A 288,358-nucleotide genomic window follows, 5' to 3' on the forward strand; every position below is an offset into this window, starting at 1 on the left:
AACATGAGTTCGCCCATCACTTTGAGTTCAAAATGTATCTCCTGAATTCCTTTCACAGGAGTAGTTTGTTTGGACCATTCATCTTTTTTCTGCTCACGTAATTCTTAGATTTCCTCTGTGGGCAAAAGAATGACGGCTGTGGATGTGTAAGATTTCACGACTCTTGTAAAATTCTCAGCATTATGAATTGCAGCTGTATTTGGTGTGGAAAGATTATGTTTTGTAGCATGGTGCTTCAACAGGCCTTCTACAACATCACAAGGCCCCTTTCTGTGACCAGTAGCACTGTATAATCAGTCAGTTGGCACAAGCAGCTTACTCAATTCAGACAGATGGTAATGATTTCTAAAATGACTAGGATCACCATCAGAAATAATGATGATCATCTCTGAGCCTTTTTGCAGTGCTAGCAAAGCATGTGATGAGCCATGTCCTGTGGTCTCGTTTTCAAATTATGTGACTCCTGTAAAAATTGAAACCTGGTCACTACTCCAATGATACCGTTGCATTTCTTGTGGGAGAATTACATGCCAGTTCTCAGTAAGATCACAGTGAAACACTATACATAGTTCTTCAACCTGTATACACCCTTTCACATCTGCAATGTGTTGTTGCAATTTCTTCAGATGCTGGTGTGTTACTCCTTTCACTGACCATTTACCAAGTTCATCAATGAAACTGTCAAAGGCAACAGTTTTCTTAATTAGTTTATTTTCCTCCCATGTCGCGTATGTAATTTCTGCAGGGTTATCTGCTACATCTTCCAGGTCAAGTGTCTGTAAAGAGAGTCCTCCCTTTGCAGTGCAGCCACCACGTTCTTGAAACAAACAAGTCTCTCGCTTTACGTCACAGACTACTAATGACTTCACACGCCCAACCACGGTGTCATATGTCACGTGCTCCAGTAAGTTCTTCAAAGTTGCCACACAAAGTTCAAAATTCGCGCAGTACACACATAAACAGACATTTCTAGGTAGGTGTTGAACTACCCACTTAGGTCATAGTGCATAAAATTTTGATCTTCCAATATGTGAAGTTGTACAGTCGCTCTTATAAATTGCAAAAGTTTCTTTAATACTGCGAGTTATGTACCTCTTCACTTTCACAACTTTTTTGACCTTCAACTGTTACAGTTACAGTGTCTTGTTTGTTGGCACTCTGGCGAGAATATTCCCATTTATCTTCCATATAAAATGACTGCACTATTTCAACTTGAGCTGCTTCTACAGGATAACCATAATAGGGATCTGGTCTTCCAAAGACTACTTTTACAGACCTCACATTTCTTTATTTGTCTACCATGTGCTTTGATACTGATGGAACATGGATCAAAATTGTTTTCTTTTAACATGCTTGTGGAATAATAGTTGAAACTTGCACCTTTTCACTGTAGAATGCTCAATCTTCAACAGCTGAATTGATATTTATGAAAACTTCCTAGCAAGAGGTGCTAGAGTGCTTTGGTTCATTTGCTCTGAAGATGGAATTGCTACTTTGAAGAGTGTGGTTAGTTTTGCTGTAGTGTATTCATCCATAACTTTAGTAATTTCTCTGCGCTTTCTTGATTTATAGAGCTTATGGCTCGACTTCACAGATCACGGCTTTTTAAAAGGACTAACACCTACCTCTGTAGCTGACTGGTTCAGGGTATTCAATTCTCCCTCTATTGATGCAAAATCTGCATCATCTGCTCCATGGGAGGCTTCACCTGGTTCAGGTAATATCATCGTTGTTATTCCGTCAAGACATTTAAAACACAAAAAGTCGTCACTGGAAACATCTTCACTTTGAAACAACCTGAAGAACACTTTACTCTCCTGCGGCCCTAGTCAGAAGACATTTCAAACAGTCGTTTTCACAAAACACACCTAAACTGTGTCAACTGGAAAATTCCTCACGAAGACACAGAATTCACTGGATAGTCTCAGATTTCTTAGAAGCCTCTTCAGTAAACAAATTAGCACTAAACAACTACAATACAGAAACCTGCAATGAACAAGCACGAGAAAGGAACAGACAGGAAACTACAACGAAGTGTAAGAAATATCTGCAACAATGAAAGTGACAAGAAATAACTGCTACAAAGAAAGTGATAAGAAATAACTGCAACAAAAACAGTAGAAATAAACATTGTAACAAAGAAATTAGTAAGAAACAACTTCAGTGAAGACATACATTACCTTTGAAAGCTAAAAAAAATCATTTTCTAAAATAAAACCTGCCCAGCTTAAAAGTGGAAGCTCTTCTTTACAGAGAATATGGTAGTACATGGTACAAATCAACAGAAAAAATCTAACTTTTCTGGATTGGCATTTCCGAAAAAAAACTTCTGTAAATTATAAAAAATTCAAAAGGCGACTGTGGAGGAACTCTGACAGATATGTCCAAAGGGAGGATAGCATTGTTTTCATAAAGCAATTATCTTTCAAATAAAAAAACTGTAACAAAATACCTAGAACTGGTACAGAAAGAGAGCATTTTTAAAAAAATTTCGAAAGTCGTATCTTGAAAATGGTGTTTGCAGTGTCAGCTTTGGAGGCCTATATCTCGGGGCAGGAATTTTTTTGGAGAAAACAAAAAATACGTGTTTCTTACTCACTGCTGAATTTTAACATATGCTAAATTCAATAACATCCGAGACTATGAAGGTAAACGCCCCCACCTGAAGTGATACGGATTATGCCTATAGATTAGGAAGATTTTTCCTTTTTAGAGTTTCGAAACTCTGTCGGTGTAAACGGAATCTTTATAGGATCACTCTGTGGCCTACTTGGTGTTTGTCTGTCCGACAGTTAAAAATCCCCTTTTCCAAAGAACGGGCTAACATAACAGGTTTCAAATTATGTCACAAACTAAGATCTACTGTCCCTTGGTGCTGTAAAAAATTGAAGCTTGTAAGTCACTGCTGTCAAAAGGTACGACCATTTATATCATATATTTGATACTCGAAAAATCACTCATCAAAACCTACAGGGTACTTTCCGTTGACCTAGAACCATCAAGTGTTGCAGTAAGCAGAATTTCACAGTACAGCTAAAGCAAAAAGTCTCAGAACTGTGAACTTTTAGTTATATTACACTAAAATAAATTTTTGTCATTTCTTATCCGACAGTCTGTGTGCCCTTCCATCTCTTAAGGTCCTTTTACCTCAGGAACTGGTACACATGTCAAAATGAAATTTATGTCACATACTGAAGTACATAGTCTCTAGGCGTTGTAATACATGTAAGCTTCTAAGTCAACAAATCAAAAGATATGCCCATTTATGTCACTTATTTCGATACTCGAAAACTCATTCATCAAAACGTATAGGATACTTCCTGTTGGCATAGAATCATGACATTTGGAAAGAAGAATGGGTTCTTACTACAAGTAAAGGGAAAACCTGAATTGGTAATTTGTAATTGTATCAGACGAAAATATTTTTTTTAAAATTGTTACCCGACTGTCACTTCGTCTGTCCATCTGTTAGAATGCCTTTTTCCTAGGAACATAGACGTATTAAGTAGAAATAGGGTCAACGATCCCTTGGTGGTATAAAATTTTAAGCTTTTAAATAAATGCACTCAAAAGATATTGTCATTTACTCACTTATTTTGATGCTCGCAAAGTCATTAGCAAAAACCTATAGGGTAGTGTACGTATTGTATTGATGTTAACTGGGGCCTAGAAACGACAGAGAGGCTCCGTCCACGCCGCAACCGCAGTGGTCCACATCCCCACGACGACTACCGCAGTCCACTTCACCCCTCCCCCGTCCCACACCGAACCACTCTTTCAAGGTTATTGTGCGGTTGCCCCCCTCCCCCAGGGAACGTCTCACACCAGATGAGTGTAGCCCCTATGTTTGCGTGGTAGAGTAATGGTGGTGTATGCGTACGTGGAGAACTTGTTTGCGCAGCAGTCGCCCACATAGTGTAGCTGAGGCGGAATAAGGGGAATGAGCCCCCATTCGCCGAGGCAGATGGAAAACCGCCTAAAAACCATCCACACAGGACCTCGACACAAGTCCGCCGAGCGGATTCGTGCCGGGGACCAGACGCTCCTTCCGAATCCGTAAAGTCGTGCGTTAGACCGCACGGCTAACAGGGCGGGCGTACCTCTAGGGTACTCCCCGTTGACCTAGAATCATGAAATTTTGCAAGAAATTAGGTTCAGAGTGGGAGCCAAGGAAAAAAATATAGACTTTTTAAATTTTCAGTTATATCACACAAAACGTTTTCTTTTTCTAATCATTATCCGATTTCAAACTTAAAATTAAAATATTTCCAGGACCGATATCTTGCCAGTTTCAATGTCGACAACAGACAAAAAGCGTTGTGATTCTGAACTCACCGGACTGATGAACTGCCTATGTAGATCATTAAGTTTGTACGGAATCCTCACAGCGTGCATCCTACTCGCGGCTGGCCAGTTTTTTCATTTCATATATGTTTTGCAGATTTCAGTACATCCGTCATGGACGCATCTCATTTTGTACAGAGCAACATGAATACTCGGACGGGGGCTTAATGATGACCTAATTTCTTTAAAACAATCATGAAATGTTGTCCAACAGTCAATAAATAAGATTTAGGTGATTGTTTCGTTAGTTTCTCAAAAAAAATCGTAATAGTCGATTATTTTATAGGTTTATTGAGAAGAAGGCACCCTTAACAAAAGCAAAACAAGAGTAATGGATTGTAAAGGAATTAAATCAGGCGGTGCTGAGGAAATTAGATTAGAAAATGATACACCAAAAGTAGCAAAGGAATTTTGATATTAGGGCAGTAAAATATCTGGCAATAGCCGATGTAGAGAGGACATGAAATGTAGGCTGGCAATGGCAAGATAAGCTCTACAGAAGAATGCTGAAAGTCAGGTGGTGTTCAGGACGGCGCCAGTCAAGGAATATTTTAGGGAATTAGTTTATAAAATTTATTTCGAAGGCCCAGTGGAATCTTTACAAGTTTTCTCCCAGAGTAATTTACGCCGTGTCTACGTGACACAAGTCGCTTGCCTTTCAAAACCGAGGCTCTTCTGTCCAGTTAAAGCTGCTGAGAAGAAGCGCCCTGAGACATCTGCTGAATCTGCTATCGAATTCACTGCATGGGTTTTAGCCAATAGCGTGCACGGGATATCGATCACGTGTGTGGGCGCTGGAGTCTTCTGCGGTGCCGAGTCCAGTTGCCTCTCTCTCTTGTAATCCGGACTTGGAGCAGAACAGATGTCTTTTTGGAAGGCAGAGGTTCTGGCTCTGCTCTTCGCGGCCGGCCACCAACATGAGTTAACATGAACCGCTTCCCCTTACGTTTCCCATTTCAATTAATTGTTCGACCCCCTAGTCTGGCCTAAACCTGCTGCCCTCTGACCCTAGGCGCGCCTTTTCTTCTCTGTATATCGAAATACATCCTCTGTATTGTACCTAATTCCCTGTTTTGTCATTTAACGGCAGCTCTGGATGACCACTATCAAATCCTGACCGCTCGACCTACCGCAACGAGGCATATTTAACTGCCTTCTTCCCCCTTCCCTGTCTTTTTATACATTAACATTGGTGTCAAAAGTTTCTATCCCCATCCCCAAGCCACGAACTCTTTTACAATTGGTGTCAGAAGTGGGATGTAACAATTATATCCCCCCTTGCCAACCCGAACTCTTTCCCAATAGGTAGATCACGTAACTAATGAGGAGATACTGAATATTATTGGGGAGACAAGAAATTTGTGGCAGCACCTGACTAAAAGAATCGATTGGTTGATAGGATACATTCTAAACATAAAGAATGACCAATACTCTCCTGGATGAAAGTGTGAGGGGTAAAAATCGTAGAGAGAGTCCAATAGAGGAATACAGAAAAGAGGTTCAGGTGGATGTAAGTTGCAGTAGTTATTTGGAGATAAAGATGTCTGCACAGGATAGTATAGCATGCAAAGCTGCATCAAACCATACTGAAGACCAGAACAGCAAAATATTGGTTGAGGAGGAAGTATTACACTGAAGCGTCAAAGAATCTGGTATACGCGTGCGTATTCAAATACAGAGATATGTAAACAGGCAGAATACGGCGCTGCGGTCAGCAACGCCTATACAAAATAACAAGTGGCTGAATCATATCCTTGGTGACTGCACGACACAACGCTTTACGCCTCGCTTGGGTCCGTCAACACCGACAGTGGACTGTTGATGACTGGAAACATGTTGTCTGGTCGGACGAGTCTCGTTTCAAATTGCATCGAGTGGGTGGGCGTGTACGGGTATGGAGACAACCTTATGGATCCATGGAACCTTTATGTCAGCAGGGAACTGTTCAAGCTGGTGTAACTCTGTAATTGTGTGGGGTGTGCGCTGTTGGAGTGATTTGGGATCCCTAATACGTCTAGGTACGACTCTCACAGGTGACACGTACGTTAGCATCTTGTCTGATCAACTGCATCCATTCATGTCCATTGTGCGTTCCGGGCAGTTCCAGCAAGACAGTCCGACACACGTCCAGAATTGCTACAGAGTGGCTTCAGGAACACTCTTCTCAGTTTCCCGGGTTCGATTCCCGGCGGGGTTAGGGATTTTCCCTGCCTCGTGACGGCTGGGTGTTGTGTGATGTCCTTAGGTTAGTTAGGTTTAAGTAGTTCTAAGTTCTAGGGGACTGATGACCATAGATGTTAAGTCCCGTAGTGCACAGAGCCATTTGAACCATCTTCTCAGTATACACACTTGCGCTGGCTGCCAAACTCTCCAGACAAGAACATTTCTGAGCGTATCTGGGATGCCTTGCAACGTGCTGCTCAGAAGAGATCTCAACCGCCTCCTACTCTTACGGATTTATGGACAGACGTGCACGAGTCATGGTGTCCATTCCCTCCAGTACTACTCCAGACATTAGTCGAGTCCATGCCACGTCGTACTTCGGCACTTCTGTGTGCTCGTGGGGAACCTACACGATATTAGTAAGATGTACCAGCTTCTTTGGCTCTTTAGTGTATATTGGTTGATTCTTCTACGAACGTACGTTTAGCACTAGACCACACCGTGGTACAGAATGCCTCTCTTGCAGCGTCTGCTACTGGTGTTCACTGAGCAGCTCTGTGACGCTTTCGAGCTTTCGGACTGAATCTGTAATAAAACGCGCTGCTATTGGATCTCCTGTATATCCACTATCAATCGTGTCTGGCACGTAACCTAGACTGAGGAGAAATATTTAAGGACTGTTTGAACGAGCGTTTTGAAAACTACTTTGTTTGTTCATGGTCTGCATTTCCTGAGGATTCTTTCAAAGGATCTCAGTCTGGCATCTGCCTTACCCGCGATTAGTTTTACGTGGTCGTTCCACTTGAAATCGCTCCGTGGGCATACACTCGGTTATTTTATGGGAGTAAATGCTTCCAGTGATTGTTCTGCAATCGTGTAGTCATTCAGTAAAGGTCTTTCTGTCTATGTATTCGCAATTAAGTTAACCCTTAACCCACGAGCTGTGGTCTCTCAGACCGCGCGAAAATTTTGGAACTCGCTCCCCAAGATCAGTTTTGGTGGAATGTTTCTATACTCCCCGTACCCGCCTTAAACAGCCAAGCCTACGATGTTTTGTTGTCGGTTGCTAAAATGGCTCTAAGCACTATGGGACTTAACATCTGAGATCACCAGTCCCCGCCGGCGGCAGTGGCCGAGAGGTTCTAGGCGCTTCAGTCTGGAACCGCGCGACCGCTAAGGTCGCAGGTTCGAATCCAGCCTCGGGCATGGATGTGTGTGATGTCCTTAGCTGATTTAGGTTAAAGTAGTTCTAAGTCTAGGGGACTGATGACCTGAGATGTTAAGTCCCAGAGCCATTTGAACCATTTTTTTCATCCGTCCCCTAGACTTAAGACTACGTAAACCTAACTAACCTAAGGACATCACACACATCCATGCCCGAGGCAGGATTCGAACCTACGACCGTAGCAGCCGCGTGGTTCCAGACTGAAGCGCCTAGAACCGCACAGCCACTGTCGGTTGCCTTATGGCCTTCTGTGTTTATTGTTGACACGTGTTGTTGATAGGTGTTGGAGTGTCCTAGACCGATCCTCGTGAACTACGTACCTGTTTTCTTCAATACGGTACCCTACAGCTCAAAATAAAAATGAAGTGATCGTATGGCATTGTTGGCCGGGAGGTCCCAGTCGAGTTCGCCGGCAAGTGCGAGTTTGATGAAATTGTTAGCCGGTCTGTGGAGGAAGGTGTGAGTGATAAGCATGAACAAATAAACGAAAAAGACGACGATATTACATCTGCCAGTAACCGCGGTTCTGCTATCGAACAAGAGTATCATTCAGAGGAAAAACTCCAGGAAAACTGTGATGGGGATGTGTCCCTTTCTTCAATGAAATACATAAAGTGTCTGTTAAAATCGAATGTATTCTGAGTGGTGACAAGAAAAATGTAGTTCCCAGAAATGAATGTCAATTTCACAGACTTTCTTTTTGTACCTTTCGGGCGCAATTTTTATGCGTAGATTTAAACCTTGGAATTTAAATTTATATGGAAATTTATTTGCTACAGAGATTATACAGGGTGAGCACAAAGTCTTGCCCTGATTATAAAAATTCATAACAAAATAACCGTTTGACATAATAAGTTACTTTTGATGCCGTTACATATGTTAGTGTTACTAGCTTTTTTAAGACCACTTACGTTAGTAAACCTCAACGTGTGCTCCCTTGATAGCTCGGAGAATGTCGAGGCGGTATTCCAGTTCCCACCAGGTGTTTCGTAACATTTGTTCTGTCACAGTACCCACAGCAGTTTGTATCCTAGCCTTCAAATCGTCGACGTCAGCAACTGGTGTGACGAAGACTCTGTCCTTGATATAGCCCCAGAAAAAAAAAGTCAATGGGCGTAATGTCTGGAGAGCGGGATGTCCAGGGTGTTGGACCGTTCCTTCCAATCCACCAATACGGACATTACTCCCCTCTCCAGATAATTGCATCCCTTGCCTTTTTTTATGGGGCTATATCAACGACAGAGTCTTCGTCACACCAGTTGCTGAAGTCGACGAACTGAAGGCTATTATATAAGTTGCTGTGGGTACTGTGACAGAACACATGTTACGAAACACCGAGCGGGAACTGGAATACCGCCTCGACATTCTCCGAGCTATCACGGGAGCACACGTTGAGGTTTACTAACGTAAGTGGTCTTAAAAAAATAGTAACATTAATCTATGTAACAGCATCAGATGTAAATTATTATGTCAAACGATTATTCTGTAATAAATTGTCTTAATCAGGACAAGACTTTGCGCTCACCCTGTATAATTTTTCAGAAAGTGATATTCAGTATTGTAACAGTATTTATGCGTAGTATTTAAAAGAACCACCCAAAATTATGTGCTTTTGTGTGATAAATAGCAAAATGCTGCAGGCTTCGTTTATTGCAATAAAATAAACTAGGAGCACTTAAACAACAAATAATAGTAAAAATAAATGTTATACAGCATAAATTAAAAGTTTCATATGACTTATGCCTTAAATCTCGGTTTAAACATAGGAATAGCAGAGACCCCACCTCGTGGTATACGTTACAGAAAAGTCACATAGCGAGTTAAGGGAAAATACTGATGCAGTGCTGTCCAGTACACTGTCTTCAGTCATCAATAAAAATATCTGCACTTACACCCTTAATCCCTGTATAACGACTCGGGGGATCTAAGAATATTTTTAAAATCTCTGGTTTCCTCAAAGAAAATTGAGTGAGCCGTCAGAATTCATAAAATAATACAAAAAGTTTTATCATTTGCTGCAGTGATGTTATAAAAGAAAAAGATAAAAAAAATTGAAAAAGGTAAAAATAAAAATATAAGAACATGTCTATGTACCATGTGCATTTTTAGTCCTAAGCCTGCATAAAGTAAGAAGAGATTTTCTTCTTACCAAAATAATCGGAAAGACCACAGCTAAAATATTCGTGGTCAGAAACACGGTGTCGACGTCATGGGTTGATAACTGCACGGTCGGTGAGTCCACGACAGCCCATCCTGCACTCAACGGCAGTTGACCTGCGGCTGACAGCTTTTGCGCGTTCCCCACAGACGGACTTCATTAGCCCCCTGTGCGGTCCCGACTCCGAGGCTAATTGGCTGTTCGCGGCGAGCGAATGGGCGCGGAGACCCGGCTAATTGCACTGGTCTCTCACCTCTCAACCCGAGCTGCCGTTTACCTCAGCTTGAATCAGAGCCAGAGCTGCCGGCGTCTCAAACTGTCTCTGCAAAAAGTTTCTCAAATTCGTGACGGCTTCTAGGATGTTCCCATTAAGAGAAACCAGGGAATTGTCCTGGATGGCAAGTGACCACTGGAGACAATGGTAGAGTGATATTGTAACACTGTAACGCAGATGTGACATTATTTTCTTCCAATATTGTCTCAAGTATTATCTAATCTTGTACTAGTAATGAAATGCCTGGGCTAGCAGGACAGAGCGGATTAGGTTGTGGAAAGGGGCAAAAATAGTTGCTGTCAGTTGCGCTTAACATACAAACTTTATTTATCAACACATTATATTACAACAAGGATGCAAAATACTCAAAACTTTAATCGACCTCCTTTGATTAACTACACTCCTGGAAATGGAAAAAAGAACACATTGACACCGGTGTGTCAGACCCACCATATTTGCTCCGGACACTGCGAGAGGGCTGTACAAGCAATGATCACACGCACGGCACAGCGGACACACCAGGAACCGCGGTGTTGGCCGTCGAATGGCGCTAGCTGCGCAGCATTTGTGCACCGCCGCCGTCAGTGTCAGCCAGTTTGCCGTGGCATACGGAGCTCCATCGCAGTCTTTAACACTGGTAGCATGCCGCGACAGCGTGGACGTGAACCGTATGTGCAGTTGACGGACTTTGAGCGAGGGCGTATAGTGGGCATGCGGGAGGCCGGGTGGACGTACCGCCGAATTGCTCAACACGTGGGGCGTGACGTCTCCACAGTACATCGATGTTGTCGCTAGTGGTCGGCGGAAGGTGCACGTGCCCGTCGACCTGGGACCGGACCGCAGCGACGCACGAATGCACGCCAAGACCGTAGGATCCTACGCAATGCCGTAGGGGACCGCACCGCCACTTCCCAGCAAATTAGGGACACTGTTGCTCCTGGGGTATCGGCGAGGACCATTCGCAACCGTCTCCATGAAGCTGGGCTACGGTCCCGCACACCGTTAGGCCGTCTTCCGCTCACGCCCCAACATCGTGCAGCCCGCCTCGAGTGATGTCGCGACAGGCGTGAATGGAGGGACGAATGGAGACGTGTCGTCTTCAGCGATGAGAGTCGCTTCTGCCTTGGTGCCAATGATGGTCGTATGCGTGTTTGGCGCCGTGCAGGTGAGCGCCACAATCAGGACTGCATACGACCGAGGCACACAGGGCCAACACCCGGCATCATGGTGTGGGGTGCGATATCCTACACTGGCCGTACACCTCTGGTGATCGTCGAGGGGACGCTGAATAGTGCACGGTACATCCAAACCGTCATCGAACCCATCGTTCTACCATTCCTAGACCGGCAAGGGAACTTGCTGTTCCAACAGGACAATGCACGTCCGCATGTATCCCGTGCCACCCAACGTGCTCTAGAAGGTGTAAGTCAACTACCCTGGCCAGCAAGATCTCCGGATCTGTCCCCCATTGAGCATGTTTGGGACTGGATGAAGCATCGTCTCACGCGGTCTGCACGTCCAGCACGAACGCTGGTCCAACTGAGGCGCCAGGTGGAAATGGCATAGCAAGCCAATCCACAGGACGACATCCAGCATCTCTACGATCGTCTCCATGGGGGAATAGCAGCCTGCGTTGCTGCGTAAGGTGGATATACACTGTACTAGTGCCGACATTGTGCATGCTCTGTTGCCTGTGTGTGTGTGCCTGCGGTTCTGTCAGTGTGATCATGTGATGATGTATCTGACCCCAGGAATCTGTCAATAAAGTTTCCCCTTCCTGGGACAATGAATTCACGGTGTTCTTATTTCAATTTCCAGGAGTGTATAAATCGGCTCAAGGCCACTCTCAAAATCCAAAAAACAAGGCTCAGCAAGAAATTGAAATACAAGGTTCTTCTGGAGGTTTCACCCAAAAATATTTTCTAAATCAAAAATTGCTGAAGGCCTTCGCTATTTGATTTTAATGGAACTTGGCAGGAGTTACAATCAAAAGGCTGAAGGCCTTGTCTTGAAATATTTCATGCAAAATTCGGCTGAAGGCCCTATACAAAAGAACAACAATCTCATGCCTTAAGTGTAAGACAAGAACATTAATTTAAGAAGTACTGACACTCAGTTGAAGGCCACACATCGACCAAATAACTAAAACCCAAACAAGGACATTACTATGTAAAACACAAGGAACGGCGCTCAGAAGTTTCCAAGGGTTGGACTGAGATTGTGACACTAACGGCTGTTTAGGTGAGTCACACAGCCTGTCAATGGCTTCCGAATCTGTAGATAACGCAACGACAGACAGCTGACTGCACTCCGTCTTCAGGCCGCATGTGGCCCATCGGGACCATCCGACCGCCGTGTCATCCTCAGTTGAGGATGCGGATAAGAGGGACGTGTGGTCAGCACACCGCTCTCCCGGTCGTTACGACGGTTTTCTTTGACCGGAGCCGCTACTATTCGGTCGAGTAGCTCCTCAATTGGCATCACGAGGCTGAGTGCACCCCGAAAAATGGCAACAGCGCATGACGGCCCAGATGGTCACCCATCCAAGTGCCTGCCACATCCGACAGCGCTTAACTTCGGTGATCTGACGGGAACCGGTGTATCCACTGCGGCAAGGCCGTTGCCCACAGCCAACTTACCAATCAACATAATCAGTTTCGCTCCACGCAACCAGCAAAACGACCACAGGATTTCAATACAACGACATACTGAATATTGGCGCCCTCAACGACCAACACCACCTCAGCTATCGAACTACACACCGTGCTGGACAGCAACAACACGATGGGGAAAATACACTGCCTAAAATTACGACAACGGCCACAAGACATAAGGTACCGCTAGTCAACTTCCGTAACAGCGAATAAATTAAGTTAAACTCCACAGGTAGATGGCTGGAACCTTAGCCGACTTTAATACACACACGTTGCTAACAGGAATGTCCCAAAAGCGACAGCTAGGATCAAATGAAGAAATGAAACAGTTGAGGCCAGATAGTAGGTTAAGTGAGGACTGAACCTTCATGTCCAGGATCGGTGGGCGACGAATTCGTAGCAATCGCAAGCAGCACCTCACTATACAATCGCGCGTGCACGCTGCCAGCGGCCCTGGACAGAGCACGAGCGACATAGACTTCCTTGCTGCTCCACGCCAACCGACCGACTGCCCAGGGCCGGAAGTAGTGAAAGGACCAAATGAACGTCAGCCAATGAGACGACCAACCAAACGAACAACCAACAGTCGTTCCGCTCCAATCTACCTCCGTCGGACAGCTCGTGTGTGTCGGCAGCAGTCGGCGAGCACTGGCTGGCCGCACCTCACCGGCGCTCCGAACCCCGACTTCACTATTGCTGCGTGGCGACTGCACTGCAGGTCCGTCTCCAACTGACTGCCAGACACACGACGACCCGAAAATACTATCGTACGCCCCAGAGATGGTACGACAGTGCACTTATCGATACGCGCTGCTGCTGCGCTCACGGGCAAGTAAGGCAAGAAGTTAGTGATGCCAGTAAATGGAATAAGAAAACAAGGCGGCAGTACCGTAATAGAAGATGACAAGCAAGAATGGCATCAACACAAGCCGCGCACGGCTCAAATAAGAATTCTGATCTGTAACTGGAACCTAAAAATTATGTTCTTATTGATATATATTGATTCTTTTGTAAAACAGATCGTAACCAATAATAATTGCATGCGAATAGTTATTTTATGGAGTAACTGTTGTTAGAGAAACAATAGGGAAAGTTAGGTGCGTACCATATTGGGCAAAGAATTCCATAGTAGCGCATTGTGTATGACGATAGAATGCGTGAACTGGGCACTTCGGAATAGCCACGAATTAGGGTGGAAGTGTGCAACTTATGGAAAAGAAAACAGTTATCCACGTGAGGCCAAAACAAAAATTTACGAGACACAGGGGAAGCGATGTATGTGGGCAGATGAACCAAGCTCCAAATAACATCAGGATAGAGCCCCATAATTGTTTGCCGGCAGGGGTGGCTGAGCGGTTCTAGGTGCTTCAGTCTGGAACCGCGAGGCCGCTACGGTCGCAGGTTCGAATTCTGCCTCCGGTATGAATATGTGAGATGTCCTTAGGTTAGTTAGGTTTAACTAGTTCTAAGTTCTAGGGGACTGATGACCTCCGATGTTGAGTCCCATAGTACTCAGAGCCATTTGAACCATTTTGAACCCATAATCATTTGCAACTAATCACAGTGCTCCCGTAATTACTTGAACTAATGACGCAGACGCCAACACTGTTCACGTCGATACCTACAACACTAGAGGAAAAATGATGGTTAAAGATATCGGTGGCTCAGAAAGGAGTTCAACATCCTGCAACAAAAATTTTCGGTCATTTGCCCAATAACATAAAATGTGATATTGTTAGAAGAATATAATAATTCCAATCCCAAAGAAAGCAGGTGTTGACAGATGTGAAAATTACCGGACTATCAGTTTAATAAGTCACAGCTGCAAAATACTAACGCGAATTCTTTACAGACGAATGGAAAAACTGGTAGAAGCCGCCCTCGGGGGAGATCAGTTTGGATTCCGTGGAAATATCGGAACACGTGAGACAATTCTGACCCTACGACTTATCTTAGAAAATAGATTAAGGAAAGGCAAACCTACGTTTGTAGCATTTGTAGACTTAGAGAAAGCTTTTGACAATGTTGACTGGAATACTCTTTCAAATTCTGAAGGGGGCAGGGGTAAAATACAGGGAGAGAAAAGCTATTTACAATTTGTGCAGAAACCAGATGGCAGTTATAAGAATCGAGGATCATGAAAGGGAAGCAGTGGTCGGGAAGGGAGTGAGAGAGGATTGTAGCTTCTCCCCGATGTTATTCGATCTGTATATTGAGCAAGCAGTGAAGGAAACAAAAGAAAAATTCGGAGTAGGTATTAAAATCCATGGAGAAGAAAAAAACTTTGAGGTTCGCCGATGACATTTTAATTCTGTCAGAGACAGCAAAGGACTTGGAAGAGCAATTGAACGGAATGGACAGTGTCTTGAAAGGAGGATATAAGATGAACATCAACAAAAGCAAAACGAGGATAATGGATGTAGTCGAATTAAGTCGGGTGATGCCGAGGGAATTAGATTAGGAAATCAAACACTTAAAGTGGTAAAGGAGTTTTGTGTTTTAGGGAGCAAAATAACTGAAGATGGTCGAAGTAGAGAGGATATAAAATGTAGACTGGCAATGGCAAGGAAAGCATTTCTGAAGAAGAGAAATTTGTTAACATCGAGTATAGATTTAAGTGTTAGGATATCGTTTCTGAAAGTATTTGTATGGAGTTAAGCTATGTATGGAAGTGAAACATGGACGATAAATAGTTTGGACAGGAAGAGAATAGAAGCTTTCGAAATGTGGTGCTACAGAAGAATGCTGAAGATTAGATGGGTAGATCACATAACTAATGAGGAGGTATTGAATAGAATTAGAGAGAAGAGAAATTTGTGGCACAACTTGACAAGAAGAAAGGATCGGTTGATAGGGCATATTTTGAGGCATCAAGGGATCACCAATTTGGTACTGGAGCGTAAAATTCGTAGAGGAAGACCAAGAGATGATTGCACGAAAAACATATTGAGAAGGATGTATGTTGCAGTAGGTACTTGGACATGAAGAAGCTTGCACAGGATAGAGTAGCATGGAGAGTTGCATCAAACCAGTCTCAGGTCTGAAGACCACAACAACAACAACATATTGTTAAGAACAATGTAATGTTCCTTGGGATATGCTTACATGTCAGAAGAAACAGGCACTGCAGCGTCTACAGCCGTTATGAAATACATGAAATGTACTTGTAGTTGCGAATACGGACAATATAAGGGAATGACGACAGTGAAAATTTGTGCCGGTTTGGGGTTCCAACCCGGATTTCCCGCCTTACACAAGCAGTTACTTGCTTTGATTACCCGTGCATGACTGACGGCCAGGCCCAAACTTCACTATGTCGTATTTGCTGCGCACAGCCTGTATTCGTACACAATTATGTAATACCCATACAGGTCCGAACATTTTAATAGAAAGTCGCTGCGTAGTATGTTCAGCTGATGGTTGTTGGGTTGGGTTGGGTTGTTTGGGGAAGGAGACCAGACAGCGAGGTCATCGGTATCATTGGATTAGGAAAGGATGGGAGAGGAAGTCGGCTGTGCTCTTTCCAAGGAACCATCCCAGCATTTGCCTGGAGTAGTTTAGAAAATTCACGGAAAACCTAAATCAGAATGGCCGGATGCGGGATTGAACCGTCGTCCTCCCATATGGGCAGCTCGTTTTGTATTATCACGTTATAGGGGAGAGAGTGTGGCAGATATGATACACGAGTTGGGATGGAAGTCATTACAGCATAGACGTTTTTCGTGGCGGCGAGACCTTTTTACGAAATTTCAGTCGCCAACTTTCTATTCCGAATGCGAAAATATTTTGTTGAGCCCAACCTACATAGGTAGGAATGATCATCAAAATAAAATAAGAGAAATCAGAGCTCGAACAGAAAGTTTTAGGTGTTCGTTTTTCACGCTCGCTGTTCGGGAGTGGAATGGTAGAGAGATAGTATGATTGTGGTTCGATGAACCCTCTGCCAAGCACTTAAATGTGAATTGCAGAGTAGTCATGTAGATGTAGATGTATGTGAGTCCAGTGTGCTAGCCAATACATGATAGTTCTTGGTATTTGCAACTTTGAATAGATGTTCATGTGTTTCATAACAGCTGCAGTCTTTTTTTATTGTTATTTCACTCCTCATAATGGGGCAGGCTGGCAGTGGCACAATACGCCACTCTTCATCCAAGAGGGTTACAAAAAATAGAAGTATGATAAAAGAATACATAAAGGAGAATGGTAAAAATGGGTGAATAAACGATAACAAAAATAAAAGAGTATAAAAGGTAGATTAAAAAAACAACAACAACATAGAAGAGAGCCACACACACATGTGAAAAATGATCACTGTAGACCGAAGCGAAAACAAGAAGCATCACAGCGGGAACACAAATGAGTGAATGGCTGTAGTCGCCACAGTGCCTATCCCTTTGGACAACCATGCATTTCCGAAAGAGCGTTGCATCGTTCTTCTTAGCAACATAGGCACTGAAGTATTGTATTTAATCACCGGTACCAGGCAGCAACTTTCAATTAAAATGTCGTCCCCTGCACGGGAATTATGTAATGTGTGTAAAAGTTGTGATGCAGCATACGGACACCTGGCCTTACAAGTTCCTGACGCCCTCCATCGGTAATGCTGGAATTCAGTATGGTGTTGGCTCCACCTTAACTTTGTTGACATCTTCCACTCTGGATGGTATACGTTCAGTCACGTGCTGGAAGGTTTCATGGGGAATGGCAGGCATTTATTCACGGAGTGCTGCACTGAGGAGAGGTATCATTGTAGGTCTATGAGGCCTAGCACGAAATCGGCGTTCCAAAACATCTCAAACATGTTCTATAGGATGCAAGTCAGGGCTCTTTGCAGGCCAGTCCATTACAGGGATGTTATTGTCGTGTAAACACTCCGCCACAGGCTGTGCATCATAAACAGGTGCTCGATCGTGTTGGAAGATGTAATCGCCTTCCCTGAATTGCCCTTCAGCAGTGGGAAGCAACAAGATCCTTAAAGCACCAGTGTATGCCTGTGCTGTGATAGTACCACACAAAACAACAATGGGTGCAAGCCCTCTCCATGAAAAACACGACTACACCATAACACCACCGCCTCCACCTTTTACTGTTGGCACTACAAACGATGACAGATGACGTTCACCGGGAATTCGCTATACCCACACCCTGCCATCGGAAGGCCACACTGTGTACCGTGATTCGCCATTCCACACAACGTTTTTCCACTGTTCAATCGTCCAATGTTTACGCTCCTTACACCGAGCAAGGCGTCGTTTGGCATTTACCGGCGTGATGTGTAGCTTATGAGCAGCCGCTCGACCATGAAATCCAAGTTCTCTCACCTCCCGCCTAACTGTTATAATAATTGCAGTGGATACTGATGCAGTTCGGAATACCTGTGTGATGGTCTGGATAGATGTCTGTCTATTACACATTACGGCCCTCTTCAACTGTCGGCGGCCTCTATCAGTCAACAGACGAGATCGGCCTGTACGCTTTTGTGCTGTACGTGCCCCATCACGTTTCCACTTCACTATCACATCGGAAACAGTGTACCTAGGGATGTTTAGGAGTGTGGAAATCTCGCGTACAGACATATGACACAACTGACACCGATCACCTGCCCACGTTCGAAGTCCGTGAGTTCGGCGAGCGCCCCATTTTGCTCCCTCACGATGTCTCAATTACTGAGGTCACTGATATGGAGGACGTGGCAGTAGGTGGCAGCACTATGCAACTAATACGAACAACATGTTTTTGTGGATGTCCTGATACTTTTGATCACATAGTGTATGGAAGTTTGAGTCTCGTTGTCAATGGTGCATAATCCATGTACGTGTCCTGGTCCGGAATAAATTTTTATTGTCTACGTTCCCTTATACAGCTTATGGTTGTTCGTATTCGCAAATGCGAATATATGTCACGTAAAAATAAAATTTCTGACAGATAGCGAAGCGAGTTTTAAATCTAATTTAAAATCATTTCTCTTGGACAAATTCTATTCCATTGACAAATTCCTACATAAAAAGCGGTAGACAGCAAAAAAAAACGTGTGGTTGCATTTGTAATACTAAAAATAATAATGTGTTCATTAATTAATTCTACCATAATTTTTTTTAATATGCGGGTCACCTACACAGATACTCCAGTATCAGTCTCAGGGAGGAAGACGATCTGGGCATCCACTACTACGACTTATGGATCCTGTTAAACTGGAACCCAAACGGCTTTTCATGACTGGAATATTGTGATGATAATGACGATGACGATAGTGACTTCTACCATCGATATACATGTAAGGAAATTGCATTTCAAAGACAATAAAAAGTCATTATTATTTATAGGAAACTAGTACAAAGTAGTTTTAAAAAAGAACACTAACACATTTAAAACAATTTAACATTTCTCACAAATCTTTCATGTATAGAATAAACATGAAGCAGTCATTTATGCTTGCTTACTTCCATATTTTCACTGGTCTGAATAATTTCACAAATCTTTCTGAGACTCAGTAACCTGTCATACATTTCCGTGTGCAGGAAACTGAAATTACATTGTAGCATTAAAAAATTCGCAATCGAAAATTCAAAAATATTGATCCTTTCACATGACTAGTACTTATTCTTTTTTGATAAAAATGTGTTCCATGGATGTATTGGGGCATGGAAGGCAAACCACGAGTGCTGCATTGGAACTCAGTACAGCACTCGTGCCTGCGGCATCGCGGTCGCGAAGTGGGGCCGAGGCAGTTCCAGATAAGTTTTATAGTCTGAAGATAATTTATGGACTTGTAGTTTTATGGTTCTAGGCGCTACAGTCTGGAACCGCGCGACCACTACGGTCGCAGGTTCGAATCCTGCCTCGGGCATGGATGTGTGTGCTGTCCTTAGGTTAGTTAGGTTTAAGTAGTTCTAAGTTTTAGGGGACTGATGACCTCAGAAGTTAAGTCCCATAGTGCTCAGAGCCATTTGAACCACTTGTAGTTTTAGCTTGACGATGTCCCCTATGGACAAACGATAGATACTGTTGTTCTGAAGAAGATTGAGTTATCCCGACTGAAACCTAGGTATATTCCAGGTAAACGGTGCATCTGAGGCTGCTCATGATTTAAATTAATATGTAAAACCTTTGTTAAGCTAAGGCGAATGGAAGATATAGGTGTCTAGGGAAGGTTCTGATAAAAATCAGCCTATGGTACACCATGTTTGCACAATCAATTCTGGAGTGCTACTCCAGTGTTTGCGGTCCTCCTAAAATGGTTTTCACAGCAGATATCAAACCACGATGTTGCAGTGCATCCATTTCCGAACGAACAGGCACTGTGGCGACTACAGCTGTTATGAAATATGGAATGACGGCATAGAAAGTGTGTGTCGGACAGGGTCTCGAACCCGGATTTCGCGCTTGTCGCGAGCGGTCGGCCTAACAACTTCAGCTATCTTTCGCTTCACGCCAGAACCAAACTTCCATATGTCATCGTCATCCGACAAGAGACCCACCGTTAACTATAAAGGGAATATTACTGAAAATTAAATAGGAGTCATCATAACGTCATTTAAAGGTGCCCCAATGTAAAGATTTTAATTACGTGATGGGATATTCTGCATTAAATATTTCTTTTATGTTCTGATGATGGTCTGTGGCCGAAACACGTAAACAAATACCGCCTCAACAGCAAGTAGGTTGTTATTAGCTTCCGAAAAAGCGATGAAAAATATAAGCTCAACATAGATATCATGGTTGCAGTCCTCGAGAGTGACTTTTATGGAAGACAGGCAACGTTCTTACAAAGCCCTGTTGGCTAAATCTGGAGAAACAGATTTCAAGAAAGTCTTAAACATTTCTGCTGAGTCCATCACACAATGTGCGTAATGGCTATGAGAATAAGAGAAAACAGGATATGGCGTATGCTGAGGAAGACACGACCAGACAGACGTCTTTCCATAGATCAGTGCGTGAATAAAATAGCATGGAATGTCACTAACAGTGCTAAGTAGTACATTCCACCACAAAACGTAACATGGAAATTTTGCATGTACCAGGTGGTTATAATTAGAGTGCAGGGACTCACGTTCCGTAGGCTGTAATCATCGCAGGGCAGCAAAACTTGGTAAATATCGTAATGCGTTAATGCAGAACCGATTTCCATTGAAAAAATATTAACTCCGATTTGGACCACCAGGTGAAAATCTGGCGCTCTACAGCGTCTCGACAACTTGTCCGGTGCTCATATTGAACAAACTGTGTAAGTGGTAGTTAATATTAAAATCAACATTATGCCTTTTCTCAGTTGTCTGGCCCTTCTACCCACCTCCCCTTTCCAAAGCCATGACATACACAAACATTTTTGTACGTGTTTCTTGCACTCACAGTGCCAGATTTCCACCTCGGGGACAAAGTTGGAACTACTTTTGTTTCAGCGCAGATCGGTTCCACATAAACGGATAAGGTTATTTGCCAAGTTTCTATGCCACTTGTTAATTACACCCCACGCTGTACTTCTGTGAATAGCTGCAATTCGACTATAACCACCTAGTAGCCTACAACGGCTACCCAATGAAGCACTTAGAGGAGTTTGAAATATATAAAAATTTCTGTCTTGATTCCAAAGACTTGCTGAATGATCAGCACCCATTGAAGAATATTCGAGGGTTGTCCAGAAAGTAAGTTCTGATCAGTTGCGAAATGGACACCACAGTGAGAACCTGATTGAACTTTGCACAGATGTGTTGGGTAGTGTCTCTTGTATGACCATCAATAGCATCAAGACGCTCTTTTCAGTTGTGAGGACACTGTGAGCGTGTAAAGATGTCTAGAACAATGATGTCTCCCGCTAATTAGGAGGGTCCGCTGAGAGGCTTCGCCTTAATGAATGCAGCCCACCTAACACAACTGCCACGCACTTCCCATGGCAATTCTCAGTCGCACTCTGAAAGGGCAGTGAAGACGCTCCTGCAGCCTATTCGATGGGAAGTGTTCGACCACCCACAACACAGCCCTAATTTATTCGTCCTGAGTATCATCTCTGTTCACTTAAAAGGCTGAATAAGAAGACAACACTTGGTCGCAGGCTACACGCTATAGACCAGCGTAGAGAATTATCAGAAAGCACAGGTGGCTGCCTTCTATGACAGTGCTGGGAAATTTGGTATAACGCACCGACAAATGTCTAAGTCAGAGAGGCGACTATGTAGAGAAGTATCTGGAAAGTGTAGCTAACTCTTGCAAATAAAATGTTTCTGATTTTCACTGTGGTTTCCATATAGCGACCGATCGGAACTTACTTTCTGGAGAACCCTCGTATTCTTTTTCTCATAGTATGGGATTCTTTTAAAATGATGTACATCAACTATTTTATGTCTAACAGACAGAACATGAGGAACTGGATTGTGCACATGCTTTTCAGTGGCTCCTTCCGATAATTTTTTATCGATGCAATTCAGTACGGAGCAGTCTCTTTTATTGCACCATCTCCTAATTGTGATTTCTATTTATAGACTAACGTGCTAAAATGTCTATATTAAGTGATTGTTATTAAGCTTGACTAGCACCCAAGTACACGCTAACACAAAAAACAACTATCTGAATAGGATTGAAATAGGTAGATCTAATGTACATGTACAGACAAAGATATGATTACAATTTCAGAAAAATTGCGTGATTTATTCAAGAGAATAACTTTCATGATTTATTCAAGAAAAAAAGCTTCACAAATTGAGCAAGTCAATAGTTCGTCGGTCCACCTCCGATCGTTAGTGAAGCATTTATTCGGTTTGGCAATGATTGGTAGAGTTATTGGACATCCTCCTGAGGGATGTTGTATAAGAGTCTATCCAATTAGCGCCTAGGCCGTCAGAGATGCTTTGAGGGCGCTGCTAATAATATTCCAAACGTTCTCAATTGCGCAGAGATCTGACGACCATGCCGGCCAAGGTAGGGTTTGGCAAGCACGAAGGCAAGGAGTAGAAACACTCGCCGTGTCGGGTGGACATTGTTTGCTGAAATATAATCCCTGGATAGATTGCCACGAAGGGCAACAAAATGAGGCGTAGAATATCGTAGGCGTACGGTCGTGCTGTAAGGGTGCCGCGGATGAGAGCCAAAGGGCTCCTGCTTTGAGAAGAAATGCACCCCAGACCATCACTCATGGCTGTCGGCTCGGGGCACTTGGCGAACCACAGGTTGGTAGCCCTCCGCTGCCTGGGGATATCTCCAGACACATCTTGCTGGTCGTCGGGGCTCATCACTGAAGACAATACTACTCCATCCAATGAGTTTCCAGGCTGGAGACACCCCAGACGGCGGTAGGATACCAACGTAACTGTGGCCCGCCATATGGCCGAAAACCAAGCGTGATGGTCTGGAGTGCCACTTCATTTCATGGCAGAATCCTTTTGGTTCTCAATCGTGGCACCTTTACAGCACCGCGGCACATCGACGATATTGTATGCTCCGTTTTGTTGCCCTTCGTGGTGAGCCAGTCTTGGCTTACATTTCAGCAAGATAACGCCCGCCCACACACTGCGAGAGTTTCTGCCTTTTGTCTTCGTGCTTGTCAAACCCTACCTTGGCGAGCAAGGTCACCGGATCTCTCACCAATTGAAAACGTTTGGAGAATTATGGGCAGGTTCGAATCCTGCCTCGGCCATGGATGTGTGTGATGTCCTTAGGTGAGTTACGTTTAAGTAGTTCTAAGTCTAGTGCTTAGAGCCATTTGAACCATTTGAATTATGGGCAGAGCCCTCCAACCATCTCTAACGCGTCAATTCGACAGGTTTTGGTACGATATTCCTTAGATGGACATCCAACAACCCTGTCAGTTAATGCGAAGGCGAATAACTTCTTGCATAAGAGACAGCGATGGACCAGTGTGTTCTTAACTTACTAAATTTGTGAAGTTCTTTCTCCTGAATAAATGTCCGCGTGCTTAGCTGGGTGGTAACGTGCTCGCCTCCCATGCAAGTGGGCCCGGGTTCGATTCCCGGCCGGGGACTGGGTGTTGTGTTGTTCTCATCGTCATTTCATCCTTATCACCAGCCCATAAGTCGCCCAGTGTGGCGTCGAATGAAATAAGACTTGCACTTGGCGATCGAACTTCGAATAGGAGCCTCCCGGCCAACGATGCCATACGAGTATTTCATTTTTTCCAGAATAAATGATCCATTTTTTAAAAAAAATTGTAATCATTCGTTTGGCTGAACGTGCACATCACATCTACCGACTTCCGTCCCATTCGGATAATTCCTTCGTGCTGCGTCATTTTTTCGTCTTAGAGGATATTTGTATGGTAGACTTCAATCAGTATTTATATGAGCTACGGGCACGCGTCCTGCACAGGACTGGCCGGGTTGGGATCGTAAACTGAGAAGAGCGCAGCCAACTCACTTAGCTTTTCCACGTAATTGCGTCCGCCCTCCAGCCTCGTCTCCAGGGTACTGGAGAGTACAGTGATCTACCGCCACTCCATCGGCTTCTGGCGCCATAATCAACTGTTGAATAAAACAGAGTTCTTTACCTGACATTTAGTTAGCTGCCTTTTACATTCACATCGATTCGCCGTCAAAGATTTGATCTATACTTATGTCAAACACTTTACATTGCTTCATATGGTATTATGGATTAAGGCACTCCTACTTTCCATATAAGTGTGATCAATTCACGTATATGTTATCAGTCTGTAGGTTGCTGTTCATCACATCTACTGTGCACTTTTTGCAGTGTTTCTCAGTTTATAGTTCTTTAATGAAGCTATTTGATTTTTCTTATGCTCAACCATTATACAGACGGTTTTATCAAAATTTTTATACATTTATGATGCTTAACATTTATTTTCACAAATTTTCTATGTATTTTACTCAGTATTTTTACGATGTCTTTATCGTCCAATCCTTATGTCACGCCGATTTACCTATGGTTTGAGTCTCTGTCGGACTTCTGAAGATGATAGGTTAATCTGTTGAAATGGCAAAGTGAAAGTAAAAAATTTGTGCAACTGACGACTGATTTTTATTTTGGTAGAGAGGTACACCCCGCAGATGCTGAACAACAGCTGTGAACCAGCTGTGCAGTCGCTTGCAGGATAAACGTGTAAACACATTTTTAAAATGTCCCCGACCATCCTCTATTATGCATTCTGTGGCTTCCCTGAACAAATTAAGGACGCAGGGTACTTCTGCAAGATGCAAAAATCGTTTTTTATAACTTTATTAAATTCTATAGTCTACATCTACATCGACACTCCCCCGGCCACCGTCGCTCCATGGTCGCGGCCACCCTGTACCACCACTTGTCATTTCCTTTCCTGTTCCACTTGCATATGGAGATAGAGAAAATAGAGATAGAGAAAAACGGCTGTCTGTTCGCCTCCGTATGAGCCCTATTCCTCGTACCTTCGTGGTCCTTGGCGGCAGTAGAATCGTTCGGCATTCAAATGCCGGTACTCTAAATTTTCTCGATAGTGTTTCTCGAAAAGAATGTCACCTTCTCTCCAGGGATTCCCATTTGATTTCCTGAAGCACCTCCGTGACATATACGTACTTGTTCGAACCCACCGTTAACAAGTATGAATGCATGGTTTCGCGGCGATATGAATTAATAAAATTTTCTCAGGCTTCCAGCCGCGTCAGGTAGTTAATATCCCACGAGCTTCCGACCGAGCTCTCCCCTGTCATTGTCAAGTGGTAAGACTGACTGCTGTGTCGCCGTGGCCGCGTAGTTATACAGCCGCACTGCTGGCTGTGACGTCACTAGTGCTCTCTTCCCCGCCATATATCGTAATGTTTTCAACCCACGTCCGTCGCGCCCGTTTCAACCTCGCGATGGTCGGGTCCCAGGCTATGTTCAGCTGCAAACCGCCGTCCTTGTTGATGGCGTTTTCAGAGGTTTTTTCTTCAATAGCTTCTTTTATGACGCTATCCCAAAATCCTTTGTCCTCATAACGACCGATGTTTCGTCGAATAGAATTCAGTGTCCATTTTCTAGGGCGTGCTCTGCCACGGCTGTTTTTTCTGGGTAGCGTAGGCATAAGCACCTCTCGTGTTCCGTCCGGCGTTGCTCCACAGTGCGTACTCTTTGGCCGACGTAGTAACAACCACACTGACATGGTATCTTGCACACTCCAGGCGTTCTAAGCCCTAGATCACAGGCCTCATGAGCTGTCGAATTTTTGCTGGGGCTGAACATCGATGAAATGTTATGTCTCTTCACGAGCCCGCTAATCTTTCCCGAACTGTAACACAGAAAGGCAGAAACACAAGTTCCTCGCTTTCTTCTTCGGTGGTGTTCTCTGCCCTGTTCGTGTGTTTCTTGCGTGTTACACCAAATATAGCCTGTGACACCTATTCGTGGCTGTACCCGTTTTCTCAGAAGACTTTTCGGAGGTGGCTCAGTTCTAGTGGCAGACTTTCAGCATCTTAGACGACTCTGGCACGATGTACGAGGGAATTCAGAACGCCGCATTTTTTTGCCTGATGGTGGTGGCTGCGAGAGTGCAGACACCTATCTGTGTGTGTCGGTTTCCTGTAGGCACTGTGGCTGAAGTGGCCATTGGTTCACCGTCGAACGAGGACGTCAAGGAAGGGCAATGCACCATCTGTCTCGACTTCCATCGTAGACTTGATGTGGCCGCGAATGCTGTTCAGGTGTTCTAAGAATTCTCCCAGTTTTTCACGACTATGGGGCCAGATGATAAAAGTGTCATCGACGTAACGATAAAAGCAACTAGCTTAGCTGGAGCCAAGGCGATGTCTTCAAATTTTCCATAAAAAGGTTGGCTATGCATGGAGCTAATGGGCTTCCCATAGCCACGCCGTCCAACTGTTCGAAATACTGGCCGTCATGTAGGAAATACGTCGTATGCGCGAGATTGAAACGGGCGCGTCGGACACGGGATGAAAACATTACGATACATGGCGAGGAAGAGAGCACCAGTGACGTCACAGCCAGCAGTGCGTCTATATAACGACGCGGCCACGGCGACATAGCACACAGTCTTACCACTTGATAATAACAGGAGAGCTCGGTCGAAATCTCGTGGGATTTTAACCACCTAACGCGGCTGAAAGCTCGAGATAATTTTATTGCTACCGTTAACAAATCTAGCATCCCGCCTCTTAAGTGCTTCGATGTATTCCTGGTACGGATCCCAAACACTCGAGCAGTACTCAAGAATAGATCGCACTAGCGTCCTACATGCGGTCTCAGGTGAACCATTCTTTCCTAAAATTCTCCCAATAAACTGTAGTCGACTATTCGCCTTTCCCTGCCACTGTTCTCGCGTGCTCGTTCCATTTCTTATCGCTTTCCAACGTTACGCCGAGTGTGCCAAACAGGACACTGGTAATATTGTATTACATTACAGGTTTATTTCTTCCTACTCACCCGCATTAACTTATATTTTTTCACGTTTAGAGGCAGTTGCCATTCACCATACCTACTACAAATTTTGTCTAAGTCGTCTTGTACCTTTCTACAGTCACTCAACATCGACACCTTACTGTAACCAACGGCATCATCAGCAAACAACCGCAGATTACTGCCCACCCCGTCCGCCAAATTACTTATGTATAGAGAGAACAACAGCGGTCCTGTCACACTTCCCTGGGGCACTCCTGATACCCTTGTCTCTGATGAACGCACATCATCGAAGACAACATACTGGGTTCTATTGTTTAAGAAGTCTTCGAGCCCTTCATATATCTGTGATCTTATTCCATATGCTCGTATCTTCGTTTACAGCCTGAAATGGGGCACCGCGTCAAATGCTTTGCGGTAATCTACAGTACTGGCCATTAAAATTGTTACACCACGAAGATGACGTGCTACAGACGCGAAATTTAACCGACAGGAAGAGGATGCTGGGATATGCAAATGATTAGCTTTTCAGAGCATTCACTCAAGGTTGGCGCCCGTGGCGACAGCTACAACGTGCTGACATGAGGAAAGTTTCCAACTGATTTCTCATACACAAACAGTAGTTTATCGGCGTTGCCTGGTGAAACGTTGTTGTCATGCCTCGTGTAAGGAGGAGAAATGCGTACCATCACGTTTCCGACTTTGATAAAGGTCGGATTGTAGTCTATCGCGATTGCGGTTTATCGTATCACGACATTGCTGCCCGCCTTGATCGAGATCCAATGACTGTTAGCAGAGTATGGAATCAGTGGATTCAGGAGTGTAATACGGAACGCCGTGCTGGATCCCAACGCCCTCGTATCACTAGCAGTCGACATGACAGGTATTTTATCCGAACGGCTGTAACGGATCGTGCAGCCACGTCTCGATCCCTGAGTCAACAGATAGGGACGTTTGCGAGACAACAACCATCTGCACGAACAGTTCGACGACGTTTGCAGCAGCATGAACTATCAGCTCGGAGACCATGGTTGCGGTTACCCTTGACGCTGCATCACAGGCAGGAGCGCTTGCGATGGTGTATTCAACGACGAATCTGGGTGCACGAATGGCAAAACGTCATTTTTTCGGATGAATCTAGGTTCTGTTTACAGTATCATGATGGTCGCATCCGTGTTTGGCGACATCGCGGTGAACGCACTTTGGAAGCGTGTATTCGTCATCGCCATACTGGCGTATCACGCGGTGTGGTGGTATGGGGTGCCATTGGTTACACATCTCGATCACCTCTTGTTCGCATTGACGGCTCTTTGAACAGCGGACGTTACATTTCAGATGTGTTACGACCCGTGGCTCTACCATTCATTCGATCCCTACGAAACCCTACATGTCAGCATGATAATGCACGACCGCATGTTGCAGGTCCTGTACGGGCCTTTCTTTATACAGAAAATGTTCGACTGCTGCCCTGGCCACCACATTCTCCAGATCTCTCACCAACTGAAAACGTCTGGTCAATGGTGCCCGAGCAACTGGCTCATCACAATACGCCAGTCACTACTCTTGATGAACTGTGGTATCGTGTTGAAGCTGCATGGCCAGCTGTACCTGTACACGCCATCCAGTCTCTGTTTGACTCAATGCCCAGGCGTATCAAGACCAGAGGTGGTTGTTCTGGGTACTGATTTATCAGGATCTATGGACCCAAATTGCGTGAAAATGTAATCACATGTCAGTACTAGTATAATATATTTGTTCAATGAATACCCATTTATCATCTGCATTTCTTCTTGGTGCAGCAACTTTAATAGTGAGTAGAGGAGTGATACGGAATCTGCTTGTTTTCGTTGTTACATTTACATTTACGTTATTTGGTTTTGAATGAAATTGACAGCTATATACTAAATTTTGGTGTTTGGGTCATACATGCCACAGCCCCATTGTTTCAGTTATGAAAAAGCCATTAGTATTTCGAAAAACAACCGGAAAATTAATGCATCCAATTGTACTGTTTCGGATATATTGTACATGTTGGTAACACTGCTGGTTTATTAACTGTAAATGATCACCTTTGCTTTCGTTTAGTTCTGCTTCATATTTGAGGTTGTACATATTCTCTAGTCTGAGGTGATATGTTTGTATGATACAACTGTTGAGGAAGTTGGACTTAAAAAAACTAATTGTTTGCTTGTGAGAGACTACAGGTGCATAGAACTGAAGGATTTACTGTTCAGGTCACCAAGCAAAAAAGTAGTAAAAGGAATGTCAATAGTAAGATTGTAGAGAAAGAAATGCAGCAAATAAATACTTGAGGAATATTCTGAAGCAGAATTTAATATGAGTCATATTTGCATTTGTAATTTCCCAGAAGTTGTATGTTTCAGAATTTAGTTACTAAACCCTAAGTTTACAAAGCACTCCACCAGCTTTTCTATGTAACTTGAAATTACTTATACCTACCTAGTAAATCTAAACTTTATTACGGTTTCAACTAAATTACAAACAGATAAAAAAATTTATTCAGAAAAATATTTTAAGAGTTAAAATATAAGATGTACTAATATTATTTCTGTTAACATGCATAATGTGCGGAATTGAATGGATCTAGTACCTCAGATGTCATGCCATCCATATCTGGAAAAAGTTGGTCTCCTTCACATCTGAATCATGTGATTAAACGCTACCTGAATTTCAGGAAGCATTTTAGAAAATTTTCTGTATCAATCTTTTATTATCGTTTTTTATAAATATGAATTGTTTAAAATACTTGAAAATTGTTTAGAAAGTTTTATTTCATTAAGTGAGATATACTACAAACTGTAAAACATGTTGTTACTGTTGTTGTTGTTGTTGGTGGTGGTGGTGGTGGTGGTGGTGGTATTGTTGTTGTGGTCTTCAGTCCGAAGACTGGTTTGATGCAGCTCTCCATGCTATTCAATCCTGTGCAAGCATCTCCATCTCCAAATAACTACTGCAAGCTACACCCTACTGAATATGCATATGTATTCACCTCTTGGTTTCCCTCTACAATTTTCACCCCCATCCACCAAACACACGTGCCTCCAATACTAAACCTGATGTCTCAGAATGTGTCCTATCAACCTCTTATTTTAGTCGAATTGTGCCACAAATTTCTTCTCTCCGCAATCCTATACACTATCCCCTCATTAATTATACAACCTACCCATGTAATATCCAGCATTCTTTTGTAGCGACACATTTCGAAACCTTCCCTTCCCTTCTCTTCTTGTCTGAATTGTTAATCGTCAACGTTCCACTTCTATACAAAGCTACTCTCCACACAAATACAGTACCTTCAGAAGAGGCATCGTAACATTTAAATCGATATTCGATGTTATCAAATTTCTCTTCCCCAGTAACACATTTCTTGCCATTACCAGTCAACGTTTTATATCCTCTTTACTTCGACCATCATCGGTTACTTTGTTGCCCAAACAGAAAAACTCATCTATAAGTGTCTCGTTTCCTAAACTAATTCCCTCAGCATCACCTGATTTAATTCAACTACATTCCATTATCCTTGTTCTGTTTCTGTTGATGTTTATCTGAGGTCTTCCTTTTCCGTTCAACTGCTCTTCCAAGTGCTTTGCTATCTTTGACAGAATTATAACGCCTTCACTAAATTCAAAGTTTCTGTTTTTTCTCCACGAACCTTAATTATATCTCCAAATTCTCCTTTTGTTTCCTTCGCTGCTTGCTCAGTGTACAAATTGAACACAATCGGTGCTAGGCTACAATCATGACTCACTCCCTTCTCGACCACTGCTTCCCTTTCAAGCCCCTCTACTCTTATAACTGCTGTTCAAGTTGTAAACAGCCTTTCACACATTGTATTCCCCCCTACCTTCAGAATTTCAAAGAGTGTATTCCAGTCAACATTGTCAAAACCTTTCTGCCGGCCGGAGTGGCCGAGCGGTTCTAGGCGCTACAGTCTGGAACCGCGTGACTGCTACAGTCGCAGGTTCGAATCCTGCCTCGGGCATGGATGTGTGTTATGCCCTTAGGTTAGTTAGGTTTAAGTAGTTCTGAGTTCTGGGGGGCTAATGACCTCAGAAGTTAATTCCCATACTGCTCAGAGCCATTTGAAAACCTTTTTCTAAGTCTACAAATCCTGTAAATATAGGTTTACCTTTCCTTAACCTATCTTCTAAAATGTGTACAAAATAAGTAGTGAATGAAAGAAACGAGTGTTGATTTTCACATAATATGGTGCCAAAAAAGTATCCTGCGTCCATAAGGCAGATGTCGGTATGGTTCCTTGGAGAAATTCCAGATAATTGTAATTAAAGTACAGCTTCTCACACAGGTGCAGTGGGCTGCAATCATCGTACAGCAGCGTTTATGCAGAATCGCTGTGCGCTGGGAACAAGTTAGTTCTAGTTTTGGCCACCAGGAACAAATCTGGCGATGTGAATGCAAGGAACAAGGGTAAAACTGTTTCCATATGTAATGGATTAGAACGGGACGTGTGCAGAAAAAGCTAAACAAGTGAGAAAGGGATAATGTTGATTTTATTTTTAACCACCGCTTGCTTAATTTGTTAACTATGAGCACTGGTGATGTCAAATGTTCAAATGGCTCTGAGCACTATGGGACTTAACATCTATGGTCATCAGTCCCATAGAACTTAGAACTACTTAAACCTAAGTAACCTAAGGACATCACACAACACCCAGTCATCACGAGGCAGAGAAAATCCCTGACCCCGCCGGGAATCGAACCCGGGAACCCGGGTCGGAGTTGTCGAAGCGATGCTACATCTGTGAAATGACGTGATCAACAGTTGCTCGTCGCAGTTCCATTGGAACTTGAGAAACGTGTTCCTGTATTCACATCAGTTGGAGTCAGAGCGTGTCACTGGTCAAGCCAACAGTCACATGGATTTGCATCAGGTGTTTTTTCGGGCCATGCATCTGGAAGAGCTCTGGAGGTAACACTTTCGCAGAAGCTTGCATAAGCAGATCTTTCACTGACACGAGGTGTTGCCCCATCTTGCATGAATGCACTTGGGCTCTTCCTAAACAAAAATCACCTGCTGTGGAAGGAGGACTCGATAACGTGCAGACGTCACGATACACCAGACATGTCGCCGACCTGTATTCTCTTCAGAGAAAAACGTGCCGAAAATAAAGGTGGTCGTAGATCAACACCAAATAGTCGTGCACGGCGATTGCAGTGGCTCTTCGTGCACAACACGCGTTTTAACAGTGTCCCAAACTCAGTAGTTCTGTGTATTCACTGCACCCTGTAGTATAAACTGTGTCTCGTCACTCCATAGAATATTGTTCAGTCATATGTCACCAACTTCGGCCCTTGCCAGAAAGATAAACTTGCTTCAGATCACGGGGTTTCAGTCACTACACCATCTGATCTTGTACGGATACCAGTGTAAAATAGACTGCAAAACTTTCCATTGACCATAGGATGAATAATTCTCGTTACACTGCACGAACGCTACCACCACACCAGCACACGCTGCGTGGTCAGTTACAGCAACAGCAACCTCATCTACAGCTTCCACGAGGATAGGATGCCTTTGTAACGCCGGAAATGCATATACTCCTATTTCCATCTATTGTACTATAACTTTTTTCCTTATTTTGTTACCTGAAGATATGACATTTCTGTGTCTTTATATATTGTAATTGTTTTACTATTCATACATTTATGTCGATGTATAATTGGTTTGTTTGTAAATATTATTTGTATTTTTACGCTGGGTCTGGCCTAGGGAAAACTATGCTATCGAACGACTACATCGATAGGTCGGGTGGAGAACCAAAGTGTTTAGAATCTTTGGTAGTGTTAACTTTGACGCATGGAGCGCAGGCAGGGAAAGTCTGGCGGGAGTAGGGCGGTGGAGCAGGTGTGTTGTGTGACGCTCCTGCGAGTTGCCGCGCTTTCGGGGTTTAGCAGCATGTAATTGCGCTCGACTTGCTATGATAGTATCTGACACGGTGTTGCGGATGGGAAGCATTAGCTGGCGCACATCAAGAGTCCGTTTCGCCAGGTGAGCGTGTTGAGAAGAAGGCGCGCCAACATCCAGCTTCTGCAACAGCGATGACCGACTATGAGTGACTGCCGCCATCTCTCCGATCGACGACTGCAAACCTTCAATCAACCAACAAGAAAGACTAAAAGCACGTGAAGTTTTAGAACTGTATGGCAGACCTCAGCTTTCAAACTGTTACATCACCAAAAATACAGCAACTTAGCATGAACCATTGTTGCTCATTGTCCCAATTGCATTACCAAGCAGGGCCCCTTCCTTTTTTTAAATGAACCCGAGTGCAGTTGAAATTAAAACGGCAGCATTAAAGTAATATCATTCGATTTCACTACTTTAATTTCAAAGTTCAGTTAAAGTATTCATAGCTGGCTACAATATTTAAATTACACAAGCACAAATTAAGAGTGGGAGTTTTGTTACCATATTTTAGCTTACTTGTGACTGCAGCTCAGCTTCGTACGTACTAAATTTTACTATTGTTAATTTTCAGAATCATTTAATTCAGGTTCAAAGTTAAATCTCTTATTTCTAAATTTTGTAGCTTCAAGTAGCTTTTGAAATGATTGTTCAGGTAGCCCAAGACTAACCTTATTTTACTGAATTTCGTAGTGCTTTAGAAACAAAGCTCATTATTAATTTCAGTCACTAAATTAACTTTCAATTTTCCGGTTTTATTAATTCTCTTGCTAAATTAAGTCAGAGCGTAGCGAAATTTATTACTTCTGACACAACACGTGTCAACCTTCAGTTGCCACACTTTTAGTGCTGATTATATGTGCATTAATCTTTCATTTTCAGTTATTATAGTAGTTGTCCATAGGACTTGCGACCTTAATTGTCCCCAAATCTCAAATATCTAATTAACGCCAATTAACTGTTAACGTAACGACCGCACATTTACTTTCTTTATTAATTTTATCCATTTCTCAAAATTAATTTCCACCAGTTTCATTTGCATTTTTCTTTTCATTTAAATGTAACCCCTTCCTCCCTCTTTACCGATAGATTAAGTGACGATTGCTTTTCCTTAATTTCCATTAGGTACACGCGGTTTAATTTTTCACTATCATTAAGGTCGATAAGTGAGGGGGAGGTTACACCTTCCTCTTCCAGGTGACACACCAAACTAACCCGTGTTTTCTAACTTCATTATCACTCCAGAAGGAGATTTTCACACTGCAGCAGAGTGTGCGCTGATATGAAACTTCCTGGCAGATCTCATTTTGGAAGCATCCCCCAGGCTGTTGCTAAGCCATGTCTCCGCAATATCCTTTCTTTCAGGGGTGCTAGTTCTGCAAGGTTTGCAGGAGAGCTTCTGTTAAACTTTGGATAGTAGGAGACGAGGTACTGGCAGAAGTAAAGCTGTGAGGACGCGACGTCAGTTGTGTTGGATAGCTGTGTTGGTAGAGCACTTGCCCATGAAAGGCAAAGGTCCCGAGTTGGAATCTCGGTCCGGCACAGTTTTAATCTGCCAGGAAGTTCCATTATCAATTTCTTTAAACCATTTAATGACATCGGGCCTGTCCACAGACTTTTCAGTTGACGATTGTCTCTCAATACGGCACTGGAATTGCTGCCGTTCACAAATAACGGTTTCACTAACAGCGCACAGTCTCTCTTACCGATAGCCAAATGTTTACTCGCGTTAGCGCTTGTCAAATGACAGCGCGGAAGTCATCGACATACAAACAGTACAGTATACAGCGGCAGATTTGCACCTGGTGGCCACAATAGGAACTAATTATTTTTCCAGCGTAAATCAGTTCCGTATTAACGCATTAGCAAATCCACCAAGTTTCGCTGCCATGCGATAGTTGCAGCCGGCACTGGAACTTGTTCAGTTATAAAGCGAAATTTGGGGGATATGCTACAGCTTTAATCCGGAACCGATTTACGCTGGAAAAATAATTACTTCCAATTGTGGCCACCAGGTGAAATTTGGCGCTGTATACTGTTGTATGTCGGTATCTTCCGCGCTGTCATTTGACAAACACTCGGTACAGGATCGATTTCATTCTCCACCCTTCCCCAATACGGGCTTGCGGACTATCTCTAAAGACCTCGACGTCGACGCCACGTTAGCCCTATCTTTCTTGCTTTCTCCCTTACTCTACGAATACCAGACGGTATTAGCGTGATACTGCACATACGTCAGCAGTGTTTTTTCCTACTGGGAGCGAGACACCCCCTGCTCACACGCTCTCTGCAGATAAGGAAGCCCGCCCCGACCAGAAGGGACCTGCGCGATGAGATGAGACCAGGACTGCTCAGCAGCTCAGCAGGCCGGAAGGCGGAGATAAGCCAGTCTCGTGGTGGGCTGCGCCACGACAACACATCCCTTCACGATTCTGCGTGTCTTCCTAGACTTGTCCGCCAGCCAGCATACACCGTCTGGAGAGAAAGTTGTGGGGAATGGGGGGGGGGGGGGGGGGGGAGGGGGAACAAACATATTAAAGATACTGACCAACGCAAACCCAAATACGTTTGAACACCTTTGTAACGTCCTCAGAGGTTACTTCTGTTCAGCTCTGTAAAATGTTGGTGCACAAATCGTAGCGTTTTTGCTTTGCATGTTGGTTTTGAGGTTCTATGGGTTTATTGATCGATTGTCAGTTTTTACTTGTAGTTCACTGTTGCTTTTTGAGTTTACATATTGTCATTTAGCTATTGTCTGTCCCAATAGCTGAATGGTCAGAGTGACGGACTGCCGTTCTAAGGGGGCCGGGTTCAATTCCCGACATGGTCGGGACTTTTCTCCACTCAGGGACTGGGTGTTGTGTTGTCTTCATCATCATTTCATCCCTACCGGCGCGCAGGCCACCCAATGTGGCATCAAATGTAATAATACCTGCACGAAGGCAATGACGCCAAACGCTCATTTCCATCTCGCTATCCGGAGGTGGTGTGTGAAGCTGTGGAGCTAGAAAACGAAGTGCCAAATGGAGAAATCGGGACATTTCCGACATATTCTTCTGTTTGAGTTCAATGGAGGGGTATCAGCAGCGGAAGCAGTCTGAGACATTTGCTCCGTGTGTGGGGACAGTAACCTTGGACAAAGCACTCCAAAAAATCGTTTTTCTCGTTTTCATATTAGTGACCCTCCACGTTCGGAAAGACCTTCGGGCTTTGATGAAGATCGTTTGAACGCATTAATCCATAATGGCAAATGTGAGTATTCTCGAAATCGCAAATATGATGAGATGTGATCATTCAGCCATCATGCGACATTTGCATGCGATGAGGAATATCCAAAAATCGATTGTATGGGTACCGCATACTCCAAGCCAAATCACAAAACTCAGTGGGTGATGATATGTGCACCTGTGCTTTCTCGTCATCAATTGACGAGTGAATAACAACGACCATTCCTATCATGTATCGTCACTGCTGGCGAGAAATGATGTCTTTATGCTAACATAAGGAATAGAAAGGAATGGTTGATCCCAAACTAAGCAACAATTCGCCATAAAAAGACGTGCGCGCATCCCAAAAGATGATGTTGTGCTTCTCGCGGAACAGCGTCGGTGTGGTGTACTACCAATTGCTTCCCCGAGGTGTAAAAATCACAGGTGGCATTTATTGTCAACAACTAAGACGTCTTGCTTACGCAATCCAAGGACAACGGCAAGTAAGTGATGTTACTCTACGATAACGCCCATCCGCATTCTGCTAGACTGGCCGGCCGGAGTGGCCGAGCGGTTCTAGGCGCTTCAGTCTGGAACCGAGCGACCGCTACGGTCGCAGTTTCGAATCCTAACTAGGGCATGGATGTGTGTGATGTCCTTAGGTTAGTTAGGTTTAAGTAGTTCTAAGTACTAAGACGTCTTGCTTACGCAATCCAAGGACAACGGCAAGTAAGTGATGTTACTCTACGATAACGCCCATCCGCATTCTGCTAGACTGGCCGGCCGGAGTGGCCGAGCGGTTCTAGGCGCATCAGTCTGGAACCGAGCGACCGCTACGGTCGCAGTTTCGAATCCTAACTAGGGCATGGATGTGTGTGATGTCCTTAGGTTAGTTAGGTTTAAGTAGTTCTAAGTTCTAGGGGACTGATGACCACAGATCTTAAGTCCCATAGTGCTCAGAGCCATTTGAACCATTTTTGAAGAGTTCACGTGTACGAGAATGTAAATGCCAAATTGACCAAAATTCCTATTTCGCTTGGAAAACAATCTATGTTCCAGTGTCAGTGGCCAGAACACAGATCTAAGTCAAGCGTGACTGACTGTAGTTTTCACTGAGTCGTTAGATGGTATCTGGTACAACTCCAGCGTTGTTGGCATGCAGAAGGACCCATGTGTCGTTTTGTACTCCGTGTGAGTGGATGAAACGTTTAGTGAAGGCTGCGTGTTGAACTATATTCACTGTTTATTTAAGTGTATTGTTAAATTTACTGTGGATTTGTATAGAGTGAGTTAAGATTGCGAGTAAGATCCCGAAAGTGAAGGAGATATACACTGAAGAACAAAGTTCTAGTGTCAGTGGCCTGAACACAGATCTAAGTCAAGCGTGACTGACTGTAGTTTTCACTGAGTCGTTAGATGGTATCTGGTACAACTCCAGCGATGTTGGCATGCAGAAGGACCCACGTGTCTTTTTGTACTCCGTGTGAGTGGATGAAACGCTTAGTAAGGGCTGCGTGTTGAACTATATTCACTGTTTATTTAAGTGTATTGTTAAATTTACTGTGGATTTGTATAGAGTGAGTTAAGATTGCGAGTAAGATCCCGAAAGTGAAGGAGATATACACTGAAGAACAAAAAAAAAAAGTTACACCTGCGTAATATTGTGTAGGGTCACCGCGAGCACGAAGAAATGCCGCTGTACGACGTGGCATGAACTTGACTAACGTCTGACGTAACGCTGGAGCGAACTGACAACATAAATCCTGCAGGGCTGTCCATAAATCCGTAAGAGAACGTGAGGTTGGAGATCTCTTCTGAGCAGCACTTTGCGAGACATCCCATATATGCTCAATAAAGTTGATGTCTGGGGAGTCTGGTGGGCAGCGGAAGTAGTTAAACTCAGAAGAGTGTTCCAGGAACCATTCTGTAACAATCCTGAACGTTTGGGGCGTCGCATTGTCCTGCTGGAATTGCCCAAGTCCTCCAGCATTCACAATGAAGATGCAGGTGACCAGTCAGGATGCTTATGTATTTGTCACCTGTCAGAGCCGCATCTAGACGTATCAGGGGTCCGACATCACTCCAACTCCACCATTACCGGGCCTCCACCACTCGAACAGTCCCCTGCTATCATGCATTGTTGGTGGATTCATGAGGTGATCTCCATACCCGTACACGTCCATCGACTCGATACAATCTGAAACGAGACTCGTCCAACTAGGAAACATGTTTCCGAACATCATCAGTCCAGTGCCGATGTTGAAGGGCCCAGGCGAGGCGTAAAGCTTTATGTCGTGTAGTCATCAAGGGTACAAGAGTGGGCCTTCGGCTCCGAAAGCCCATATCGATAAGGTTTGTTGAATGGTTCACACGCTGTCACTTGTTGATGGCTCAGCACTGAAATCTACAGAAATTTGCGGAAAAGTGGCCTTCTATCACGTTGAACGATTGTCTTGAGGTGTCGTTGGTCCCGTTCTTGCAGGATCTTTTCCCGACCTCAGCCATGTCGGAGATTTGATGTTTTACTGGATTCCTGATATAATTTTAATTGATGTGTTTATACTGGTTGCTGGTGAGGAGGAAAGTTAGTTATTAGTATTTTATTAATGATCTCATTCATAAGCAGCCATATCACAGTCATCACAGTTGCTCAAGAAACTTATAATTAAGCTTTAGTTGTTTAATCAGAATCGGACGATGATTCTCCTTGTCCGCAGTCTCGATGATTCGAAGCGATCTGCAATCTTTTGTAAATAAAATGTCTTGGTTTTCTTGCGTTGCACAGTAAATCGGGAAACATCAGATCAAGCGGATAGCTTGCTTTGCTAGAGTTTAATTATCCGTTGAAATAATTGAGCTCTTGGATCTAATAATTCAAGGTTCGTTTCCAATTCATCGTAAGTTGCCTTCTGATTACCAACGAAACTACACATCCGTGCAAATTTCCAATTACAGAATATTTATGTATATATAATGAAATTCCTTACACACCTTTGATGTAAATGTTCAGTATATATTTTCTGGAGTAGCAAACAATATATTTTCAATCACTTTCTTCCAGTAATCTCGATAGCAAAATTACAATTATTCAATGCGGCTATTCGGCACGGAGAAGGTCCTCGAAGTCCCCTCAACACACCAGAGAGAATATTACAAAGAGTAATTATGCGCTCATGGAATTGTAATAGTACTGTACTACTTTGCGCATCGATTCTGCGAGTATATACACTCCTGGAAATTGAAATAAGAACACCGTGAATTCATTGTCCCAGGAAGGGGAAACTTTATTGACACATTCCTGGGGTCAGATACATCACATGATCACACTGACAGAACCACAGACACATAGACACAGGCAACAGAGTATGCACAATGTCGGCACTAGCACAGTGTATATCCACCTTTCGCAGCAATGCAAGGCTGCTATTCTCCCATGGAGACGATCGTAGAGATGCTCGATGTAGTCCTGTGGAACGGCTTGCCATGCCATTTCCACCTGGAGCCTCAGTTGGACCAGCGTTCGTGCTGGACGTGCAGACCGCGTGAGACGACGCTTCATCCAGTCCCAAACATGCTCAATGGGGGACAGATCTGGAGATCTTGCTGGCCAGGGTAGTTGACTTACACCTTCTAGAGCACGTTGGGTGGCACGGGATACATGCGGACGTGCATTGTCCTGTTGGAACAGCAAGTTCCCTTGCCGGTCTAGGAATGGTAGAACGATGGGTTCGATGACGGTTTGGATGTACCGTGCACTATTCAGTGTCCCCTCGACGATCACCAGAGGTGTACGGCCAGTGTAGGAGATCGCTCCCCACACCATGATGCCGGGTGTTGGCCCTGTGTGCCTCGGTCGTATGCAGTCCTGATTGTGGCGCTCACCTGCACGGCGCCAAACACGCATACGACCATCATTGGCACCAAGGCAGAAGCGACTCTCATCGCTGAAGAAGACACGTCTCCATTCGTCCCTCCATTCACGCCTTTCGCGACACCACTGGAGGCGGGCAGCACGATGTTGGGGCGTGAGCGGAAGACGGCCTAACGGTGTGCGGGACCGAAGCCCAGCTTCATGGAGACGGCTGCGAATGGTCCTCGCCGATACCCCAGGAGCAACAGTGTCCCTAATTTGCTGGGAAGTGGCGGTGCGGTCCCCTACGGCACTGCGTAGGATCCTACGGTCTTGGCGTGCATCCGTGCGTCGCTGCGATCCGGTCCCAGGTCGACGGGCACGTGCACCTTCCGCCGACTACTAGCGACAACATCGATGTACTGTGGAGACCTCACGCCCCACGTGTTGAGCAATTCGGCGGTACGTCCATCCGGCCTCCCGCATGCCCACTATACGCCCTCGCTCAAAGTCCGTCAACTGCACATACGGTTCACGTCCACGCTGTCGCGGCATGCTACCAGTGTTAAAGACTGCGATGGAGCTCCGTATGCCACGGCAAACTGGCTGACACTGACGGCGGCGGTGCACAAATGCTGCACAGCTAGCGCCATTCGACGGCCAACACCGCGGTTCCTGGTGTGTCCGCTGTGCCGTGCGTGTGATCATTGCTTGTACAGCCCTCTTGCAGTGTCCGGAGCAAGTATGGTGGGTCTGACACACCGGTGTCAATGTGTTCTTTTTTCCATTTCCAGGAGTGTAGATGGTCAAGTAGGAAACGTAATTCCCTCATAGAATTGTGCAGGGATAATTAGTAGACTATAAATAGATATTACACTGATCTACACGGTACACTCGCGAAATAGTCGCACGGGAAAATACGCACTTCATCGCTACCTCGGAGATGCTGTGTCCCATCGCTCGTGCACCGACTATAAAACCGCGTTCGAACTCACTTAAATATTGATAACCCACCACTGTAGCAGCAGTAACCGATCTAACAACTGCGCCAGACACTTGTTCTTACATAGGCTTTGCGGTCTGCAGCGCCGTATTATTTTTTTGAATACTCATGCCTATGTCAGTTTCTTTGCGCTTCAGTGTCGCTGTCAATGAGTAGATTATGACAGAATTTTAAATCTTTAAATTCCGTCAGAAATTATATGAAATATTTCAATATTTTTGCCCTTGGCAGCCATTAGACGGGCAAGCTGCCACGAGGACTCGCTGACCGGTTGATCGTTTTCGGTGTTTAGTACTGTAGATGTGTGTTCTACTCTACAAGGTCTACACAACCCAGCAGCGAGTGAAGATAATCTGGAAGCGCCTACATTTACATCTACATTTATACTGCGCAAGCCACCCAACAGTGAGTGGCGGAGGGCACTTTACGTGCCACTATCATTACCTGCCTTTCCTGTTCCAGTCGCGTATGGTTCGCGGGAAGAACGACTGCCGGAAAGCCTTCGTGCGCGCTCGAATCTATCTAATCTTACATTCGTGATCTCCTCGGGAGGTATAAGTAGGGGGAAGCAATATATTCGATACCTCATCCAGAAACGCACCCTCTCGAAACCTGGCCAGCAAGCTACACCGCGATGCAGAGCGCCTGTCTTGCAGAGTCTGCCACCTGAGTTTGCTACACATCTCCGTAACGCTATCATGCTTACCAAATAACCCTGTGACGAAACGCGCCGCTCTTCTTTGGATCTTCTCTATCTCCTCTGTTAACCCGACCTGGTACGGATCCCACACTGATGAGCAATACTCAAGTATAGGTCGAACGGGTGTTTTCTAAGCCACCTCCTTTGTTAATGGACTCTCCCAATGAATCTCAACCTGGCATCCGGCTTACCAACAATTAATTTTATATGATCATTCCTCTTCAAATCGTTCCGTACACATACTCCCAGATATTTTACAGAAGTAACTGCTACCAGCGTTTGTTCCGCTATCATATAATCATACAATGAAGGAACCTTCTTTCTACCTATTCGCAATACATTACATTTGTCTGTGTTAAGGGTCAGTTGCCACACCCTGCACCAAGTGCCTATCTGTTGCAGATCTTCCTGCATTTCGCTGCAGTTTTCTAATGCTGCAACTTCTCTGTATACTACAGCATCATCCGCGAAATGCCGCATGGAACTTCCGACATTTATACATATTGCGAAAAGCAATGGTCCCATAACACTCCCCTGTGGCACGCCAGAAGTTACTTTAACGTCTATAGACGTCTCTCCATTCAGAACAAGACGCTGTGTTCTGTATGCTAAAAACTCTACAATCCAGCCACACAGCTGGTCTGATATTCCGTTGGCTCTTACTTTATCAGGCGACAGTGCGGAACTGTATCTACATCTACATCTACATCCATACTCCGCAAGCCACCTGACGGTGTGTGGCGGAGGGTACCTTGAGTACCTCTATCGGTTCTCCCTTCTATTCCAGTCTCGTCTTGTTCGTGGAAAGAAAGATTGTCCGTATGCCTCTGTGTGGGCTCTAATCTCTATGATTTTATTCTCATCGTCTCTTCGCGAGATATAAGTAGGAGACAGCAATATACTGCTTGACTCCTCGGTGAAGGTATGTTCTCGAAACTTTAACAAAAGCCCGTACCGAGCTACTGAGCGTCTCTCCTGCAGAGTCTTCCACTGGAGTTTATCTATCATCTCCTTTAACGAAACGCGCTGCTCTCCGTTGGATCTTCTCTATCTCTTCTATCAACCCTATCTGTTTCAAATGGTTCAAATGGATCTGAGCACTATGGGACTCAACTGCTGTGGTCATCAGTCCCCTAGAACTTAGAACTACTTAAACCTAACTAACCTAAGGACATCACACACATCCATGCCCGAGGCAGGATTCGAACCTGCGACCGTAGCAGTCGCACGGTTCCGGACTTCGCGCCTAGAACCGCGAGACCACCGCGGCCGGCAAACCTATCTGGTACGGATCCCACACTGCTGAGCAGTATTCAAGCAGTGGGCGAACAAGCGTACTGTAACCTGCTTCCTTTGTTTTCGGATTGCATTCCCTTGGGATTCTTCCAATGAATCTCAGTCTGGCATCTGCTTTACCGACGATCAACTTTATATGATCATTCCATTTTAAATCACTCCTAATGCGTACTCCCAGATAATTTATGGCATTAGCTGCTTCCAGTTGCTGACCTGCTATATTGTAGCTAAATGATAAGGGATCTTTGTTTCTATGTATTCGCAGCACATTACACTTGTCTACATTGAGATTCAGTTGCCATTCCCTGCACCATGAGTCAATTCGCTGCAGATCCTCCTTCATTTCAGTACAATTTTCCATTGTTACAACCTCTCGATATACCACAGCATCATCCGCAAAAAGCCTCAGTGAACTTCCGATGTCATCCACAAGGTCATTTATGTATATTGTGAATAGCAACGGTCCTACGTCACTCCCCTGCGGCACACCTGAAATCAATCTTACTTCGGAAGACTTCCGTCCATTGAGAATGACATGCTGCCTTCTGTTATCTAGGAACTCTTCAATCCAATCACACAACTGGTCTGATAGTCCATATGTTCTTACTTTGTTCATTAAACGACTGTGGGGAACTGTATGGGACGCCTTGCGGAAGTCAAGAAACACGACATCTACCTGGGAACCCGTGTCTATGGCCCTCTGAGTCTCGTGGACGAATAGCGCAAGCTGGGTTTCATACGACCGTCTTTTTCGAAACCCATGCTGATTCCTACAGAGTAGATTTCTAGTCTCCAGAAAAGTCATTATACTCGAACATAAGGGAACGCCTTCCGGAAGTCAAGGAAAATGGCATGTACCTGGGAGCCTGTATCTAATTTTTTCTGGATCTCATGAAGAAATAAAGCGAGTTGGGTCTCACACGATCGCTGTTTCCGGAAACCATGTTGATTCCGCAAGAGTGGATTCTGGGTTTCCAGAAAAGACCTGATACGCGAGCCTCGGTTGGCCCAGTGCGTCCCCGCAGACCTGCCCCGGACGCCGGCTGGACAGAGACGAGCAGAGACGCTGTTCGTCTTGTCCAGCTGGAGCCCCGGAGAGAGGCCGGTATTGACGGCGCGGTGCGGCCGGCAGCACTGGAAACTGGAGTGTGGCAGAGCCGGCCAGCTGCCAGTCTTGATCAATACTAGCGGCGCGCCGTCGCCCGGAGCTGGAGGCGTCTGCAAATACCGGACCGGACACTGCGTGTCGCGCCCCCTCCATCCACACTCACACCCATACACACACACACACACACACACACACACACACTGTACTGCACAGGCCGCTGCGCAGGGCACTGCACACGGCGCTTACTAGGGGAGACCGTGAAAGTAACATCCCTCCCCTACCTTCGCATGTAGCTCAGAAAATCACGTGATTCGAACAGTTTATTCCCTTCATGTTTCCCAACTGCCTGCCAATTGTTGGCCAGTATTGGAGAGTCTCTGTTGAGTGTGTCACAGTAAAACGCCTTTTCAGTGTCTCACGTACGTTTTCTCAATTTTCTTAGCTTTGTGATAACAGTCGCTTTACGCTGTAAACGTAAGTCTACTGTAATAATTCAACTATGTGAAACTTTCAGTTTTATGCCACCATTATCAACTTTTTCATCCCTTGGTCTCCCTCTACGATTTTTACCCTCCACGCTGCCCTCCAACACTAACTCCCTTGATGCCTCAGAACATGTCCTACCAACCGATCCCTTCTTCTAGTCAAGTTGTGCTACAAATTTCTCCAATTCTATTCAATACCTCCTCGTTAGTTATGTGATCTACCCATCTAATTTTCAGCTTTATTCTGTAGCACCTCATTTCGAAAGCTTCTATTCTCTTTTTGTTCAAACTATTTATCGTCCACGTTTCACTTCCATACATGGCCACACTCCATACAAATACTTTTAGAAACGACTTCCTGACACTTAAATCTATACTCGATGTTAACAAATTTCTCTTCTTTAGAAACGCTTTCCTTGCCATTGCCAGTCTACATTTTATATCCTCTCTACTTCGACCATCATCAGTTATTTTGCTCCCCAAATAGCAAAACTGATTTACTACTTTAAGCGTCTCATTTCCTAATCTAATTCCCTCAGCATCGAACGACTTAATTCGACTACATTCCATTATCCTCGTTTTGCTTTTATTGATGTTCATCTTATATCCTCCTTTCAAGACACTCTCCATTCCGTTCAGCTGCTCTCCCAGGTCCTTTGCTGTCTCTGACAGAATTACAATGTCATCGGCGAACCTCAAAGTTTTTATTTCTTCTCCATGGATTTTAATTCCTACTCTGAATTTTTCTTTTGTTTCCTTTACTGCTTGCTCAATATACAGACTGAATAACATCGAGGATGGACTACAACCCTGTCTTACTCCTCAATCACTGTTTCCTTTTCATGCCCCTTGAATCTTATAACTGCCATCTGGTTTCTGTACAAATTGTAAATAGCCTTTCTCTCCCTGTATTTTACCCCTGCCACCTCCAGAATTTGAAAGAGAGTATCCCAGTCAACATTTTCAAATGCTTTCTCTAAGTCTACAAATGCTAGATACGTAGGTTTGCCTTTCCTTATTCTTTCTTCTAACATAAGTCGTAAGGTCAGTATTGCCTCACGTGTTCCAACATTTCTACGGAATCCAAATTGATCATCCCGGAGGTCAAATTCTACCAGTTTTTCCATTCGTCTGTAAAGAATTCGTGTTAGTATTACGCAGCCGTGGGTTATTAAACTGATACTTCGGTAATTTTCACATCTGTCAACACCTGCTTTCTTTGGGTTTGGGATTATTATATTCTTCTTGAAGTCTGAGAGTATTTCACCTGTCTCATATATCTTGCTGACTAGATGGTAGAGTTTTGTTAGGCCTGGCTCTCCCAGGGCAGTCAGTAGTTGTAATGGAATGTTGTCTACTCCCGGGGCCTTGTTCGACTTAGGTATTTCAGTGCTTCACGCAGTATCATATCTCCTATTTCATCTTCGTCTACATTCTCTTTCATTGGTTGCAGTAGGTTCTGGGAGATGAAGAAGTTTGCACAGGATAGTGTAGCATGGAGAGCTGCATCAAACCAGTCTCTGGACTGAAGTCAACAACAACAACAACATCAACTTTTTCATTACTTGTATAGATTGTGTCTAAAATATCAATTAAACAGAAAAGCGTGGTTGGGGACAAAAGAAACATTACTTCTGGGGATGAAAGTAGCAGTGTTTCTTTCGTACCCGCTACTGAAAAAGTATTATTAGGTGCAGATCTCCAGTGGTTTTTTTATGATTATTGTTGTTTGTTTGTCAGCGAACAGTAAATTCTTTAGAAACGCTTTTCTTGCCATTGCCAGTCTACATTTTATAGGAAATGAGACGCTTAAAGTAGTAAATCAGTTTTGCTATTTGGGGAGCAAAATAACTGATGATGGTCGAAGTAGAGAGGATATAAAATGTAGACTGGCAATGGCAAGGAAAGCGTTTCTAAAGAATTTACTGTTCGTGCAGGTGCAGATCTCCAGTTGTTTTGTTTTTCTGATTATTATTGTTTGTTTGTCAGCGAACAGTAAATTAGGTGTGATACTGTTAGGAGTAGCAGTGTCTTGCTGAACAAACTCGTTACTACTAAACAGAATCGTTATTTACTTAGTTATTTCGTTACGCGGAATTACGCCACGATCACGGGTTACGACCACTACAGGAGGACTAACTCCTAATACTGTATATCAAACTGCAGCACATGATATTGCACATTGTAATATAAATATTTGAGCAGCAGCAAAGAAAGACAGTGTATGCCACGTGACACTGCACTCGTACATTAAAAAAAGAAAGAAAAGCGTATGAGTGATAGCAGCACACCAGTGCCTTTTGTTGGATTTAGAAGTGTAAAACGAGTGTTCTCTGATGAACAAGAAAAATTATAACTGAATATGTGATTAAAGCGTTAAAGATATTTTACGGGCTTTCCCCTGAGGATGTCCGTAAATTAGCTCACGAACTGGCAACGGCAAACAATATACCAGTTCTATCAACTTGAGTGGACAATCAACCTGCTGGTCCACACTGGTTTTCAGCATTCACTGTTGCTATTGCCATCAACGCTCAGGGAAACAGCACACCAACACTCTTTGTATTCCCTCTCTTGAGGTATCATGACAATTTTATTCGAGACGGTCCTATTGGTTACAATGGAGCAGGAAATGCGAGTGGCTCGATGCAAAAGGAAGAATTTTTGTTATTCTTGCACCATTTCGTAAAATTTGCTAAACCTACTCCTGAGCACAAATGTTTACTGCTTCTCGACAATCACGAACCTCATACGTCCATCAGAAGCCTGAATTTTTGCAAAAGCAAGGGGATTGTAATGCTGTCATTCCCGCCGCACTGTACACAGAGGTGGAGACTCTAGATCGTTCAGTTCATAGCCATTTAAAAAGATGGTAAATACTTTTGCTGACAACTGGATCAAGAATCATCCTGGAAAGGCCATGTCGATTTATGACATCGCTTCATTTGTAAGGGAAGCACCTCCACTTGCTGTAACTCCCACAAACATTGCAGCAGGGTTTCACTGCACAGGCATAGTACCATTTAATAGGAATGCGTTCAGTGAAATCGATTTTGCACCATCTTCTGTCACTGATCGTCCAGCACAAGCTTCCAATTATGGAAAGCAAACTATATCCTTAGCAGAATCATTAACGATTTCTAGTAACCAATCTGAAGCTGAGAGAACATCTAATCCTGATTCAGTAGCAATACGCGAGAAAACATTTTCAAATGTCACAGGCTGTGATGCAGGACATAGGGGTTTACAATCACCTTATTCAGTTCGCGCAATCCTTTCACCCGAAGGTGTTCATCCTTTACCAAAAGCAAGCCCAAGGCAAGAAACAAGAAAAGGTAGAAAAAGTAGAACGTCTGCAATTTGACCGACACTCCAGAGAAACTGGCTATAGAAGAAGAGCTAAAGGCCCCTCCCCAGGCGAAAGAAGCGGAAATAAAGCTAAATTTAAAAAGCAGTGGGCCAAGAGTGTGAAAGCAGAAAAAACCCTTGTATGTGTCGAGCCTTTCAGCCACAGTCGTCCCAAAGAGGATTCCGTGTTGGGAATGTATGGGTTGGTCTCATGTTGCATGTACCAAAGGGGGGGGGGGGGGGATATTTATGTGTGCCACAATTGTCAATCTGAATAGGACTAAGATATGCATTACCTTTCTCTTTTATTGGCTCACTGTACATTTACTCATAAAACCTGAATTCGTTCAGTGCTGTTAATTGCTATTCCAATTAATATAAAAATTTTAAACGAATGAAAATTGAAGTTGATTGATGTTTAATTAATGTTTTGTAATGGTAATGTACTTTAAGTTACTGTATAAGTCCTTTAGGTAATAAAATGTGGCTTAACTTATTATGTTACTTTCACAACCTATCTGTGTTACTATCGTCCCCGGTAACGGGGACAAAAGTAACAGGTACACTGATGCATTAAAATTAGTTTCACAAATACTAAATGTATGTAATTTTGTAGAAACTAAACTCATTTGTGCTAGGAAAGCTTCAAAGATCACACACATTAGTTACTTTTGTTTCAGAAGTTTATAGGGAGGTAATAAGATATGCATTTTGCAAAATGTTGCTTTTGTCCCCGTTCTCCCCTACCATTCACAATAAACTCAAAAGATTTTTTGGAACATTGTTACGCGAAACAGCGATCTAATAACACAGGATGTATCAAAAACAATCATCCGATTTGGCACGTCTATATTTCTGAATCTAATAAACACAAACAATGAACTTTGTTTTTTGATGAATGGAAAATTCAAAAAGTTTTTTTATGCGTTTTTCTTACGTGTTCAATAACCCCCCCGCCCCACTCTCTTACTCCCTTGAGATGCACGTCATATGTCAATGCGATATTCAAATTGTTCCCACACTGCAGCGAGGATGCCTTGAGTTGCAGCTCCCGCACCTGCTGTTCTCAATGGAGAGAAGTCTTCCGAAGTAAGAGTGATTTCAGGTGTGCCGCAGGGGAGTGTCGTAGGACCGTCGCTATTCACAATATAAATAAATGACTGTGGATAACATCCGAAGTTCACTGAGGCTTTTTGTGGATGATGCTGTGGTATATCGAGAGGTTGTAACGATGGAATATTGTACTGAAATGTAGGAGGGTCTGCAACGAATTGACGAATGGTGTAGGGAATGGCAATTGAATCTCAGTGTAGACAAGTGGGAATGTGCTGCGAATACATAGAAAGAAAGATCCCTTATCATTTAGCTACAATGTAGCACGTCAGCAACTGGAAGCAGTTAATTACATAAATTATCTGGGAGCAGGAGTGATTTAAAATGGAATGATCATATAAAGTTGATCGTCGGTAAAGCGGATGCCCCACTGAGATTCACTGGAAGAATCCTAAGGAAATGCAATCCGAAAACAAAGGAAGTAGGGTACAGTACACTTGTTCGCCCACTGTTTGAATATTGCTCACCAGTGTGAGATCCGTACCAGATAGGGTTGGTAGAAAAGATAGAGAAGATCCAACGGAGAGCAACGTGCTTCCTTACAGGATTATTTAGTAATCGCGAAAGCGTTACGGAGATGACAGATAAACTCCAGTGGAAGACTCTGCAGGAGAGATGGTCAGTAGCTCGGTATGGGCTTCTGTTGAAGTTTCGAGAACATACCTTCACCGAGGAGTCAAGCAGTATATTGCTCCGTCCTACGTATATCTGGCGAAGAGACCATAAGGATAAAGTCAGAGAGATTAGAGCCCACACAGAGACATACCGACAATCTTTCTTTCCACGAACAATACGAGACTGGAATAGAAGGAAGAACCGATAGAGGTACTCAGGGTACCCTCCGCCACGCACCGGCGATTTGCCTTTACACAAACAACCTGTTTCTCGGAATTGTTCATGCCATCATCTAATGCTCTGTGCTGTAGGAGGGTCCACCGCTCACCTAGTACGAGAGTCACGTTTAACAGTTATTGCTGACCCGCATTGCGCAAAACGTAGAACACAAAACGCTTTCTGTTGTCCCGACAGCGTTTTTACTAGTACTGAAGTGGGCGAACACTGCTGTAACCTAGCGGGGAACATGTAAATCTCGATAGTCTGTTCTTTCCAGCAGTTCGTTGTTTACGCACATATCTCAAATATCATAATAGTTAGGACATTTTAAATTATAATTTATTCAGTAAGCACAATCATGGCAGCATATAAGTTTTACTTTTTATTTGTAGATGACCGGTTTCGATCTGCTACAGGTATTATGATCGGATCTACATTCCTTGGTGATAGTAAGAATCGCTGGCGTGCAGTAGACCAGTGTGTATGCTGGCTCTGAGAACACTGCTTACTGTTCTGGGAGCTATGAGCATTTGTTCATCTTCGGTACTGTGAAACACATCTCCTCTTTAGAAACAAGTGCTCATAGATTTTACGACATGCATTAAATTTTTTTCTTGCTTTCATCCTTACAATATCATCCCAAAATGTGGAATGGAACAAGCTTGCTGTAGAAGAGATAGACAGACTCTGGCGCCTATAACTTCGACACTCTGTAAGGTCGTTAGACGACTTTTCCAGGCACGGATTCCCATCCTCTTTTTGTTCCTCAAAACATTTTCTACAGCACCTCGAAGTTTATCGGTACTTGAACTTACTTCATTTAGCACAGTAATCCACGGCATTACTCATTACGCTACGCCGTGATCGTAGGAATTCGGTCTTTTGTATTGGGTATCCCAGTGTCTCTTAAAGATCTACATCGTCGATGCGTCATAAACTGACATGGAAAAATGAAAATGAGCGTTTGGCGTCATTGGACGGGAGGCTCTTTAACGAGGCAGGTCCGGCCGCCTTGGTACAGGTCTTATTACATTCGATGCCACATTGGGCGACCTGCGCGCCGGATGGGGATGAAATGATGATGAAGACAACACAACTCCCAGTCCCTGAGCGGAGAAAATCCCCGACCCAGCCGGTAATCGAATCCGGGCCCGTAAGACAGCAATCCTTCACGCTGACCACTCAGCTATCGGAGAGGACATTAACTGACATTTAAGGGGGTATATTCATGAAATTGACTGAAAATTACAATTTTCAGTTCGTTTTTTATTTATTAGTACAACTCATGAACACTAAGTTCCTAAAGTTTCAATGGTGAGATCGTAACCGAAGTGCCTGCCACACCCACTTTTTATAGCAACATTTCAGTACTACCTTGATAAACAACGATTACGAGGATTACTTTCACGCAAACGTGTGTGGGATATATCAGAAGGATTCGATATATACTTTTTTGGTTTTATAGATCACCTGCGACTCCATTCCGTCTCTTAGAAACAGTAACAAACTGCCTGTTTTGTTTATGAAGAAGCAATTCTTGTTTTGACTTGTGTTACTGTTCAAGAGTATTATGACAACCTATCCAGTGTAAGCGACAAGAAAAGTGCAGTATGGGCTGCATATTTCCACATGCCGTCAAAAGATGACCAACCCATTCATTATCTGTACCACATTAGCTGGAGTAAATACACTCCTGGAAACTGAAATAAGAACACCGTGAATTCATTGTCCCAGGAAGGGGAAACTTTATTGACACATTCCTGGGGTCAGATACATCACATGATCACACTGACAGAACCACAGACACATAGACACAGGCAACAGAGTATGCACAATGTCGGCACTAGCACAGTGTATATCCACCTTTCGCAGCAATGCAAGGCTGCTATTCTCCCATGGAGACGATCGTAGAGATGCTCGATGTAGTCCTGTGGAACGGCTTGCCATGCCATTTCCACCTGGCGCCTCAGTTGGACCAGCGTTCGTGCTGGACGTGCAGACCGCGTGAGACGACGCTTCATCCAGTCCCAAACATGCTCAATGGGGGACAGATCTGGAGATCTTGCTGGCCAGGGTAGTTGACTTACACCTTCTAGAGCACGTTGGGTGGCACGGGATACATGCGGACGTGCATTGTCCTGTTGGAACAGCAAGTTCCCTTGCCGGTCTAGGAATGGTAGAACGATGGGTTCGATGACGGTTTGGATGTACCATGCACTATTCAGTGTCCCCTCGACGATCACCAGAGGTGTACGGCCAGTGTAGGAGATCGCTCCCCACACCATGATGCCGGGTGTTGGCCCTGTGTGCCTCGGTCGTATGCAGTCCTGATTCTGGCGCTCACCTGCACGACGCCAAACACGCATACGACCATCATTGGCACCAAGGCAGAAGCGACTCTCATCGCTGAAGACGACACGTCTCCATTCGTCCCTCCATTCACGCCTTTCGCGACACCACTGGAGGCGGGCAGCACGATGTTGGGGCGTGAGCGGAAGACGGCCTAACGGTGTGCGGGACCGAAGCCCAGCTTCATGGAGACGGCTGCGAATGGTCCTCGCCGATACCCCAGGAGCAACAGTGTCCCTAATTTGCTGGGAAGTGGCGGTGCGGTCCCCTACGGCACTGCGTAGGATCCTACGGTCTTGGCGTGCATCCGTGCGTCGCTGCGGTCCGGTCCCAGGTCGACGGGCACGTGCACCTTCCGCCGACCACTGGCAACAACATCGATGTACTGTGGAGACCTCACGCACCACGTGTTGAGCAATTCGGCGGTACGTCCACCCGGCCTCCCGCATGCCCACTATACGCCCTCGCTCAAAGTTCGTCCACTGCACATACGGTTCACGTCCACGCTGTCGCGGCATACTACCAGTGTTAAAGACTGCGATGGAGCTCCGTATGCCACGGCAAACTGGCTGACACTGACGGCGGCGGTGCGCAAATGCTGCGCAGCTAGCGCCATTCGACAGCCAACACCGCGGTTCCTGGTGTGTCCGCTGTGCCTTGCGTATGATCATTGCTTGTACAGCCCTCTCGCAGTGTCCGGAGCAAGTATGGTGGGTCTGACACACCGGTGTCAATGTGTTCTTTTTTTCCATTTCCAGGAGTGTTTGTAGAGGCTCAGAGAGGTAACAATCCCTATATTCACAATTTTATCGTGGATGTTGTCAGTCTCACTTACAGGTTTCTAGCCAGTCCTGAACTATTAGAAAAGTGTGTTCATGGCCAAACACAGAACCCAAATGACTCTCTAAATTCATTCATATGGAGGAAACGATGCGCTAAAGCCGGCCGTTGTGGTCGAGCGTTTCTGGGCGCAGGGTCGAATCCTGCCTCGGGCATGGATGTGTGTGAGGTCCGTAGGTTAGTTAGGTTTAAGTAGTTCTAGGGGACTGATGACCTCAAATGTTAAGTCCCATAGTGCTCAGAGCCATTTGAACCATTTTTGGTGCGCTAAAACTACATTTTCATCTGCTACAGTTGTCAGACTTGCAACTTATGATATAATGATGGGAACTTTGGGAGGATGAATGTATTATAGAGAATAAGGGAAATTTGGGTTTGCAACGGCTCTCTCAGCTGAAAAGTCAGCTGAAGAACTGGTAAAGGAAAGAAGGCAGCAAACAAGAAAAGCACCCTTGAAGGGAAGAGGACCCTGAGTAGCATTCTGAACAGGTGACGCAAGAAACAACGTTAGGATGAAGTTTAAACTGTATTTCCTGAAACTTATGTTTTTTAAAGTTTATGTTCCTTTTTTCAGAATTTATGAATGCTAGAATCATGAAATTTTGTACGTTTATTACTATAAACTCAATAAATTTTGTCTCAAGAATAAATTCTAAAATACTAAGTGATAGCTGAGACATGGGGCAAAGTGCTTGGAATTTTGCATGAATTTTATATAATACTTACAGAATTATAAACAAAAAGTTATTAAAGTTCTCTAATTCGACCTATTCAAAGAACTTCATAAAAGAAGCTTACTAAATGCAAACAGATTAAACATAGAAAATTTTGTAGAAATCTCTTGAATAGTTTCTGATAAAAAGGTACATACACTATTTTTTGAAAATAAAATTTTTAATTTCAGCAAAAACTTAAATATATATAATACAAGGAACTTAACACTAAATCTGTTAATGTCATATAAAGCATGATACAAAATTTCATTGCCATACCTTCAAAATTGTGAATTATGTGCAAGTTTCAGACAGTGTGTGTTTTTCATGGACTGATGTTGAGGGTGACACAATCGTAATGAATCCTCAATGCGCCGTTACCTTGAAACGGCATACTGCAAGTTAAAATACAAAACAAGTTAATATGCTAAAATAAATATGACGTCTGCAGCATCGAGTTACTTCCATCTGGAGCAGATGCGTGTTGTAGGTTTAACGTCTTCAGCCTGAAACAGGCTTGAGAAGCAACGCCGCCACCGTATCGAGGACAACGTGTGCAGGAGGGACCTATCATAGGGTGGAGCAACACGGTACCTACTGAATGTTACGCGGTAGCAGCTTCTGATCTACAGACGTGGACACTCGAACAAGACTCCCTTTATTTTCGTTTCTATTTTCTTTCATCACTGCCTCTGTAGCCTAACAGTTAGTGTCGCTGCACTCGGTGCGAATGAACCCGGGTTCGAATTCTGGCACATCCTCCGAATTTTCTGAAGATGGGAGGTCTGGAACGGAGTCCACTCAACCTCAGGAGCTTCTTGAATAAAGAAGCGGCAGCGCCATCGCGATTCATCAACTGGAAGTATCGGCTGGAGGGGTTGATGATACGCTTACCGCAATTCCCAACATCAAACATCGCTCCTCACACTGCCTTGTAGACAGCTGTCGGCCAGTTGGAACAGGCCTAAGACCTTATCTGTGACTGGTGTGCGAATCATGAGGGAAAAATCAGCTAAGTATGAATGTTAACTGTTATCCTCATAACATAGGTAGAGACGTACACTGCAAGCCGTTTTTGACAATAGATTAATAGGTTACACGCTTTGGTTCAAATGGTTCAAATGGCTCTAAGCACCATGGGACTTAACATCTGAGGTCATTAGTCCCCTAGACTTAGAACTACCTAAACCTAACTAACCTAAGGGCATCACGCACATCCATGCCTGAGGTAGGATTCGAATCTGCGTCCGTAGCTGCAGCGCGGTTCCGGACTAAAGTACCTAGAGCCGCTCGGCCACAGCGGCCGGCTTACAGGGTTTGGGAAAGGATGATTTCACACTCGCTGATTGCGAATTAGAGGTAAAAAGCGATCTAGTCACATATCATCTATAACCAAACAGCCCCAAACGCTGTATATAGAAGCTCACAAATTCCAAGCAAGGCAGAGTTCGAGATTTCGATAGTTCCACCGATCGACAGCAGGGTCAGATGAACGAGCCTACAGCAGATATTATGTAAGTGTGCTTCAGACTCTATTAATCTAGTACACTAAGGACGTGCAAAAAGCTTCCCTGTGCGTAGCTCTGGACTAGGATCATTGGTTTGCATCGTACATTTCTCTACATGTGCCTGTATCTTTCACTTTCATTGTCTTTAGTACTTGAGAGCAATAGAATCTGGCACTTTCATGGTTCGTGGTCTGTAGTATCATATATTATTGTGTTATAGGCTGGGGTGGCCATTTGTTCTGGTAACTGACTGGAGTCTCTAGAAAGCCTCATGTATGTTCTTATAAATCAGTGTCTGCGCTCTTCTACATGTTTGATGCTGACTCGTGAAGAAGCTATTAAACGCAGACCGTGAAGCTAACCAAGAGTCTCATTTTCCTTTCATCACACCATCTGCCTCCTTAGCCCAACATCCAAGTCTTTCTGTACTGTCTCCAGCCACAGAGACCTGAAAAATCTCAGCTTGACGTTGTTGCTGTTTCACTCCTGTACACAGCCGCTCGTGTACAAAGAAATGGATAACCAAAAATCCTGCGTCACCGCTAATCTGTGAGTAACCTGTGGTGTCACCGCCAGACACCACACTTGCTAGGTGGTAGCCTTTAAATCGGCCGCGGTCCGGTAGTATACGTCGGACCCGCGTGTCGCCACCATCAGTGATTGCAGACCGAGCGCCGCCACACGGCACGTCCTAGCACTCGCCCCAGTTGTACAGCCGACTTTGCTAGCGATGGTTCACTCACTTCTACGCTCTCATTTGCCGAGACGATAGTTAGAATAGCCTTCAGCTACGTTATTTGCTACGACCTAGCAAGGCGCCATTATCAGTTAGGATTGATACTGTGAATCATGTAATGTCAAGAGCGACGTTCGTCATTAATGGATAAAAGTTAAGTATTCCACCAGCTTCATCCGTTTTTCTCAAGTCTAATTCCCTTGTCATGTTCCAGACCTCACGCCAGCCTGCGTGAGCTGAGACGCATTTCGGCCTCGTTTAGGAACACGGTTGGCTCTCCTGCCAACCACAACATAACCTACGAAAGTTAAATATGTAGTGACCTACGTCGGGTTACGACAGGTATTTACTTTACATTTTGTTTCATGTTTGACTGTACGGCTTTTTTATTTCATTTTTTATTTTTCAGTACGACTTCTTTATTTCTTTTTTTTATTCTTAAGACTTATTCTTGCATCTCCCGATAGCCTCAAATCAATGCCTGTACGTTCCCAGATATGCAGATTATAAAATCTGTTCTGAGCAGAATAAAACGCACTGGTGTTGCTTCTTGTGTTCGTTCTTATTATGATGTCTCTAGAAGTGTGTTTCGCCGGAACTAGGTCAATGTTCCTTTTGGTACCTTCCAGACTTGGATGGAGAGCAAATTGTCAATTCCCGTTTAGTTGCTTCATCCGCACCAGAAGTTCCAAAGCTGCTTGGGGTATGTAGAGGAACTCTATCGAATGTCGTTACAGTAGGCGTAGTTCATCTGAAAAATCTGTCTGCTAAACACAATACTAGCAGAAAAACTAAGTATACGTGTATGGGTTGTCCTTAGCGTAAGTTAGTCTAAGTTAGATTAAGTAGTGTGTAAGCCTATAGACCGATGACCTCATTAGTTTAGTCCCATAGTAATTTAACCACCACCAAGCGACACGTTGGGCTTTTCCTAATTACTCTACAGGTTACAATTCTTAAAACTCTATGAGAAATTCTGCATACTTGGAACTGACTGTAACTGCAGTCGGCAGTTTGTAATAACGTGAGTAATAAGCCTCAGGATACATGACAATAACGTATAAATGTAACACTCGTTTCATGTTGACGAATACTGTCTGCAGTATTTAGATGTCCGCCCCCGGTAGCTGAGTAGTCAGCGCGACAGAATGTCAATCCTAAAGGCCACCGGCACGGTAACTCAGCGTGTTCGGTCAGAGTGTTAGCTGCCCTCTGTAATATTAAAAAAAACTGAGTTAATGGATCAACGACGAACTGAAACGGGTGTCTTGCGACGTCCGCCCCGAACAGATACAACGAACGAAAACGAGCAAAAAACAAAAAAGGCCCGGATTCGATTCCCGGCTGGGTCGGAGATTTTCTCCGCTCAGGGACTGGGTGTTGTGTTGTCCTAACCATCATATTTCATCGACGCGCAAGTCACCGAAGTGGCGTCAAATCGAAAAGCTTGCACCCGACCAACGGTTTACCAGGCGGCAGGCCCTAGTCACACGACATTAAAAGTATTTAGATCAAAAAAATCTGTTCTTTATCTTCATCTACATCTATATTCTGCAATCGAGTGTGAGGTGCGTGGTAGAGGGTAGGTCTCGTTCTACCAGTTAATAAGGTTTTTCCCCATTCCATTCACATACAGAATGTTGGAAGAATGTTTAATTGCTTGTAAATGCTGTAATTAATCTAATCTTGTCCTCATGGTCCCTATGGGTGTGATGTGTAGGGGATTGTAGTATTCCTTATCATTTAAAGCAGGTTCTTGAGACTAGGCTTTCTCGGGATCGTTTACGTCTGTCATGAACAGACTGCCAGTTCAGTTTCTTCAGACCTCTGTGACATTCTCCCACGATCAAACTACCCTGTGACCATTCATGCTGCCTTTCTCTGTATATGTTCAGTATCCCCTCTTACTCCTACTTGGTACAGATCCCACACACCTCGAGCGATATTCTGGGATGGGTTGCTTGAGTAATTTGTAAGCAACCTCCTTTGTATATTGATTGCCTTTCTGCAGTATTCCACAGATAAAGTGAAGTCTAACCCTGTTTTACCAATGACTGGGCCTATGTGCTCATTCCATTTCACATCATTACAAAGTGTTACACCCAGGTATTTATATGAGTTAAATGATTCCACTGTGACTCATTGATAATATAGTCATAGAATATTATGTTGTTTAGCTTTGTGAAGTATAGTATTTTGCATTTCTGAACATTTAAAGCACGTTGCCTTGTTTATCTGTACACGGTGCCCTACTGAAGACTGTTAATGAACGCCTGACCACACGGAATATGCTCTCAGGTATGTGAGTGGCGCGGACACTTTGTAAGAATTGGAAGGAGTACGAGGGGCGTTTGAAAAGTCCGTGCAAAGCCGAGAGATGGCATCACCACCGCGTATCAAGGTCATGTTTACTTAGTAGCATCTTTAGAAAGAATGCACATCAAGTTTCAACCATATTGGTCTATTTCTTTGTGTTTGGCATTCGTGTGAATCAAGGAAGTCGAGTGATTGTCAGAAAATGGACGAAAAAGAATTTTGTGTGGTGATTAAACATTACTTTATAAAAGGCAAAACGCCTCAGGAGACTAAAGAGAAGCTTGGTAAACATTACAGTGACTCTGCACCTTCGATTAGAACAGTTTTATAAGTGGTTTCAAAATTTTCGGAGTGGCCATATGGGCAGAAGTCATGCTGAACGTTCTGGACGCCCTGTGGAGGTTACGACTCCAGAAATCATTGATAAAATCCATGATATGGTGATGGACGACAGAAGAGTTAAGGTGCGTGAGATTGCTAGTGCTGTAGGCATCTCGAATGAAAGGGTACATAACATCTTGCATAAATATTTGGACATGAGAAAGCGATGTGCAAGATGGGTTCCGCGGCTTCTCACGCTTGACCAAAAACGGAATCGTGTGAAGTGTTGCAAGAATGGTTTGCAGCTGTTCAGGAAGAACCCGCAGGACTTTAAGCATCGTTTCGTCGCTGTGGATGAAACAAGGATACATTACTGTACTCGTGAGGCCAAACAACAATCTAAACAATTGTTTACCGAGAGAGAATCTGCAGCAAAAAAGGCGAAGACCATTCCTTCGGCTGGAAAGATTATGGCGACTGTCTTTTGGGATTCCCAAGGGATAATCCTAATCGGGTATCTGGAAAAGGATAAAACTATTACAGGTGCATATTATTCATCATTATTGGACCGTCTGAAAAACGATCCGCAAGAAAAAAAGTCGGCGATTGGACTGCAAAAAGGTCATTTTCCATCACGACAATACACCAGCACACACCACAGCAGTTGAGGCCGCAAAATTATTGGAAATAGGATTCCAACTCGTTTCACATCCCCTAATTTTCCAGACTTGGCTCTCTTGGACTACAATATTATCCCCAATTTGAAGAAATGGCTGGCGGTACAAAGATTTTTTTTTCAAATGAGGAGATGATTCCAGCAACTAATAGCTATTTAGCAAAACTTGGACAATTCCTATTATTCGTAAGGGATTAACAAATTAGAACAGCGTTGGACGAAGTGTATAAGTCTAAAAGGAGACTATGTCGAAAAATAAAAAAGGTTTACCCCCAACACGTAAGTAGTTCTTATTTTTGCACGGACTTTACAAACGCCCCTCGTATGTTTCCTCGATATCGTGTGTTCATCAGAGGCAACGGTACCGTCAAGAGTGCCCCAGCGAAGTGTAATAGGACCGCTTTTGTTCTCTATATACCTAAACAATCTGACGGACAGGGTAAACTGCAATCTGCATCTCTTTGCTGATGACGCTTAGACCAGAATTTCTGTTTGGTGTGATGAATGGCAGCTTGCTCTGAATGTGGAAGAAATATAAGCTAATTAGGATAAGTAGTTAAAACAATCACGTAATGTTCGATTACGGTATTAGTGGTGTCCTGCTTGACACAGCCAAGTCGTTTAAATATTTTGGCGCAACGTTGCAAAGTGATGTGAAATAGAACGAGCATGCAAGGCCGTTAGTAGGGAAGACGATTGGTCGATATTACGTCCCTCTACTGTAATTTATTATTTGATATATTCATGTATTATTATTTACGGTTACGCAAAAAACAGTAGAGGCCGTAATAAGAAAATTGATTTGTAGGTGGCCAAAATAAATGTCATGATTAAGTTGAGCGCTAGGCTCCCTACAAATTATTTCAAATGCTCTTTGCGAAATGGAATTCCGGCCAAGTCCACTGACCTAAAAATAACTGCATCTCTGAAAATATTTTGTTTTTGCCAGTATAACATTATTGAAATTTTCCACTTTAAATAACTTAATGACTTGGAATGATTCTTACTACACTGGCTATTGTAGTAATCTGCACAAAATAGCAATTTTAAATATGCCGCGTAAAGGCGGCCAATTATTACTAGTCAAAGATCACCGCTTCTCACTTCGCAGCAACTGAAAAACGCAAATTAACTTTTTTCAATTGACACTTTATGAAGAGGTGCTTGTATGAGTTTTTAAATGACACAATGGACTCACTTTTATATATATATATATATATATATATATATATATATATATATATATATATATATATATATATATCAAGCACAAGATACACTCTAATTAATCGCTAAGCAAGAAAACAAACGGAACAAATGCTATCGCTATACGTAATCTCTCCGATACAATAGCGATCGTACCTTACAGACAGCAGACTAACAGCAGAAAAAAAATTCATTGTCTTTTTTCAGTTTATATATAAGAACAAAGATCATAATGATTACGTCTATACGCCATACACTACGAATTCATCCATCACATATAATGTCTTTTTTCTTACGATCGATATAATATTTCCTTGAAATTAACGTTCCTGTCCATTTAATATTATTCACAGTCTGTTTCTAAGTCATTTCATATGTATTGTCCTTAATATTTCAAAATGGACACTACAGCGACCTCGGTTTATTGGAAGAATTCTAGGAAAGTGTAGCTCATCCATAAAGGTGACCGCTTATAGAACACTAGTGCAACCTATTCTTGCATGCTGCTCGATTGTTTGGGATCCCCATCAGATCGGTTTAAAGGTAGACACCGAAGCAATGCAGATGCATGCTGCTGGATTTGTTACCGATAGGTTCGATCAACACGCAAGTATTACGGAGATGCTTCGGGAACTCAATGGTGATCCGAGGAGGCAACACGACGTTCTTATCGAAAGACGCTATTGAGAAAATTTAGATGACTACATAACGATTCTACTGCCACGAACATACATGTCGCGTAGGGACCGAGAGAAGAAGATTAGACAGTTGGTACTTTCAACATTACAGCCCAGTCAGCAATCGTGATAACCTAATGTAGAAGAAACTATCAAACTCGATTGCGATAGTGAAACCAACCTTTACAAAGGTTTCAGCCCAAATAATTGAACCTTTTTCAGAATATATGCCTTAATCTATAATTTGTCTAAGAGGGAAAGGTCTGGAAATAAAACTAAAATAGCCTGTATAGGCGTAGTCACATTTTAAAAATGCGGTACATAAGTACTAAGTCAACACCAAGGCTTACGCTATGGCGTGCACCTCGTCTCCGTGGACGCCGTGCGGTGGGCCTCGGGAGCTCACGTGAAACTAAGTAGGACTAGGTGACGCGCTGCAAATCAACATGGCGGGGAACCACTGCGCATGTCTAACTGAGACCATTACTGTGAAAGATAAAAGACCAATGCAGTTATATCTTAAAACAAATAAGTTATAGAAAATAACTTAAATCTTAAACATAAAGCCTCTGCACCAGGTAATCACTAAAATGTAACAAACTATGCATAGATTTATATAAATTCAAACACAGTACCCCGACTTACGCTATTAGAATATATCGACCCTTTCACAACAAATGCTGCCTGACGCACCCATTGTTTCTAATGAAAGATGACATAGGACGTAAACGCACTGTTAACAGGTCAACCTGTACACAGATGGTCGAGTGGGTGTTTCTTCAGCCGATGAAGATATACTTCTAATTACTGACATGCACTGAATGAAGAATATTATCAAGATTAATTTTTTTATATTATTACTAAAAATAACGCGTGAGTGAACGAACAACGCCACTTCATCGCAATATAGTAGCAATTGAGCAGAACAGGTCAAATTATGTTTAATGTATAAAAAATGTCGTAAAATTACCAAATAAGCAGCAACCAGTCGCAAGATCATGTTTTCTTTATTTACTTTTGCAAGTCGATTTCAACTGATTAACAGCCATCATCGGTGCTTTCAACGTGAATGTCCCCTGAGTAATAAAACTGTCTTAAACAGACTTCAAACATAAAGTGATACACATACGTGCAACGCCCTTTCATCGCCCTTATGCTCTACCGACCGACAGAGGTCAATTTCACTACGCGCTACAAAAGAGAATAATCGCCTCATATTAAAGGTTATTGTTAAATAGATATGATATGATAAAGCGTGCTTGACCCGAAAAGACATATAGGTAAATTTTATGGGCACTTGACATGGGAAAAAGGCATATTCTTATTGCTAAAAATATGTGACTACGCCCATACAGGCTGTTTTAGTTTTATTTCCAGACCATGCCCTCTTAGACAAATTATAGATTCAGGTATATCTTCTGAAAAAGGCTCAATTATTTGGGCTGAAACCTAGGTAAAGGTTGGTTTCATTACCACAATCGAGGCTGATAGTTTCTTATATATTAGACAGTTAACCACCCTGAAGAGGACCTCTACTGGTCTGTCGAAGCGTCGGCTGTTCAGTTGCTTTAGTGTTACAATGACGTAAAGACAAATTAAGGCATATAGAGAACCGTTTCTTCTTCGTTCCATTTGCCAGCGGAACAGGAGAGAGAACGACTAGTAGACGCACCGTATATGGCTTGCGTGATATCTACACTGCTCGTCATTAAAATTGCTACACCAGGAAGAAATGCACATGATAAACGGGTATTCATTGGACAAATATATTATACTAGAACTGACATGTGATTACATTTTCACAGAATTTGGGTGCATAGATCCTGAGAAATCAGTACCCAGATCAACCACCTCTGGCCGTAATAACGGCCTTGATACGCTTGGACATTGAGTCAAACAGAGCTTGGATGGCGTGTACAGGTACAGCTGCCCATGCAGCTTCAACACAATACCACAGTTCATCAAAAAAATGGCTCTGAGGACTATGGAACTTAACATCTTAGGTCATCAGTCCCCTAGAACTTAGAACTACTTAAACCTAACTAACCTAAGGACATCACACACATCCATGCCCCAGGCAGGATTCGAACCTGCGACCGTAGCAGTCCCGCGGTTCCGGACTGCAGCGCCTAGAACCGCAAGACCACCGCGGCCGGCCGCAGTTCATCAACAGTAGTGACTGGTGTATTGTGACCAGCCATTTGCTGGGCCACCATTGATCAGACCTTTTCAGTTGGTGATAGATCTGGAGAATGTGCTGGCCAGGGCAGCAGTCGAACGTTATCGGTATCCAGAAACGCCCGTACAGGACCTGCAACATACGGCCGTGCATTATCCTGCTGAAATGTAGGGTTCAAAAATGGTTCAAATGGCTCTGAGCACTATGCGACTCAACTGCTGTGGCCATTAGTCCCCTAGAACTTAGAACTACTTAAACCTAACTAACCTAAGGACATCACACACATCCATGCCCGAGGCAGTATTCGAACCTGCGACCGTAGCAGTCGCACGGTTCCAGACTGCGCGGCTAGAACCGTGAGACCACCGCGGCCGGCGAAATGTAGGGTATCGCAGGGATCGAATGAAGGGTAGAGCCACGGGTGGTAACACATCTGAAATGTAACGTCCACTGTTCAAAGTGCCGTCAATGCGAGCAAGAGGTGACCGAGACGTGTAACCAATGGCACCCCATACCATCACACGGGGTGATACGCCAGTATGGCGGTGACGAATACACGCTTCCAATGTGCGTTCACCACGATGTCGCCAGACACAGATGTGACCATCAGGATGCTGTAAACAGAACCTGGATTCATCTGAGAAAATGATGTTTTACCATTCGTGCACCCAAGTTCGTCGTTGAGTACACCATCGCAGGCGCTCCTGTCTGTGATGCAGCTTCAAGGGTAACCGCAGCCATGGTCTCCGAGATGATAGTCCACGCTGCTGCAAACGTTGTCGATCTGTTCGTGCAGATGGTTTTTGTCTTGCAAATCTCCCCATCTGTTGACTCAGGGATCGAGGCATGGTTGCACGATCCATTACAGCCATGCGGATAAGATGCCTGTCATCTCGACTGCTAGTGATACGAGGTCGTTGGGATCCAGCATGGCGTTCCGTATTACCCTCCTGAACCCACCGATTCCATATTCTGTTAACAGTCATTGGATCTCGACCAACGCGAGCAGCAATGTCGCGATACGATAAACCGCAATCGCGATAGGCTACGATCCGACCTTTATCAAAGTCGGAAACGTGATGGTACGCATTTCTCCTCCTTACACGAGGCATCACAACGACGTTTCACCAGGCAAACTGCTGTTTGTGTATGAGAAATAGGTTCGAAACTTTCCTCATGTCAGCAGGTTGTAGGTGTCGTCACCGGTGCCAACCTTGTGTGAATGCTTTGAAAAGCTAATCATTTGCATATCACAGCATCTTCTTCCTGTCGGTTAAATTTCGCGTCTGTAGCACGTCATCTGCTTGGCGTAGCAATTTTAATGGCCAGTAGTGTAGATGTAGAGGCACTGAATGATACGTTAATAGCATAGATCCAATGACTCAACAAACAGACCGATAAGTTTTGTTGGTGGAAAATAAAGCTCGGAAACGTCTTTCATATAAACTTATCGCTTCTTTCCTCTCCGGCTACAGTTTGTAAATGAGCCAACGCATCGTGGTTTGTAGTCTACGTAAACTTTAGTTTGTCCTACTGCTGGCTGAGTTAGTTCAAATGTTGACGGAAGGGGCGACTCTATTGCTCTGCATTTAATGTGACAAAGGGGGAATGTACGGCTCTGAATTAAGCTTGGCTCACAGAAGCCCTAGGGACGGGCAGTACATCGTTTGCTTTACGCCCTGTTGCTGTATCAGGAAATAATTTACCAAAATGTGATCAGGTGGTCGAATAATTGAAGGTGGATAAGTTATGCAAATTATAAATTATAGAACATAAGCAAACAGGGGAACATTTGTAATGCAAATAGACAACACTGCAAGTTGAATTTTTAAGAACAGATGGTTTAATCGAATTTTTTCATCTTGAGAAATTATAAGCATCGATTTGTTTTATGTTGTAGAAAATCTTTAAGATCGCATAAATTATTCTTTGTTTTTTACTACTTTTTTACAGATATAACTGTCATCTTCTGGTCTCCATAAATTTTGTCTTTATTACAAAACGTGTGCATTGTGAGTTGCAGCCTCATGCTATGTAATTGTCGATAAAATGTGGTGCATCATACAAGGGTTTGTCAGAAACAAAAAGTTTACAATTAAAAAGCGCTTTGTGCACATGGCTATGTTTATATACGTAGCACTCACAGGTGATTTTTAATTCTTAAAAATCGCAATATACAATGCACATATGCACTTCTATTTACGTTTGCGTAGCATGTTCCATGCATTTATGATTCACCTTAGACGAGATATTTGGTGCAGAAAATGACAGTTACACTATGTCATCAAAAGTATCCGGACACCCCCAAAAACATACGATTTTCATATTAAGTGCATTATGCTGCCACCTACTGCCAGGAAATCCATATCAGCGACCTCAGTAGTCATTAGATATCGCGAGAGAGCAGAATGAGGCGCTCCGCGGAACTCACAGACTCCGAATGTGGTCAGGTGATTGTGTGTCACTTGTGTCACACGTCTGTACGCGAGATTTCCACACTCCTAAACTTCCCTAGGTCCACTGTTCCCGACGTGATAGTGAAATGGAAACGTGAAGGGACACGTACAGCACAAAAGCGTACAGGCCGACCTTATTTGTTGACTGACAGAAACTACCGACAGTTGAAGAAGAGGGTCGTAATGTGTAATAGGCAGACATCTATCCAGACCATAGCACAGGAATTCCAAACTGCATCAGGATCCAATGCAAGTACTATGAAAGTCAGGCGGGGGGTGAGAAAGCAGATTTCATGGTCGATCGGCTGCTCGCAAGCCGCACTTCACGCCGGTAAATGCCAAACGACGCCTCGCTTGGTGTAAGGAGCGTACACACTGGACGATTGAACAGTGGAAAAACGTTGCTTGGAGTGACGAATCACGGTACACAATGTGGCGATCCGACGGCAGAGTGTGGGTATGGCGAATGGCCGTTGAACGTCATCTGCCAGCATGTTTAGTGTCAACTGTAAATTTCGGAGGCGGTGGTGTTATGGTGTGGTCGTGTTTTTCATGGAGGGGGCTTGCACCCCTTGTTGTTTTGTGTGGTATTATCACAGCACAAGCCTACGTAGATGCTTTAATCACCTTGTTGCTTCCCACTGTTGAAGAGAAATTCGGGGATGGCGACTGCATCTTTCAACACGATTGAGCACCTGTTCATAGTGCACAGCCTGTGGAGGAGTGATTACACGACAATAACATCCCTATAATGGAATGGCCTGCACAGAATCCTGATCTGAATCCTATAGAACACCTTTGGGATGTTTTGGAACGCCGAATTTCTGCGAGGCCTCACCGACCGACATTGAAACCTCTCCTCAGTGCAGCACTCCGAGAAGAATGGGGTGCCATTACCCAAGAAACCTTCCAGCATTTGATTGAACGTATGCCTGCGGAGGGGAAGCTGTCATATCAAGGTCAAGGGTAGATCAACACCACAATGAATTCCAGCATTACCGATGGAGGGTACCACGAACTTCTAAGCTATTTTCAGCCAGTTGTCAGATACTTTCCATTATCCTCGTTTCGCTTTTGTTGATGTTCATCTTGATGTTCATTTCAAGACACTGTCCATTCCGTTCAACTGCTCTTCCAAGACCTCTGCTCTCTCTGACAGAATTACAATGTCATCGGCGACCCTCAAAGTTTTTATTTCTTCTCCATGGATTTTAATACCTACTCCGAACTTTTCTTTTCTTTCCTTTATTGCTTGCTCAATATACAGTTGAATAACATCGGGGATAGGCTACAACCCTGTCTCACTCCCTTCCCAACCACTGCTTCCCTTTCATGTCCCTCAACTCTTATAACTGCCATCTGGTTTCTGTACAAATTGTAAATAGCCGTTCGCTCCCTGTATTTTACCCCTGCTACCTTTAGAAATTGAAAGAGAGTATCCCAGTCAACATTGTCAAACGCTTTCTCTAAGTCTACAAATGCTAGAAACGTAAGTTTGCCTTTCCTTAATCTTTCTTCTAAGATAAGTCCTAGGGTCAGTATTGCCTCACGTGTTCCAACATTTCTACGGAATCCAAACTGATCTTCCCCGAGCTCGGCTTCTACTAGTTTTTCCATTCGTCTGTAAAGAATTCGGGTTAGTATTTTGCAGCTGTGACTTATTAAACTGATAGTTCGGTAATTTTCACATCTGTCAACAGCTGCTTTCTTTGGGATTGGAATTATTATATTCTTCTTGAAGTCTGAGGATATTTCGCCTGTCTCATACACCTTGTTCACCAGCTGGTAGAGTTTTGTCAGGACTGGCTCTCCCAAGGCCGTCAGTAGTTCTAATGGAATGTTGTCTACTCCGTGGGCCATGTTTCGACTCAGGTCTTTCAGTGCTCTGTCAAACTCTTCACGCAGTATCATATCTCCCATTTCATCTTCATCTACATCCTCTTCCATTTCCATAATATTGTCCTCATCGACCTTGTATAGACCCTCTATATATTCCTTCCACCTTTCTGCTTTCCCTTCTTTGCTTAGAACTGGGTTTCCATCAATGGTCTTGATGTTCATGCAAGTGGTTCTCCTTTCTCGAAAGGTCTCTTTAATTTGCCTGTACGCAGTATCTATCTTACCCCTAGTGAGATAAGCGTCTACGTCCTCACATTTGTCCTCTAGCCATCCCTGCTTAGCCATTTTGCACTTCCTGTCGATATCATTTTTGAGACGTTTGTATTCCATTTTTCCTGCTTCATTTACTACATTTTTATATTTTCTCGTTTCATCAATTACATTCAATATTTCTTCTGTTACCCAAGGTTTTCCTAGCTCTCATCTTTTTACCTATTTGATTCTCTGCTGCCTTCACTATTTCATCGCTCAAAGTTACCCATTCTTCTTCTACTGTATTCCTTTCTCCCATTCCTGTCAATTGTTCCCTTATGCTCTCCCTGAAACTCTGTACAACCTCTGGTTCTTTCAGTTTATCCAGGACCATCTCCTTAAATTTCCACCTTTTTGCAGTTTCTTCAGTTTTAATCTACGGGTCATAACCAATAGATTGTGGTCAGAATCCACATCTGCCCCTGGAAATGTCTTACAATTTAAAACCTGGTTCCTAAATCTCTGTCTTACCATTATATAATCTATCTGATACCTTTTAGTATCTCCAGGGTTCTTCCATGTATACAACCTTCTTTCATGATTCTTGAACCAAGTGTTAGCTATGATTAACTTATGCTCTGCGCAAATTTCTACCAGGCGGCTTCCTCTTTCATTTCTTAGCCCCAATCCATATTCAGCTACTATTTTTCCTTCTCTCCCTTTTCCTACGCTGGAATTCCAGTCACCCATGACTATTAAATTTTCGTCTCCCTTCAGTACCTGAATAATTTCTTTTATATCATCATACATTTCATCAATTTCTTCGTCATCTGCAGAGCTAGTTGGCATATAAACATGTACTACTGTAGTAGGCGTGGGCTTCTTATCTATCTTGGCCACAATAATGCGTTCACTACGCTGTTTGTAGTAGTTTACCCGTACTCCTATTTTTTATTCATTATTAAACCTAATCCTGCATTACCCCTATTTGATTTTGTATTTATAAACCTGTATCCACCTGACCAAAAGTCTTGTTCCTCCTGCCACCGAACTTCACTAATTCCCACTATATCTAACTTTAACCTATCCATTTCCCTTTTTAAATTTTCTAACCTACCTGCCCGATTAAGTGATCTGACATTCCACGCTCCGATCCGTAGAACGCCAGTTTTCTTTCTCCTGATAACAACGTCCTCTTGAGTAGTCCCCGCCCAGAGATCCGAATGGGGGACTATTGTACCTCCGGAATATTCTACCCAAGAGGACGCCATCATCATTTAACCATACAGTAAAGCTGCATGCCCTCGGGAAAAATTACGGCCGTAGTTTCCCCTTGCTTTCAGCCGTTCGCAGTACCAGAACAGCAAGGCTATTTTGGTTAGTGTTACAAGGCCAGATCAGTCAATCATCCAGATTGTTGCCCCTGCAACTACTGAAAAGGCTGCTACCCCTCTTCAGGAACCACACGTTTGTCTGGCCTCTCAACAGATACCCCTCCGTTGTGGTTGCACCTACGGTATGGCTATCTGTATCGTTGAGGCACGCAAAGCAAACCTCCCCACCAACGCCAAGGTCCGTGGTTTTTTACGGATTATTTATTCAGCAAGGTCCAAAATCCTACTGAATAGTGGTCCTACAAGCAGTTTCATACGTAAATAAAGTTAATTATTTAATATATTATCAGACCTTGAATTATGACAGAATTCCCACTAAGTTCAAGCAGCGACCTGTATACGTAAGTTACATCATCTGCATTCTTAGGTGCCCGTAACCGAGATCCGATAAGCGATCCATGTCTCTACACAAATATAGTCTCACCACCCTGCCATACTCTACCATGGTAGAAAACTAGACTCTCTCCGTCTCGAACAAAGTTCCGAACTGTTCTCCTTATCTCAGCCCCTCCTGCTGCCAAGAGCACCTCTTCCTCCACCATCGTCATGACACTTCAGCCAATGAGAGCTCGAGTAGCTCCCCACTAATTTACACACTTCGTACAACATTTTCAAATACTGTTGAGACAAAACATTATGGTCACTGCCCACAGGGAGATTGAATGACGCCCAGAGACGTTGTGAGCACGATCACATTAAGGAAATCCAGTGGCATAAGCGACACTGACAAAGCGCAGATTGTTATGGCCTGGCGCCTGGGGAAGAGCGTCTCGGAAAAGACAAAGCTGGTCGACTGTTGATGTGCTGCTGTAATGAGCATCTACACAATATGGTTGAAAGACTAAAAATCGTGAAGAGGCGACAAGGTGATGGATGGCCACACCTCATCTGGGACCCTGGATGCTGGAGGCTTTTCCACTCTGTAAAACAGGGTAGACGGCAACCAGTGGCATATACGGCAGCAGAGACAATGCTGGTGAAGGCACAAATGTTCTGGGGAACACCATTCAACACACCTTGTTGAACATGGCGCTCCACAGTAGATGACTTCTACCTGTTCCCATGAAGATCCAATGACATCGTGCAAGGGAAAATCGAGATTCGACTACGGATCAATGGGAACTTGTCGCCTGGTCGGATGATTCACGGTTATTGTTACACCAGATAAATATTCTTGTACAACTATACCGTCGTCCAGGCGAACAGTTGCTCGAAACATGCACCGCGCTATTGACTCAGGCTGCTGGGGTAGTATTGCGCTATGGGAAACATTCACATGAGCTTCCATGGAGCCTTGGCGATAATCCAGGGCACAAAAACAGCAGCAGACGACGTGAATATTACTGTGGATCTCCTGCGTCCCTTGATGTTGATGTCTTCCCCGGCAATGAATGCATCATCCAGCAGGAAAACTGCCCGTTTTAAAGTGCCAGTATCATTGGGGGGGTACGATAGTGAGCTGACATTGATCTCTCGAGCACTAAATACGCCTGATCTGAACCTGATGAAACATATCTGGGATGCTATCGGGCACCAGGTCCCCGTCCACTATTTACCGGCCCATAGTTTATGACAATTGTGTGACCTACGCGTAAACATCTGGTGCCACATACCTCTGGAAACCACGTACCTGTCGGATCATGCTAGGGACGATAGCTGCTGTATTGCGTTCCAAAAGTGGACCAACACGTTATTGGCTAGGTTGTCATAATGTTTTGGTGCACCGTGTGTATGCACAAGGACTGACTTTACTACTCTAATGATTCTCTAACTAAAATACATATTCTAACCAACAGGTTACGTCGTGATTGTCTGCTGACACCAATTCTTATAATTTTTAACTACACGTCTCGTTAACATCGTCATAGACACATCAAAAAATGTTTTGCTCCACCCCGGTTTCCCCAGAACTCCTGAAGATAGACGTTGACTGTGGATGCTGTATCACAGACACAGTCCCTTTGACTGTTCAGAGATGTCACTAAACCCGGCCAAAGATGTAAACAACAATGCATGAGTAGCGCCTATTAGACGGAGGGAGTCCAACAGCCGATCAGTGTCAGTCATTCCACCAGGAAGGAGGTACACGGCTCGTGTCGTTTGTAGTTCAACCATGCCTACACGCTCAATACCGCGGTTCTATCGCGTCAAATTGTTACTTTGTGTCAGGAAGGGCTCTCAACATGGAAAGTGTCCATGCGTCTCGGAGTGGACCAAAGCGACGTTGTTCGGACATGGAGGAGATACAGAGAACAGAGAGACAGAAACTGTCGATGACATGCTTCGCTCAGGCCGCCCAAGGGCTACTACTGCAGTGGATGACCGCTACCTACGGATTATGGGTCAGACGAATCCTGACAGCAACGCCACCGTGTTGAATAATGCTTTTCGTGCAGCCACAGGACGTCGTGTTACGAATCAAATTGTGCGCAATAGGCTGCAAGATGCGCAACTTCACTCCCGAGGCCCATGGCGAGGCCCATCTTTGCAATTACGACAACATGCAGAGCAGTACAGATGGACCCAGCAACATGCTGAATGGACCGCTAAGGATTTTCATCACATTCTCTTCACCGATGAGTGTCGCCTATAGCTTCAACCAGACAATTGTCGGTGACGCGCTTGGAGGCAACCCGGTCAGGCTTAACACCTTAGACACACTGTCTAGCGAGTGCAGCAAGGTGGAGGTTCCCTGATGTTCTGGGGTGGCATTATGTGGGGCAGACGTACGCCGCTGGTGGTCATGGAAGGCGCCGTAACGGCTGTACGATACGTGAATGACATCCTCCCACCGAAAGTGCAACCAAATCAACAGCATATTGACGAGGCATTTGTCTTCATGGACAACAGTGGACGCCACCATTGTGCACAACTTGTGAATGACTTCATTCAGGATAACGACATCGCTCGACTAGAATGGCTAGCATGTTCTCCAGACATGAACCCTATCGAACATGCCTGGGATAGATTGAAAACGGCTGTTTACGGACGACGTGACCCACCAACCACTCTGAGGGATGTATGCCGGATGACCGTTGAGAAGTGGGACAATCTGGACCAACAGTGCCTTGATGAACTTGTGGATAGTATGTCACGACGAATACAGGCATGCATCAACGCAAGAGGACGTGCTACTGGGTATTAGAGGTACCGGTGTGTACAACAGTCGGGAGCACCACCTCTCAAGGTCTCGCTGTATGTTGGTACAACATGCTGTGTGCGGTTTTCATGAGCAATAAAAAGTGCGAAAATGATGTTTATGTTGATCTCCATTCCAATTTTCTGTAAGATTCCGGAACTCTCGGAACCGAAGAGATGCAAAACTTTTTATGATGTGTATATTTGCGTTTCTAGAGCAACCTCATTCATATTACAATCAGCACTGATCATAGATTAACAAACCAATTCACTTGAATCACTTGATTTTATCAGTGAAAGTGTGGAAAATGGTCTGGTTCGACACCCTTATACATATATATTTATAGAATATTTAACAATGTAATATTCGTAGTTTGTCGTCATGGTGGCTACTGAGCAATGCCATTAACGGACATATTGTACCTTAAAAATATTTATGACTCAGTAAGAGTAAACATTTGTGATGGAATGAATGATCTGATTGTAAATACACGATGTATTGCACGCCATTAATTGAATTAGTGCTGTTGTGTTTACTGTACCAGTCTGCCTGGCCTCGTTTCAGGTTATTAAAGTGAGTGCTACGTCTGTGGATAGTCAGCCGTATACATTCTGCAGTCCAGCGTGGCTGTTCTGCCGCCGCCTATAAACACCACGTCAATAAAACCCGGTCGCTCGCTCGTTCGAGATAATCTTCTCATTGTCCGTATGCCCTCTCCGTCCTTACTCAGCGGAAACCATTTCCAAGCTTCTAGATTTCTGTTCATGTTCCCTCTCTTTGTTATGTTCCACTGCAGCCTCGGGATTCCCCTAACACTCGTTAAGTTACAGTCATCTGTTGCAATCGCCTCCTGTTCGCATATACAGGGCGGAGACAATCACGACCGCTCAGCAAACATTAACTGCTTGTCATGTTCAGCTCCAGCCAGTGGTTTCTCCCTAGTCTCGTTACTTTATTGGTTTTTTTATCATTAGCCCATAGTTTACGTGCACGTGTGGAAAAATGCGTAGTATGCAGTCAGCAGCTGAATTATGTTGTTAATGTGTGTGTGTGTTCAAATGGCTCTGAGCACTATGGGACTCAACATCTTAGGTCATCAGTCCCCTAGAACGTAGAACTACTTAAACCTAACTAACCTAAGGACATCACACAACACCCAGCCATCACGAGGCAGAGAAAATCCCTGACCCTGCCGGGAATCGAACCCGGGAACCCGGGCGTGGGAAGCGAGAACGCTACCGCACGACCACGAGATGCGGGCATGTGTGTGTGTATGTGTATGTGTTTTCCAGTTCAGTTTTGTGTCGAGGACACTCAGTAATTTGGCAGCAATCTTTGCTATGGCAGTCATTATCTTTTGGAGAGAATAATAACATACTTTCGGGTTTGCTACTGTTTAATTTTAATTCATTTGTCTTAAACCAACCAGATGCCTTGCTCATCATAAGTTCTTTCATTTCCTCCATAGTATTTTTGTCATTATGAGAAGTAATAAACACGGTATCATCTGCACATGTTCTGCTTTGAAAGGTAGCATGCTAGGCATATCATTAGTATAAACAATGAACAAAAATGGTCCTAGCGCTGATCCCTGAAGGACTCGTCTTATGCCGTTCAGAAAATCTGACTTTTTATTTGAATCAGTTAGGACCATTTGCTTCCTACTGGGCAAGTACTATTGAAGTTATGCCGACCGCTTATCGGTTACTAATACTGTTTGTTTTCAAGAATACTACGCGATACTGTCAATGGCATTTGTTGAACCAACCAATGTGGGACATGTATATTGCTTACGTTCCAATCCCTTTAAGACAGATAAAACAATAGCATGCACTCCTTTAACCGTGGACTGACCTTCACGAAATCCGTGCTGAACTTGCTTTATCAGGCGACTGTTCTCAAAATATTCATTTAGTTGCCTTTTCACTATCACCTCAATGATTTCACATAATACTGGAACTATGTCAATGGTTCTTAATTTCTGGTGATTCCCTATCTCTCTTTTTATACACAGGTAAAATTACTGTTTACTTTTAGTAGACAGGAAAGGCACTTTGCGCAAACATCTAGTTTATAAGGAAGCACAGGGAATGGTAATTACACAGGTACACCTCACATTCTAGGAAGGTACTGACGAGTTCAAACCTAAAGTCGCGTAGAAGATAGCTTTATTTTTTACCAGATAAATCTATATTATAATGGCAGATGTGAGGCTCTTCACATTTATGTAGTAAGAGAAAGTGGGGGAATAATGGGCGCTCAAGAAAAAAATTATTATTTTGACTCATTCATAATAAGTAACTTAAAATGTATGTAAGATTGCTGTAGTTGCTCTACTTTTACTATGCTAAATGTAAAAAACCGTACAATGAAATTTCACTACAACTATCACAGAGGTGCTATTCTCCATGACAGAGTAATTAACCAAAGTGTCTGGAGAACGGTGTGCTTGAGATAGGAAGCTTATATTAAATATGCAAGGGATAAAATCTGCCAGTTTCTTTTAGGAAATAGTAATATTGAAATAAGTACATGAAATATAGGAAATCAAATTATTATTACCCATGGAAGCCGTAAGGTAGGGAACCTACACCTTAGGTCGTGCACCACGAACCACGAACCATAGGCTGAATCTGCGTACTGGTGCCTTTAGTTCCGTCCCAGAGAAGCAATGATTTTAGCGCAAGCTTGCAATGGAACGTTTAGGATGCTCGAGGTTAGACCAGAGACAAAAGGAAAAGCGGCGGGCGGTTAGGAGGAGACTCGCTGGCGAGCTGGGAGCCGAGTAGGACAATCGAGGGCGCAATCGATAACCAGAACTGGAACACGAGCCGCGCAGATGCGTCCGGAGCTGCGCCCGCGTACTGGAAAACAAGGCTCCCTTCTAGACTAACCATTATTCCGTTTAGGGACATGCATAAGGGCGTCATAGCGAGGACCGCGTCTGAATTAACGTGTTTGTTTCTTCATTCATTCTTTCTTTCATCGTATTACGTAAGTCTTATCGAGGCGGAGAGTCCTCAGAAACGCTCTAGGAAGCTGTGAAGAATGTTCTTGCTCTCCACGTACAAAACAATTGCACTTAACTGGCTGTTAAACATTTGGTCTAATATATGTCTTTTTATGTCCTTATCTGAAGCACTTTACAGCCTTCGATAAGGTTCTATGGATGCTAGCCTACCTACTTTGTATGTAAGAGTAAGCAATTCACCAAAAAAGGAAACATTCCCAATCGATCTTCATGCAGCGTCACGGGTGTGAAGGGGGAGGGGAGGGGGCAAAATAATGGAACACATATTTCTTTGATTTGTGCTCAGTTTCACTTTCAAGGGGCAAAACACACTCCAAAAGATAAAAAAAAATGGTTCAAATGGCTTTGAGCACTATGGGACTCAACTGCTGTGGTCATCAGTCCCCTAGAACTTAGAACTACTTAAACCTAACTAACCTAAGGACATCACACACATCCATGCCCGAGGCAGGATTCGAACCTGCGACCGTAGCAGTCCCACGGTTCCGGACTGCGCGCCTAGAACCGCGAGACCACCGCGGCCGGCTCCACGTACGTTCCCCTGGGGGGAAGGGAGAGGGGGGACCACCGGGGGCCGAACCGCACAATAACCCTGAAAGAGTGGTTCGGTGTTGGGTGGTGGAGAGGTGGTCTGCGGTAATCGTCGTGGGGTTGTGGACCACTGCGGTTGCAGCAGGGTCTGAGCCTCTCCGTCGTTTCTAGGCCCCCGCTTAACACACAGTACAATACAGTACAATACAACTATGTATGAGATAGAGGCAGTCAATCTTTGCCGTCATTATTGCAGTCGCATTCCGATATCGCAATGAAAACAAACGTGTTTGGCACTACAGCTCGAAGGATCCGTAATCGGGTCGTGTGTTGCTGTCGGATCGGGCTTCCTTTTAAACTGTAGAAGTCGGAAAACAATATACACTCCTGGAAATTGAAATAAGAACACCGTGAATTCATTGTCCCAGGAAGGAGAAACTTTATTGACACATTCCTGGGGTCAGATACATCACATGATCACACTGACAGAACCACAGGCACATAGACACAGGCAACAGAGCATGCACAATGTCGGCACTAGCACAGTGTATATCCACCTTTCGCAGCAATGCAGGCTGCTATTCTCCCATGGAGACGATCGTAGAGATGCTCGATGTAGTCCTGTGGAACGGCTTGCCATGCCATTTCCACCTGGCGCCTCAGTTGGACCAGCGTTCGTGCTGGACGTGCAGACCGCGTGAGACGACGCTTCATCCACTCCTAAACATGCTCAATGGGGGACAGATCCGGAGATCTTGCTGGCCAGGGTAGTTGACTTACACCTTCTAGAGCACGTTGGGTGGCACGGGATACATGCGGACGTGCATTGTCCTGTTGGAACAGCAAGTTCCCTTGCCGGTCTACGAATGGTAGAACGATGGGTTCGATTACGGTTTGGATGTACCGTGCACTATTCAGTGTCCCCTCGACGATCACCAGAGGTGTACGGCCAGTGTAGGAGATCGCTTCCCACACCATGATGCCGGGTGTTGGCCCTGTGTGCCTCGGTCGTATGCAGTCCTGATTCTGGCGCTCACCTGCACGGCGCCAAACACGCATACGACCATCATTGGCACCAAGGCAGAAGCGACTCTCATCGCTGAAGACGACACGTCTCCATTCGTCCCTCCATTCACGCCTGTCGCGACACCACTGGAGGCGGGCTGCACGATGTTGGGGCGTGAGCGGAAGACGGCCTAACGGTGTGCGGGACCGTAGCCCAGCTTCATGGAGACGGTAGCGAATGGTCCTCGCCGATGCCCCAGGAGCAACAGTGTCCCTAATTTGCTGGGAAGTGGCGGTGCGGTCCCCTACGGCACTGCGTAGGATCCTACGGTCTTGGAGTGCATCCGTGCGTCGCTCCGGTCCGGTCCCAGGTCGACGGGCACGTGCACCTTCCGCCGGCCACTGGCGACAACATCGATGTACTGTGGAGACCTCACGCCCCACGTGTTGAGCAATTCGGCGGTACGTCCACCCGGACTCCCGCATGCCCACTATATACCCTCGCTCAAAGTCCGTCAACTGCACATACGGTTCACGTCCACGCTGTCGCGGCATGCTACCAGTGTTAAAGACTGCGATGGAGCTCCGTTTGCCACGGCAAACTGGCTGACACTGACGGCGGCGGTGCACAAATGCTGCGCAGCTAGCGCCATTCGACGGCCAACACCGCGGTTCCTGGTGTGTCCGCTGTGCCGTGCGTGTGATCATTGCTTGTACAGCCCTCTCGTAGTGTCCGGAGCAAGTATGGTGGGTCTGACACACCGGTGTCAATGTGTTCTTTTTTCCATTTCCAGGAGTGTAATTGCATCTGGGAGTCAGATTGGTTGGTTGGTTGGTTGATTTGGGGGAGGGACCAAACGGCGAGATCATTGGTCTCATCGGATCAGGAAAGGAAGCCGGCCGTGTCCTTTCAAAGGAACCATCTTGACATTTGCCTGAAGCGATTTAGGGAAATCACGGAAAACCTAAATCAGTATGGCCGGACGCGCGTTTGAACAGTCGTCCTGCCGAGTGCGAGGCCAGTGTGCTAACCACTGCGCCACCTCGCTCGGCAGCTGCGAGTCAGTACGCATCAGTCGACTTAACGCGAGTCAGCGCGTTGTTAGGGTTCACACAACTGATATGAAAGTATTGAGATTAGGGCGCGTCTTTCCGGTAACGGCCAACTGCAACATATCGTGGTTGAGTCGTAGGCACTTACACTGTAGCCTTGGTGTCTGTTTTCCCTCCAATGTCGTGCGATGGTCGGCCAACATCGGAACGGGAGAGTTACAGATCCAGTGTAGGTGGCGTAGGTGTAGTCTTAGCCGTTTAGTATTATAGATAATATGAGTTCAAAAGCTACGACGAACTTGGAACAGAAAAATCTTCTCCATGGAAATCAGCTTGGTTTCCGAAAACATCGAACATGTGAAATTTAAACGACGCTCTTCACGCGTGATATCTTCTGTGCTATTTATTCCATGCTTATAGACTTCCGAAAAGATTTTGATTCGAAGTCACATCAGCGCCTTCCAAAGAAAATACTTTTCTATGGGATACTAAACCAGGTTTGCGATTGGCAGGCAGGACCATCACGTTGTCCAGGGTGGAGAATCACCTGTTCGGTCCCAAGAGTATGAGGTAGGACCTTTACTGCTCATATTATATGTGAATAGCGTAGCAGCCAGTATTAGTCGCTGTCTCAAACTTTTCTCAGTTGTTGTTGTTGTTGTTGTTGTGGTCTTCAGTCCTGAGACTGGATTGATGCAGCTCTCCATGCTACTCTATCCTGTGTAAGCTTCTTCATCTCCCAGTACCACAAACTCCTCTTCTCCCCAATTCTATTCAGTACCTCCTCATTAGTTATGTGATCTACCCATCTAATCTTCAGCATTCTTCTGTAGCACCACATTTCGAAAGCTTCTATTCTCTTCTTGTCTAAACTATTTATCGTCCATGTTTCACGTCCTTACATGCCTACACTCCATACAAATACTTTCAGAGACGACTTCGTAACACTTAAATCTATACTCGATGTTAACAAATTTCTCTTCTTCAGAAACGCTTTCCTTACCAATGCTAGTCTACATTTATATCCTCTATACTTCGACCATCGTCAGTTATATTGCTCCCCAAATAGCAAAACTCCTTTACTACTTTGAGTGTCTCATTTCCTAATCTGATTCCCTCAGCATCACCCGACTTAATTCGACTACTTTCCATTATCCTCGTTTTGCTTTTGTTGATGTTCATCGTGTACCCTCCTTTCAAGACACTGTCCATTCCATTCAACTGCTCTTCCAAGTCGTTTGCTGTCTCTGACAGAATTACAATGTCATCGGCAAACCTCAAAGTTTTTATTTCTTCTCCATGTATTTTAATACCTACTCCGAATTTTTCTATTGTTTCCTTCGCTGCTTTCTCAATATACAGATTGAATAACGTTGGGGAGAGGCTTCAACCCTGTTTCACTCCCTTCACAACCATGCTTCCCTTTCATGTCCCTCGACCCTTTTAACTGCCATCTGGTTTCTATACAAATTGCAAATAGCCTTTCGCTCCCTGTATTTTACCCCTGCCACCTTTAGAATTTGAATTCCAGTCAACGTTGTCAAAAGCTTTCTCTAAGACTACAAATGCTAGAAATGTAGGTTTGCCTTTCCTTAATCTAGCTTCTAAGACAAGTCGAAGGGCAAGTATTGCCTCACGTGTTATCTTTGAGGAAAATCTGCCCAGTATAATGCCATGTGGCTCAGAGACCTAGTGCAAGTCTTTCAATGGGGCGCCACTTCGACGACCGGTGTTTCCCTGCACCAACTGCACCCGGTGTTCCCAGCAGTCGCCGATTCAGGTACCAACCAGACCTGACATTGCTAAGTTCCCTCGTCCATATGCTACTGGTACCACCAGAAAGTGACCGACGGGAGCGACGCTGTGGCCATGCTGGCGAGAGGTAGGGATCGTGTTAAGCAGGCAGCTGGGCTCAAATAGAATGGACACATATCCCGGAAGCAAGCACCGAGTTGCCAGTGGAGTGCCAGCAACAGTCAGTAAAGGTTTTGGATGGCTATCGTATTGGCCGAGGTTGGAGGCTCCACCTGTGCTTTAAAAAAAAAAAAATAATAAAGTAAAAAAAAAAAAAAAAACTATCATCATCAGGGTGCCCTCCATGGGATGGGTGCACGCAACGACTCTGTGGTTATAATGGGTTAGATAGAGCAGCAATCAGTCGTGGAATTAAGTTGCTTTAATATGACATTTATAGTCACAACGCAGATCAGATTTCGACCTGTGTCAGGTCATTGTCAATGCAGTGCGGAATTGTAGCAGTTGTTCGTGCTCAAGTGTATGCTTACACAGTTCAACCATTACTCTGCACTGCATCGATAATGACCTGACACAGGTCGAAATCTGATCTGCGTTGTGACTATAAATGTCATGTTAAAGCAACTTAATTCCACGACTGATTGCTGCTCTATCTAACCCAAAAAAGTCTCTGAGCGCTATGCGACTTAACTTCTGAGGTCATCAGTCACCTAGAGCTTAGAACTAATTAAACCAAATTAACCTAAGAACATCACACACATCCATGCCCGATGAAGGATTCGAACCTGCAGCGCCTAGAACCGCACGGCCACTCCGGCCAGCAGAGAATAACAGTCAGTGAGTGACCTGAACTTCTGTAGAGTCACCAAGCAAAGCTGCTCTGTGGGAGTCCAACACGCTCACTGAATAGGAGTGCGCATCCACACCGTATAGACACAGTCATCACAGGTGGTGTTAGCATGTAGACGCCAACCTGTTGGAGAGGGAGTTGTGTTCTCCTGGCGGTCGCAGGTTCGAATCCTGCCTCGGGCATGGATGTGTGTGATGTCCTCCCGGCAAGCGCGCGCGGTTCTTCCCGGATGACGGACCTACCTGGCCCGGCCCCGGACCCGCGCCGCTGTTGGCTCGGGATGCTCTCGGGCGGAATAATCGCTCCCGTCAGCGGCGCTTCAGCTTTGGACAATTTCACGGTGTAAGTAGTTCTAGGGGACTGATTACCTCATATTTTGAGTCCCATAGTGCTCAGAGACATTTGAACCATTTTTGTGTTCTCCTGGGTGCACAAACGCCATTCCAAGAAGGCGAGGAACGGCGTCAGCAGATCGCAAGGAACACAATTAGAGTACCTTTGGATAAATGTTAGTAAACCTGGTGTTCTCGAGTTTGAATCGAGTCATGGTGTTAAATGCAAAGATGCATTAAGTGAAGTCAATTAAATGCAAGGCGCACAATCAGAGTTCTTTTGAGTGAATGTTGATATCCTGGTTGTCTTGAGTTCGAGTTGAGTCATGGTATGTATGTACTGAACTGGACACCTAGAAACTACGGAGAGGCTTCGGCCTGCCGCAGCCCAGAGTGCATTGCTTCACAGACCCACAACAGGCCACAGCAGTCCACCCACCCCACTGCTGCCCCACACCGAACCCAGTGTTATTGTGCAGTTCGGCCCCCAGTAGAGTCCCCCGGGAACGTCTCATACCAGACGAGTGTAACCCCAAATGTTTGTGTGATAGAATAATTATGGTGTACGAGTACATGGAAACAATGTTAGCACAGCAATCGCCGACACAGTGTAACTGAGGCGGAATAAGGGGAACCAGCCAGCATTCGCCGAGGTAGATGGAAAACCGCCTGAAAAACAATCCATCTGCAACATCTGACGCCAAACGACAAACCACGCCGACAATAATTTGCTGTGGATATGCTGCAGCGTATTGATATGGATGCCAGCTTCCTGGAAAGATGTTCATTTTCAGATGAGGCAACCTTTCATCTATCAGGAAGGGTTAATAGGCGTAATGTTCGGATTTGGGGTTCGCAAAATCCGCACTTTGTCATTGAACATGTTCGTGATAGCCCTAAACCAAACGTCTGGTGCGGGCTAATGCACCACAGGGTTGTTGGACCGTTCGTCTTTGTGGAACAAAGGGAGAAACCAGATGGCGCTATGGTTGGCCCGCTAGATGGCGCTGCCATAGTTCAAACGGATATCAACTGCGTTTTTAAAAATAGGAATCCCCATTTTTTATTACATATTCGTGTAATACGTAAAGAAACATGAATGTTTTAGTTGGACCACTTTTTTTCGCTTTGTGATAGATGGCGCTGTAGTAGTCACAAACATATGGCTCACAATTTTAGACGAACAGTTGCTAACAGGTAGTTTTTTAAAATTAAAATACAGAACGTAGGTACGTTTTAACATTTTATTTCGGTTATTCAAATGCGATGCATGTACCTTTGTGTACTTATCATTTCTGAGAACGCATGCTGTTACAGCTTGATTACCTGTAAATACCACATTAATGCAATAAGTGCTCAAAATGATGTCCGTCAACATCAGTGCATTTGGCAATACGTGTAACGACATTCCTCTCAACAGCGAGTAGTTGGCCTTCTGTAATGTTCGCACATGCATTGACAATGCGCTGACGCATGTTGTCAGGCGTTGTCGGTGGATCACGATGGCAAATATCCTTCAAATTTCCCCACAGAAAGAAGTCCGGGGACGTCAGATCCGGTGAACGTGCGGGCCATAGTATGTCTGCTTCGACGACCAATCCACCTGTCATGAAATATGCTATTCAATACCGCTTCAATCGCACGCGAGCTATGTGCTGGACATCCATCATGTTGGAAGTACATCGCCATTCAGTCATGCAATGAAACATCTTGTAGTAACATCGGTAGAACATTACGTAGGAAATCAGCATACATTGCACCATTTAGATTGCCACCGATAAAATGGGGGCCAATTATCTTTCCTCCCATAATGCCGCACCATACATTAACCCGCCAAGATCGCTAATGTTCCACTTGCCGCAGCCATCGTGGATTTTCCGTTGCCCAATAGTGCATATTATGCCGGTTGGTGAATGACGCTTCTTCGCTAAATAGAACGCGTGCAAAAAATTTGTCATCGACCTGTAATTTCTCTTGTGCCCGGTGGCAAAACTGTACACGACGTTCAAAGTCGTCGCCATGCAATTCCTGGAGCATAGAAATGTGGTACGGGTGCAATTGATGTTGCCTTCTCAACACCGACGTTTTTGAGATTCCCAATTCTCGAGCAATTTGTGTGCTACTGTTGTGCGGATTAGCCGCGACAGCAGCTAAAACACCTACTTGGCCATCATCATTTGTTGCAGGTTGTGGTTGACGTTTCACATGTGGCTGAACACTTTTCGTTTCCTTAAATAACGTAACTATCCGGAGAACGGTCCGGACACTTGGGTGCTGCCGTCCAGGATACCGAGCAGCATACATTGAACACGCCCGTTGGGCATTTTGATCACAACAGCCATATGTGACGTTTGAAGCTATCCCGGCGTACTGGTTGGTGGTACTCACCTGAAGATGGCCAGAAGACTCTGCGCCGAAATATCGTGGCAGGACGTTACTGACATCCGGCAATACTCCCGTGTTATTATGGAACACAATAGCCATACATCAACACGATATCGACCTTTGCCGCAATTGGTAAACAATCCATTTTAACACGGGTAATGTATCACGAAGCATTTACCGTCCGCACTGGCGGAATGTTACGTGATACCACGTACTTAGACGTTTGTGGCTATTACAGCGTCATCTGTCACAAAGCGAAAAAAGTGGTCACACTAAAACATTCATATTTCTTTACGCACTACACGAATATGTAATAAAAAAGAGGGGGTTCCTATTTTAAAAAAAAACGCTGTTGGTATCCGTTTGACCTATGGCAGCGCCATCTTGCCCGGCCAACCATAGAGCCATATGGTTTTCCATTTCAAGATAGACGAGTATATATATATATATACACTCCTGGAAATGGAAAAAAGAACACATTGACACCGGTGTGTCAGACCTACCATACTTGCTCCGGACACTGCGAGAGGGCTGTACAAGCAATGATCACACGCACGGCACAGCGGACACACCAGGAACCGCAGTGGTGGCCGTCGAATGGCGCTAGCTGCGCAGCATTTGTGCACCGCCGCCGTCAGTGTCAGCCAGTTTGCCGTGGCATACGGAGCTCCATCGCAGTCTTTAACACTGGTAGCATGCCGCGACAGCGTGGACGTGAACCGTATGTGCAGTTGACGCACTTTGAGCGAGGGCGTATAGTGGGCATGCGGGAGGCCGGGTGGACGTACCGCCGAATTGCTCAACGCTTGGGGCGTGAGGCCTCCACAGTACATCGATGTGGTCGTCAGTGGTCGGCGGAAGGTGCACGTGCCCGTCGACCTGGGACCGGACCGCAGCGACGCACGGATGCACGCCAAGAACGTAGGATCCTACGCAGTGCCGTAGGGGACCGCACCGCCACTTCCCAGCAAATTAGGGACACTATTGCTCCTGGGGTATCGGCGAGGACCATTCGCTACCGTCTCCATGAAGCTGGGCTACGGTCCCGCACACCGTTAGGCCGTCTTCCGCTCACGCCCCAACATCGTGCAGCCCGCCTCCAGTGGTGTCGCGACAGGCGTGAATGGAGGGACGAATGGAGACGTGTCGTCTTCAGCGATGAGAGTCGCTTCTGCCTTGGTGCCAATGATGGTCGTATGCGTGTCTGGCGCCGTGCAGGTGAGCGTCACAATCAGGACTGCATACGACCGAGGCACACAGGGCCAACACCCGGCATCATAGTGTGGGGAGCGATCTCCTACACTGACTGTACACCTCTGGTGATCGTCGAGGGGACACTGAATAGTGCACGGTACATCCAAACCGTCATCGAACCAATCGTTCTACCATTCCTAGACCGGCAAGGGAACTTGCTGTTCCAACAGGACAATGCACGTCCGCATGTATCCCGTGCCACCCAACGTGCTCTAGAAGGTGTAAGTCAACTACCCTGGCCAGCAAGATCTCCGGATCTGTCCCCCATTGAGCATGTTTGGGACTGGATGAAGCGTCGTCTCACGCGGTCTGCACGTCCAGCACGAACGCTGGTCCAACTGAGGCGCCAGGTGGAAATGGCATGGCAAGCCGTTCCACAGGACTACATCCAGCATCTCTAGGATCGTCTCCATGGGAGAATAGCAGCCTGCATTGCTGCGAAAGGTGGATATACACTGTACTAGTGCCGACATTGTGCATGCTCTGTTGCCTGTGTCTATGTGCCTGTGGTTCTGTCAGTGTGATCATGTGATGTATCTGACCCTAGGAATGTGTCAATAAAGTTTCCCCTTCCTGGGAAAATGAATTCACGGTGTTCTTATTTCTATTTCCAGGAGTGTATATATATATATATATATATATATATATATATATATATATATATATATATATATATATATATATATATAACTGGTGTACTGATCACTTAGACGTAAGTGTTGGTAGTAGGCGTCTTGGTGATTTGGGGTAGGTAGTAGTAGCCAGGTAAGAAATAAAAGGAGCGATTTTACGCACTTTTCTATTATAGAAAAGTCAATATTTTCTGTTACAATACTTTAATACTTTCATGACTGTTGTGGTGTTACGTCGTTATTTGAACTGCCCTTGCGGGGACACCCTGAATTGTTTTGTATTAATTATTGTTATAATTTCAAGAAGATATTTGGCGTTGTTCAAGGCTTGCTCAAATTTATTCAGGCCTCAGGGAGTCTTTGGCGTGTATAGTGTTTTCTATCTTAAACTGGCCTTTGCACACTAAATAAATTGGTAACAAAAATACCGACCGCCATATATGTATAACCCGCAACGCGAACTCCACTTCACCTAACGACCACGCTACGAACTTCGGTGATCGGGTGAGAACTGCTGCTGCCAACGTGGCAAGACAATTGACACTCTACCCGGCTGTTTTATCCAGTACATCTTGACGAAACATCAGTGTGATGCAAGGGCTGGAAAATTCTTAGTGTTGGGAAATATAAAATTATGCACTTCTCGAAACGGAAGTATGCTATGCTTTGAGTATAGGATTAATGAGTCACGACTAGAGACAGTCATGTTATAGAAATATTTTGAAGCAACAGTGTGCAGAGATGCGAAGATGGGTGTTCGTAGAATCTTATCCAAGAAGAAACAAAGTATAAATTGCCACTTTCTGATATACCGATTCTTTAAAGAATCAAACTCCAATGTATAGCACAGCTTCAAACGTCTGATTACTTTGCAAATGAGTCAGTGTATTAAATATTTGTTGTTAAGCAGATAACCGATGAAAAGTTAAGAAAAGGTTTGAAATTATGCTTCAAGTTCGCTGGAAGTCACTAAGTGCTCTCATTATGAAACACTGAACGAATATAAAATGGCTAATTTTCACTCCATTTTATGCATATGTCAGTTTTTCCACGCTTCTCAATGTTTATGACGTCATGTCTCCTGAGCTATATGTCCTGCAATGATACAGTTTTGTAGATACACTCAGTGATTTATCGACAATTTACTGCACAAAGGCAAGTTTATACTAGAAACAAGAAGCTGAATAAACCCGGTTTAATGCAATTTATCTCCTGACATCTATTTCTGGTCTCTTCGATGCCAGTGTACTTGCTTATTTTATGCACGTGAAAGTCAACCACGGTATAACGTAAGGGGAAAGGGGGGAGGGGGGGGGGGGTACGACTTTGTTGGTGTTGGACATATTCCCTTTCTGCAGTACACTGTATCTTGAAATTAATTTTGGGGTTAAGGTACTCGAATGAACGGTTTTCATCGTAATAAACATTGTTGCATATTTTTGAATAATATTAGGCGTTTTGCATGGTTCCATTACCCAGTCACCACCTACATCACGAGATGCCATTGTTGTCGGCCACGATGTAACTGAATGCCAAAACTGCGTCTTGCCTTGAGGGATATAAACCAAGGACTTCTTGATGTCATCCATTTTGTTATTTACAGGCAGCACAGATAAATAGACTTTATTTGAAGATAGTTCTGTAAGTTGTACAGCTTTTCACCGCTTAAAAGTGTCCATCTTCAAATCACTAGTATTAATGTTGTACGTAACATTGTGTGGATTTTCAGCTGAAAAGGTCGTCCCATGGTGATTTGAAAAAGTGAGAACCCTTTTCAGATATGTAAAAACGACTTTACTACACGAAGCATCGCTTATGCAGGTTCTCTTATACTATGTAGGTCACCAGAAACTGTCACCGGTAAAGAAACCCACCTGCATTTTAACAATGGAAAACTTGTCAATGTTTTTTTTTTTAAGAACGTTTCAAGAGTTCAACAAAGTGACCCGCTTTATAGTATATTTCCTCTTTCCCCAGCTTTCTCCTAATTATCACGAAATTCCTATCATTCCTACAAACGAGTTACCTGTAATGGGAAAAATAACTTTAAAGTCATTGAATGTTTTGACCTCACACAACACCATCATCGTCCTAACCTGAGTATTGTTCTTGTTCTGACCCGCGCAATTGTCCCCTACCATGTGTAACATTTTTACGTCATTGTCGATCTTATTTTTGGTAGATTAGATTAGATTAGATTAATACTTGTTCCATAGATCATGAATACGACACTTCGTAATGATGTGGAACGTGTCAGGTTAATAAAAGATGTCTGTACAAGAAATTACATTACACAAAATATTGCATGACACTAATGATTAAGTTCTTTTTTTTTCCCTTAGTTTATATCTAAAAATTCAGCCAATGAGTAGAAGGAGTTGTCATCTAGAAATTCTTTTAATTTATTTTTAAATGTTAGTTGGCTATCTGTCAGGCTTTTGATGCTGTTTGGTAGGTGCCCAAAGACTTTTGTGGCAGCATAATTTACCCCTTTCTGTGCCAAAGTCAGATTTAACCCTGCATAGTGAAGATCATCCTTTCTCCTGGTGTTATAGGTATGCACACTGCTATTACTTTTGAATTGGGTTGGATTATTATCAACAAATTTCATAAGGGAATATATATACTGTGAGGTTACTGTGAGGATCCCTAGATCCTTAAATAGATGTCTGCAGGATGACCGTGGGTGGGCTCCAGCAATTATTCTGATTACACGTTTTTGTGCAATGAATACTTTTCTACTCAACGGTGAATTACCCCAGAATATGATGCCATACGAAAGCAGTGAATGAAAGTAGGCATAGTAAGCTAATTTACTGAGATTCTTATCACCAAAATTTGCAATAACCCTAATAGCATACGTAGTATCGCACACACTTCATTTGACCCCTTTCCTCGTTCATCTTTATGACAGAAGAAAACTGTCATTTCCCGTGAATCGTAGTTCGCAAACTAGCCATGTAGCGCCGCAATCAACATTGTGTACGGGAAGGTGTCGTCGTTGAGTGAATGTAGGAGGATACAAGATGACTTGGGCAGGATTTGTGATTGGTGTAAAGAATGGCAGCTAACTCTAAATATAGATAAATGTAAATTAATGCAGATGAATAGGAAAAAGAATCCCGTAATGTTTGAATACTCCATTAGTAGTGTAGCGCTTGACACTGTCACGTCGATTAAATATTTGGGCGTAACATTGCAGAGCGATATGAAGTGGGACAAGCATGTAATGGCAGTTGTGGGGAAGGCGGATAGTCGTCTTCGGTTCATTGGTAGAATTTTGGGAAGATGTGGTTCATCTGTAAAGGAGACCGCTTGTAAAACACTAATAGGACCTATTCTTGAGTACTGCTCGAGCGTTTGGGATCCCTATCAGGACGGATTGAGGGAGGACATAGAAACAATTCAGAGGTGGGCTGCTAGATTTGTTACTGGTAGGTTTGATCATCACGCGAGTGTTACAGAAATGCTTCAGGAACTCGGGTGGGAGTCTCTCGAGGATAGGACGCGTTCTTTTCGTGAATCGCTACTTAGGAAATTTAGATAACCAGCATTTGAGGCTGACAGCAGTACAATTTTACTGCCGCCACCTTACATTTCGCGGAAAGACCACAAAGATAAGAGAGATTAGGGATCGTACAGAGGCATATAGGCAGTCATTTTTCCCTCGTTCTCTTTGGGAGTGGAACAGGGAGAGAAGATGCTAGTTGTGGTACAAGGTACCCTACGCCACGCACCGTATGGTGGATTGCGGAGTATGTATGTAGATGTAGATTCCGGACTAGTTCCCTGTCTGTAACAAAAGGAAAGTTGACGGTGTTGCCAGGCTCGTGTTATCGAGAAAACAGGATACCTTTTTGCTGCAAACAATGTATTGATCCATCCAGAACCAGAATCATAAAAAAAAGAAATTTGCCTTTTCGCAGTAAGCGATTCATATGTAGATAGTGTCTGCAAAGCGTGTTATGAATATAGTTTACAGAAAAGAATTAACAAATTAAAACGTTCTGATGTTGATGTTTTACTGCCTGAACAGAGAAAATGTAATAAGCGATAAATTTCTTCCATTTCATTACTTTGTAGGAGCTGTCAGTGAGAAAAAATTCCGAAAAGGTTTGAAATTATATGTAATCTATATTGATAGTTCTCATTCTCAAATACTGGATGAATGAATTTCGTGTACTTAAGCAACGTCAGTTATGTAACCTCGAGACAACACACATTTTCTAACTATAATATTTGTCCTATCGTCGTAAACTTCTAACACAAGATTATACCTCTTAATGACTAGATTATGACAGTATTTTAAAATTTTCAATTCAGTCAATAGTTAGGTGATGCAAACTGGTGGATGTGATGTACACACACACACACACACACACACACACACACACACACACACACACACACACACACACACAAACAAATGAATACAATTTCAGAAATATTGGATGATTTATTCAAGATAAAGAGCTTCACAAATTGAGCAAGTCAGTAATATGTTGTCTCACCGCTGGCCCTAATACAAGCAGTTATTCGGATTGTCATTTATTGACAAAGTTATTGGATGTCCTTCTGGAGGATATCGCTCGAAATCCTGTCCAACTGGCGCGTCAGATGGTCAATCCAGAGATGCTTGGGGGGCCCTGCCCATAATGCTCCAAACGTTCTCAATTGGAGAGAGATCCGGCGAGCTTGCTGACCAAAGTGGGGTTTGGCAAGGACGAAGACAAGACTCTTATGGCTTGACATGATCATCCTGCATCACCAGGTGTTACCTCTCATGCGGCAGTATCGTGGTGCTATTTTTCAACGAGACAATGCTCGTACACACACACACACACACACACACACACACACACACACACACACACACACGGCATGTGTGTCTATGAACTGTCTACGTGATGTTGTGGTACTCCCGAATCCCTAAATGTGTCCCTGATACACCTGATATAACATACGAGGAGGGGGTGGGGGTGGGGTGGGGGGGGGGGGGGCACTACGGACGTCATCTCCATTGCAGTGCCGATATCCAGGCTGTCAAGGACCAGGTACAACAACTGTGGACCAGCTTGCCTCAGGATCAAGTATCACCATGTTCTTGTTACGTTCTGCCACGATCTCTGTAAATCTGAGTCACTGAAATGACATAACATGCCCTCTCAATCTGTGAATTTTCACTTCGTTTCCTGCTCTCCTTCTGAATGCTTCCCTTCTTTTCGCATGCAGTGTATTTCTGGGTCACTAAATCTTCTGCTACCATTACCAGGGGCAAAACCAGGAGACCATTTATTCCGGTTGTGGATAAATAATCATTTACCAAGTACAGTAAACCGATCGAAAGTTTTTGCCGAACTACAGCGTGGCGGACGACATAAAACCCAGGAACCCACAGGCACTTGAAAGTTGTACAGTGAAACACGAGGTTTCGACATCCATGTAGTATAGACATCGCTGCAATGTATCATTCGTCCCAGCAGCTATTTCCACCAAAGGTTAGTGTCGCATATTCTTCCTGCTACTCCCCGCCCTCCCCATGTGTCCCACCATGGTATTTTGCTCCGCTTATTGGTCATGGGCCTTACGTTCATCAATCCTTTCTTTCATCTCTGACAATGATTTGTATATATTTACAAAGAAAAACATAAAATAACCTGGTAGTTGCGCTATGATTTGGGGTTTCCCTGCAGTGGCTTTGTAATCAATCTCCAGGTCGAAGGAAGTAAGGATATACCAACTTCAGTAATACCAAGTCTAATAAAGCACTGTGGCGTTCGTGTTGAGGATAGTTTTAATTACACTGACAGAAGAAAAATCGCAACACCAAGAAGGATTTGTGCGACACAAACGATGGTTGGTAGGAGTGTTTCTGCATCTGAAAGATGATCTCTATTCAGATTTCGCAACAGTCGTATAAGTAGCGCCACTTTGAGGATGCAGATCAGGTGTGCTTTAAATACACTCCCCAATGGTCGTGAGATTGGATGTGGTGAGTTGACGTTGGTACTGACTGTCTTTAAGACGACAAAGACGCCATTATCGAAACTCTGATACCGAGCGCTGCGGGCTTCGAATCTGCGCCAGACGGCATGGAACTCGATGACCACTAGAGGTCTCTGCAGCAGTCGCGCCTTAAGCAATGGCTGCGCGCGCTCCTGGCCCCGAGTCTACGTCGTGTTTACGTTGCGTGTGCTTACTTCCCTTTTAAGAGTGGACGTTGTTTTGATTTCGTGAGGTTATCTTTTCTGACCCCGTTGCTTAATACTTCGTTGTTGATCTTGGTGTCTTGCTCGGTTGTCTGTCGTTGAGCTTGTCCTTCCATTCCCGTTCGTCCGTGTTGTTCCTTCGCGGACCACTCCCATTCGCTCCCACCGCGTTTTCGTTAGTGGCAACCCCGCGAACGTTCCTGTCGCGATCACAACAAAAACATCACTAAGTTTTGAAGGATGTCATATAATAGGGCTACGAGAAGCCGGGTGTTCCTTCTGCGATGTTGCAAAAAGACTTGCAGGAATGTAGTCACTGTACATGAATGCTGGAAGCAGTGGTCACGAGAATGTACAGTTGCAAGAAGACCGGGCTCCAGACAGCCATTTGGTATTACCGAGAGGGTAGTCCATCGTTTTCGTCGTATGGCTCAGGCGCATCATACTGCACCGGTAGCAGCGATCTGCGCAGCAGTTGGCACCACAGTGACACAATAAGCTGTAACAAATCGATTACTTCAAGGACAGCTCCGAGTTAAAAGCCCTTTAGCGCGTATTCCACTAACCCCAAATCACCGCCATCTGCAACTTTAGTGGTGTCAAGTGAGAACTCACTGGAGAGCAGGGTGGAGGTCTCTTGCGTTTTCTGATGAAAGCTGGTTCTGCCTAGGTGCCAGTGACAGCCGCGTGTTAGAAGGAGGCTAGCTGAGCCCCTGCAACCAACCTGTCTGCGGCTGGACACACTGGACCTACACCTGGAGTTACGGTCTGGTGCGATTTCGTATGACAGCTGGAACACACTCGTGGTTATCGCACGTAGCCCGACTGCAACGCCAGTCTGGTGAATCGACCTGTTGTGCTGATATTGATGAACAACATTCCAGAGGGTTTTTTCCAACAGGATAACACTCGGCCACTTACCGGTTTTATAACCCAACATTCTCTACAGGGTGTCCACATTTTGCTCTGGCCAGCCCGATCACCAGATCTGTCTTCAATCGAGCACATATGGGACATCAGTGGACAACAACTCCAGGTGCCATCCACAACCAGCATTGGCCGTTCCCGTATTGACCGACCAAGTGCAACAGTCATGAAACTCCATCCCACAAATTAACATCCGGCACCTTACATCACAGTGCTATTCATGTACATTTGCATGTTTGTGTTCAACATTTTGGCAGTTACACCGGTTATTAATGTACCAGCATTTCATTTTTGCAACAGCTTATCTCAAGCTTACACTCACTTGTGATCTTGCAATGTTAATCACTTGAACAAGTTACCTAGACATATTTTTCCAAAATTTCTTTACTCTACATTAATTAGTTTGTAGAGGTGCGATTTTTTCCGCCAATGTATTCACTATTATTCCTTTTTTCTGTACGTAAAATAAAAATGTCCTTGTAAAGAGTGAGAAAAGGTGGATCAAGTAGTGTTATTGTTAAAGTCAGGTAGTGTTATTATTAACGTCATAATAGTAGGGTATTTCTTAATCCATATATCATCTACGCCATGGCACTTTCTAGCTACGTACTACGTGCTACTACGTAGCATTTCATGTCATCTGCCCGCTCTGATTCTTACCAAATGCAGTGACGTTTTGTTCGTTGAGAGAACGCAGCATGTTATCTTGGATGGAGAATTGTCGACAAAAGTAGAAGCAACTTCACGCGTACCGCGAGAAGTGTGTTCGGACTCTTGTTAATTGTACTGTATATTAATGACCTGAAAAACAATATTAATAATAACTGCAAATGATGCAGATATCTATAACGAAATGCTATCGAAAATAAAGCTACACAAATGAACCTTAATAAAACTTTGGCGACAAACTTGAATAATCAGAAATATAAAATTCTGCACCTCACGAAACGCAAAAAAGAAATATTCTATTACCACAACATAATAAGTAACAATTGGAATCAGTTGACTCGTACAAATACCAATTTAACTGTTCGTACGGATATGAAATAGAACGATTACATAGGCTCAGTGACGGGTAAGGCAGCAGGTAGACTTTGGTTTATTGGTGATCCGTTCTGGAATAATGTTAAAGTGTGTGGGACCCTTACCAAACAGGACTAACAAGGGACACTGAACGCATACAAAGAAGAGTGGCATAAATGGTCAGTTTTCTTTGACTCGAGGAAGAGTGTCACCGAAATATTGAAAATCCTGAATTTAAAAGTGACTGCACGCATCACTACGTCCCCATGGCACACAGTCAGCTGTGTTAAAAATAACGTTTGCGACTCCAAACCTTATGCTGACACAAAAATTGAAAAAATGACATATCCAGAAAAGATTAGGTACAAGATTGAGGAATTTGAAGGGAGAGAAATTAGCTGACAGTAAGTGCATTAGTGGACGTGTTCGACTTACAGACGAAGAAATAAACAGGTTGAGTATTATTATGGACAAGCCATAAGACAAAATAAAAATAACTTTGAGGGAACGAAGAAGACAGCATGGGCTACTTTCTTTCATAAACCCTCCACAGATGACAACCCACGTCATGCACTCTGCCCGCCTGGCTGTGATTCATGGTGTGGCTACCAGAGGTCTCGAGGTCAGACCTACAACCAATAAACATTCTTTGCCATTTCTCAAAATGAAATTATAAAATGGCACAAGACTATTACAGAAATGTTTACATGGTAAGACCCAAAATCCAAATGAAAATTTCAACGATTATATATGGGATGGATACCAAAAACTGTTCTAGTGGAATTAAATACTTGGAAAATAGATGTACTAGATGCTGTTCTATGTTTCAATGACGGTGCAGTGTCAAGGATTAATGTTTGGAGCTGATGGGAGTGCCTGGTGGACTACATATGCATAGAGCTCTAATAGCTATTGACACAAGGAAACTCTTCAAAGCAGAAAGATCAGTGTTGTAAGCCACCAGAGAAGCAATAAGAAGAAGAAGTGTGAAAAAGCGAATGGAGGAAGTGTAACACAGCAAACAAGATGAATATGCTTCCAGAATGAGATTTTCACTCTACAGCAGTGTGTGTGCTGATATGAAACTTCCTGGCAGATTAAATCTGTGCGCTGGAGCGAGACTCGAACTCTGGACCTTTGCCTTTCGTGGGCAAGTGTTCTACCATCTGAGCTACCCAAGCACGACTCACGCTCCATCCTTACAACTTTACTTCTGCCAGTACCTCGTCTCCTACCTTCCAAACTTTAGCTCTCCTGCGAACCAGGATTAACACTTATGGGCGAAAGGATACTGCAGAGACATGGCATAGCCACAGCCAGGGGGATGTTTCCAGAATGAGATTTTCACTCTGCAGCAGAGTGTGCGCTGGTGTGAAACTTCCTGGCAGATTAAAAGTGTGTGCGTGCAAGGTTCACAGAAGAGCTTCTGTGAGGTTTGGAAGGTAGGAGACGAGGTACTGGAAGAATTGAAGCAGTGAGGGCGGATCGTGAGTTGCGGATGGGTAGCTCAGATGGTAAAGCACTTGCCCGCGAAAGGCCAAGGTCCCAATTTCGATTCTTGGTCCAGCACACAATCTGCCAGGAAGTTTCAAAATTAATATAGACATGGGATGCATTAGTGCCAGGCAAGCTTAATAGAAAAAGCGAGTTTTAACTTTAACTTGAATTTCCCAAAAGTTAAATTATTTCATGTTCTGGTACACTTTGGCTAAAAACTATTAAAGATAGAGAGCTGGAATTTTGCATACTGTCTTAAAACATGCTTAACTAAACGTTAGACTATACTTGTGGCTTAACTTTAAAAATAAAATAAATTTTTTGAAGAAAAACCCTGAATTAATTTCCAAAATGTTTGATAATCATACTTAAAAATCTTTTTAATAGTCTGCTTTAAAGACAACGGTGTTAAGAACTAACAGGAAAAAAAATAGACCATTTACTTTGTTTGTATTTAGAGTAATATGTACCTATTATGTTCATAAATAATTAGCATGGTTTATTTCACTTACAATAAAAAATACAATTTAAAAAATGTGAGAGCTAAAGCTGTGGTTTGTACATAAAAATGTTCCCAAAAGATGTCTTAAAAGATGGTAAGCATTATATGGGCTTGCAAATCTTGTTCTTTGAGTTACACTGTTTAGAAAACTGGCAATTTTTTCCAAGTTCCCTCTGGTATTCACGGACCAGTCCCCTTAAGCAATCATTCCATGCACCATTGAAACGGGAAGAAGCCTTGACATGTTCCATGTTAAGTGCCCTTTGCTACGTACTCCAAAGCGTGTTGCAGAGTATGAATGTAGATGCAGATCTTTTCGTAGGATAGAGTCTAAAGGAATCTGCAGCGGTGACTCCTCCCAGGTGAGCTCTATCGTCAGTGAAGATCTCCACCTGTTAAAATTCCGCAAATAGAAAAGAATATCAACCAGGCCGAGTGTTTTAAGGTCGTGTTTCGTATTATTCGTAAAACACTGTTGCGACAGGACCTGACCATTTTGCTACGTTAGCCGCGAGAAGTGAAGAAAATGCTAAGAAGGATGGAGAAAGAATGCTTATGAGCGATTGTCCGTTGGAACAGACTGCACGGTGCTCTCTATTATCGATCCCCCTGACGCAGTAGCGATACAGCAACAAACGTGCGAACTAAGCAACGCCACCAGAGCGCACTACAAGCACTGCCCCATTCACAAGCTGCGCATGCGTACACGCATGCGTTTGAAGCCGCTAGGTTCAAACAACTTTTCATTAAAGAACTATGGAAGATTATAAGTTAACGCCCCATCGACACCGTGATCGTTATAATTGGAGGCCTAGCTCAGATGAAGAAGAATAAAGGAGGAAGTCGGACGTTGATCTATTGACTATCGCGTAATCAGCGACAACTGGTGTGCGGAAAGCTGACCTGCTACACGAGGATTTTAAGTTAGTTTCTTACAATCTGCTCTACCGTCGTAACCACTGATCCACGTTCCTAGAGTTTTTTCGTCGAGAGGAAACGGTTTATTTAACCAGTCGCTCAGCACGAGACATTTCGGGGATTTCTCATTTCCAAGTCCTTTGTGGCGTGACTTGATGATGCAAAAAAGGTTTTGGATTTTATGTTTTTTGTTTCATTTTTAGAAAAGATAGGTGCCAAATTGTATAATTAAAATCTGTGTCGCACTGCGTTTACAGCTATGATACTATTTACTCACAGAATATTCCTGCAGGAACTCATTCGAGCACAGCCGCCACGAACCAGAATATTACAAAAGTTTATTTCAGAGATGATAAATACATACACAGAGATTATTAACATAAATATGAATTTCACCAATGTCTCAGGATCTTACAGAAAGTATCTCAGAAAAACTGATTTACTTATTCCAGTAATTACATTAACGCAGAAAAATATTATAAAAAATAATGATTAACTTTTCGACTATCTGATTTTATTTACAGTTCCACTAGATCACTAATAACTCGTCAGATAAATGTAGTGTGTTACCTTAATGATATATCTTTGTCCTTGCCAGTTTCTTCCGTGCATGGTTGGAAACATTTTCTGAATGTGACGTAAACATCACTCACAGATTACACCTTAGGCCTCTTCCAACTGCTGCCTACAAGGTGATACAAGGAGTCATCTATGATTGTGGGGCATCTGATCAACATGTTGCCAGTCCCTGCAGTTGTTATTACCAATAGCTGAATCCTGACAATGCTGCCGCTTCTTTATTGGAGCAGCTCCTCATATGGCCTCACAGAATTGAATTGACCCCGCTGCCTCTCTCGGAAAAGTCTGAGAAAATACTGGGAATCGAACCCAGGTCCTTCCACACCAAAAGCGGCAGTGTTAATCATTCAGGTACGGGCGCGATCTTTCTACATGTTATTATATAAATACCATTTCTTTATAGGTGAACTTTGTTTGTAGTATTATTTGGTTGCTAAAGTGGGAAAAAAAAGAGAACGACCAGGGTAGTGCATTGTTTATTCCTTGTATGAGTAGTTGATTTTGATGGTTTGATGTTTATTCTTTGTTTTTGTTCTTTTGTTTAGAGCTGAAGCACAAAAGCACTCCTCCACTTCAGGACGATCGAGGGTCAGGTGAGCGTACACCCAGTCGAACTGAACAGACAACCCCAAGATGGCACAGGACTACAAAACAACCAGTCACACCTGTGGTCACACTGACAACAACAACCTGTCATCCGTATAAGAGCTGGACTACAAGTCAAATTCAAATACCCCTAATCCCAGGTACTCTACACTTTAATGGGGGGAGAGGTGGGGGGGGGGGGGGGGCTGTGCGGGAACAAGAGACCGACCAGTGACATTCATTGTTCATTCCTTGGAAGAGCAGCTGATTTTGGTGGTTTGATGTTCATTCTTTGTTTTTGTTCTTTTGTTTAGAGCTGTGCTTCAGACAATCCAAGTAAATAAACGTCTCTAAGTATAGGGCTTATGTGGGTTTGATTTATGACCTACACTGATTTATGTGGTGATTTATTTGTTACACAAAAGACTGTTCTATTTTTTCTTTAAACACTGATAAATTTAGCACCTCATGTGTGATGTAAAATGTGTTCGGAATATGGGAAATTTCTTTCTATTTCATTGGTTGCATTTCTTATTTTCATTTGAATTTTACTTATCATAATATTAGGGCATTGTTGGTTATTGCAGTTCCATTGTCCAGTACCTAAAGGTAATTTAGATAGTTCATAGCTGTAAAGTGAACAGACCTAAACACGATGCTAGCCATAGCATTACATAAGCAATACTTCAATAAATATAAGTTGTTATAATTATCAATCTTATTTGAAATGAATAAAAACAGCATACTTCTGCACCATATACATTCCTTTATATTATTGCAGAGTATTGTCTGTAGCTAAAACTGTATTTATATTTACAGTTCAGTGGAGAAATCATTTCTGTATTTCTTACATTAGACACTTTTAGTTTCCAGAAAGACATGGACCTGTGTTTTAATCCTAGTTCACAATGAAAAACATAACTGTAGGTGTTCTATTTATTTTTCTAACTGATTAACAACATGAATACATGTTATTGAAACATATGAAATTCAGCAGTATGTTCCAAGCATGTAACTATAAAACATATGTCTCTTTTACCTTCGTAAATAATGCATTGGGTACAATCACATTATTTTTGTGTTCTGTCGGAGGACAGTGGTTGTAAGTTGTCTGGTGAATCATTACCAGCAGCAGCAGCAGCAGCAGCAATGAAATCTAATCATGCAAAGGTAGAGGAGGGCAGTAGTCACATGATGAAATCAATATGTATGTTACCATCGCTTTGTGATGCACCCGTCAGGACTAGATGACCTGTATCATGATTAATAATGAAACTGATATTACAATAACATTTGAAATGCAATATCAGAGCTGTCATTTGTATCGTACCCACAAGTTGTGAATCAGGTTTGGCAAAGATGTGGTTACAATCACATATATTTTTAACTAGAAATAATGATCCGCACTGCTTTCTCCTGTACAGACAGCACATTCCTGTCTGTACTGAAATGACTTACTGTCTGTTAGCAGCATACGACTGAAGTTTACGGAGCCACATATGACTGAAGTGTTGTCACAACAAACCTTCCAATCCCGAAACACTTTATCTTAGTAAGAAAGACCTTATGTGAAATGCAAAGGCCTTACTAGAATCACACAGTACCAGTACTATACACTGCTCTTGTCCAAAAGCTTCTCTTATCTCTGTAATGATTAAGTTCTAAACTAATGCTGTTGTAGATGTGCCCTTATGAAAACTGCTGTGACCATGTAACAGGTTACGCTCTTCAAAATAAGTTAAAAGTTGGCATTTCATTCTAGATCCCATCACTTAAGCCAGTAGTGGGTCTGTAGAGAGGCCTGCAGCTTGAGACACTATTGGGGTTACCTTTTATAAACTGTCATTGTGTGTGATAGTTTTAAGAAGTCTGAGAATTGCTTACTAGATAGGCACTTATTTACTACCTCAGTTAGTGATCGACAGTTGCACCAGTCATTTTTACAACAGTACAGCACATTTCACAGGTGTCTGGAATCGCTAATGATTTGTGCATTTTTACAATGGCATTGGGTTTCACTCTCTTCCAATTTGAAAGCTACACTGGTTTCTAGACTTTACAGATATTGTCAGACAATGTCTCTGAGCCGGTTGTAGTCGTCCACCCTGTTCCAGAGGAACCTTCTCGGCCCGCAAGGTCTGGGCATTCACAGAGGTTGGGTTTGCTGGTAGTTGGGAGCTACAACATTAGGCATGTAATGGGGCCCCTTAGGATAATGGCTGCCAAGGAGGGGAAGGAAGCCACTGTGCACTCCATGTGCATACCAGGAGGAGTCATTCCAGATGTGGAAAGGGTGCTTCCGGATGCCATGAAGAGTACAGGCTGCAGCCAACTGCAGCTGGTGGCTCATGTCGGTACCAATGATGAGTGTCGCTTTGGGTCGGAGGATGTTCTCTCTGGCTTCGTGCGGCTAGCAGAAATGGTGAAGACTGCCAGTGTTGTTTGCGAGATTAAGGCAGAGCCACCATCTGCAGCATTGTCGGTAGAACCGACTGTGGTCCTTTGGTGCAGAGCCGAGTGGAGGATATGAATCAGAAGCCCAAGCAGTTCTGTGACTGTATAGGCTGTAGATTCCTTGACTTGCATCATCAGGTGGTGGGGTTTCCGGTTTCTGCTTACTAGGTCAGGAGTCCACTACACACAAGAGGTGGCTACATGGATAGTGGGGGCTGTGTGGAAGGGACTGAGTGGTTTTTTAAGTTAGAAGGTCTCAGGGAACCACAGAAAGGGTGTCCATCTAAAAGTGGACAGGTAAAACACAGTAAGTTAGTTGTAGATATGATCGGTGTTGTAGTTGTAAATTGTTGTAGCTGTGTTGGGAAAGAACTAGAGCTCCAAGCCCTAATAGAAAGCACTGAAGCTCAAATAGTTACAGGTACAGAAACTGGCTAGAGCCAGAAAAGAAGTTCAGCCAAAAATTTTTCAAACGATCATACAGTGTTCAGAAAGGATAAATTAAATACAGTTAGTGGTGGAGTATTTATTGCTGTCAGAAGTAGTTTGCCTTGTAGCAAAATTGAAATAGATAGTGCCTGAGAAATAGTGTGGGTAGAAGTTATACAATCCAACTGAACTTTTAATTGGATTGTTTTACCGACTCCCTGACTCAGAAGATATAGTTGCTGAACAGTTCCAAGGAAACTAGAGTCTCATTTCAAATAGGTACCCCACTTATACATTTAATAAAACGTCAACCGAAATTGTACTGTATTCTTTCTCATAAAATTATTTTGAACAATTAGTTCATAGCCCACTCGAAGTGTAAATGGTTGCAAAAGCCTATCTGACCTCTTAGCAACAAATAATCCTGGACAAATAGCGAGTATCATGGCGAATACAGGGATTAGCGACCACAAGGTAGTTGCTGCTAGGCTGAATGCCATAACACCTACAACCATCAAAAAGAAATGCAAAGTATACCTACTTAAAAAAGCTAATAAAAATGCTCTTAGTGCCATTTTAAGAGACAGTCTTCACTCCTTCAGATCTGATCATGTAAGCATAGAAAAGTTGTGGAATGATTTCAAAGAGATAGCATTGACAGCAACTGAGAGATATACACACATAAATTAATAAGTGATGCTATTGATCCCCCCTGGCACACAAAACGGGTCAGATCGCTATTTTCGAAGCAGCAAAAAAAGCATGCTAAATTTAAAAGAGCGCAAAGTTCAAAATATAGCGCGTACTTCAATGTGAGATGCTTTGAATAATTTCCACGGTGAAATTCTGTCTCAAAATCTGGCAGAAAATCCAAAGAGATTCTGGTCATACATAAAGCACACCAGTGGCAAGACACAATCAATACCTTAACAGCATGATAACAACAGTGAAGTCACTGATGTCAGCTCCACTAAAGCAGAGTCATTACACATGGTTTTACAAAACTCCTTCACCAAAGAAGATGAAGTAAATATTCCTGAATTCCGATCGAGAACAGCTGCCAAGATGAGAAACACAGAAGTAGATATACTCGGTGTCGCAAAGCAGTTTAAATCACTTAATAAAGGTAAAGCTTCTGGTCTAGATTGTATACCAGTCAGGTTCTTTCAGAGTATGCAATCATATACAACCACTCGCTCAGAGAAAGATCTGTACCTAAAGACTGGAAAATTGCTCAAGTCACACCAATACCAAAAAAAAGGAAGTAGGAGTAATCCATTGAATTACAGGCCCAAATCCCTATGTTGACTTGCAGTACAGTTTTGGAACATATACTGCATTCGAGCATTATGAAGTACCTCGAAGAAAACCATCTATTGACACATATTCAGCACAGTTCTTGCCAAACACAACTAGATCATTATACTCGTGAAGTAAGCTGGCTGCAGTGGCTGAGCGGTTCTAGGCCATTCAGTCCAGAACCACACTGCTGCTACGGCCGTAGGTTCGAATCTTGCCTCGGGCATAGATGTGTGTGATGTCCCTAGGTTAGTCAGGTTTAAGTAGTTCTATAAGTCTAGGGGACTGGTGGGCTCAGATGTTAAGTCCCATAGTGCTTAGAGCCATTTGAACTCGTGAAGTAATGAGTGCTATCGACAAGGGATGTCAAATTGATTCCACAATTTTAGATTTCCAGAAGGCTTTCGACACCGTTCCTCACAAGCGTCTTCTAACCAAACTGCATGCGTATGGAATATCACCTCAGTTGTGCAACTGGATTTGAGATTCCCTGTCAGAAAGTTTCATAGTAATAGACGGAAAGTAATTGAGTGAAACAGAAGTAATATCCGGTGTTCCCCAGGGAAGTGTTATAGGCCCTCTATTGTACCTGATCTATATTAATGATATATGAGACAATCTTAGATTGTTTGCAGAAGATGCTGTCATTTACCATTTTGCAAAGTCATCAGATGAACAAAACAAATTGCAAAATGATTTAGGTATCTGTATGGTGCAAAGAGTGGCATTTGACCCTGAATAAGGAAAAGTGTGAAGTTATTCACATGAATACTAAAAGAAGTCCACTAAATTTTGATTATCCCATAAGTCACACAAATCTGAAGGCTTTAAATTCAACTAAATATTTAGGGATTACAATTACAAATAACCTAAATTGGAACAATCACATAGATAATGTTGTGGGGAGAGCAACCCAAAGACTGTGATTCATTGGCAGAACACTTAAAAGGTGCAACAGGTCTTGTGTGGGATCTGCATCAGGTGGGACTGACAGATGACATCAATAAAGTACAAAGAGGGGTAACTCGTTTTGTATTATCACGAAATAGGGGGGAGAGTGTCACAGACGATACATGAATTGGAGCGGCAATCATTAAAACAAAGGCATTTTTCGATGTGACGGGATGTGCTCATGAAATTTCAATCACCATTTTCTCCTCTGACTGCAAAAACATTCTGTTGGCACCTACCAACATAGGGACAAATGACCGTCACAATAAAATAAGACAAATTAGGGCACGCACAGGAAAATTTAAGTGGTTATTTTTCCCGTGCGTTGTTTGAGAGTGGAATGGTAGAGAGACAGCTTGAAGGTGGTTCATTGAATCCTCTGCCAGGTACTTTATTGTGAATAGCAACAGTAATCATGTAGATGTAGATCCATTCCTGAGTCAGGTATTTTCACATATGGAGCTTCCTTTACAAAACACCGATTAAATTTATCTGTAACTATTAAAATATACAAGTATTTGTGCATGAAATGTGTTTCTCCCTGTGTTTGTTGACTGGGTCCCTTGCTCCCTTTCAGCAACACTGTTTTCCTTCTTTTCTTGTTCTGCATCCTTTCTGTAGATTGTTTATCTCTGTATGTAATTCCAATGAAGTGTGTGTTTAGTAGCAGTATCTGTTTCTGCCTTTACCTAATCATTTTATGTTACCTAGTCTCAGTGTATACCACAACTTTTTCCTTGACTATTTTTCCAACCCCTACTGACTCTTCACAATATTTTTTTCCTTTGTTTTAGTGGAAACATTTCATCAAATTTTAAGCTCTGGACCTGACCGCGTCATCACTTGGAGCCAGCTTTTCAAATATTTGTAGCAATTCAATAATAAACAATGCTGCTTTGACTGTATCTATACTTCTCTTTTCATAATCCTACTGTGCAAAATACAATTTTGACACCATGCAGGAATACATAGTTTACTCACTGTTTTTACCCACAGCTTCATGATCACTGCTCTGTGAATGCTGTTCACCAGTTTGACCACACTTACCTTGTAGTCTCACCTACTTAGATTTGCTGTAACAGTGTCGAGACAGGCTCCTCTTTACCTTCATAAACAATTTGCCACAAACAGTCCATACCTCCTTATTAATTTCACTACGGTTCTCTCTTTAAAACCATGCTTGCCAATACGCATTGCTGAAACTGCAAACAAGGTAATTTTTATTCCCACAAGCAGAATGTGGTACACACACTATTCTGTTTCTAAAGGAATGACTTATCTCCACTTTCAGCATTCTCCAAAATGGAGTTTGGCACCTTTAAAGATAGTGTTGGTAGTAAAGTTAAAGATAAAGTAAGTCCGAGATCTACTCTACATACAGACACATAGGCACACATTCCTTCCAAGTGGAAATGGTGGTATCTGGCCACCAAATACCACTAACATTAGCATATCCACTATAATGATGCTGATCCCATAGAGAAATGGGAACCAGGTGTTATTGTTTGCATTTTAGCCTTTACAATGCACTGCCAAAAAATTAGTATAAAGGACAGCCAAATCTAAGAGTACTGAATGAAAGATGTTCACAGTAAACACACATCAGTGTCAAAACACAGTGAATGCGCAATTGGCAGCAAGTATACCGAGAGAGTGTAAGTAATATGATTTTGTGTACTATTCATGTTTTTAATACCTACCACTGAGTGGAGGCTTAAGTTTTAATGTAGCTGACATGTAACTTGGACGTTCTGGGTTTGACATTTGAACCACACTGTCTTTCTCTGTATGTTTCAAATTCATATGTTAACCATATGATATTTACAAATGATATAAATTTCTCTCTCTGAACTCTGTGCAACTTTTAAAAAGTTGTGTATTAATGTTCTTCCTGTAAGAAGTTATGTAACTGAGTGTCAGGGTTTCTGTATTTATTTACAGATCACTGAAATTGTCGAGAGATGAAGTATATGAAGTGTCTGTCTCATCGTGATAATTAAAATCAACAGTTTGATATTATTTTCTGCATTATGTACCATAACACTAGAATAATTCCGTCCTCATCCCTTTGTGTGTGTGTGTGTGTGTGTGTGTGTGTGTGTGTGTGTGTAAGTCAGTTACTAAGAACACTGGCTGTGTTCACATCAGTTTGAATCTGCTAAGAAGTATTACAATATTGTACACTCTGCCGCAGTGTGAAAGATTAATTCTGCATTTCTTAAGAGAAGCTCAGTAAATCTGAGAGTGAAACAAACTTTCAGGTTTGTTCTAAAAGTTAGCTTAGCATACGCAACTTCACTCTTAAACAACAGTCACTAATTTCTGCAATAGCATATTTATTATGGCATTTAATACAGAAACAACACATATCAAAATCTAAAAAAGCTATGTTGTACCACCTGTTACACACATGAATCATCTATTTCACATATTTTATCTTCTACTACAATAGGGAGCAAAATGGAACTAATGACGTTTCTATTATATTGCTGGAAGACTAATAAGGTCAGTCAAATTCAAGTTGCTGATAAAAGTCTCATCAGTCTTGACCTACTCAGATCAACATGCTTATATTGCTTGAGATTGCACATTGTCTTTACAATTTGATAAATTTCCCTTCTTGACATAAATAGTCTCAAATGTCAATCACAAATGCATCCTAGATAAACTGAGCAATATTTTGGTAACTCTTGTAGTTGCTGATTTCCTTTGAGAAACTGAATACATTTCTTACACACAACATGTATGTCTATTGAAGTGTCTGTCTCAGCCATTACTCAAACCCTCTTGTTAACTATTTTTGTGCTTTTCTTAGATGACAACCATAAACACATACATCCGCTAAGACACTACACATAGTTTCAAGTGAGATAAATAAGATTATATCTAACACCCAGTAACATAATAGTTAATTACAACAAGAACCAATTCTATCAAGAAAATACTTCATAAAAGAAATATTTAGCACCCATGAGATTTGTACACCTCATTCACGCTCTGTCCTTTATTAAATTCTCACACGTATAGCTTGAACAGAGTGAAAAATCTGAATGAATGCATAAAGAATAGGCGTTTGAACTATTTTCTAGACAACTAAGAAAAGCGGTTGTATTAGCAGAATGTTAAAAGTGCAACATAGCACACACAAATCATTAAAATTAAATGTATTGAGCTTTCAGAAACACACAATTTACAATGGCTAATGAAAAAATTAATCTTTACAGAGAATAAGATTTTAGTTTTTGAAAATCTTTAGTTTTCGGTACCAAAGTACATCACTATTCTAACAACTCAATAATACATGATGGTCTCCAATACTTAAGACAAATCAAAGTTGCAGAAAAAAATTTAAATTTAAAAATACTGAATTACCTAGTTTTGTGTAGACAGATTGTGACAAACCATGTCACTGCTGCCTCTGATCATATCTGCTTTGATTTTAGTGCTGCTATCAAGACCACAACTTCTACACTGAGGTCAATTATTTCTCCAACAGAATTTTTAGTATTCTTCAAGGATCTACATCATTATTTCCCCAAATTCTTAATTTACTAATATCAACACTGTACATGGAGTGAGTTGAAGTGAATAAAATGTCACATTGCACAGGGAATGTTGTTCTGTCCAACCAGGTTTAGACTGATTTGTGCTGCTGGAAACAACATAAACAGCACAAAAATTTCTGGCTATGAAGTAAAATAAAAGCTTGTAACCAACAAGTGGCAGCACAAACAAAAAGTAAGATCGTATAAACATTAACTCTTAGAACTATGGATTGCTTCTACCAGTGAGAGAAATGAAACTAGGCCATTAGAGTATTTAGTAATAAAGTCAACAGTGATCCTTGCCCAAGCATCTGAGAGAAGAATGACAACACATTACTTCCTCTGAAACAACCAACTGCAAAATTAGAGGAAGTTGAACTGATACAGAGAGCTACTAGCACTCACTTTTCAAATTCCTCCATCATGTTTTCCATAGCAATGAGGTACCATGGTACTGGTACATTATTTATGCTCCAACAAACTCCATGTGACATCCGCAAATATGTATGCAGAGGATTATCACATCTTATTGTTCTGCTGTTGACAATGATTGATAAACGAACCTTATTTTTCTGCATGGTTTTATGTACATTCATTTTAAAGGTTATTTACTGAGTACAAATGTGACTTATTTTGCAGAAAACTGTCCCAAACTAAAATGCATCCTCTTAAAATCTGTGTTGTCAATGGCATTAAAAAACAGAGAAAAAAGCTCCTTTTTATGCTTTGATTGTTCCAAAAATATCCTGGAATGTTTTGCCCTCTCATTTTCATCGAAATGTTTTTGATTGTTCCAAAAATATCCTGGAATGTTTTGCCCCTCCTTTTCGTCGAAATGTTACTCCAATACAACCTCCTTTCTACATTGTCTATTCATATAATGCTTTCATACAACACTTCACAAACCAATGTTGATTAAAACTTAATCTTAACAGCAAACCTCCAAAATATTATGAAGATATGGCACAGTTTTTGTGCCTTCAGTCAAATTCTGTGCAGGCTATTCAACAGGCAATGTACTATTCAACATCGACTAATCACAAATTTTGAAAAACAAAGTATCCTCATTTAACTGAAACATTACACCTTCCATATTTCTTAACCTAGTGAAAGACAGAGATTCAAATAGTATTAAAAGCCACTCTTTCAAAACTATGGACATTTGAACTGCACCAGAATGTTAAAAAAAAGTGTAGATCAATTTTTAAAATCCATATATCAATGTAGAGGTTTAAGAAACAATTGCTCTGTCATTTCCTTATTTTTCTGGTTTCCATTTTGGCCATACAAATGTCAAGAGATAAAGTATACACATATAATAACACCTGTAGTTACTGTTTTCAAACATGCAGGCCCATCATCAGGAAGCACACAATTCTCTTTTCACAGTAAAATGATTGTACTTGTTTTGCGTGTTTGATTCACACCTTTGCACAGTCTCACATGTGTGAAATGAATAAGCAATCTAGTGCATTCATTAAGCATTTTGGGTAAAAGTATTCTGGAACTAACAACGCAAAATGCTGTGAGATATAAATGTAATATTAATAGAGGCACCAATTTGTGAAAAGTAAACTGTGTGCAGCTGGCTTCACAGTACCTGTAAAGCTATTGTGCTTAACAAAACAACAATGTACTGTGTTTTGAGGCAGTCTTTATACATGGAAACAACCATTTATCCAGCCAAATGCAATACCTATTGAATGACCACTGCCTTTAACAGGCATAACTATATAAAAGCTATTAATGGAAGCAAAATGTTTCTGAGAAAATGCTTCCCACTGTGAAGTGGCTCAGAATCGCTTCAACAGAAGTGCTTCCACAATGGAGCCAGCAGGTAATGTCTGCCGGAACTCCGTCCGTGCTGGAAGCATCAGGAAGGCATTGGCAGAGAGGCAACTCAGGAGGCGACAGCTTAGCTGATTGCCTAAAAACAGAACAATATTAACTGGTTATTTATCAAAATCACACACTGCAATGATATTACATATGAGACAGCCAATGCATACAGGGTGAGGTTCAGCTCAAATATCTCCTGACTCAAAGATATCTACAATCTAATTCCACCCTGACAAACACAGACCAGTGACACATGGAACAAAAACCAACAGACTTTTGCAACTTCATGAACCATGAGTGTACTGCGGCAAAATGTGATCCCTCATGTTTTCTTGGTGTGCTTGATTAATGGTGTACCTTCAGGTGTTCAGCTGAGTTGCTCATTCCATTTTATGCGCAATAGTTCAGTGACTGACCTTGTCATCTTCCATTGCTGCCAGTTGTGCACTGAAGTGCACTCACTGCCTGGACTTCAGCCAGACTGTGAACTACTGTTTACATAGTAGAATCCAACTTTCAACATTCCCTGGTTTTAAGAGACCACACTAACAGTTAGCAAAACACACATCCTCAGGTTCTCCAGTTCTGACAGATTGATGGCCAGTGAAATTCGAATAAACTGTGTGCTCGACCACAAGCATTAAATATATCGAAAACTTCATTCCCATTTATTAGGTTTTTTTAGCATCTTTATCTTTTGTTCATATCCCTTGCATATCTCTTGAACTGTTCTCATTGTCTGCCCCCATTTGCATGGAATGCAGTACACACCCAGCTTTCAGACACACATTTCATCTATACAAAGGAGACTTTTTATCTTTGTTCACAGGAACAAAACATACTGCTGTGTCATGTGTGGTGTCACCGCCAGACACCACACTTGCTAGGTGGTAGCCTTTAAATCGGCCACGGTCCGGTAGTATATGTCGGACACGCGTGTTGCCACTATCAGTGATTGCAGACCGAGCGCCGCCACACGACAGGTCTAGAGAGACTTCCTAGCACTCGCTCCAGTTGTACAGCCGACTTTGCTAGTGATGGTTCACTGCCTACTTACGTTCTCATTTGCCGAGACAATAGTTTAGCATAGCCTTCAGCTACGTCATTTGCTACAACCTAGCAAGGCGCCATTATCAGTTACTATTGATATTGTGAACTATGTACCGACAAGAGCAACGTTTCGCTCACAGCTGCAATCGGCGCTGACTTCGGTCGTGCAGCTTGAGGCTGTTGCCAATGGGCACCACTGTGGGAAGCCGGACTCGGGTATCACGGGGATGTCAACCTCGTCCTGTCTGTCCCCAGATCGGTCTGCCGCTGTGGTTGCCCCGGTTGCTGCCCGCAGTGGGGCTGAGCCCTCGCCTGTGGTTGATTGGGAGGTTGTTCCAAGGCGTGGCAGGCAGCGAAAGGCGTCCCCGGAGGCTGATCAGAAAGCCTCCCCGGTGCGTCTGACAAACCGGTTTCAGGCACTGTCTCTGGCTGAGCCAGATGCAGCTGCCTGTCCTGTTTCAGAGGATCATTCTCAGCCTTCAAGGTCCGGGCAATCGCAGAGGGTGAGCTTACTGGTAGTTGGGAGCTCCAATGTTAGGTGCGTAATGGGGCCCCTTAGGGATACGGTGGCTAAGGAGGGGAAGAAATCCAGTGTGCACTCCGTGTGCATTCCGGGAGGAGTCATTCCTGATGTGGAAAGGGTCCTTCCGGATGCCATGAAGAGCACAGGGTGCAGCCAGCTGCAGGTGGTGGCACATGTCGGCACTAATGACGTGTGTCACTTTGGATCTGAGGAAATTCTCTCTGGATTCCAGCGGCTATCTGATTTGGTGAAGGCTGCCGGTCTTGCTTACGAGATGAAGGCAGAGCTCACCATCTGCAGCATCATTGACAGAACCGACTGCGGACCTTTGGTGCAGAGCCGGGTGGAGGGTCTGAATCAGAGGCTCAGACGGTTTTGCGACCGTATTGGCTGCAGATTCTTTGACTTGCGCCATAGGGTGGTGGGGTTTCGGGTTCCGCTGAATAGGTCAGGAGTTCACTACACTCAGCTGGCGGCTACACGGTTAGCGGAGGCTGTGTGGCGTGGACTGGGCGGTTTTTTAGGTTAGAAGGCCTCGGGAAAGTGCGGGATGGGCTGCAATGTCAAAGGGTGCTTGGCAATTACAGGACGTGCTTGGATCAAGGAACAGTCGGAATTATAGTTGTAAATTGTTGTAGTTGCGCTGGAAAAGTCCCTGAGCTTCAAGCGCTAATAGAAAGCACAGAAGCTGATATCGTTATAGGTACAGAAAGCTGGCTAAAGCCTGAAATAAGTTCTGCAGAAATTTTTACGAAGTCTCAGACGGTGTTCAGGAAAGATAGATTAGGCAGAATTGGTGGTGGAGTGTTTGTGTCTGTCAGTAGTGGTTTATCTTGTAGTGAAGTCGAAGTAGATACTCTGTGCGAATTGGTGTGGGTGGAGGTTATACTTAACAGCCGAATTAAGTTAATAATTGGCTCCTTCTACCGACCCCCAGACTCCGATGATACAGTTGCGGAACAGTTCAGAGAAAGTTTGAGTCTCGTAACAAATAAATACCCCACTCATACAGTTATAGTTGGTGGGGACTTCAACCTACCCTCGGTATGTTGGCAAAAATACTTGTTCAAAACCGGTGGTTGGCATAAAACGTCTTCCGAGATTGTCCTAAATGCATTCTCCGAAAATTATTTCGAGCAGTTAGTCCACGAACCCACGCGAATTGTAAATGGTTGCGAAAACACACTTGACCTCTTGGCCACAAACAATCCAGAGCTGATAGAGAGCATCATGACTGATACAGGGATTAGTGATCACAAGGTCATTGTAGCTAGGCTCAATACCATTTCTTCCAAATCCATCAGAAACAAACGCAAAATAATTTTATTTAAAAAAAGCAGAGAAAGTGCCACTAGAAGCCTTCCTAAAAGACAATTTCCATTCCTTCCGAACTGACTATGCGAATGTAGACGAGATGTGGCTCAAATTCAAAGATATAGTAGCAACAGCAATTGAGATATTCATACCTCATAAATAGGTAAGAGATGGAACGGATCCCCCCGTGGTACACAAAAAAGGTCCGAACGCTGTTGCAGAGGCAACGGAAAAAGCATGCGAAGTTCAGAAGAACGCGAAATCCCGAAGATGGGCTAAAATTTACAGACGCTCGAAATTTGGCACGTACTTCGATGCGAGATGCCTTTAATAGGTTCCACAACGAAACATTGTCTCGTAATTTGGTAGAAAATCCGAAGAAATTCTGGTCGTATGTAAAGTACACAAGCGGCAAGACGCAGTCAATACCTTCGCTGTGCAGTGCCGATGGTACCGTTATCGACGACTGTGCCGCTAAAGCGGAGTTATTGAACGCAGTTTTCTGAAATTCCTTCACCAGGGAAGACGAATGGAATATTCCAGAATTTGAAACACGAACATCTGCTAGCATGAGTTTCTTAGAAGTAGATACCTTAGGGCTTGCGAAGCAACTCAAATCGCTTGATACGGGCAAGTCTTCAGGTCCAGATTGTATACCGATTAGGTTCCTTTCAGATTACGCTGATACTATAGCTCCCTACTTAGCACTCATATACAACCGCTCGCTCACCGATAGATCTGTACCTACAGATTGGAAAATTGCGCAGGTCGCACCAGTGTTCAAGAAGGGTAGTAGGAGTAATCCATTTAACTACAGACCTATATCATTGACGTCGGTTTGCAGTAGGGTTTTGGAGCATATACTGTATTCAAACATTATGAATCACCTCAAAGGGAACGATCTATTGACACGTAATCAGCATGGCTTCAGAAAACATTGCTCTTGTGCAACGCAGCTAGCTCTTTATTCGCACGAAGTAATGGCCGCTATCGACAGGGGATCTCAAGTTGATTCCGTATTTCTAGATTTCCGGAAAGCTTTTGACACCGTTCCTCACAAGCGACTTCTAATCAAGCTGCGGAGCTATGGGGTATCGTCTCAGTTGTGCGACTGGATTCGTGATTTCCTGTCAGGAAGGTCGCAGTTCGTAGTAATAGACGGCAAATCATCGAGTAAAACTGAAGTGATATCAGGTGTTCCCCAGGGAAGCGTCCTGGGTCCTCTACTGTTCCTGATCTATATAAATGACCTGGGTGACAATCTGAGCAGTTCTCTTAGACTCTTCGCAGATGATGCTGTAATTTACCGTCTAGTAAGGTCATCCGAAGACCAGTATCAGCTGCAAAGCGATTTAGAAAAGATTGCTGTATGGTGTGTCAGGTGGCAGTTGACGCTAAATAACGAAAAGTGTGAGATGATCCACATGAGTTCCAAAAGAAATCCGTTGGAATTCGATTACTCGATAAATAGTACAATTCTCAAGGCTGTCAATTCAACTAAGTACCTGGATGTTAAAATTACGAACAACTTCAGTTGGAAGGACCACATAGATAATATTGTCGGGAAGGCGAGCCAAAGGTTGCGTTTCATTGGCAGGACACTTAGAAGATGCAACAAGTCCACTAAAGAGACAGGTTACACTACACTCGTTCGTCCTCTGTTAGAATATTGCTGCGCGGTGTGGGATCCTTACCAGGTGGGATTGACGGAGGACATCGAAAGGGTGCAAAAAAGGGCAGCTCGTTTTGTATTATCGCGTAATAGGGGAGAGAGTGTGGCAGATATGATACACGAGTTGGGATGGAAGTCATTACAGCATGGACGTTTTTCGTCGCAGCGAGACCTTTTTACGAAATTTCAGTCACCAACTTTCTCTTCTGAATGCGAAAATATTTTGTTGAGCCCAACCTACATAGGTAGGAATGATCATCAAAATAAAATAAGAGAAATCAGAGCTCGAACAGAAAGGTTTAGGTGTTCGTTTTTCCCGCTCGCTGTTCGGGAGTGGAATAGTAGAGAGATAGTATGATTGTGGTTCGATGAACCCTCTGCCAAGCACTTAAATGTGAATTGCAGAGTAGTCATGTAGATGTAGATGTTTGTCATTAATGGATTAAAGTTAAGTATTCCACCAGCTACGTCCGTTTTTCTAAATTCTAATTTCCTTGTCCTGTTCCAGACCTCAAACCAGCCTGCGTGGGCTAAAACCCGTGCCTTTCGGCCTCCTCTAGTAACACTGTGTTGGCTATCCTGCCAACCACAACATCATGATTGTGTAGAAGTCTTCCGATCTTTCCGAATATTTAGCTAGCATAAGGAATATAAGCGATTCTTGGCTACTCTGTCTCAGTTTCCACCTCTTTCTCAGGCATCTGCTCAATTTTACAATCTGAGTATTCATTCCTTCAGGACACTATTTGTAGGTGTAATTCTATGAAGAGGCACTCCCTGTCTGAAAGTGTTTGTGCAATATTTCTCTTCTTGATGTCAAGAGTCTCACATGTCAATCACAAATACATCCTAGATAAATGAGCAGTATTTTGGTAACTCTGGTGGTTGCTGATTTCTTCATGAAGGATGGTGATGGCTCAAGGCATGGAGATTAGTTACAAGCATTCACAAAGTAGGACCCTCATGAAATGGGAGACTATAGTGAAACTGACCATACTTTCTGTATCCTGGAGCTGAAAATGAGGTGTTCACTGTTCCCCACATATTTGTGGAGGAAATATTGCAGGTATTTTTCCAGCTAGTCTTTAGGTCCACCAGCAGTATTAACTCAGCTGAATACCTGGGAGTACATTATTTACAGGGATCTTGGCTTTACAGCCGGATGACAGTGTTGGGGGAACTGTGACATTTCGATGGGTGTCATACTCATCATCTTCTTGCGAAGTGTCGCTATATTTACATGTGTGAGTGGCCACTCACTCCACCTGGTTGGGTCTTAATGTGGCTAGTGAGTGGGAGGAGGGGGAGGGGGGGAGTAGTGTACAGGGGTGGGATGGGGATGGGCCAGAGCTAAGTTCTAATCTCTGCACAGGCACTTTCAGGCACTTTTCATCGGCTTTGCAAGCTGACTACAGCCGGGTGTACTTTTGGCATTTAATTGCTAATGCACATTTCCACAATGAACTCAGCTGATAACCTTAGTCTCTACAGACAAGATTCCACAGATCCTTATTTCTATGGATTCGTTCATTATCCTTTCCCAATAGTGGCTGGCCCAGCACAGAAACAATTCTGAAAAGTCGTAGGTGTTCGTTTAAGCTATAGTCTGCCACTGTCAATTTCCCAGTATATCGCACACACTTAATGTGTTTCTCACAGCTTTTAGATATATTATACTGCCTTTGCCTGATTTACTGCACTCAGCTTCACATGGGATGCTATAAGTCACTGATTTGCGAAGTTTTTGCGCGTCCTTCAGAGTGTCCAAAATAGCTTTCATCTTCAGTGGTGATTGGATTAATTATATGATAAATCATACAAATCCAAAATCTGTAAATTTAACTAAATACTTGGGGATTACGCCTACAAATAACTCAAACTGGAATGATCACATAGCTAATGTCTTGGGGAAAGCAAACCAAAGACTGTGATTTATTAGCATAACCCTCAGAAAATGCAACAGATCTACTATAGACCTACTACACCTGTCTGCCCTCTTCTGTAGTATCACCTCTGTAGTGTTTGATGATGGTGTTTGGTTTATGGGGTGCTCAACTCTGTGGTCATCAGTGCCCGTACAAAGTCCCAATTTTTACACGGTCCAATTTATTTATTTATTTATTTTTCTTTTTTACTCAGTCCAGTCTAGACAATGTCATGAATAATGATGATGATGATGATGACCAGAACACAAACACCCAGTCCCCAGACAGAGAAAATCCCCAACCCGGTAGGGAATCGAACCTGGGACCCCATGAGCTAGAGGCAGCAATGCTAGCCACTAGACCTTGAGCTAAGGACCCTCTGCACTGAGGGATCCACATCAGATATGACTGACAGAGGACATCAAAAAAGTTCAAAGTAGGGCGGCTCACTTTCTGTTATCGCAAATTAGGGAACAGATTGCCAAGGTTATGATACTGAAATTGGGGCAGCAATAATTACAATAAAGGCACCTTATGCTGTGGTAATATCTTTTCTTGGAATTTCAATCACCAATTTTTTCTTCAGAGTGTGTAAAATAAGAGAAATCAGAGCTCACACGGAGAGATTTAAGTGTTAGTTTTTCCTGCTTGTTGGTCGAGAGTGAAACAGTGGAGAAATAGCTTGAAGACGGTTTGATGAACCCTCTTCCAGGCACTATAATGTAAATTGCAGAGTAATCATGTACATATAGATGCAAATATTATAGTCTCCAAGCAACCTCATGAACCTCGGGTTAGTGTCGCCTTGTATAGGGAAGAAAATTGAGTCTCTTGTCCCATTCATCTTCCTCGTTGTCTGTGACATCTTTTCTTTCATTGACTACCCTCATTGTACTCATTTTTTTGGAACACTTCCTTCAGGTGTTGAAGCATGACTGGGAGGCTTCTTTGTCCCAGATGATGCACGCCATGTGGACCAGGGTGGTTAGCACTGTGCTCTCTGCACGAAGATACACTTATGTTTGATCATCTTTCTATAAACTATACAGCCTAGCATACCATCAGCCTACTTCTTTATTAGAATTTCCGAAGTAAGGCAGACATCTATTTTTTTTTTTTTTTTTCCTAGCTCAGTCATGAATGTTTTGACGACTGCCGTTTCACTGATACAGAGACTCCTCCTCAACTAACTATTTACCATACCTGTAAATATAGAAACATGCCAAAACTTTGTCATAAGATAATCAGAATGATCCTTGTTGAAACACTGCGCTATTTTAACACAGTTAGCTGAATGAGCATTTTGTCAAAAATATACACTGTCAAAGTCTACACTCACACTGTAACCAACTTTTTCTTGTACTATGGCATATTTGTATGGGCAAATCCAGGGTTTTAATTCTGTTGGAGGTTTGAAAGGAAATTATGGAGTTAAATTGAATATCCATAAATTTCAGAAGTTCTTGGGGAATGATGTCACTCTGCACATACCTATGGCTGTCATGTGCTGAGAAAACAGAACAGTAAAAGGAATGCTTGGATATAATATGTTGAAAACAAAAAGGAGTGCCATGGAGAAGGATTGGAAATAAAAACAAAATAAAGGTCTTAAACTTAAGAAATTCTTTGTAACATTATCTTTCCAGGCATTTAAAATTTCAAAGAAATTTGATACCATATAGCTCATACAATAAATGTGGAAATAAAGATCTATAGTGCAAGATATCAACATATCATAATAATGAAAATTCCAAGATGGAAACGACAAAGAAAAATGAGGGAAGAAAAGCACTCATCAGCAACTGACTGAAGGGTGGCACACAGACACTGCTGATAGCTCAGACAACTGTACAAGCTTTTGATTAAGCTCCCACTGTTTTTGTAGTTTAATATTGGGGCCTCAGTGTCTTAGATATGTCAGAACTCTGAAGTAGGTTGTTACAGACCAGTGGAATAAAAAAAGGCAAAGTTCTCTTTGAAAGAATGGCTGACAGCAAAATACAACTTTTTTTGGTAAAAAAAGTAAATCTTGCTCAGGGGTTACCAAGAGTGAAGCAGGATTTCAGAACAAATATGTGTGGCTATATGTATGCTAGCATGAAAAAGAGGTTTCTGAACCAGCAAAGGCAGAATGAGAAAGGGTTCATATTGGAGCTCACGGGGACAACTTGTGGTAAAACAGCAATCAAAAATGAGCAAACCAACAATGGAAATAATTTTATAAAGAAGTGCTTGTTGCCATAACAGATAGGGAAGTGAATGACATCATTAACAAACGAGATACATTAATTTTCATTTCATGAAAGCTTTCATTGAAATAAAATTTCATTAGACTAGCATTTTAGCCTTGACAACATACTGCTGTGTGTGCTTGTATTGACAGCCAACACAAACTTCTAAACACAGTAATAACTTTAACAGAAAATAAGAAAGAATAAAACAAGTAAGGCATGGATGGTGATTTCTCACTATTGATTACTTTTAATTGAGAATGATGTCATCTGACGTGTATTCATCACCATGTGATAAATAATGGTGCCCTCCACACAGCTCATAATGCCCCTAGGAATGTGGGGCACCTTGAGCTCTCTGAAGATGTTCACCACAGGCAGATGCAAAAAGTTAGCAAATAGTTTCAGGCATCTCTCAGCCTGGAAGTTTTGAACAGACTGTTTTAAGACATATTCCCAGGAAACTGTGAATGCAATCATAACTAAACACAAGCAGTTGAAAAGTTGGAGTTGGTAACATGAGCAACAGATGCATTTTGCAGCATGTTGGCAAGAGAAAGTAAAACATCAGAGGTCAAAACAAACAGAAGGAAAAACTACAGACAAAACAGAGATGAAATAAATGTATTGGTCAAGAGAATAAAGGGTTACAATGCATCAACGATTTACATAACTGGCTTTTACAACAGAGGGCATTCAAATTACACCATGTAAATGGCATGTATACAGAAGAAGATAACGTATAATGCAGAAAATAAATGGGAATAGGAAACAAAATAATGGAAGAATAGGCTGTAAACCACAGAAATAGAAGGAGAGTGACAGCTGCTGGAAAGCTAGTTCATTTTTCTGAGTAGTAGTAGTAGTTTGTTTGTTTGTGTAAATGCTTGTTCCAAGAATCAGCTGCAAACAAAATAGAGGAACACCTTATGATTAGCCTACCTGTGCTCCTTGCAACAGGGACTGCATTTCCTGGCTGCCAGTCCAGAGACACTCTGTGATATTCAGGCCTTGGGTCCAATGAAATGTCCTTTTCAGTCTGTAAACAGAGTGAGGCACAATGAAAGTAGTCAATTTGGATGGTTCAAAATGGCTCTGAGCACTATGGGACTCAACTGCTGAGGTCATCAGTCCCCTAGAACTTAGAGCTACTTAAACCTACGTAACCTAAGGACATCACACACATCCACACCCGAGTCAATTTGGAAATTACATTATTGTAGAAATGGCTCACTGTAAACCTTTAAAAAGGAAATTTTCAACACTATTGCTAACTTGTGTTCAAAAAGTAGATTTAAACATCATGCTTCCTGGTAGATTAAAATTGAATGACAGACCAGGACTCTAACCTGGGACCTTCGCCTTCCGCAGGCAAGGTCTTTACCAACTGAGCTACTCAAGCATGACTCACGGCCCATCCTCGCTGCTTTACTACTGCTAGTCTCTCACCTTGCAAACCTGACAGAAGTTCTCCTTCAAAACTTGCAGGTTAGCACTCTTGGAAGAAAGGATATTGTACAGACAAGGCTTAGTGACAGCTTATCTGATTTATTAAAGCTGAAATTTCATAGTCTGTAAGTCCTGCTAGAACACAAAATATCACACACTGTTGTGAAAATAGTTTACCTTGACCTATGAATCCTATGTAAATTTGTGTTTCAATTATCCAATACTACTCATATGACTAGCATACTTGAATGAAATGTAGTAAAGAGAAATGTCTTTCAAGACCGAATGAATGATGTTTTATTTATATTTGTTTCTCCTAGCGTCACATGGACAGCTCACACACTCCATTTTACATTGATCTGGCATCTGCTGTCAAAGTGGTAATCTTTACAATTACCAGTCACATTCTGCATGAAGTACCGCTTGTAACATTGTTGATTCCAAAGACAAATATTTAGTCTGAGCTGTATGACAAATTTCAAAAGTGATGTATCCTATATGATACCTGGGAACCAAAGAGGATAGATGTTATAATGGCTGCAATAACTTATCCCAACAATAGTTTGGCCCAATATTTGTCTCGTGCTCAGTTTGATTCAGTTTATTTCATGATTCCAACCCTGTGCAGTGAAACTGTACATTACAATGTTTTGGATTATTCTGTGGATGGGGAACTTTCGTGCTTGGTAAAAAAACATAAAATTGTAACCAGGCAGTGTCACTTTATTTGTTCGATGTACCCAAGACCAATTGATCAATCACTCAAGTAATTGTTTCTAACATTATTACTTCTGACAATAACATGTTGTAATACTAATAGCATATTTGCTACAAAGAACATCTGGCTAAAGAACTTGATTTGTTAACGTATTTAATTTTCTATATTAAGAATTATATAAGAATAAAGGAGGCAACCCACTAAAAGGTAAGGCTGAAACCAGACGTAAACAGTAATGAAATCCTAAACTCAGATTGGAATGTATACCGCAGAGACAGGGTGGACAGTGAAGGGGGAGGCGTGTTTATAGCAATAAGAAGTGCAATAGTATCGAAGGAAATTGACAGAGATCCGAATTGTGAAATGATTTGAGTGAAGGTCACGGTTAAAGCAGGCTCAGACATGGTAATTGGATGTCTCTATAGGCCCCCGGGCTCAGCAGCTGTTGTGGCTGAGCACCTGAAGAATAATTTGGAAAATATTTCGAGTAGATTTCCTCACCATGTTATAGTTCTAGGTGGAGATTTTAATTTGCCGAATATAGACTGGGAGACTCAAACGTTCATAACAGGCGGCAGGGAAAAAGAATCCAGTGAAATTTTTTTAAGTGCTTTATCTAAAAACTACCTTGAGCAGTTAAACAGAGAACCGACTCGTGGCGATAACATATTAGACCTTTCAGAGTACTTGATGGCTCAACACAAAAGTTTTGTCTCAAGTACAGATAGTGTTGAGGATCAGTGGACAAAGTTCAAAACCATCGTACAATGTGCGTTAGATGAGTATGTGCCAAGCAAGATCGTAAGAGATGGAGTTAGAAAACTGCTGCAAAAGCAAAGGGAACTTCACAGCAAACATAAACATAGCCAAAGACTTGTAGACAAACAAAAATTATGCAAAGCGAAATGTAGTGTGAGGAGGGCTATGCGAGAGGCGTTCAATGAATTCGAAAGTAAAGTTCTATGTACTGACTTGGCAGAAAATCCTAAGAAATTTTGGTCCTACGTCAAAGCGGTAGGTGGATCAAAACAAAATGTCCAGACACTCTGTGACCAAAATGGTACTGAATCAGGGATGACAGACTAAAGGCCGAAATACTAAATGTCTTCTTCCAAAACTGTTTCACAGAGGAAGACTGCACTGTTGTTCCTTCTCTAGATTGTCGCACAGATGACAAAATGGTAGATATCGAAATAGACAACACAGGGATAGAGAAACAATTAAAATCGCGCAAAAGAGGAAAGGCCGCTGGACCTGATGGGATACCAGTTTGATTTTACACAGAGTACACGAAGGAACTTGCCCCCCCTTCTTGCAGCGGTGTACCGTACATCTCTAGAAGAGCGAAGCGTTCCAAAGGATTGGAAAAGGGCACAGGTCATCCCCATTTTCAAGAAGGGACGTCGAACAGATGTGCAGAACTATAGACCTATATCTCTAACGCCGATCAGTTGTAGAATTTTGGACACATATTGTGTTTGAGTATAATGACTTTTCTGGAGACTAGAAATCTACTCTGTAGAAATTTAGCATGGGTTTAGAAAAAGACGGTCATGTGAAACCCAGATCGCGCTATTCGTCCACGAGACTCAGAGGGCCATAGACATGGGTACACAGGTAGATACCGTGTTTCTTGACTTCCGCAATGCGTTTGACACAGTTCCCCACAGTCGTTTAATGAACAAAGTAAGAGCATACGGACTATCAGACCAATTGTGTGATTGGATTGAGGAGTTCGTAGATAACAGAACGCAGCATGTCATTCTCAATGGAGAGAAGTCTTCCGAAGTAAGAGTGATTTCAGGTGTGCCGCAGGGGAGTGTCATAGGACCGTTGCTATTCACAATATACATAAATGACCTGGTTGCAACAATGAAAAATTGTACTGAAATGCAGGAGGATCTGCAGCAAATTGACGCATGGTGCGGGAAATGGCAATTGAATCACAATGTAGACAAGTGTAATGTGCTGCGAATACATAGAAAGACAGATCCCTTATCATTTAGCTACAAAATAGCAGGTCAGCAACTGGAAGCAGTTAATTCCATAAATTATCTGGGAGTACGCATTAGGAGTGATTTAAAATGGAATGATCATATAAAGTTGATCGTCGGTAAAGCAGATGCCAGACTGAGATTCATTGGAAGAATCCTAAGGAAATGCAATCCAAAAACAAAGGAAGTAGGTTACAGTACACTTGTTCGCCCGCTGCTTGAATACTGCTCAACAGTGTGGGATTCGTACCAGATAGGGTTGATAGAAGAGATAGAGAAGATCCAACGTAGAGCAGCGTGCTTCGTTACAGGATCATTTAGTAATCGCAAAAGCGTTATGGAGATGATAGATAAACTCCAGTGGAAGACTCTGCCGGAGAGACGCTCAGTAGCTCGGTACGGGCTTTTGTTAAAGTTTCGAGAACATACCTTCTCCGAAGAGTCAAGCAGTATATTGCTCCCTCCTACGTATATCTCGCGAAGAGACCATGAGGATAAAATCAGAGAGATTAGAGCCCACACAGAAGCATACCGACAATCCTTCTTTCCACGAACAATAGGAGACTGGAATAGAAGGGAGAACCGATAGAGGTACTCAAGGTACCCTCCGCCACACACCGACAGGTGGCTTGCGGAGTATGATGTAGATGTAGATGAAGGTAGAAGCACTGTCTCGTGGATCCAAGGCCAGAATACATTATCCTGCATTCCTCCACAACCTCAACACTTTCTCTCCCATCCACTTCACCTGGTCCTCCTCCACCCATTGTGCTACTTTCCTAGGTGTGAATCTCCTCCTCTCAGATGACTCCATCTACACCTCGGTCCACATCAAACCCACCAATCACCCACAGAACCTGCTCCCCGACAGCTGCCCATTCTTCCGCACCAAAACATCCCTCACATACAGCTCGGTCACCTGTGGTAGACGCATTTGCAGTGATGAGAACTCGCTCGCCCAGTATCGTGAAGGCCTCACGAAGACCTTCGCAGGCAGGCAGTACCATGCAGATCTAATTCACAAACAAATTTCCCATGCCATAGTCTCACACACACCTGAACTATCACAACCTCAATGAAGTACCCCACTTATTACCCAGTGCCACCCCAGACTAGAACGACTCGTGTCTTTTATCAGGACTTTATCTATCATCATGCCCCGAAATGAGGGACAGTCTACGCAAGATACTCCCAACCTCTCCCAAAGTGGTGTTCCACCACCAACTCAACCTCCACAACATCCTAGTCCATCCCTATGCCACTCCCACCTCAAATCCCCTGCCACAGGGATCATATCCCTGTGTAAAACCCAAATGCATGACCTGCAAATCCACCCACCCAGCACAACCTACTCCAGTCCTGTCATAGGTTTATCCTACCCATCAGAAGCCAGGCCACCTGCAAAAGCAGCCACATTATATACAAGGTCTGCTGCAACCACTGCACAGCATTTTACATTGGTATGACCCCCAACCATTGTCAACTGGAAAGAATGGCCACCATCAAACTGTTGCCAAAAACAAGGTGGATCAGCCAGTGGCACAACATGCAGGAGATTACAACATGTGACATTTCAATGGCTGCTTCACAATCTGTGCCATCTGGAAACTCCCCACCACCACCAGGTTTTCTGAGCTGCACAAATGGGAACTATCCTTACAGCAAATCCTTCACTCCCATAATTTTCCTGGCCTAAACCTAAAGTAATTCATTGCCCCCCCCCCACCCACCCACCCAATAGAGAGAGAGAGAGAGAGAGAGAGAGAGAGAGAGAGAGAGAGAGAGAGAGAGAGAGAGAGAGAGAGAGACACCATCCCCTACCCCACTACCCTCACCCAATTTGTCTCTCCACATCAGCTAGTTGTGTGCTCTTATCTCATGCCTTAGTCAATTAAATTGCAATCTCAGCAATCTGACACCTGTGTCCTCTACCTGCACCCCACAGATAGCTCTCCGCTCTTCCACAAGTCCGCTAGATGCTTCCCCCCAAACCTCCCCCCATCTCACATCTCTCTCCATCCCTCATCCTACCCCACACCACAACCCCATCTCACCCCACTACAATCACTGTGGGCCAGTAAAGACCTGCCAGTGAACTGAGCATAATGAAGAAAGACAGGGGTGCGTGCATGCATGTGGGTATATGTGTTTGCTTCTTTTTCCTACAGCTAGAAAAAGAAAGTACGTTCCAAAGGCTAGCCAAGCTTTGTACCCTATGTTTGTGTGCCTATTGACGGCACAGCACTTCCAGTGTTTCCTTTATTCCCAAACAATTTGGAATTTTCAACCAGAACTTCTGTACATTATAATTTTCTACATTGTGAGATAGAGTAGTAATTTGCTAGAGCATCCAAAAAGCCATTATTAACACCTACAAGAAAATCAAGAAAAGGAATTTTTATTATTCAACCTTTCTTGTAATCCAAGTACTATTACCCAACCCTTCTTGTAACCAAATATATCAATTTCATGTTGTAAAAGTCAATCCATCTGATTGTGAGTGTGTGTTTTACTTCACTATTGACTGGCAAACAATGCATACAGTAACAAAGCATAGCTGTGCTCTAAAAAGCATAGGGGTACATACAGTTTAATGTGGACTCCAAACCACAGATTTATACTGATAATGAATAAATTGAAAATATTATCCCGATTGATGTGAACATTAATTTAAAGAAGAGTAACTTCTTGTAGATGTCTGTATTTCTAAATATAAACAATCAATTACTGATAAAATTATTTTTAAAGTTATTTAAATGGATTTAAATAATTTTATTTCTAAATACGTTTTATCTAATGTATTGGGAAGATAATGTCTTGAAAAAACTGAAGATAACAGTTTTAGGTGGCGCCTATGGTTAATATAAATATATAAATGCAGTTTGTAAATCTGTCCACAATTAGTTTCTGTTCATCAAGCAAGCCTTTAAAGCTATCAGACAGTGATCTGTATTTTATGTTGCCTGAGATGCCTCCTCAATTTAATCCTGCCCATTGAAGATGCTTTCCAACCTCCCTGAATGATATGTTAGAAACATCAGTCTGTTGTGAAGTATCTTAAAAATCCGAGTTTCAGCTGCTTCTTGTCTATGCTACACGTATGTCAATAAAATTTTAATGTTTTTTTTTTTTTCTAATTGACTCATTTAGTCTGTCATTTTCTTGGTACAGTTCTGCCCTTCATTCTAATCTATACTAAGCATGCCATTATCTTCCTGAGACTGTTCCTCTCAGCCCAGTATAATGAGGGACACATTTCCACCCACCTCTACAGACGTAGAGGAGGCATTTAACTGCAGAAAGGTACATTTAAAAGTAGACTAAACTACCAAATTCATTCTTCAGTACATGGAACAACAGCAATAATATGAAATCGGATAGATCACTAAAATCTATGTAAAGAAAGAATAAATCTATATAACACACACACACACACACACACACACACACACACACACACACACACACACACAGAAGGAGAGAACAACATAATACAATACCTTAGCAGAAACAATTGTACCGAGCAGCAAGAGTGTAGAGCCAGACATCTTGCGCAGAGCTGGCAGTACAAAGAGGTGGCATGTCACAGTCGCAGATACAGGGTTTCCAGGCAGCCCGAACACCAGCTTGCAGCGCCCTTTGTATTCCAGTGATGCAAATGTCGTTGGTTTACTGTCACAGAATTATTTCTTTTGTTTCTTTGAGCACACTTAACAGTTTAAAGAAATTAAAAGGAAGACTGGTTAGATTTTAACACCTCATCAATGATGAGATCACAAGAGATGCAGCACAAGCTTTTGGGTTGTGGACAGGAAAGAAATATGCTGTATCCTTTTCAAATCAACCATTCCCATATTTAGCTTGATCAGTTTAAGAAATTCAAAGAAGTCTAAAACTGTATCATCAGTTCAACCTTACTCCTCCTGGAGGCAATTTCATAAGATAACCACAGGGCCACTTTTCCTGTTTTCACACAAGGAATTGATGGAATATCAGGTATATAAGTTAAGTAATGTACACAGGAACCTTTCCAAAATTCTTGAAGACAGCATTTAATAAATAAATAAATACAGAAAAAGGGAAATGGAAAGAAAAACTTTATGTGTTACTCAAGAAAAACAAATTTGGTTTCAAAAAAGATGCACTCACAGATCTCATCAGAACGTAATAATCACCTCAGATTTTAGAAACAAATGTGTAAGAGTTTTTATGGATCTAATAGAGGCATCTGACTATAAAGGCCACAAAACTTTAGAGGAAGAGGAAGCAGAAGGGACTGAATTCTATCATACCTGGAAACAGGTGCCAATATATAGGAAGTACAAAAACCAGATCTGAAGTGAGAACTCTACACTCCAGTGTCCCACAGCGATCCATTCTTTGCCCATTGCTTTTCATTTCATACACAAATCACATCCCAAACATGGTTAATTATGGCAATCTAGTTACTTATGCACATGACACAACTTTGCTATTAAAAGATAGATACAAAAAATCTATAAATAAATGCCAACATGGAAGTAAATCATATTATCCAAAGGTTTACTGAAATAAATTTCCATGACAACTTTACTAAAACACTTCGTCTAAATTACAAACAAAAAAAAAAAAAAAAAAAAAAAAAAAAAAATCACACAATGAAGGAATCAACATTTGTATACAAGAGAGCATGGTATAAATCTAAAAAAATCTATGGACAAACAATCAATGGAAATGACAATTGAGGTAAGTTCATAGAATACGTAAGGGGAAAACTCAGCCCAAACCTAACAGTGCTGTGCAAATTCAGCTACCTATAAGATTATGAAAATGCTATCCTATACACTGATCAGTTTGATATTAAGTTATGGCATAATTTTGTGGGGAGGCACTACCAAAATAAACACTAATACAGAATTGAAATTACAAAACAGAGCAGTTAGAATAATAGCAAACCTTAAGTGAGAGTGTGGAAGTAGACATGATTACCATTCCTCCTGGTTATACACCTCTTGTGCAACCGTTATGTGTTTGGTTTTCGGCAAGTGAAATACTTCGTGAAAAGATTGTATGATTTTGCAAAGCTGCACAGGTACACACAGCAGTGTTGTTTACGTTTTGTTTGTTCACTGATGTCTCTGTTCACTGTAATAAGTTTAGTGTCTGTGTTTTGTGACTGCAGCACAAAACCGTGCGATTAGTAGACGAAAGGACATGCCTCTCCAATGGGAACCAAAAACATTTGATCGCAAGGTCGTAGGTCAACCAATCCCTCCACAGGAAAACAGATCTGATATATTCTATACGACACTGGCAATGGCATGTGCGTCACATGCCAAGAGTATGTTGTCAACCCACCTAACTTGTAAACTTGGCGAATGGGTAGAAAGATTCTTCTACCTTGCCCGGTTTATGTTTTCTTGTGGATGTGATAATCACTCCCAAAAAAGTGAAGAAAACATAAGAGTTTGTCACATAAACTGCAACAAATGAATGCAACAGTTTCGCAGTCGCACAGTTTTCCCTCTGCTCTGTCGAAACATATGTTTCTAATGTTTTCAAATTTTTCCATGTGTAGACCTTCAAATCCTGCATATGTCCAAGCAAATCTGAACATGTCCTGGAATTTTGGAGGGTGAAGTTGATTATGTGTGAGTGCCTGAACTTTGATAATTGACACATGATCACGTAAACAATACTGTTCTGTGTACTTGTGCAGCTTTGCAAAATCATACAATCTTTTCACAAAGTATTTCACTTAGCGAAAACCAAACACATAACGGTTGCACAGGAGGTGTACAACCTGGAGGAATGGTAATCATGTCTACTCCCACACTAAAATTGTACAATGCCTGATCCTTCTGTCCTGTACAGCTGTCAAGGAGTAAGGCAAAATCTTTGTCCGTGTAAGGAGCAATCACACGTTCATTAAAGTCTTTCACTAGTCTTTTCTCCATTTTTCCTGATGCACTGCAATTTACAATGACATTCGGCATTTGTGCAAGTACCCTATTCACCTGTCGCTGAACTTGCTTTCCAAATACACCATTTTTTCCTGCAAACATTAATAAAATGTAGGTAAAAGAAATCCTGCTTTGTTCAGAGCATATTGTATGATATAACTATGTGAAGTGTCATGCAGCTGGCCTACAGTACATTCCGTGTTGCCTTCTGCAACTAACGATAACGTGCGGGTCAATTTCATTCCATAGTTAAAACTGGACTGAGCTGTGTTGATAATACATGCGTCTTCGCACTGTGGGAATCTGACATTAGTTTCTGTAACAAACGTCTTGGAACACTCTAAAAGTTCTTCCAGTTTATTCACGTAGTTCTTGCTTACATACTTCGTAATCTTCCTTGCTCGTAATTTTGTATTTTCTTTTGAACGTGACAAGCCAATCAGATGAAGCCTTGAAGTCCAGGCCGATTTGTTTAGTGTAATGCAATCCCCAAATCTGTAGGTCTGTATCATGCACTTCACTTAATTCATTTCTGGCTTTAATAAATTGTCGGTGTACACGGTTTTCTAGTTCATTGAACTTCTGTCTTCGGGTTCCACCTCATTCCACGACTTCTTTGCAATATTTAATTGTGCTTTTTTCCTCCATCCTTTTAAATTTCTTAAATTTATTTGTTACTTCACTCCATGATCTATATTTACGTCTTTTAATTGGTTTGTACAGGAACTTGTATTGGAGTATTTCCTTCATGTAACCCAAAGAAATACCATCAGATTGAAGTCGCAGTATTTCCTCTTCGTGTTCTTCGTACGGATCGTCAACAATCTCATCATCTGGTACATACAGCCCCGAAGCAATCAGCAAGGTATAGTCATCACCACACATACTGTTTATCAACAAATGTAGGAAATAACCATACAAATTTTCGACAATCATTCGATCCCTTAAGGAACTTTATGATTCCTCACAGCTCGGAAAATATTCATTAACCTTGTTATTGAAGTCGCGAGCTATATTTGCTGGATTCATATTGCCCACGGAATACATCTCACGTATTTTATGCACTCTCGTCCAAAGTAGCAAACAGTCAACTGCCAGCCAGAGAGCCTTGTTAGCAGGAATACTCTCCCTTCCGTGCGCTGTAGTTGACTAACGTTGTGGGTTTCGATGTTTGTTTAGGTGTAGCGACCCCATACTACAGCGCAGTTACTTCGCATCGGACAGACGAATGGACAGATAATAATTGTCTGAAAATAAAAAAATTAAACTTTTCACTCGAAGGAAGACTTGAAACAAGGACCTCTCGTTCCGCAGCTGCTCACGCTATCCACAGGACCATGGCGCTCCTGAGCTCACACTATCCTTGATGTTTCTTATCTTGAGCATGGACTACTGAGTTTGTATATTTTGCTTATTTTTTTCATAGTTTCACACAACTACTTTCTGTTTTCTCGATTGATCTGTGTTCAGTTTTTCAAGGCCTATCCACTGTGCCCACTTATAACTAAATCTGGGGAGGTTCCCTTGTCAGTCTGTTTATGTGCATATTGACAACTCAACACCTCAACTATTCAGTGAGTAGTTACTTTTACACCTATAATTTACAATCACCTAATATCCTTCAATTATTAAACAATAATTAAAATTGTAATGAACATTTGTTTGTTTCTCAGAGTTACACCCTGGAAATGTAATTGCCATTTTGCGAAGCAAAATCCTATCAGCCTGCTTAACATATGCACTGAAATTGCATGTAAAAGCAAGTGAAAGGGAATAACAGATTTTGTTGGGCATAATAGTGATATCAAATTGTTTGTGTAATTGAAGTAAGAAATGTTAAGGAACAAATAGTTTTATTAAGAAATTGGGTTTGTATCGAACTATTTATATCAAAAATTTAGGATAGAATACTGCCGATGTAAACAGTTTAGATTAAGTTCTTGATAATTTTGTGTTGCAAAATACACCAACTTTAATATTTCATTAATGTGTAATGAAATTTATAAATTGCGCATAGCATGTGCCACCATGATAAGATAACGGCCAAAATCAATACCTTCATAGAATCTTGAGCTCTATTCTGCAGAGCACAACACAAATCTGAGAATTTTTACAAGAACAATCGACGACTGAGCTCATTCTGGTCTCAAGAAGGGCAAGATGACCTGATGTGCCATGTACAGTAGGTCTTTTTAGCAGATGTGGAATTCAAATACTCAATATCAGTTCTGAAGAACAAACTGCCACAAACTGCTGCGATAACACTGACTGTCAAAATAAGACTATAAAAATTAAATTTCTTTATTCTTAGAATGAACAACAAATATCATTAAAAAAACCAAAATCTTTTCTCATATAGAAATACTAACAACATTATGAAAAGGATAGATTGCTATTCAGCATGTAGTGGAGTGCTGAGTAGCAGACCAGCACAACAAAAAGACTGTTAGACAGGTATGCTTTTGGCCAAAAGACATTCTTCTGAATTAGGCCAGGTACAGACACACGATTACACAGGCGCAACTCACCCACACCTGATCACTGTCTCTGGCTGCCGAGGCCTGACTGTGAGCAACAGAGCGTGATGGGAGAAGGAATCTAAGGAGGAGGCTGCGTAGAGGAGGGGGAGGGATAGCAGAGTAGGGGTGATGGGCAGTAAAGTGCTGCTTGTAGGAGCATAAAGGGATGAGTAGGAGAGTGTGTAGGGCGGCTATGTGTAATCGCGAGGTGAGTAGCAAGTATCCTTTTCATAACATTGTCATTATTCAGTCCTGGATTTTCCATTGTTTGATTTCATACAGAAGTACTGTCTTGTAAGAAAAGTTAATTTCTATCATTTAGTACTACAATCTATTTAGGCATCAACTGTGCCAAGGCACAGTCACCTTCATCTAGTCTCGAGTTCAAATGCATGCAGTTAAATAAATTGCACCTAGCTAATAATATTACCTATTTTTGAAGCACAAACTAAGAAGACTCCTAAGTATTTGCAGCAGACAATGTTACTTTTGGAAAGAAAGAAGAAGTGGCACCAAAATCTATTGAGGACTTTTCCGATTACATCAAAAGAAAATAAGATATGTACACTTTTTCTTTTAACACTCAGTATTCAAGCTAACTGCCTGACGTCTGCACTCTGTTTCTTTCGACCGCTACTTACCGTTGTCACCATCTATCTGTAGAGGACTGAAGCAAAGTTGTACACCATGTATTGCAAAGAGAAAAGGTATACCTGGGGAGAGAAAGACAGATAACAACAGCTTGTAGCTGGGTGTTCAATGAATTGGTTTGTCTATGAATGTCGTCCCAAATGAACATCATGAGTCCCCCATGAGCTGAAGTTCCTTCCTCAGAAGGAAAATCAAAATGTACTGGAGTGAAATGTAAGAGATCAAACCAGTCTTGAGGGCACAATTTCGTTTCTTGGAGGGATAAAACAAATGGTAATTGTGATTGCAATAGCAGCTATAAGTCTGTCCTGTGTGATCTGATGCTAAGAATGTTCAATTGGAGAACAGCCATATTGCATGATAGAAGTTATTATAAGGAGTAATTACTTTGGTAGCTGCCAAGTGCCAGATTTCAGCTGCATATTACTACAGGGTTCTTAGACTGGAGTATCTTGTTCTATTATTTCTTCAGGGAAACCATTATCTCCCTGGGTCAGTAGCTGACTCCAGGGTGCAGAATCAGTTGGTGATTTGCATTGGTGAAATGGAGGTCAGCTAGACGGAGGTGCCGTGTGGTGTCAATGTTGTGAGAAGGACAAAATGTTTGTCTTTGTTCGACTTCTTGGTACCTTTGCAATTGTCAGACATGAACCCAGACATTTGCTGACTTGAGGTGCACAAAAGTTATCTGAGGAATATTCCGACTTAAATTTCCATTCTTCTGGTTGCGTCACAAGTGACTTTACTGGTGAGGGCGAAGCCATTTCGGTGTGTTGAACAGCTGCAGTGGCTGGATGTGATGACATCACCATAAGACTAGGCAATTTCTCAACCACAGCACTGGCGAAGGCGCAGGTCTGCGTGATCTTATCTTTCATGGTCGTGGTGTAAAAACAATGGTACTGTAACTACCAGATAGTGGTAAGGAAGGCTTCAAGCTAGATAAAATTCTGCAAGTAACATTGAGGGCCGTACCTTTTCATTCACCTGGATCTCGAGGATGGCTCACTCATCGAGATACATGGGGGATTCACTGGATGAAGCGGCATGGTTGGCAGTGCATCTGCTGCATCCCACAAATGCCCTGTGTACCTTGATGAGTGAGCTGTTCATGAGATCCACGTGAAGGAAAAAGGACCCATCAATGTTAATGTAGTGGGGAGAGGGAAGTGGGCAATCACTCTCATCCTTGCCCCAAGTTACAGATTTGACTGCATTTTCATGGTAAATGTGAGTGTTGTTATAATGGCGGCATTGGTAGCATTGCGTTGGGTTCAGTACGTAGAGTCCGACAGTGGTAACTTCATAGCCTGTCTTGATCTTTGACAGCAGCTCCACTCGATCAAACATTAAGAAAAGGGAGCAGGTAGGCACTAATTCTGCATCATCCCTTTTCATAATCCACCGGATGGCAGTTACGCCCTAATAATGTTGTATATTGCCCTCCTTCATACCATCAAGCAGCTGACTGTATATGACACCATGTGAAGCATTCAGTGTTTGATGAGACTCTATATGAACAGGTATCCATTGAGAAATGTAGCTTTAAGTGGTTTTTGGGCTCTAAAGGCACTGTCTGCCTCTAAAAGCAAAATTCCATTGAGTAAGCGAGGGCAGGACTTTAGTGGGCCTTCAATTGTAGCTACACATTTCAGAATGACAAACAGGTTCATTCTGACCTCCTCCTGCATGTGGGCGTTAATACACAACAATTGCCATCATTTCCAATGATTACCAAAACTGTTACAGCTTTTTTATATACTCATCAGGACTCATTATTAATATCAAACAAATTATGAAAAATAAAGTAAATATCAAGTAATACAATTGGAATAATTATTAGTGTCATATTGCATGCTTGTGAATATGAATACACTGAAAATGAAGATAATATAAAGTACTGTAGTTACCCTGGTTTCATAAAAACTCTTCCAAAGTGTATGGTGGCACCAAGGTCATTTATGAGCACATCTTTCAGCATGTCACGTTCACCCATTGAGACACTGCCTGTTGAAATCACCACGTCCGCCATCTCCAATGCTGCAGTCAACCTCTCCAGCATCGAGTCGGGGCTGCATATGAAAAGAAGTGTCACTTTATGTAACCTTTGTCTTTGTTTGTTTCATAAATACATTTATTATCTCAAAAAAAGAAGTTCTATAAAAACAGTTTGAGAGCCAAATGCAATGTACTTCATGAAATAACATACAGAGGAGAAAGGGAGCAAAAATTATATTTTTTATGTAGAAAGAAAAAGGGGGAGAGAGGGAGGGAGAGGGAGAGAGAGAGAGAGAGAGAGAGAGACAGAGAGAGAGAGAGAGAGAGAGAGAGAGAGAGAGAGAGAGAGGGGGGGGGGGGGAGGGGGAGAGGGGGGAGAGAGAGGGGGGGAGGGGGGAGTACATTTCTCATGGTTTTCAACATTGACAGATTGACAGCCATGCTTTAAACAACTTTCTTTTTAATTATTTACATGTTACACTTAATAATGATGGTATGACCAAGACTGTATGTAGGTACTGTTTCCTTAATAAACATAATCTGAATATGGTTGTCAATCGGCCAAAACCATACTGAAATTTTACATTTCCTTTTTTGAAGTGATATTGAGGTCCTGTATTTATGTTCAGTATTGACAACAACATAGTCCAATAAAACTGTCCACTAACATTACTCTACAATGATGCTTTTACATGAATAAAAATACACAAGGATTATAGATTTTGGTATGCAGAATTCAAAAATGACAATAATTTTTGTTTTTTAGCTCCTTTTCTTGCTATATGAAGTTTGTTATGGCCTTACTTCTATTCTTTAGTTCTCATTTTCTTGTCATACCAAGAATGCCACTAAAATCACATGTGAATGCTGTGTTTCATACAGTTGTAAGACACACATATTACGATTGAGGCAACAAACTTGATCACATCCTCATAGATATCAATTAGTGAATACATAATCCACACACGATATTACGTCAGTGTTTTGTTTCTAGCTAACATAATCTGAGATTGCTTTCCTTCTGGAGTGCTCCACTGTGTATTGTGACTTGACTTTTGCAATAGTTTCTGATTTATATTGCGCAGTATCAAAACTGCTGTTATGACCCTGCTGAGGTCAACAACTTCCAAACCTGAGACAACTACATTTTTGTCATTCTAACATTCAGCACACTAAAATCCACGTAAATCAACATTTCTGGTCTTTGTAAAAAAAATGTTAAAATTTATTGTCTAGTGTAATTTGTGAACATGGTATAGAGTGGGATAACGAAGCACTATATGAAGGGAGAAGGCAGAAAAGAGTTAACTAAAGACAGAGACGATGAAATAGAAGTATAGAGAGAAGAAGAGCTTAGTTCAACTTGCAAAATCAAAACAGCTGTACGAAAGTAAATATCAGTGTGGTAGTGCAGCCACTGGAGAAAGGTAGCTGATTGCATTGAGTGGTGAAGCCAGCAACCATATTCCTCCTGACATGCTACAGCCACCCGGCAAGTTTGCAACAGCTTGGGGCTACAAAACTGTATACTGAAATGTGGAATTAATTGAATTTTAAGAGTTGAATATTATAGGTTTTTGGAAAATTTAAATGTTTGTTTGATAGAGGAGATTGAAGGCTTTCAAATAAGCTGTGTCACTCTTGAAACAAACAGTTATTAATCTCTTCATTTGTGTGGCCATATTGTCCACAGCTGCTTTACAATTCCTGAGGGTATTTTCGTTCTGTCATTGCAATTACAAGAAAATGTGTGTTTTTTCACCAGAAGCTTTACTGAGGTAAACTGTCACCAGTGATCAGTAATTAAAGATATTTATAATTTGATTTGTTTTTAAGATTGAAAAACAATCCATTAACAATACGTTGCTTTTTACTTGTGGTGATTTCTGCTTGTAGACAAGAAACCAAGCAAGAATTACAATAAGTAAAAAGCAACATACTGTTAATGAATTGTTTTTCAGTCTTATGCATAAAACATGCACGCAGCCTATGGAATGCCCTTACTTGTCTCTCGCAATGCCAGCATCGTAGGTGTCACCAAAGCCTTGCTCGGCCAGCAGGGACAGCAGTGTCAGCTTGTTGCTGTCTCGGATGCGGCCGGGGCACAGTGGCTTGTCAGGTTCCTGCAGCTCATCTCCCGTGGAGAGCACAGCTACTTTAGGTAACCTGAAAAATAGCAGCAACATCGACACTAGTACCTTACACCAACAAACACACATGCAAAGTACAGGGTGGCAGGTACTGTATCTATCAAATTCAAATGACAGCAGACACATAGTGAATACGAGTACTAATTTCATGCAGTTATCACATACAAGCATATAAATTGTCCATTACTATAGTGTGCAATTCCTTTCAGGAGACCTCCCAACCCCTTAAAAATAACTTCCTCTAAATTAACCCCACTTGTCTAGCTGCACTGCTGAAAACATCACGAGAAGGTTTCCATACCACACCTTCATACACACTGCAAAATGACACTTATATCGTGGCATACGGCAACCTTAAGTTCATCACCTGTCTGCAAACAAATGTCAAAGACGCTTTCTTTCAAATAACCACAAAGTACGTAAGTGAAGTGGGATATCACATGGCTTGGAAATGTTTGTCACAGTATAGCCACACTATGGTGTATTGTGTGAGCCATTGCACTGTCCTGCTAAACCCAAACCGTCTCACCTGCAATTCCGAAATGAGGACATATTAAAATATTCTGCAGTACTGGACAGAATCCCTGTCACTACAGGCACAGCGTCATCCTCAAGAAAATAGAAACCAGTAACCTCAGATGTGCCATCAGAACACCATACAACAACTTTTAGGCTCATCTGGTGATTTTCATTTAAATGCCGTTGATTTTCCTGAGAAGCTGATGGTTTTCTCATCAATAAATCCAATCACCAAAAAGTTTCCTTTGTCGGACATCAGTAGCTATCATAGCAACAGTGATTCTCAGTTCATCATTGCAAGAATGTGTGAAAGTGGGGACTGTTTTGCTCATCAATTTCTCTCAACTCACGACCCACTTGTCATTTATACAGGCAAAACTTACCCGCTAAGCACCCGACAAGTTGTGAAAGTTGCAACATTTGCGCATTTTACTGTGCTGAATGTCTGGGACTGTTTTTGAGTGATACGCATGCACTTGTTCAGGTTATCATATGTTTGAACACTTATCCCAGCCTGCTTGGTGACTGTTGGTTCAAAACACAATCAGCCTTCTTGGCAGAGCCAATTCAGATAAATGCTTTCACTGCCATAATACCTGTCTGCAAAGACCACTGCTCCATGGCAAACCAATTGCTTGATTTCCCACTATTCAGCAATGTATGCACATGCAGAATTCAATGCCTGTTTAGTCAGAGTTATCAACTGCAGCTGTTAGATCCTATACGCATCACTCCATATTTGTGCATTTTTTTTCTCTGCATGTCATGCCATAGTTTCTTTCTTATTTTTTTCATGTTGTTGTTGTTGTTGTTGTTGTGGTCTTCAGTCCTGAGATTGGTTTGATGCAGCTCTCCATGCTACTCTATCCTCTGCAAGCTTCTTCCTCCCCCAGTACCTACTGCAACCTACATCCTTCTGAATCTGCTTAGTGTATTCATCTCTTGGTCTCCCTCTACATCTTTTACCCACCACACTGCTCTCCAATGCTAAATTTGTGATCCCTTGATGCCTCAGAACATGTCCTACCAACCGGTCCCTTCTTCTAGTCAAGTTGTGCCACAAATTCCCCTTCTCCCCAATTCTATTCAATACCTCCTCATTAGTTATGTGATCTACCCATCTAATCTTCAGCATTCTTCTGTAGCACCATATTTCGAAAGCTTCTATTCTCTTCTTGTCCAAACTATTTATCGTTCATGTTTCACTTCCTTACATGGCTACACTCCATACAAATACTTTCAGAAACGACTTCCTGACTCTTAAATCAATACTCTATGTTAACAAATTTCTTTTCTTCAGAAACGCTTTCCTTGCCACTGCCAGTCTACATTTTATAACCTCTCTACTTCGACCATCATCAGTTATTTTGCTCCCAAATAGCAAAACTCTTCTGCTACTTTAAGTGTCTCATTTCCTAATCTAATCCTCTCAGCATCACCTGACTTAATTCGACTACATTCCATTATCCTCATTTTGCTTTTGTTGATGTTCATCTTATATCCTCCTTTCAAGGCACTGTCCATTCCATTCAACTGCTCTTCCAAGTCCTTTGCTCTCTCTGACAGAATTACAATGTCATCGGCGAACCTCAAACTTTTTATTTCTTTTCCATGGATTTTAATACCTACTCCGAATTTTTCTTTTGTTTCCTTTACTGCTTGCTCAATATACAGATTGAATAACATCGGGGATAGGCTACAACCCTGTCTTACTCCCTTCCCAACCACTGCTTCCTTTTCATGCCCCTCTTATGACTGCCATCTGGTTTCGGTACAAATTGTAAATAGCCTTTCGCTCCCTGCATTTTACCCCTGCCACCTTTAGAATTTGAAAGAGAGTATTCCAGCCAACATTGTCAAAAGCTTTCTCTAAGTCTACAAATGCTAGAAACGTAGGTTTGCCTTTTCTTAATCTTTCTTCTAAGATAAGTCGTAAGGTCAGTATTGCCTCACGCGTTCCAGTATTTCTACACAATCCAAACTGATTTCCCCGAGGTCAGCTTCTACTAGTTTTTCCATTCATCTGTAGAGAATTTGTGTTAGTATTTTGCAGCTGTGGCTTATTAAACTGATTATTCGATAATTTTCACATCTGTCAACACCTTCTTTCTTTGGGATTGGAATTATTATATTCTTCTTGAAGTCTGGGGGTATTTTGCCTGTTTCATACATCTTGCTCACCAGATGGTAGAGTTTTGTCAGGACTGGCTCTCCCAAAGCCGTCAGTAGTTCCAATGGAATGTTGTCTACTCTGGGGGCCTTGTTTTGACTCAGGTCTTTCAGTGCTCTGTCAAACTCTTCATGCAGTATCTTATCTTCCATTTCATCTTCATCTACATCCTCTTCCATTTCCATAATATTGTCCTGAAGTACATTGCCCTAGTATAGACCCTCTATATACTCCTTCCACCTTTCTGCTTTCCCTTCTTTGCTTAGAACTGGGTTTCCATCTGAGCTCTTGATGTTCATACAAATGGTTCTCTTATCTCCAAAGGTCTCTCTTAATTTTCCTGTATGCACTATCTATTTACCCCTTGTGAGATATGCCTCTACATCCTTACATTTGTCCTCTAGCCATCCCTGCTTAGCCATTTTGCACTTCCTGTCGATCTCATTTTTGAGACGTTTGTATTCCTTTTTACCTGCTTCATTTACTGCATTTTTTTTCATACCATAGCATTATTTGGTTTCTTCCTTGAGAAAAGTGGATTTGGGAGGGTAGGGTGGTGTATGTAAGTGAGAATGACTAGTCACATGCAGTAATTACCATTATTATAATTTACTGTTTACAAACATTACTCAGTTTGTATAGTGTTTGAACAAATTTCCCAATTTTCAATTTGGCAGATAGAAAGAGAAGTAGTAACACATCAAACACAAAAAAAAATAGTCAAATTCCTTCTCTCAAATAACTCTCTCTTCCCACCTATTAATCGTACAAATTTTGTGCACAAATTACTGGTACAATCCATTGTTGTTACTATTTTCAGTACACAATGGCTAATTTTCATACACTACGAAAACTAATGCATACAGAGATGTCATCACAATAACCAAGCTCTGTGACCAACACATCAACACTCTCTTCAAAACAACTCTTTTGAGATCACACATGCCTGATACCCAGTTATGTCCTAGATTTCAACAAGCACTTTAAAATATCTTTAAAGCTTAAATCATGACTGTGTAAAATAAATGAGCTATGAACAGTCAAATAGCAGAAATTCTTTTAAAAAACCATTGTGCCTTTCTCCCAGGTGTGGCAGTCCTGCAAGTTACACAGAAGAGCCACTGTGAGGTTTGGAAGATAGGAGATGATGTACTGGTGGCAATAAAGCTGTGAGGATGGGCTGTGAGCTGTACTCAGGCACATCAGTTGGTAGAGCACCTGCATGTGAAACAGGTAAGCCTCAAGTTCAAACCTGGTCTCGCAAACAATTTAAATCTGTCAAGACATTTCACCCACTTTTGGCAATTGTAATGGTGTCTTTCACAATGTGTCTGTCAGGGGTAAGAGTGATTGAATGTAGGGACATCATATTTATATGAAGCCAACTTACACAGATCTCTCTCTGCAGTCTCACAGTTGTCACTATCCAGCTCAGCATGAAGGGATTCTTCATACCTTGGTTCATAGGGCCTATGACCATGAAAGTTTGTCTGCCAAGTTTGCCCACCTTGAACCCACCTTCTGCCTGAATGGTTAAAGTGAAAGAAAGGCTAGGCATTGTGCTGTCAGCCAATCGCATATTAATGGGGTAGTAGCTAGTCTACAGCCTTTTTCCCTTACACAGGTAGTATTTCCAAGAAAATTGGTCTTACTCTGTGGGAACAAGGTATGAAGCGTGTTTTTCAAGCACCATCTAAAATAAGAGCCCTTTAGCATCTGTAAAGGATGAACTTAGTGTGCATAAGTCAGGTATTTATCATATTCCTTGCAGTTGTAGCAAGTCCATATACTGGTCAGACCATCAGGAGAATGGAAGACCAGTGTATAGAATGCAAGCATCACACAGTCTTACAACAGCTGAGAAAATCTGTTACTGCAGAAAAATGCCTTAGTACCAGTTTTGTATAAGGTGGAACTTCCAACTATTGGGAAAGTATTACGAAACTTGTTCACAGATTGAGAATTCATTTGACATCAGCTATACTATGTACAGATACAGTCTACTGGCGACCCATGATCATTTGTACTGGACAGGGACTCGAACCCAGATTTCCTGTTTATCATGAGCGGTCATCTTAACAAATAAAGATATCCACCCATGCTACCTGGACAACCCAAACCTCCCTACATCATACACAAATAAGTGTCATGTATTTAATACAGCTGCGGACCCCCAGCAATGTCTGTTCCTTCATATAAGCAAAATAAAATATATAGCATTAAAAACAGTAGCAACATATGGGCTGGTTCCATGGCGTAAAGGACAAACTTCAGGTGCAGAAATCATGGGTTCGAAAGTTGTCAGATGCTTTAAATTTTGTTTATTTTTAAATCTTCATTGAAATGGCTTTGATTATTATTTTTATTCAATTATTGGTTTAAGTGTAATTTTTTATTTCTATTTCATTCTTGCATCAATTTAGTCACTCCATCAACTTTCTCTCTTGGTCTCATTTTTTCTTTGTATCATTCTTTTACCATTCTGTTAATGTGAATTTAATTATATTTATTTTTTATGACAATTAAATATTTTGATGTGCCAATCTATTGGTTCAAAAACAAAAGATGAAATAATACATTTACATTGACTGCACTATGGTGTCAAAAAGGTATTTTTCATTACAAAATGTCCCTGTTTTTACGGTAATCGTCATACAAATATTTAAAGCATTCCTCTCACATTGTGGACAAAATAATGTAGATGAAGATTTAGACAAAAGATGGAGTTATAAGAAAAATGAAATTCAAGCAAAATGAGAAATAGAAATAATGAATGCAGTAACATGGACAAAAAGCAGGATGGTAAATTAAAAGAAATTAAATCAAAATTAATACATAAAATTAATTAAAATCACATGAACAAAGATTTCAAGCATAAAAAGAATGATAAGAAGAAAATGAGAGGAAATGAAGATGTTGATTTGATGATTAAAATGGTGTGACAAAAGAACAGAAATCAAAAAAATTACATTTAAACAAATTGATTGCATAAAAATAATGACCAAAGTCATTTCAATAAAGACTCAAAAATAAACAAAATTTAAAACATCTGACAACATGCGAACTCACGACCTTCTGCATGCAAAGACCTCACCCTATCCATTAAGCCAAGCAATTAGTCCACACATTATTACTTTTTAATGCTATTGAGCGTCATGTAAAATTCCATTTTTTTTTCTTCAATAAACATGGAACTATCCTATTGTGCTGCCTGAAAATCAAAGATAACATCCTGACTTATGTTTTTCTGTCAACAAATGCTCACAAAACTTCATAACAACAGAAGAGGAAGACCGAATCATTTGTAAAATAACCCACAACAATATTAAACAATGAAAAATGTGGGATGAAGTAACAACAGTATGGTCTATCAACTTAGCTACAACAATTGTGTGACATTCTACGCAGATGAGGCCACTAACAAGTTTTCTGTCATCAAGAATGGCCACTGCCATACTGTGACTACAAGACAACTGGACCCCACAGTTGCCAAGCATGTTGTGCAACTTGGTGCGCTCGACTTCCAAGACTGCTTCACAACTCTTACCCCTATTCCTCCCATCAACACCAGCTTTAATCAGTTGTGTGCGTGGTAACTCTCCCTGCAGAGTATGCTCCATTTCCGTAACCCTCCTGGCCTCAACCGTCCTTAGTTCCTGTCTGCCGCCTGCCTCTATCACCTTCTCTACTTCCACTCCAATCTTACTCACACTTTTGGTCTTCGTAGCACACCTGCATAACACCTTTCCCTTCTATGTTTCTCTCATCTCATTCCTCCCCCCCCCCCCCTCTCTCTCTCTCTCTCTCTCTCTCTCTCTCTCTCTCTCTCTCTCTCTCTCTCTCGAACAGCCTCTCAATGTCGTATCCAGCCGTCAATCATTCCATCCCTGCCACAGCCCCTATGTTTCCATAGGCAGCACTACAGCATCTTCCCCACTCTCACCCTGTTTTCCCTCTGCCTCCCTGCCCCACACCTCTTCTGTACGTCCACTACCCACCCCTGCCAAGATCACTGTTCACATCAGTCAGGCCTGAGTGGCTAGTGGTGACAGATGTCATGCGTGTGAGCATTGTGTGTTTAAATGTAACTGATCGAGACTCAAATAATGAAGTTTACAATACATCTCATTATTAATCATTATGATACACAACTATTAACATATTACACAATACGCAGTCTACAATATATTACTCAAAAGATAATATCTTTTATTATGTTCTCTTATATTTAGATTTGTGTTTATCCCTCTCACAGTTACTATTCTTTGTCTTATATTATCTGGAATAATTAAATGTGCTGTAAATGCCAAGTAAGTAATGCTGTTTCATTGACAAAAATATAAGTTTGAAATTTCATATATGCACATTGTATTTTGTTAAAATTATAATTTCTAATCCAGAATACTGTTTCATTAAGGCACTACAGTTTTGTAAAATTAACGAATAGAAAGTTATAGAAAAAGCACTTAGTAACATCGTGTATGATTACTGAAATTGTAAAAAGTTCTGTAGATAATGTCTTTAACGTGGTTCATAAAAATTGGATGCAACAAATAATGTGACTACAACTCCAACCTTCTGTAAATGGTATCCATCAAAATAATTAAATACTTTTGCACTAACTTGTATAGTAATGTTAAAGTGACTTCTTTTGCAACATTTAACACAGCAGCTTTGAAACTGAAAAAAATGTTATTTGGAAACATATTTATATTAGTTCTTGACCTCGATTTCACATCTGAAATTATTTGTGTTAATTGTTTTTCACTGAAATTAACACAGAAAGCATAGTCTAATAATACTTGGAGTTATTTATAGTTTTGTACTTCGTAGTCAGTTAGTTGTACAGAGAACAGTTTAAGGTCAGATCAGTTTTCTGTGAGCCCATTTTCAGATAATGGCTAGTTATAATGTTCCAAAGCTACAAATAAATCACAAATGTTGGAAAAGAGAAATAGTTGTTGTAAAGTCATTCATTAAATCATAAGAATGCAACACAATTCCAAGACATTCACCCATACACTCTCTGCAGTAAAGGAATAAAATATGTTGAATTGATTTTCAATAAAGGACACTTCCGATCAAGAAAGTAAATTTTTGAACAAAATTTCATGCTCTCAAACATTACAACTATTCATATTCAACATAGAGTATAACGCAAAGAATAAAATCTCTGTGTGTGTGTGTGTGTGTGTGTGTGTGTGTGTGTGTGTGTGTGTGTGTGTGTGTGGGCGCGCGCGCGCTCTCTCTCACACATGCGTGCACATGTTTGCCAATGTTCTCCAAAACAGTACTGCTGAAAATAAAGCTTTTTGTACAACAGTATTCTGAAGTCTTCACCTCTTAGTAACTGGACCAAAAGAACTAACTGTAATCACCTGGAAACTATAGCAATAATTTAATGTAGACTTTTCTATTATTCCAAAATCAAGGCAAGCAACTATGATTTAGTATATGGAGCTTGTGGCCTCACCTGTGGACTGACACCGTGGTGGCTCCAACAGTAGCCATCAGCCCCAGTTCAGCAGGGCCGATCTCCGTGCCTGCGGGAATAACTGTTTGCCCTGTCTCAATGTCGCTTCCCAGTGGCCTGGTGAGAAAAGCAAAGCCAAGCCAAACACTCATTATGAAAACGTCTAGTGCACACCCACTAATCCATGTTTGAAAACAAAATAAAGCTCACAATTCAGTGCTCATGAGATCTCCTACAAAAATTCCTTTGTTTACTTCACTCTACTTCCATATTACACTGCATTTAAGATTTAGAAGAACAATACAGGGTGTATAAAAATACATAAATCATGAGGTGGTTTCCTCACATCAAAGCAAGGCAAAATACACTGAAGAGCCAAAGAAACTGGTACACCTGCCTAATATTGTGTAGGGCCCCCGCTAGAACACAGAAATGCCGTAACATGACGGTGTAGACATAACTAGTGTCTGAAGTAGTGATGGAGGCAACTGACACCATGAATCCTGCAGCGATGTCCATAAATTGATAAGAGAACGAGGGAGATCTCTTCTGAACAGCACATTGCAAGGCATCCCAGATATGCTCAATAATGTTAATGTCTGAGGAGTTTGGTGGCCATCAGAAGTGTTTAAACTCGGAAGAGCGTTCCTGAAGCCACTCTGTAGCAATTCTGAACGTATGGGATGTCACACTGTACAGCTCGAATTCCCTAAGTCTGTCGAAATGTACAAAGGACATGAATGGATGCAGGTGATCGTCAGGATGCTTACATACATGTCACCTGTCAGAGTTGTATGAAGACGTATCAGAGGTCCCATACCACTCCAACTGCACATGCCCCACTCCACTGCAGAACCTCTGCCAGCTTCAACAGTCCCCTGCTGACATGCAGGGATCATGGATTCATCAGCTTGTCTCCATACCCGTACATGTAAGATGTTTAGCAGCTCTCAAATTTTATTCTTTTCTCCTCTGCCACAAATTTTACTTAGAGTGCATAAAAATGGCTCAATTTTTCATCTGCTATGCAGAACCCAAGTCTGTGACAGTGGCACTGTGGAATTATAAATGCCAGAACAAGACAGCACCACCAGCAAAATCAAGCATAGTGGAATGATTCAAAAACTTTTAAAGAGACAGGCAGTGTCAAAGGCTTTCCTTAAAGTCGATGACCCTGTATCTTGAGCATGTGTTGACAGATCACAATATGCATTGCAACTAACATCCAGAAGTCAATATTGTGCATCAGGTGAATTGCAGGAAGTGAGATCAACTGTCAATGAAGTGTTACATAAGTAGTGATGTCTTTATGTGTACAAACTGCAAATGGTCCAAGCACTGCAACCCCCAGTACACATTCATGTGTTCCCTGCTGCCCTCCACAGATGCTGTCAATGACTAGCTGAGAAACTACCCGTTTTCAAATAAAGCAACATTCCACATTCCTGAACATGTGAATTGTCACAACATTATGATTTGGGGCTCCGTAAACTGTTATAACACATGTGAATGCTTAATGTTTGATGGGGTCTAATGCACAATAGGCTGACAGGCCCGCTTTCCTTTGCACAGAAACTCATAACAGGAAATGTTTTCCTCAACATACTTGAAGAGTTCTTGCTACCACAGTTAGAAGAATTGCACCCATCCATCATTTTCCAGTGTGATGGTGCACCCATACATTAGAGACTGAACATACAGGGTGCGTTGAATTGTACAATTCCTGACAGATGGATCAGTGGTGATGTTCCCATTTTGTGGCACCCTATTTCTCTTGCTGTCATACCACTTGACTTCTTTTTCTGATATTACATTAGGGTCACATGTAGACTACACTTTTCAGTGACACTGCTACCCTTTATAGAAGAACAAGACAGCAATCAGAATTGTCAATTCTGCAATCGTGACGTTTAGATGGGCACAATAAAACAATCTTGTTGATGTTCTACGAGCTACAAGTGGGGCACACAATGAAATTCTGGCTTAACAAAACAAAACTTTGAGTGCAGCACACTGTTTTACAACAAATCACAATGCTCTATCAGTGATAGTTTCCACATTATGATTTTTTGGAATGGTAGCGGAACTTCATGGACATCCTGTGCAATCCAAGGCTGTAAAATTAAAAGTTCAAATGCCTACTAGAATGACATTTGTGAGGCAACAGTCATTTCAGCCTGAACTATGAACAAGTGAGATGGTGCTAGGAGGGGTAATCACAGATTTGTAACATTGTTGTTAATGATTTTTGTAATGGCACACTTTGTTGTCTAACATGTGGCTCCAGGTTCACCTCCAACAAGTATCTGTTGCGCAATCTGACCACATTCGTATACACGTCGGGCTTCCAGAGAAGTACCAGTTGCGCAATCTGACCATATTCGTATACACGGCGGGCTTCCAGAGTTACATTAGCTGTGTCAGAGGATTCTGGAGACCTGCCCAACACAATTAACATGGAATACGGAGAACTTAATGGATTCTGTGTGTTCTGTTAAAGTAGAATTTTTACATGTGTTATATAAAACAAAAGACAATACTGATTGTACTCTCCCCATGGAATGTTCGAGTCTATACTGAATCAGAAAATTATGTATGTATTCTCAACTGACACATGATTTTGACAATGTTACATTCATGGTAACAACTACATATCAGCTGTGAGTGATACGTTTATAACAAAAATGCACAAACAACAGTTTTATTAAATTCTGCATCTGTTAACTTCGCAATCAAAATTATTAATTAATTACAAATTTACTTATGAGCTAGAAAAACAAAGAAATTAGATATTGTAATTTGCAACCAAATCTGTTTCCAATAATTTTAGCTCAAGCAGTCAGAACCTCAAATGAACGTGAGCTTTCAAGAGGTCAGGAGAGTGGGCTCACCTGATGTCCTGCCCCGGCTTCGGTGCCACCTTTATCTCCACCTCCAGCTCGGTGGTTCCGTCAGCTGACGAGCAGACCAGGTCCACATCCTCCACCTGCACTACACAGTCGGCTCCTGAAGGCACGGGGGCTCCCGTGTTCACACGCACCACCTGGCCGGGTTTCAAGAAGACGCCATCCACCTGCAAATGAGGCACAGCTGTTAGTGGAACTGTCTCGTAAGTCAAGGGCGACTGTTCAATGTGCTCCTAAGAAAGCAGTTGAGCTGACTTAACAATATGTACAGAAAGTTGGTTAAAACTCAGAACTGATAGCAATCAGAGTATTGGGGAAAATCTAATTTAAGGTATAGGCTTACATGAAATAATAAAATTGCTTTAAAATTGCAGTTATTTTGTTTGAAATAGAAAAGATATTTACTTAATAGAACACACACCTCTTATCATTTTTACAATTTAAAGTTTTTGGGTTTACACACGGCTTGTAAATCATTAACTTCAATGAGAAAGCCTGAAGAATTATTACACCTATAACCAACCACCTGAGCCCCAATTGCCACTACTGCAAAACAACGGAAAGAAGAAACCATGAAACTTAGCGACTTATGGACAGTAGCTCTGCAGAAATGCTAAACAGTTCTTTATCACTGACCAGACAACAATCAATAGTTAAGTTTTATCTTTCACAAAGATCATCTCTCCTTATCATGTGTAGCTCCAGGCAGGTTCCTTTTTTTCTACAATATACAGGGTATTACAAAAAAGGTATGGCCAAACTTTCAGGAAACATTCCTCACACACAAAGAAAGAAAATATGTTATGTGGACATGTGTCCGGAAATGCTTACTTTCCATGTTAGAGCTCATTTTATTACTTCTCTTCAAATCACATTAATCATGGAATGGAAACACACAGCAACAGAACGTACCAGCGTTGTTACAGGAAATGTTCAAAATGTCCTCCGTTAGCGAGGATACATGCAACCACTCTCCGTCGCATGGAATCCCTGATGCGCTGATGCAGCCCTGGACAATGGCGTATTGCATCACAGCCGTCCACAATACGAGCACAAAGAGTCTATACATTTGGTACCGGGGTTGTGTAGACAAGAGCTTTCAAATGCTCCCATAAATGAAAGTCAAGAGGTTTGAGGTCAGGAGAGCGTGGAGGCCATGTAATTGGTCCGCCTCTACCAATCCATCGGTCACCGAATCTGTTGTTGAGAAGCGTACGAACACTTAGACTGAAATGTGCAGGAGCTCCATCGCGCATGAACCACATGCTGTGTCGTACTTGTAAAGGCACATGTTTCAGTAGCACAGGTAGAGTATCCCGTATGAAATCATGATAATGTGCTCTATTGAGCGTAGGTAGACGAAACTAAAATGAGCTCTAACATGGAAATTAAGCGTTTCCGGACACATGTCCACATAACATCTTTTCTATATTTGTGTGTGAGGAATGTTTCCTGAAAGTTTGGCCGTACCTTTTTGTAACACCCTGTATACGTCGCTCTCAGGTGTCCAGCCTGTCAGTCGGCAAGACTCTACAGACGAGCAATGCCTCTGAAGATGTCCAGGACAGCTCTGGACAAAACATCAGGAACAAGAGAGTTTCGGCGACAACGTCCTTATACAACAGAAGTTTTACCGGCAGCAAAGATGTGGACAGCTCATAACTTTTCTTGGCACTCTAAAATAACATAGAGGAGATTAAAAAAAACTCGATTTCTTTCACACAAAATAACTTACCGTGACTCCAGCCTCTGAACTGCCAACAACTTCGCGCCTGCCAGCTCCATCTGAACTGATGGCAGCATACCCGTCTTTAATGGAAGCAGGAAATGGTGGAAGAGGATCACTAGAAGTCACTTCAGTTGCCAACACGCGACCCAATAGCCGTGCGGTGAGAGGGAGGCACTCCGGATCTGCAGGTGTCGGACAGAGTGCCAGAACTTTCCACTGGGCGTCAGGCACAGTGAGCAGCGGCCACGTCGACTTGCGGGGTCGCAGTGCTACTTTTGACACATCCACCTGTATGCACAAACAGTTAGATTTAAATTATGTTGTTACAGATGTATCTTGTAGTAAACCCAAGTTTTGGCTCTCTAATCCAAATTGAATCTGTCGCTATGATCTTTCCTTATGACTCTAGTCGGGAATTATGTGGTACTTGATTTTGTGTAAGATTTTGATACAATGAAGTAATTTACTGATATTAACTAAACTAAATTAAATATAAACTCCGTCCGAACAGGCCTCAGAAGGCCCAACAGTACTGACCAACTGCTCATTATCCTAAGTCAAAAGGTGTCACTGGAAGCAGATATGGAAGGGATGTGGTCAGCACACTGTTATCCCAGCTGTTGTCAGCTTTCATGACTGGAGCCACTACTACTCAGTCAACTAGCTCCTCAACTGACCTCACAAGAGCTGAGTGCAACCCAGCACATCCACGCAACCCATCAGTGCTTATCTACATCTACATCCACACTCTGCAGAGGTAGCAGAGGGTACCTCGTACCACAACTAGCATCTTCTCTCCCTGTTCCACTCCCAAACAGAACGAGGGAAAAATGACTGCCTATATGCCTCTGTACAAGCCCTAATCTCTCATTCCGCAAAATGTAAGTTGGCGGCAGTAAAATTGTACTGCAGTCAGCCTCAAATGCTGGTTCTCTAAATTACCTCAGTAGTGATTCACGAAAAGAATGCCTCTTTTCCTCTAGAGATTCCCACCCGAGTTCCTGAAGCATTTCCGTAACACTCGCATGATCTGGCGGGAATAAGTGTTACTACTGCGGCTAGGTCATTGGCGCTACTTTACTAAGACAAATGTTTCCTTTTTCATACTAAGTGACAAGAATTATTTTTTTATATTAAAATTTGAGAACTTGAAAGGCCCCAGGAAAAAGCCACCCCTACATTTTAAAATCAAATAGAAACATAATAAATAAAAAAGTTACAAAAACAATGCAATTTTCATACACAGCAACATACGAGTCTTTATTCAGATCCCATTAAGTCTAACTCACAGTTTATATTTCTATGAGTGTAAACACCTGTTACACATTAATAAATTTGGTCCTGTCAGCATGTGCAAATATGGCAGGCATGTTGTGCACAGTTAGTTGAAAGTGGATCATTGTATCTGTTGGAAGTAGCAGTTTGTAATTGGTGAAAACTGGCATGTAAGTCAATCCACATTTCAAGATTTATGTTTAGAACCTTTGTGAAATTATTTCATGTCATAACAAATGCAACAAATTGATATGACAACTTAATTAGAAAAAGATTTTGAAATGAAATTCAACTTTCATTTGGAGCAACTATGTCAAGCCATTACTACTGTGATAATCAATAATGAGAAAGTATTAATTTTTACAATCTTGTGGAAACATGAAGATTGTGATGTGTGAAGTGAAGGCAATAAATGAATGGAAGTATACACCTTATCCACAAAGTTTTGGTTTCTGAATTATAAACTAACAACATATCGTCTACACGTCAATTGTTTCTGTAAGCCTCTACTTCATCAAGGACCCACAAAAAGCAGATGAGTGGTAAAAATGTTTTTTCACTGTGTCACTTCCTTCCTCAGACATTTTTGCAGCACTTCATTAGCATTGGCACAGCTAAAATGGTGCAGCTGAATTAAACATCAATTATTTACACTTTTCAATATTCTGGATTGAGTGAATAAACTATTGAGGGAAGGTTGATGACAATATTCAGTTCAAAGACAGCTTTGACATGGCTCTTCATAACAATCTCTCTCTTATATCCACTGTTCATGTACAAGCCTTGGTTCCCCTTTACAGTTTTTACCAGCTGACCCCCTCCCCTCCCCCCATTACCAAATTAATTACCCCTCGATGCCTCAGAATGTGTCCTAACAACCTAGTTCTTTCAGTCATTTTTTACCATAAAGCTGTTCTCTCCCGAATTTGATTCCTTACCTCTTCATTACTTACACAATCTGCCCATCTAATCTTCATCATTCTACCATAACACATTTCAAAAGATGCTATTATTTTGTTGGCTATACAGCCAGTTTAGGCTGAGTGCATGAACGGACACAGACGAACTGTCCGCCTAGGATATGTCCAGTACCCAGTAGCGGAGCATGCCCTCCAGCATAATTCTAGGGACCTAGGAACCTGCTACACCGTATGTGCCATTTGGCTTCTCCCACCCAACACCAGTCCCTCTGAACTACGGAGATGGGAACTTGCACTCCAGCACATCCTTTCATCCCGCCATCCCCCTGGACTGAACCTACGTTAAACAACCTCACTCCCATTTACTTTTCAGTCTTTTCCTCTTTCCCTTTCCTCTTTATCCATTCATGCATCTTTCATCCTACATCTCTATACTCTATACCTCTTTACTTCTGTATGCATCCTCTTTGGTTTGAAGCTGGTACAGTACCTACAGTAGAATATCTTTGGCTTCCCTCTGACAACCATGCCTCCATCCTTGCTACCCTCCCTGTTTTCCTTTCCCTGTTGCTTCATAACCTGGGTTGTGAGTAACTAAATCCACTTTCCCTTCTTCCCTTTCTTTCCCCTCTCTCCTCCCTGATGAAGGAACATTTATTCCGAAAGCTAGGAACTTAAACTTTCGGTTGTTTTTTGTGTTTCTATCGGCTGTACTGAGCTGAGGTAAGTACTGGCCAGCCCCTCTATCTCTTTGTTAGTAATTGTTTCACATCTTTATATGAGATTTTCCATTAATTAGTTGGCTATACTGTTTGTCACATACAGTTCACTGGCTGTACTGTGTCGCATACAATTCACTTCCAGACAAAAACTTCCTGGAAAGCCTCCCACCATATAAATTTATATGTGCCATTAATATAGTTCACCTCTTTTATTTCTGTCACTGTCAGCTATTTTCTTGCCCAACTAGTTAAACACATCTCAGCAGCACCCGAGTTAATTCAACTACACTCCATTACCCTCGTTTCACTTTTATTTACGTTCGTGTTAAAAATAACCTCTTTTCAAGACTTTATCCATCCCATTCAACTGATTTTCCGAGTCCTTCATTGGCAAATCTCAAAAGTTATCATTTCTTGTCGCAGGAATTAAGCACTTTTTCCAGATTTTTTCCTCGTTTTCCTTTATTGCCTCCTCTATGTACAGACTGAATAATATGGGGGATAGGCTACAAACCTGCCTTATTCTGATCCCAATTAGTGCTTCCCTTTCATGCATGTCCTTCAACTGTTATCACTGCTGTCTGGTTTCTGTTAAAGTGGCAGAAAATCTTCCACTCATTACATGTTATTCATACCAAACTCCCAATTTTGAAGAGTGTATTCCAGCCAAGATTGTCAAAAGATTTTTTACAAACTTACAAATTCTAGAAATGTGGGTATGCCTTTCTTCAGTCAATCTTCTCAGAATAGTCTTATGGCCAGGACTATATAAATTGTAAGGCAAAATAATTATGTAATTTTGTAGCTTTCTCAGAGCAAATGTTAGAAGATATATTTCCAGAAATTCTTCCAGGTAGGTATTCCATTTACTTAAGTCTCCAATTAATGTTAGCTGCTATTTATGCCTGACTTTAAACTCTCAATATCAGCTGCTCCCTTTCTAACTAGTTTGTTTACTACTGCCCTTAGCTGTATATTGATAGCTGAGGCACATGTCAGTCAAAAGATTATCTTCCGTCAACCCATGAAGATACAGAAACACACATGGTCATTCAAAAAGAAAAGGACAGATTTCAATTGTTTATTAGTGACAAACTATAAAAGATAGAAACACATTGCACACATCACTGGACAGGGGAAAGTTCAAAGTTTTATGTTCACACATACACTCAACATGAGCAACAAGTGCTACTCGCCAAACATCAAACCTGTAGTCCACTTCATTCCACACACATAACAAGTCCCTGAGTTCTGAATCAACAACTTCACAGTTCGATTTCTCAGCTTTTGAAGAGTAGCTGCCATAGGTGGAACAAAGACAGTCTTTCATATACCCCCACCAAAAAATATCACAAGGTTTGAAGCAGTGATCTGTGAGGCTAAAGCAATGAACAAGCTCCTGTTGTTATCCTCTTCCAATCCAATTCTGTGGGATGGTGGTGTTAAGACAACGCCACACCACAAAGTGGAAGAGAGGCAAGTGACCATCATGTATAAAAATTAAATCACTGGAATCTTTGTGAAGTAGAGGAAACAAAGAAATTTTGGAGCATGTCCAGATATGGCATTCCTGGGACAGTTTCCTCCACAAAAAAGAAAGGTCCATAAACTTTTAAATGGAAGTGGCACAGGATACATTCAGTTTCAGCGAGTCCCCTTCAAGCTCAATAACAACGCCAGGATTTTGTGACCCCCAAATTCTTACATTATGATGGTTTACTTTAATCCATAGAGGAAATGTCAGTTCATCTGAAAAGATGAGTCATTTGGAAAAATTGTCCTTTTCCATATCCTGGTGAGCTGAAATGTAAAATTCACACATGCCTTTATAGTCACCTGGACACAACTGCTGCAGTAACTGGAACTTGTAAGGCTCCATACATAGTGTTCATTTCAGAGCACACCACACTGCTGATTGAGGTAGTTTGAAGTTCCTGGCTTGCCCATCTTGTGGACTTCCAAGAGCTCCATGTGAAGGCATTTCAGATACACTTGACACTTTTATCATAGAAAGAAACTTCCACATGGGAAAAATATATTAAAAACAAAGATTCCAAGACTTACCAAGCAGGAAAGCGCCGGCAGACAGGCACAATGAACAAAACACACAAACACACACACAGAATTACTAGCTTTCGCAACCGATGGTTGCTTCTTCAGGAAGGAGAGGGAAAGACGAAAGGATGTGGGTTTTAAGGGAGAGGGTAAGGAGTCATTCCAATCCCGGGAGCGGAAAGACTTCCCTTAAAGGAAAAAAGGACAGGCACACACACACACACACACACACACACACACACACACACACACACACACACACACACACACACACATCCATCCGCACATACACAGACACAAGCAGACATATTTAAAGGCAAAGAGTAAGGGCAGAGATGTCAGTCGAGGCGGAAGTACAGAGGCAAAGAAGTTGTTGAAAGACAGGTGAAGTATGAGCGGCGGCAACTTGAAATTAGCGGAGGTTGAGGCCTGGCGGATATCGAGAAGAGAGGATATACTGAAGGGCGAGTTCCCATCTCCGGAGTTCGGATAGGTTGGTGTTGGTGGGAAGTATCCAGATAACTCTGACGGTGTAACACTGTGCCAAGATGTGCTGGCCGTGCATCAAGGCATGTTTAGCCACAGGGTGATCCTCATTACCAACAAACACTGTCTGCCTGTGTCCATTCATGCGAATGGACAGTTTGTTGCTGGTCATTCCCACATAGAAAGCGTCACAGTGCAGGCAGGTCAGTTGGTAAATCACGTGGGTGCTTTCACACGTGGCTCTCCCTTTGATCGTGTACACCTTCTGGGTTACAGGACTGGAGTAGGTGGTGGTGGGAGGGAGCATAGGACAGGTTTTACACTGGGGGCGGTTGCAAGGGTAGGAGCCAGAGGGTAGGTAAGAAAGGTGGTTTGGGGATTTCATAGGGATGAACCAAGAGGTTACGAAGGTTAGGTGGACGGCGGAAAGACACTCTTGGTGGAGTGGGGAGGATTTCATGAAGGATGGATCTCATTTCGGGGCAGGATTTTAGGAAGTCGTATCCCTGCTGGAGAGCCACATCCAGAGTCTGATCCAGTCCTTGAAAGTATCCTGTCACATGTGTGGCACTTTTGAGGTTCTTCTGTGAGAGGTTCTGGGTTTGAGGGGGTGAGGAAGTGGCTCTGGTTATTTGCTTCTGTACCAGGTCGGGAGGGTAGTTGCGGGATGCGAAAGCTGTTTTCAGGTTGTTGGTGTAATGGTTCAGGGATTCAGGACTGGAGCAGATTCGTTTGTCACGAAGGCCTAGGCTGTAGGGAAGGGACCGTTTGATATGGAATGGGTGGCAGCTGTCATAATGGAGGTACTGTTGCTTGTTGGTGGGTTTGATGTGGACGGATGTGTGAAGCTGGCCATTGGACAGATGGAGGTCAATGTCTAGGAAAGTGGCATGGGATTTGGAGTAGGACCAGGTGAATCTGATGGAACCAAAGGAGTTGAGGTTGGAGAGGAAATTCTGGAGTTGTTCTTCACTGTGAGTCCAGATCATGAAGATGTCATAAATAAATCTGTACCAAACTTTGGGTTGGCAGGCTTGGGTAACCAAGAAGGCTTCCTCTAAGCGACCCATAAATAGGTTGGCATACGAGGGGGCCATCCTGGTACCCATGGCTGTTCCCTTTAATTAAAGGCTTCCTCTAAGCGACCCATAAATAGGTTGGCATACGAGGGGGCCATCCTTTAATTAAAGGGAATAGCCATGGGTACCAGGATGGCCCCTTCGTATGCCAACCTATTTATGGGTCGCTTAGAGGAAGCCTTCTTGGTTACCCAAGCCTGCCAACCCAAAGTTTGGTACAGATTTATTGATGACATCTTCATGATCTGGACTCACAGTGAAGAACAACTCCAGAATTTCCTCTCCAACATCAACTCCTTTGGTTCCATCAGATTCACCTGGTCCTACTCCAAATCCCATGCCACTTTCCTAGACGTTGACCTCCATCTGTCCAATGGCCAGCTTCACACATCCGTCCACATCAAACCCACCAACAAGCAACAGTACCTCCATTATGACAGCTGTCACCCATTCCATATCAAACGGTCCCTTCCCTACAGCCTAGGCCTTCGTGGCAAACGAATCTGCTCCAGTCCTGAATCCCTCGACCATTACACCAACATACTGATAACAGCTTTCGCATCCCGCAACTACCCTCCCAACCTAGTACAGAAGCAGATAACCAGAGCCACTTCCTCATCCCCTCAAACCCAGAACCTCTCACAGAGGAACCCCAAAAGTGCCCCACTTGTGACAGAATACTTCCCGGGACTGGATCAGACCTTGAATGTGGCTCTCCAGCAGGGGTACGACTTCCTAAAATCCTGCCCCGAAATGAGATCCATCCTTCATGAAATCCTCCCCACTCCACCAAGAGTGTCTTTCCTCCATCCACCTAACCTTCGTAACCTCTTGGTTCATCCCTATGAAATCCCCAAACCACCTTTCCTACCTACCCTCTGGCTCCTACCCTTGCAACCGCCCCCAGTGTAAAACCTGTCCTATGCTCCCTCCCACCACCACCTACTCCAGTCCTGTAACCCAGAAGGTGTACACGATCAAAGGGAGAGCCACGTGTGAAAGCACCCACGTGATTTACCAACTGACCTGCCTGCACTGTGACGCTTTCTATGTGGGAATGACCAGCAACAAACTGTCCATTCGCATGAATGGACACAGGCAGACAGTGTTTGTTGGTAATGAGGATCACCCTGTGGCTAAACATGCCTTGATGCACGGCCAGCACATCTTGGCACAGTGTTACACCGTCAGAGTTATCTGGATACTTCCCACCAACACCAACCTATCCGAACTCCGGAGATGGGAACTCGCCCTTCAGTATATCCTCTCTTCTCGATATCCGCCAGGCCTCAACCTCCGCTAATTTCAAGTTGCCGCCGCTCATACTTCACCTGTCTTTCAACAACTTCTTTGCCTCTGTACTTCCGCCTCGACTGACATCTCTGCCCTTACTCTTTGCCTTTAAATATGTCTGCTTGTGTCTGTATATGTGCGGATGGATGTGTGTGTGTGTGTGTGTGTGTGTGTGTGTGTGTGTGTGTGTGTGTGTGTGCCTGTCCTTTATTCCTTTAAGGGAAGTCTTTCCGCTCCCGGGATTGGAATGACTCCTTACCCTCTCCCTTAAAACCCACATCCTTTCGTCTTTCCCTCTCCTTCCTGAAGAAGCAACCATCGGTTGCGAAAGCTAGTAATTCTGTGTGTGTGTTTGTGTGTTTTGTTCATTGTTCATTGTGCCTGTCTGCCGGCGCTTTCCCGCTTGGTAAGTCTTGGAATCTTTGTTTTTGACACTTTTATCATATGTGCGTGGCTGTCCAGTGCCCTTCCCTCTGCATATGCAACCAAATTCTACGAATTTTATATACCACTCATAAATATATTTATGCAGAGACTGCTTCTTGCTGAATCAAAGGCAGAATGGACATTGCACTTGAACAAGGACTGACTTCATACAAATTCCAAAACACAGAATGACTTGTCTTGTGGTGTAGCCACCATGTTGCTACAATCAAATAACAGTGGGGTTGTGTCACAACTTCGAACCATCTTCTATCCACTGACATGCACAATGTGTTTCTATCTTTTATAGTTCGACTGTAAAATTTGTTCTTTCTTTTTGAAAGACCCTATACAAGTGAACAGTTCCAGAGGTTCTACAGTTAAAATCTTGTTATCTAAATTTCTTATGGAAGTTGCCACTGAAACAAATGCTTTTAAGAAAGGTTCCCTGGCACCAAGTAACCATACAAAAACATAGTGTTGTGTTTCATGTTAGGATCAATTACCCAAATATCTTTCACACACTAGATTGCTTATCACGGAGTCCCTTTTCCTAATGGACATCAGCTGATCAACCCTTTAGTTTCATTGCAACACCACTTAATTCTGCAAATTTTTGACAGATCTATTGTTATGATGTCATTTTCAATTTGTGATTCTACGACACTAAATTATATGATAAAAAACATGACATTTATGTTCATAACAGCATGTTTTGTTTTTATGATTTTTGACTTTTAGGAGCCTTTTTAGAAAGTATTTGTTGTAATTATACCTTTTTGGAGTATTATAGACACCACATATTAATTTGTCCAAACTTTTAAATAATGGTATCTTATGTTTCTGAGTGTGTATAGGTTGACCAACGATGATTTTTTAGAGGCCACACTCTTGCAAAAACTTTTTGGTTTTAACAATGACATTCTTTTAATAAACTAGGAGAGAAGTTTTTCGACTTGGGACACAGCACTTATTTTACGAAATTATCACAGGCTATGTTATTCACATGACACAAGCAACAAAAGTATGTGGATTTGCTACTTCCAAGAAAGGCAACAACCCAATCATCTTCAGACAAATTAATGCTGCATGCTTTTAGGGACCTTCATGGTATGGTGCTAACATATTACACTCGTAAGAGGCAAACCATTGCACAAGCATACCACCAATCTCTTCTGACTGTGTTACAGGTGACTGTTAAGATGAAGTGTTTCAGAAAGCTGTGGTAGGGGGGTAGGGGACAGGAGAGGCAGCTGGAGGTGGTGTGGGGGAGGGAATTCTCCACATCAATGCCTCAGATGATTATGTGCAGGACACAGTCACATGTGCTACTCTTTTGATCTATCAGATTGACCCTCGCCCCCCTATATTCTCCTGACACAGCAACCAGTGACTTCTTCCCCACAGCTTGGATGAAGAAACCATTGGGTGGCAGGCATTTTCATGAATGATGAGGTCACTTTTGAGGTGCAGTGTTTCAGCTATAGTCAAACTGCATACTTCTACAATCGAAGTCTCTAGCAAGTCACTGATCATTGGGAAAAAATTTGTAGCATTGAAGGATGAATATGTAGAGACCAAGTAATACTATCACGAAGCTTCAAAGTCACAGTACAAGTTCTTCCAGGTGGTAATTAAAACTTTATTACTACCTCTCTAATTGCAGTCTACACAGTACTACCACACTCTAACATACACCCAATTTACGACACACACTGCAATGACAGTTGTTCCCGTCTGACAGCCAAAGATCCACTAGCAGCCCTATCAGCAAATAAGTCATGTCTCACTCAACGATGCTTGCCCTGTAAGATTAACACTCATTTTTAACTCTTTTTCTACATAATTCAGAAAACATACATGCTCTACCCCCATGTGTGTGCACTGTGGCCCGCCTACGTAGTGTTAGTTGGATGCACAATGCCAAGATTCTAGTTTGGCAGGTGGACTACTGTGGTGGTGGGAGTTGTGTCAAGTGGGGTGGATAGACAGAGAGATAGGCAGGAAGCAGGGTTGTGGGTGGGGAGCTAGTGGTTCGGAGGGAGACACTATCTTCCCCCCCCCCCCCCCCTCCCTCCAAAAACAGTCTACAGACAGACATCCTGTGCCATATCCCCACATACAACAAACTTCCCATCACCCCAAAGAATCAGCTACACAGGAGCGGCCCCTTGTCACTCAAAATCAATCTGAACCCGGACAACTGACCCATATCCTTTGGCAGGGCTTGGACTGTCTAGCATCGTGCCTTAAAATGAGGCATGTCCTACCTGAGATTCCTAAAGTGGAGTTCTGCCACCCACAACACAACATCCTTGTCCATCCTTACGCCACTCCAACTCCCAACCCCTTGCCACAGGGACTGTATCCCTGTAGAAGACCCTGGTGCAAGACCTGCCCAATCCACCCAGCCAGCAATTTCTACTCCAGTCCTGTCACAGGACTATCCTACTCCATCTACGGGTGGGCCACCTGTGTAAGCAACACTGTCATATACAAACACCAATGCAATCAGTGCACAGCCTTTTATGTGGATATGACAACCAATCAGCTGTCCACCAAAACGAATGGTCACCGCCAGATTCAAAGAACAATGTTGACCACCCAGTCACAAAACATGCAGCTGAGCACAACATGCTCTATTTCAATGGCTGCTTCAAATCCTGAGACATCTGCATCTTTCCCTCCACAACTAGCCTTTCTGATCGATATGATATGAGTTAGCATTACAAAATATCCTTCATTCCTGTGACCATCCTGGCCTCAATCTCCGTTACTCCACTGTTCCCACACTCTCCACCCAATAGTTTCCCCTTCCTCCATCCTATCTGCCCTGCCTTTCACACCTTCAGCCTGCACCACTTTAAACTGCTTCCAAGACCCGTGGATCCCGTGCCCGGCCCGTGAACCTGACACCCCTTCCTCCCCCTTTTACATCTGGCAAACCAGCTACTGATTTATTCTAAAAGCTAGCAATTTTTCTTTCCTTTCTGTGTATGCCTGTCAAAGAATATAAATGCAGTATTTCATCCACAAGAAACCTATATTTCTGTTGCTGGCCATTCTTATGATTGCCACGTTCTTTGACGAGCAACAATTTTTCATCAAATCTAAAAATCTGCTCATTGTTTCACTTAATTTGACTTTCCAATTAATGAATATTTTTTAACATAGTTACTAATTCTTCAAAAAAATAGCTGTATATTGAATTCTGAAGATTCTGGCTCTGATGTAGCACCAACTGCAGAATTAGTTTCTTTGAAGCTGAGAAACAGAATCTTTTTTTACCACATCTGCATGGTAGTTCCCTCTCTAGCTACAATTATGGTGGTGTATCTGCACATTAGATAAAGTAAGTACTCCATTCAATACCAAGTTCCTATTTTATGTGTTGATTCGAAGTATAGCAAGTAAAACTGCATGTTATTTTGTTGATAGATGATGTCTTTCTGCAATTCAACATAACTTCAGCTAGTTACTACCTACTTCTTCTTCGAAACAAATGTTATTCTTAAGTTAATGTCCATAGGTTACAAGAAAATCATAATTAAACAGTCCTGAAATGTGTTTCACACCTCTTGTGGTCGTTAGGCAACTCACAGGATGACACAATTGGTGTCTTCTTTCTGTTTCTTTTCTAATTTATTGCACTATGTACATTTTTTCTTTGTATAATCAACATTACAAATCAATATAAATAATACTACTCATCAAGATGTATTCAACAGCGTAGTGTACTGTCCACTTGGCACACTGGTGCCGCAAAAATTAGAAGGAATGTCACAACTGTACATGACAGACTGTTTTATTACTCGCAGAAGTTTATAAGGTTCATGGACTCAGTTTGCTGATAGTGTAGATATAAAGTCGCCCACCTTGCTGTGGACGCTGGGAGGGGTGGCCTCGGGATCACTGTCGCCCTGTGCACCCATGCTCCTGTGAACCTGCTCCACTTCCTTCTTGCTGTCCCTCACCAGCTCCACCGCGTGTGGCAGGACTTTGGCGACTGCTTCCAGGGACTCCTGAGCTCCCTTAGTGCTGCCTGGCAGGTTGATAATCAGGGTTTTGCCACGTATTCCACACACACCTCTGGAATGACAAGGAGATTACAGTTCATCTAATTTAAAGAAAACTTAATTTCTAAAAATGAAATTTTATTGTCTTGTCAACAGACAGCAGGAACATAAAACTGAATGGGAGCGGGCCAGTTTGGATTTAGGAAAGGAAAAGGAACCAGAGATGCCATCAGCACAGTGAGGTTTTTGTCGGAGATAGTTTTGGCTGCTAACAAAGAAGTCGGTGCTTGTTTTATAGACTGGCAGCAGACTTTTGACAGAGTCAGCTAGACAAAACTGATGAACATCCTTAAGGAGATAGAAATCAACTGGAACAAAGAGTAAAAGTGTGACTAAACAATGGAGAAACGAACAGCGTGGAAATAGGAAGAGGAGTCAGACAAGGATGTTGTCTATTGCTGAGTCTCTGAAACCTGTATGGAAAATGGCTAGTGAAAGAAGCTTTGGAAATATACAGAAGCTTCAGGATAGGAGCAACTCATCAACACCATCAAGTATGCAATTGATCTGGTGGTGCTCGCCAAAAATTAAAGGCAACTGCAACATGTGATGAAGCAGAGAAACTGAAAGGAAATATGGCATGGAAATCGACATCGAGAAATCAGAAGTGATGTGTATATCAAAATGGGAGAAACTTTTGAGGATAGCTGTCAAAAGCTGCCTACTGCGCAACTGAAATTCAAGGAAGAATCACCATGGCCAAAGCCGCATTCAACAAGAAGAGAACTCTGCTGACCAGCAAGTTGAGCTTGGAATTAGGAAGAAACTTGTGAAGTGCTACAACTGGAGCATTGCACTGTATGAAGCACAGATATGGAGCATGAGGAAAATGGGGGAAAACCTACAAATTTTTGAAATGTGGTGGTGGAGAAGAATAGAGAAGATCAAGTGGACAGGTCATCTGACAAACAATGATACTGAGAGAAGCAGGAGAGAAGAAAACTATTCTGAATACAATTCTTCAGAGAAAGGCCATCTGTATCAGACACACACACTTAGGCACGAGGGGGCATGTATACGACATCACTGAAGGGAAGATCAAAGGAACTACACGATGAGAAAGAAGAATAATTCAACATCTGGATGACATGAAAGATGGAAGGAGATACAGAAGACTCAAGGAAGAAACTGAAGACAGGGAACACTAGCATCAGAAATTCTCTGTATGAAGACACAGTCCTGCCACTACGCAGAATAATGCATAATAATAATTGTCTTATCAAGAGCATTAGCTTCATTAAAAAAATTAAGCAAGGAAGTTGAAACAGAACAAGGAAGAGTATCTCCATCTACTCTGCTATCACTGCTACAATAAATAAATTACAAAAGATTCCCATTTTGCAATTTACTTTTCTATCACAGTTATCACGTAGTGCAAATATCAACATTATTTCAAAGGCTATATTTTCCAAATTATTCTTATTCAGACAGCAGTTTGTGTTTCATCAATTTCTATGGTTTTACTGAGGAACTTTTTCCACAAAAATTAGGTACTGAATATTTCACAGAGCTATGTGGTCTAAAAATTTTGGCTCTGCTAACAATCTTTTGCTGAAACATCAGGCTATACAGACTTAATGAACTAAATTTAATAACTACAAAAACATATTTAATTTTCCCTAATTTTCAATAATGTATAAGCAATTTTAATTTAAACATTTTATTGTTGACTAATGAATACTGCTTAAATGATCCAAAAAAGTATTAAATGATTAGTTTATATTGAAAGAGGTATGTGACCTACTAAGTGATACAAAAACATGTATATTAAAGACACTATGTTATTAACTAAAAGTATCATTAGCACAAACTGCATGAAATACACTGTTATAAAAATTTCCATAAATGTGCTCCAACTGTGACTAGTGGTTATGTCTTGAGAGTAGTTGTTACAGCTTTGCTCAGTAACTAATTGCTGCGTGGCAATTTTGGTTGATAACACCACTTTTCACTTACTGAAATGTAATTAGTTGAATCCTTGTGAAAGTTTATGTTATGTTTCCAGCAAGAAATCGACATAAAAACCACATGGTAATACAGCAACATTTTTGTATAATTTGAAAATATATTTGTTGAACATACATCACTATTTATGAAAACTTTTACCACAAAAAAGGCACATTAACAATAATTTTACCACAGAATATTATAAAGCGAGTGCAGCTTGGTTGGGGACCATTTGCTGTATATTTGTATAAAGCAATTCAAGAAAAATCACAGAAAAACCCAATCTACAATGACTGAAGTGAGAATTTTAAGTCTGGTCCTTCTAAACGTCTTCACCACTGTAATCACATCACTTAATTATAACTTGAAGATAATTACATTTTTAAAATATTGAGACATAGTAAGGGAAAGCTATAAAACTTAAAAGCTAACAGGATATACTAAAAAAGATCAGAAACAGATCTTAGTATCCAGCAGGATTTTTTTACTTGCATGTTTTTTCCACAAAATAACAGCTGTCTTCAGGAATGTAAAAAGAATTACCAGCAAAAAGTTTTTCTTTAATGTTAGCTTTCAGCTTTAGTGTTGGAACAGCACTGCAATGGGGAAAAAAAACTGGAATGTCAAGAAGAAGTTGGTAGACATGATGTCGATTCAAATTTTGCACCAGTCACCTAAGAGTGACCCTAATTGCGCCACTATGAGGATGCAAATTAGGTTTACCCTAAATACATGCTGTAACAGTCGTAAGTGTTAGTTATCTTCAAGACTGGGTTGGTGAGTTGACGCTAGTCAAGAAAGCCTTTAAGGTAACAAAGACACCATTATCAACACCTCACTGAGACTGTATGAGATCATATAACAGGATTACGTGGAGCCGGATCTTCCTTCTCCTATATTGCATAAATACTCAGCAGGAATGCAGACAGTGTACATGACTCCTGGCAGCAGTGGTTACAAGAGTGTATGGTCACAAAGAAGAAAAAGCTCTAGACGGCCACGTGGCACTAACGAGAGGGAAGACCATCGTGTTCGGTGTATGACTCTGGTTCATGGTACTGCGTCTGCAGCAGCAATCTGAGCAGCAATTGGCCCCACAGTGACACAACAAATTGTGACAAATTAGTTATTTCAAGGACAGTTCCAAGCCAGAAGCCCTGTAGAGTGCATTCCACTGACAACAAACTATTGCCATTTGCGACTTCAGTGGTGTCAAGTGAGAGCTCACTGCAAGGCAGGATGGAGGTTTGTTGTGTTTTCTGATGAAAGATGGTTCTGCCTCCATGCCAGTGATGGCTGTGTGTTGGCTATAAGGAGACCAGTTGGGGGCCTGGAACCACCCTGCCTGCCTGCATGCTAGGCACACTGGACCTACACCTGAAGTTTTGGTCTGGGGTGTTATTTTGTATGACAGCAGGAGACTCTCATGGTTATCCCACACACCCTGACAGCAGATCCCTACATTAGTCATGATTTGACCAGTTCTTCTGCCATTCATGAACAGCATTCCAGGCAATGTTTTCCACAGAATAATGCATGCACACATACCGCTGTTGTAACCCAACATACTTTACAGAGTGTTGGCGTGTTACCTCGGCCTGCTCCAACACCAGATCTGTTTCCAATTGAGCATGTATGGGACATCATTGGACAACAACTCTAACAACATCCACAATCAGCAATAGCTGTCACTGTATCAACTGACCAAGTGCAACAGGCATAGAACTCCATCCCACAAACTGACATCTGCCACCTGTACAACACAATGCATGCAGATCTACATGCTTGCATTCAACATTCTGGCAGTTACATTGGTTATCAATGTACAAGGATTTCACATTTGCAATTGCATATCTCACCCTTACATTAACCTGTGATCCTAGAATGTTCATCACTTAAATGTGTTACCTAGACAAAGGTATTCCCAAAATTTCATCTCTCTACATTAATTATTTTTTGGTGTTGCAAGCTTTTTTCAGTGAGTGTATATGGCATTTACCTTTATTCTTATCTTGTACTGGTGTCTGCAAGGAAAGGATTGTAGTTCCTTACTTTTCTGAAGAGAGAGGAACAATAGTTACTGTGGCGTCAGTTCTCTGTGTTAAAATGATAAACAACTTCCTAAACTGCAAAGGCAAACATGTACGGCCCACGTGCTCTCCCAACCTATCATTTCATGACAGCATTTTGTGGGGCTATCTGAAATCAAGATTGTATGTAAACAAGCTCCAAACAAGTGCCGACCTGAAAATTTCCTTTTGTCAAGACATTGAAGCTATGTCAAATTAACCGTTGGAGAAAACCTTGCAGAGCTTTGAGGAGGGGCCCTGGATGTGTTTCTGTCAAGAAGGATGGCGTTTTAATGACTAATTTCCAAACCTAATTTATCTACATAGATTTCAAAAATGCAATAAAACTACAGTATTATTACTTACTCCAAAACTTTTTTTTTCTATGAATAAAATAGTGGAAATTATTCTGTAATGAAATACGTAAGTTACCTCTGCTCCACCCTGTATTTTAATTTTAGCACAGTGTGCACATGCTTGCAAGTACCGTAGGCTACAAATTCAAAAATAAAAATGATGTGGTGTGAGACAACTTATAGTTCCAAATTGGTTCCCCCTGCGCCAATGCTAACTAGACTGGGTACAAAAGAACTAAGTTCTACAACGACCCACTCTCTCCTTTTAGGAAGGAACAAAAAATGAGTTTAAAAATAAATTTACAAGAACGAACAATGAGGAGCAGGCCGCCGCCAGATCAATGGCGCGCTGCATGTGACCTGTACATCCCTGGAATACAGCAAAGAACTTCCTTGATCCAAAATACCACACATTCACCTTTGGCTTTATGTTCCATCCATCACAATTACATTTTTGTAGTTGAGGGTGTAGTCTTCAGTCTAAAAAGTTGTCTGATACAACTGTTTATGCTAACCTGTCCTGTGTGAATCTGTTCATCTCTGCATAAATACTGTAACCTACATCCACTTTACACACATTCCACTTGACTGACAAAGAAGTGTCCGGTCAACTTGTTTTCTTTTTCTTTTTGTCAAGTTGTACCACAAACCACTTCTTCTCTCCCCAACTCAGTTCAGTGCCTCTCAGTTATTTATCCCCTCTATCCACCTAATCTTCACCATCCTTTTCAACAGTCTCTCTTGATCTGTAATATTTATCATCATTACTAACAATGTAAGGAAAGGAAGATTGCTACTTATCATAAAGTTGCAGACAGGCACAACTAAAAGACATTTATGCATTAGTGTTCGGCCACAGCCTTCCTCAGAAAACAAAACCCATACAGTGAGTTGTAAATGTGTCAAATTCAGAACTTTCTCAATGTTCTGTATGCTCTCATGCATTATAAAAACTAAATATCAATTGAAACATTATCATCACACTCACAAACAAAGAGAAAGAACTATCACCACATATTCACCAAATAATGAAAACAGAAGGAATGTAGAAACTGTGTTATGCTAGTCTCCCAGAAATAGGAAAAGCATATTGTAGCACATTGTCCTACAACATGTGGGTAAGAAAATAAACACAGTACCTCCTTCTACAACAGTTCAATTATTTTGGTAAATGTGCTCAAGAAATTCAAAGAACTTGAATGAAATTCTGTGGACATTACAACTGTCCAGAAAGCTTGCACTGTGTCTGAATACACACTGATAAGGTAGCTTAATGTTACCTTTTATCTGTCACAAGTGAACTGCCCAGAGCCCAAGCAAATAAAGGCAGTACAATGGTTGACTCAAATCTCAAGATCAAGAACAGCTGCTCAATTGTTCTTATTTCGATGGATCGGCAATTTGTTCAAACATTTATACCACTTACAAATCATCCTTAGCTCTTATCACTGGTGTTTGTTTCTAACATATTTGCATGAATCATTGACTAATTAATAGAAATACTTACTTTTAAGCAATTCACTAACAATGTTAAACATACTTTAAATTCTGACAGCCATACACAGAAATCTCCTGAAGATTTTTGCAATAGCATTTTTTAATATGTCTTTTTTTTTAACTTTGGATTTTGGATACTCACCTCCTACACAGATGATATCGTAGATCATGATTACTACTATTACTATTACAGCTACTCCTTCGGTTTTGGCCATCTATTGAGCACACAAAGTAACTTCATCATGGTTGTCATCTGTCCTGATTTATGGTCTCTTTTGCACTGTGTTCTTTTCTACTTTCATCTGTCCATACCATGCTGTGCTTTCTGACCTTTTTGTGAAAATCCCCAAATTTTCTAATCTTGTTTCGAAAAATTGGCCTGTTTAGAACCTCTGATTTTGCAATTTTATCTGCTACGCCACTTTCACTTCCCTGAACCAACTAATTGGTGTTTTGGAATTTTTGTCAAAACAGTCAACTTTTTTTTTTATTATTGCTTTGTTCAGGGTTCATTCTCACCAAGTGACCATAAAATGAAATTCTCCACTACCTGACAACATCAGGTAGGTTTTCAGCTTGGGTGCAAATTTCTTCATTACTTCTTCTCAACCATGTGCTCCCAACTTTTCCTGGACCAAGTATTTTCCATAGTACCTGCCTCTCTTTTTTCTCCAACTTTTCTATTTCTTCCTTTTTGTTGAGAACTATACATTCTGCTGCATAAATGCACCCCAGTTTGATCAGTGTTGCAGCGTTGGATTTTTGTTTTTTCTGGGAGTGATTTTTTTTAATTGTTATGTCTTCCACTAACTGCTAATCCATTTCCATTTTCTGGGCTTTATTTTTGTTTGCTTCTTGATCTAGACCATTTGGATGTATTACTTCCCTTAACACTTAAAAGTTATTCACTGTGTCCACTACATAGAAATTTTGGATTGGTTTTAATGTTCATAATGAATTCTGTCTTCTCAAAAGAAATTTGCAATCCAGCATTTTCCACCATCACTTTGAACAGACTGATTTTCTCAGTTACCACAATGACTTTTTTGCAAAACATTGCTAAATCATTTGCAAATGCTAGACAGTTGGGTTTGACATTCAAGTTTCTATATATCCCAATCTGATTTCTTGGATTCCTTTTTCTTGGAGCCTAAAATTTCACTCCTTTCTTACTTTTTCTTAAACACTGCTGAAGAGCAATGGTGAGAGGTCATCACTTTGCATTACATCAGCTTTAGTTTACTTACTTACTTCTGAGGTTATCAAACAAACCTTAAGCCATCAAAGAAAAAAAATCGTTTCAGTTTAAAAACAGACCCTGTTACAAAATTATTTAACATCACTGATGCATTTTACCCTTTTGGGCCATCATCAGATTGTGTAAAAGTAGCCGGATATGTAACCCATCCATCATAAAGTGATATAAAATGGAAAATGGATGCAACAGTAACGGGATATGTTTTTCTGATGGATGGATTACAATTCAGTTACAGTTGTGTCCATTTTCCATTTTATATGGCTTTATGGTGGGTGGGTAACATGTCCAGCTACTTTTACACAATCCGATGATGGCCCAAAAGGGTGAAACATATCATTGACATTACATAATTTCACAACCAAGACTGTTTTTATTCTATAATAATGTTTTCTTTGTGCCACTTACATTCACTGGATGTATGTGTGAATGGGTGCACAGCCTTAACTGCCAGGATAAGAGTACTGTTCAGCAGATTTTATCACTGCCAAATTTTAGAACACAGCAGAACTGTCACTCTTCCTCTCTTGCAATGCCACAATCTATTTTATAAAGCCATTTTTGGTATAAAGAATAATTGGGAGAAAGATCACTTTAGCTATTTAACTATCTATAGAGTGCTAAAATCAACAAGAGTTGTTGTGTTCCACAGCTTTTTAGTATTACTATTTTGTTAATTTATTATTTTACAAAATGTTTCAATAGTTGTATGCAACACTTGCACAAAAGAATAAGTTACAGTGCCAGAGATTACGCTCGCTAGCTATACTTTAAATTCTACAAAAACTCCTCGGAGATCTGCAATTCATGTCAATTATTTACCTGAAAGCTATCTATCTATATGCAGAGACTAAAAGGCTAATACTCCACTATTACACTTGCAAAAAACAACATAAAGGAATATAAGCCAAGATTAAAATGAAACTGACCTTGACAGAACTGCAAACGGAGTTTTTTCCAGCCCCTTCTGGAGAATGAGAGTAGACAAACCTGGTGCCTCCTTTGACACGACACGCTTTGTGGCTTCCGGTGTGATGTCACGAGGTGCAAAGCCTGTCCCACCAGTCGTCAAAATTAGGTCCAGACGTAATTTGTCTGACCAGTCGAACAGTATACCCTGAAGAAAACCATAGCAATTAGTTATTTTGATGGCTCATGGTACTCCAGATCTAGAACAATAAATCAGACATTTATTGCTAATTTACACTGTGAATTATTTTATTAATCACAAATCAGTTGCTTTTCTTAAGTGCTCCTCCTCCATCCATATATTCATACATAAGATTTTGTAGATTCCATCAAAAAGGGAAACCTTCAAGGATATGAAATGAGTCAAGCAAACCATAATGCTTAACATGTACACATTATTATTAATGAACTATCATTATATTGCTTCATAACGCTTGTGCTTTTGCCAACTACAGGAATGTACTAAACTGTATGGAAAGTCACCAATTTGGAAAAAGTTGCCAATTCATAAGTTGCATTAAATATCTACTGTTTGTCTTCTACTGGTAATTTAATTTACTTAATTATGTTGGTATTTTTAAGTAAAACTGATACCTACACAAGTAATACCAGATCTGTGTTCACAATACAGCATACTACCTTTCATGCAGATTTACTATGTACACAGCTACTTTCCATGTAGCTAACAGGAATTTTCAATCCATGAATCTACATACCAAACCTAGTAGATCACCTCTCATTTTTTTCTTTATGCCTCTCTCTCACCTGAAATGCTAAAACTGCTACACGTTCAAGCAGTACTATAAAATGGATCACGCAAGTGTTCTCTAAGTGGGCTCTTTTGTCTGTGTGCTACACTTTCACAAAAGTCCCTCATTAAACTATATTCAACTACCCTGCAACTGATCTTATATGCTTGTTTCATTTCATGTCCTTTCATAATATGACATGTTGATATTTAACTGACATGAGTGTGATAAATAGTGTACTAATATTATTATATTTGAGTATTACATTTAAAGAAAGCTGCCTCTCATTCAGCCTAATGGAAATTCTGTCAGGATAACAAGATCTGTACTTCAGAGAACTGCCAACATGCACTGTGCCAGAAAAAAATCTATACTCATTAAGAAAAGATTGCTTGGAGGCCAAACGGTGATGAATTTATGAGCCCTATCTTAATCATAGCAGCGTCTGTAAAACACAGTAAAGATAAACTGCATTTTCTCGTGGCTTGAAATTGTGACATGATAAGCTAGGATTAGAGATTATCTAAAAATTTTGGACACAGGGCATTGTTCAGGAGTTACTTAAGTCATTCCATATCTTATAACTGATAACATATTTCACCAGCTGTTATCTGTGCAGATTAATTTCATATTATAGCTCAACTGTTGGTAGTTGGTATATACTTTATGTCAGCATATTTCATTTAAACCATGTAACACAGCTCCCATGAAAAGGTGTATAGGTTATTTGGAAACATGTCCTAGATGTACATTCATTTAAACACAATTAAACAGAATTACAGATTTATGAAATATTATAAAATCAAAAGATGATATGCAAGTACATGAGAAAAATTTAAATCACTTCACATTAATTTCAAGATCCTCTAGTAAGATATCTATCCAATACAGTGGAAGGAGTTGATGAACACAAATTCTTATTTACCATGCCTTGAAAGCCAGAAGATGTGATGGGATGGCTGTGATGGGTCCTTTTTATGGATTTTCAGAAGTAGGTAGAAGGCGAGGTTGTATGAGCCATGAGGGATAAAGGTGTTCCACAGAAGCAGATGTGAGTCCTTGGGAGGAATCTAGGTTCATAAAGACATTTTGTAGCTCAGTCTCTAAAGACATTTTGCAGCTCAGTCTCTAAAGACATTTTGCAGCTCAGTCTCGATGGAACAAATAGTGCCTTAAGAACAGTTCTCTAAGTCAAGATGTTCGAGAGCTGACTTACGCACTTAACAGCACACCCTGCTTGTCATCCAGTATCGCCCAGGCTTCAAATGCCTCAATACCTTATTCCAACAAACCTATGCCTCTCTCTCAAATTGGACCATGAAATGATATTCTCTCTCCCTGATATATTTCCCATACCATTCACTGTCACCAATATAACCTCAGTGACATTCTAGTTAAGCTGTATGATATTCCCAAATCATTATCCGAAACCCAAAGTTCCTCTGTGAGGGTTCCTGCAGTAAAACCTCCTCCATGCACCCATCTACCATCACTTACTCAAGTCCCACCAAACACTACAACTTAAAAGGCAGATAAATGTGCAGAAACATGCATTTTGTTTGCCATATCAGCTGGGCAGCATTTTCTATAGGAATGGCTACCACCAAACTGTCTTTTGCACAGTGACAGTGATCCGCATAAAGATTGCATTTTTTCATTTTACATATGGACTTCACATCTGTGTTGCACCCATTACCACCATGTTCATAAATAACCCTCATCAGTGATAACATCAGATGGAGCTTCCTCCACACTAATGTGTGGAAAATATGACACAAGTGATTATACAGGGTTGCCAAAGTAAAAGAGGTCTCATGTCTTATGAACAGCATACAGACAATTCACTCATTTATTGTAAATACAGAATACAGAGTAGTAAATTATTATAGTGAAAAATAATGCACTCAACTTTCAGTGGGTCAATAGTTCACAGGAGGTGCTGAAAATTTTCATTATAAACCTTGATACACAACTCGGTACACCTCAACATGTTTCTGGAAACTTATGCCAATTTATTTGGTGTGATTTCTGCAGTCTGATTGTGAATGTGTTTTCAACTCTTCAATTGTTTGCGGGTTGTTACTGTAGACGTTACCCTTTAAATTACCCCACAAATAAAAATCACAGGTAGGCAGATCTGGTAGGCCATAAACCTTCAGAAACTGTGTGGTGTTCTCTGAAAGTATCATGGACATATGATAGTAAAGACCATGAAGTATGCACCATAGCATCGTCTTGCTGGAAAAACACCTACTCTCATTCTTCCTCCATTAGCCGCACTATGAATGGTTGCAACTATTCCATCTGAGAGTACATGATGATGTTAAAGCAAATGGCACCTACAATCTGTTAGTCTGAAACTCCACACCAAATGCCTACTTTCAAACCACACAGAGACACACCAAAGCATTCCCTAGGACTGTCTATTGACCAATAGCTAGTGTTTTAAGAGATTATGTAACCACTAAGGTGAAACGATTCTTCATCCAAGTTGAAGTAAAGATTGGATCCAGATAATTATCAGTGACATGCATAATCAGTAGGTTTTAATGTTTGCACCACTCTTACTTTGTATGCTTGCGTATGTAACAGCTTCAACATGTTCTGGCATGACATTTGTTTGATGTTTAGTTGGGAAGACAGACATCTAATTCATATCTGTAGACTTCTTACCATAGAACACATTCAATATTTTCTGGTGAACAAATTTTCTTCGCACGGTTACCTTTATTGTCAGCAACTGAACCTGCTGCTCTAAATTTAGTGATCAGTTTCTGCACAACACTTTTTGCAGGAGGTGCAATAAACCTATCATTCAACATTTTAAGCTATTTATATCCAAACAAAGTTTCAACAATAAACACTTTTTGTTCAATTGAAGAAGACATTCTGTAGAACTGTATTCACTACAAGCTTCAAACTGACTACTAACAGTGCAGCACTGATCACTAAATTGCCCTTCAACATCAAGTGACCCCATTTGAGCACTGCCCTAACGTTAGAAATAACACTCAGATGGCTTCAGATATCAAGTTCAGTGTAACACAAGGTCTCTTTTATCCTGGCCGCACCACAGTTTTTCACTGTGATGCAGGTAGCTTGAATATGCTCTAGGGGATAAAATTAGCTAATATTGCAAAAGCATGAAATTAAGCATTTTTTTCACAAATAAAAACAACCTATCCAAGACAATGAATTCCATATACACAGAAGACTATTGATAAACAAAAGTAATCTATTTGACTTCATTGTACTCATGTGTCTTCAGATCATCAGGTGATTTTATAAATTTTATTGTGAAAGCAACACTATATACGTCTTACCCAATAAGGTATCAGACCAAGATTCACTTATGGCAGCATTGACTGACACTGGTAATAGGAAGAAAGTTGTGTGGCAAGTTGTCAGACCTCACAATCTGAGTAGGAATAAGGCTACAACCAGTGAGAACATAGTCGCTGTATGACTGTCTGTGTATGGCAGTGTGATTGCATTAGGTGTGATCTAGAATGAACCTTATGTGGCTTATAAAAGCACCATTTATTCACAGGGACTTCCTGTTGTTGTTGTTGTTGTTGTTGTAGTTGTTGTTGTTGTTGTTGTGGTTGTGGTCTTCAGTCCTGAGACTGGTTTGATGCAGCTCTCCATGCTACTTTATCCTGTGCAAGCTGCTTCACCTCACAGTACTTACTGCAGCCTACATCCTTCTGAACCTGTTTAGTTTATTCATCTCTTGGTCTCCCGCTACAATTGTTACCCTCCACGCTGCCCTCCAATACTAAATTGGTGATCCCTTGATGCCTCAGAACATGTCCTACCAACCGATCCCTTCTTCTAATCAAGTTGTGCCACAAGCTCCTCTTCTCCCCAATTCTATTCAATACCTCCTCATATCTTGGATACTGTTGATCACAGAAATACGGGGCCAAGTGTTTTGGATAGCACTTGGCTTAGCAACCACATGTATACCTATTGGAAGAACAGGCATACTGTTCAAAATTTAATACTACATATTTCCTTCACCCCAGGCAAATAGAGCAAATTAGTTGGTTCTTTTGCATTAGGTGTGATCTAGAACATGAACCTTACGTGGCTAATAAAAGCACCATTCATTCGTGGGCACTTCCTGAGGAAACTCCAAAAAACATGATTTCTGGACAAGAAAAGTACAAATTGTGGGGTTGACCCTTTGTACAACTTATATTCATGGCAAATCATCCTAATTTTTACTATATGTTCTTAAGACAATGTTCATAGCAGAAATCTGAAACTTTTTTTCAATATCACTATCCATTACCAAGATCCAGACATTCAAAGTTACCATACTTAAGCAGAAAACTGCAGAAACTAGTCATCTAAACAACTTAGCATAGCAAATGACTCAAATTTTAACTGCACATTGTTTAGACATTTGTCTAGAACACCATTTCCTCATTTCTGAAAATCTTTATTGATTATCAAGATACAGCATAAAAACTATGATTTTTTTGATACCTAAATTACCATTTGTGGTGATAGCCACTTCCATAATTTCCATTCATGTCAAATCACTGAAATTTTCACTATGTGTTCTTAAGATGATTTTTTCATGGAGGCCACGAAACTATTTTTGATATCTTTATCCATTACTGAGATTCAGTGGTTTAAAACTGCCTTATTTATTCAAGTAAAATATCTACATAATATCTGGTTTGAGGTGTAGTCACGGTTCTGAGGCCACCTAACGGTGTTTTTAGTTGCAATTTTTTCACCAGTAACACTCTATAAAGCTCTGTGTCTGTACAATAAGCACTTCACTTCATGCCTATACAGGCATTCAATGGTGACACCTGAAGGTGTAAGCACCTTACCAAAAATTATTTTGGCAATGTAATTCTTTATAGTTGTAAATCAAACACTGCATTTTTTTATGTACTGTAGGTGTAGCCTAAAAATGTAGTGCATTTTTAAGTAAAGCAGAGTAAACTGAACTTGCATTAGATGGCAGACAATTTTCGCTTAACCTTATATTGTATGTGTCCAAGTACACGTATAAACTCTCAAAATTTTAATGACCTACAGAATTTGCTTTATATAATCAGCACACCCTGCAGTATTGGAAAAGAAGGGGAGTACCTGAAGAATGCTACTACCAGAGCAGACAAAAGGTAAATATGCTTTTCTTTAAAAGACTCCAACAGAAAAGTAGGGAGCCAGATTCCTCAGCCCTCTTTCTACCGTTCTCACCAAAAATTTTGGCACTTTAATATATTTGTGCTCTTTTCAACACCAAACATTTTAAATCCTTTTATAGTCTCTCTTTGCAGTGCCGCCTTCATATGCAGTATCTCCCTCCCACTGCCACTGTCTATATGTGTGTGTCCTCCACTGTCTGATTTTTCTCCCATTGGCAACTTCTCCTGTCTGTACTTCCCTCTGTCATTGTCTGGTTTGATGCAGCTCTCCATGCTACTTTATCCTGTGCAAGCTGCTTCACCTCATTCTTCCCTCCCACTCCCTCCTCCTCCGCTACTTTCACTGTCTCTGTTGCTCTGTCATTGTCCTTGTACCATTTTTGTTCTCTCCCCATTGCACTGTGTCTTTATTTCTCTTTTACAGTCTGCTGTCTTTCTCATCAACCACCATTGTCTCCTGTCCACACTTGTCCTTGGTGGTGGTTTGCTTGACACCTAGACCAGAGAACATGTGGATATAGAGGATGGAGGAAAATGGGCAATCTTTTTTGTGTTTGCCAGTCCAGGGAGAGGGCTGGAGGGGGGGGGGGGGGGGAATCCAACACCCCCCCCCCCCAAATAAGCATAAATATGGTCTCCACTCACCTCTCTTAGCCATTTCCACTGTCTCCTCTTTCTTTTGCCCCACTTCTACTGTCTCCATCCATCTCTTTTTCTCTTTTAATGGCACTTTCCTTATTCCACTATCAGTCTCCTCTCTCTTTCTCTCCTACTGGCACTGCCCCCGCTCTCTTTCTATCCTGCTGGCACTGTCTCATCTCTCTTACACTGTCACTGTCTCTCTACCACTCTCTTTTAGCACAAAAAAAGCATGAATATCATGAGAAATGTGGAACAAGGATTGACACAGCTGGTTCCCTACTTTCCTGTCAAAGTCTTTTAAACAGGAACATGTTAACCTGTTAAACTCCAACAGGACCATTTTTCCACTGGTTGACTAATGCAGCCTCTTTTCTCTCCAGTGGAAGGGTTCATTGATGAGTTAGTGTCACTGGTTATGTGCAGACTGTATTCTGCTAAGTCATCAGTGGCCCCACAACCGAGATTGTTCTCGTAAATATAGTCAGCTAGACTGCTTGAAACATCGAAGTCTCTTTCCGATCTTTTGACTTGTTCCTAAACCAGCTTGTGTCATGTGGTGGCAGTGGATGGAAGGAAAGTATTTTAGTGATGGAAGATGGTACAAGAAAGGGGACAGCACTGCAGTTGGATGGTCACAAAGCACAGTGGTGACAGGGAGAGAAGGAGCCCAATCACTATCCACGGAACATGATGCCAAGTGTTCTCTGGTGGGGCTTGTGATCGCACTTCTTAGCCGAGCGTTGAGGGATGGTGAAGGGTGCAGTTGACCATACAAGACGTTCCTGTCAACATCAAACTTATCCATGGTGCTGGAAAACATGAGCACTTGCTGAAACCACTCTACTATATTAAAATCAGTTTTGTTAGTTGCTACTTCTGGCAAGACTAAATCCACAAACTCTTATGTCCACTGTAGCAGAATTGGAGCAGAAAATGGATTATTCTCATTTCATTCTGTTCAGCTTCATTATTTCACTCCAAGTAAGTTTATAAACTGTCTTCTCTGTGCAGATTAACTGAGAAAAAATAATTACAAACTTAACTGTGTAAAAAAGCAGTATGAATGTGCTGATGTGTTTCAAAAAGTGAATGTTTCTTCTCCTACTCCCCACTCCCCCCCCCCCCTACACCCCCCTCCTCCACCCACCATCCAGTGAAGTTGCTGCATTCATGTCATGTAACTGAATTGTGTGGAAAGACTGCTTTGCCATACATTGTTGTTTCACAGCATAAGTAGTTTAGTATGTATGCGTATTTTGTGTCACATTGTGTCCAATGGGCAATGACCTAACAAATGATCAGATATTTGTTCTGCAACATATTCCATACGAAAATATAAGGGATTTCTGCCTGGCAGAATATATTTAGTAAGCACCCTAGAGGTATAGATGGCCCTTTACATACCAAACCTGGTATTGTAGGTGACATAAAAGGCCCGTTTGGAGCCATTGTGCTACAAATTGCAGGAATCAGGCTTAGGGTAAGAAGTCTTCTATTATTTACTAAAGTTTGTTTGGTTCTCATATGTCCGCTCTGCATTTTGTACTGTCTGTTTTGCTTAAGAAATAGTTTAATTTCTGAGTTACCACAAGATTAAATTACTGGGTGATGGATAGGAGTAAGTAGTGGTCATAAATTGCAATGTGATACACAAACACAGAAAATTTACAAAGAATATTCTTAATTTATTTCATAAAGTTGTCAGAAGAGAGAAATGCACTTAAAAGTCCAGAATTCTTACAAGCATTGGGCACACATTATTAGTTACCCTACAGCATGGGTCAGAGTTCACAAACATCCACCTCCCAAACTTCCGGACTTTCACAAGCTATCTGGCATCTGCAGCTGTGCATCAGGGGTAGCATAATCCAGGCTGCAACACCTAAAATCTATTTTGTTTCACAAAGACAGACAAACATGCTGCTCAGTGTGTGTTCATAATGTTCTGTCAAATAAGTGAATACATTACATTTCCTTGTAATTATACTCAGCTGCTAGTCACTGGATAACTTCTATTTCTGTATGCCATGAGCAGCCATACAGTATCACCATCACCATCAGTATTTTAATGTTCTGGCACTTATTGTCATTTGCCTTCTTGCTTCCCATACAATGTTGTTATGTATGGATTACAATCTTTTATTTTTGTACACCCTTAAATGTTCTTTGTTCATAGTGGAGTGAATCGTGTGACACAGAACACATTCTGGAGCCAACATGATGGCGATCTTATACAAGTGGACAACCAGTCAGGTCCAGCAGTGAAGCTGAATACGGCTAATGCCATAGGGTACTACTCAGTCACTGCAAATGAAGGTTTTACAGATCTCTCCCTCACATGAAATTTTAATGGACCTTTTAATTCTTCTTTATACATGATGCTAATAGCACACTTTAAATGTTAGTTTTTTTCAATTTGTTTAATTTGTGTGTTCTTTGTTACTAGAAAATCCACTGTTTCATTACCATCTAAGCTACAGTGAAACAATACCCACTGAACTGCAAGTGTATCATTCTTCAGGAATCACAAAAAATATGTAAAATCATGTTTCACTGGCTTACTGAAAATTCTGATGATTTCAAGTTCACCTTCAAAACTTGACCAGTATGGTCCTAAAGTCTGATACAAAGAGCAAATTTTCCTGTACTTTCTTATTTCAATGTTTCCTTCTTCTCCATTACTTATTTCTTTTTATTTATCTTTATTCATCCAAGAATCATCTCACAATGTTACAGGATTTTTCATGATAATACAGTGCAATTCAGTAGCTCAAAATATACATACATGTAGAATACATAACAAGATTAATGATGGTAGAACAGATTGTCGGCCATGGCCTCGATTAAGGAATCATCCCAGTATTTTCCTAAGTGATTTAGGAAAACCATGAAAACCACAAACTGAGATGGCTGAACAGAGCAATTCCTTCCTCCTGAACAAGAGATCATACTCTTAACATTTTAGAAAGCATTCTATCAGTGAAGCGTAAACAATGATCGGTATAAAATTCAGTAAAACTGTCTCAATCACAGCAGATGTTCATTTGGCAACTGGTTTCGGTTTACAATTTAGACCACCTTCAGGCTGTAAGCACCATGATGTCAGATGGTGGCAGTGGACAGAGCAATATCCATAAGAGCATAGATGTCAACTGCCCCATACTCATACAGATAATGCTCCATTCACCACCACCAGCTGCCATCATGGTGCTCACAGCCTGAAGATGGTCAAAATTATAGGAAGAAACAAGATGCCAAATAAATATCTGTTGCAATCGAGACTGTTTCACTGAATTTTAAGTCTCTTTCAGCTGCAATGCCTCATTCAGTTGACCCCTATGAGCCATCTGTGTAGATGTTGTGCCACTGTTCTTCAGGGCGCCTCTGATTTGTTGCTTCCAATGCTGGACCTCTCATTATTATCTGTTTCATTGTTTTTATTGTTGTCCATTATGTCTAGTTTGCATTGTAGTTAAGAAAGCTTAACTGAAAAAAGAGAAAAAATAAATTCTTCAGCTTCAACTGTTGCAAAGCACACATAGTCTTCCAGTTTCATTTCAGGTTCTTCTATTTGCAGGTGTTATCAGCAACACTATCACGTTATTTGCTGATGATGATGCTGTCTGCAGGAAAGTGTTATTGGGCAATCTTAAGGAAATGCATAAACATCTGGAGAAAATTTCCAACAGGTTTAATGAATGTCAGACCACCTTATGTGGATAAATGCAAGATAATATTAAAAACAAAGATTCCAAGACTTACCAAACATATCTGCTTGTGTCTGTGTATGTGCGGATGGATACGTGTGTGTGTGCGCGAGTGTACACCTGTCCTTTTTTCCCCCCTAAGGGAAGTCTTTCCGCTCCCGGGATTGGAATGACTCCTTACCCTCTCCCTTAAAACCCACATCCTCTCGTCTTTCCCTCTCCTTCCCTCTTTCCTGAAGAAGCAACCATCGGTTGTGAAAGCTAGTAATTCTGTGTGTGTGTTTGTGTGTTTTGTTCATTGTGCCTGTCTGCTGGCGCTTTCTCGCTTGGTAAGTCTTGGAATCTTTGTTTTTAATATATTTTTCCCATTTGGAAGTTTCTTTCTATTTTAAATGTAAGATAATGTCTATAAGAGGGGGAAAGAACCCAACAGCATGTGATTATAAGACTAGGGCAAACATCTGCAGTGGGATGGACACGTAAAGTGAGACAGTGAATGAAAGATTTAGATTTGTTTTGTATGGTTCTGGGAAAGTGCAGAGCATCAGTAAATGAAATTGCATGCAAGACACTTGTGTGACTAATTCTAGAGTATCACTCCAGTATTAGGAGTCATTACTGCACACGCACACCAACAAACATCGAAAAATTTCAGAGAGGTGTTGCTAACATCACAACAGGTTGTTATATCCCATATTAAAGTGCAACAGAGATGCTCAAGAGATCTAAAAGAGATTGTTTGGAAGAAAGGCTGCATCATTCTACAAACAGGTGCTGAATTCTATTAACAAGAGAGACCTCTTTTACGGGGTGACAAGATTCCATAAGAAACAAAGGTAGTGATTTTCAGCATCCACTTTGTATCAATACTGATCTAATCTATCTAAGCACGCATCCTCACAAAGAGAGAACCATCGAAACTCCAGGCATCCGAAATGAAATTCCTTAGATCCATCATCAAGAAGGCTAACAAAGGGAATGGTAAAATCTAACATCCCGAAACCTACCTTGAAATTTTTCATACACAAAAATGAAGCAAAAGAAATGCATTGACAAAACTGTTACTGCTAAGGCAAACTGCAACAATTTTTTTTAAATGTTAAAGTTACTCTTTTTTCCCCCCACACAAAAACAATTTATAACAGCAGTTTGTATGACCCTTCCTGTCTAGTACACAAATCAGTGAATAAGTAGGCGCAACCGTGACAAGAGAATGTAGCGCCACATAGTGTGAAATCCAAAGTGCCCACTTCCAAATTTTAAGCACTTAAACCATACCAAAAAGCCTAAAATCATCAATTTTTCGAATAACTTGCAGTTCATATCAACAGTTAAACTGTTGCAGATGTGATTGTCACACAAGTGACTAGGAAAAGGAAGAAAATCAAGGCAGTGTATGATGTTAGATTACAAATGATTTCCGTCAGTCGAGATTTTAATTTGTTGATGTTAAATATTTTATAACAATTCCTGTAGCACATTTCTTATGACAGGTTTTGAATAATGCATATTTTACCAACAATGAAACAGCTCCTTTTTATTCTCTGTAGTTATCACAAAAATGCGAAGTGTCTACTGGACACTGAAAATAAATATTTTCCTTATACCAGGCACACCTGATAAAGAAAAATTATTAATGTAGTCAGCAATTCACACTCATTACTACTTTAATTCATACACAACTGGAATTGAATAAGAAACAGTCATGGCAATTGTTCTGCATGTTGTGCTACATGCCAGGCATCCCTGATAAAATTTGCAAAATGTGGTGATGCAAACTCAGTGCAGAAAGAAGTTAAGAATACTGTTCTGTTGATAAACCATAAATGACAAAGATCTAATAGAAATAGTATTGTTTGATCACACTATCAGTTCCAAGTGAAATTTGAATTATATAATCAGTCTTTTTATCCTTCTCCTGAGGGCAATGGCATTGTGGGCCAAGAGGCCAACAAAAGTAATGAATTATTTTCCACAAATGGTAACAAGACGTTTCAGATAAAACATTCAAATTTATTCTCTCCCATTTTTCCGGATTTTGCTACATAAGTTACAATATTTTTGCAACTAAACAGTCTTTTTTTTTGTCATAATTTGGCTTGATGTTCCTGAAGACAGATATAAAGCTGCGGAAACAGTAATCCACTGATACTTATCACTGACACTGTTGTATATATGACTGCACATGCAAATCTGTCTTCTTTTTGCTGAAAATGAGAATATGCGGTTTGCACGCATTTCTTGCACGGAAGATGACTGACTGTCGCGTTGTTTGGGGGGGACGAGACCAGACGGCGAGGTCATCAGTCTCATGGGCTTAGGGAAGGGCACGGAAGGCAGTCGGCCATGTTCTTTCAAAGGAACCATCCCAGCATTTGCCTGGAGCGAATTAGGGAAATCACGGAAAACCTAAATCGGGATGGCCAGACGCGGGATTGAACCGTCGTCCTCCCGAATGCGATTCCAGACTGACTGTCCTTATACACATAATTTTATTGGATAACACGAAGCTTCATCTTCCAGTCAGTCACAAATGTCTTTATAGTAATGCCTATTAATGACATTTTCTCTGCGCATTTAATTGAGGTAAACTTCATAATTTTCTGACTTCCTTTTCCGTACATTGTCCTGAATCTGTTCATTCAGGGTGAAGAAGCCTGGAAATCAGTAATGTCTCACTTGCAATTCAGAGCGTCCACTCTCACAGATCTTCCTCAGTAATAGTGCACTGACTTTCATGAGCAGTTTTAAATCTTTCAAATAGTTTTTCTTTCAAACTTCCTTGAGTTTCATTTTGACACATACTTAGTGTAAATCTTTCTTCCATTTGTACATTTCATGTTCACATCTTATGGAATGAAACCAGCTTTGCACCCTGCTTTGCTCAACCAAAAAATTTACTGCCTTTTCTTTTTCACTGTAACTATTACTGTGCATGTTTCCTTTGGGCTTGGAAGGTACGCTATTTTTGTTCTGGACTTTAATTAGCACAATCATCATCATTCGAGCCACAGTTCACACTATCATTCGAGTCATTTTCTATTCCTTCTTACGTTCCCATAATTTCTAATGAAATGTCGACATTATTTAAATGAATGTCCATGAAGTTAACTAATAAATAACACACGGGCAGGTCTCCAGGAGAAGTAAGTGATTTCGATTTGCATACCACATTCTTCGTACTTCATCTTTGTAAGACTGACAACATTAATTGGATTCCACATTACTGTGAAACTCTGGAACTTTAATAAACATAGAATCTCTTAGCAAGTATACAAGAAGAAATCACAAAGGAAATTAATTCAGTTTTATCTCCATTTTAACACTTAGCAACACCACGAAGGCAACTTGTTATTATTGTGGATATTTAACGAGTTGCAAATACAATTAAATAGCAACTGCATCAGTTGGTTCCTTCTGGAGATGACGATACACTGGTCCTGCAGTAAAACGGAAGACATCCACCCTTCTCAAATCCAGCCAGTTTCCTGAAAATCTTAAAAGGAGCTTACGTGGACAAGTCCTAGTTCCACCACCATTTTATGGGTTGCCTAAGACCCATAGGAAAAGGGTTTTGACTTCGCCCCACTGTAAGCAATATAGGAGCCCCAACATATTACCTATTAAAACATTTGGCTCCTCTTCTGAGTCCTTTGGTAGGAAAATGTGAACATCTTATTTCAAACTCAGAAGATTTTATTCAGCAACTGAAGACTTTGTGTTTCAAACCATCTTGTGTGTGTGTGTGTGTGTGTGTGTGTGTGTGTGTGTGTGTGTGTGTGTGTGTGTGTGCGCGCGCGAGTGTACACCTGTCCTTTTTTCCCCCTTACGGAAGTCTTTCCGCTCCCGGGATTGGAATGACTCCTTACCCTCTCCCTTAAAACCCACATCCTTTCGTCTTTCCCTCTCCTTCCCTCTTTCCTGAAGAAGCAACCATCGGTTGCGAAAGCTAGTAATTCTGTGTGTGTGTTTGTGTGTTTTGTTCATTGTGCCTGTCTGCTGGCACTTTCCCGCTTGGTAAGTCATGGAATCTTTGTTTTTAATAAATTTTTCCCATGTGGAAGTTTCTTTCTATTTTATTTACATCTGATGTATTAGTGAGTTTTGATGTGGTGTCTTTGTTCATGCAAGTATGTGTGGTGGATTCATTACAATTTATAGAAGCTAAACTGGAGGAGAACATCTTAGATCTATTCAGACATATGCTTACCTGGACTCACTTTTTATTTAATGAACAATATTTTGAGAAAATGATGGTGTTGCTGTAGTTAGCCCTTTGTCTCCCATAGTAGCCAGCCTTTTTATGGAGGACTTCAAGGAAAAAGCAGTCAGCAGCACTGAAACCTAAATGTTTTTGAAGATATGCGGATGATACCTCTTTAGTATGGCCATATAAGGAAGCAATGCTTCCCACATTTTTGGAATACCTTAACACCCTCCATCCGAGCATTTGTTTCACCATGGAAATGGTGACCTCCCATTCTTTGACATCCTAGTCCGCAAACAAGAACACATTTCCTTTGGTTACAGTGTGTTTTGTAAACAAACACATGTTGACCTATACTTACGAGATATGAGCTGCCATCACCCACATCAATGTAGTGGCATATTACGAACTCTCGTACATAGGGCAAGAGTTATTTCAGATGAAGGGATCTTATTAGCTGAGCTTAACTGTCTTCGCTAAAAACAGGTGCTCTGATAAAAAGATTCCTGCATGCACTTAACATGAAGAACAGCCAGAAGAGACAAAGATCTCCATGAAGACGGGTTTTCTACCCTATGATGGTGGCGTAACCTTTAGTATCAGCAGGATGTTTAAGAAATGTCAAATAAAACATGTCCTCTGCTCTCCAGCACAAGTGCAAGCAATGCTAGGTTCCGCTACAGACAACCTATGTCTCAGGAGACCAGGGATGTATAAAATACTGTGCCAGAGTGGGAAATCGTACATTGGCCGGATGTGTTGTACTTTTAAGGATAGGTGCACTGAGCACAGACGTCACACCAGATTGGATCAGCTAGAGATGTCTGCTGTTGTCGAACACTATCTTGATACAGGACACAGCGAGAGAAAGATCCTTTCGTCCGCTGCCATGCACTGGGACTCCATCATTAAATAAACAGTCAAAAATACATATATGTAATGAACTGAGTAATAGAGACACAGGAGTTCAGCTCAGCAAAGCACAGGAAACAGCACTGGTGTTAATAAGGCGTCATCGGCCCAGGACCAATGAATCTGAGTCAACACAGATAGGGAATCAGAGTCCACACACTTAAACTGGACACTAACACACTGGGCCATGACATGCACCTCTGCTTTTCCTGTGTCGCACATGCAAAGACTCCAGCAGGGGGGCACTGGATGACAACATGCTCTCCGATTTGTCTACGATGATGTTACAGCCCCACCCCTTGGCACTTTTCTAGCGAGTCAGCTTATATATTGGTAAGCCACTATAGCAAAATGTCATTATGTACCTGAAGATGACAAGCAGCTGTCTCATTGAAATATAGTGCAGCTGCCACAACATTATCCGAGGCAACACCTATGGACCAGTGAAGCAGTTATTATGTCAGGAAAGTCTGAAACAGCATGCCTTTACTGTTGAAAATGGACAAATTAACATTGAGTTCTGAAACCTCAGTTTTCACCCTTAGCACTGACTGGTCATAATGCCCAAATTGTGGTACGATCTACAATTGCAACATGATTTTTCAGAAGAGTTTCCAACAATAAGAATCAGTAGCAGAATATTGGTGATTTTTTTTGTAGTACTCATTCACTTATCACTTTTTGAGGAAAGTTGCCAATGGTGACTACATTAAGTTTTCTTTTATTTAGATATTTAATTTTATATTTTGATTCTATGTATATTGAAACTGAGGGAGCCTTTCAATTTCCACATTTATTATGGGAAATAATACGAATAAAAAAACCAAACATTGGTTATTTCAGAAACCGTTATTTTAAGTGATTTTAACAGTCAGGTTAAAGTGGCATAAAAAAATTTATATAACTGAAAATTGGTTGTTTCAGCAATAACCACCATTCCTAGGAACACCTTCATGTGAGAGGAAGGACAATGGACAATGACTTCCATGACAGATTGTATGTATAATGGGCAATCAAAGAGTTTCCATTTGAGGACACTGCTGCAGCATATATACAACATAGTTTAACTCCAATGGGGATATATAAGCACTGACATTAGTGTGGCATTCATGTCTTTCCAATGTGTGTGCACTAGATGTGGAAACGAACTATGGTTACATAATTACCAAATGCATCCTAACAGGACCAATGTGCTGGTGTTCTTTTCTTGGCTGCGAAAGGACTAACCCCAGCAGACATCCATTGAAGAATGACTAATGTGTGTAGAACAGCATGCCTGATGAAAACCACTATTGTGGTCCACAAAAACTGTAACAAGCAGTGTTGCTGTTTCTTGATAACATACATCCCCAAATCGCAAATGTTGTAGGGCAGAAGCTACACCAAATCAAGTGAGACACACTCTAACTGCCACCCTTATAGTTCGGATCTCTTCCCATGCTATTATCACATCTTCAGTCCCTTAAAAAAGGGCTCAAAGGGCCGACGATTCCTGTTTGACAAGGATGCGCATCAGGTAGTTATGGACTTCTTCACGCAGCAGGACTCAGTGTTTTAGCAAAGGGATATCTTGAACCTGGTGTGTCAGTGGGATGATTTCCTCAGTGCTCACAGCAATTTTATCTTGTTGGCTCATTGATTCTGGAATGATTTGATTGCCCCATACACATGAACAGAGGAAAGTGGAAGCAGCTCATTAACAGTATTCTGAGAACTGGAATTGGATGATCATGATGATGGTGCCATGTACAGCCACATACAGACAGTACATCTTCCCTTGCCAAACGCATGAACAGAATAGGACAGAAAATTGGGAAGGTTGTTATAAAGCACACCCAGCCATGCACTCTATAGTGGCTACCATGATACCTAAGTAGGAATAAATAGCATGTGCAAGAACAGCTGTCAATGTGCCACTATTCAAGCCCAAATACAAGGGCAGTTTGAAAATTGTCTAACCTTATTTTTTCAAAAAATGGAAAATCCAGGATCGAATGTAACAATATTATGAAAAGGAAAGTTGCTACAAATAAAGCTTTCGGTCAGCAAGGCCTAAGTTAACGACACACACACACACACACACACACACACACACACACACACACACACACAAAATGCAACTCACACACACGACTGCAGTCTCAGGCAACTGAAACCACACTGTGAGCAGCAGCACCAGTGCGTGACGGGAGTGGCGACTGGGTGGGGGTAACGAGAATGCTGGGGTGGAGAGGGGGAGGGATAGTAGGGTAAGGGTGGCAGACAGTGAAGTGCTGCAGGTTAGATGGAGGGCAGGGGAGAGGTGGGAAGGGGAGGGCAGGGGAGAGGTGGGAAGGGGAGGGGGGGGGGGGGGTAGTGGATAAGGAGAGAAGGACTGGGTGCAATGGTAGAATGAGGGCTGCATAGTGCTGGAATGGGAACAGGGAAGGTACTGAATGGGTGAGGACAGTGACTAACAAAGGTTGAGACCAAGAGGGTCTTGCAGACCTGTCACACACATCCTCCCACTACCACCTAATCCAGTCTGGTCACAAACATCACCTATCCCATCAAAGGCAGAGCTACCTGTGAAACCAGTCATGCGATCTTCAAGCTAAACCAAAACTGGGATACAGGCATGTGCACTCTCATGTTTGTAGGCAAATGTAGTGTGCATGCCAGATTTTTTTCACGGCTGGAGGAATAGCTAGTTGCTGGCTAGCCATTGATGAGCAAAAACGTGAAACTGGTAGTTGTCAGTTTATTAGCTGTGGGAAAAATGACAGAAAAAGTGGAACAATTTTACTGCAAAAAAAATTTGCTTTAAGCTTGGTGTTTCTAAGTTGAAACAATCCACAAGATTCAACAGTTGTTTGGAGATGAAGCAATACGTACCACACAGATGAAGCAGTGGTACAACTGCTTCAAAGATGGCCACACATCAGTGAAGAGTTAATAATATCCAGGTAGGCCCCCGAACATCCAAAAATGGGGTTGTTATTGATCATGCCAGGAGTCTGGTGATGCAAGATAGATTAATGACAATCAAAGACCATGCAGATGAGGTTAAAATTAGTACTGAATCCATTCATTCCAATTTAACAGAACATCTGACCCTCACAATGATCTCAGTAAAATTTGTGCCACAGTTGCTAACAAGTGAGCAGAAGCAACTTTGGGGATCACACAGGACATATTGGATACTGTGAACAGTAATCCCAACTTTCTAGACACGAGTTATCATGGCAGATGAGTCTTGATTTTATGGGTACAACCCAGAAACAAAGTTCCAGTCATCGCAATGGAAACATCCACCACCGACAAAATCCATAAAAGCAGGGATTGTCCACAGCAATGCAAAGGTCATACTGAGTGTCCTTTTTGAATCATGAGTGCACCCCAAAAGGTACTGATGTCAAAAAGGAATACTATCAAGGGGTTCTGCATCACTTTCATGAAGCAGCCAGATGCAAATGGCCAGATTCATGGACAGCAGACAGTTGGCACCTTCACAACAATAATGCACCCATTCATCTTTCTCAATAAATTTAGAGCTTTTGGTCAAAAACAACACAGCTGTTGTTTGTCAGTCTTTCTATTCCCCTGACCTAGCACGGAGTGACTTCTAGCTTTCCCCTAAACTGACAGACTCTGAAAGGCACCAGAATTCACAACAGGGAAGACACTATGCAGAAATCGAAAGAACTGCTGCACACCATACAGAAAAAGGCTTTGCTGTGATGCTTCCAACCATGGTAGCAGTGTTGGGAGAGGCATGTAGAAGCTTAAAAGGACTACTTTCCAGGTGACTAGTATCAAACTATAGTATCTGAATGAAAACTGATTTTATAAATAAAAGTCCGATATTTTGTGAGTAGCTCGCATATATCTAACTGTATTGTCACACTAACAGTGTGATATTAGGTAGTACATCTGTCGACTCATCTAGTGACAGTGTCTCAGAATTATTTACAATATTATTACAGCACCTAACAAGATGTCTAACAAACTGTGTGTAGCTCTTATTCAAATGTTCTCTAGTTCTCCTATTAACTCAATTGGGATCAGGTCTGAAACTGATGATAAATACTCAAGTTATTTCATAATGGAAAATTTACATTTCCCATCAATAATTTCACAGAGTCTCAGTTTGCACTTGTTTTTCTAAAACTAGATTTATGTAGTTGTTCCATCTGAAATGAATTTGGTTCAATATTCTTAGATACTTGACAGACACAACTGATTCCAGTACAACCAACCATTTATCTTATGAGAGTGACTGGCAGCCATTGCCCCCAAATGATAGTTTTTCTTACATTGAACAACAATTTTCCAGTAATTCAAAATCCTTATATTCAACAGCATTACCCACAAACAGCCTCAGGGAATTTCTGCAACTGTTTTGCTCTGCACCATTGCTCAAATAATCATCACAAATTAAAATCATTTCCATAAAAATGTTGAAATATACTGGGCCAAAAATTGTGTGTTACATTTACAACCCTATTTGAGAAAATAATACTCACCATTATCCTATCCACTTCATCTGGGACAATGTCTTCTGCAAGAACATTACCATCAAGTAATTCACCAGATACTAATTTTTTCAAGTTGGGTCCACTCTCATCCTTTGCTAAGCCAGCACTGCAGCGGTCACTAACTGTAAACACAAATAAGTTGTAGTTCCCTTTCTTGCTCTGACATAACAGTAGTTCATATTAAGGTCGCAATAAGTCACCACTCAAACCAGCATTTTAACAGATTTTCTGGCCACTGGAGTGGAAAAAAGTCTTATTAAACTCAAATACATGCACAACATGCTCTTACTTTGGACTTGCAAGAAGTGGAACTGGTGCAGGAAAACTGGAAAGGAGGGACACGTAACTCAGAGCCCCAGTTGATTAAGACCCTTGTGTATTAGTCAGCGGTAGCTTACAGCACAGTCTTGTATTTGTAAATGTGCTTGTCAGATCTATCTGTCAGCAACTTTCACAATTAATAATGTGCTATAAACAGGACATAGTACAGTTTGTCCCAAAATTAACTTACAACTCTGATTGTGTGTATTTCAGAAATGGGGATAGGTACAAAGGTGCAGTTTGACACAATATTCACACATATCTAAAGTTTCATTTTTACAGCTTAAATTTTGATATACTCCCCTCCTCACAGCAGATGGTACATGTGTGGAATGGTTTATAGTGACCAAATCAAAGTTTTATCGAATTGATAGCTTTACACACAACTGGTTTGAACCACACTTAACAAACAGAATGCAAAAAGATGTGATGAACAGGTAGAAAATTTAAGTGAGTGGGGAGAGCTCACAAAGGTAGTCCCACAGGGTTCAATTATGGATCTTCTGTTATTCCTTATACATGTGAATGACCTTTCACATAACATTCAACAAGTGGAATTAGTACATTTGCAGACAATACTAGTGTTATAATAAATCCCATTACAGAGAAAACAACAGAAGAGGTTATTAATGATATTTTTACAGATAATTACTAAGTGGTTATCTGAAAATGGACTCTCCCTTAAGTTTTAGAAAGCACACTACATTCAGTTCTATACAACAAATAGAGTCATACCAACACATGATGTAGCACATGAGCAGCAGTTGGTAAATAGGGAAGAATGCTCCAGTCTTTTTGGGTTCTACATTTTGAAGAAACACTTACGTTCAGCTACTTTTCCTCTTCATATAATTGCTTATCCTCGAAATAAATGAGTCAACCTCCTGATGTATTTTGTATATTTCCACTCAGCAATGTCTTATAGAAGAAAAGTGCTGATTGCCCAAAAGTGAGCAGTAAGAGAAATATGTGGTGTTTACCCAAGGTCATCATGTAGAAGCCTCTTCAAGGAGTTGGGCAATTTAACTGCACCATCACAATACACATATTCTCCAATGAAATTCACCATACACAATTCATCGCAATTTGAGAAGACTAGTGACATCTATGCATATAATGATACAGGAAAAAATGACCTTTATTACTCATTATTAAAACTGAGTGGTTCAGAAAGGAGTTCAATAAGCAGCAACAATTTTTTACCATTTGTGCAATACTATAAAATGTCTGCAAGGTAGCAATACAAGTTTCAAATCTAACCTAAAATCATTTCTCCTGGACAGCACATCCTTATTCCATGGACAAATTCTATTTACAAACCGGTAGCCCGTAAAAAAAAAATACTTCAAGTAAAATGGCATGAGTAGGACTAACTCTGAAAAACCAGGTCCAGTGGAACTTCTGCACAGATTGCAGAAGCACACCACAACAACGTCCGAGCATGACAGTGGTACACGAAATCCAAGGAACCCAGATGTGACATGAACGGGATGAGTTCTGGGCATCCGAGCACGAGTGGTGCAGATGTGGACCAAGTGCAACCGGTTGTTATTCAAAGCATAACTAAACCAATCCATCAAATGTTCAACAATTGCAGCTACCACCTACCACGCTGCACAGTGTGCTGCAAAAGAGACTGGAGCTTCACACCCACAAGTTGCAGCTGCTGCATGTGCCTCAACCTAATGACAGGTCAAAGTGCAAAGCATTTGCAGTTTATGTATTTAGTCACATCAATGATGACTCAGACTATCTGCAGAAGGTGATGTTCACGGATTAAGTGTGTCTGGGTATGTAAACTGACAGAATGTGCACAACAGTTTAAAGGTAAACATGCTGTGATATCTGCTTCATGACTGTGCAATGGGACTGTTTTCCTTTGCAGAGACATAAAGAAACTTGACCGCTTATCTGAACACGGAACAGTTTGCGTTTCCACATGTCAAAGAACTGCAACCCGACAACGTGCTGCAGCAGGATGGTGACCCTCTTCACTGGCCCTTGATTAATGTAGGGGCTTTGGACGACACATTTCCATGTCACTGAATTGGCAGAGGAGGATCCATTTTCTGTCTCCCAAGATCTCCAGACGAAACCCCATTACACTTTTCTTCTTTGCGGCTTTGTGAAAGACGATGTCTACCAGAACCCAGAAAGATTTCGCATCTGAGCAGAAATTGTGCATGTTAATGAGGATGCGCTAGGCACTAGATATCACTTACCTAACCTGTGTGCTACAGAATGAACTCTGTTAAACAGCTACTAACATGAAAGGCAGGTACGAACATTAACCAAAAATATACCTTAGTAGCTATTCCTATATGTGTGAGCAAAGTTGCAAATATCATTTTGGAAAATCCTGCATTTATAGATGTAAGAAACAGTTTCCTTGAAAAATGCTACTGTAATCAAGTAAAAGTTAAGCTATTAATAGTAGAAAAATATCAGCTATTCAATGGAACTGAGGAAGCAGCATTTTTTTCACTGATTTACAATACAATGGTAGTTTATTGTTAATACAGCATACAGAAAAAAGTTTTTATGATGTCTTTGTCTCATGTTGATGTACACCTCAACTCGGTCCATATTTCTGTAATTTACCCTTCCTGATGTCAGCTACAGAACACTGTTGATGAATAAATGACCACATGAATGGTATCAGAGAGAGTAAGACATTAAAGGAAGTACCATGCCCAACCTCCAACATTTCTGACAGTTCCCTTCACCTTCATCTCTTGGCTCTGTCTGACTATCCAATTTAGGTTTAATACATAATTCCAGGAAAATTATTGAATGTTTCCTAAAACACAGTACCTCCAAATTACATTCCATTCAGAAAAAAAGAATCAAAATGAAGGTCACTTTCTGGAACTGGATGGAAAAGTTAGAACGAGTTAAATTTACAAAACTTAAAGGAGTGTAAGTTGATAAAGACAAACTGGAAAGACCATGTAACAAAATTCTCGCATGTTTTAATCTGAGAATCATTTCAAAAGTATGTACCTCAAATGATCACTTTCAGCCTTTTGTAGCTTATGGAAAAGTTTTCTGGGGTAAAACTAATATCCGATTAAAATAAATTTTTAAATTACAGGAAAGGGCTATTTGAATCTAGTCACGTTGAGCTAAAAGGGCTCACTGCAAGTCCCTATTTAAAAAGTTGTGTGTGCTTACTGTACCTTCCCTACACACAAACAAATGGTGTCACTGACAAGAGCTTAACTTGGATACCTACAACCAATAGTTATTACCATAGTTCTAACACTTCCAACTGTGGGTTCCTCCATGTAGAACAACACATACTCATCATGTAATGAACCACTTTGGTTTCATTCCTTACAGTGTTCTGGCATATGTAATGAGATCGGAGAAGGAAATGGCTTTTACAGCAGATGGAAAAACATTTCTTGTTGAGAAATGTTTATTTAACGTATGTTAGTTTGAAGAAATACTAGACCCTTGTTTATTGTGAATGTGAATTTCTAAGAGACCAAACTGCTGAGGTCATCGGTCCCCTTGTTTATTGTTGAATACTTTTTAATCTGGTATTAGGTTACCATCTTATCTGTGTGTGTGTGTGTGTGTGTGTGTGTGTGTGTGTGTGTGTGTGCGCGCAAGGATGTTTCTCCTGTTTTCTCCTTTTCAGATGCAATGCAATACATCTCCTCAAAGTAAGAAAGTGGTTGCAAGAAAAGTCATGATGGATGTACTGTTGTCAGGCTTCCATGTGTTTATATGTTTTAGAAGTGGAACATATGGTGTTCACATGCTTATATTTCTCATAAATGTACAACAAAGTCTGGCGTTTTACTTATATAATTGATTTTACTACTTGTGCATAACAATCTGCTTTCGGTTAGGTACACGTGGTTACCATTCCAGATCATATACTGAGTGACGTTGCTAAGCCAGTGTTAATGCACTGGATTCGCATTTGGGAGGAACGGAGTTCATATATCATCCTGTCGTTCTGGTTGCTTTTTTGTGATTTTCCCAAGTTATTAAGGTCAGTGCTGGTACAGCTCCTTTTTTATGCCCTATCATCACGTAATCCTCTCCCACATTGTATATTTTTATGTAGGTATATACTATTTCAGTAATGTATCTGACATCTCCTGTGTTGTTGTGCTAAATGGTGATGAACAAATACATAAATCAAATAAATTCATCAAGGTCGAGCATGACGAACTATCCTAAAGCACACTGCATGTCAATGTGCAAGTGCATGAGCACCTTTAGAACTATTAACAACGTAAAAAAAAAGACAGATTGCTACTTACCATCAAGAAGACACATGAAATTGCAGGCAGGCACAATCAAAAGACACTTACATAAAGCTTTTAGCCACAGCCTTCGTCACCAAACACACACACACACACACACACACACACACACACACACACACACCCTATGCACATGTAGCCACCAACTCCAGCATCTGGAGCTATCACATGGGATGCAAGCAGCAATCTGGAGGGGGAGGGATAATAGTGTACGGGTGGTGAAAGAGACAAACACTGTCTGCTGGAGTGTGCAGGAACTTGAATGCCAACAGGCACATTGTCTGAAGGTTGTGGGGCAGGGAGGTGGTGAAAAAAGGAGCAAGAAAGGAGAGGAAGAGGGGGGTGGGGGGTGGGGGGGGGGGGGGGGGGGGAGGGCCATGTGCATTGGTAGACAGCAGCAAGTAAACGAGTTGGGAGAAGTGAATGGAGAGGAAACAACAGGACAGAGAGAATGGAAACTATTGAGACGAGGGTGTGGGTACAGTATGTTACCATAGGTTGAGGCCGGGATAATTATGGGAGCAGAGAATGTGCTGTAAGGATAACTCACATCTGTGCAGTTCGGAAAAGCTGGTCATGTGGTGGATGGCCATTCATCCTGGTAGACAGCTGGTTGGTAGTCATACCAACAGAAAAACCTGTGTAGTGATTGTAGCAGAACTGGGTAAATGACATGGTTGCTTTCACAGGTAGCCTGGATCCTGATGGGGTAGGATAAACCAATGACAGAACTGGAATACGAAGTGCTGGGCAGGTCTTGCACCTGGGTCTTCCACAGAGATATGCTCCTTGTGGCAATGGGTTGGGACCGGGAGTGGAATAAGAATGGACTAGGATGTTGTGGACGATGTGGTTCAGTTGTTGCAGTCCAGATAGTACTAGGTGATAAAGGGGACATTCCTTTTTGGCTGGTTCTTGGGGACAGTGGGAGAATTGGGGCTGTGACAGGAAATGGTATGGGAGATCTGTTTGCATACTACATCTAGGGGATAGTGCCTACCTGTGAAGGCCTTAGTGAGATCCTCAGCATAGTGAGCAAGGGAGTTTTTGTCACTGCAGACACACCATCCCCTGGTAGACAAGCTGTATGAGAGGAAATTTTGGGTGTAAAAGGGATGACAACTGTCAAAATGCAGGTGTGGTTGGTGGATTTAATGCAGACAGAGGTGCAGATGGGGCCATCAGAGAGGTGGTCAACATCTGCGAAGGTGGTGGCACGCTGAGTTGAGGAGGACCACAAGAAGCAAATTAGATAGGTATTGAGATTGTGAAGGAAGGAAGATAGGGTGTCTTGGCCCTGAGTGCAGATCATGAAGGTATCATGAGTGAATCTGAACCAGACTAGGGGTTTGGTACTTTGTGAGTCAAGAAAGGTCTCCTCTAGATGGTTGGCAAAAAAGCTGGTATAGATGGGTGTCATGCAGGTGCCGATGGCTGTGCACTGATTTGTTTATACACCTTCCATTCAAAGGAGAAGTATTTGTGGGTTAGGATAAAGTTAGCAAGGTGTATGAGGAATGAGGCAGTGGGTCTGGAGTCTGAAGGATGTTGGAAAAGGATGTCCCATTGTGGATGGTTACTGTGCCCCCACTGAGAGAATTTCAGCCCTCACTGACCAATACCTCCAACCAATTGCCCATAATCTAGCTTACCACATAGAAGACACCAGCCACTTCCTTCACCAACTCTCCACCATCCCCATCATGGATCCCTACTCATCACTGTTGATGCCCCCTCCCTATACACCAACATCCCTCATGCCCATGTAGTCTTACCGAAACTGAACACTAAATTTCCCAATGTCTTTCAGACTCCACTATCTCATTCCTCATACACCTTACTAACTTTACCCTAACCCACAACTATTTCTCCTTGGCATGGAAGGTATATAAACAAATCTGCACCCGCATGGCGCACTACTATGCCAACCTTTTTATGGGTCATATAGAGATGGTCTTCCTAACCTCCCAAAATACCAAAACCCCTAGTCTGGTTCAGGTTCATTCATGATATCATTGTGATCTGGACTCAAGGCCAAGACACCCTATCTTCCTTCCTTCATGACCTCAACACCTTCTCTGCCATCCACTCCACTTTGTCATCCTCTACCCAGCATGTCCCCTTCCTAGATGTTGACCTCCTCTCTGATGGCTCTATCTGCTCTCTGTCCACATTAAACCCACCAACAGTACCTGCATTTCAACAGCTGTAATCTGTTTCAACCAAAAAAATTTAAAAAGTCCCTCCCATACAGCCTAGCCACCCAGGAACGGTATATCTGCAGTGACAAGAAGTCCTTTGCTTGGAATCTGAGAGTCTCACCAAGGCCTACACTGATGGGTATTATCCCCACACCCATTCTGCAAACAGATCTCCCATGCCATTTCCCATCACACCTCCAATCCTCCCACCACCCCAAGAACCAGCCACAAATGAATGTTCCCTTCATCACCTAGTACCACCTGAACTGGAACTACTGAGCCACATTCTTTTCCAGGGCTTTGATTACCTATCATCATGCCCTAACATGAGGGACATCCTACCTTAGATACTCCCCATCTCTCCTAAAGTGGTGTTCCATCACCCACTCAACATCTATTACATTTTAGTCCATCCCTATGTCACTCCCAATCCCAACCCCTTGTCACAAGGAGCATATCCCTGTGGAAGACCTATATGCAAGACCTGATCTATCCACCCATCCAGCACTTCCTATTCCAGTCCTGTCACAGGTTTATCCCACCCCATCAGAGGCCGGCCACCTGTGAAAGCAGCCATGTCATTCACCAGCTCTCATACCTTTTTATATTGGTATGACTACCAACTAGCTGTCCACCACGATGAACGGCCACTGCCAAACTGTGGCCAAGAGGAAAGTAGACCATCCTGTGGCACAACATGCAGTTGAAGTAACTTACTTGACTTCAATGGCTGCTTCACTACCCGAGCCATCTGGATCCTTCCCTCCACCACCAACTTTTCTGAACTGTGCAGATGAGAGATGTCCTTACAACACATTCTCCACTCTTTAATTATCTCAGGCTCAATCTACAGCAACATACTGTGTCCACACCCTTTGTCCAACAGATTCCATTCCCTCTATCATACCATCCTCTTCACGTCCTCATCTCCCTCCCTCTCTATTTGCCACCCTCTACCAATGATCCCGCCTATCTTTCCCCACTCCTTTTGTTTTTTCCCTCACCTCCCTGTCCCACAACCTCCTGACGCAGCACCTGTTGTCATTCTAATCCCTGCACACTCCACTAGACAGTGTTCATCTCTCTCCCCACCCATGTACTACTATCCCTTTCCCACCCCCTGAAGACTGCTGCTTGCATCCCACATGATAGTTGCATACTGGCACGAGATGCTGGAGTTGGCAGTCATGTGTGCATGAGGTGTGCTTGCTTGTGTGCATGACTGTTGTGTTTCTCTTTAGCTGATGAAGGCTGTGGCCAAAAGCCTTATGTAAGTGTCTTTTGATTGTGACTGCCTGCAACTTAATGTGTCTTCTTTACGGGAAGTAGCAATCTGTCTTTTCCTACATTGTTGGTATTCCTTCCTGGAGTTTCCTTTAGAACTATTGATTTTCATTGTGTTGCCATGACAACTCTTGTCTCCATGCAATATGATCATTGAAAGAAAGAAATAATAAAAGAAGGAAAGAATGAATGGATGAATGAATGAATGAATGAACAGATGTGTGGCATTTAACCTGAGGTCTGAGTTATGTGCCCCTCCCTTCCAACCTTCGCAAGCCAATCTCCCTTTTCTCCCTGACAAAGGAAGTTTCGAAATCTCTGAAAAGCTCAGAGAGCTTTTTCTAATTTTAAGAGTTTCTATTCTTTGTAATTTAAGAAGATAAAATATCATATATGCACACGGATTGGAGAGGACAGATGGTAAGAATAATATTTTCAACTAAATGAAAAAAGGGAGAGATACACAATGTTAGTCATAAAAATGTCAAGTTGGGTGAGACAGAAATCATTTGGGGGGAGGGGGGGGGGGGGGGTGCCAGCAACAAGGGAGATTTCTGCAATTGTATCTGTTAAAAGCCATATTCATGTATTTATTAGTATGAAATCCTTTAAGATACTGGAAAGAATGGACAACATTTGTATGTGTTGCAAGAAGGGAGTGGCAGCATACAAGTAACTAAGGATACACAGTGACTTTGTCCCAATACATTTCTTGTGGAAAGAAATAATTGTGGACAAGTGGATAATACTATCATTGACAGGTATTGAAATGTTATAATTGTCATCGTCACAGCTGTTTGTGGTGGTGGTATGGTCTCCAGCCAAGAGACAGGTTTAAGCACAGCTGCACACATTAACTCATTCTGTGCAGCTCTCTTCATTTCTGTGTAGATGCTGCATCCTATGAGGGGTGTTCAATAAGTAATGCAAAACTTTTTTTCTCAGCCCATTTTGGTTGGGGGGGATTGGGGGGGGGGGGGAGAGGAAAGTGTAATTTGTTGTGCGACATGATGCAATATTCCCACTTCAGCTCCTATAGTGTCATAAAGTTTCAATAAGTGGCAGCAGTATGCCTAGCCTTCAAAAGAAGTGCACTGTAAGCAGGGAACTGTTGAGTTTCTTTTGCCAGAAAACCAGAGTATCACAGATATTCATAGGTGCTTGCAGGATGTCCACAGAGACCTGGCAGTCAATAAAAACACAATGAGCCATTGGGCAAGATGTCTGTCATCGCAACGAAGTCTCACAGACTGGTCTCGTCTCCTGCGTGCCAGCCGGTTGCACATATATGTGACTCCTGGCACATATCTGTGACTCCTGCAATGTTGGAATGTGCAGATACTCTCACTTGAGGTGATCGATGGATCACAATCAAATACCTCACAGTACCACTGGTTGTCTGTTGGTAGTGCTGCCACACTTATCCACCTGGTGCAGTACTCAAATGTACGTGCTCGCTGGGTTCCTCTCTGCCTCATAGAAGACCAAAAAGTCCAACAAAGGACCATTAATGCAGAATTAATTGCACATTATAAGATGAAACATGGATTCATGACTTTGAACCAGAAACAAATGGTACCACACCACCTCTCCTCCGAAGCTAAAGTTCAAAACCACTAAATGGCAACAGTCTTCTGGGGCTCCGAGGGGGTTATTCTGTTTTGATGTCCTCCCTCATAGTGCAATGATCAGCTCTTAAATGTATTATGCTACCCTCAAGTAACTGAAGAAATTATTTCAGCATGTTCATGCCACAAAAATGCAAATGGACTTCTGCTTCTCCATGACAATGCAAGGCCTCACATAAGTCTGCCCACCCAAGATGAGCTCACAAAACCTCACTTCCTCATCCACCCTACAGTCCGGTTCTCGCACCTTCCGATGTCCTTCTGTTTGGTCCAATGAATAATGCAGTCGGCAGAAAGCGTATGTGAACGGTGAGAAAGTTATTGATGCAGCAAGACACTGCCTCCGACGTTGACCAGTAGAGTGGTACCATGTGGGCATACAAACTGTCCCAGTAAGGTGGTGTAAGGCCATTGCATTGGAGTTAAAACCAACCTGCTTTAAAAAGAAAATGTGTAGCAATAGTTGCTGAACACCCTTCATACATCCACTTCTGCTTCTGCTTACTGTAGTCAGACTGTTGTCTCCTCCTACAATTTTTACCATACTCTGTTACCTCCATTGCCAAATTAAGTATTCCTTGACACCTTAGGACATGCCCCACACATTTATCCATTCTGTAAGTCGAGTTGAGCCATAGAGTTTTATTTTCTCCCAAATTTTATTGAGTACCCCTTCATTAATTCTTTCTGCAGTGTTCAATATTAACATTTCACTTTTGCAAGAAGCTATGTCACACAAATTCTAGCAGAAAAGATTTCGTAACATTTAAATTTCAATTCACTGTTACTGTATTTCCCTAGATGTACAAAACAGTGATAATGGATTGTACTGGTAGACCAGACTTCTAGCAGTTAATTTATACCTTTGTAAAGATTTTGATACTGTTTGTTACAAAATTCTTTTAGGTAAGTTGGAAGCAATGGGAATAAAATGGATAGAAAATAAGTGGTTTCAATCATATTTCCAAAACAGATGACAGGTTATGGAACTCACTTCAGCTCATTATAATCATAGTATCAGATTAGTATCTGGTCAAAGACAGGTGAACTAGGTGTTTTACAGAGCCCCTTCTGTTCCTTATTATATAAATCACATACAATCCTCAGAAACTGCAGCTAAGATGATGTTTTTTGCAGATGATACTAGTGTAATAGTGAGTGATGTAAAGGAATCTCTGTCCACAACTGATCAGGTCTTTACATCCCTACATTTGTTGTTCACTGTCATTACACTCACCCTTAATGTTATGAAATCAGATTGCATTCAATCTGGAAAGATGAAGCATAACTGTGATCTCCAACAGGTACTGGGTAAAATGAGTTAAAAGAGGTACGATTCACAAAAGTTTTGAGAATGTGTGTTGATCAAGACAAACTGGAAACTCCATGTAAATAGACTGCTGTAGGGACTCAGTTCAACATATTTTGCTCCAAGACCTATTTCTAAAGTTTGCTCCTCAGATAGTGTTAGAATGGTTTACTTCATTACTTCCAGTCCCTTGTAGCATATGGTATAGCTTTTTGGGGTAAAATTAATAGACAATTAAATGAAATTTCTGCATTACATAAAAGGGCTATTTAAAACTTGGTACATAGCTCTGCTGGGGCTCACTGAAATACCCTATTCAAAAAGCAGTGTTTGCTAACTGCACTTCCCCTATATAGAACCTAGACTTGCGGACTTGCAAACCAACCATGGTTGCCCTATATACAATACTTGAAACTGTGGGTCCCTCTGTTGTGGTTGGCAGGAGAGCCAACATCGTGTTACTAAAGGAGGCCGAAATGCACGCGTTTTAGCTCACGCAGGCTGGTGTGAGGTCTGGAACATGACAAGGAAATTAGAATTTAGAAACAACGGACGTAGCTGGTGGAATACTTAAATTTAATCCATTAATGATGAATGTCGTTCTTGATGATACATGGTTTACAATATCAATAGTACTGATAATGGCGCCTTGCTAGGCCATAGCAAATAACGTAGCTGAAGGCTATGCTAACTATCGTCTCGGCAAATGAGAGCACAGAAGTCAGTGAACCATCGCTAGCAAAGTCGGCTGTACAACTGAGGCGAGTGCTAGGAAGTCTCTAGACTTGCTGTGTGGTGGCGCTCGGTCTGCAATCACTGATAGTGACGACACGCGGGTCCGACGTATACTACCGGACCGCGGCCGATTTAAAAGCTACCACCTAGCAAGTGTGGTGTCTGGTGGTGACACCACACCCTCCATGTAGATTACAGAAGTAAGAACAGCTTATACTCAAATACATGTGAGCAACTTTGGTATCAGTCTTTATAATCCACTGCCAACTTACATAAAGCAGTTGGAGACGAAAGCAGCTTTTAGAGCAGAATTAAAACTATTTCTTGTTGAGAAGCATTGCTAGAATGTAAACAAATACGTCAGCTTAGATATATCAGGCCCTCCTTTATTGTTAAGTTCTTTAGGCTCTTTTACCTGCTGTTCCATCTATGCTGTGTTTGTCTATGCAGAAGAATGTTTCTTCTGTTTGTTTTCTATTTCCTCTGTTTTAGATGCAGTGTTACACACATCCTCAGAGAAGGGATCTGTTGCTAGCTTAGTTGTGATGGATATGTTGTCAGAAGGTTTTCATGTGTTATATAATGTATTCAGGTGTTTCCAGTGTTTTACATTAAAATTTCACGTTCTACTTATATCATCAATATACTTCTTGTGCATGTTTCAACCTCACTATAGACTATGTATTTGTGATTTCCTTTCCAGTCATGTACCAAGTGACACGGATATGCCAGTTTTAATGCAGTGGACCCACATTTGGAAAGAGCAGGGTTTATTTCCCATCTAGCTATCCTGACTTGGATTTTTCATTGTTTTCTAAGTTGCTAAGGTTTACATTGGGATGATTCCACTGAGTAGGCCAATCCATACCTGGCCATTCCACGCCTAATCCTATGCTGCATACTGAATGGTCCAATGATGAATAAAAATAACAAATAAAATAAATAATAATAATTTTTTGCAAAGCTGTTCTTGCTATTGAATAAAAAACGTAACCACAATTACACTCAATCTGTTGACAATTTCTCCAAAAGAATTTTAGTAATCGACTGAACAAATGCTTTACACACTCCAAAAAACCCCAAGTTAATGCTAATTTTTTACTATGTTTCTGCTTTCTAAATTAATAAATGGTATATCTGTAATGGCTTTACTTGAATTCTCATTGTACAGAATTATAATTTCCACAGATGCTCAATATTTCTTTGGCCTGTTGATTATTTAATTGCTCATGGACCCAGTGGATAATATCTCATTGCAATACTGAAAAAAAAATCAAAATAAAAAATAAAATAAAAAAAAATCAATGAAGACAATTCACATTCTCCGCAAATACAAGCTACATGTTAACTTTCTATGTCTACATGTATTAACTAAGACAACTGTAATTCAATTAGGCTGAACGACTTGATTTGCAGAGTGGTCATCAGAGAGAGTCAGCATGTAATAGAATTCTTACCAGTAGTGTATTTTATTATATGTATCTTGAGTCTAAAGTATTGTATGTTAAGATTTCTTCCCATTCCAGTCATGTAATGAAGGATGGGAAGAGTAACTGCTTAAATGTCTCCATGTGTAATCTAATCCTGAAACTTCCTGGCAGAGTAAAACTGTGTGCCAGACTGGGACTTGAACCTGAGACGTGTGCCTTTTGAGGCAAGTGCTCTACCGACCGAGTATCCAAGCTTGATTCACAACTTGACCTCACAACTTTACTTCTGCCAGTACCTCATTTCCTACCTTCTGAGTTTCAAATCAGTGCACACTTCACTGCAGAGTGAAAATGTATTTTGAATGTAATTTTGTCTTCGCACTTCCAGTGGGAAGGCTGAAGTATATTTGTAGATTCTTCACTTAAAATGGTTCTCAAAACTTTGTAATAAGTACACCTTTGCAGGATAACTGGCATCTATTGTCAAGAGTCTGTCACCTCAGATATTTCAACATTTCCAAGCTGCTCTGCCATGATTCAAATAAACATGTACCCTTGTTTGATTACGTACAACATCCCCCACCAGTCCTTTTTAATATAGTTTCAACACATTCTAGTAATATTATAAGGTAGGACACACAAGTGTTTGTAGACTGACCTCATTTACTCAGTACCCTACCTGTAAACCAAAATCCGTCATAATAAGATCATTCCATTTCACATTTCTACAAATTGCTACACCAAGGTGTTTGCATGAGCTCACAAATTCCAATTTCTACATCTACATCTATACTCTACAAATCATCGTGAGATGCATGGCAGTGGGTACGTCCCGTTGTACCAATTTCTTCCTGTTCCATTCATGTATATAGCATGGAAAGAATGATCATTTGAATGCCTCTGTGCATGCAGTAATTATTCTAATCCCATCCTCAGGATCCCTATGTGAGCAGTATGTAAAGGGTTGCAGTATTTTTCTAGAGTAATCAGCAAAGATGGTTCTCGAAACTTTGTTAACACATTTTCTCATGATAGTTTACAGATATCTCCACTTCCATTCCTTTAATTTTTCTGTGACTCTGTCCCACAGATTCAACAAACCTGTGACTATTTGCGCTGCCTTCTTCGGATATGTTCAACATCCCCATCCCCCCGTTAGTCTTATCTGTTACAGGTCCCACACACTTGACCAATATTCTAGAACCAGTCACACGAGTGACTCTTAAGCAATCTCCTTTGTAGATTGACAGCACTTCCCCAGTACTCTGACTCCTTGACGTTGTAGGCAAGGAATAAACACTTCTGATCTCCAGTCACTGTATGTTTGTTACACTTCCAACACGTCAAACATTTCAAAATAAAAACTCCACTTTCAAGAAATATTTCAGGATTTTGTCTTCTTTCAGATAATGAAAACACATGAAGAAGAGACTTTGCATTTCCATTTCCACTTATGAAAACTAGACATCAAACATCACCTCTCCCTACCTTTGTTTTACATTATAAACACCAGTGTTACGTTAGAAGCTATTAAATTTCCTGCTCATAGATTCTGCCCTGCTTGTTTCATCTTGCTGATCCTTCTGGTATTTCTCCCTGAACACCTGAAGTCGTCGTTTATTACACAATTATGCAGTATTCTTCCTGTAACAGCTAAGCCAAACTGATCCGAATGTGTATTATTGCCAGTTATACGAGGTGTGCTTTTTAAGTAAGGTCCATTTAAACGTAAGTACACAACAAAAGATTATTTCAAAAAAGTAAATTTATTTTCAGAAAGTACATACTTCACTCTATTTTTCGACATAGTTGCCGAGTTTGTTGAAACACATATCATACCTCTCAACCAATTTTAAAACCCTCTCTTGATAAAAACGTGCTGCCTGCTCCGATAAATAAGAGTTCACTGCCATTTTCACGTCATCGTCAGCATTTAACGGCTGCCACTGAGGTGGTGTTTGAGGTAGAGGAACAGATGGTAATCGCTCGGCGCAATATGAGGACTGTAAGGTGGGTGGTCTAAAACTTTCCAGCCAAAACTGTCCCAATAAATTGTGGGTCCGACCTGCAGTGTGAGGTCTTGCATTGTCATGGGCAATTCCTTTTGTCAGCATGCCACGTCTTTTGTTTCAAATCGCTCTGCACAGCTTTCTCTGGGTTTGGCAGTATGCTTCTGCATTGATAGTGGTTCCTCGTTGCATCAAGTCGATCAACAAAACACGATGCCTATCCCAAAAAACTGACGCCATAATTTTGCAATGGGACAGAGGGTGTTTGGTCTTCACCTTTACAGGCGAGTGTGTGTGCCTCCATTCCATGCTCTGTTGGTTCAATTTGGGCGTGATATGGGAAACCCATGTTTCATCTCCAGTTACGATCTGACTCAAGAAGCCATCACCTTCTTCGTGATAACAAGTGAAAACTTCATCGTACACTCAATTCTTTGGTTTTTGTGGTCCTCTGTTAGGAGTTTCGGGACCCAATGGGAGCACAGTATCCTAAACTTTAGGTGTTCAGAAACAGTGTTGTAAAGCAATGATCTTGACATGTCAGGAAATTCATTTGAGAGACCTGTTATTGTGAAGCACTTGTTCTCTCGAACCCTCGCTTCAACTGAAGACACCAAATCGGCTGTAATCAAAGAAGGGCGACTGAAGTGGTCCTCGTCATGGACATTGTCATGGCCGTCTTTGAATTCTCATACCCACTTTGCTTTCACTCATAACAGTATCACCGTACACTTCGCAAATCTGTCGATAAATCTCTGCAGCAGACAGGTTACTTGCTAACATAAACTGTATCACTGAGTGAACCTCACATGCGACAGGCAAGTTGATAGTGTTAAACATTTTGAAAGCACAGGACAGAATCGTACAGGTTAGCTACAGAGCTGAAACTGAGCACAGTTGTTCCCGAGGCATGCCGGTACACAACGAATGTGCTCGTTGTGGTATGCACACGACCTACTAGTGTCTACAACAAAACGGACCTTACTTAAAAAACACGCCTCATACATTGTGGTCAGACGAGTCATTTATCAGCATTTTGATGTGTGCGGTTTGAATTAGGAGGAAGCTGTTAATGAATGCTAATGTCCTCCTATCCATATTGTAATATCATTAGGAGCCACATGTAAACATAGTGAGTTTAGATTTCCTCAGTCAGCAATCAACCTTACAGTCTGCAGCCAGTAAAAATTTTGTTGATTTAAATAATGAAACACTGCAACAGTTTTTTTTGTTGGTTTTTTTTCCATGTTTAGCATGATGCATTTGAGACTTTACTCTCTTTATCAAGTGAAAATATTTACATGGGTATTTTACGTGACGTGTGTGCGTGTGCGGTGTTCATCTTCTCTTGCCTTGCAGTAGTCTTTTTGTGGATATAAGGTACTACACTTCCTTTTTTTAAGGTAGCCTACTTAAAACCTAAAAAAGACAACAGTAAGGCAAGACAACCAGTAAAACACACATGAAAACATCTAAAATTCCTTTGTAAATACTTGCACCTGAGAACAAGAATAGATTCCCAAAATGTGTCATGCTAATTCCAAAAGAATCTATTATGATGGATGAACAGTCTTGTTAACTCTCTCCAATTGGTGCACTGGGATTCTTTCATAGAACACAGCTTCTATTGATAATGTTATTTATTTACATTAATAGCACCACAATTAGTCTTGGCAGGTCACCTTCAGACAACTGTCCACATCAAGATGCACATTTGTTGAAGTTAATGTAAGTTTTTAGCTCTTTATGCCCTCTTTGAGGTGAAAGGCTTTTGCGATGGTGGTGCCTTCAAAAATTGTTCTTTATTTTGTTGGAATGTTGTTGGCTTGTATTCTGAAATACTGTTGAGCATATGCAGCACTTGTCTGATTTGTATACATCAAAAAGTTTTTGGTGTGGTCATATCCGTGATGTGGTTATATACAAAACAAATAGTGCTGCATACATTCTACAGTATTTCGTTAATACAAGATGACAACATTCCAACAAACTGACAAGGAATTTTCGACAGTACAACCATTGCAAGGCCTAAGGAGGAATAAAGAGCTGAGAATTTCACCAAATTTGCATCTTAACGTGGCCGGCCATCCGAAGATGAACCTGTTGGTTCAAAAGTTGTTACAGCACTATTTGAGTAAATAAATAGCATTATCAATAGTGGCTGGTTGCTGTCTTCTTTCAAAGAATCAATCTACGTTGTGCACAGAGCCACGATCTCAAATCACCAGTTTTTAACAAAAAAAGCAAATCCTCAATTAGCTCAACAATTAAGGAATATATTATGTTCTGGCTAGTACACAAGCAGAAACACTATCATGTGAATTTTTGAAATCCATAAATGTGGCAGGATAATCAAAGAGCTGTTCAAAAGTAAATCCTGAATTAAAAATGATTTATTTGCATATACGAAGGTTATAACATTTTAATGAAATATATTAAGAGTTTTTCTGTTTATACCACTGGTTTTGTACAAGCTGTAGTGTTTTGTTTTGTTAATAGTTGTGTCGGCTGTACAATTTTTCTTCACATTCATCTTTAATGAATCTATACTTAAAACAAGTTAATGATAAACAGTTTTTCATTTTTATGGTCTTGTCTGCGATTTTTTGGTGAAATAATTATTAAAATTTGGAAAAAAACACTTTTCTGCAAATGTTTTACAACTCTAGAAGAATTGGCCAGTCATGTAAAATAAAGTGTTAATGAAACAAAGGAAAATGGTTTTTCCTTGTGTAGTAGAACAATGTAAGACAGTGATGGGATAATAAATTTTTTTTTACCGTGTATAAAATAATGTGTACTCTTTCTATTACTTACAGGCAAAAAGAGTTTACAGGCAAGCAGTTGAGGAGACTAAACCTGATTGAAATACCACATGCATTGAAAAGGCTCATTGTCTTTGCCAGGCAGCTTGGAATTTGGCCAATAAACAGATGAAAACACAGTTTCTATGATTTCTTGTAGTCCCACTGAATTCAACCAATGAATTAGGAGTAAGCTGTTAATGAATGCTAATGTCCTCCTATCCATATAGTAATATTATTATGAGCCACACACAAACATCAGAGTGTTCAGATTTCCTCAGTCGGGAATCAACATTACAGTCTTCAGTCAGAAAACATTTTGTTCATTTCAATATCGAATGACAAAGGACTTTTGACAGTACTTTGTGATACTAGTCGAAATATTAATTTGGGTAAAGGCCCTGGAAATATACGCACTGCAACACAAAACAGATGATGTACCACTGGTAAATGGTTAAGACTTGCATAGTTATCACCCTCGCATTTTTATATGTATAAAAACACTAGCCCAAGAGGAATTTCACTGTTAAAAGCAGAGGACAGAGAGGATAGGTGGAAAATGAAGGCCTTTATCAGGGGAAGAAACTGAAGATGTGGTGTAAAGCTTAAGACAGACTCAATGAAACGTGCAAAACTGCAAGCCAGCAAGAGGATTTTCTCAGGTCATAAGATACTTTTTTTTTTCCTACGACACCGGCAAAACTGGGATCAAGTGTATATGGAAAGCTATGTATACGCTAAGTTAGCTAAATTTTGCACATTATTTAAGTTAATTCAAGTGCCATTCCCAAGTGTAGCTGTTTCTACCGTAGCAGTTAAGGAAAACAGAAGGATAACTGCAGGTACTAGAAAGTCCTCACAGGCACTTAAATTTTTCAGTTCTTTGCAAAAGCACTGCACTACTCCACAGTTCCTTAAGTACAGTTATAACAATATACAGGATGGTACTGTTTGTAGCAAAAAGATCAAAATATCAGTCCTCAGGGCCCGGGTTCGATTCCTGGCTGGGTCATAGATTTTCTCCACTCGGGGAATGAGTGTTGTGTTGTCCTAATCAACATCATTTCATCCCCATTGACACGCAAGTCATTGACGTGGCATCAAATCTAAAGACTTGCACCCGGTGAACGGTCTACCCAACGGACGGCCCCAGTCACACGACATTCAATGACAAATTAATACAGCCTATAATGCTGAAAATAAAAGCATGGTGGTGAAGGATGTATAAGACAAGAAAATGGAAAAGGCACACAAGTGTAACATAAATAAAAATGGGGGTAAAATAACAAAAAGTTCTCAGGAATTAGCAAATTTTGTAACTGATTATTTATCTGGTATTATGGAGAAACTGCAGCAAAATCTTCCTGAAACACATGTAGCACGGACAGTAACTTATACAGAGACCACAATGATGATGTTTACCACAACAGAGACAGAAGTCAACAGGCATAGATGAGGCACCTGCTCCTGTTCCACTCATAGACAGCATACAAGCCCCATTAACAAACATAATAAACGAATCCTTTAGTTCTGGCATTTCCCCAGCATACCTTAAGTACACACAAGTGGTGCCCTTACAAACGAAAGTTCATGCACAAAGCATTGAAAACTACAGGCAAGTTTCACTGCTGCCTTCAGTCTCAAAAATAACTGAAACAATCGTGAAAGAGTGATTTATAAGTCACACACACTCTGATTAAAAGTATCCAGACATCCCCATACATTTTTCGTATTAGGTGCATTGCACTGCCACCTACTGCCAGGTACTCCCTATCAGCGACCTCAGAAGTCATTAGACATCATGAGAGAGCAGAATGGGGCACTCTGCGAAACTCACAGACTTCAAACGTGGTCAGGTGATTCACTATCACTTGTGTCATATGCCTGTACGCAAGATTTCCACACTACTAAACATCCCTAGGTCCAATGATTCCAATGTGAGAGTGAAGTGGAAACATGAAGGAACACGTACAGCACAAAAGCATACAGGCCAACTTCCTCTGTTGACTGACAGAGACCGCCGACAGTTGAACAGGGTCGTAATGTGTAAAATAGGCAGACATCTATCCAGACCATCATTCAGGAATTCCAAACTGCATCAGGTTCCACTGCAAGTACTGTGACAGTTAGGCAGGAGGTGAGAAAACTTGGATTTCATGGTCAAGCGGCTACTCGTAAGCCACACATCACGCTGGTAAATGCCAAATGATGACTCGCTTAGTGTAAGGAGCGTAAACATTGGATAATTGAACAGTGGAGAAACGTTTTGTGGAGTGACAAATCATGATATACAATGTGGCGATCCGATGGCAGGGTGTAGGTATGAAGACTGCCTGGTGAACGTCATCTGCCAGCTTGTGTAATGCCAACAAAATTTGAAGGCAGTAGTGTTATGGTGTGGTCGTGTTTGTACCCCTTGTTGTTTTGCACGACACTATCACAGCACAGGCCTACATTGATGTTTGAAGCACCTTCTTGCTTCTCATTGTCGAAGAGCAATTCAGGGGTGGCAATTGCACGTTTCAACACGATCGAGCACCTGTTCGTAATGCACGGCCTGTGGCAGAGTGGTTACATGACAATAATATCTCTGTAATGGACTGCCTTTCAGAGAGTCCTGACCTGAATCCTATAGAACACCTTTGGGATGTTTTGGAATGCCGACTTCGTGCCAGGCCTCACCGACCGACGTCGATACCTCTCCTCACTACAGCACTCTGTGAAGAATGGGCTGGCATTCCCCAAGAAACCTTGCAGCACCTGATTGAACATATGCCTGCAAGAGAGGAAGCTGTCACCAAGGCTAAGGGAGGGCCAACACCATACTGAATTCCAGCATTACCGATGCAAGGCACCATGAACTTTGAAGGCATTTTCAGCCAGGTGTCCAGATAATTTTGATCACATAGTGTGAGTAAATACAACCTCCTTAATCAAGCACAGTTTGATTTCAGAAGTGGAAGAAGTAAAAAATGGGCCATTGCAGAGTTCACAAAATGGATGATTGTGTTACAGACATTTTCTTGGACTTTTCCAACACTACTGTCCATAAAATACCCCTGAGCAAGCCCCATGCCCTAGGTATAAGAGGAACAACAAGTGAGTGGTTTCAGTCTTGCGAAATCTGGAGATCATTCTTATGTCTGCTGATAATAATTTTTTTTTGAAACAATTCTCATGCAAGAAATTCATAAAGATATGTGTTCCTCCGAATAGTGTACTGAATCCAATTATGTTCTTAACCCATTACCACCCAATTTATTTTTAGTTAACATACATTCTGTCTTTTTGGAAAATTGTGTCATGGCAACCCAGTATATGGAAATAGAAAGAATTTTGTTCACTTGTTGTCAAATGTGAAAATTTTTGGCTGTCCTCATTTGAGGACACTGGGCACTCAGCAGTTGTTTTGTCATCACACTGCTTACAAGGAAATTATTTTACAAGATATAAAGAAATTGGTAATAATAAACTCAAAATAACATTTCAAAACTATTATTTATTTTACATTAAGCAACATTTATACAAGTTTTAACCTTAAAAATTCTCCAAAACAAAATTTCGTTAAGGCCTGTTGTGATATTTGGGGAAGCATTCCATACAATGCATAATACTGCACTTACGACAATACGTTCTCAGCTTTCCTTTGCTGTTCCCATCCTGGCATCATCTGCACTTTTCATGTTTCTGGATGACTTTTATCTTCTGATCATACCATGTATCTGGTACATTACTCCTGTGAGGTGAGATGAGTTTTATTGGTCTTTCCTTCTGACCTCATTTTAAGACCTATCTTTAGGTATGTTCCCGCAATCTGCTACTGAATTCTTTCACTGAAAGAGAAGATCCTTCTCTACATCCCTTGAAAGCCAAGTGTGCATTCACAACAGTCATATCTACCATCCTCGTAAAGGGGCACCAGTTCTACTTTTTACCATGTACCTGCAATGGTCTGTTTCTCAATTAACCAGTCATGAAGATCGACGTCTCCCATGAAATTCTTGTATAAAATCACTGCATGTGACTGTGGAACACTGATTGTTTCTTTTTGGGATGAATTCAACATTGGATTTTGATGGTAGGAAGCACAATGTTGAAATTAGTTGCCAGTGTAACACACTTGTCGTCATCCCGTTTTATAATGAAAACTTCCTTCTCTCTGACAAATATGAACTCAGTATATCTCCTTTCTTTCTTTTTCATAACATTACCTGATAGTATGGAGCACTTCCTTGTTCTGCTTTATCTTATGGTTGCATTTGCACAGAATCCCAGCTCCTTCAGTTGGATGAGCAAGTCATGACTAGCAAAGTAATTGTCAAAAAATACTTTGTAACTGTTCGACTAACCAACAACGGACATCTTCAAAACTACTTTGGAACTCAGTGGTAGATTTGCATTGCCATCGCTCTAGTCCTTCCCACAATACACTAAAAATTGTAACAGTAGCCATCAGTACCACACAAGGTCCAAAGTTCATATCCAGAAGATATGGGGTTCAGTTGGATAAACTGCTTTACAAGGTGATGTCCATAGTAGCTCATAATCATTCATCAACTCCCAGATTTTCCTGAAAGACTCCCCATTTTTGATCATTTTTTACCAGAGCCTCTGCTAATGATTTTATTTTGAAAGACTTTTCACTCTTGTTGTTGTAAATATTGCATTTTGAAGAGAAACTGATTTTTTTTTTTTACAAACATTCGATATGCGAACCACAAGTGACCCAGCAGACATCAATACAGTAATTTAATTCTTGCCATACCCGTCCCAGCATCGCATCATCGACTGTGGCAGTTGCTTCCCGTATTCTCTCCCGGAGCTCTGCTACATCATGTGGTAGAGGCGGTACAGACACCAGATCTTTAATGTGTCCCCACAGAAATAAGTCACACGGAGTGAGATATGATGATTTGGGAAGCTATTTCATAACACAGCTGTCCCCTTCCATAGTAAGGCCAATCCATCGATGCGGCAGCTCCGTGTTCACGTACCCACGAACTTCACAATGAAAATAGAGTGGACCACCATCCTGCTGAAAGATGATCAGAGAGACCAATTGCATTTGAGGCATCAGCCACTGCTGTAACATGTCCAGGCAGGAATATCCAGTGACAGTGCTCTCAGCACAGAAGAATGGCCCGTACAGTTTTCAACATGAGAAGGTACAAAAACATTTTCCTTTGGGGAATCACGCTTAAATTCAATGAACTCATGTGGAAGCTTTGTACCCCAGATTCGATAATTATACCTGTTCACTTTCCCATTACTTTGAAAAGTGGCTTCATTGATAAAATTGAAGCAATCAACAATGCCATCCCCATCCTCATTCAATTGTTGCAACAGTAAACAAAACTCAAAACGCTTGTCTTTGTCGTCATCATTGAGCTTCTGCACTAGCTCCAATTTGAATGGTTCCATAGACAGCTTCTCTTGTAGGACTTTCCACACAGTCATTGGAGACGTTTCGAGTTCACAGGATGCACGATGCACCAACTTCTTTGGAGTGCTTATGAATGTCTCGCACACGCTCCACATTCACTTCAGTCACACTGCCGGGCACAAGCAACCCGTCATAACAAATTTGTTGTGCCAGTGGTAAATGGCCTTCCTTGGTGGCTTGTTACTTCTATTTCTTACTTCTATTTCTTACTTCTATTTCTAAACATCCATTGAACAACTGTAGCACACATGCTTTTGTTGAACTCCATTGCACAGAAAGGTTGCTCCGCACTTGAGCTCACCATGTTTGCGACTAGCACCTGCTAACAGCAAATTAACAAACTACGCTGTGGCGGTATACATGAAAAAAAAAAAAAGGAAGGAAGGGAAAAAAAAAACAATCCAGGGTTTCTCTACAAAGTAATGTATGTATGATATTTGTACAATGTTTGGATCCTGTGCAATAAATAACTGAAAGTGTTCTCTGACTTTATGTACACCCTGTATTTCTTCAGAAAATAAGTGTTCCACTGCCTCTTCAACAGTTTTAAAAACATGGTGAGCCATGGAAAAGAAATCTGAAAAGACCGAAGACATTAACATTTACCACAGAGACATCCAGTGTCCTCCAGCAAGAACATCAAGTTTTCAAGCACTGGGACACAAAATGTAATAACTATTTCTGTTTTCCTAAGTAGCAAACAATATCACAGTATTAAATTATGCACCACACAGAAAATGACAGTGATCCTTACCTTAGACGCCGCCACAAAAATAAAAACAGAAAACAAGCAGGCTGCAAAAATGCTCCACTTCTATTAACAGTCTTCAACTGAATAACTGTAGGAGAGAGATAACAATGGTACCCTTTCTTCACAGAAAGCTTACTTTACAACAACAAATGCCCATTGTCGGTTTGGAGTATCATACATTGTATAATGATGAAAAAACTGACTGCCATCAATTGAGGACAATGGGTGCTAATGGGTTAATATATATATGAATGATTATTTTTTTTTTTTTTTTTTTTCTGGGGATTGAAAACCCATTAAGCTAAGTTCGCACATGAAGTCATCTTTATTTGGACTGATTACTAGTCTTAGCAAACAATGTAGCTGTCTTCCTATCTTAAAACATTCTTCACTCGTGTTGGTGCCATTTCAGCATCACACACCATTAAATTTTTTTTCTTAAAATGAAAACCATAGGTGATATAATTAAAAATAACTTTTCATCATTCATAGCCAGGGTAACTAAACAATGATCATAAAAGAAAAGTGTTATGCCGTTGCAACTTAGTAACTGGTATAATCAATATTTACAGCATTTTGTAACAGAAATCATCATAAGTATAATTATATGTTGCTGTGATGTACATGTGAATAGTATGGTGGCTGATGCCCATTACAATGTTCAAGAAATGTAACATTTGGCATATATGTAATATACATATGTGGGCCAGTACTGTCACGAAATGTCAATAAATATGATTCATGAATGACTTTCTAGACAGTGTAAGAATTGGGGAAAACATTCTCTTTGCCGATGACAGCAACGTCATAGTCCCTGGTGAAACCTCTGAAGTCCTACTACGAGACAGCAAATGTCTGCAACTGGGCAGTGTATAATAAGGTAACGTACAACATATATTGTTGTTGTTGTTGTTGTTGTTGTGATCTTCAATCCAGAGACAGGTTTGAGCTCTTCATGCTGCTCTATTCTGTGCAAGCTGCTTCATCTACATCCTTCTAAATCTGCCTAGTGTATTCATTTCTTGGTCTACCTCAATGATTTTTACCCTCCACACCTCCCTCCTATACCAAATGGGTGATCCTCTGATATCTCAGAATGTGTCCTACCTACCGATCTATCCTTCTAGCCAGTTTGTGCGACAAATTCCTCTTCTCCTCAGTTCTATTCACTACCTCCTCGTTAGTTACATGATCTACCGAACTACCCATCTAATCTTCAGCATTCTTCTGTAGCACCATATTTCAAAAGATTCTATTCTCTTCCTGTGCGAATATGTTTCACTTATATACATGGCTACTCTCCATACAAATACCTTCAGAAAAAGACTTCCTGACACTTAAATCTATATTCAATATTAACACATTTCTCTTCTTCAGAAATACTTTCCTTGTCATAGCCAGTCTACATTTTATATCCTCTCTACTTCGACCATCATTTATTTTGCTCCCCAAATAGCAAAACTTGTTTACTACTTTAAGCGTCTCATTTCCTAATCTGATTCCCTCGGCATCACCTGTTTTAATTCGACTACTTTCCTTTATCCTTGTTTTGCTTTTGTTGATGTTCATCTTATATCCTGCTTTCAGGACAGTGTCCATTCTGTTCAACTGCTCTTCCAGGTCCTTTGCTGTCTCTGACAGAATTACAATGCCATCGCAAATCCCAAAGTTTTTATTTCTTCTCTGTGGGTTTCATTCCCTACTCCCAATTTTTGTTTTGTTTCCTTTACTGCTTGCTCAATATACGGATTGAATAACATTGGGGATAGGCTACAACCATCTTTTATACTCCCTTCTCAATCACTGCTTCCTTTTCATGCCCCTTGACTCTTATAACTGCCATCTGGTTTCTGTACAAAGCCTTTCGCTCCCTGTATTTTACCCCTGCCATCTTCAGAATTTGAGAAAGAATATTCCAGTCGACATTGTCAAAACCTTTCTCTAAGTCTACAAATGCTAGAAAAAAAGGTTTGGCTTTCCTTAATCTGTCTTTAAGGTAAGTTATAGTATCAGTATTGCCTCATGTGCTCCAACATTTCTATGGAATCCAATCTGATCTTCCCCCATATCGGCTTCCACCAGTTTTTCCATTCGTCTGTAAAGAATTCGAGTTAGTATTTTGCAGCCATAACTTATTAAACTGATAGTTCAGCAATTTTCACACCAGTCAACACCTGCTTTCTTTGTGTTTGGAATTATTATGTTCTTCTTGAAGCTTGAGGGTGTTTTGCCTATCTCATACATCTTGCTCACCAGATTGTAGATTTTTGTCATGGCTGGCTCTCCCAAGGCTACCAGTAGTTCTAATAGAATATTGTCTACTCCCGGGGCTATGTTTCTACCTCTACTTGAATAGACAAAAAACAAACAGTATGCACTTGAGCATAGACAATAAATCTATAGATTGTGTAGCAAACACAAAATTTTGTGGAATGAACACTGATTGTCAGGTAACATTGACTAACATACAAAGGTACTGGCAAAAAATGTCATCAGCATGCTATGTTCTCAATGTGTTAGCACAATGTCTCATGATGACATACATGCTATGCCTGCACATACACACAGTTCTTGGAAATGGGATTCTTTTCTGGCATCGAAGACACGAAACATGGATATGGTCTTTAAACAGCAGAAAAGGGCCATAAGAATAATAGCGAAGTAATCGTCAGGCACACTGTAAAGAGTTATTAAAAAATTGGACACCCTTACTGAATCAAGAGAGTACAGATATCAATCTGTGGTGCATATCACGGAAAATATTACTAAATACTGCACTAATACATAGTTATATACATAATTACAGAATAAGAGCCAGTTTGAAGTCACCTTTACCCAGGAAAAACAAACTCAAAAACACTGCCACAACTGTATAATAAATTGCCACAGGAAGTGAAAAAGATAACTACAACACACTTGCTTAAAAAGGCAGCTAAGACATTTTTCACAAGTAATGCACATTACACAATTACAGATTATTTAGAGGCCTCAGAGTAATGGACTGTAATGATAGGGAATATCTACACCACCCTACCACATTTCAGTATATGATTATGGTTTACTGTTTTCACAAGGATCATGTGACAATATGCAACAACAAAAACAATCAATTATTGATAAAATTATTGAACTGGATGGATAAAAAGCTACTCATCAAGTGTCGGCAGAGCACACACATAAAAGACTGTTGTGATTGGCAAGCTTTTTCAGGCAGAAGGGTGAAGGAAAAGGACTGGAGAGGTCTAGGGAAAGGAATAGATCTACCCGTTTTCCTAGACCTCTCCAGTCCTTTTAATTCATCCTTCTTCCTTCCCCTTCAAACCTTCTGCATGAAGAAGGAACACTGGCTCTGAAAGCTTGCCAATCACAACATTCTTTTACGTGTGTGTTCCGCTGTCACTTGGTGAGTACATTTTTTAAATAACGAGTCAAGATGTGTACTACATGACAGTAATGTCTGTTGGATTAGTTTTTCAGGTGAACAGTAGCAAACAGTTGTATATGGAGTCTGTAACTAAGGTTAGGGGCACAGCAGCAACATCTCAGTCTAGGAGTCATCACTGGTTCTTTTAGTGTGAATGGTAGTGAAGAGTGTAACTACAGGTATACTTTACATTGCAAGTCACCAGAAGCGCTTCAGGGGCCATCAACAGGTGTCCATGGTGCGTAGGCAATGAAAAACAAAACTATGTTTCATCTTGCAAATTGCCTGAAACAATGTGTGTGTAAATGAAAGAACAATATACAACAGAGAATTATCAAATGAGGCAGTGCAGCTGATAGAACACTGATCTCACACCTGGGAGGATGGAGCTGCTCTGTCCAGCCAGAATGACTGAATTTTCCAGGGTTTTCCTAGATCGCTAAGCAAATGTTGGGCTGGTTCATCGATCGAGGCCATGGTCAATCACTTTTACTATACTCGTCCTACCCTCTCCAGTCACTCATTGATCAGTCTGGTTTGGCAGTAGAAGATAGCAAAAGGAAGGCTGAAGTTTTACCTTCCAAATTTAAGAAATCATTCACACAGGAGAACCGTGCAAACACACCATCATTTGACCACTGCACAGAGTCCTGTGTGGATGGCATGGTAATAAGCATCACAGGGATAGAGAAACAACTGAAAGAGTTGAAAACAAATAAGCCACCAGGACCAGATGGAATCCCAGTTCAGTTTTACAAAGAGCACTCTATGTCATTGGACCCTTCCTTAGTTTGCATTTATCAGGAACCTCATGACCAGAGCGAAGTGCTAACCAAGTGGAAAAAAATTGCATGTGACTCCTGTATATAAGAAGGGTTAAAGAACAGACACAAAAAATTACAGGCCAATATTCTTAACATTGGTTTGCTGCAGAATTCTAGAGCATATTCTGAATTCGAATACAACAAATTTCCAAAGACCAAAAAGCTCATGTCCACAAATCAAGATGGCTTTAGAAAGCATCTCTCATGCAAAAAAACAGCTTGCTCTTTTCTCACATGAACACTGTGAACTATGGATGTAGGGCAACAGGCAGATTCCATATTTCTAGATTTCCGAAAATCATTTGACATGGTACCCCACTGTGGGCTGTCAACAAAGATATGTGGATACAGAATAGGCTCCCAGATAAGTAACTAGCTCAGAGACTTCTTAAGTAATAGAACTCAGTATCTTGTCCTCAATGGTGCATGTTTGTCAGAGACAGTGTAACATCTGGAGTACCCCTGGCAAGCATAATACGACTGTTGCTATTTTATATTTACATAAATGATCTGACAGACAGGATCACCAGCAATCTGCAATTGTTTGCTGATGATGCTGTGGTGTACAGGAAGGTAAGTGACTTAAGTTGGTACAAGATGACGTAGACAAAATTTCTAGTCAATGTGATAAATGGCAACTGGCTCTTAATGTAGAAAAGTGTTAGTTAATGCAGATAAGTAGGAAAAACGAACCTGTAATGTTCGAATACAGCATTAGTAGTGTCCCGTTTGACACAGTCACGCTTTTTAAACATTTGGGTGTAACGTTGCAAAGCAATATTAAATGGAATAAGCATGTGAGAATTGTGTTAGGGAAGGCAAATGTTTGACTTAGGTCTCTTAGAAGTATTTTAGGAAAGTGTGTGTCATTTGTAAAGGAGACTACATACAGGAGGCTAGTATGACCTATTCTTGAGTACTGCTCAATTCCTTGGGATCCCCACCAGATTGGATGCTAGATTTGGCACCGGTAGGTTTGATCAGCATGCGAGTGTTACGAGTATGCTTTGGAAGCTGAAGTGGGACTCTCTGGAGGGAAGACGACATTCATTTCAAAGAACACTACTGAGAAAGTTTAGAGAATAGCATTTGATTTGGCAGCAGAACAATCCTACTGGTGCCAACATACATTTCGCATAGGGATCACGAAGATATGATACAAGAAATTAGGGCTCAAATGGAGGCATATAGACAGTAATTTTTGCCTCGCTCTATCTGCAAGTGGAACAGGAAAGGAAACGACTAGTTGCGGCTAGGCCACGTCTCCACAATATCCTTTCTTTCAGGAGTGCTAGTCTTTCAAGTTCCACAGGAGAACTTCTGTGAAGTTCGAAGGTAGGAGACGGGTTACTGGCAGAAGTAAAGCTGTGAGGATGGGTCGTGACAGGTCAGTTGGTAGAGCACTTGACCACAAAAGGCAGAGGTCCTAAGTTTGAGCCTTAGTTCAGCACACAGTTTTAATCTGCCAGGGAGTTTCATACTTTGCTGCATAATGCACTGGCAAAATACAAAAAGCGATTGGAGAAGGAACTGGATTTAGGGCAAAGTTAAAACCATTTCTTATTGAGAAGTGTTTTTACAGGGTAAATGATTATGTCAGTTTACAGAAATACTAACCCTCATTCGTACAAGAAAGCTTCTGCTGTTGGCTTCTGATTTTCTCTGTTTGAGGTTCAGTGCAAAACACTTCCTCAGAGAAGGATTTGGTTGTAGATTAGTTGTCAAGGGTATGATGTTGGCAGGTCATCATGTATTCATGAGTTATACTTTCCAGCAGTTGTGTGTTCATGTGTTTACATTTTTCGGAAGTGTATTATATGTAAATTACATTTTTTACTTCACTTCTTGAGCATGATGTACTCTCCTTGCGGACTATGTGATTTCCTTTGCCATTCATGTACCGAGCAAGGTGGTTAAGCCAGTGTAGAATAGTCTACAGACGAGTAAATAATAATAAGCCCCAGTCTACAAAAATGTGATACAACTGAAATCTCAGGTTACTAATCAATATCAATTCTTACTGACCTGTCTAAACAAACGTTACTTGTAATGAAAAATCTGCCTCTGAATTATTTTGAGAAGAGATTTCGGAACCAGATTTTAAATTGCAAGACATTTCCAGGGGCAGATGTGGACTCTTGACAACAATTTATTCATTATGAACTGTAGACTAAAACTGAAGAAACTGCAAAAAGGTAGGAATTTAAGGAGATGGGATCTGCAAAAACTGAAGGAACCAGAAGTTGTAGAAAGTTTCTGAGGGAGCATTATGAAACAACTGACAAGAACAGAGGAAAGGAATACAGTAGATGAAGAATGGGTAGCTCTGAGAGCTGAAATAGTGAAGGCACCAGAGGACCAAGTAAGTAAAAAGACAAGGGCTAGTAGAAATCCCTGGGTAACACAAGAGATACTGAATTTAATTGATAAAAGAGAAAATATAAAAATGCAGTAAATGAAGCAGGTGAAAGGGAATACAAACATCTAAAAATGAGATTGACAGGAAGAGCAAAATGACTAAGCAGGAATGGCTACACAACAAATGTATGGATTTAGAAGCACATGTCACAAGGGGAAAGACAGATAGAGGCCATCTACAGGAAAATTAGAGAGATCTTTGGAGAAGAGAGAAGCATCTGTATGAACATCAAGGGCTCACATGGAAAACCAGACAAATAAGGGAAACCAGAAAGGGTATATAGAGGGTCTATACAAGGGAGATGCACTTGAGAGCAATATTATGGAAATGGAAGATGATATAGCTGAAAATGAGAAGGGAGATATAGTACCGCTTGAAGAATTCAAGAAAGCACTGCAAGACCCAAGTAGAAACAAGGTCCCAGAAGTAGATAACATTCCGTTAGAAATACTGATAACCTTGGGAGAGCCAGCCGCAACAAAACTTTTGCACCTGGTGAGCAAGATGTATGAGACAGGTGAAATACCCTCAGACTTCTGGAAGAATATCATAATTTCAATTCCAAAGAAAGCAGGTGCTGACAGGTGTGAAAAACCACCAAAGTACTGGTTTAATAAGTTGTGGCTGCAAAATACTAACACAAATTCTTTACAGAAGAATGGATAACTGGTAGAAGCCAACCTTGGGGAGATCAGTTTGCATTGCAGAGAAACGTAGGAACACGCGAGGCAATACTGACCCTACAAATTCTCACAGAAGATGAGTTAAGGATAGGTAAACATATTTTTATAGCGTTTGTACACTTGGAGAAAGCTTTTGACAATGTTGATTGGAAACACTCTTTGAAAGGGAAACAGTGGTTGAAAAGGGTATGAGACAGGGCTACTGCCTGTCGCCAATGTTATTCAGTTTGTATATTGAGGAAACAGTAAAGGAACGAAAAGAAAAGAAAAATTAGGAATCAAAGTACCGAGAGACGAAATAGAAACTCTCATAGCATTGTAATTCTGTCAGAGACAGGAAAGGACTTGGAAGAGCAGTTGAATGGAACTGATAGTGTCTTGAAAGGAAGATATAAGGTGAGCATCAACAAAAGCTGGAATGTAGACAAATTAAATCAGGTGATGCTGAGGGAATTAGACTATGAAATGAGACAAAGCAGTAGATGAATTTTGCTATAGGAGCAGCAAAATGAGGGTTGAAACAGACAGGATATAAAATGTAGACCAGCAATGACAAGAAAAGCATTTCTGAACAAGAGAAATTTGCTAATGCCGAGTATATATTTAAGTGTCAGAAAATCTTTTCTGAAAGAATTTGTATGGAGTGTAGCCATGTGCACAAGTGAAACATGGACAAGAAACAGTTGACAAGAAGAGAAGAGAAGCTTTTGAAATGTGGTGCTATGGAAGAATGCTGAAGTTCAAATGGGTAGATCACATAACTAATGATTAAGTACTGAACAGAACTGGGGAGACCAGAATTCTGTGGCACAACCTCACTAGAAGAAGGGATTGATTGAAAGGACACTTAGTACTGGGGGAAGTGAGAGGGGTAAAAATCAAATAGTGACACCAAGAGATGCATACAGTAAGCAGATGCAGAAGGATGTAGGTCACAGTAGTTACACAGAGATGAAAAGGCTTGCACACAATAGAGCAGAATGGAGAGCTGGACCAAATCAGTCTTCGGTCTGAAGACCACCAGCACAGCTAGGCATGAGACTGTTGCCATACAAGGAATACTATCACGTGAACAGAAGCTAGCATAGAAGGCCCTCGACAACCCATGATTTAACCTCCACTATTTCTAACATTTGTAAACACTTTGCCCAAGAGTAGTTCAGGTTAACAAAATGAAAATAAATTATGATAAAACACTGAGGATTCTCTTAAGTCTTGATGACACTGGGTTCTAGGATAATATAGGTGCTGTGGAACTTTGGAGATTCATGATTGACAGCAAGCTCAGTTGGCAACAATACGATCTACGTGTGGGAGGGAACCTTCAAAGTGTCAGATGCCTTGTAAGAAAATTAAAACATAATCTACAATAACACAAAATCTCTTGAACAGTATCATGTACACACTTCCACCACCACACCAGTTAAAAATTACTGTAGCCTACTGTTATGACTCATTAGATTGTAAGCACATCCTACTACTCCAGAAGAAGACAGTTACAACTGTAACATCAAGTAAGAAACTAGACCACTGCAGGGCTGTTTAATCTTGCAAGGAGTAATGACAATACCCAGTCAATATACTCCATTTATGTGAAAAATAACCAGAAACCCTTTGGTACAAGGCACAAAGTTCAGAATTACAAAACTTGAAGAAATGGAAACATGGGCATATTATGTTCTGACTCAGCAGTTACTGAAAATACAAGAGAGCTCTCCAAAAGTTCAGCTCAAAATATTTCTACTTTGATTAAAATAACTTTGTGATTGATTTTTCAGCAATTGGAGTGGTAGGTGCATCTGCTAGCAGTCTTAGTTCTCTCTTGAGCAAAACAACACAAACACGATTCCAGATTCAATAGCAGTTCTATGGAGTATAAGAAGATTGTCAAGAAGATTGAATGACAGTATACCTCATTTATATCTGCAGCACACTGTTTTCAGATTACTGTCCCAAGGCCTAACTTCTTAAAGAGCCATACACAAGATGTTCTAAAGGGCATACTACGGTTTACTCCTACAGTTATTTTTTAATGTACGAAGCTATCACTTACATCTGTGTAAACAATTCCAATGCATAATTATTTTTGTTAAGCTATATACATTTTTGTAAGCATATTACTAACTTATTGCATCTACATTGTTGTGTGTGCTCCTGAAACGTAAGGTAATCAGTCCAGTTCTGATTAGTAAATGATTGACAATCTGAAACAAAGTATGTTGGTCTTAACACAAAAAGTGCTAAGAGCTTTTGCTTGATTCCAGCAAACTGTACCTGATGTGCAGCTTTTGGGGCATTGGTTTTAACGTCACAATTAAACCTGATGAGTCTGACAATTATGAAAAAAATAAAGTATACACCTTATTTGCTTCATGACGGTTATATTTCCATTTTTTTGGGATTTGTGGAATGCAAATTTTTGTGAGGCAGGGCGGGTGAAATATTATTTGTATGGTTTTGCTACAACCTGTTCTCTAATGGTACAAAAATGAATTTATCTACCAAAATAGGTATTATACACGCGCGTACACACTTTAAATCACGCAAATTAATTTAAGAAGAATGATCGAAGAAATCATGATTGTCTTCGATACTAGACATAACAACACTTGCAACACGTTGGTAATCACATGTTTAGTTTATTACACGATAATCGCAAACATTTCTACTCGAAAACCGAATACTGATGCAAACTTTTCAAATGTTATATCGTGTTCTTTACGGGGATCATTTTATAGGCGCAATGGGTATATGCTTAAAACAAATGTATGGCTGATTTGTGATAAAAGCAGAACACCTCAAGCTATATTCTTTATTTGCGCAGGAAACAGATATTTCGACAACATCCTTGGTTACCGAATTATGATGATTATCTGCAAGACCACACACTGACAGTCTCAGGCGAATTGCACTCATGACTACCACATACACGATCCAGAGAAATAATTATAATAGCTAACCTGTCAAGATGCCGATACGAAATTTGTCACCGACAGTGCTCATCTTCGCTGTTTACCAGTGGGAGGGGAAGGCTGCACTGCGGTGCGGGCACGAACTACTACTGTGCAAACAGTTCTGAGTTCAGCCTTCAACATTCGCTTGCGTAATCATGCTATTCATTGAATACACAATGAGTTCTGCAAACGTAGGGAACCAGAAAGGCAGATTTCCGCCGGGTAAATGATGATAATGTCTGACGAAGCGAACGGGCATCGGCGTCTAGACTGCAGCTGAATTACCTGCTTTAACGTTTTAAATATTCCAAGTGTCTTTCCAACAAATAAGTTATTTTTAATTTCTCTACTGTACTTCCGACATTTTGGAGCATACGTGTGCCCCTATGTATCTACTAAATACAGTTGGTAGTAAATGGTCTTTTGAGGTCAGTGGTTTTGTACTGTAAATTTGAGCACCTTCATTTATTAAGAAAAATAAACTTCCGTTCCTTAAAATTCGTTTTCAGGCAGAGGCTATATATTTTGATCTACTTTATGTCCCAAGAAATTAATCGGTCTAAATCATATTTGTAAATATAAAATTTTATTCTATGCCGGATTCTGTGCGCATCTAAAGGGACATGAGTACAATTATTTCCCTTCGCTTTCAATTCACGATTGCTGTTGGGTGACACACACGCGGGATTATTCTCCTCGGCAGTTGTAGTAACTCGTGGTTTTACCACTGAAAACTGTGTCCGCTCATCAAGTAACTTCAGGAAGTACTCGTCGGGGTGTCCACATTAGAACAAAAAGTTGCTCAATGTTACTTTTGCATATCCCATGGCAATTTCATGTCTGAAAGTACTTCCAGAAGTGTTTCCAGTAATGTAGCAGGAAAGGGTGGAGGGTAGTTAATGCTTAACTCCCCTCCGGTTCATGGAACTGGGTGGATTAAAAACCAAAGCAGCGTTTGCCGTTGTTGCCTACGCGGTTAGAATATTGTAACTCTCTCGGTTGTTGCGCTATTACTATTATTGAAGGAAAATGCACTATTATTATTGAAGCAAAAGCGTGGCAAAACAACAAGAAGAAGAAAAAACAGAAATATTTAGATGAAGAATTGGAGACAGGGGCGTATAGATAAACAGTATTCAATTAACTGAATCAGAAAACTTGGCTCAGATTAAAAACTCTCTGAGAATGTCGTACACAAGTTTCGAAGACCTCTTGCATTGTCAAATATTTGAAAAGAGACTACGAAAATGCAGTATAATGCATTTTTATTACTCTTCGACTTCTGCACACAATATTTGATACTTTTATTACAAATGTAAAGCATTTATGTTTACGCTAACATTATAAAAACATTCAAAAATTTAAAGACATCTGTTCTGCTATTCCATTCCCCGATTTGGTGGAACAAAACGATCGATCGACGCATTTCGCGTGTTCCGTTACATGTATCCCATGTTTAGAAGTTCTAGTGGTGCATTTGTTTTGTTTCATCTGCCTTTGCACCATTCTTTTTTTCAACACTGACATTTTCGCCACGATGTTATGCAAGATTGAGAAAAACTTCCAGCACCTGGAAGTACTTGCACCAAGTTGCACACAGAATATGGTTAGGGTAAAATCAGCTATTAACAACACAGCTTACGACTAGGTCGGCTGTCGAAATATTCTGCATAACCCGGAGTCTACAACTATTATATGGACAATTACTTGATATAAATAGCGTCCCAATGCTCATTTGGTGCAACATTTAGTCACACAATAGAAATTATAGATAAACTGAATGGTAGAAGGTATTGTGTGTGCATATTTTCTGTGATCTCGCTCAAAGCTTTCGACTGTGTAAAACAACGCATAAGTACAAAAACCCACATTATGGCATCAAAGTCCAACCACTCGGCTAGAATCCTTCTAACATAACAGGAAACGAAATAGTTGCCCTAAGAGGTCCAGTCGAATCAAAAAAATCAGAGGGGGTAACAACTGAGTATTGTGTTCCCCAGGAGTCGATTCTTGGGCCACTGTTTTTAGTGTATATTAATGGCCTACCAACATAAGCAAATAGCAGTGCAAATATAGCAATGTTTGTTGATCAAAGGCATGAAATCCTCTTGCATGTTACAACTGAAACAACAACACAAAAAGTATACAAATGGTTCACAGCAATGGTTCCAAAACAAACTTATTGCAATTTCAGACATCAAATAACAAGCTGCAAGCTCAGGAAGTAGATATAAATGGTCAGAAAATAAATGAAACTTCACATTTAAGATTTGTAGGTATACAAATGGATAATAAATTAACATGGAATAAACATATTGACCACTTGCTGAAGAAACTTCAGCATGCTTTGGACTAAGAGCTATTTTGATGTGTGCTGATAGGGAAATAATAATGTTATTCTACTTCGAATATTTCAACTCTCAGATCTCGTATGATATGGCATAACATTCCAAGAAAATGCTCTAAAAATGGAAAAAAATTTAAATGACAAAAACTAGCTGTGACATTGATCTGTGGTGCTAGAATGCAGGCACTCTGTAAGCAACTGTTTAACACCACTCACACTATTCACTGATGATATTTGACACGATTAACTAAAAACTTTCCAAAACTAATTGTGATATTCACAACCATGACACAAGGCAGAAGCAAAGCCTTCACAAACATTCAATAATTCTCCTTACAATACAACAAGGAGTTATCCATTCTGTACCAAGAATTTACAATAAGCTCCCAGTGAATGTAAAACCCCTCATGCATTCAAGCAGGAATTAGAACAATTCCTCATAAACCATACTGTATATAGTTTAAATTATTTCTAGAGCTATAAGCTTTGTATAAGAAGAATCACACACGGCCCAGTCACATTAATGTGACCACCTCCTTTGCACAACATCAGCATACAATAACTAATCACAGGCAGCACTAGCAGCTGGAGGACATGCAAAGTGTGTCCACGGAACATGGGTAACAGTGCAGATGCTGTCTAAATATGGAAATGGAGTGATTCATCTGATGCCAGAAGAGTAAGATCATTAGCTTTCAGGCCTAGGTTGGAAGCATTTCTGAAATGACTAAGTTTGTAAACTGTTCATGCACCCCCATGGTTTAAGTTTACTGTGCATTGCAAAACAGCACTTTTCAAAACTAGCACTGGGGCAAATATGTTGCACCACAGGCCACAAAAATGGTTCAAATGGCTCTGAGCACTATGGGACTTAATATCTATGGTCATCAGTCCCCTAGAACTTAGAACTACTTAAACCTAACTAACCTAAGGACATCACATAACACCCAGTCATCACGAGGCAGAGAAAATCCCTGACCTTGCCGGGAATCGAACCCGGGCGAGGGAATCGAGAACGCTACCGCACGACCATGAGCTGAAGACCACAGACCACAGATAACAGAGATGAACAACAGCTGCGTACAGACAAATAAACATACAATGATGAGCAACTTACCACCCAGATGAACTAAGGGCCTACCAACAGTGTCTCTTCAATGGCAGTTCAGCAAACGTTGCTGTGTACGGGCCTCCACAGCAGGCACCAGGTTCATGTACCCAAGCTGACCGCTGTTCGTCAGTGGCAAAGACTGGAATTGGCACATCAGTACTGCAACTGGACGTCCTCTGAGTGGGAATATGTGGCCTTTTCAGATGACTCATGTTTTATGCTCCATCGACATGAAACATTTAAAAGCTAACACTCAACAATCATCAGAAGGGTACAAGCTGGAGGAGGGATCATTATGGTCTAGGGAATGTTTTGTGAGATTTTCTGGGTGATCTTGTCATTCTGGAAGGCACAACATATCAACAAGAGAATATTGGAGATTATGTCCACCCTACTTGCAATTTGTTTTTCCGCAGCATGATGGAATCTACCAGCAGGACAACGGAATGTGTCACACTGCTTGTAGTGTATGTGTGTAGTTTGAAGAGCATCAGTATGAGTTTATCATAATCCCCTAGCCACCAAACTCCCCGGATTTAAATACAACCAAGAATCTACGGAACAATCGCAATCAGGCTCTTTGCGCCATAGTCCACAACCGAGAAACCTAGAGTCATCATGGTTCCATATCCTTGTTGGTCCTTCAAAAATCTCACTGCTTTTCTTCTTGCACGTCCATGTGACAAAACGTAGTTATTCAGGCTTTTGACAAGTAGTCGTCTTAAAACGACTGGACAGTCAATTATAAATTATGTAATTTGTATACTATTGTATCTAATATTGTATAGCTTGTATATCTTGTATGTATAACATTTAACAAAGCTGCAGGGCCTGTTTGACTCCCTATCAAATTCAATACCAGATTTGTGGGTGAGTTAGCCCCTCTTGCAACTATAAACTATTGTAGATCCTTCGAAACAAAACATTGCGCCAAGCAGTTGGAAGAAAGCATAGCTCACACACTTTTAAAAGAAGGGTAGTGGAAGTGACCTACAAAACTACAATCCAATACCCTTGACATTAATTTGTTGTAGAATCTTAAAACATATTTTAAGCTCACACATATCAAGCAATCTCAAACAGAATTACCTCCTCTACGCCAACCAGTATGGATTCAAAAAGTATAGATCACGTGAAACCTAACTCTTACTTTTCTCGCATGACATGCAGGAAGCTTTGGATCAAGGCATTCAGTTAGGTACAATATCTCTTGATTTCTGAAAAGTATTTGACTATGTGCCACATCTACATTTATTGTCAAAAGTAAGATCACATGGGGTATGAAGTGAAATTTGTTGATGGATTGAGGATTTTTTTGGTAGGGAAGAAGCAGAATGTTATCTTAGATGGAGAGTCATCGTCAGATGTAGAAGTAGCTTTAGGTGTGCCCCACAGGTGCGTGTTGGGACTACTTCCAGATCATATTAACAGTAACTTCAGACTTTCTGCAAATGATGCAGTTATTTACAGTAAAACCATATTAATAGTAACTTCAAACTTTCTGCAGGTGATGTAGTTGTTTATAGTGAAGTACTGTCTGAAAGAAATTGTATAAATATTTTGTTACATCTTAATTGGCAATTTGCTTTACATATTCAAAAATATAAAACTGTGCACATCACAAAATGAAAAAAAAAAAAATAGTGTCATGTGACTGCAATATCAATGAGTCACAGTTGGAATTGGCCACCTTCTGCAAAGTCCTGGGTGTAACACGTTGTAGGGATATCACATGGACTGATCACATACGCTCACTCATGGGTAAAGCAGATGACTCATCTTCGGTTTATTGGTAGAATACTGGGAAAATTCAATCAGTCTACAAAGAAATTGCTTACAAATCACTCATGCATCCCATTCTGGAATACTGCTGATGTGTGTGAGCAGGTATCAAAGAGGACTAAGAGCAGACAGTGAAGGGCAGCACAAATGGTCACAGTTTTGTTTAACGCATAGGAGAGAGTCACAGAGATGCTGAAGAAACTGACCTGGCACACTCTTGAAGATAGACATAAACTACCCTAAGAGAGCCTACTTACAAAATTTCAAGAACAAGTTTCCAGCTTTAATTTATTATGTTAAGAATATACTACAGCCCCCTACTTATCACTCACATAGGGATCGTGAGGGCAAGATTAGATTAATTACAGCATGAGCCGAGGAATTTAAACAATAATTCTTTCCATCATTGTCTGCCGAGTATAAATGTGGATTTAAACATTATTGTCTGCAGTATTGTATTCTTCTTGAAATCTTCAATGTAATATTGCATAACTTGTATTTATATGTTAATGGTATTGTTTGTTGTTCTTTTCTTTTTTGCCAATGTAATATGATATGCTTTGACTTGTCCTACATTCCAGTACAATCTTTTTACAAAATGTTATTTAATAGGTCAATAGGGCCAAATAAAAATCAGTCTATCTACATTGTTTAACAACACAGAGGCCATTTACAATATTTCTGGGAACTGAAGTATTAAATATAATACTGATACTTGCCAACTGGATAGTTACTTTTATTTATTTCTTCACTTTTCCACAGTGAAGCCTTGAAGGCACCCACATACTAATTGGTATATTCACATACTAGCTAACTTGTCGCTTATGAACAACTCTATACCAAAATTGTCAAAGTAGCATTTTTGGCTGCTAGTAATACAAGATGCTAATTTTTAGCCTTTGTACATTTAAACAGAATACTATTTACCAAGGTGCTCTGATACATGCTATAACACATCAATCATTGCTCACAGAGCTGTTAACATTGTTTGCACAATCAATTTACCACACTTAAATTGCTCTGGTAATGTGTGTAGGCAATCCGTTGCACAACTTATGTGGAATGAAGCACTAACTGATAAAAACTGTGAGTTGAACCAACATTCACATTAGCATCTGCTCACAGAGTCATCCAAAACCAGAGGACTAAATGATAAAGATATCACACACTTCACTATTCTTTGTTCTCATATCCTCAATCATCTATATTGATACTATTTTATCATTCCATTGCATCTGCTGAAAGTAAGTCCCCACAAAGACCAATTCACTCCTCCCCCCCCCCCCCCCCCCCCCACACACACACACAAAATTCTGGTCATAGTACTGTAATTAAATAAACAGTAGAAACTGGAAATTTACAATTTGTATGGAACATTTGTTATGTTTATCATTTGTGGAAGGATAAGAATTATGGCAACTTTTGTTCTGTATGCCATGATGTCTGAACAGGTGAAATTTTTAAAAACAAATTAAAGCACAAAAATTTCTGAACCATGAAAAACATTGTTGAAGAATATACAATTTATTGTTTCAATATTTGATAACACACATAAAAATCAGTTGAATTGGTTACACACCCAATCTCTGAGTTGTAGTACTTGCAGGTAAGTTCCATTTGAAACTTAACACAAATTGTAGAACAAGACAACACATTTGGGAATAAAATGCAGTCATTTTCTTAGATTCATCAATGGTGCTTAGGGTTTTTTTCATAAAATTAATACTATTTGATAATTTAAAAAAATTTAAACATTATAACTGGCGTTCAAAAATGTACAAAATTCATTTACTTATTACCAAGGATACTGCAATTAATAGTGCCATTTCAAATCTACCTTTTATAGTATTAACAATGCTTCATTTTTTTGTGATAAACACTTACTAGTCTGTCATGATATCCTCGACTTGTGGAGGCGGGAAGAGGGGACGGCAGAGGTGTGACAGTAGGGGTGTAAGTGAAGAGTTTGGTGGGAATGAGGTAGGAGGTGTCACCTTAGATATCACCAAAAGTTGTGTCCAGCCAGAGTGCAGGTTCTGCTGTGGATTGATGGTGCTGCAAACTATGTCCGAGTCCTGGTGGTCGGGCTCCAAGCTCAATATTTGTGTGTGTTTGATTCTATGTATCGAAACCATAGTACAATTGTCATGGGGCAGGATATCAAATGTGTGTTCACCCCACTATCATACCTTGTAAGTACCAGAATAAGGTGGCTGAAGTGATGCTCTGATAGTGTTGTCATATAACATCACATGCTTGCATGTTGCCAAGTCTTTGTGCACGGAAACCTTGAGAATTCTATGACACTGCAGAGGAGACATCCTGATGTTGGAGATATGCTGTCTGACTCATTGGATTATTACCGACTGTTCATTTGTGTCTGTTAATGCCACAGGGGTGATGAACTCTACTGGGAGATTCAATTTTTAACCATATAGCACCTATGTTAGAGAAGCCTGAAGTTCCTTCATGAAAGTGCTGTGAATACTGAGATGCCACCCATGGGTGGCCTCTGACCACTATCCATCATGGCACATCAGTAATGCGTTGAGCATATGGTGGCACCGCTCCACAAACCAACTGCTCCACAGGTAGTACGCAAGAGTGCTCAAGTGTTGTACTCCACAGAGGCTGGGAAATTCTTTGAACAGCACCGCCTCAAATTGCCTTCCAGGTCCCTCATTGTTGTGGCACCATGACTGCGAGGTCTATACATACACAAAAGCCTTAACCATTAGCTTGGCCATAATTTCTGGTATCAGGATTGTCTTGACCCTATGTGTGATTCGATCAACAGCCAACAAAATGTACCTGTATCCACCAGAATCTGGCAGACCAAATTCAAATGTACACACTGTAATCTACCCACCAGAATGTTGTATGGCAAATTCCATTCTAGCATGCTTGCCTGTTTTACAGCATTGGGATACATTGCAGGTGCAGGTCCATTTCTTACAATCACGCTTTACCTCTGGCAAGCCGAAGTGGTCCATTTCAAGTATGGTTGTAGGGTGGATTCCCAGGTGTGATAAATTGTAGAGACTATCAAACACAATTCTTCTCATTTGAGATAGAACCAAAGATCTAACTTCCCTCTCAATACATCATACGAGTCATGTATGTCATATGTCTGATCTGAGGAGGTGGTGGCACTCGGACCAAAGGCTAGTCAAGGCAACTGCAAAAGTTCTTTTATTTATACATTTATCTCTGGCATCAAAGCAAGTCTGTCATTATTAATACACACTGATTCTTGAGCAGAAGACTGCCACTACACTGTCCACCTCTCGAATATGTTTCACATTGATTGTAAACTGACTCTCACAGTCCAAATGATGAAAACATCAAATGGGAAGTTCTTCCCATGGTTCTGTGTAGCCTCTGCATGGCGTCTATGATGTGTGAAGAGCCTAATCTCCACATCCATTTTGAAATGATGTACTGCCTTGTGCATTGTTAACAGCTCTCTCTGAAATGCAGTCCATTTGCACTGAGTCTTTTTCAGCTTCTGAGAAAAGAACCATAATGGTTGTTGGATTCATCAACTAGTTGTTAGAACAATATGTCAATAGCTACATCATTTGTATCAGTTTCGATGGATAAGGGAGTGTCACAGATTGTTGGAGAGACAATTGAATGTTAACAATGGCCCTGAAAATTTCTGAAGTCCGTGTCAGCATATAATTGCCACATTTGTTTTTTCTGACAGTGTGTCCGTTAGTAGCGGTTTGAATAGCTTTGGCCTGCAGTAGGTGTCTCCTACAGCAGAAGTTGATGGTTCCCAGAAATCACCTTAATTATTTGTAAGTTCATGGCCAAAATACAACTGGAAGGAGCACTGTTTTTCTCTGCGGTAGATCAGGACCCTTATCCAATAACCCTGTGCCCTAGAATTGCGACTTCCTCCTAGAATTGCTGACACTTTTCCACATTAATCTCAAAACCATGATGATCCAGGGTGATGAAGTGAAGATGTACCTTGTGATCTGCTAGTTTTTGTGAAAATATCAAAATGTTGTCAAGGTAAGTATAACAAAAAGAAAAATACCTAAAAAATATATCTCCCATGCCTATGCAGCATTTTTTTAATTGATAAGGAATGAAAAGGTACTAATGCAACCCAAATATTGTAACAACAGTTGTCTTTGGTATGTCTTCCTGTGCCACAGATACGTGGAGAATTATACCGAAGACAGATGCACCTGCCAAGGGCCTGTCTGTCACTGTTCGTGCATTTAACGAATGACAGTCCCCAAACATTCTATGAAACCTATCCTTCTTCAGAACCAAATACATGGGTGACACCTAAGTACTTTACAATGGCTTCACAATCTCAGCATTGAGCAGTTTGTCTGTAATATGCTTTATTATAAGAAATCTGTCCAGTGCCAGGCCCTGGGTCTGATAATGAACTGGTGGTCCCAGTGTTGTAATGACATGGTGCACAATTCACTTAGCCATATGTTTGCAATGCTCGGTAGTGTCACTCATCACACATGTTGGGTTGGCATGTACACTTAAAATATGAGGCACTGGACTAACCTCAATCGCTTGCTTTGCATTGGAAACCTGCGTAGGCAGTAATGTCTCATGCTGTATGCACTGAGAAGACTGCTGTTGTGATGGTAGTTGCTGTAACTGTTGCAGTTTTTCACTGACATTGTTGTTGTAAAAGTGCAATGTGGTCATTGCTGTAGTTCTGAAATTTCTGAACACAGCTGTAGACACTCCTCTCCAGAATCCTCAAATTTCTTCATCATACTTGGGGTGTTAAAGTCTGCTCTAGTCTCTCATTCTTATCATGACAGTCTTGCTGCTGCTTAAATGGTTATGAGTTTGGGGTGGCCCAGAACAGCCATAAACTGTCTCCTCACTCCATGTTTGACAAAGTAATTTCACTGTCAAGTTGGGTGCCAGGTTGAACAAACTTGGAAAACCAGGCCCCCAACATCGGTTCACTCACTTCAATAGTACAAAAAATGCCATGTGCACTTTTCACTAAGACCAGTGCCTATGGGACTTTCTACAATTCCATTATATTAACCCTTTGAGTACCAATGGTTTCTGCCTGAAATCACCATTTTATTAATTTTGTTTTGAAGTAACAATGGTTGTAGCATAAAATTACCAATGTTGTTGCAAGGCAGAGAGATCTCCTATGAAAGTGGTGCATTGTAGCAGCTACTTATAGCGGTCAAAGCAACAGTCAGTGCAGAGCTTGTGCTATATGGGTGTGACAGTTTGTACTACTGCTTTTATGAGTGACTTTGAAATTAAATCACTTGGGTGCTATGTAGCTGTGATATAAAATTTATTAAATTTTAGGCCTATTTGCCCTTGTTATTTAAGACTACAATCTGTGTTAGACAAAAAAAGAGAATTTCATTTCAAATACGAGGCGTGTTTTTTAAGTAAGTACCGTTTTGACATTAAAAAAAGACATGCCACAGACTTCTGTGAGGAGGGTATTCAAAAACTGGTACAACATTATGACAAGTGCCTCAACATTGACAGAAATTATGTAGAAAAGTAGATTAAGGTACAGGCTTTCATGTAAAAATAAAATTATTGAGATATCTTTTTTAATTTCAAAATGGTACTTACTTAAAAAACACACCTCGTACAGGGTGTTTGGGTGAGAGTCAACAAAACATTTGTTTGTGTGTCAGTACCCATTAAACTTTATAAGTGCATTTGTCCAAAATGTACAATGGAGCACAAACATTTTTAAGCATGTTCATACAGTTCAATGTGGGCACCATTTGTAGCTCATCAGATATCAAAAACAGTACTCCATTTCTTGAGACGTGTTCATAAGCATGACAGTTGTTTTTCCTCTGCTGTGACATAGATCGGTTGTCTCAAATCTACTATATCTAGAACCCTTATTCTATAAATAATGCCCTTGATAAGCCCCCCTCCCACACACACACACACACACACACACACACACACACACACACACACACACACACACTGAAATCCAGGGAAGTCAGATCACTAGATACTTAGAAAAAAATCTCAGGGAGAAACATGGTTACATTACCATGATAGTATGGGGGTGGTATGGCATCATCTTGGTGGAAAACGACACAAGTGGGCATCTACATGGCTGCAGGGGTCATCAACATGTTGAGATAGATGTGCCCTGTCAGTGGCATGCATGTGCCATGCTACTCAGCACTGTTCATGAGGTGGTGAGGATCACATCTCGGAGAGTATCAATTGTGTTCTCACGCAACAACATAAAATGTCAAGTTCTTTCATTATAAAATATTTGTTTGTGTATACCTCAAGCCCAGACACCCTGTATATCATGTAAAATGACAGGCAGTTGAAAACTATATCCTAGTGGTTGCAAAGTGAAGCCACCACCTTAAAACAAGTGACTATTTTTTGCCTAATTCTAATAGTCATTGTTTACTATAACAATAAGGGTTAATTTTGTGAAATATTTAAAATTATATTGTTTTTCATCTTGTATGAACTCAAAGGGTTAACACGAGTTTCATTTGTTGCATGTAGTAGTACTACCACTTTGCCATATTGTGGGGGTCCTGAAGTACCTGCTAAAATGCTCACTGTTGACCCTGTGTCAACAAGGAAATAACTACCTGTGTCATGATTAAGAATATATAGTCTCTTATCTGTTCCTTGAAGTTGTGTTATGTTTGTTTGGGCTGTTAATCCAGCCAAGAAGGCACCTTCTTGCTCGAATGCAGCCCAGAGCATCTATCACGAGCTGTCCCCTAAGTTTAGGTAATTACATGAAAGCGAGCTGTTGCACGCCCTGTCTTCAAAGCGTGTGTGGTACCAGCATGTTCGTGAGTCCATTGAAGCGAAGGCATGTGAAGCACTGCAGTCAGCAAAGGGTGGAGCAGGCATAGGCTGAACATCAGTGGTCCCTCTTCACGTGGCATCAGAAGTGCTCATGGCTGCTCGGTCAGGAGAGTCCATGCGGCCCCCTCACATCTGTCAGGGTAGCAAGTGCGAAGCACTGAACAAAATGACTTCAGTGCCCTGGCATTGTTGTGGAATTCTGTGTAACATGCCGACCAAACATAACCTGCTCTCTGCAGTCTCACATTCTCTTGCGATTAATGCTGACTGAATGAGCAGTGGAAGTTTAACCATGCAAATTGCCCACAATATACTGTCTGGCTTAGCGTTCCATGAGAGGGACTCTTGTTGTTGTTGTTGTTGTTGTAATAGTAGTAGTAGTAGTAGTAGTAGTCTCCAAAATTGTGAGGGTGTGTTACTACAGATTCATTCTTCACATATGGCTTGTTGTTCTGGTGTCTTCGTCAGACTATTTAGTAGAGGCATCACCCTGCTTCAAATTTCCCAGCAGACAGTGGTGCCTACAGAATATCACTGATGATGTAGACATAACTGGACAGATTGTACATGTCATCCTCAATACCGTAACACTGCAAAGTCCCCAGATGAAGTGGTTGGAATGCTGTTAGTTTAATCATATGAGCTCGATGAAACGTCATATCACCAAAACTCTGTCCATGCTCTGTATGTGAAGTCTGTCCAGGAACGGTGTCGACAACTCATTGCATGAGCATGGCACGGAGCAAAGCCCAGACACGTGACACAGAACTCAAGCGGTTGAGTGCAGCTTACTTGTGACTTGAACAGGTTCATCTGGAAAAACACTGACGCAGAAGGACCAATCAGTACACTTACGCGGCTTTCATGCAGATCAAGGTATGTGACTGGAGTAAAATTATGGTGGTCTATAACACCAAAATCAGCAAATTGGAGTTCACTGCGTGAGGCCTATTGATAAGCATATTGTTTCCACGCCAGCCACCATTAAGAGCATTGTCTGTACATTGCATTGTGATGCCACTTTTGTGTTTTAGTTCCATATGATGATAGTCAATAGGCATGAGAATGTTTGTTGGAGCATTAGTTGTCACACAGTTCTGCACGAGTTGGAAATACAAATGTTCCTGAAATGCATCCATCATTGAAGTAGGAACTGAGTGTCACCTAAATCCAAAAGGGATAAAGAAACTGGAGCACAGAAACAGGATCACCATAGCAGGTAATTCATTGTAGTATTCATGCAGAACAAAGCACTAACTGATATAAACTGTGAATAATGTTTTTATTGCTCTCAAGTCAAACCAACATACAGTTGAGCATCTGGTTGCAAAGGTGTACAAAACAAGACTAACTAGATATTAAAGATATCACACAAGTCACTATTCTTTGATCTCATATTCTCAATCATCTACATCAAAACAATTCCATAGTTCCACTGCTTCTTGCAAGAGAGGGAGGGGGAGTGTGGAGGTCCCCTTCTACTGTATTAGTATAAGTACATGTCGTCGTCATCTTCAGTCCAGAGGCTGGGTTGATACAGCTCTCCACGCTACTCTATCTTGTACAAGCCTTTTCATCTCTTGAGCATTTACTGCAACCAACATCCTTCTGAATCTGCTAACTATGTTCACCTCCTGACCTCCCTCAACAGATTTATCCACCACACTTCCCTCCAGTACTAAATTGGTGATCCTTTTATGCATCAGAACGTGTCCTACCAATTGATCCTTTCTTCTAGTCAAGTTGTGCCACAAATTCCTCTTCTAGCCAGTTCTATTCAGTGCCTCATCATTAGTTACTGATCTACCCACCTGCAAATACTTTCAGGAAAGTCTTCCTGACACTTAAATCTAGACTCGATGTTAACCAATTTCTCTTCTTCAGAAATGCTTTTCTTGATATAGCCAATCTACATTTTATATCCTCCTTGTTTTGAACAGCATGAGTTATTTTGCTGTCCAAATAGCAAAACTCATCTACTACATTGTCTCATTTCCTAAATAAATAATTAGTTTTTATTTCTTCTCCAAGGATTTCAATTCCTACTCCAAATTTTTCTTTTGTTTCCTTTACTGCTTCTTCAATATACAAATTGAATAGCATCAGGGATAGGCTACAATCCTGTCTCATTCCCTTCTCAACCACTGCTTCCCTTTCATGCCCCTCTACTCTTATAACTGCCTTCTGGTTTATGTACAAATTGTAAATAGCCTTTCGCACACTGTATTTTACCCCTGTCACCTTCAGAATTTTAAAGAGAATGTTTCAGTCAGCACTGTCAAAAGCTTTCACCAAGTCTAAAAAAGCTTTAAACATAGGTTTGCATTTCTGAACCTACCTTCAGCAAAAAGTGTAGGGTCAGTACTGCCTCATGTGTTCTTATATTTCTCCTGAATCCAAACTGATGGTCCCCGAGGTCAGCTTCTACCAATTTTTTCATTCTCCTATAAAGGATTCGTGTTAGTATTTTGTAACTGTGACTTATTAAACTGATAGTTGGATAATTTTCACATCTATCTGCACCTGCTTACTTTGGAATTGGAATTATTATATCCGGAATTGGAATTATTATATTCTTCTTGAAGTCTGATGGTATTTCGCCTCTCATACAGCTTGCTCACCAGATTGAAGAATTTTGTCATGCCTGGCTCTCCCAGCACTATCAGTAGCTCTGATGGAATGTTGTCTACTCCCGGGGGTCTTGTATCGACTTAAGCTTCTCAGTGTTTTGTCAAATTCTTCACAGTATTATATCTCCCTTCTAATATTCATCTATGTCCTCTTCCATTTCCATAATACTGGCCTCAAGTACATCTCCCTTGTATAGACTCTCTATATACTCCTTCCACCTTTCTGCATTCCCTTCTTTGCTTAGGACTACTTTTCCATTTGAGCTCTTGATGTTCATACAGGTGATTCTCTTTTCTCCAAAGGTCTCTCTAATTTTCCTGTAGGCAGCATCTATCTTGCCCATAGTGATACATGCTTCTACATCATTACGTGTGTCCTCTACCCGTTCCTAGTTAGCCACTTTGCACTTCCCGTCATCTCATTTTTTAAACGTTTGTATTGCCTTTTGCCTACTTCATTTGTTGGATTTTTATATTTTCTCCTTTCATTTATTTAATTCAGTATCTCTTGTGTTACCCAAGGATTTCTACTAGCACGTGGTCAGAGGAGCTGTCATTCTTCAGTGCCATCTATTGTGGCAATGATGCCTTTACAGACACATGTTCATAGGACCTTTTTTCCTCCAATTCCAATCAGGAATCTGTCCCAGCAGTTTGTTTAATGTTCACCCTGTACATGAATTACATTTTATGGTTGTTCCTAAATTTTAACAGAAAGACATGTCCATTAGCCTCGTAAAATTGATCTATGGACGAATAAAGCTGCTGCTAACTACCACTACTACTTCTACTGCTATTGCTACTAATAAATGCTTGATTTTTTTAATGGTTTCCAGCTACACATTAAAATCAAATCACCCCAAAGTACTGCAGTGCACCAATAGAGGAGCAAATCAAAATAGTGCAGCCCATTGACAAAGTGATGTAACATGCGGTAATTTGTTTTCTCCATTTGAAGGGGAGCAGCACAGTCATGTTCCATGTCGAGTTAGTCGAAGTCTACAGCAACAGTGCACGCAATGTTTAGGTGATGCAGATGCTTCCACTGTTGTAAAACAGATCTGAATGATTAAGACATGGCAGGCCATCTGTCTGTGTAAAACTGGGCACTGCAAGAGAAGTTGAGGTCCTGGTGCTCAAATCCCGATGTGTAACAGTTGAGGCACATTAGAGAATGTGAAACATTACTAGTTACACATCCCATGGATAATTTTGCACGTAGATTGTAATGATATGGAATGGGTTGTTTTACATTCACATCTAAGGACTGTTTTTTATTTTATATTTTTTATTACAAAAAGAAAAGAAGACATACAGATGTGAGTTAGTAATTCTTACCCACCACCTTTTACATATTACAGCAATACAAATTATTCTATAGAATAGGAGATGTCAAGGAGGCACTTTTTCAAATTTTACTTTCCTATCTGTCACATTTTATATCACTGGGTAAGTGATCACAGCTTCATGTTGCGGTATTGCGCAGCCCTTATTTCTGTCAAAACAACCTTAATGTGGAGAAATGAATGTCATTTTTCCTTCTGGTATTGTAATTATATACATCATTGCTCCTTTTGATTGCAGTGGCTTATTTACTACAAACTTAACGAGGGAATAAATATACTGTGAAGCAGCAGTCAGAATGCCCAGCTCCTCAGACAGTTGTCTACAAGATAACTGTGGGTGAGCACCACATTTTATTATTACAACACATTCTTGAACAATGAAGACTGTCTTTCTTGAATATGATTATTCCAGAACATTAGGAGTTCCAAAATGGGCTTTTTCTAGTTTAAATTCTCATCAATATGAACACCTAAAATTTTTGAAGTTTCCACCTTATTTGTTCTTTCCTCACCATGTGTTACACTTATATTGCCATAGTACACATAGATGTACATATCTGAATATTTTGTATCTTTTTAAAATTGAAGGTGAAACCATTCACAGAAAACCAGTCAATGATACTTTTAAGAACTTCGTTTACCATTTCTTCTATTTCTGTACATATAGTTGGATTGATTACAATACTGGTGTCATCTGCAAGAAGACCTAATTCTGCTTGTTGTATATTAGACAGATGATAGTTTACATATTTGAGGAACAGTAACAGACCTAAGATTGAATTTTGGGGAACCCCTTATGTGAGTTCTCCCCAGTCAGAATTATGTCCCTGGGCTATACTGCTCGAATTGCTAAGTACAATTTTCTGCATTCCTTTGGTTAGATATGACATCCAGTGGTTGGCTATACCATCAATCCCATACAGTGTTGATTTATCTAGGAGAACACAGTGATTCACACAGTCAAATACCTTGCAGAGGTGACAGAAAACACCAAACAGTGATATTTTATTATTTAATACTTGTAAAATATAGTGAGTGAACATGTAAATGGTATTCTCCGTAGAGCAACCCTTTTATTTTGAACACAATGGTAGTCACCGCCTGCTGAGTTACGTGACTGTTCACACCCACATAAAAAGCCAGCTGAACTGAGGCAGCAGCAGAAATGTTGCAGCTGTGTTGGGACTATCCAGAGAACTCTACTTATCATTGGCAAATGTTGGATGTATCACTATTGTGGTGTTTATGCCACATCTTCACTGACATTTTAATATATTTTTATTGCCACATTTTAACTTTTAGTACTGGAAGATTCGTGTCCCTGCAAGGTATCAAGTAGTGTACATATCACTCAAATGACAGACTGAGATCGATGCATCTAGTGAAGGCTGTATCGTGCTGGAACTGATAGAGACGGGAGGCATTCACCTAAGAGGCTTGGCATGAAGGAGCATAACTTTCATCATTTATATTTACTGTTTAAAAATCAATACACTTCTCCAGCCATGCTTCCAAAATTACTTGCACTGATAGCTTATTAGTAATAACTCAAATAACTTTCAATCCACATGTAGAAGACTAAAGACAGACTTCAATTAATGTTACTAGCCATTGGTGGAAAACAAAAAGCCAGTCAGGGCATCAGATTGTTAAGATAACTCACTACGAGTCAATGAGCAGTTTCCGGGGAGGCAAAATGTACTTTAATGTGTCAAATGCAATTTAGCGTTAAAACTAATCAAATCATTGAAAAGTTACCTTCGAAAAAATTTCTACAAGCTCATGGTTCTTTTCCTCTTGGTTCTTGTACAGATCATATATTACCCATCTCTCCCTATAACTTACCCCTATTTTTCTCATATTTTGAACATCTTACCAATTTTACACTGTTGAATGCTTTTTCTAGGTCAACAAATCCAATGAATGTGTGTCAATTTTTTCTTCAGTCCTGATTCCATTGTCAACTGTAATGTCAGAACTGTCTCCAGTGCCTTCACCTTTCCTAAAGCCAAACTGATCGTCACATAATAGATCCTCAAATTTCTTTTCCATTCATCTGCTTATTATTCTTGTCAGCAACTTGGATGCATTAGCTGTTAAACTGACTGTGCAACAATTTTCACACCTGTCTACTCTTGCAATCTTAGGAATTGTGTGGATGATATTTTTCCGAATGTCTGATGGTATATCAATAGTCTCATACACCTACATTAATTGTAATTTTGTTGCCATTTCCCCCCAATGATTTTTGAAATTCAGATGGAATGTTATCTGTCCCATCTGCCTCATTTAATCTTAAGTCTTATAAAGCCCTTTTAAATCCTGATTCTAATACTGGAGGCCCTATCTGTTCCCTGTAGACTCTTGTTTCTTCTCATATACATCAGACATGTCTTCTCCTCATAGACCCTTTCAGTGTACTCTTTCCACCTATCTGCTCTTCTTCCCTCTGTATTTAACAGCAGAATTCCCATTGCACTCTTAATGTTACCACCCTTGCTTCTAATTCCATGAAGATTGTTTTGATTTTTCTGAATGCTGAGTTTGTCCTCCCTTCTGACAGCTATTTCTTTTTCGATTTCTTCACATTTTTCATCCAGCCATTTTGCCTTACCTTCCCTGAATTTCACATTTATTTCATTCATAAGAAACTTGCATTTCAGCATTCCAGGAATTCACTGAACATTTTTTTTACTTTGTTCTTTTGTCGATCAGCTGAAGTGTTTCATCTCTTATCCACAGTTGCTTCACAGCTGCCTTTCTATGGTTTTCTTTCCAATTTCTATGATTGCCCTTTTTAGAGGTAACTAAACTGCTTACTGGGCTATTCATTATCACAGTATCAATAACCTTAGAGAACTCCAAGAAAGCCTCTTCATTCCTTAGTATTTCCATATACCACTTCTTGCACATTGATTCTTCCTGACTTGTCTCTTAAACTTCAGCTTACTCTTATGGAGTAAAAATGCCTACGACAGGACTGACATAGGATGTAGCAATGAGGATGTATGGGACACGACTTGCATCTAGGACTACGATATGAGCCCGGGGGCATGGGATTAGGAGTGCAGGTGAAATAGGGACAGACAAAGGACACTGCACTAGTCAGGTGGCTGGTGGAGGTTACTTCTCATTTCAGCGCATAGCGGCAGATATCTAAACTCTCACAAAGAATGTGACTCGGCCGCTCCAGTTCTGGGTGCTAAATATAAGCTACAAATACTCACGTTGTGGGGCTCGTTTGTGACTGGCGAGACAAGACACAGGAGATCGGTTTCTGGATGAGGTGGGGAGGATACTTTCAGTCTGCAAAGGTCTTAGTGGCACATTTGGAGAGGGCTTGCTGGTCACTGCAAATGCTTCAACTACAGGTGGCTAGACTGTATGGATACTGTTATTAAAATATACAATGCTAAATATAAGCTGCAAATACTCACATTGTGACTAAGTTCTAGGACTACCTTTCTGTGAGAAACTGGTAATTCCTCTACAGTGACTCATCTATTCATTATTAGTCCTGATTATAGAATGGTACCTAGCTCTATGTGCAACTAGCAACTAACTATAACTTGAAAGGCTTAATACATTTAAATGTGACTCTGCTCCTTTGATGCCTAAATAGCTTATGGCATTATTCAATATACAGGGTGTAATGGGTATAAAAGCAGATATTTCCACTAGTGACTCAGGATGGTGTACTGAACAACATTACATCAGTATTTACCTTGTTTGCTGTCTAATAATTACAGCTATTACAAGTCATATGGTTTTAGGTTGGGTAGTTCCTCCATATACAAGCCCACTATTAATGTCTATTTTCACCGAGGTCAGGTAAGGGACTGTCAAGAAGGGTAAAGCAGTGAGGCAAGCCTCAGGATAACAAATTTGGAGGTCCCTCTCCTGCAATTAACTATAAACAGAGGAATCTCACAAGGTTAGTATGTACCCCAGTAAGCATTATTAGTTGTACGTAAATGCTTATGTGTGAAATAAGAATCATTTGTCAGTCATTATTTGTGTTATCTACAGTGTCCATTGCCACAAAAAAGGTAAAATGGAGTACAGAGGTGTGAAAAAGTTAAATTGAGAATTAAAGCTTATACAGCCATTGGCAATGCTCATCCTTACATTGCTTCTTTAATGTGCACAACACTAATGTGTTATGTGAAACAACAAAACAAACAGGAAACAGGAAACAGGAAGACACGGTACATAATACAGAACTTTATGTACAATGAAAACAAAAGAATATTCGACATTCTGTGGCTTGTTAATTGATTGATTGATTGATTTATTCAGCAACCATTTGATGTAATACATTTGATACATGTTGTATCTTTACATATAGGCATTGTCATGTTTTACATTGAAGTTGAGAATACATTACAATTTCACATATACATCTTCAAATTGATACTATTAAAAAAGTGATAATGATACATGTTAAAATCCCATAGGTTAATAATCATAATAGTCTACAATTATACAAGTTTATAATCATACATTATTTATTCATACTTTTGCTGTAGTCGAAATATCCCTTTATTGAATGAAAAGGGTTTACTTATACAGCTTCAAATTAACAATATTATAAAAAGTTAATAATAACACATGTTAAAATCACCTAAGTTAGTAATCATGATAGTCTACAATTATACAAGTTTATTATCATACCTTATTTATTCATACTTTTGCTGTAATCAAAGTATTCCTGTATAGTATAGAATGGGTTTTCTGTCAGTATTGGTTTAACACCTTTTTTAAATTCATTTATGCTCTCTGCTTTTGTGATGACATTTGGTAGACAGTTATAGAGGCGCATTCCTATGTATGTAGTCCCTTTCTCATATCGGCTGGTCCGATGCTGAATTGCCCTTAGTTTACAGCAATTCCGGGTTTCATATTGGTGTACCTGTTCGTTCGTTTGGTAGAGATTAATGTGTTTTTTAGTGAGTATTAGAATTCTGTAGATGTAGACATTTACTACCGTTAGGATATTTAGTTCTTTAAATTTTGGTTTTCAAGTGGCTCGCCACTTTTGTCTTGTCATTATGCGGATTGCCTTTTTTGTATAATAAGGATCTTTTTCATATTTGATGCACTCCCCCAAAGCTCAATTCCATAGGACATAATGGAATAGAATTGTGCAAAGTAATATTTTATCAGAGTTTCCATATTAACAATTTCACTTAGCTTCCTAATTGCAAAACAAACCGAGTTAAGCTTATGACATACAGCATTGATGTGCTCTGACCAAGACAGTTTGTCATCTATGTAGAGACCTAAAAATTTCGCACTTGTTACTTGTTCAAGATTGTTGTCATTGATTTTTAATCCTATCAAATTTTGTTTGGGTCTGTTATTTTTGAAACAGATAAAATTAGTTTTCTTGTAATTTGGTACTAATCTGTTGTTGCAGAACCAAGTATCAAGATAACAAAGAATCCCTTCAGTGTTTAGAGCACATTCTTCTAAGTTTGCACCCTTTATCACAATATTGGTATCATCAGCATAGAGGATGGCCTTATTTTGGATGCCACTGGGGAGATCATTTACATAAATCAAAAAGAGTAGTGGCCCAAGCACGCTTCCTTGTGGTACACCATGTGTAATTTTCTGTGTGTCAGAGTAAAATGTATTTCCTTTTTCATCAGATATTTCCACTTTCTGATATCTATTTGTCAAATATGAACTCAATAAGTCAAGTGCCGTGCCTCTGATCCCATAGAATTCTAATTTCTGCAGAAGCAATTCATGATTTACTAGGTCAAATGCTTTGGATAGGTCACAGAATATCCCTATTGTAGTTTCTTCCCTGTCAAAAGCATCTAGCACATAGTCAATAAGTTCCTTTGTAGCAGTAGTGGTGGACTTGTTTTTCTGGTAACCGTGTTGACTTCTGGATAATATTTTGTATGTTGTGAAGAACTTCATCAACCTGTTGTGCAGAATACGTTCAAAAATTTTTGCTATTATTGGTAAAATACTCACAGGCCTGTAGTTTTCTGGTTCTTTCGCATCACCCTTTTTATATAGCAGTATTAATCTTGCTATTTTCAGGCTTTCTGGAAACACCCCCTCTGCCATTGATTCGTTGAATAATTTAGCAAGTGGCTTAGCTATAAAGGTAGAAGACAGTTTCACCAGCATATTTGAGATCCCGTAAACATCCTGTGTCTTAGTGTTTTTCAGGTTGTTTATGACTCTAATTACTTCTGTTTCACTCATAGGAAACAGGTAGATTGAATTACTTAATGATTGATTATTCAGCTTTAACCCATTTAAAGCATTATTTGCTGAAGTTCTGATATTGTCTGTCATGTGCTTGCAGATATTTACAAAGTAGTTATTAAAGACATTTGCTATGGCATCTGGGCTTTTTATTAAGGTGTTATTCCATCTAATTTCTTTGGGACAGTCCTTTTTATTCCTTCTATGAACTGTTTCTTCATTTAAGATTTGCCATGCTGTCCTAGCCTTATTTTCTGAAAGGCTGATGGCCTTCTCAATAGCCTTTTTCTTGGCACATTTTATGACTTTTTGGTATATTTTTTTGTACCTATCATAATACATCTTAAGATTTGAACCCTCTGTTTTGTACTTAACTAATCCATGCAGCTCTTTGAGCCTATTACTGGATACCATAATGCCCCTGCTTATCCAGTTATTTTGTTTTGTTTTACTAAAGACACATTTGTTTTTGTAGGGGAAAGCCTCATTGATGTATTCACAGTACTTTGTTATAAAAATACTAGCATTGTTTTCATTGCTTTTATCTAGTAGTTCAGTCCAACCTTCCTTAGCCAGATTGGTGGTAAACTTATTTATGCTTTCTTTGTGTATTGGCTGGTACTTAATATTATACTTTCTGTCCTTTAGGTTTTGATTTATGGTAATTATTTGTTCAGTATGGTCAGATAAATTGTTTTCAACAATGTTTACAGTATAATTCTCTGATTGAATATTTGTGACAATGTAGTCAATTGAAGTGGCACTGTTAGCAGAGACTCTAGTCGGATCTTTGATTGTGTTGTGCATGTTGAAAGATGTGAATATTGATTGGAGTTCTTGTTTATGTTTAGAATCCTTGAGGTAATCAATGTTGAAGTCCCCGCAAAGTATTAGTTTGCATTTAGACTTAATAACCTTGCTTAATACTTTATCTAAGCTATTGAAAAATGTGATTAATTTACTGTCAGGTGATCTATAAACATTAATGATTACATATCGTAGATCAGAAAGCACAATTTCAATGGCAGAGCATTCAAATTCTTTTTCAATACTTAACTTACATAAATCTTCTACATTTAACAGTTTATTTCTAAGTGACTGAATATTTAAGATAAATATATGAAATTAAGGCTCTTATCAGTTTCCTTAGGAGACTAACAACCCTGATTTCTGTCACAGCCTTCCAAGCAAATGTTCAAAAAGGCCTCCATCATTTGCATGGAAGGCTTGTAAGCAACGATATCAGAATGCTCTTACCTGTCCCCACAGTCCAGCATCCGTTCTGATGGTTGTGACAGCTTCTTGGATTTACCGCTTAGAGAGGCTTCAATCCAGGTGATTACTCTGTAGAAAAGCACATTGATGTGACCCCTGAAATAAAAATCTAGTGGATTTAAATCAGGGGGGACCTGGGCGACCAAGAGGCAAAGGTTTGTCCACCAACCTGTCTATCGTGAAACTGGTGATTTAATTACTGATGAAGCGTTCTTCCAGCATGAGGATGTGCCCCCTCATGCATAAACCACATCTTTAGATGTTCACAAAGTGGAATGTCATCCAGAAATTCTGGCAATGAAGACTGTAATATGTGAAGATAACCAGCACCTGTCAGTCTCACAGGCATCTCTAATGGACCAGCAGCATATCTCTGACAATCCCAGCACATATTTTTAGGGCAAATCTGGCTTAAAACCTACCCCCACTGAAAGATGTGAGGGTTTTCATCTGCCCAGTTATACAAATTACGCATACTCACATGACCTTAGAGAGTAAACATGGATTCATCTGTCAGCAGTAGTTTCCAAAAAAACTCTGTGTTGTTTCCACACTTTTCCATGAGCTAGGTGCAGAATGTGGGTAGTCCACTTCATGAAGCTGTTCAACACTCTGGTGCTGATACAGAAGCAGTGACTTTTAATGCAACATGCAATGAACAGTTGTATTAGATGTTCCCACCTAATTTGCTGAGCTTCTTGTACTTAAAGTGGTTTGCTCTTCATCTACACATAGAATTTACTCATCACATTTCGAAGCTGCACCATTACATCATTGCCCATATTCCTCGCATCATGGGCAAAGAGATGACATGTCTTGCAGGCAGTGGTGCACTGCACTGAAGGTTTTTGAACTTGTAATGTGACAAGTTGGAATTGGAGATGACAGATTTCCCTTGCCCTTTGCATAGATTGCCTAGCTTCTCTATACATTAGGTGCATATCAGCTACTTCTGCAAAGGTGAATGTCTCCATTATCCTGGAACTGCCTTTTTTGGAATGTTAATGGCCTTGTGTTATATGGGTAATTGGCTGTTACTCATGTGGATGCCAGGAAGCAAAATAGATAGTCTACAATGCAAGACATCTTTCACTTTGTGGCCCAGGTACAGCCATGCAGAAAACATCAGGTCGTAAAGTTTGTGACGTGTTTGTGGAAAGACTGTTCGATGCAGCGGAAGAGCACTTGACACACTGATACGTCTACATATTATGGTACAATGTATACAAATATCTGGACTACACACATTACATTCTGTATATACACACCATTCTCAGACTACAGCTTTTTAACATTTGAGGGCATTTTACACAAAATTTGCATATCAAAAGAAATAATTTTCATTTTATTACTTTTTTGTTAATGAACAGTGAAAATAATATATCACATTATACAGGGTGTTACAAAAAGGTACCGCCAAACTTTCAGGAAACATTCCTCACTCACAAAGAAAGAAAATATGTTATGTGGACATGTGTCCGGAAACACTTACTTTCCATGTTAGAGCTCATTTTATTACTTCTCTTCAAATCACATTAATCATGGAATGGAAACACACAGCAACCAAACGTACCAGCATGACTTCAAACACTTTGTTACAGGAAATGTTCAAAATGTCCTGCGTTAGCGAGGATACATGCATCCACCATCCGTCGCATGGAATCCTTGATGCGCTGATGCAGCCCTGGGGAATGGCATATTGTATCACAGCCGTCCACAATACGAGCACGAAGAGTCTCTACATTTGGTACTGGGGTTGCGTAGACAAGAGCTTTCAAATGCCCCCATAAATGAAAGTCAAGAGGGTTGAGGTCAGGAGAGCATGGAGGCCATGAAACTGGTCCGCCTCTACCAATCCATTGGTGACTGAATCTGTTGTTGAGAAGCGTACGAACACTTCGACTGAAATGTGCAGGAGTTTCATCGTGCATGAACCACATGTTGTGTCCTACTTGTAAAGGCACATGTTCTAGCAGCACAGGTAGAGTATCCCATATGAAATCACGATAACGTGCTCCATTGAGCGTAGGTGGAAGAACATGGGGCCCAATCAAGACATCACCAACAATGCCTGCTCAAACGTTCACAGAAAATCTGTGCTGATGACGTGATTGCACAATTGCACGTTGATTCTCATCAGCCCACACATGTTGATTGTGAAAATTTACAATTTGATCACGTTGGAATGAAGCCTCGTCCATAGAGAGAACATTTGCACTGAAATGAGGATTGACACATTGTCAGATGAACCATTCGCAGAAGTGTACCCGTGGAGGCCAATCAGCTGCTGAGAGTGGCTGCACACCCTGTACATGGTACAGAAACAACTGGTTCTCCCGTAGCACTCTCCATACAGTGACGTGGTCAACATTACCTTGTACAGCATCAACTTCTCTGACGCTGACATTAGGGTTATCGTCAACTGCACGAAGAATTGCCTCGTCCACTGCAGGTGTCCTTGTCGGTCTAGGTCTTCCCCAGTCACGAGTCATAGGCTGGAATGTTCCGTGCTCCCTAAGACGCCAATCAATTGCTTTGAATGTCTTCCTGTTGGGACACCTTCGTTCTCGAAATCTGTCCCGATACAAACGTACCGCGCTACGGCTATTGCCCCGTGCTAATCCATACATCAAATGGGCATCTGCCAACTCCACATTTGTAAACATTGCACTGACTGCAAAACCACTTTCGTGATGAACACTAATCTGTTGATGCTATGTACTGATGTGCTTGATGCTAGTACTGTAGAGTAATGAGTTGCATGTCAACACAAGCACCTAAGTCAACATTACCTTCCTTCAATTGGGCCAACTGGCAGTGAATCGAGGAAGTACAGTACATACTGACGAAACTAAAATGAGCTCTAACATGGAAATTAAGCGTTTCAGGACACATGCCCACATAACATCTTTTCTTTATTTGTGTGTGAGGAATGTTTCCTGAAAGTTTGGCCGTACCTTTTTGTAACACCCTGTATATCGCATTTTAACTAAGGTCTTCAACTGATGTTACAAATCATACCACAGCATCACAATTTGTTCAGAAATACATTAACAAATGTTGTATTCTCCACAAATCATGTTGTGTATACACTGAATTTTAAAACCATTTTATAAAACATGACTTTTTTCCCAATATTTATAGATGTATGTGATAGATAAAATACTTCTTTTCCCAGCACAGTCACGATTATCTTTACCTTCTCAAATGGACATTTCAGATTCAACTGCTGCACAGGAGGACCATCCGTTGTCAACTGTTAAGACAATTGTTACTATGTTGTAGGACAGGAGTTTCAATGGACTATCAAGGCCTCATCCACATGGATCCATCTGCAACCAAGACAGTAACACTGGCTGCTATCGTGGCTTTAGCGGTGCATCACACCTGACACGAGTCATGCCAAACCATCAGCAAAACAGTGTGGCCTCCTGTACACTCCCAGACGTCTGCAGTTAGAGTTCCGCCTCCCATCCGATGTTCTCCCACAAACACAGCAGGCAGCCGGCTGCAGCAATGCCACAGCGCACTTTGGCTAAGGTAAGAAAACAGCAGAGTGTGAAGTGGAGATTTCAGAAGGAACATGCTACAGACAAGGAGGAAACACAGAGAACCCACAGTGACATTTTGTCATGATTCACAGTTTCATGCAAACTGCAACACAACAAAAAAAGCATTTGACTATGTTAATGTAATTAATTATTTTACTACAATTGATGCACAGTTTTCTTGTCTTGTGGATACTAAAATGTAAGTGAAGCTCTTATGAGCTGAGTTCAGTTTCGTTGCAGGGACTCTAAAGGAAATGAGTGACGGGGAAGATTCCGAGGGCCCTCTTCCCACAGTCCTCGCATATGGAATACCCGAGTACACGGATGGAATCAGTGTGAGCGACACATCATAGCAGAGGCAGCTTCTATTTCATATCACATTCTCAGTGATTTACTGACATTGTAACCTGTACAACAGTACCACCTGCTTTTCCTCAGTGAAGAGCTGGCAGCTGAAAAAGATATACAAGGCTAGAGAGCTTACTGTTTTGTTATAGTAGAGGATAGCTACTTTTTTTAACATAATGTAACTAACTGAGAAATGGAGAGTGCACATTATTCTCAAGAATTTCAGCTAATACCAAGACATAAGTAATTACACGTCCTACATCAGTTGAATGCATAGTTGTCACGGAGATACAAATTATAACTCAAATTAGTTTGACTCCTATGTAATGTAATTGTGACTGTGATGAGAGTACCAACATATTAAAATCAACACTGAAAGCTTATCAGAATTTTGACCGTGTTGGATAACAGATGTCAGAACAAAATAACAGCCAGAGAAAAGAATTCAGCATCTGAAAGCATGAACATCATACTGTATAGTGAAAATGTTGGTCAGTACAGAGAATACAAACAAATAGAATACAAACTTTATAGAATACAAACAAATTTGTTTGGTGTAGTGACTGTAGTATAAGCAGATGCAACTAAAATAACAGCAGAGCGTTAAGGAAATTTAATTGCAGTCAGTCAGTTATAATGACTGAAACATTCTGTCATTCAGCAACTTATATGATACCTTCGATGAGACACTGCCTGCTTTCAGTTGCAGCTGTCCTATAATTTACAAGCTGTAATATTCGGTGTTACCAATTTCATTTTATTTTGTTCTGTGCTGTTGAATGTATACATTACACCAGTGTGAGGGAAAAATGAATATCAGATTACTTGTCTTGCCCACATTCACAAAATATTCTGCAATGTACATTTCAAAAAAAGAATTTAACTTTTATGTTTTCTTTAAATGTTTATGTTTCACGATCTCCTGTTTATTTCCTGCAACCTATCTGTAAAATAAGAGCTTCATACTTAACTTTTAGTTAATTACTCAAATTTTTGTAATTTTGTTACTTTTGAATCATTCAGAAAGATTATTTAATATGATGGTTCACTGTTTGGCCTTGTAATTTAATTTAGAGTGAAATGAGAACTAAAATCTTAGGAAATACAATAAAGAAAACTTCATAAAAACCAATGCTTAAATATCATACTTTGTTTTTTACTTTATTACAAGTAATAATTTGTTTCTAGTGAATTTTTTCTCACTTGCATAAATCAATACAACACATAAGGGCAAGTACCATAAAATAAGTTTTCTTGATGAGAAAATCACAGTGTCAAAGTCATTTTGTTTTCACTATATCGTGTGACCTTTGTGTATACTGTTATTTATTTCATGCTTGTACATTTTCACTCCTTTTGTAAAATATAGCAATAAGAATGTACACTCCTTTTGTAAAATATAGCAATAAGAATGTACTAACAACATCTGCCACTTTTCCATTGTGTGCCGCTGTTGGTAACGGTTCGCAGGATCAATAATGGAAAGTGACCCTGATGAATTGTCACTTGGATGTGAAGAGTGAGTCACACTGCTCATTCAGAATTTCTTGTTCTTTGTAAATGAGGGTATCTGGTATTATTCCCCATTTGACCCACAGCAATTTCAGCTGTGCTATTATGTCCCAATCTAACCACAACTTCAGAAATTGTGACACATTCTGTGGAGCAAAAGAAGAAGAAGGGGGAAGTCCAAGATGGAATGACACCAACAGCTAGATTGTTACTTACCACATAGAAGAGACAGGCCTAACAAAAAGACAGCTAAAAATTTTTGTTTTTGGCCAAAACGCCTTGAGGTGGCATGAGATGGGGAGATGGGATAGCATGGTGGGGCAGGGAAAGGGTTAGTGCAACTTGTGGGAATGTGCAGGGAAGTGGTGGGGACAGCATAGGACTGCTAGGTGCAGTCACAAATTCCCTCTTTTTCTTTGGGTGGGGGGAGGAGAGGAGGAGAGACATAGAGAAGGAAAATAGGACCACTGGACATGGTGGCAGAACAGAAGTGTTTGTTGTGTTGGAGTGGGACTGGGAAAGGGGTTAGGTAAGTAGAGGACAGGGACTACCAAATGTTGACGCCAGGGGGCTTAAGGAAAAATAGGATTTATTGCAGAGTGTGGGGGGACTCCTTTCCTGCACATTTCACAATAGCTCGAGTATGTAGGAAGGATCCAGATGATACAGGCTGTCAAGAAGTCCCTGAAGTGAATCGCATAGTGATGGGTAGCAGGCTCTGCAACTGGGTGATCCAACTATGCCTCTCTGCCACTATTTGTCAGGGGTCATTTGTGCAGAAAGACAGACTGTCAGTTGTCATGTGCACGTACAAAGTAGCACAGTGGTTGCCACTTAATTTGTAGATCACAGGAGTGCTGTCGCACACAGTTCTGCCTTTGGTAGGATAGGAAATGCCTGTAACTGGACTGGAGTATATGGTGGTTTTTTTGTTATGGTTTTAGGGCGCAAAACTGCTAAGGTCATTAGCGCTCGGTCTGTGACTTAGGAACAGGTAAAAAAAAAAAAAAAAAAAAAAAAAAGAGAGAGAGAGAGAGAGAGAGAGAGAGAGAGAGAGAGAGAGAGAGAGAGAGAAGAAAAAAAAGAAACCAGCAGCACTGGGAACAAAACTCAAAAAATTGGAGAAACTAAAAACAGAAGGAAAGCTTTAAAAAACCACTACAGAATGGGGTTGGTTGTCCCCAAAATAGCTTCAAATGACTGACGTCATCTCACTAGCACTAATAAACTCGAGAATGCGATCGGCTGAGCGCGTGTCATCTGCTAAAATGGAAGATATATCAGGCGATAGCTGTAGAAGGGCGCGTAAGGGAGTAAAATAGGGGCACTTACTGTCCACATCTGAGAGCAGTGGGGACAGAGTGGGGGAGGATCGCCACTTAAAAGATGTCGATGGCTAAAAAGACAGTGCCCTATCTGGAGTCTAGTTAAAATTACCTCCTCTCGATGACTCATTTGGGAGTAAGAGGTCCAGGAACAGGGAAGGGCTTTCACGTCCCGCAATTTGTTATTGGGAAGTGTCGACCAATGTGCGTGCCATAAAAAAGCAACACAACGACATAAAACACTCCGTAGATTGGCGAAACGAATCATGCGAATAGCTGGCCGAAGAAGAGAGACTGCTGCCTTGGCCGCTATATCGGCCGCCTCATTTCCACATATACCAACGTGTCCTGGGATCCAGAGGAACGCCACAGAGACGCCCCCAAAGTGGAACAAGTGGAGGCAGTCCTGAATCCAGTTGACCAGAGGGTGGACAGGGTAGACAGCTTGGAGAGAGCTGAGAGAATCTGAACAGATAACATACTGTATCTGCTGATGGTGACGGATGTATTGGACAACCTGGAGAACAGCGTAAAGCTCCGCAGTATAAACCGAACACTGGTCGGGAAGCCAAAATCGATTTAGAGTGTAGCCGACAATATATGCACTCCCAACACCAAATGATGTTTTTGAGCCATCAGTGTAAATAAATGTGGCATCCTTCATTTGTGCGCATAGAGCAGCAAATTCCCGACGATAAACAAGTGAAGGGGTACCATCCTTCGGAAACTGACAAAAGGTCACAGAGCAGGCAGGTGCGGGGACGGAGCCAAGGCGGTGCTGTACCCCAAGTTGTCAAGAAGGTTTTAGGAAAGAGGAATGAAAGAGAATGGAGCAGTTGACGGAAGCGGACTCCCGGTTGTAGTAGGGAGGAGGGGCAGCCTGCATACCCTACATCCAAGGAGGCGTCGAAAAAAATGTCATGGGCCGGATTTGCAGGCATGGAAGACAGATGGCTAGCATAACGACTCAGGACAGCTCGCCGATTGGACAGCGGAGGTTCAGCAGTCTCAGCATAAAGGCTTTCCACAGGGCTGGTGTAAAAAGCTCCAGACATTAAACGTAATCCATGGTGGTAGATAGAGTCGAGACGCCGAAGAATAGACGGCCGAGCAGAGGAGTAAACTATGCTTCCATAGTCCAATTTCGATCGCACTAAGACGCGATAGAGGCGGAGGAGGACCACTCGGTCCGCTCCCCAGGAGGTACCGTTCAGGACACGGAGAGTGTTGAGGGATTGCAGACAGCGAGCCAAAAGATAGGAAACGTGGGAGGACCAGCACAGTTTTCTGTCAAACATAAGACCCAAGAATTTAGCGACGTCCGAAAACGGAAGGTTGACAGGTCCTAGATGTAAGGAAGGTGGAAGAAACTCCGCACGACGCCAAAAATTAACACAAACGGTCTTACTGGGAGAAAAGCGGAAGCCGGTTTCGATGCTCCAAGAGTGGAGGCGATCGAGACATCCTTGAAGACGTCGTTCAAGAAGGCTGATCCGTTGAGAGCTGTAGTAGATCGCAAAATCGTCCACAAAGAGGGAGCCCGAGACATCAGGATGGAGACAATCCGTAATGGGATTTATGGCAATGGCAAACAGTACAACACTTAGCATAGAGCACTGGGGTACCCCGTTTTCTTGGGAGAATGTACGGGAGAGAGTAGTGTTCACTCGCACTCTAAATGAGCGCTCTGCCATAAATTTGCAAAGAAAAAGGGGCAGCCGACCTCGAAAGCCCCAAGAGAACAGTGTGCGTTGGATGCCTGTCCTCCAACAGGTATCGTATGCTCTCTCCAGATCAAAAAATATTGCTACTGTGTGGCGTTTCCGGAGAAAATTGTTCATGATATAAGTGGAGAGGGCAACAAGATGGTCAACTGCAGAACGATGCTTCCAGAAACCGCATTGGGGAGGTGTTAAAAGACTGCGGGACTCAGCCACCAAGCTAAACGGCAAGTCACCATACGCTCCAAAACCTTACATACACTACTCGTGAGAGAAATGGGGCGATAGCTAGAGGGGAGATGTTTGTCCTTTCCAGGTTTCGGAACAGGAACGACGATAGCTTCCCGCCACCGTCTGGGAAAAGTACTGTCGGTCCAAATTCGATTATAAAGATGAAGGAGGTAACGCAGACTATGTTATGGTAAATGCAGCAACATTTGGATGTGGATACCATCCGGTCCTGGGGCGGAATAGGGAGAAGAAGAGAGTGCACGTTGGAGTTCCCGCATGGCGAAAACAGTGTTGTAGCTTCCGCGATTTTGAGAGGAGAAGGCAAGAGGTTGCATTTCCGCAGCGCGTTTCTTCGGGAGAAACGTTGGCGGGTAATTTGAAGAGCTCGAAATTTCAGCAAAGTGTTGACCCAATGAGTTAGAAATTTCGACGGGGTCCACTAATGTATCATGCGCGACAGTGAGCCCAGAGACCGGGGAGAAACTAGGCGCGCCAGATAACCGTCGAATCCGGCTCCAAACTTCCGAGGAGGGAGTTAAGGTGTTAAATGAGCTAGTAAAGAAGCCCCAGGTTGCCTTCTTGCTATCGCAGATGACGCGACGGCATCGCACATGGAACTGCTTATAGCGGATACAGTTGGCCAATGTAGGATGGTGTCTGAAAACGCGAAGAGCACGCCGCCGCTCACGTATTGCGTCACGGCATGCCTCGTTCCACCAAGGAACTGGAGGTCGCCGGGGCAAGTCGGAGGTGCTAGGTATTGAACGTTCCGCAGCTGAAAGAATAACGTCTGTAATATGAGTGACCTCATCGTCGACGCTAGGAAAGTGACTGTCATCGAATGTCGCTAGAAACGAAAAAAGTGTCCAATTGGCTTGGGCAAACTTCCAGTGTCTTGGGCGCATATATGGCAGGTGTGTCTGCACTCTAAGGACACATGGAAAGTGGTCACTCGAGTGTGTATCAGAAAGGGCAAACCATTTGAAGCGCCGAACTAGCGGAACAGTACCGACCGAAAGGTCCAAATGTGAGAAATTTGTCGTGGAGACAGACAAAAATGTAGGGTCCCCAGTGTTGAGGCAAATAAGATCCGCTTGGTGGAAGACGTCTATCAATAGTGAGCCACGCGGACAAGGATGTGGAGATCCCCAAAGCGGATGGTGGGCACTGAAGTCCCCAACCAGCAAATAGGGGGGTGGAAGCTGACCAAGAAGATGAAGGAGATCAGTTCGTGCCATTGGTGTAGACGATGGAATGCATACAGTACAAAGAGAGAAGGTGTATCCAGAAAGGGAAAGACGGACAGCGACAGCTTGGAATTAAGTGTTTAAGGGGATTGAGTAATAATGGAGAGTATCGTGGAGAAGAATCATGAGTCCTCCATGTGCTGGAGTGCCATCAACAGAGGGGAGATCAAATTGGACTGACTGAAAATGGGGGAAAACAAAGTGGTCGTGGGGACCAGCTTTGTTTCCTAAAGACAGAAGATGAACGGCGAGTAGGATCGTAAGAGGATCGACAATTCATCCCGATTGGCTCGAATGCCGCGTATATTCCAATGGATAATGGACATAGGGCGGACAGAAAATGGAAGAATGTGGGCAAGGTTGCCCTCAACTCAACGACAGCTCAGAGCTTGCGACTGACAGCGTGGAACGGCAGTCAGCCGAAGGCAGAACGTCCTGATCCATAGGTTGTTCAGAAACAGCTCCTGCCACCAGCAATCGGCCGGTTGATCGGCCGCCAGCAGTGCGCCTCGGCGACACAGAAGACGGCTGAGAGCGGCTACCACCAGGTGGTGCTGTAGATGAGACACGCCTTGGCGGAAAAGGAGAGGAACTGGGTTTCTTATTAGCCTTCTTGGAAGCAGGATGTTTAGATGAAGGAGGAACTGATGGTTGTGAATTTGGGGTACGTAAAACGTCTTCACGGGTAGGCTCTTTTTTGGAAGTCCGAGTGTCTGACTTTTGGGCTCGAGATTTAGCAGAACCCGATGAAGGGTGAGCCTTAGAGTGAGCAGGCGAAAGTGGGGAGGTTGAACGGGCGATCTTTGCGCTGGCCGATCTGATGACTGTGGCACTAAAGGTGAGATCACAAGTCTGCATGGCCGCCTCCTTTGTTGGCCGAGGAGAGGCAAGGACAGTGCTGTATTTACCTGTCTGAGGCACAGTGGGCTTTCGACTGGTGAATAATTTTCGAGCAGCAAAGGTCCACACCTTTTCCTTCACTCTGATTTCCATGCTATGCATGGAAATGCGTCGGTCGGCCTTCAGACACACACGAGGAGGAAAAAAGAGAAAGGGAAAAACAAAGAACGAGAAAGGAAAGAAGAGAGGTCTCAAATGCCACAGCGGAGAAAGGGTAAAGAGAGGAGGTAAGGAAAAGAGAAGAACAAAGGAAGGACAAAGACTTGCAAGCAGAGAAAGCAAAGAATGTGTTACATGTTTGAACGTCTGTCTCCGGATGTAGGCACAAAACATACTCCCAGAGGGGGAGAAAAGGAAGGAAAGAGGCGGTGGTGAGGGGGGGGGGTGAAGATGAGGGATGGGGAAGGATGCGGAAAAGGAAGGTATGCAGCCCGGAAAGGAATGAGGGCCACATTAGCTCAGGGTCCCGTGCTCGCTACGCACGCATCCACAAAAGAGTTGTGGACCCCATGGGGGGGTATGTGGTGGTGGTGGTGGTGGTGGTGGTGGTGGTAGGCTGTATGGAACAGGTCTTGCATCTAGGTCTATTGCACGAATATGAGTCATGAAGCAAGGTATAAGGAGCAGGGATGGAGAAGGATACTGAATAGATGTGAGGGGCAGCAGAATAGCACTAAGGAAGATGTGGGAAGGATGGTCGTTAAAATATTCCTCATCTGAGGTCATGAGGTAGTCTAAACCCTGCAGGAGAATGTAATTCAGTTACTTACAGTGCTGAGTGATACTAAGTGATGAGGGAAGTGCTTCTTTGTGGCATTGTAGATGGTAGTATGTGGCTGGAAAGACAACACACAAGATACCTGTTTCTGTACTGCACTGGAAGGGTATTTTCAGCCTGTGAAGGCCTCAGTGACACCCTTTGTATATTTGAAGAGGGACTGCTCATCACTGTAGATGCAATGGCCACAGGTGGGCAGGCTGTATGGAAGGCACTTCTTGGTGTGGAATGGGTGGCAGCTGTCAAAGGTATTGCTGGGATGGCTGATAGATTTGATGTGGACAGGGTACTGTACTAGCCATCTTTGAGATTGACATCAGAACTGAGGGAGAAGGCTTGTTGAGTTGAGGAGGACCATGTGAAGCAAATGGTGGAGAAGGTGTTGAGGTTCTGGAGGAATGTGGACAGGGTGTCCTCACCATCAATCTAGATCACAAGATGTCATGAATGAGTTGGAACCAGGTGAGCAGTTGGGATTGGGTAGTTAGGAATGATTCCTCTAGGTGGTCCATGAATAGGGTGGCATAGGATAGTGATATGTGGGGACCGTTGCTATACAGCGGATTTCTTTGTAGGCGATACCTGCAAAGGAGAAGCAACCATGGATGGGGATTAGTTCGTCATGGTGACTAGGAAGGAGGTTGTTGGGCTGGAGTCAGTCAGGTGTTGGGAAAGATAGTATTCATAGGAGGTTGCATCAATAGGGTGAGGTGTGGTAAAGAAACAGTTCCTATGGAAAGTCAGTGGAGGAAATGGTTGGTGCAGCACCTGTGGTCTAGGGGTAGTGTCTTTGACTTTTGACTATTAATCAAAACATCCTGGGTCTCAGGTTTGAACCCTGCCACTGCTTATACTTTGGAGGGAAAAAAACATCAACAATGGCAGCCAAAGACTTTTAGTGTCAAGAAGTCAGTCACTTTCTGCAAAACGCCTCGTCAAAGAGGGGCATCAAAGGCTCAGGGCACTCTCTTGCCCTTGAAGTTGGAAACTGTCGTTAAAAGGTGGAAGAATTAGTAATGATCAAAAGCATGATGATGTAGAAAGCAATGGAAACCACAGCATTAAAGATACATAATGTGTATCCACTGGATGTGTAACTTCTAATTGAAAAAGTATGATGATGATTTCTACATTGGCAAAATATTCTGGACTAGTTCCCCCTTCAGATCTCCGGAATGGGACTGCCAATGTGGAGGACTGAGTAACCAACAAAAGGATAATGTCCTTTTGAGTCAAAGCGTAACATGTTAGAAGGCTAAACATAAGGGAACTAGAAAATATGAAAAAGCAAACACTAAGGCTCAGCCTAGATATACATGGGGTAAGTGAAATGGAAAGAAAACAAAGCTTTCTGGCCAAAGGTGTATAGGGAAACATCAACACCTGCAGAAACTGATATAATGGGAGTAGGATTTGTTATGAACAGGACAGCAGGGCAGAGAGAGAGCTATAGTGAACAGTTTAGTGATAGGCTTGTTTTCATCAGACTTGACAGCGAACCAATGCCGACAACAATAGTTTAGTATACATGCTGATGTCATAAGCAGAATATGCAGAGATAGAGGAAGTATATGATGATACTGAAAGGGAAATTTAGTATGTAAAGGGAGATGAAAATCTTATAGTCAAGGGGGATTTGAATTTGGTTGTAAGGAAATAGTAGGAAGGAATTGCTACAGGAGTATATGGGTTTGACAGTAGGAATGAGAGAGGAGAAAAACTGAGTTCTACAATACATTTCAGCTACTAGTAGCAAATACTCTGTTCAAGAATCACAAGAGGAAGACGAGGTATACTTGGAAAGTGCCAGGAGATATGGGAAGGTTTGAGTTAAATTACTTCACGGTCAGGCACAGATTCTGAAATCAGATATTGGGTTGTAAGGCCTAGCCAGGAGCAGACATAGGCTCAGATTACAATTTAGTAATGATGAAGAGTACACTTAAGTTTAAGTTACTGTGCAGAGAATTGGAAAACAGTATGCTGCTTGATATTTTATTTTAATATGTACGCTTATTTCAGCTTCATTGCTTTTGTCAGTGGGTGTCCCAGTGTTGTAGGTGGACATACATCAACTTTGAGTAAACAATTTTGCTGTATGTAGTTGTTGGTTGTAATATTATTTTCAGCAATGTTTTAAAGTTGTTCGATAATTTGCTGTTGCATGTATATTATAATACCTTTTTTTCCCTATCTGACAGCAGTAGAAATTCCAGTTAGACAGCTAGTTGTTTGCTCAAAGATATCTGAGTAAACAACTAGCTGTCTAAGTTTAATGGGCAAAGAAATGGGATATGGAAGTACTAAGGAATGAAGAGATATGCTTGAAATTCACTTATGCTGTAGATATTGTGTTAATGAATACCTCAGTATGCTGTTCAATTGAAGGGAATGGGCAAATCCAAAAAGGGCAATCACTGAAACTGGAAAGAAAAACATAGGCCAAGAAAGGTAATTGCAATGAAATTTTAGATAATAGAAGGAATGCTTCAGTAGATTGACAAATGAAGGACAAACAAAAATGTTCAGAGAAATTCAGAAATACAATTCATTTAGGAATGAAACGAATAGAAAGTGCATGGAAGCTAAGGCAAAATGGCTGAAAATAATTGTGAAGATATAAAGAAAATGAGTGTTATAAGAACTGGCTCAGTATATAGGAAGTCAAAATAACCTTTGGTGAAATTAAAAGCAAGGGTGGTAACATTAAGAGTGCAACAGGAATTCCACAGTTAAATGCAGAGGAGAGAGCAGATAGGTGAGAAGAGTACACTGAAGGCGTCTATGAGGTGGAGGACTCGCCTGGTGATGTGACAGAAGAAGAAACAGGAGTCAAAAGAGAAGAGATATGGGATCCAGCATTAAAATCAGAATTTAAAAGCACTTTGGAAGACTTGCAATCAAATGAGGCAGATGGGATAGATAACATTTTATCAGAGTTTCTAAAATCATTTGGGATGGTGGCAACAAAATTACTATTCAAGCTGACGTGTAGAATGTATGAGACTGGCAATATACCATGAAACTTTCGGAAAAATATTATCCATGCTATTCTGAAAATTGCATGATCCGACAAGTGTGAGAATAATTGATCAATGAACTTTGGAAAGAATGTAAAAGGTAGGAGTGCAGGGAATGATAGGAATGAGGAGAGAGATACAGTCAGGGGAGAGGTTCAGGGATGGGCCTAAGAGTTTGAAGAGAGACCAAGATCCTGCTGGATTTCTGGAGTGGGGTCACTGTGGCAGTGTTTGTAGGTGGACAAATCTGACAGCTGGCAGAGTCCCTATGCCAGGTAACTGCTGCAGTTCAGCACCGGAGTGGTGGAACCATTGCCAGCAGGTAGGAATATAATGTCAGGATCAGTGTTTAGATGGTGGATTGAAGTTCTTTCTGTGGATATAAGATCATTTTCCTTGCTGATGGATTTAGGGAATGATCATGAGGCAAAGTTTGAAGTTAAAAAATTCTGGAATGTTAACAGAGGATGATTCGAAGGCAGTGAACACGAATCACGGTGGAGGGAACTGATTCAGGTTAAGTCTTATTGGTGAAGTTGATGGTGAAAAGTGTTTCTATTATAGGGATGGGGAGGAGGAGTGAAGGTCTTTAACAAGTCCAGCTTGATTGAATTTGGGAGTGGTGCAAAAGGTAAGGCCTTTGTAAAGGACTGATACTTCTCTGTTTTGTGGTGATAGGATTGAGTTTCTGAGAGTGTAGTAAATGTAACAGGGTTTGTCAGCTGTGAGGAAATGTGGGGGAGGTTTGAAGGTTTTGTAGAGACGGTGGATACTGTAGCTCAAGGCAAGCGTAGGAGATGAACAGGTTGGAGAGATTTTTGAGGTGGTGTTGTATGTGATGCTCTAATTCCAGGAGGGCAAGTGTTATGACTCAATCAGCTACAGTGGCCAGGGACAGTGGCCATGTGTGTGTGAGTTGCACTTGTATGAATGTGCATGTTTTCTTCTTCAGGTGAAGGCCTTTTGACCGAAAGTTAAAATATATAGCAGTCATTTTATCATGCCTGTCTGCGACACATCATCACAACTCTATGTGGATTGCACAGAAGGATTTTTTATTTTTTGGATTAGGTGACTCCATCCAATCCACATAACGATACTTGTAGGAAACCAAAAGGTATCCAATGTGTTGTCAGCTTTGTGTGTTTTTGTATTGTGAGCTGATGTTGACCTTTATAGATCAAGGGAACTGTCCAATACCATTAATGTGTCGTCATAGCTGTTTTCTGGTATCGTGAGCTGCTGTTGACCTATGTAGGTCAAGGGAAGTGTCCACTTCCAATGTATCATTATATGTTTTGCTATAGTGAGCTGCTGTTGACCTGTATTGGTCAAGGTAGGTATCAGATTCCAATTTTTGTTGTTTTAGGTGTTGGTTTGTGGTATTGATAGTTGCGTTGTGCTTATAATTTTTGGAGTAGTTTGTTTTTATTTTATGGTATCACAGTTGCGGTTGAGTTATGTAGGAGAAAGGAAGTGACTGATTCCTGTCGATATGGTGAGTGTAGCGGAATTTAGGAATTTTGTGGTGTTTTTATGTCATCGTTCTGTGTGGTTTGGGATTGTGGTGAGGGTCTGAATGAGTTTATATTCAGTTTGTACACACCCAGAAACCCCTAATTTCCCCCACTGGTCCCGTTAGTTTGATTATATTTTTGGAGGGAGATGTGTTAGTTGGTTTTATACGTATTTCCGCGTTTGTTGTCATGTTTATGTAATGACGACATAGGTGCCGTATTGGAGACGTTGAGAATGGTCGTTTCCGCCATATTGATGACATCATAGGTCAAAGCAGATTTGTAGAATCGGACACTTCTGCAATCCCCACTTCAGTGGCTGAGAGACCTATTATTTAAAAACAAAACATTCTAATTAAAACTAAATCTGAAGCAGGTCATTCCATGTCAAATCACGCAGGCCATGTCACCCAACAGCTCAGATATTCATGAAACTTTGACATTTCCTTATAACATGTGAACTTGTGGAAAATCTTCTTGCTCTGAGGCTAAAACTTTTTTTATATCAAATTTTAAATTAAGTGATATTATGATAACTGGACTCTGCAAGAATGTCAATGAAAAATGGTACTTGTCGACATAAATACCCATAACACAAGTGTTTATGAAGCTTTTGATTTGGAATTTTTTTCATAAGTTAAGAGAAGCACATACTTAACAGACATATAATTATTTAAGCAGTAAAGTTACAAAGAACAATACAAAAAAATTAATATGTATCACTTTCCAGTTCCAGGAAAAAGTACAGACACATCGCAAAAAGGGTCATATCACATTTCTCCAACCTGGTGGTAACTTATAATTGGTCTTAAATAATTCTTTAAAGACAAATGGAAAAACTGGTAGAAGCCGACCTTGGGCAAGATCAGATTGGATTCCACAGAAATGTTGGAACACATGAGGCAATACAGACTGTACGACTTATCTTAGAAAATAGATTAAGGAAAGGCAAACCTACATTTCTATCATTTGTAGACTTAGAGAAAGCTTTTGACAATGTTGACTGGAATACTCTCTTTCAAATTCTGAAGGTGGCAGGTGTCAAATACAGGGAGCAAAAGGCCATTTACAATTTTTACAGAAAGCAGATGGTAGTTATAAGAGTAGAGGGGCACAAAAGGGAAGCAGTGGTTGGGAAGGGAGTGAGACAGGGTTGTAGCCTATCCCTGATGTTATTCGATTTGTATATTGAGCAAGCAGTAAAGGAAACAAAAGAAAAATTTGGAGTAGGTATTAAAATTCATGGAGAAGAAATAAAAACTTTGAGGTTCACCGATGACATTGTAATTCTGTCAGAGACAGCAGTAAACCTGGAAGAGCAGCTGAATGGAATGGACAGTGTCTTGAAAGGAGGATATAAGATGAACATCAACAAAAGCAAAATGAGGATAATGGAATGTAGTCAAATTAAATTGGGTGATGCTGGGGGAATCAGATTAGGAAATGAGACACTTAAAGTAGTAAACAAGTTTTGCTATTTGGGGAGCAAAATAAATGATGGTCGAAGTAGAGAGGATATAAAAAGTAGACTGGCTATGACAAGGAAAGTATTTCTGAAGAAGAGAAATTTGTCAACATCGAGTATAGATATAAGTGTCAGGAAGTCGTTTCTGAAAGTGTTTGTATGGAGTGTGGCCATGTATGAAAGTGAAACGTGGATGATAAGTAGTTTAGACAAGAAGAGAATAGAAGCTTTCGAAATGAGGTGCTACAGAAGAATGCTGAAGGTTAGATGGGTAGATCACATAACTAATGAGGAGGTAATGAATAGAATTGGTGAGAAGAGAAATTTGTAGCATAACTTAACTGGAAGAAGTGAGCGGTTGGTAGGACACGTTCTGAGGCATCAAGGAATGACCAATTTAGTATTGGAGGGCACCGTGGAGGGTAAAAATCGTAGAGGGAGACCAAGAGATGAATACACTAAGCAGATTCAGAAGGATCTAGGTTGCGGTAGGTACTGGGAGATGAGCAAGCATGCACAGGTTAGAGTAGCATGGAGAGCTGCATCAAACCGGTCTCTGGACTGAAGACAACAACAACAAAATAATTCCCAAGACAGTACACATTGTAATAAAATAAAATGATTAATGGGTTTTCTACGAATGAATACACAAATACACCTGAAATTAACGTAATTTGTGTTTTGATGGGAAAAAAATAATTCTAAGTAACTCACAGCTTCTGATTTTCACACAAATTATAAGTAAATGTGCAAAGTATTGTGAACATCTGGAGCAAAGGGTTACAAATCCTTGAATTATTGCGTGTTTCAAATGCAATGACCCACGTAAACATTCTGTAAGCATTTTAATAACATTATGTAGTGTGCAGGATGTCTGTATATCAAATCATCTCATAATTATAAATAAGATGACAATTCAGTCACCAACTTTCACACGCCTATAAAACTTAGCTTAAAGTTTGCATCATTTCACAACACAAAACTGGAGTGACATCTTGAACTCTTACATTACAATGAAGGCCATAGTTGTTGAAATGAATCTGCCTGAAATAAAAGTAAAAAATATGATTTTTACTGCTAACATTACTCATAAACCAGCCCTAATATCCATGTTGTTGACGCGATGGTGGCACAGACACTAGTGATAGTCACGAGATCCCTAATGTACAACTTTTAAATAAGAACAATGTATAAAAATTATTGAGCGTCCAAAATTTCAATAAGTGCTCAATTTCGCTAGTCGTTTATTAGGTACCAGGGGTTATGCTATTGATACGACTAGTCAAATACGCCAGCAGTTATTAGTTGACATACACATTAATTTTCAATGAGCATTATATTGTCTATTGTAAACACAGATGCATACAAACTCTTCAAACATAAATAAATAGGGGTCGACAGAAGCGTCCGATCCCACGCGTCGGCTTTGACCAGTGACGTACGGGTGTTGTCGTGTGTGACGTCATGACGGCGCGGAGTTTGGCTTGTGAGTGTGGCGTGTTTGTAGATGTCGTCGTGTTGTGGTTTGTTGTGCTCTCTGGTGGTATGTTCAGGGTTTTCGTTTGTGTGGTGTAATGGGCTCAGTTTGCTTTTGCTCATTATCCAGAATTGTTAGTGTCTGCTGTGTTTCTAGTGGAATTCGTTTCAGTGAGTTAACGATTTTGTGTGAAGGTTAATTTAGTGTTTTTCGCTGTAGATCGTGTGGTAATTTTAGTAAAATTAATCGGTTGTTGTTTTTTGTTCAGGAATGGATATGACGAATAAAATTAACAGTGCGCAGGTCAAGGGAAGCGTTCGATCCCAATGTGTGGCTGTGTATGTTGATATCGGGAGATGTTTTTGTACTATATAGGCCAAGGGAAGTGTTTGATCCTAATTTATGGGATCGGGTGCTGCTGTTGAGCTATATAGGTCAAGGGAAGTGTCCGGTTCCAGATGATAATTGTATTTAGTGGTGTTTGGGGAGTTTTTGATGTCGGTTTTTTTCATCGTTTTGTGTGGTTTTGTATGGGGGTGGGTGTCTACATTTGTTTATATTTAGTTTGCCCCCACCCAATCTGGTGCTTGTCCCGTTAGTGCCATTTGGCTTTTTGTGGAAAGTGTGTGAGTTTGTTTTTCGATGTATTTTCGTCCTCATAATGTGTACGTACCGACTTTATATGCGCCATATTGGAATCGTGGTTTATGGTCGTTTCCGCCATATTTGTGACGTCATGGGTCAAAGCAGACGGGCGGGATCGGACGCTTCCGTATATCCATAAATAGCTCACCTTCATTATTGTCGGCTTTAGCCCTGGCTCTGTCATTTCTGATTCAAGGTGCGAATAGCTCACCTTCATTACTGTCTGCTTCGGTTTTGGTTTTTTGCCATTTCTATTTCGAAGTGCACAGATTTGTACCGTCGAATATCGCAGGAATTTCATTACCTTTTAAAGCTTCTTTCCATAGCTTTATTCATCTCGGATTGTGCATCCTCAAAGTGAAGTTTAAACAAACCATATGCACTTACACTCTACAAAAAAACTATGAAATCTTAACTGCAGTTGTTTCACCAGATTAATTACTTTCGTCAGCAAACTTGAGTTCCATTTGTCATTCAGATAGTAGGGATTCTTGGGTGGCCTGATAATTTTTGCAGCGTTGCTGACACAATTCGGCGCTGCACAGCGTCGTGTTCCAAGTTTTCTGCACCAGAAATTTACTCTGACTGACAAAAACTATAATCAAAGACTTCCGGCAGTCAACCTGTCATAATAACTAACACCCAAACCGACCACCATCGCAAAGAATGGTGGGATAAAACTTGACGCTTCCTAGCTGAGGCGGAATCCTGCACATAACGTGTGGAAGTGACATCTAACGGCCATGTTAAGCAACAATGTGCTGAATGCATGGCGCGCCGCCTGAGGACAGCACTTAAACTATCTGATTTCTTTTTTCCCTGTTAACAAATTTAGCACAAAGAAGGTAAAGGTGACAAATATCTTCTTAGCTACATCAATTATTTATCTTTATTTTATTAACAAAATTGCTATAAACGCCTGTGTTTCCCGACTATTTGTGAGAAAATTACTTCCTGCCCTAAGACATTTGTCATGAAGATGCCATTAGATTTGGCAACTTACTCGCATACAAGCTCACGGTGTTGTGGTTGGGTTTATATAGCCAATAAGAACAATTTTTGAAGGACGTGATTGTGTATGAGCGATCCACCCAGTTGAACTGCTTCATAAAGGAGGATGGGGGATGAGTATGAATGTTATGTAGAACTACAAAAAACGATTTGAGATGTGCTTCTTCGAGAAACGTGCATTAATTACACGAACTGTTCACGACTGTTATCATAAATATGGCTGCAGCAAGTGTAAATTATTTACTGTAAAATAATGAAAACATCTAATTTTATATAAGTTACCGCTCGCAGCTTACAATCACTTCTTAGAAAATTATATGCAATCCTAAATTTTTGTATTAATAAATGCAATATACTAAACATTATTTCTGTTTATTTTCAGTGTAACTAACGTAAAAATTGAAAATATAAAACATTTTCTTCAGGCGGATATGAACGCACGCCCTTGGCTCTACCACTGCACAAACTCATACCAGTATAGCACGCATTGCTTGCAAGCTGTAATACCATGAGTGGCTCATCCGTCTTCGCGAGCTGCGACAAAAAATGCTATTTCCTTTAAACACCTGGTTCCCTGGAGTTCCTTCTTTTGTCCCTTTAATTTCTGGCCAAGCCCTGCATACACCACAAACTTGAACGAAATAGTCTTGAGGAGTAAGCTCAGTCGTTAGTACCAAGAGAACGTTCAGCTTTTGGGACAAATCTTATAGTTTCATTTGACCATTTGAAGCTGAGACTTTTTCTAGATACTTTATCCGTTTTGGATGAAGATACAGTCAGCTTCATGACAGTGTTATTCTCTATACAACTACACGACAAGTTCGTTTATTTGGATAGAAACCCAAAGATGGCATAATGAAATGCCGAAACTGGTTCCTTTCAGAATAAAATAAAATAATACCTTAAAGTACATGGCTGTTGGTGAATTGTATTGACATTCCCAACTGCATGTAAATAATAATATCGTTAGTAGACCATAGCACTGACTTGTGAATTTTCTGAATAACAAAACTGACATTCATAGAAGACATGTCCGAAAGAACAGACACAATATCCATATAAGTATATAGTTCTGGCGATACCGGCCATGACCTTCTTCTTCTGTGCGGATGCACACATACTCTCCGAACTCTTACAGAACTTGGAAGAATGTCTTCCACGAGTAATGAGTGTGTTGGGGTGGGACACTACGAATGTAGTGTGTGGACACACAAGGTGAGAATGTGGGTCTCGCGGGAGGTGTGAGCGAGATAGTCCCTGCAGTCGCACTATCATCTGTGCCCTCGGTGGCTCAGATGGGTAGAGCGTCTGCCATGTAAGCAGAAGATCCCGGGTTCGAGTCCCGGTCGGGGCACACATTTTCACCTATCCCCTTTCATCTATATCAATGCCTGTGTGCAGCTGACGGTATTAATATATTTCTAATTTCGTTCATAGAAGACTGGTCGAACTTCCAGAATGGGAGAAAAATTACTAGCAAAACGATCAGAAACGCCAGGAGAAGTAGATGGAATGAGAAACTTGAAGAAGCTTTCAAGAAGCACAAATCACGAGTCTTTTTCAGAGAAATGGAGGCAAAGCAACCCTTCGTAATAGGACAATATGACACAATAAAAACTGGCATGAAAAAGGTGTGCAAGGAAAAGGTTAGGCATTTTAGGAATTTGCTGAATGCAGAAGCACAGGCGTATTGCACCCACCAGGGTAGAAGTAGCAGAGGCACTTAAAAACCTCAAAAACAACAAGGTATCAGGCAATGATGATATCTGTGCTGAAGAGATCTAGTGGGGTGGACCTGAAATACACTCCTGGAAATGGAAAAAAGAACACATTGACACCGGTGTATCAGACCCACCATACTTGCTCCGGAAACTGCGAGAGGGCTGTACAAGCAAAGATCACACGCACGGCACAGCGGACACACCAGGAACCGCGGTGTTGGCCGTCGAATGGCGCTAGCTGCGCAGCATTTGTGCACCGCCGCCGTCAGCCAGTTTACCGTGGCATACGGAGCTCCATCGCAGTCTTTAACACTGGTAGCATGCCGCGACAGCGTGGACGTGAACCGTATGTGCAGTTAACGGACTTTGAGCGAGGGCGTATAGTGGGCATGCGGGAGGCCGGTTGGACGTACCGCCGAATTGCTCAACACGTGGGGCGTGAGGTCTCCACAGTACATCGATGTTGTCGCCAGTAGTCGGCGAAAGGTGCACGTGCCCGTCGACCTGGGACCGGACCGCAGCGACGCACGGATGCACGCCAAGACCGTAGGCTCCTACACAGTGCCGTAGGGTACCGCACCGCCACTTCCCAGCAAATTAGGGACACTGTTGCTCCTGGGGTATCGGCGAGGACTATTCGCAACCGTCTCCACGAAGCTGGGCTACGGTCCCGCACACCGTTAGGCCGTCTTCTGCTCACGCCCCAACATCGTGCAGCCTGCCTCCAGTGGTGTCGCGACAGGCGTGAATGGAGGGACGAATGGAGACGTGTCGTCTTCAGCGATGAGAGTCGCTTCTGCCTTGGTGCCAATGATGGTCGTATGCGTATTTGGCGCCGTGCAGGTGAGCGCCACAATCAGGACTGCATACGACTGAGGCACACAGGGCCAACACCCGGCATCATGGTGTGGGGAGCGATCTCCTACACTGGCCGTACACCTCTGGTGATGGTCGAGGGGACACTGAATAGTGCACGGTACATCCAAACCGTCATCGAACCCATCGTTCTACCATTCCTAGACCGGCAAGGGAACTTGCTGTTCCAACAGGACAATGCACGTCCGCATGTATCCCATGCCACCCAACGTGCTCTAGAAGGTGTAAGTCAACTACCCTGGCCAGCAAGATCTCCGGATCTGTCCCCCATTGAGCATGTTTGGGACTGGATGAAGCGTCGTCTCACGCGGTCTGCACGTCCAGCACGAACGCTGGTCCAACTGAGGCGGCAGGTGGAAATGGCATGGCAAGCCGTTCCACAGGACTACATCCAGCATCTCTACGATCGTCTCCATGGGAGAATAGCAGCCTGCATTGCTGCGAAAGGTGGATATACACTGTACTAGTGCCGACATTGTGCATGCTCTGTTGCCTGTGTCTATGTGCCTGTGGTTCTGTCAGTGTGATCATGTGATGTATCTGACCCCAGGAATGTGTCAATAAAGTTTCCCCTTCCTGGGACAATGAATTGACGGTGTTCTTATTTTAATTTCCAGGAGTGTATCTGGAGAAATAATAAAATACCCAGAAACTGGAAAGAAGCCATTATTATACCACTACACAAGAAAGGGGACAAGAAATTACTGGATAACTACAGGGGCATCTCTCTCTTAAACATAGGGTACAAAGTTTTGTCGAGAATCTTGCTGAACAGAGTTGAAGAACAATTGGGGTCGACAATAGGAAAATACCAGTGTGGCTTGAGAAAAGGGAGGAACTGTACACAACAGATATTTGGAATTAAAAGGATAATAGAACACAGACAGCGGAAGGGGAAACAGACAATAGTGACATTTGCGAACTTCCAAAACGCTTACGATTCAGTTGACAGAAGTACTCGGCTTGATGTGTTAGAAGATAAATGACTGGATGCACAGCACATGCAATAATAAAGGTAACATCAAGCGGCGCTACTGCCAGGATTAGGCATCGCAGTAGGCCGTCAGACAGCTCCGAAATAAAAACAGGTGTCTGGCAAGGGGATGGACTGTCACCAATTTTATTTACCCTGGTTTTGGACGAAGTAGTGACACAGTGGAGACAACTGAATAGTAACATGAAGATCAAAGGTGTGCAAATAGGGTACCAGATCAAACACAATGCAACAGTGGACTGCCTGGCATTTGCAGATGACATGGCACTCTTAAATGAGACAGAAGAGGCAAAGACAGCACTAAAAAATGTAGCCAAAACAGCAGAACAGATCGGACTGAAGACTGCGTAAAAGATGACCAACACAATGAAAACTGAGTCTGACTGGAAGATAGATAGCCAAGTGGTTGAAAAAGTCAACAGTTTTCATTTGGGGGGAGAAGATAATTGGTGGCATACAGTAGCGCAGTAGACAGGTCACAGCTTTTGCAGAAGCTTCGGTATGCGGTGAAAACAACATATGGCAAGAAAACTCTGTCACGGAATGCCAAATTGCGACATTAGACAGCAACTGTAAGAAATTCTGCTCTGTATACATCAGAAACAATCACACTTGGCAAGAGAGCTTGTATACAGTTGGAGAAGGAGGAATGGAAAATTTTGAGACACACGGGGATGTCTGGATACACAGAACACGACAGGAACTGTATGAAAATATTGAGCCCACATCGAGCGAGATACGGAAGAGGAGGTTACGATTTGTTGGGCACATCATGAGGATGGACGAGGAGAGGTTGACTAAGAAGATATGGAATACAACATGTCATACGGGAAGCAACTGGGTAAAGGAAGTCAGGGATGCGTGGAAGGCTGTAGGAATACAAGAAAGGAACCTGCAGGCAGTAGCACAGGTCAGGGAGAACTACAAAGGGTTGGAGACGTGCAAAACAAGCCATGCGTTATCCTGAAGGGTCCTAACGAAGCTTTTTTGCAATTACAAATTTACTATAGGCTCTTCAGTTCTGATTCATGTCTTCTTTCGCAGTTCGTATATTCCACCAGTATTACATCAGTAGCTGAGAACATATAATTACGAAGTCCTATTATTTTATAAATCAAAACGTTCTAATGGAACTTAAATCTGAAGCAGCTTTTTCTGTAAAGCTGCAGGTTACTCGTGGGTGGTGCTCTCACACTACGCGCTCGAACTAAAAACTTTCACTTCTACTTTCGACATATTGAGTCGGAATGGCTTTCCTTCCAACTCTAAAAACAATTGCGATATGTTAACTACATTTAGTACACAGCAATGTGGACCTAAAATGAACCAAACGTAAAGTACCTGGCGACTACATTTTTCACTGCAAACCCTTTAAATTTAGTGCTACAGAGTTGGTTCAAATGCCTCTAAGCACTACAGGACTTAACGTCTGAGGTCATCAGTTCCCTACACTTAGAACTACTTAAACCTAACTAACCTAAGGACAGCCCGAGGCAGATTTGGAACCTGCGACCATAGCAGCAGCGCGGTTCCGGACTGAAGCGCCTACAAAGGCCCGGCCACAGTTGCCAGCTGCTACAGAGTATCACATCATCTATGTCTGAAAAAAATAGACACTTGATCGTCAAGTAGTGACATGATACAATAAGATACGATAGAAATTATTTTTATATGTCGATTATTATCCTCGGGACCAAATGGGATGTGAAAAAACGAAAAAAGTAGTCTTTAATTTTTTAAGAAAAAAGAGAACCTCTATCGAAAAGCTAACCACAGGCGCTGATATAACTTTATTTACACACAGCATTTTTACAGTTTAAGATAGTTACCGTTTACAGTAAGAAATTCGGAAAACTCATTTTTCTGATATATCAGCCGCTTCGTGGGAATCGCTCATTACTTTTCTGTGTGGTCTTTTCTCTAACTGCTGCTCATTATATGTTTCTAATTTTTACAGTAAATCAGACACCTGTTTACTTGTAGGTACCCCCATCAACTAAAATGCACAATTAATAAAATAAATAGAACTTATCCGTTCGCCTTTGGCTTCAAAAACAAACGTTTATTCGCTTTCAACATGGCGGACTCACGCACGCGCACAAAATTTTGTCGCACTCATTTCAGCTGAGTTTCCGTTCTGTATACTGTCTATTCTGTGTCCATACTCTACAAAATGCCGTTTGGCAGAGAGTACGTCCCATTGTATACGTTAGTAGGGTTTCTTCCCATTCCATTCACATATGGAGCGCCGGAAGAATGACTGTCTGAAAGCCCCCGTGTGTGCAGTAACTATTCTAATCTTGTCTTCACGATCCTATATGACCGATATGTAGGGGGTTGTACTATATTACTACAGTCATCATTGAACACTGATTTTTGAAACTTTGTTAACAGACTTTCTCAGGATAGTTTACATTTTTCTTCAACAGTCTGCAGTTCAATTTCTTCACCATCACTGTAGCACTTTCCCAAGGGTCAGACAAATCTGCAACCATTTGTGCTGGGCTTCTCTGTATGTGTTCAATATACCCTATTAGTCCTATTTCGGATGGGTACCACACATGTGAGCAGCATTCTAGAATGGGTCACATGAATGATTTCAAGCAAAGACTGATTGCACTTCCCCAATATTATACCATTAAACCGAAGTCTACCAACTGCTTTACTGGCAACTGAACCCATGTGATCATTCCATTTCATACCCCTACAAAATATTACACTTAGGTATTTGTATGAATTGACCGATTCCAACAGTGATTCATTGATGTAATACTCAACGATACCACAGTTTTACATTTCTGAACGTTTAGAGCAAGTTGCCAATCTCTGCATCACATTGAAATCTTACCAAGATCTGACTGAATATTTAGAAGCTCCTTCGGATGGTACTTCATTATAGATAACAGCATCAGCTGCAAAATGCCTGATTTTACACTTAATATTGTGTGCCAGGTCATGAATATACGACATGAAGAGCAAGGGTCCCAACACGCTTCCTGGGACACACCCGAAGTTACTCTACATCTGATGATGACTCTCCACCCAAAATAACATGCTGTGTCCTCCCTACCGAAAAGTCCTCAGTTCAGTCACAGATTTCATTTGATACGCCATATGATCGTACTTTTGACAATAAGTGTAGGTTTGGTAATGAGTCAAATGCTTTTTCGGAATTGTCAAACACTGCATCTACCTGGTTGCCTTGATCCAAAGTTTTCAGTGTGTCATGTGAGAAAAGTGCGAGTTGCGTTTCACATGATCGATGTTTTCGAAATCCTTGCTTGTTGGCACAGTGGAAGCCATTCTGTTCAAGAGATTTCATTATGTTTGAGCTCAGAATATACTCTAACATTCTACAACAAATGGATGCCAAGAATTTTGAACAGTTTTATGGATCACTTCTACTACCCTTCTTGTATATGGGTGTGACTTCTGGCTTTTTCCAAGAACTGGGCATAGTTTCTTGTTCGAGGGATCTACGATAGATTATAGTTAGAAGAGGGGCTAACTCAGCCACAGATTCAGTACAAAATCTGTTAGGAATTCCACTGGGCCCTGGATCTTTGGTGCATTTTACTAATTTCAGCTGTTTCTCGACACCACTGACACTAATACTTACTTCACCTATCTTTTCAGTGGTATGAGGACTAAATTGGTGTAATTCCCCTGGGTTTTATTTTGTAGAGGAACATTTTAAAACGGAGTTTGCATTTCAGATTTTGCTCTGCCACCCCAAATTTTTGTTCCTGTTTCATTCGCTAGGTTCTGGACGCTAACTTTGGGGCTGAAACTTCTGGCAGATTAAAACTGGTGTCTTTCGGGCCGCTAACAGCCTTTACATTTGACCAGAATTTCTTTGGGTTTTGTGAAAGATCATTTGACAATATTCTGCTACGGTATGTATAGGAGGCTTTACCCACTGCCCTCCTGACCGTTTCATTCGGCAATCCCTCTGTCTACAGCCCAATGCTTTCTTTTACACCCATTATGCAGTAGTCTCCGTTTCTTTAGAAGTTTCTGTACAGTTACTGTATACCATGGAGGGTTCATCCCATTATGAACTGTTCTGCTGGGTACATACCTATCTAGTGCATGCTCAACTATTCTTTTAAACTCGATCCACAGTTCCTCTTACATGCTCCTGCCCTGTACAGAAAGTTTCGACTTGCTCACTGAGATACGACACTAGGGGTTTCTCGCCTAGTTTGCTTAACATGTAAATCTTCACTGTTGATGTCACTACCTTATGATGACTGATATCAGTTTTGGCGTGGAATTCCTTGGAAAGGCCTGGTTTGTTTCTTGCCATTAGATATAATAAATTTCAGTCACGAGTGATGTTGCACGTAGTATTCACAGAAGGGATTTAGTATTGTTTAACAGGATGTCTTGTTACGCCCATCACTCATAAAACCACAATTTTCGCAATTGATTGTTCGTTGATAAACGTCTCCCTCTATTATTTCATTATGACTGGGGAACTTACGTACAAGGGAACTGCAGTTTTCTCTTAAGGTTGTCGGTTACATCAGGAGATGAGCCTGGTGGGCGACAGAAGTATCCAATGACAATTTTATGACTACCCTGACACTGTGTCTTGCCCAAACATTCTCACATACAGCTTCAATTTCAATCTCGGTAGATTTGAGTTTCTTGTCTACTGCTATAAATGCACCGCCTCCATTTCCTATTTACACATCCTTGTGATATACACATTAAATTTTTTCACAAAAATCTCACTGCTATCATTTTCAGGGTTCAACCAGCTTTCTGTCCCTAGTATTATATGAACTTCACTGCTTTTCAGGAGCGCTTTGAAGTCTAGCACTTCGTTGCGAATGCTTTGGCAAATAACCACTCGGATTTTAATACTCTCACTTTTGGGAGGCATTTCTTTCGATCTTACACTGATACTTCTGGGTTTCCTACAGCTATCGTTATCTCGACTGGGTGGAGAGTCGCCTAATATAAAAAACCTTTGTGTGCACCCCACACACAGTCAGCTTCCTGAGTACCAGGCTCTGATGTGTAGTGCAAACCCCATTTAGAAGGCCCTACATTTCTCAAGCCTTATGGCGCGAGCTTAGGAAGTTGCAGCGTAGTTTTCGTAGAACTTTCGAAGTCTCTCGTTCAGTCTTTCTACTCGACTCGACGATCAGTTGTGGAGACACTGCTCCAAATTGTAAATTTGTTGAAACTCCGTGCGAAAGGCTGCTCTTCTCAACCTTCTCCAGCCGTCGCTGACCTCGGAACACAAACGACAAGAGTCATTTGTTCCAGCGTACGCCGCGGTCTGCGGTTGCTTGGTCCCGTTCCCTCAATGGCTGCAGGAATAGCCTCTTCAGCGTGTTGAATGAGACCCCCACGTAATCACTGTAAGTTGTTAAGTACTGATGCACATTATTAAGCATCGCTTACATCTAATAGTATACTAAATAAACACTTTTATGTTATAATAACTTTTCTCTGCTTCGTGATGACTGGGTGATGTGTGATGTCCTTAGGTTAGTTAGGTTTAAGTAGTTCTAAGTTGTAGGGGACTGATGACCATAGATGTCAAGTCCCATAGTGCTCAGAGCCATTTGAACCATTTGTTATAATAACAGCCACCTTCAGGGACTTAATGTTAAGAGCTAGAAGATGTTTCTGCATTCACAAATACTTACTGTAGTTCGAGAAGTTCACGGTGCATCCCACTGAAGATTTTTCTTCGTGGCAAGATTTTTTTGTATCCTGTTTTATCTTGTGTGTTCAGGTGCTTTATTCTAATGGAGATTCAAGGTCTTACGTTGAGAGAAACCACTTTCTGACTCATTTCGGGAAACGTTGACGTCATTATGAAATTATCTTTTGAATCACTCCATCACATTTAGCAACGTGTCGCCCACGAAATGTCATTCAGACTCGTTTATTTTATCGAACCAGTCAGTTGAAGGAGAAGTGAGCCCACTTCTAGAGATTAAGGAAATCAATCATTACCGGAAGAAGTTTCTCTGAGACTGAACTGTCGATGTAAGATAGAATCTGGCCTGTCTAATTTTTTTTTTTTTTTTTTACTGCAGAAGAAAACTGACACTTGACTCTAAAAATGACAAATGTGAAGTTATCCACACGAGTGCTAAAAGGAATCCTATAAATTTCGGTTACAAGATAAATCACACAAATCTAATGGCTGTAAATTTAACTAAATACTTAGGTATTACAATTTCGAATAACTTAAATCGGAACGATCACATAACTTTCCGAGATTGTTATTTAAGATACTCCTCCATGATACTGACAAACGGGAGACTGAGTCAATAACTGCATCACTAACTCTGCTTCATCCCACGCTTTGATGTGGATGAGCACATGTTTTTCAACGATTGTTGCCCATGTTTTCTGTTCCGTTTTATATTCCTGTTCTGGGATTTCTCTTGACACCCGTCTCACTATGTTACTGAACGGGCACTGAAGACCTTGCTGTCGTGCGCCCAAAACCCGTCTACTACTACTACTACGGCATCACTAAGGATTAACGACTCTGACGTGTGTGGCGGGATATCTACAGAACACTAAAATACTGTTCTGCATATGTCAGCCCACTACTTAGCCATATCTGTAACTTTTTCTTTTGGAATGGTCGGTTTCCTTACAGATTAAAGTACTCAATAGTGAAGTCGCTTTATAAAAAAGGAGAAAATGGTCATGTATCCCATTTTTAGAGCTATTTCTATGCCATCTAAAATCATTGAGAAGGCTTTATATTCAAAAGTAATTGATCATTTTAATTCACATAATTTACTGGCAAATGTACAGTTTGATTTTAGAAGTGGTTTAACAACTGATAATGCTTATTCTCTTTTCTCTCTGAGTCTCTGGGCGAGTTAAATAAAATGTTGCAGACGCTAGGGGTCTTCTTTGATTGAACTAAAGCGTTTGATTGTGCTGATCACGAAATGTTACTGCAGATGTTGAACCATTATGGAATAACGAGCAAACTCGCAATTGGTTTACCTCTTACTTTAAGAACATACAGGAGAAGATCATTCTTTGCAGTACTGAGAATAGCTATGACGTGCAATCCCAAAATGGCATGACGCAGAAGGGGAGGGAGGTGTGCCCTAGGAATAGGTGTTTCTTATTTATATAAATGATAAGCCTTTTACTATTACAGTTGGCTCTAAAATATTTCTGTTTGCTGGTGACACCAACTTGACAGTGAAGGTTGTTGTGTGCAATATTGACGCAGTATCAAATAATCCAGTACAAGACGTAAGTCCATGGATTGTAGGAAATAAATTGATGCTAAATCACAGTAAGACTCAAATTTTTCAGTTTCTAACACACAGTTCAATAAAAACTGACATTTTGACTACACAGAAGGGGCATATGATTAGTGACACTGAATAGTTCAAATTCTTAGTCGTTCAGGTAGACGGTACATTGTCGTAGAAAGTCCATGTTCAGGATCTTGTTCAAAAACTAAACGCTGTTTTACTTATCATTAGGCCAATATCTGAAATAAGTGATGGTTCAACGCGGAAAGAAGTCAACTTTACCTCATTCATTCACTTGTGGCGTATGATGATAGTTTTTGAGTAACTATAGTTCAGAGAGGGTATTTTTGCTCAGAATCGAGCGATTCGAGCAACAAGTGATGTAAGTACGCGAAACTCTTGTCGATCTATGGTCAGGGGTCTGGGCATTCCGACAATGGCCTCTCAATATACATTTCATTTAATGTCGTTTGCTGTTAACAATATTAACTTATCCCCTGGAGTTAGCCGCTTTCACTCAGTTAATACTACGCAGAAATCCAATATGCTTTTGGAATGCACCTCCTTGAGTTTTGTGCAGAAATGCGTAGAGTATTCTGCTACGTCCATTTTCAATAAGTTCCAAGATAATTTAAAGACCTTAGGAGTAATCCACGCGCTTTCAAGTCTAAACTCAAGTCTGATAAGTGTCCTCGTGGCCCACTTCTATTCAGTCGAGCAACTCCTGGAAAAATTATAAAATTACTCTGATTCCGGTGTTACGTTGTTGATTGTGTTTATATAAAACTATGGCTTGTCGCCTGCATAGGATTCCTATACATTTCATTTTATTCATTATTACCCTTCTGTTATAGTTTCACGTGCTGACTCGTTCTATTGTCGTGGAGACTGCTTCTCAATTTGGTTCTGCAGAACATGATGTACAAAGGGCGTTCAAAAACTTGTACACAGTCGTCTCTAATTTTTCTATTTTTTGCACGAGGAGAATTAAATATTTTGTGAACATACTTGTAACATTTAGTTATACACTGAGCCTACTCAATGTAGCCTCCATCAGCTATGACGCATCTGCCCCAACGTTCTTTCCATGTGTAAATGCACTTTGTTAAAATTATGGGGATTGACTATTCCACCATCGCTTGACACAGGAAATAAGGTCTTTTCACCATCAAATGCTTTAGCGCGCAGGAGGCCCTTCAGTCGACCAAAAAGGTAAAAATCAGACGGAGCCAAATCTGGACTGTAGGGAGGATGAGGAACAATTTTCCAACCCATTTTCCTGATTTTCTCCTGATGTATAGGGTTTGGCATTGTCATGGAGTAGTCTGATGAGATGATCCTGAAGCTGTGGTCTGTGGGTCTTGATGGCACGTCACAGCTTGTCCAATGACAAACAGTAATGGTTCTGGTAAATTGTGGAGCCAGGTTCCAAAAAGTCAATGAAAATGACACCACACTGATCCCAGAAGGAGGCCATCACCTTTCAGCCTGCTGTTCGTGGAAGTCTTGGCTCATCTTCCGAGGGGAACCTGGATGACGCCACTCCATATATTACGTTTTGCTCTCAGGTTCGGACAAAAACAACCATGTTTCATCCTGGGTAATGAAGCCGTCAAAACACTGTTTCCACTCTTCAGTAAAGGTCTTCATGAGACCCTGGCACACATTCTTCCTCATCGTTTTCATTTCTTTTGTCAGTACTCTAGGCACCCAACGTGCACAGATGTAGGTTGTGTTCCAAAACTGAACAGCATACAGACAGAAGTAATGGCACTTTCTGCAGGACCTGACCATCATTTTGCAGGACAATGCTCAAGCACGTACAGTGCTACTGTTGGTGATTTGTTTGACTGATCGGGCTGCTAAGTGCTATACCATCTACCGCACCCCGCTGACTTAAGCCCTCGTGAGTTCAAGTCTATTTCTAAACTGATGGAAACACTTCACGGCATTCACTTCAGAACTGCTACAAATTCGTCGGGTAATAGACCGCGCCGCTCGAACTGTCAACAAAACTGGCACTGCTAAGAGTATCCTACGACTCCCACATCGCCGGCAACGGGTTATACACAATGCTGGTGACTACTTTGAAGGCCAGTAAAACTTTGAAACACGTATCTATTTTTACGAGCTGTGAATAAATAGTTGCCACTTATAAAGTTCCAACCCTCGTACATCCCAGACAAGAAAGGGTCTCAGCACCCCATTGTTTTCCTGAAGAGTTTCAAAAGGATACGGCTCAGATATCGGACAGACACACCTGGAATACAATTTGTTGCCTCGCATGTACAAGGCGAAGGTGCGCTGTGGGCATCAGAAATTGTAGAGAAATTCGAAACATATGAACTCTTCGAGAGAACATTTTTATCAAAGTCGTGGGCCCCAGCCAGCAAGAGAAGCTAAGAAAAGAAGTGTACTAACCTGAAGTTGACAATAGCAAACAAGGTACTCTACGCAAATTGTCTGAGAAATATATCAGTAAGAAAAGATCTGGAATGATTCCAAACCAGTAAAAGATCTTATAAGAATTTTAATGGCGAAATTACATTTAAATGTAAGAGAAAAGCTGTTTCATGCTCCTGAAAATGACTCTGAGCAATTCATTACTGTTCTTGACTCTATAGACATGTTACATGAGGACACGAAGCCGTGGACTCAAGACAACAGGCATATTAATAGTAAGGACAATCTGTACCTCAATACCCGTGATAACGGGAACCAGAACCAAAAACAAAACAGTATCAGTAACGGTAATGATAATGAGAAATGAAATAACCGAAATGCACCTCAGTAAGGTTATAAAAATAACCATGCACAGTAAGCAGGTTAAGTACCTACCGTACAAGTAATTGGCGCTGGTGCATCGGAGAAAGTCAGTTCTTAGCGTTTTTTAAACAAATAAATGAAAAAGGTACACCCCCCACATTACCAGTCCAGAATTGTAGAATTATGGTGCGAAAGGCACCAGATCGAAGAATATCGGTTGGCACACTCAGTTGGAAGTATTGACAGAAAATGGAGCATTTACTACACGTTCCTGGTGGTTGAGAATTTGTCTGCCAACTGTACGATTTCTGCAAGAGAAGGATGCATAAATCGACATCTCGGTAGGCAAATGCTATACTACAGTTGATGGAAAAATATAATTGTGGGTTTGCTAGAAACAAAAGCTCGCCATGGAAAATTCTGCAAGCGAGTGAAAATTAAGTTTGTAGGTATTGAACCTCCAGTTACAGGTGGTTGTTCAATTGCTCTGGCTGATGTAACCAAGTGTGCTAATGTTGACAACAACAAACAAGTTCTCGGGGAAATATTTTCAGACAGGATTTTACAATCAGATTATTTAAGTCAGCTGCAGAGAAATGAGTTATACAATCTCTTGTATACTTATCTACAAGTCTTTCCAGAAAAAACAGGTATAATAAAAGGATACGTATATCACATGCAAGTTAATCCTCACGAAACGTATTGGAACACAACGTACTTGATTCCATTGACCAAGAAAGAACCATACACAAGGAAATCAAGAAAATGTTAGAATCGTGAATAGTAGGAACAACCTTATCTCGATGTAGTAGCCCTCTATTACCTGTAGCCACGTCGGGGGGTAGGAGATGCTTTGTGCTGGATGTACGTGTGATCAATAAGATCACATATCAGAACAAGGCCAGAAAGGTTAGAACAACAAATACAGAAATTTTATGGTGTGCAATATCTATCTTTGATAGATTTACGAAATTCGTACTGGCAGATCTTGCTGTCTGAGAAATCAAAAAAATATACCGCATTCATTTTCAGTGGCATAAGGTTTGATATAATGTATTATGCTTTGGGTTAGAAGAACAAGAAGTGTCAGCTGAAGTACACTTGGCTGCACAGAATTGTGGACATTCCTCATAAAGGAAACTATTTACTAGCAAACACCCTAACAGATATTAATCTCAAGAAAGTTCATAAATATGACGTTTTTATTGTATATAACTGTACAAATATTTAATTTCTGTTCTCATGTACATAGTAGACTTAGTTTCGAGAAGAAAAGTCTCAAAGTAATTGTATGGATATTGTAAAGAGAAGCTCAACTGAACTTAAAGCACACCAAAAAATGACTTTGGCAAAACTCCATTTTACTTGCAAAGCCAAAATCTGTCTTATAACGACATCACTCGTAATAAATTGTAAATAGTAGCATAGTTTTCTAAACAGTATTTGTAGGTAGCATGTTAGTTTTAAGATTATTCATTTACACATCCGCTGCGAAATATGTGATTGGTTGTAAACAACTGTGCACTATTTATGTCAGAAGTACATGTGCCACAGTTTTAAGAGAAAAGTTTTAAATAATAGTCTATATACTCATGTAAATACTAATCAACATATTTTCTATAGTATGATTTCCTGCGTCAATACATTAGCCAGCTGGCAAGGAGCTCACATCATCTATCTTGCAATTAAACTACGTGCTTATTTTGGCACTTACTAGTGTCCTCAGGCATTGGTTTTGCATTTCAAAGTAATTTTTTTGCTTGCTTTCTTATCGGCTAGGCACAAGACTCGGAATGACCCTTGAACTGGGTTTTCCTTGGAATAAAGAAACACACTGGGTGACTTAACGAACGAAACACACAGGATGTTTCTGCAATGTAACAGGACATAGAGAATGCTCCACTGAACAGTTTGAGGTGGAGAACCTGCGGTCGGAGAAGCTAGCTTAAGGAGATCTGGAAGTAAACTCGTCTACCAGTTTGTCTAGCATTACTGTTTTCCAGGTTATTTATAACAAACATGCGTAGAACTTTACACATACTGTACTGTTTATTTACATGTATATTGTTTATTTCCTGCGAGGAAACAAAGAGGACGAGACTGCTTACCAGGAATCATTATGCAGGTTATGTTTACTTTGCTTGTCCATAACACGACTCTGTTGTATCAATATACATTGTCCCATGACAGACATGCTATGAATCAACGACATACCCATTCATTACACAGTGTTATTCAGAGACATACAGTACAGTACAATGGACCAGTACCGAAAAAGTATATTGTCTTTGGATTGGAAGCTGGGGTTCTATTCCATGGCCTGTGAGGTCTCCTTACCTGAATCTCCTTAATTATATCAAATGGGGATGTGTATGAGATCCCAGTTGATACGGAGAGGGAATTAGTTGCCAGAATTGTAGCAGCCTGTGATGTGATTCCAAACACACATGGGATATTTGCCTGGGTGCGTCAGAATCTCGTTCGTCGATGTCATGCTTGCATTGAGGTAGATATCCGTCAGTTTTAGCACATTCTGTAAGGTACAGTACAAATGGTACGTTCATTGTGTCAATGATGGTATTTGCACTTAACTAATGTGAATAAAAAAGAATTCAGTAATTTGATTTTATTCCTATTATCTCCTTAATTAATTCCTATTATTTCCGGCCCCAGGTTTTTTACCTCTAATTGTTTTGTGGAGTATCCTCTCTGTCTTTTGGCACGCGCTAACAGAAACACTCTGTACATATAAAGTACAGCCGCACAGGACATAAAATAATGGCCAAACACAGTTCGCATTGCAAATTTAAAAAAAAAATTGCAAAAACTGACTAATAAATGTTCACGTACAGCCATGTTCTAATATAAATATTAAACAAGTAGTGTAAAGTGATGTATCAAACCATTCTGCACATAGCGAACAAACAAGCTATTGTGGACGTTAGTTGAAATGCATAACTTCAATATCAGCGAAACTTGATTCAAAAGACTGTACGTAACTGCAAATGAGTAACAAAGCAAACGCCAAAATCAGTGCTATTAAAGACTTTCAGAGAAAGCCGTAGTACATGAACATTGTGCGCAAATAAACCAAACTGTTCAAATGGCTCTGAGCATTATGGGACTTAACATCTATGGTCATCAGTCCCCTAGAACTTAGAACAACTTAAACCTAACTAACCTAAGGACAACACACAACACCCAGCCATCACGAGGCAGAGAAAATCCCTGACCCCGCCGGGAACCGAACACGGGAACCCGGGCGCGGGAAGCGAGAACGCTACCGCACGGCCGCCGAGATGCTGGCGCTATACTCTTTTTATCATAGGTGTAAACATGATGTAAGCCAATACAAACACGGTGATTGGTGAGAAGCCGTAACACACATACACAGGTTGTCTTATTCTCTAGGAAGCATGGTTGGAGAGGAGACCAGACAGCGAAGTCATTTGTCCTATCGGGTTAGGGACGATACCGGCCGTGTCCATTGCAAAGGAACCATCCCAGCATTTGCCTGAAGCGATTTAGAGATATCACGGAAAACCTAAATCAGCATAGCCGGAGGCGAGTTTGAACCGTTGTGCTCTCAAATGCAAGTCCAGCGTACTAACCACAGCGCCAACTCGTTCGGTTTGGAAGTATGTTATCCTTGTGTATCTATTAGATATCGTATTACTAAATCATGTTAAATGAAACTTTAAAATATCCTAATGTATTAACAGCCATCAACGTTTTTCTCAATCACACTTCGGTTATGTTGTTTTTATTTCAAAAATCGTGTACCGTTCCAGTCTACCGTTCCAGTCGCTGTACCGTTGTGCTGTCATAGTCGTGTTTGTTAAAACGCTGTATGAAAATGGCCGAGGCTCCTTCATGCCCCGTAGTGAAACACGCATGTGAATCACGGTTAAAAAGTGCCGAGAAATAGGTTGTTCTTAATGTTTTTCATAAATTTGCATAAAAAAATTGGCTTTGAAGTTTTCCGAGTTGAGATACGAACAGACATGGCGGAATCGGAAGCGCAGTAGTTTGATAATATTCTGTAGTTCATGGATCACTGGGTGAAATCGCGCCTTGCCAATCAATCCCTTTCTTACTTCTTTTTTTTTTGTTCAATTTGAAATCCCGGATCCTACATCTCGTCTTTGTAAAATTCATCATCATTTTTTATGAATAATGCAACCCTTCTTGTTTCTGATTACATATCGCACTCAAAATTCCTGTTTCTATTTCAAATATAAATTCTTAACTATCGATATTTTATGAAACATTGAAACTTCCTGGCAGATTGAAACTGTGTGCCGAACCGAGACTCGAACTCGGGACCTTTGCAAAGGTTTCATATCAGCGCACACTCCGCTTCAGAGTGGAAATCTCATGAAAGATTGTTAATAAAGGTTGCTTAAATTAAGAAAACAATTTCATTTCTTAGGAAAAATGAAAAACCAAATACTCTTTATTTAGATTATGTCCACTGTAATATTCTCACACGAACGGGAGTAACAAACGTCGTAGAAAAATTAAAACAATCATTTTCACAGCATCGAGCACACCACACAAATGCAGCATTTTTACATTTGCCACTGTATTATTGCAATACGAACCCAACAGAACTGATCTGGAGCCAAGTTAATAGAAGGGATTTGTTGCGAGAAATAACAGGACTGTTACGCCGACAGACGTTCAGACCTAACGCATGCAGCTTTTCCACATATCACCGCCGAACGATAGCGGATGTAGAACGGAACGTCATAAAAGAAGAGGAGAAAATGCGGCGCCTGGGTGGCTTCGTGGATTCTGTTATTGATTGTCTCGTTATCAAGATGGCAGTTCCAGAACTGAAATGTATTTCTCGGGTTCGGAAAAGGAAGGAGCTGAGAGACTGCCGGACAACTGACTAATTAATGCTTTCAGCGGCTTCAGTATACGGCAATACGGTGAAATCGCTGCAGTAAGCTTTTTCATCACCCATAGGTCGCTCAGAAAACTTACCTATGTTTAAGGTAGCAAGTACTCTTGTTTGTAATTGGAAAACTATGTTAGGTGAGAATGAGAGCGTTTTGTACTTTCCATCTGGTCACCTAGGAAGCGTGTGGTAGTGCTGGAGTTTTGTCAAATATTTTTCATTCTCTTTAAAAATTAAATGACATTTGAAACTGTATTGTTTTCTGCTCGTCTCTTTTTTAAGTCTGAAATGCAACTGCTCACCTCATTGAAGGTTAGTTGTTTTGGAATTTCAGCAATTGTTGCATTGTCTTCATGCCTATAATGGTTTCAAATAAGCTGCTGCTGTTTAAGAACGCATATTTATGACTATGAGCGGGTGACTGCCTGAACACACAATTAAAACTACCTATTTCCATCCCATCCAGATTATAATCTAGGGGATTATTTCAGACCAAAATCAGGTTCCCAGCAGGTTGGAGAAATGTGATATAAGCATTTTTCATATCCTCGCAATTTTTCTGCAATCTAAAATTGACATACATTAATATTTAAAAAAATTCGTTATAACTTTACTGCTTAAATAATTACATGAGTGCTAAGTATGTGCACCTCTTAACTTATGAAAAAAGTTCCAAATCCGATGCTTCATAAACACCTGAGTTATTGGCATTTATGTATATACATACCATTTCGCACTGACATACTTTCAAAGCCCAGTTATCAGAATATCAGTACATATAAACTCGATATTAAATAAAGTTGTAGTCTGAGACCTGGAAGATTTTGCAGGAGTTCTTATGTTGTAAGCAAATGTGCAAAGTTTTATAAAAAATCTAAGATAGAGGGTTACAAATCCTTGAATTATTGCGTGTTTCGTCGTGTAATGCCCCAAATAGTTTTTCTGTAACAATTTTAATAACATTACGAAGCATACGGCGTGTCTGTATATCAAATCATCTCACAATTATAAATAACATGACAATTCAATCACCAACTTTCACACACCTATAAAACTAAGCTTAAAGTTTGCATCATTCCACAAACAAAACTGCACTGACACCTTGAACATTCACATTGCAGTAAAGGCGATAGTTGTTGAAATGAATGCACCTGAAACTCTATTCAATACACGTAACAAATATTATTTATACTGATAAGATTACTCACAAGCTCTAATGTCCATGTTGTTGACAGGATGGTTGCACAGACATTAGTGATAGTCAAGCGATCCCAAATGGCGCAACTTTTAAATAAGAAAAATGTATAAAAATTACTGAGCGTCCAAAATTACAACCAGGGTGCGATTTCTCTAGTCGTTAATTTGGCACCCGTGGTTATGCTATCGATGTGACTAGACTAATATGCATCTACATGTCTACATCTACATGACTACTCTGCAATTCACATTTAAGTGCTTGGCAGAGTGTTCATCGAACCACAATCATACTATCTCTCTATTATTCCACTCCCGAACAGCGAGCGGGAAAAACGAACACCTAAACCTTTCTGTTCGAGCTCTGATTTCTCTTATTTTATTTTGATGATCATTCCTACCTATGTAGGTTGGGCTCAACAAAATATTTTCGCATTCGGAAGAGAAAGTTGGTGACTGAAATTTTGTAAAAAGGTCTCGCCGCGACGAAAAACGTCTATGCTGTAATGACTTCCATCCCAACTCGTTTATCATATCTGCCACACACATATCTGCCAGTGGTTATTAGTTGACATACATCACATATTTGAATGAGCATCATATTGTCTATCGTCAACATAGATGCACACAAACTCTAAAATATAGATAAATAGCTCACCGTCATTACTGTTGACTTGGGTCCTGGCTCTGTCAATTCTGATTCGAAGTGCGAATAGGTCACCTTCATTACTGTTTGCTTCGGTTTTGGGTTTTTGTCAATTTTTGTTCGAAGTGAACAGATTTGTACTGTCGAATGTCACAGGAATTGTATTACATTTTAATAGCTTCTTTCCATCAACTTTATTCATCTCAGATTATGAAACCTCACAGTGAAGTTTTAACAAACACCTACAGTCTACAGAAAACCTGCCACCTCCCCTGCTGCCCCTTGCTCTCCCCTCCTTTTCCATCCTCACTGACCTCTCCCTCAGGAGGTCCCACCTGCCAGTTTTATACTCCACCGTGTGTGCTCCAAGCAGGTTTTAAGTGTGTTGTTGTGGAGTGTTTTCAGTACTGTGGCTGACTTTTAACCTGTGCATGTGCATTCAGTGTCTTCTCTGTGTTTTAGGAATCGCCAACTGTGTTTTTTAACTTTATGGTGTATTTTTAATTGTCCCCCCATGAATGTCTCCCTGTCAGTGTATTTTTACCTCCACTATCTGCCCTTACTCTGTCTTATGTTCCCCTTTTTATCTCCTTATATATCATTTTATTCTTGTTTTAGTTGTAGTGTCATTCGGCTGAAGAGCGGCGGATTGTGCCGCTGACAGCCCTCCCCTTACCATATGGGGCAGGGGAATGAAATAACAATAATGAAAAAAAACTACAGAAAACTATGATATCGTAGCTGCAATTGTTTTTCCAGATTAATTACATTCGTCAGCCGACTTGAATGCATGAGTACTAACATACTACTGTTGATTTCCATTTGCCATTCATGTAGTACGGAATTTTGAGTAGCCTCGTAATTTTTTCCTCGATGCTGACACAATTCAACGCAGCACAACATCCCATTCCAATGTTTTCCACACCAGAAATTTACTCTGACTGACAAAAACTATAAACATATACCGGCGGTTCAATTAACACACCAAAACTACTACCATCACAAAGAAAGAAGGGATTGGGATGCAACTTAACGTCTCCTAGATGAGGCAGGAGCCTTCACACAACGTGTCGAAGTGACATCTGTCGGTCACGTTGAGCAACAGTGTGCTGATTGTACGGCGCGCCGTCTGATGGCAGCACCTTAGCTCGCTGATTTCTGTTTTCTCAATTAACAGATTTCGCTGGGAGAAGGTAGAAGTGACGAATATCTCCTTAGCTACATCAATTAATTGTTCCTATTTTACTACCAAAATTGCTATAAACACCCGTGTTTATCGATTGTTTGTTAGAAGATTACTTCTTACCCTACGACATTTGTCGTTAAGATGCTATCATAATTGGCAACTTTGGATCGAAAACTGGAAACCCTATAGGTTGACGTGTTTTAAAAATTTTTTGAGGAGCGCGGATGTTAATGAGATATCCACGCTCTTGATTTGCATAAAGGTTCGTTTTAAAAAAAAATTGAGGAGTGTGGATGTAAATGAGACATCCACGCTCTTGATTTGCATAAAGGTTAATCACGTTATAGTTATTAAAGGAATTTGTAAACTCATTGCTGATCACATGTACAGGCAATACACTGCCACTTCCTTCAGATTGCAAATACCTGCTCTGTCCTTGCAGGAAATTTATTTTACTCCCAATTTTTCATTTCGGGAACTGTGAACTAATAAATTCACCTCCGACAG

The 288,358-nt window shown here is 41.3% G+C and overlaps 1 protein-coding gene, 1 long non-coding RNA gene, 1 other non-coding gene and 1 pseudogene across 3 annotated transcripts; 2 read left to right on the forward strand and 2 right to left on the reverse strand.

Annotated features, from left to right (window-relative positions):
* Positions 1-12,671: 12,671 nt before the first annotated feature.
* Positions 12,672-12,789, reverse strand: LOC126292350 (5S ribosomal RNA; annotated as a pseudogene).
* Positions 12,790-105,158: 92,369 nt separating this feature from the next.
* On the reverse strand, positions 105,159-222,454 carry LOC126292275 (gephyrin). Its single transcript, XM_049986183.1, has 12 exons — positions 222,000-222,454; positions 187,480-187,613; positions 167,544-167,731; positions 159,290-159,503; positions 147,168-147,449; positions 145,418-145,599; positions 142,527-142,643; positions 134,219-134,380; positions 132,127-132,288; positions 124,605-124,776; positions 117,886-117,982; positions 105,159-108,316 (listed from the first exon to the last, which is right to left on the reverse strand). The coding sequence occupies exons 1-12, from the start codon at positions 222,040-222,042 to the stop codon at positions 108,183-108,185; spliced, it is 1,887 nt and encodes a 628-aa protein (XP_049842140.1). The 5' UTR covers positions 222,043-222,454; the 3' UTR covers positions 105,159-108,182.
* LOC126292276 (uncharacterized) lies at positions 126,925-145,422 on the forward strand. Its single transcript, XR_007552072.1, has 3 exons — positions 126,925-127,911; positions 138,141-138,286; positions 145,357-145,422. It is a non-coding gene; the product is annotated as an uncharacterized LOC126292276 (long non-coding RNA).
* A 45,128-nt stretch (positions 222,455-267,582) lies between the features above and the next one.
* Positions 267,583-267,657, forward strand: Trnat-ugu (transfer RNA threonine (anticodon UGU)). The gene has a single exon. It is a non-coding gene; the product is annotated as a tRNA-Thr (tRNA).
* Positions 267,658-288,358: the final 20,701 nt, after the last annotated feature.

The sequence above is a fragment of the Schistocerca gregaria genome, chromosome 9 (genome assembly GCF_023897955.1).
Source record: "Schistocerca gregaria isolate iqSchGreg1 chromosome 9, iqSchGreg1.2, whole genome shotgun sequence".
NCBI lineage: Eukaryota > Metazoa > Arthropoda > Insecta > Orthoptera > Acrididae > Schistocerca > Schistocerca gregaria.

What these genes read in the sequence shown, in the direction of transcription:
- LOC126292275 (XM_049986183.1), bottom strand. Translation starts at nt 222,042, where the DNA reads ATGAGCACTGTCGGTGACAAATTTCGTATCGGCATCTTGACAG. An exon ending in TCGTATCGGCATCTTGACAG is followed by an intron (nt 187,614 to 221,999) that starts GTTAGCTATTAT and finishes TTGTGTTTACAG; the next exon opens with TTAGTGACCGCTGCAGTGCT. An exon ending in GCTGGCATTGCGAGAGACAA is followed by an intron (nt 132,289 to 134,218) that starts GTAAGGGCATTC and finishes TTTCATATGCAG; the next exon opens with CCCCGACTCGATGCTGGAGA.